Source organism: Sinohyriopsis cumingii, chromosome 15, assembly GCF_028554795.1.
Source record: "Sinohyriopsis cumingii isolate HCF-2022 chromosome 15, ASM2855479v2, whole genome shotgun sequence".
Classification (NCBI taxonomy): domain Eukaryota; kingdom Metazoa; phylum Mollusca; class Bivalvia; order Unionida; family Unionidae; genus Sinohyriopsis; species Sinohyriopsis cumingii.
This window is the reverse complement of record NC_142975.1, coordinates 140697663-140936786: the sequence shown is the minus strand read 5'-3', so window position 1 is coordinate 140936786 and position 239124 is coordinate 140697663. Positions and strand designations below refer to the sequence as shown.

The 239124-nt window shown below is 36.4% G+C and overlaps 3 protein-coding genes across 4 annotated transcripts; 1 reads left to right on the top strand and 2 right to left on the bottom strand.

The window, feature by feature from the left end:
• Positions 1–46348: 46348 nt before the first annotated feature.
• On the bottom strand, positions 46349–195884 carry LOC149782923 (junctophilin-1-like). 2 transcript variants are annotated; one of them, XM_089934477.1, is made up of 6 exons: positions 194589–195884; positions 128052–128084; positions 88433–89234; positions 62071–62189; positions 55769–56763; positions 46349–52481 (listed from the first exon to the last, which is right to left on the bottom strand). In XM_089934477.1, the coding sequence occupies exons 1-6, from the start codon at positions 194971–194973 to the stop codon at positions 52395–52397; spliced, it is 2421 nt and encodes an 806-aa protein (XP_089790603.1). In that variant the 5' UTR covers positions 194974–195884; the 3' UTR covers positions 46349–52394. The 2 variants fall into 2 exon arrangements, with proteins under 2 accessions (XP_089790603.1, XP_089790604.1); XM_089934478.1 differs by lacking the exon at positions 128052–128084 and having other exon boundaries at positions 194589–195879.
• A 10703-nt stretch (positions 195885–206587) lies between these two features.
• Positions 206588–221468, bottom strand: LOC149782922 (uncharacterized). The gene is made up of 2 exons (XM_089934946.1): positions 221358–221468; positions 206588–209547 (listed from the first exon to the last, which is right to left on the bottom strand). Exons 1-2 carry the CDS (start codon positions 221419–221421, stop codon positions 208358–208360), a joined length of 1254 nt encoding a protein of 417 aa, XP_089791072.1. The 5' UTR covers positions 221422–221468; the 3' UTR covers positions 206588–208357.
• A 2202-nt stretch (positions 221469–223670) lies between these two features.
• On the top strand, positions 223671–226292 carry LOC149782921 (uncharacterized). Its single transcript, XM_089934945.1, has one exon. It carries the CDS (start codon positions 223723–223725, stop codon positions 225085–225087), a length of 1365 nt encoding a protein of 454 aa, XP_089791071.1. The 5' UTR covers positions 223671–223722; the 3' UTR covers positions 225088–226292.
• The last annotated feature ends 12832 nt before the right edge of the window (positions 226293–239124 follow it).

Sequence of the window (239124 nt, the reverse complement as noted above, 5' to 3'; positions counted from 1 at the left end):
ATAGATAGAGAATCGAGCAGAGATATAGAACAGACCAACATGAGGCCCCGTTCATGTAAACAACAATTTAATCAATTACTTAAAACAACTGTGAGAATTCATTACATCAGGAATATACTCTGCTTTTAGAAATAAAACATTCACCGAATTACCAAAACACAAATATATTTAAATAAAGTAGCCGATCTGTTTTACTGATAGATTTAGTTCATCATAGGATCGAGTGAACAATCGAAGTCAATGCCTTTTACAATTGCATAACCTGCTTCTCCGGTTCACTCCATTTCCATTGTAGCTGTCCTTCGACTTCCCTCTGTTTTGTCTCTTTCGGTCCTCAGCTCTGTGCGTAGCAAGTAGATTCACAGATACCTGGATCTCAGGATAATACGTCTCAGGATACGTTTCAGAATACGTCTCAGAGATAATACATCACAGGATACATCTCTGAGTTAATACGTCACAGGAGCTATTTTCTTCCTTTGAGCTTTCAGCGTTCCTCGCTTCTACCGCCAAATTTGTTCGTCGATTTTCCTCGACAACAGTCGTCTTGAACAACAGTTTTACGAGAGAATTTCTCCCAAAGTTACTCTCGGAGTTTTCTTATACATGTTTTCTCTTGCAGAAAAGCTTAGACTTATTAAAATTTTCGATGTGGCGATATTAAAACTAGGAAATTTAGTGTGGGAAACACGCCACTTATTTATCGTAACCAATCAGGATTAAATATATTTGCCGCCTTTTTATAACTAGGCGCCAGATCTGGGGTCAAATTGACCTTGTAGTTTGAGTAACTGTTCTGCGATCTTTCAATTCTGACATTTACACTATGGAATCGAAGTTAGCTTTTGTCTCCACCAGTCTTCAGTTGGCTAAATAAACGAATGTTTAATTAAGAATAAAATTCTCCACTCGAAAAGACATTACCGATTATGGCAGTATGGCGATTTGATACGCGCCTGTCCCCATAAATGTAATTAATTGTTCTCTGGCCCAAGTTAATGTGTACTTCATAGATCGCCAGAAATTTGCCCCTTCACAACAGTTTTGGTAGGGATCTAAATGTAATTGTTTATTCTTGAGGATATGAGCTCAGGGTGTGGTTTTCCATGTGTATTTCGGCGACAGTGCACAGTTAGTAAAACTGCCTTGGTGATGATCCGGAAGTGAAGTCTGTGTTCTGTTTACGTGCTGCTCTGTTGATAGTCCAGCCTCTCGAAAAAATGCAGGTCAACCTTTGACAAGAATTTTACCGTGAAGTGTGTGTGTGTGTGTGTGTGTGTGATTTGGATTTTTAACGTAGCTTTAACATTTTTTAAGTCATATCGCTACGATGTCTGTGGGGCCCCGAGTGGCCGAGTGGTCTAAAGCGCTCTCCGTTACGGATCACTGCCATCTCACTTCTGTCTGCATGGGTTCGAGTCTCGGATTCGGCCAATGTGGATATGTGAGAAAGCTTGCCAGTAGCTTCTCGAGGGTCGGTGGTTCTTTCCGGGGATTTCCCGGGTTCTTCCTCCACCATTAATACTGGCCGCCATGTATAGCCTATCGTGTGCTGAAAAATGTCGTTAAACCCTACAACAACAACAACAACAACGATGTCTGCAGTGTGACAGTTTATAGTGATGTCTAGCACTGGGGCATCATACCGCAGACATGTAGCATGATGTCCCACCCAGTCACATTATCCTGACACCAGACCGACCAGTCTTAACATTAACCTCTTAATGCTGAGCGCCAAGCGAGGCAGCTGTTTGTACCATTTTTGTAAGTCTTTGTTATGACTCGACTGGGGATCGAACCCACGATCTCCCACATCCGAGGCGGACGTTACCGTCAAGTCCTCTTTGAAGGTATTTTAGATTAACATATGATTTATATTGATTGTCGTACAGTGGAAAGGTCAGTGTTGAGAAACAAATGTAGAGAACATATAGTAAAATTAATTGAGTTCTACGTCCGTTTGAAAAACACTGGTGTGCCGAACGATTTGATTCACTTTCAGATTTCTGAAAGCTGCATTTCCATTCGCTAATTAAAAGGTCACCAGAACACGACTCCTAAGCGGTCACTGTCGGATCTTCACGTAAGACAGTGGGTTTTAATCAGAATGATTTTGGAGTTGATGCAAACCATGCTCAATGGAACATCACTGTATACATTCAGCTAAGTTTGATGAATAGTTCAAACTAAGGGTTTTCACTGCAGGGTTTCCCATATTTCTTTTGCCATTGTCAGCTTGGCGAGACTATGATACCACGCTTTTGGCGATGGCGGGATCAGCCCCAAACATATTCTGTCAAAGTGTTGTGTAAAAAAAAAATTTAAAGGCAGATTCTGCAGAACCCTTATCTGTGCTGGTCCAGAAAAGCAAATGTGAAACGGATAAAACACGTAAGCTTTCCCAGTGCATAATTTTAATCATTTTTATAACTGTAAAGAAAACTATTCTGTAAAACGTTCCAGTTGATTCACACTCTTTTATGGGCGGGCGGTGACAGGCCCCTGGCTTAGCAAGTTTAAATATTTGTCAAAAGAAATGTAAAGAAAGTAATTCCTTAGAAAATTATGGCTTTGTAAATATTTACAAAATTTCTGCAGTGATCAGACGGTCATCGTAATGTTTAATCACAAAATAAAATAGCCAGTATACACATGAAAGATAAAGATATATATATATATATATATATATATATATATATATATATATATATATATATATATATATATATATATATATATTTTTATTGCATCATTCTTCTTTAAATTCCGACACGCCTCTTAGTTTTGCGAGATTACCTCCATACACCATTCTCACTCTCTGAAACTCTTGGTTGATTAATCATCTTCTACACGCAATAAGAATATAGTAATCGAAGCAATAGTTTAAGATGTTTCCCTGTGATAGATTTTCCAAAAAGGAAAACCGTACCCAGAATTATATCACGTGATTAACAGTGTCTTACTATTTATGAAATTTTCCGTTTAAAAAATTACCAAACATAAAAGGATACACTTCGAATGTCTAAAAAATACTAAAGTTGATGGGAAAAAATTGTTATTGATCCTGTACTTATAATTTGTATATTCTGTATTTGCAGAGAGATAACCAGCTGATCGACGGGCTTCTTCTATATCGAAGGAATCTCGAAATCATCTCCGGAATGACCATCTCTTTAAACTACACAATTTTACTTTCATTTCTTTTTTATCTAATGAGAATGAATTAATGTGAAAGCAAAACATCGTTTCGTATCAGTATCTATACAACAGGTCAAATTTTGGTCTCAATATCTGTATTATACAGATTTTCACTTTTTCAAGGAAGACATTTTTCCCATTCCCAAGTCTACTAATTTTTAGTAACCTGTCACACCGTTGCATTTTGTGTTAAGGAGAATTATTATTCAAAACGCTGTTTTCCGCATAGTATTGTTTTTCACAAGCACTGCTCGCCAGAACATGGGTAAACAATGCCACTGCATGCAGTTGGCAGTCATTCTATCGTCGATATTTATTTAAAAATGAAAAGTTAACAATACAAGTGTCTGTGTTTATACAGTCTATATTTTCCTTTAATTGTATGCGAATCTGTCGAAAAATTAATCATGCGTTTATGAAACAAAGCTACTGCAACCACTTTGTGGTACAAGTGACGTTTCAGGATAAGCGAAAACATCACCCGGGGAACAGTTTGGTTTTCGACTTTCAGAAATGCAAAAGTTGTAATTTGATCCGTGGATCGAAAGATCCACAAAACCTGACATAATATCGATCTCCGTCAGATATCTGACCTAATATCGATCTCCGTCAGATATATTTTTCTGTCGGAGATCTTGATTTTAATCAGGACGGAACAAATTTCACATCGTCAACAAGTCGGAATAAATTTCAGTCAACAAGTCGGCATGGGTATGCTTTTTAAATTACAAATTTCTCAGGCACACTTCTTCACAACTGCCGTTAAGTTAAACGCGAATCAATCAAAATAAAACATTCATTGTGAACGTATTTTTTGTTAAAGATTGATGCAAATGGCAGATGACTATGCGGCCGTCGCAATGTCGCGTAGACTTGTGCCGATTGGTTAAGAGCATTAAACTAGTACTTAAAAATTAACCTATTTAACTTACGAACAAATGATGTATGGATCTATCACCATAATGTTTGTTGTTTTTGTTGGGTTTAATGCCATTTTTTCAGCACAAGATAGGTTATATATGGCGGCCAGTATAAATGGTGGAGGAAGAACCCGGGAAAACCCCGGAAAGAAACATCGACCCACGAGAAGCCACTGGCAAGCTTTCTCACATACCCACACTGGCCGAACCCGAGACTTGAACCCACGCAGACAGAGGTGAGATGGCAGTGATCCGTAACGGTGAGCACTTTAGACCACTCGGCCACTCTCGGCCCATCCAATGTTTGGAATTTAAACACAAAATGAACAATGTTTCATCCATCACCAAGAGTATTTAAGTTTTACGATTTACACGACTATGAATAAGGTATGTTTCTGTCACCAAGGGTGACCAAAGTATAGACTTTGTATACAATATGGTTACTGAATAATATATTTCACTGGTCTAGTGATATTGATTTAACAGGGGAGCATATATAACTGCTGGCCTACATTGACGATTACGACGTATTTCCGGTTTAACAGCTCTCGTATAATGGTCAAGGAGCTACTACCCATGTTCTGCCCCTTCCAGTATGCCGAAGGACCCCTCAAGAGCCCACTAATTAGCTGCAGACCCCCTTAGTTCTAAAGCTTTGGTCCCTCACTGCGAGGAAGCCAATACAGTCTCGGAGCCAATGTCACCATCAATAACAGCGTACAGATTATACGAAACCATGGAGAGTTCCACGACTCCCCATCCAATATCACGTAAAAATTTTTTTTTATGGCTCTACAGCTTTAGGGTGCTCCCGTAAAGTGGGCAACCATCTTCCTGACACAACTGTGTTGTATTGAATGTTGTGTTGTGCAATGTTGAATAATGAACCTTTTTTAATCATAGGTATACCATTTAGCAGTCTTGAATCTGGTCGCGATGAAATCAAAATTAAATGCTGTAAACGGAACATAACAGCTGTTGAAAATGAATCATACCGTTCAAACGTGACACATATTCAGGACAATTTTCAACGGTTACCTTGGGTTCACTATTCAATGTCGAATAATGAACCACTGTTATTTATTGGTATACCATTTAGCAGGCCTGTGTCTTGACCAAATAAAAAATTCAACACTGAAAACCGAACACAACAGCTTTTGAGAATGACAGCTTTTGAGAATGAACGATAACTGTTGAAAATTTGCACACATTCAGATGAATGTTCAACGGCTCTTTTGGCTCACTATTCATTATTGAATAATAAACTACTTTCATTGATTGCTAAGCCTTTAAACAGGCGTGTATTTGGTTATTAATATGCGGTTTGGTCTATGAAGCGTCGAAGACACTTAATGATCTATTGTTTACTCTCTTTCACAGTCGTTCATCGCATGTTCAGGTTTTTAAAACTTCACACTTTATATACCTATATAAATACGTTTAAGTACGTTTGAGAAAGCCCATCTAAAAATGTATATTCTTCATCAGCAGAACCAGATTAATAGTCGATATGAAGTGTGACGTGTTAGGGCTCGAAAAAACAGTAACACAAGAAAGAGTGAAAACAACAAGCTTTGGAAAATATAACAATTTATTTCCCTGGAAAAATACTGTAAAATGAAAAAATGTGAGAACTTAACGGTTTCCAGAATCAAATCCAAAATTAATACAAGAATAATCGACGAATAGTTTTTGCAGTCTTAATATTGAAATGTTCTAATGATTCCAAGTTCGAATCCCGACGAAGACTCTAAGATGGATGGCGATGACGTATGCTGTAGCCTGTACTGTTTTGACGTCTACTGTTCCTTGTAGAACATAATTTATCCTTCGGTCTTGGAGATCCAAACAGAATTTTCAATAAATCTCCTTGTTCTAGAATTCTGTATGAATACAATATTTCCAGAGAAACTAATCAATCTTTTAGAATCCAAATAAGTTGGAGAAAAATTAACTAATAACTCAAAAACTCAAAAGTTAATTTCTGGTCACAACAGAAGAAAACAACTTGACATCAAGTGTTAAAAAGCCCTGGACTCTGATCTCTCTCTCTCTCTCTCTAAACATCACTATTAATGCTAAGTATTTCGCAATTTCGGAAATGCCTAATTGCGAAATATATTGCGAAATACAGGATGATGTGATCATGTTTACATGTAAAAGAACCAATCATATTACTCCTAGAAAAAGTTGTTTACTTGACCCTCAATCAAGGCCAGGAACTGTGTCAAAAAGAGAAACAAGCGTTTCTATTATTAGGTATCTAAGTTAAAACTCGGGTCAAACTGAATTTTCTGGAGAAAAATGAATTCCAAGTAAACAAAATTACATTATATTGACATGTAAAGAAAATAAAAAGATTCCAAAACCCACAAACAATCAAATCAAATCAAATACAACTTAAATCAAATCTAAATTAAATCAAATATATGTAAAAGAAGTCAAAGCCATATTGTCACGAAGAATTCTTAATTGGGAGAAACAATGTAATGTCATTGGCTCCAGTCAACATACTCATCCGATTGACCCAAAACTATCTTTTGTCTTTGGGCCCACATGAGTTCTTAGGCTGATTTACGGGTCTCGTAAATAGTTTATTATATTCGTACCGACAAGTGATGTATGTACATATAATGTGTTGTAAGTTCTTAAAAATAATTCCGTGATGACAATTTAGGACAACAGACCACCACCACTGTCCATTGTTCTTTGACCTTGAAAAAGGTAAACAGCTCTGAACCTGAAGGTCAATATATGGCTATGCTTTTCTTAAGACTGTGCACAAGAGAACGCTGTCTAAATAATAGGCCAATATCTTGCACCGATTATGAGTTCGGTGCAATTACAAGAAAGATTGACATCTGGCACACCACCACGTATGCTAAGTCGCTGCTTATAAGAGAGTTCTCGAGTTGAGACTGAATTTGTCGGTCATTTTTTATCGAGTTAGACTGAATTGGTCGTATTAGGGTTACTTTCATACCACATAGAATTTTTAGCTTTGTTTTCCTTCCGATAAGCCCAAAGCTTATGCGAGCATTTATAAAGTGTTTGCTAACCAGGTTTATGCGTAAAATCCTGAAACAAATTCCCTGGATAGTACAACAGCAGCGGTCAGTGACAGACGGAAAATGACACTGGTGTAACATTTTTTAAAAGAGCTATGCGATGCCCTAAACAATGACGTCATCAGCACAAGACACTCTTAGTCAATGTAGATCCAAGGGACAACAGTATAATAAGAACTTGTGGGGGATATAAGGAAAACGCGTTTATTTCACAGTACGTGACAGCACTAGACCCAAGAGAAGTTCTGAAAATCAGAAACTATATCCTGTGTTACGACTCTATGGTCATAAAGTGCAACTCGGATGCTGAGGTAGATGGTGACGTAGGCTCCGAGGACGGTAGTGGTTACTCGCAGTGAGAGACCAAAGTTTTTGGGACCAACGGGTCTAAAAATAAGGATGTTCTTGAGGGATCCCTCTGCAGATTGTTAGGGGTGGGCCAAGTGGGATCCTTGACAATTGGACGAAAGCTCGTCAACTGGACGCTACGAGATACATATGTTCCATTTTTTAATCAATATCACGATACGAGTGAAAATCAATAATAAATGCATCCTACTAGTGGAGGAAACATACATTATTCATTTTTTGTACAAAGGATATAATTTGATCACCCTTGGTGATAGAATCATACATTGTTCATATTTGTGTAAAAATTATATATATTGATCATCAGTGGTTATAGGTCCATATATCAACCAATTTTAATCGAATTATTACTGTGCGCAAATGTTTGCAGAAACCGGACAGTCTCTGGTAATAAGATTAATGCATGCAGATTCTTTGAAATTCGCTTTTAGTCACATCCCTATTTTAAGATGTGCGAAAAATAAGAAAACCAGTTGCAAAATCTTACACTGAAATTATGTGGCGGCATCCCGGTTACCACGTAGTATTCCTGCCGTAAAAACTGACAAAAGATAAATCACAGATGTTTGGAATAAGTGAAAAACTTTCATATACTAACTGATGAATTGAATGAAATTATAATATCATCGGACCCAAAAACAACCGAGCCATTAAAGGGAGATGAATTTTCGTTACCTGTTGCTTTGTGTCCAGATATATATTAGTTAGTGACAATGCTGTAAATTTCATCAAAGAAAACTGGGAATTATTTGAAGCCATTGAATTAAAACCAACTAATAAATAAATCGTTGAATCAAAGATGTCTGCTCCAGGAACCCGTGGTACTGAAACTGAAATATAGGCTTCCACGACAATAGTTGAAAGAAAAGTACACGTGTATTCCGAATGTGTGGAAAAACTGCAAAAAATTCTACTAGCCACCTTGCTCTTCTTTTCGTACAAACGTTTCAGCATCATATACCAGCATCTACATTTAAAGCATGCATGATCATTTTGGATCAGTGAGTGATATAGAAGGCAGACGATTGTGACACTATACTGAAACCAGTACTTCATGTAGAAAGCAGACGATTGTCACACTATACTGAAACCAGTACTTCATGTAGAAAGCAGACGATTGTCACACTGTATTGAAATCCTTGCTTCATGTAGAAAGCAGACGATTTTCACACTATATTGAAACCAGTACTTCATGTATAAAGCAGACGATTGTCACACTATATTGAAACAAGTACTTCTTGTAGAAAGCAGACGATTGTCACACTATTTTGAAACCAGTACTTCATGTAGAAAGCAGACGATTGTCACACTATATTAAAACCATTACTTCATGTATAAAGCAGACAATTGTCACACTATTTTGAAACAAGTACTTCTTGTAGAAAGCAGACGATTGTCACACTATTTTTAAACCAGTACTTCATGTAGAAAACAGGCGATTGTCACACTATATTGAAACCATTACTTTATGTAGAAAGTAGACGATTTTCAACCAGTACTTCATGTAGAAAGCAGACGATTATCACACTATACTGAAACCAGTACTTCATGTAGAAAGCAGACGATTGTCACACTGTATTGAAATCCTTGCTTCATGTAGAAAGCAGACGATTTTCACACCGTACCGCTCTTTAAACGTACTCTGGATAAGAAATCATTGGCGATTTGTGTCCGAAACTGTGTTGAATGCGCATTCAGCTCCTACAAGGTGCATGAACATTTTCTTCATTTTTAATGTGCTGTTTTACCTTGAATTGGGAAAGAGAACATACATTACGTATATATTTGGCGCGAATATGCACGAAACACAGCAGAATATAAATGGTAAACCGCTAACATCGCATGTGATCCAGTGAGTAATCTGATAATTTAATTTGTTATACATATTGCTAGCAATTACGCTTGAACATATAATAAAAAAGAAAATTTGCTAGCGCCGAGTGAATAACAGGTATTTTTCATCTCGTGGGTGAAAACCTAAGTATTTTCGATAGTGGCTTTACCACTAGTGAAAGAATAGTTTTTCACCAGCTCAGATTTATCCGGGGGCCCCGAGTGGCCGAGTGGTCTAAAGCGCTCTCCGTTACGGATCACTGCCATCTCACCTCTGTCTGCGTGGGTTCGAGTCCAAGGCTCGGCTAGCGTGGGTACGTGGGAAAGCCTGCCAGTAGCTTCTCGTGGGTCGGTGGTTCTTCCCTGGGTTTTCCAGGGTTCTTCTTCCACCATTAATACTGGCCGCCATGTATAGCCTATCGTGTGCTGAAAAATGGCGTTAAACACTACAACAACAACAGATTTATCCGTTATAATCTCACTTCAAGAAAATATCCTCTTTCTTTATTCTGAAATTGAAAATAAAGTAATTGAGTTAGCAAAACTTAAAGAGCTTGGTGATAAAGATATCTATTCTAGAGATGAACTATTTCACTTTACATGCATTCATTTCAAATTGTTCTTTTTAACAAGTGTACTGCAGTTAAAATATTTAATTAATAAACAAATATTTGCATTCAGTAGTTACTTTCAACAGAAGAAAGCATGGCGTTTATGCTTTTTTCGTTATACAGTCCGTTCCCTTGAGCAAGCCGTCAAGAGAATACAGCAAGCAGTGCAGCAAAGCATACATCTGGCACGTTGCATAGCGTGTGTAAAGCGTTTACAAATGCCAACAGAGCTGCTATGAAAAGTCGTGCGTATTATGACATTTCCATTCACAAAATGGTTGTAAAGGCGTTCCATAGGTGGGAGTAAATAAATACGTGCTGCTTTTTTTTTGGAAATTTAAAATATTAATTTCAAAATTAGTACTTAAAAGTTATTATAAAAGTATATCTTTAATCGATGAGTAAAATAATTTTGATATAAGAATTGAATCGCATTTTTTCGGGCTTTTAAGCGGTTATGGACACTGGTAGATTAATAGCAGATTAGCCTTAACGTGCTGTATGGTATTTGCCGGTAACTACACACTTTTATAACCGCATAACTAAAACAAAAGGCGATTCAACTTTTTAGTCAATTCTCATTTCATTCAGTCAGTAGACGACCACATTGAAAGTATTAGAACCCCTGTAACTGATATTAAGATGGTCATCCAAACGTTCAGCACTTACAGTTTATGGTATGATCTTTAAATATGCTTCCATACTGTTATACTGTGTACCTAACTAAAGTATACAGTTAAAGGTATGATCTTTAAATATGCTTCCATACTGTTATACTGTGTACCTAACTAAATTATACAGTTAAAGGTATGATCTTTAAATATGCTTCCATACTGTTATACTGTGTACCTAACTAAATTATACAGATAAAGGTATGATCTTTAAATATGCTTCCATACTGTTATACTGTGTACCTAACTAAATTATACAGTTAAAGGTATGATCTTTAAGTATGCTTCCATACTGTTATACTGTGCACCTAACTAAATTATACAGTTTATGGTATGATCTTTAAATAGCTTCCATACTGCTATACTGTATACCTAACTAAATTATACAGTTAAAGGTATGATCTTTAAATATGCTTCCATACTGTTATACTGTATACCTAACTAAATTATACAGTTAAAGGTATGATCTTTAAGTATGCTTCCATACTGTTATACTGTGTACCTAACTAAATTATACAGTTAAAGGTATGATCTTTAAATTGCTTCCATACTGTTATACTGTGTACCTAACTAAATTATACAGTTAAAGGTATGATCTTTAAATATGCTTCCTTACTGTTATACTGTGCACCTAACTAAATTATACAGTTTATGGTATGATCTTTAAATAGCTTCCATACTGCTATACTGTATACCTAACTAAATTATACAGTTTATGGTATGATCTTTAAATAGCTTCCATACTGTTATACTGTATACCTAACTAACTTATACAGTTAAAGGTATGATCTTTAAATATGCTTCCATACTGTTATACTGTACACCTAACTAAATTATACAGTTTATGGTTTTAAATTGATATCGCTAATAATTAGCATTAACTGATTTACAGTGTTTTCATATTGAATAATCAATGGTAAATAAAGAAACGAAACGGAGAACAGTTCTAAGTAGATTATATAAAATTGAAAATTGTTGTCATTTTTTAAAACATGAATCTTTAAAAATATTTTTTTAAATAATATTTTATATAAATAAAATTTGTTAGATACTTGTGTTTTTATTCTTTTGTTTATTATGTTGTCCGTATTGATTTAGAAAGTAAAAAGAAAATCATATTTGAATACAAATACAGTCTCCTAAAAGGACTAACAATTCCAACTGTTTCACACCGGTAGAAATTGGAAATAACGATGATTTTAATTTACTTTTTTATTAATAATTGAATATTTTAGTCTTTAATTTTTGCCATTTTTTTATTTGCATCGTACGACCGCTCCGGTGGCCTAGTTGTTAGAGCGCCCGCCTCGGATGCGGGAGGTCGTGGGTTCGATTTCCGGCGTCATACCAAGGACTTACAAAAATGGTGCTAACAGCTGCCTCGCTTGGCGCTCAGCATTAAGAGTTAGTGTTAGGACTGGTCGGCCTGGTGTCAATATAATGTGACTGGGTGGGACATCATGCTACATGTCTGCGGCATGATGCCCCAGTGCTAGACATCACTATAAACTGCCACACTGCAGACATCGTAGCGATATGACTGAAAAATTGTTAAAGCTACGTTAAAATCAAAATAACACACACACACACACACTTGCAACGTACAATTTTTTTTACCCTTGGTAAAATTCTAAAAATAAAAACTGACTGTAACAGATTTTTCATGACATAAAAATTGAATCAGATAACACAAATCGAACCCTTGAAGAAAAACTGATTAAAATGTACATGGTATTTAACATGTACACATCATGTCTGACAAAATTCTGAAACAAACGGTACATGGAATTTGCACACTAGAATCTGTATTTAGTGTGGCTTCTTTCTGATTTATAACATTTTAACTAGATGTATCAACTCACCATCAAAAATAATACACAGTCGTTTAAAAGTTTAACCATTGCTGACGGGTATGTTAATACAAAATTAATTATGTACAAATAACTATAATGAATTCTGCGCATAAAATGTAAAAACTGGCTTTTGAAAATAGCAATTGGTATGTATATCTATTTTATGTGTTAATTTTTATGATTCTATATATTGTAAGGGATATTTAGTAAGTAACATATTTGATAGTTAATTTTGTTCATGATTGTGAGGTTGTACTTTAAGATAATGTCATTTTGTTTGATAATATATTTTTGTGGCTTTTTTGGCCTTGGAAGTTGCAGACGTAATTTCTTGACGAATTGGATGGGAATTGAGTTGAGGTCATTGGTTTCCCCCAGGAAATTCTGGGTTGCCTACATTTCTTATTTGTTAGCTGCTAAAGAACCTGACCTTGTTGACAAGTTAGAATGATCTGGAAACCAATATTTGACCCTCGTCCTGGTTCTGAAATCTTGTCTTATGTTGTTTGTTTTTTATATAAGGGATGTTTACTGGGAATTAATTATTCTTTTCTTAAACACCAGTCTTAGTTTAGTCATTTAATTGTGTTTAATTATTGTTTGAGATGATTTATTTCATTTATTCACTGGAATTAAAAGGTGCTCATGAACTTTATACAAAGTAACTATTTTGGGAATTACAGTGAATTCGTTTAAGACATTTTGGATGATACAGTTGTTATACATCAAGACTATTTGCATATCAATCTATTCCAGACTATTGGCACATAAGCAGAATAGATCAGACTTCATTTCGAACACCACTGGAACTCATTTTGAATGCTCGATACTTTTTGACTTGTGATATACATTTTAGGACTGTTTAGGTTTTTTATTTACTATACTGTGTTATTTTTAACTTTTCACTTCATATTCTAGGGAAATAAATTATTTATTGAATTTTACAAAACTTGTTGGTTTTCGCTCTTTCATGTTACTTAGTTCTAAACCATTGAGACGTAACACAATGAAAAAGTCCTCAGGGCATCTAAGCCCATATATGGTATCAGGCCCGGCCCTAGGGCAAGGCGAACGAGACAACCTTGGGCCCCGCTAATCACTTGTTGCCTTTGGCCCCGTGCATCCTAGGGCCGGGCCTGTACGATATTTTAAGTTTTTTATTGATTGGTTTTATGTCGCGTGCGCTCAGAAGGACATGTGCGACGGTGGTATTTTAAGTATGTCCATAACATACTGCAATTGCTGCATTGGTGTCTGTCGTAACAATGTGAGGGAAACCCCGATGATAGTTTAGTCGTGGTTTTGTTATCATTTTAGGTGTAGTTTCGTTATCTTTTTAAGATTTCATTGAACTAATATAACAGACTGCGTACAATCGCTTGGCTACCCGAATATACGCGTCTGTGAACCCATTGTGGAAAAGCAAGCAAGGTGAATAAAAAGTATGTTCAGATAACCGGGACCTGAATGCAAGATTTAACATTGTGGAGGATGCCCCTCAAAGTATTGCCACGGTTTGTCTTGTTTATAGTCCACAATCATTTTCTGTCATAAAGATGAGAAGGAACTACAAACCATTGTACCAATTTTTACATACACCAACTCACATACCCACACAGTCACGGATGCGAAAGGCATACGAAGATAAAAAGAAACGTACACAGGGCCTGATGTAGTCTGATGCCGTCTTTCATATCAAAATACGTATGACCAAATAAAAATAATAAAAAATGAGTTTTCATTGAATTTCCTTCCGTTCATGTTTCTTGCCTGTGAGATAAAGCTAAGAAGTAGCTGCGCTATTATATTGTAGTAAATGGGGTTTCATTTCTTTTTTCTGTAAAATCTCATTTAAGACTGTGTCAGTCTAGGCTTGAACAAAATTTGATTTATGGTCCCGATAAAACTGCCTACAGTGTCGTCCGTAATGAAGGAACATACAGAGTTTTAAAAGGGGCTATATTTTATTTTAAACAATTGGATATCCGTTTAACAGCACAGAAACAGACCATCTAGGCTACCTACAGCTGCCTTCATACACACGGGAAGGATACACTTAGAGGAATCGGGGATTATCCTTCTATTACAGTCGAAAAGATTCATTATTTTTTTAACGTGCTCGGGGGATAGACGGATACACGTTACTGACTGGTTTAAGTTCCCGTCCGACAGCTGGGGCTAATAAGTAAGTTATTTGTCCGACACGCAGTTAAAAAGAAAGTGGCTCCGTCGAGACAAGAACGCAGGGTCTCCAGTTTCTCCGATTACCGTGCTTATGATTTGGCCACCTAAGTTATTACCTTCCAAATAAATAAAATAAGAACGGCTTGATGATATTTCTATTTTTATATACAGATAATGATAATGGATACACTTTGCTTCCTTTATGTACATACTTAGGATACTTATATAACCTAACATGCATTGGCTTCTAGCGTATGTTGGTGCGCGTATGATGTTACATCTGTAATGACAGAAGGTAATTTTCCAACAGGGTCATTTTTTAATCCGTATACGACTAGTCGTATCCGGCCATACAAATTTTCAACAGTTGAAAACTGCACCTCAACCATGTTTTCAGAGGTGCACTTTTCAATTGTACACCACATTCGTCTCTAAGGGAGATGCAATGCATGCATTAGGAAGACGGCAATAGATTTAAAACCAATAACAAGAAACGAAACCCTATTAGAAGAGGAGAAAACCGATTCGAAAAGATAGGGCCAAGCAACCTCCTAACGATGGCGTTAACAAGGCCATTTCAACTTCAACCCCAATTTAACTGAAAATAAAAGCAGCTTGCAATGAGTACAAAAAATAGGCATTTAGTTTCGAGAGCTACGGAATAAAACATATTTGCATAATCAAACAACAGAAAAATAATAAAAAAATTCCAGTCATATTTGCATTTCCTGTGTACTCCGCAAATGCGCTATTTACACCGTTAAGTCCGCAATAACGGCTAAACTCTCATAATCGAAATATGCTTCTGCACGCTTTTAGATGAAGACAAACTGGGAAATACATTTTGGGATAGATTGAAATATTCTGTCGCTATTTACGTTCTGTTGATTAAATATTATAAATACAGTGAAATCTTGGCTGATGTCCGTAGTGCCATAGTTACTATGGTAAAGCCATTCAGCTGGATCCACAACTTTGTTGGGAGCAACGGTAGCTCAAGATGGTTGAGCGTCGAATTCGTAATCTTGTTATCCAAGGTTTTGCATGTTTAAAATGCCCATTAATACCGGCTGCCTCGGTGGGCACTTAGCTGCCATTACCTCTTCATGCTTTATTCAAATAAAGTGTTGCAAGGGCCATCATAAACCGAGCAAACAACCACCTTTCATTTTGTTACCCAAAGGTCTTGTAGATGTCAGCCTTCAAATTCAATCATGAATAGGTCAGTGTTGAAATTCTCAGAAATTTCAAGCAGACCAAAGAACCAGCAAATCTATATTGTAACTGATCCCGTATACAGTTTTTCTGTCTAGCAGTGTGATGGAAGATCTGAATAGGATTGTTCTGTCCAGGAATTATAAACCTGTCAAAAAGTATGTAGAAAATAATACTTTTACGTGTACGACAGTTTTATTTTAAGCTACATCGACTGCAATCAATTTCAAACAAAACAGCAGGCCTACAAATCGTACCCGACTGCCAGACGTGTAACTTGAAAAGTGCTCCATCCGATCTACAGTCCCCGTGTCGGGTGATCAGACTGGCTCCTATTTTTAATTATGGTGCACGCATCTTTCATACATTGATTGGCATGCGCTGGACTATATTCGCACACAATTAGGCGGTAAATATACTGTGTGTATTTAGATGTACCCAAGAGTCCCAAAGTGACCCGTCTATTTAGATGACTTATTGGCATATATAAATATTAAGATGGGGGAGGGAAGGTAATTGCCCCACCGTCACATGAATTTGCGAAAGGTATGAATATGTAGAGAACATTCTATGAAATAATAGCAAGAAGCTGTGGCTATTAGAATTTCAATTTGATATATATTGTAACAATCAAAGGGGTTTCTTGACGGAACGATGTCAAACCTGGGCGCGAATCCCGCTAGGAGTCGCAAGTTTCCCCTGATTCCAAAGACTCACATATAGTTACTCGTAAATTGGAACTCCCAACGTGGCCAATCTATCAATAATTTAACTGTAATGAATACAAGAGCACAAATCTCACAACTTCCCAATTGTCTGTGTCAACCGCACAACTGCATTATTTCTCTTCATTAACTTTCCGTAACGTACCGACAGCATTTCACGCCGTGAAACTATACATCTGAACCATCTAACACAAGGAACTATTTTTACTAAGCCACTTAGGCCAATAAAATCATGATTTCAAGCCACATTTAATTTGTAACTTTTGTACCATATTTACCACCATAACAACAATAAACGACGCCTGCCGACGACGGAACACTCCCTTCTTGCTTATTCCATTGTATAATTTACCCGTCTCCAATCATAAATACTGCACCTGGAGTCACACAATCAATTCACACAACTATATTTTAATATGGACTATTGAACAACAGGGAGACTCATCCGGCTCTGACCTGAATTCACCAAAGTATACCATGGCTGTAACAAGATAAATGGGTTGTAACAAGATAAACGGATTTCGGATATATAACAGAACACTTTTGATGGCGATACAAATACAATGTTTAATGAAGAATGACTTGAATGAGGAAAGAATTATGATTAATACGTGCGTGTATAAGATCCGAATATTGGACAAATAACATAATTCACACGAACATAATAATGCAACACATGAAAGTACAAATGAACGACCTTACACGGTACAAGGACAAAGGTGAATGATTCACAGTAATTTCACATGACGAAAATATTGTATTTTACTCAAATAGTAAAAATTAGGTATTTTACTCAAATAGTAAAATGATGAAAACAAAGGGACATTTATCATACAAAATATTTTTAAAATCCCAAAACACTGGGTATTACAAACCCCAAAATTAGCCCACGGCTAAAAGACTACATGTATGGAGTTACACACTCCGTCACCAGCACATTTGGCTACCAGTCACACTGGTCAGTCAAGCAGTCAGTATTCCAGGTAGTCACCGAGCACCATTCAATTTCTTGGTCAATCAAGCAATCAGCGCCCACCAATCGCTCAGTAACGCCCGATCACCTGCTACTCGACCAGCAACACTGTTCACTCAGCTCTACGGTTGCTATGGTTCAGCTTTACAGCTGCTATGGTCAACTTCTATGATTAGCTCTACAGCTGTTACCACGTCGACTCCGATCAGCTAAAATACATCTAACACTGTGTACTAAGAATGATACGGCATATACGATAACACGTAATGACGTTACATACGGTAAAGTATACAAATTACATTTTCGGCAAGACATTACAAAACAATAAACATGTTGAGAAGTGAACCTACCTGTGTCCGATAAGAATCCTATGGTACTAAACATTTCTTAATAAAACGCAGCTTTATTACTAATATAAATCTCTTTCTAAGTCACCAAGAAGACTAGAAAATATTTGCATTATACTATGCAAGCCGAAGCTACATAGAAAATATACAAAAATTGTGGTAGTACAACTTATACACAAGAAATTAATAAATAACTCATATACCTCTACAGCTGAAGATGTGCAAGACCACTCACTGACAAGACGTTCCGTAATGTGACGATTTAGTCTTACGGCGAGGCATTTATACACAGACGATGCAGACATACATCGACTGTGCGCTGGAAGTATTCGGTTTTTCTCATCGAAATCACCGATTAATATTTCTACTATTTTGTTTTATATTTGGTTTATAAACTCAACATATACAAATTATCAAATACAAATAAGCAGATATAATATACGGCAATCAAAGCTTACACTCATGCTGGCGACTGTACACTCTAACCGATTAGTCATGTATGGCATTTATTTACATTTAACACGTTTTATTTTGAAGAGAAGACAATCTGCTCTGTAACACTGACCTCGGTCCAGGTGATCTTGAGGTCAAGATCACGTCACATCCCTGTGATCTTGAGGTCAAAATCACAATGAATAGTATCATAATGGGCGTTTTGAACCCTATTTACTATACAATTACTATTACAACGCATTCTATCCACCATGATGCGATTATTATTAATGTTGCTGTCACATGCCAGACAAGAAAAAATATACATAAACAAAGGAGAATTGTGGTGGTCAACTATGATGACTTTTACGAAGTAAAACTCGGCGGACAGGTAGTTGATAATAAGTGTGCTTAAGTCAGTGTTCTCCATATTAGTAAGGTGTTTTTGTTTGCATTTGTACTCTTGTTTTAATGGAAATTACTCGACTTTTATTGTATGTATATTGTATGTAGCTCTTCTACCACACAGTTTTTTGTTTGTGCTTGAAGTTGTCTGTGATTTTCTATTTCCGCCTACAATATCACCAACTCGGCGGTGACAATTAGGTTATCCTCGATAGTCACTGAATACAGTTTACTAATCGTTTTAACACTACCTTGTGTCATTGCAAGCAGCTCTTAATAAATATGTATGTAAAGTGTCGAATTTTGAAAAAGTATTTAACCTTAAAGTTGAATGCATTGAGCATTACAATTTTATCACATTTAAGCCAGAAAAGTCTTTGTCAAGGATCACTTCGACCTTTCCTCTTTCTCCCCCATGTCCGTGTTAAACTTGAAAGGCTAACATCTCTGACTCATTGAGATTTGACAGGGCATTGCAACGCCATCCTGAGAAAGTAAACATTTGAACTTCCAACCATAACCGCTTGATAGGAACCCATGTCAAATTTTTATTTTCAACGGGATACTGATATGCAATGTATTTCAGAGATTCTAGGCTATCCAAAATCTGACGGAAGAAATGAGCATTATGGGAAAAATTTCGGAACCGTTGTTTACGATTTGTCAGAGCAAACTAAGGCGTACAGTTTGGAACTAATGCGAATTTAAAGTGACGACCTTGGTCGAAATTCTTTAGTACGAAATCCTGAGAGAGAAGTTTGGCTCCGAGGAAGCCTAAAAAGAATAGCGATTTCCTAGTTAAACAAGAAACGGGGGACCAGGTGGCTGTCTTGTAAGAAAAGACAGGGTTTAGTGCTAGGATGCACAATTTCTGAACGAGAACAATATTAGGGTACGAAATTTTAATTTTTCACGTAATTTTCTATTTTTGACAGTTTGGTGCAAATGTGTTTGATATGACTAGGATCCATATTATGTATAGTTTATTGAATTACATTGAAATATGTTGATGCTAGAGTTGTTGTGCAATTTATCTCTTTAATTTTATAGTTACTAGTTCATTGATAGACTTGACGGATTGCATGCTATCCTAGTTTTCATATGTGTGGGATTTCATAGGGTTATATGAAATAATTTCCTTTGTCTGTTAGGATGGTACTGATTACGGCGAGTTAACGATAATCGCATATTAATATATGACTTTGCAATATTGAAATAATATTGTAAGTTAGGTATTGCTATGAGCTAGAATTTTGTGAATTTTATGCAATAGTAATAGAATATGTGGTAGCGTAGGTAAAGAGATACGGTAATGTTAGATACACCGCTCGAGTGATAATTTATGCCCAGTCGCTGTGAAGCGAGGGTGATGTTCTATCGGATTAGTTTATAATTTATGCAGTGTTCGGATAGCAATTATGCGTCTGAGTAACGTAAGTGAGGGAATTTTATGTACGTGTAGAAAGTGGTACATATAGAGATTTAGGGGCAATTTTGTCCTTTAAGGAAATCTTCCTGGGAAAGACAGGACAGTCCGAAGAGGGAAGTCGGAAGTCCGAAAATAGATGACGTGTTCAGAATAAAAGACTAAGAAGTCCAGAAGAGATGAAGAGTTCAGAATAGGAAAGACTAGAGAATAGGAAGACATGATACACGTGTCACTAGAGGAAGGTGACGCAATTAGTCGTGGACATTGCGCTCTTTTCACCACTCGTTATTATGATGAAATAAATCCAAAGCAGTGTCTAACTGCTACAAAATTCTGTTGACATAACTTAAGATTCAATTGGAGTTGCCGCTATTAATTCTTTTTGATTAAATTTTGTTATATTTTTGTCTAAGGGGGCTCGTATTGAATTATTTCTTCCCAATAGCCTTGCTCAGTTCTCTTTTGACATTCTATCTTTCCACTCCCACCGGGCTATAAAATCGAGGGAGGTCATCCCCTAGATAACGCCAGCCAAATCCATTTAACCACCCCTCTTACCAAGAGGGCAACGTTACAACGTACTTATGAATGTAATCGTATCGACATTATTTTACTAACACCACCAGAGACACCGTTATAGCCCCAACAAAAATGTCGATTGGCGCACCTACGAGGGTTGTTTTTTATCCACATTGATAACATTAAGGGTTTGTCATAATTTTTCTATTCGTAATGTAATCGCGTAGTACAAATGCACGAGAGGCAGACCTTGTCCAGGCTCACCACGTCCAGGTGCAAAAGATACACGCACTTCTAAACAGTTACGTTTTTTACTAGCAAAAACTTTTATGCCTGGAAAATATTTAACTTTTCAACAATTCTATGTTTTTGGGGCCTTGCATTACTCTCGTTTAAAAATATATTGGTTGCATCCGTACCTGGTATATTAAACGACCGTTTTCGTTTTCGCTCAATAACTGTTACTCGACTGTGTGTTTCCTTGTTGAATAGCAGTCAGGATCATTCTTTTCTCTGATGAGTTAATGTTGGTATCACATATTTGTTCGAAACGCTAACCGAGTTGGATTCAGCGGTGTAGTCCACTTTGTAGACACAGTCCCGTAGTGTTCTCACACCTGGTGCTGCATTCAGCGACTGGGCAGTTTCACATGCTACTGTGATGACTCCAAGCTGGCTTCGAGTTGGTATTGCCACACCAGGGTGGCCTCAACTGTTTGATTCTTATTTGGTCTTTAACAAGATTCCAAGTGTATACGAAGGGCTTGTAATGTTAAATTTTTTAAACAGATATTCGTCGACAAGTGGAACAGAATTAATATCGATGTTAGCATCCTTTGTTAGATCCTTTGTCAGGTCGTCAATCACTTTGTCGGTAAATTCCGCAACTACATAGCCGCGGTCAGAATCCATCATGTACATACAGATAAATCTCCCCTTAAACACAAACACCATCGATGGTTAAATACCCATCGTCGGAGATATTTTACTATCTCTATTATTTCACCTTCTGATCTTATATGAGCCGGCAACCGAAAGGTTTAAGTGTTTGTCATTGGGATCTGACTTGAATATTAAGTCTTTGACTCTGATATTCTATGTTCAGGACTATCAGCCTATTCTTCCGATGATTTTTGGTGGTATTAATTTAATAACTAAAACAAAACCCATCTGGTAGCCATGAGGTTCACTTTAAAGAAATAATATCCGGATCTGTTAGCAGCAATTTATCCAGCACTGATACGAAAACAATCGATATTCACATTTAATAGGTAATTTAATTGATGTTGGATTTTGTACATAAAACGCCGTTGCATGCATTGACAATTTAGCGTTACAACGACTTTGTTGCAGCATCAACATTATCGATGGGTTCTTGCACCAGTTGAATTCTATTTCTAATCACGATAAGGTCTTCACTCATTCCAATACTCCAACACCGGTCTTTTTATCTTCTGATACCGTATCTGTGTCCACGTGGTCTTTGATAAAAGCAAGAGACACGCTTTGTTTGCCTCGTTTTCACTAATTTCCGCAAGATTATTTGCAACAATGCCTCTCAACCTGATAACAAGATGGTGACTCTTCAGCTTTGATGTTTGTACTTTACCAGTTCGATCTTGAAAACGAACAAGTTCACTAGGGACGACATCAACAACAACAGTGCTGCGTCTAGTCGACTAACGTGCGTAAATATAGATATTCATTTTGTATGATATTGTAACACCTAACTCAACAAAACAAAATATTAGGCCCTGTTAAGAACTACATTCCTTTTCCAATAATAATAATAATAATAATAATGTAAAAACGTGAAACAAAGTTAGAAAAACAAGACGCGGTTCACTTAATGATATTATGAATGGAGTTTTGCATGCACAAACATTGTCCATTTAATGTGCCTAGATTATTTGATGTTAAACGTTGTAAAGTGAGATGATGTTTGACCTGCGGGACTTTGGCATATTTGATCACGTCTTTTTTATCTATCGCTGAAAACCATCTACTACGTGTGAATTACTTCTTCCATTCCTGAACTATGCCACCCACCCATCATTGTTTAGATCGCCGTCTGCATCTTTTATAAATGTACTCTGTGTTTTATACTAAATGTGAGTATAAAACCTTGCTCTGTTCCTCGTAATGTCACGCTGTTGTAATGAGTATTAATGAATTCATCAAGGAATTCATCGAAAAACATCAACAGTTCTACAAACCCTGGGACATCAACATTAAGTGGAAAGAAATTCGCGTGTTAGCGGTTATTGCGCCCTATTAATTTATACGCTTGACCATGCTTGTGTCGTGCTGGAATTTCTCATGAATAGTTTAGGAAATTAATTATCTTACCTTTCACAAATTTGGAATATCAAAGCCATAAATATGATGATATTCCATAAATTAGTGATTTCAACCATCCGGTGAATTTTTGTTACCGAAACAGCGGAGACGCATTGTAGTGATGGAATCGATGTTCCCGACCGAAGAATCAGATTTCTCTTGTCAGACGTTCTTGAACAATAAGTTCGAACTAATATTACTGTTCATTATTGTAAAAATTCTTGGTTATGTAGAACTTGTTATTTTACTTTAATGTGAAAAATAGTATGCATTTGATAGGGACTATTTCTAACCGTATTACGACTCATTGCATCATCAATACGTTGCACTCTCACTCGATTAGCATCGAAATTCACTTGTCTGTTTCGTTCACTTCTACTGAATTTTAGGTATGGATATGCAAATAAGATTCAAAGTTAAAACGCACACCAAGGACATTGAGAAGACAACTTATTTCTGTCTAAATTGTGTGTTCAGAGGCACATTCCAATGCAGTTTGAACAGTTGACTTGGTTACCGCTATGGCTAGCCGTGAGAAGGACAAGCTTCGAGTGGCTAAGGTCACGTGATGTGAATAAGAGTCTATAAATATGGAGGCTCAAATATGAGTGCAGACAGTGCACCGGCAGATAGCCGTCAGAGCGGTGAAGCATGAACATCTAAGTAGTAAAAGAATTTCGGCCATGTATTCTAAAACCATCAGTTATATATTTTTACATAACTGATATAAACTTCGACACTATAAAATCCCAAAACTGAATCAAATTGTTGAGAAATTTTAAGTAGATTTATTACTTGATTGATATTGAATTGAAATGTCTTATAATTATTATATAGTAATTCTTTATAAAGCCGCTGCTATCGCCCACTACGGGGGCCCCGAGTGGTCGATTGGACTGTATGGCTCATCGTTACAGATCACTGCTATCTCATCTCTGCCTGTGCTGGTTTGAGTCTCGGGTTCGGCCAATGTGGGCATGTGAGAAAGCTTGCCAGTAGCTTTTCGTGGGTCGGTGGTTCTTTCCGGGGTTTTCCTGGGTTCTTCTTCCACCATTTATACTGGCCGCCATGTAAAGCCTATCTTGTGCTGAAAAATAGCCTTAAACCCTACTCAACAACAACAACAACAATAACAATCTCCCAACACACTGCTCAAGCACACTAGCAGTAAAATTATTTTTCCATTGAGATCGCGCACACTGACAGAATGTGTTACAGTCAGTCTAATAAATTTAGCTGTTAGTATACGCAGGAATTTAATAATAAAATTAATTTCGCCATAATACGGTGCATTATAACGTCGTCATTTGGCGTTTAGACAAACAAGTCTGATCTGTATTACCAGAAGTTGATAGTGTTGTGACAGACACTGTGTTTATGTAAAGTCACCATGCGAGATTGAAAAGCAGTCTATCTCACCTTTATTATTTATAAAAATCATTAAGTCCTGAACTCTGGCCTTTTCGATATATTACACACTGGGTGTTACAATATTAAACGTTAATGAATGTTAAATCAATAAGTGTTTGCGGTTGTGGTAAACGCTCCAGTACACGCAATGCTTAAGATGACCACCTGTCCAACTAAAACAGTGGTAGATGACGGGCGATAGCTTTCTGGGTTAAATAATTAACAATTTCAATTGGCAGTGCACGTCCATACAGTAAACGATCAGGTATCACCATTTATGCAACCAAGTGAGTGCCGGATCCTGTTAACAAATCCGGGTTAACAATACCGGTTTCGCAAATGAATGCAAGTTCATTTCGCAGTTTTTGCCTTCGCGAGTAAATCTAGGTTGCTTAATGGACGCGTAGCCTTTTGTGTAATCGACGATCTCTTCCTGATGGTATTTTGCGACTTGATCCTGATAATCAAAGGCCTTTTCCTTTTTTTGTATGAGACCCCCAAACGCCTTTTTCAAAGCCATTTTGCTGTTCCAACAGCCTTTTGCGACCGCTGGACCCGTTGCTGAGAATTACTCTGGAATCGCTGCAAGAATGGAAATTTTCTGTCTTTTGAAACTTCATCGCCCCTGATTTGGATAATTTTAGTACTGTAAGGTGGGGGGTGGGGGCACCGCATTAAGATGATTAAACTGTTTGGGTCAACCACACTGGTACAATTCCAGTTCATTTTGTTGATGAAAGTCTCAATATGACTCCACACGAATTTTTATTGTACTTTTAATTTTCTTCATGAAAGGACATCGTTATTATTATTATTAAAAAATATAATAGCTTCAATTATAAATTTGAGAATATTGTATCATTTAGACTAAATTTTCTACAGGCGCATCAAGGAACCCAATTCGACCACCCGTGCCCTCCAGCAACAAAGATTTTTCAGAACAAATCAAATGCATAACATTGATAACCCCCAGCACCATCCGCTCATACACGCATGAAAATACATGTTAACAACGGATTCTCTAAAGAACTCAAGGTGTTTCAATGAAAAGTAATAAATCGGGTATAATGAACCAAAACAGCATTGGGAATTTTACAAACCAGTATGTATGTTTTGATGTCGGTTCTTATACAACCACAAATGTGATATGCACATGCAATATGATTTGCATCTGTATCGTCAGATAGTATTTCTTCAGAGGGTTCTTGATGACCGTTTAACTGCAAAGAAACTTCAATCAGTCCTAAATAGTCAAATATCATCTTACTATGGGTTTCACTATTATCTCGATTTATATTTTGAAAGACCACGTGTCGGTGTAGTAAGACCATGATGAGCACGTATTTGCCATGTAAACTGTCCCACAACAGTATTTGTGGGTGCGCATCTGTAGTGTGTGCTTTGAAGAGGTTCGAGGTTGCTTAAACGATAACAAACGTGATTCTGTAGTTAGCGAAGGGGTTTGTACAGGCATTTACAAAGTCAATGTTGACAAACACAACTATAACAATATTACCTCCTGTGTACCAAATTGCATCGTTGGCGTTGTTCTTACTAACTATTGTGACTGTATGGTACGCTACAAAAATAGCATTCGTTACATCTCTAGGAAACCCAAATATGTGACAGGGGAAATGCCCACGAAAACCGCAATGAGTCCCCAGTGAGTTGATAGACGCTGTGCAATTCCAAGGTTTAAAGCTGGGTTGAGGCAAAGGACTAAAGAAGTGCGAGTAGCAAGGTTTGGCTCAAAAGAAGTGGGATTATAAGGAGCTGTTGTATGCGGTCTATTATCTATATTATTTGTTATGTTTTTGACAAACATCATTGTAAGAACAGCTGATCTCGCGTAATCGCTGTATCTAGCGAGTCCGAGAATCGTCGTAGCAATGTCACTAAGGCCTTTCTATGCTTGGATGGTTGATCTTCCGATGGGAAAACTATCCGTAGAAGGTACATCTTCTAGTTGTCGTTGCCGCTTTAACCCATAGACTTTTCGAAGAAATTTATATATGTTCCCGTAAAATTATCCTAGTATGTTTTTGTCTTTTCTTCACTTATATATATGTCAACAATTTTTGTTAAAAAAGATCAATCCACCTAAGATTATCATTAGTTTTTCTTTTCCATTCGTTAGTTATCCATGCAGGCCATTCCTTGTTGATATAACACGGTTGCATATATGTAGGTATTTTTCTTCTGACATATATTCTTTTAAATTTTTTTGGGCAATATAATTCAGCGGCAAACTTTAGGGGATAATCAAAATCACTAGCCTTGCCGTTTGATTAAAAATTTTAACAGGTGTTTCCAGTTTTGACCGGTACTCGAATGGTTCTTGTATTTCCCCTAAAAAAAAGATTTTTTTTTGAGGGGGGGGGGATATTTTTACACATTGCATTTGTGCAAGACTGATTGGACCAGGTCGATGTTGTGTTCCAATCATTGTTGTAGTAGTTTCACCGACTCTTCCTTTCATTCCCCAGTTGTCGCGTTTTTTGGCCGATATTTCTTTTTGTCTGCTTTATCAGTGTACAGTGTTCTTTCAAATCCCGTTGTGAAATCTTCTTATTCCAGTTGTCTTGACTGTAACATATGTTTGACACTTTTTACGGCCTTCTATAACATCGAATCAGTTACTGATGTCCATCGATCCTTCGCTTTCCATAATCTGCTATGACGTCAATGGCTGGCGGCAGCATTGCAATATTTAATTTTGATTGTTAAACTGGTTTATCCAGACCTGTACGATATTTTTGTTTTGAGCCACCAGTCATATTAATAGTTAAAAAAAACTATAAGGGTCCTTAGTGAGAATATATCACGAAATCCACACCAAGAGTGGTCAGCGGCACATCAAGCTCAGTGAATATTTGCAAGACCGCATGCGTTAATACCACAAAATAACATTAACATATGACAGTTTTCACGGATCACTTTAGGCACGTGCCTTATAGTTGAGTTAAATTTAAATAGATCCCCTTTGTGTTGTTGTATCGACTCTTGAAAGTATTCCTACCGTATTCATTTGGCTTGCAAGCATCACATCGTCGTACACAACAAGGTTATTTTCATTTGTTCCAAATCACCAGTAGTAGGTGCTTCATCGATTACAGATAATAAATCAATAATGGACGAAGGAGTCGTCTCTGCGTTGTTTCTCGGGGAGGACTTGCCGCTTTCTTTAAATCTTGACATCATAATCAGCAGGACACATGATTAGGTAATGCTTGTGCAGAGAAATCATTCACGTTGAATTTTCTTTTACGTGATGCCACTGAATAATTGTTGTAAAATACAAGTATGTATCATTTTGTGTGCGCTATATATATGAAAAGCTCGTACTGAAATCCAACTCGAGTTCGAACACGTACTAGTCGAAATGAAATCACTGAAATATGTGTTCGTTGTGGAGCAAAGAAGTTCAAGTTAATAGGAAAGGCTGTAAACGTTCCTGCAGGGTTTTAAAATGTCGTCGGCGATGATATCGCTGCCGTATTAACAACATTACCGTTACCAGGAATATCATGGAGTAAATATCCAGGCGATAAACATATCTGGATACAATTACCGTAGGCCGGTGCATGACTTAATATACGACTTCATTCTTGCAACCAACCAAAGCCTGGTGAAGCACGTATTAATCGTATTTATGCTACATATTACCCACATGATTTTCTTTATAAAACACCAAACGATATCCGTGTACGGCAACGTGCCGATGTAGATCTCGTTTATGACTTTAATTCGTGAACGAATCGCTAGATGAGATCATCAAAGGCGAAACTATAGTCCTCCTGCTATTGGAGAGATTTAGCGGCTGATGAAAAATTAGCTAACGCAGCAAAGGTCACCCATGGTGCTGCTCGAGAATGGTTGGCCAAACAACTGTTGTGACAAATTTACCTACCTGCACCAAGAACGATTTCACGTGGTTGGTTTGATGTCAAAATATCAAACGAGATCCAGTAGGATGATCCCTTATTTCTTCCGAATGATAGGTTACGTGATCCACAGGGTCGACTGCGCACATATAAATTCGCTTTAACCATTGTCGATGTTGCAAGCGGAGAGAAAGAAGCTGATCTGCTGCCATTAAAGGCTAGACAAGTGTTGCTGATGCACCTAAACAAGTTTATGCATGCGGACCATTAGCATGGCCACGAATATTACAAGTCGATCAAGGTAAAGGATTTCTTGGAGCGGTTGCTGAACTTTTGATAAAACTTCATGCACAAGTTCGCGTGAAAAGTAATTGCTAAACGATTATTTGGACATCAGTGTGCACAATAATTAATAATGAGAATATATATTGCAGAGCGATCGCGGGCCCAGAGTGATGGCATTCAAATCGCAGTTATACAGGCACTAAAACCTGTCATGCGTTTCGACAAAAGACTGTCGCTGTTATTCATGAAATGATTTCACAAGCACCACCGTTAAAACCACCTGTTTGGTAATTGTATGCACCAGAATAGATAGAAGGCGTGCAACTTCCCTGTATCGACCAGTATGGTCCATTTATTTATTTACAAGTTCAGATCGGATTAATTTAGAGCATATTATTAAAAAGCACAATCCAATAATGGGAAGCAAAGTCTCCTAGCAGAGCAGTTGTGAAAGAGGAATTGCAGATCCTTCCAGAAAATACAGAATAACCACCAATACCTATTTTCTTGCTTTAATCGCATGATGATCAAACGCGTACCATTGGGAAATATCAATCGCTTCGTATCAAGCGGTGACAAACTCACTCTGTTATATCGGTGAACATCCATACGATGCTTCCTTGACCTAATCATATTTGCAGTGTGTGTGAATTCACAGTTGATTTCGAAGACATTCCACATACAACTAATATCTGAGATCCTTTTGCAAAACATTTCGCCGTTTACACGTTTTCTGTTTCCACAACAATCGAATTCATTTAGGTCGAAGTCCCACATCGATTGATTTACCCGAGCTTACATCTTTGAATTTACCAACAAGCCCTTTATTAGTGTTTCTAAAGAACGTGTGTTCTTTCGGATAATCGCTGTTGTCAAATTCATTCTCGAGTTCGCTTGATGTAATATTTTAATCAACATCATCGGTGGTTATATGTACCGGCAGCGAGTCGGTGTCAGTAAAGAGCACCTTGATACGATATTGGTAAACCTGTTTGATTTTGTCGTTAAAAAAAAAAACTCATACATGAGCAGCTTCGACAAGTCAAGTGCTTACGATCCAACGTAGGTTTTGTCAACTTAAATTTTACTTTTTGCTATGAAGGGCATTAAGTCCACCATCAAATATCTTTCGGGATTCAAATGCCGGATCAGCAATAAGCCTTGGAATCTTATCGTATTCACTATTACGAGCATGGTGGACTAAGAATTCCAAATACGGAATTGTTCATGAGTTTAACAAAATATATTTCCAAAACCATTTGACGCCGCTGTCAGAGCGAATCCATATTAAGCACTCAATGGATTTTAATTACACGAGTTCTCTATCGCAAATACAATTACAGATTTCGTACATACACAACGTAATTGTTTATGGAAAGGCTCGGGTACCCAGCGGAGCGCAAATACAGATCATGATAGTCACCCGTGGTTTTACAATCAAATGCGGACCCGATCAAATGTCACAACAGACACTTTCCAGTGTAAAGTAAAAGCCCAAATGAGAAATATATCTATAGACATCGGTATAAAACCTGACTACTGCGCAATTTCGGAAACCCAGAATTGCGAAATTGAGGTTGTTTACATATAAAAATAACGTACTCCAAGTATGGCCTTGATAAAACCAATCATTTTACTCCGAGAATAAAATAAAAATATAAAGTTGTTTACTCGTCTCAGTGATTTCTAAATCAAGGTTGGAAACTAAGTCAAAATAGAAACAATGTTTCTATTATTAGGTATTTGTGAAATAATTCAGGTCAAACTGAATTTTCTGGAAAAATATCAAATTCCTGGTAAAAAACATTACATTACATTGACATGTAATGAAATTAAAAATATTTTTTTAAAAAAACTTACAAACAGACAATTAAATTAAATCAAATATAAATGAAATCAAATATACATAACAGTATGTTCATGCCAAAGAAAATATAATTTGGTTAAAAGTCTCTAAACAGTTCATTTTGATTTAGAAAAGATGTACCAGGCACTGTCTGCATACCACATGCCACATGAAAATACAAGGTGTGTTATGCCAATGTGATATTAAAAATAATTTAATAGATAATAAAATTACCATATATATATATATATATATATATATATATATATATATATATATATATATATATATATATATATATATATATATATATATATATATATATATATATATATATATATGCTGGATGCTTTCAGTGCAGAATTGTGTGAGCATTACCCAATAACACGATACATTGTATTGTTGATATCAGATGTGTGCGACAGTCGAGAACATTTCAAATTTATTTCCCTAAGAGTATATACATATCAAGTTCGAAACCACCCACCACCACCCGTCAAAGAACAAGACATTATGCCGCATGCGCGGCTCCTAATATGTGCCCTGCTCTTCAAAATACTGCGAGGGAAAAACCGTGAGTATCTTTTAGAGTTAAAATACATGTATACATAATACCGTAACACCCACGTATACTTTAGCAAATATCGCTATATTCACGGGAAACATCTGCTCAAAATCTTCACTTTTAGGGGGACCACTCCTGTGGCCTAGTGGTTAGAGCGTCTGTCTCGGATGCAGGAGGTCGTGGGTTCGATCCCCGGCCGAGTCATACCAAAGACTTACAAAAATGGCACTAACAGCTGCCTTGCTTGGCGCTCAGCATTACGAGGTTAGTGTTAGGACTGGTCAGCCTGGTGTCAGGAAAATTTGACTGGGTGGGAAATCATGCTACATGTCTGCGACATGAAGCCCCAGTGCTAGGCATCACTGTGAACTACCACACTGCAGACATCGTAGCGATATGACCGAAAAATTGTTAAAGCTACGTTAAAAATCCAACACACACACACACACACACACACACACACATTTAGGGGTTGGGTGTGTGGGTAGGGTTTTTTTTCGAGTTTTTAAACTTGATACATATGAAGTGAGATATTAGTTTTCGTTGAAAAATTGATTTTTTTTACATGCATTCTAGATCCTGCTCTTGCATAACTGAAAGATCTGACTCAAAATTTGAATTCGCCTATTAATTTCTGAGAAGTTATTGGACTATCTTTAGACACAGCAGACTTCTTCTGGACAGTCCACGTTTCGATGATCCCACCCCCACCCCCAATCTGATTATAATCGAGATCTGCGTATAATAAATAGAGCTGGCAGGCTCTGAATTCCCGGTTCAGTTATTTTTAGTAATCAGTCACATAAAGCGTTACATTTTAAGTTGGGAAAAGTTATAGTTAGATACTCTTTTTTTCGAATGACGTAATGACTTTTTTCATTGTCAAAAATGTGAAAGCTCTAATCTGATTGGTGAATGGAAAGGTCACCAGAACTTGCCTTGATACAAGTTTCAGTCAGAATGCAGTTATGTCAGATGTCTCGATTTGAATTAGATTTGGTGCACACACACACACACACACACACACACACACACAGAACGCTTTGCACAAGGTTAGCTCTTATCAAGGAAGTTGGCGCGTTCTAGAAGCTATCATTACGCAGAGAACGTTAAGAGAGATTGGTAAGACACTACAGAATAGGTGGATTGGGTAAGGTACTCTAATCATGAAGAAATTGCTACAAATTATGGTACTATTGATGTCCTATTTCTTTCAATTAAGTATTCTGCAACAAACAACATTTAGTGTTTAAAAAAATAACTTTTAAATAATTCCATATCTTTTTGTCCACAGAGTTTGATGAAATGTATAGCAATGGGGAGTCTTTATGTAGTGAAAAACGGATGTCACTGACATTTATGAATTTATTTAGCGACAAGCAGAATTGGATTTTGTATAGAACTTGGAAAATTAAAAATGAACTGTTCTTTCTCTGCACATAGTCTCTCCCCCCCCCCCCCTCCAACAAAAATGGATTCTAGTCTGTCCTGAACAACCTTGACAGTAGTTCCTACAAAAAAGGTAGGAAGGCATGTATTGGCCATAATCAGCATTTTATGATGAACACAATAACATAATTCTCCATGTATATTGGTAATAAGTCACAACCATTTTGATGATCCCTAAAATAAGCAGTCTGGAATATTTTCATGTTCTCTTTTCACACGTGTTTTTGTACATGCAGTACATCTATATCTATCTATCTCTCTATCTCTCTATCTATCTATCTACCTATCTACCTATCTATCTATCTATCTATCTATCTATCACAACTGGTAATTCAGTTTTGCATGCTTTATTAATTAATGAATCTTGAGTTTTAATTTCTAACCACTTTCTTGGTATCCTACTAATCGTTCAAGACAAACTGTACAAATTGAAGACTTTGGTCCAATATGTACCCCTTATGTATACCACCAGCCACATTAAGCTGCCTCCTTGAATCATGGTTTCTAATGCTGACGATGTTTTTGAAACGACTACACTGTGCAGTGATAAAGACTAGTTTACCCAGCATTCAGAAGTCATACTAAAAAAATCGTAAGTAACTATTTACCACAAATACATAAAAAAATAACTAAATCACCAGTAATATGCATATAACTAATTGTACAAATAAGCGTCAACCCTTTTCCCATACGTGTCCTTTTCGACCCACCGTAGAATCCAATGTAGAAAAGCACATGGATGTTTAAATACATGCATGTCATTTTACCCGCCATTAAGCATGTTGCGCAATACTTAGTTTAACGGTTAGTGATAATCGTGATATACAATAAAATTAAATGAAGTACCGTCTCGTGAATTATGCAACTGCGCGCATATCTTACCTGATCAGTTTGTAATTGTATTAAAATGTCTCATTTCTTAATTTGAATCGCACTCTTATTTTGCGGGAAGTGCCTTCTCACACACTATCGGAAACGCATGCCACAGCTACAATAGTTCTGATACAAGCACATTCAATATGTATCCTATTTATGTATACATAAAAAGTTTATTAAGGATAAGTACCTAATGGCAAGTACTTTTCGTGGTATAATAATGAAAGATTGATTATACCCGATGACATACACTTTGGCGAATTAATATTCAGAGAACTGCATGCGGTGAAAGAAGAGATGTAAAGAAGTAAAATGTAAAGAAGCACACAAGTTATTTTATAGAATGTATTTCAGGAATATTTTGGAATTCTCTTCGTTATTATCAATACCGAAAACAACTGTACTTTCAATATGGAAAGTTTGATTGCCATCGGGTTACATGTATGCCTGTAAAATGACTGAGTTGACTGGAAGAAGATGTGCAGTCCCCATTATATGTCATCGTGCTGTTTGCCATGTGCAAAAGGCCCAATATATATGAAAAATGTAGCGCTCGTTGCATCTTCTTTAGTATCATGTAACAGGATGATTACAATGCAATAACTCAATGCTATCTGTATGCCGTGATCTAGTACGCGTAAAATGCAATATCAAATTGCCTATTTTAGCTCATACAAATACATTTTCAGCAAAACAGTTTGTCGCTAAACATTTAATGGACAGTTTCGTAATTAACAATACATACCATTCCACGTATTGCGTACTATACATTATACTTGGATATACCATACCTACCCACCGTGACACGCCCATTCGTATAACCAATGTCCGTTAGGGAGGGTTAATTGTGATTTACCCTGTCCTCAGTTCAAGGAAGCTTACTTATTAGCTTGATACAAGATTGGGATAGTAGATGTGCGGTTACCGTTTCACTCAATCATTTCTGGCTTTCCCATCATAGCAGATACATATCTATCTGATATCCATCATATTGGATCTATCTATCTATCTGTCTGTTCTGTCTGTATGCCTGCCTGTCTGTCTGTCTATCTATCTATCTATCCATCCATCCATCCATCCATCCTTCCATCTATCAAGAATTGTGACGTTGTCAAAATGGCGTTGTCCAGAACTCCTTTGAATAATTCACACTAGTTCCAAAATAACATTATATTACAATGCGCACTTTCTATTTCCACTGAACTATCCAAAGAAATGTTTTCCCTCTATAATAGTATTTAAACACAACATAAAACAAGTCTGCACACTTGATGGTACAACAGAAAAACAAGGAATAAGAATGACTCCAAAATAAGAAGGCATCTGATTGTTCAATTTTCTCCTTATATACACCTTCAATAGTCTATAATGACTATATGTCGCAATATACCCCCCGTGACACATCTTACTACTCAATCTAATATTTCAAAATACTTATGCATGCGACCTAACTCATCCAAGAGTAATTAACTTAATTTTTCTAACATACCACCTGACCGATCTGTCCAATATGAAAAAGGCAGAATCTCGTAAACATATTTACTAATAATTTTATTGTTAGTAACTGTCAAAACATTCGTAAACATCTATTTATAAATCATATGGCCTTTTACGTTCTTCAATATCTTATATAAATATACTCTATGCACGTACGAAATCCAGCTATAGATAATCAGTACAATTTACAGCCATGAATAAAAATTCAAGAATTATAGATAAAATCGTACACACACACTCAGAGAGAGAGAGAGAGAGAGAGAGAGAGAGAGAGAACAAACTAAGCGGAGGATGCCGTCATACAGGAAGATGCGTGATAATGTTGAAGTCAATTTTTAAGTAAGGAGGAAAGAATATTATCATACAGCTCATAGAATATTTAATTCGAACTCTGCCAAGATTTGAACCACGGTCTTAATGTCACGGCACCCATTGCCTTGCTATACCCTTGAATCTCAGTAGAGTACGAATGATACATTCTTTTATGTATATGATAATCTTCCTTCGCCACACACACAGATATATATATATATATATATATATATATATATATATATATATATATATATATATATATATATATATATATATATATATATATATATATATATATATATATATATATTTGACATCATCCGTACTTTTATTGAAGATTAATGGCTTGTTCTGTGTTAGATATGAGAATAAAGATTGTCTGCAGGCCTTAGGAAATAGTAAACTCGGAGTCTTAAAGTTCTCTGTGATTGGCTGATGCGAAATCTTAATTTGAATCTCAAACATTGTACGATCTCCAGTTCAGGTTTCTCTAAACTTCTAAATATTTCTCATAAGAATGAGATGTTACATTACTTTTTTATACCTCATATTGCTCATGAAATTAAGGACACTATTTTGTCAGATATTGAGATAGTGGAAAAGACATAGATCACTTTTGTAGTTTTGTACGACACGGAAACCTTTTTAATTTCAAAAAGAGAAGAGCTTAAGAATTTCTAGGTTGGGGAAATCCAAAACATTTGATCAGTGACAAGGCAAGGCTCTTTTAAAGAAAAATCAATTTTGAATGACTGTATTTTAATCTCTGATGCATGATGAATGTTCTGTAATAATTTCATTGTTAGCAAGCAAGCAGTAATATGAATATTACAAAAAAGAAATTTTGAAGATGTTAAAGGTTCAGTATGTTACCATCAAGATGGGGAAAATGAGGTATTCAGCTCGTCTCGCGGGAACACCGCACGGAGCACGAAAATAACAGTAATCTTATTTGATTCGTAGGGAGATGGGGTTTCAAATAAGATATTGTGCTAGAGTATCGAGAACTATTTTGATCTCGTGCTGTTTAGGGAAAGATTGCCGTCTTCACGAAGCAACAAGATTACCGTCCGCACGAGGCAACAAGATTGCCATCTTTATGACACAGCAAGACTATCGTCTTCACGAGATAAGATTACTGTTTTCACCAAGCAACAATATTACAGTCTTCACGAGACTAAATAATATTATCCTGTTTGCAAGGAGTAAAACTCCGGTGATAGTGACTGCTATCTTGCGACGCTGAATTCATACATACGAAAACAACTCGTACACAGTTAGCACCATCTTATTTTGGTCCTTATGTGAATCAGGGGTCCTCAGTCTCTGTTACTGGACATCATCATATTCTGACAAGGTAACATCGTCATATTCTGACAAGGTCCCTGGCTGGTGATATCATCATATTCTGACCAGGTAATATTATTATTTGCTGTTAAGATCCCTGGCTGGTGACAGTAACATATTCTTACAAGGTCCCAAGCTGGTGACATTATCATATTCTTACAAGGTCCCCAGCAGGTGACATCATCATATTTTGACAAGGTCCCAAGCTGGTGACATCATCGTATTTTGACAAGGTCCCCAGCTGGTGATATCATCATATTTTGACAAGGCCCCAAGCTGGCGACATCATGATATTCTGACAAGGTGACCAGCTGGTGACATCATCATATTCTGACAAGGTCCCCAGCTAGTGACATCATCATATGTTGACAAGATCCCTGACTGGGACATAAATGAATTAAAACATGACATATGAATGAGTCACTTTCTCTTAGAAATAGAGTTACCAAAATGTATGCCAAATTCAATTAACTGTTCTGTTACACCAATGAAACAAACGTCATGATATAATCGAGTGAATGATGGAACTCAAATCGCCAACATGTCAGCAACACCGGTTGCTTCCGGTCTTTCAGTTCACTGTTGGTGATGGGTCGGTGTCGCCGTACTTCTTTTTCTATTTCCCTTTTCTCTTCTAGCCTGTTTGGGTCATCGACCATCTTGGTTGTAGACTGTACTATTTTCCACTATGCAGGGAGGTCTTGGGGTCGATCCCCGGCCGAGTCATACCAAAGACTTACAAAAATGGTACTAAAAGATGCCTGGCTTGGCGCTCAGCATTAAGAGGTTAGTGTTAGGACTAGTCGGCCTGGTGTCAGGATAACGTGATTGGGTGGGACATCATGTTGCATGTCTGCAGCATGATGCCCCAGTGCTAGACATCACTAGAAACTGCCTCACTGCAGACATCGTAGAGATATGCCTGAAAAAATGTTAAAGCTACGTTAAAATTCAAAAACACACACACAGAGTACCCAACCAAAATATGTCAGGTGCATTTTTTTAATACTTCTGGGATCGAATAATATCCCCACTCTTATTACGTCAGATATTGGCCATCGTAATTCAGGAGAACTAAGCTATGGTCAGTTCGCAACCTAGTGCTGATACACACGCCCTACCATCATAATTTAATGTCCTTTTAGTGGCTACTCGCATTCCTAACTGGAACCATTACATAATTATACATCTTTGATAATTATTACTGCGTCCCTGTGAGTTGTAAATGACTAGCTGGCGATGTTGGTCGAGATGCGTCCCTAATGCTAATAACATCGATTCACAGTTTAAAAGAGTACTCGACTTATTTACACAAACGAATTTATGGATTGCACTCCTTGTTCTAACTACGTTACTTTGTTAATTAGCAATTCATTGACATACCATTCCGGACAGAGAGAAATCAATTCGCAACATACACGATATGAATCATTTAAGACATAACATTTACTTCTCACAATTTTTATGAGAAGAAATTCATGAAATTCCTACCATACATTATTTCTATTACATACAAACTCCAAACACATCCATATCAATGACATATTGGATGACATTCTTATAATACAATAATGATATAACATTCGTGACTAAATGCATGCAACAATTAACATCCGAACTCAAAGAAAATGGAATCATGAATTTAAAACGCATACATTCAACAAATAATTACAGACTTAATGTTATGTGTATTTAATTTGCCTTGTTTATTAGTTTTTTAAAATTTATTTTTATTTCTTATTTCATTATATGCAATTGTAATGTAAAATTGTCAGTTGGACTTAAACGTGTCCAAAATCAACTTTATTTACAACTTGACTTGAATTACTGATTTTCTTTTTGTTTTGTAATAGATTGCTAAACTATTCTTTGTGTGTCTGGGTTTAATATTATGATTATTATTAATAGAAGTAAACATGTTTATTTGGGCCTGGGTTTAGGTTTTTGGGATTACTCTGTCATACCTGACATAGTCGAGGTTATATATTACATTTTTAGTAAGAGACCTTCTAATTATAGCTAACATTTTATTTTGCAAACATTAAAAGGTTTCTAGAAGGTTATTTTTCATTAGGGAAAGTGACGTTTAGAAAAGGCTAAATGAGACCTATGTCAGGTAGAAGACTACATAATAATGTCAGTGGAAATGTTATCTATTCGTGCTTTAAAATCTATCAGAATCAATTTATATTATTGTTGTGTCTAGAAGTTCATTTGTGTTGGAATGTATTTCTTCAATATATTTAATTAAACGATTTTTTGTCTCGGGAAGTACAGTGATCATAAAAATAATAATCTTGGACAGAGACATTCAATGGGATTTATAGTGAATTCAAACCTAGAATTATATTACTGTGTTACACAAAAGACTTTTGGTACAACGCTACGATACAGGGGACCAAAAACACATCAACACTTTCAGCGATGGATTTAATTTAGATTTATAGTACAGTTTATTCAGAACATTTTTATCAGAACTTGTGACTATAATTATATGCTCATTTTGGGATTTAATTCGCAATACCGTAAGTTCTTTTAAAAAAAAATATTTTCACTTTGTGTTCTAGGGAAATACATTATTTGTTGAATTTTACAAAGCTTATTACTTTTCACTTTTTCTAGTACTTCCTTTAACATGATAGACTCGTAATACTTACAATCAATGAACATATTGTATGCAGTTGAGACAATTACCTCTGTGCGTTTCAGAGCCTTCGCTCGCTTATCATAAAATAATTCTCCCTTCTTACTCTGGCTCCGGATCTCGCGAGTTTCCAGGTCCACTTCCTTGAATGATTTATTTAACGAGAGAAATTACTTATTAATCTTTTTCGAAGTTAACTTTTGACTTCCCTCAGAACTTAGACTGACTAACCTCGCGAAGGGAATTTCTTAAAACCTTGTATTCACTCTAGGAACACGCACGCCCTCCTTTAGTTTAGACAATCAGCATTACTTTCTCTTACCGCCAAATTTTTCTAACGCTCCCATACAGGTCAGAATAATCCTTTATAGTCCGCCTTTATTAATAATTATTCTAGAAAATATCATTCTATAACACATGCTTGAAATGGTCGAAGACTTACCGAAATTGTTTGCTCTGGTTTGTCTCAGCTATGTTATTCCCTACACTTAACCCTAAATTGACATATCTGTCAGACCGTTATCGAACAGACTCTATTTAAAATTCAATTCATGCCCCAAACTGAGCAGATCCCATCTCTCGCAGTCTACAATTTATTGCGATTCAAACCCATACGTCAAAATTATCGGCTGCGTGTCACTCTCACCATGACAGTATGTACTGCGAAATTAGCTCTCGAAAATTTTGTACCATTACAGTCTTCATATTCTGACAAGGTCCCTGGCTGGTGGCATCATGAATAGTTTTGAGATTTCTTAAGATGTGGATTCTTGAGAATTTATTGGCACAGTTCACTTATCTGTAAAACTCACTTTACGAATCTTGACCGCATAGAATATAGCCGTCATCGGTAAACGATACAATCATCAGTGGTGCATAACGTAACGAAAAATTGAACGTTAACCTTTCTCTTAACTTCTCTGGTAGCCAGGACCATAATCGCAAGTTCTTTATTATATGTTTTGTGCATGTGTGGCGAGAGATACATAGTTCTTATCCGTGCGTTGTAGTCCAATGTTTGTGCAAGAGCAATCCCATCTGATAGTCTGTGTACATTAACAAGACGTGAACTGGATCAAAGCTTAAAACTGAGACAGAAAATGGACTCGAGATCTAAACTCTCTGAAGCTATTGATTTTAACGCTTCGAATTTTCATTTCTATACATCGTTCCCCTGTAAAATATTCGTGCATATAGATGAACTGAAGCTAGCCACAGTAGACGTAAATGCTAATGTAGGGGTATAACCTATTGCTTCTATTCTTGAACCCATTACAACTGATTAATATAAAATGTGGGGTCTTGCTTCTTGTAAACTACTTCACAACTGCCCAAAGGATTTAGTTAATAGAAATATATATGACTATTTATCAGAAGTTTCAAATATTCCTTAGGCATTACTATATTTAAAATAATTTGGCAACAAGAGGGGAGTTTGGGGAATATTCCCTAGACATGTACATCATTGTGAAAACAATAAAATGCTATTTATATTTATTAGAATTTTCGCAGGACTCCCTTGCATACAAATGTTTACAAGAAAAAACAAACATTGACACGTCCTTATGGTTCAAGACTCTCCTAAATATATTCAGATATCTTGGATTTGAATATGCTTTAGAAAACTCGAGTACAGATGAACTGTCGCATGCCATAAAGCAAGACCTTTGACAAAGATACTATATATGATGGAAAAACGATATAAATACAAATCCTAAATGATCTGTCTATGGCGAAATCAAGAACAATTTGGAATGTGAGAGATACTGATTATATATATTAGGCTTAGAAAAGAAGCAGCTGCAACAATTCACCCAGTTTAAAATCAGTGCTCATTCTCTGCAAATTGAAACTGGAAATTACCTTAAACATGTTATCCCAATGGATGCCATCTTTGTAGGCCAATGTTCCGATATGTTAACCCTATCTACAGTTTGGCGGACCGGTCAGATATTTGTGCTTCGGGTCTGTGAATTCTATTAAATGCGGTGGCAATCCACCGCACCTGATCAAAATCTACTTGTTCAATTTTGACACTATTCATAGATGATTTAGACAAAAGGAACACAACTAGAACATATTCACAAATAATCAATTTTCCACTGCCGGTCTGTGTTTGTACAAATACGTTTACTCAAATTCACCTGTCATGGGCTCTCTCTGGTACTTATTAATACTTTCGATCTTAAAACTAAAAAGTCTCGATTTGAAGTCAGTTGCTTTTACCATTTTCGCCGGTGTACAATGCACCTTTATTACTCGCTATTTCTTTGTTGGCATTGCATACTAAGGGAGGCAACTCATAAGACGCAAAAGATGTCGCTATGACAAGGCACTGACATATCTGATTGATCAGCCATGGTATAGTTAGGGTTAACACATAAGAACCTTGGCCAGAGAAGCTTAATCAGTTAAACTGCAATAATCTCTCGTGAAGAATTTGTTTGCTATAATAAATTAGTTTACTTACCTTAAACCGCTCTATTAGGTAGGGTTCAATTTAAGCATCTATATGTGGGCATAGTAAAGGATGGGTGGATGAAAGGCAAGAGTGTGAGAGAGCATGCACATTTTCAAGGCTAACATTTATATATTAGATAATTAATAATTGTGTTGCCATTTTCATATCCTTGAATGAAAGACAATGCATTATCTTATCTTATGTTTGAGATCACACACGCACGCACACAGAGTCGGTACACTTTACATATGGTATGTGCAGTTTCATAATTTCATATTTTTATATGATATGTTAAAATATCACTTTAAGCGATTCTGATTGGTCCAAATAAGCCGATTAAATTATTGTGCAGTATTCGCTTTACTGATTGCTGCTATCGTGGGAAAATGTTCCTTATCCCGCCTTCTAGAACTTTCTGTTTTTACTCTTACTATCAACAATTTGGTTGCCATTTTTCGAATCAATTGGGAATTGTGGACAAATGGCAAATAGAAACATTTATCTGAACATGGCAAATGTACACCACAGTAACTCGATACGCCATGTTTAGATTATCATGCGTTGAAAAATAGCGTTAAACCTCAAGCAAGAACAAGAACAAGAACAAGAAATAAAAGTAAAGGAATTGGTCAGTTGATTACGGGCGATATACATATAACGTGGAATCCACCCTATATACAAGAATGGTTTAAAAGTTAACTTAAAGAATGAATAAACTCACCTCTGTTCACAGGAAGAATGTGGACATAAACATTTTTCAAAAATGAAAGAACCCTATCCAACCACACACACATGCGCCTGCGCTCAATCAAAATAGAAGTGCACACGGTTCAAATGGTAGTAGGCTGAAGCAGCGACATGTTATGAATAATGTTTACTCATGTCCGTTTTCATATATTCTTAATGATAAGCTGGTTAGAAACTATTCTAATTTTGATTTAACACTATAAACTATTCCAATTTTGATTTAACACCATAAACTATTCCAATTTTGATTTAACGTGTTTTATAATCTCTTTTACGTAGCATGTAGAGGGATGCCAATCGAGTAGTAACAGCAAGTCAAGTTGGTTATATTGATCCTCAACATTCATATGGACAGATACCGCGTTGTTGAACAAGAAATATCAGCTTCATATCTTCATTATAGTAGCGGCGCGAGGGGGCGGGGAGAGGCGCCATAGGCGAAGTTGGGGTGGGGGAGCGCCGTCGAGTGCCCTTTTTAAAATAAAAATTTAATAATATTTCTTCTCACCTTAAAGTAACGGGGACTATTGTTATCAAAACTTATATTTAAAAGGTTGGGAACTGACATAAAACATGTTGTCTATAGCAAACATGGAGCACCATTAAAGAACATTGTCCCCGGACACCAAGAACCCTCGCGCTGCAACTGTTTCACTTTCAGCAAAAAATTTTTTCTAAAAAAAGACAAAGGAAAAGTCACGAACGGGTCGAATTACATTCTTTGAATTTTTTAAACTTTATACTTAAAAAGAGAAATGCCCGTTTTAAGGACAGCTAGTTTATTTCATTACTGAAAGATCCCAATCACACTTTTTTTGTGTGTGGTCATAACATCGTGTAGTGTGAGGGATAAATTGTCATCCGTGTTATAATTATTGCCTAAACGACATCATGGCTTCAATCGATTGAAGCTTGGAAACGATTTGGAGTCGTTTTGATTGCAACATTGTATGAATTCAAGTCGAGGGGAAGGTGTTAAATCATCCCAGTCTATAGTAGGTACTTCTTGTTTTTTATAATGGATCCATTATCTCCATCCAGAGATGGAACTTCCGGGAAGCTCTCTAAGCTTCTTTTACGTATTTGAAACTGACAGTTGGCAGATCAAAAATCATTTTACAGAATTTAAATCATTGGTGATAACGACTTTATCCTTCTTTGCACAGATTGGTTTGTATCAATGTACATTAACATCATTAGCACAAATGGGTCTGCATCAATGCACATTAACATCATTAACATAGATCGGTTTGTATCAATGCACACTAACGTCATTAACACAAATGGGTTTGTATCAATGTACATTAACGTCATTAACACAGATCAGTTTGTATCAATGCTCACTAACGTCATTACCACAAATCAGTTTGTATCTATGAACATTAACATCATTACACAAATGGGTTTGTATCAATGTACATTAACGTCATTAACACAGATCGGTTTGTATCAATGTGCATTAACATCATTAACACAGATGGGTCTGTATCAATGCACATTAACATCATTAAAACAAATCGGTTTGTATCAATGTACATTAACATTTAAAGCAAATCGGTTTGTATCAATGCAGATTAACACCATTGCACATATGGGTTTGTATTAATGTATATTAACGTCATTAACACAGATGGGTTTGTATCAATGTACATTAACATCATTAACACAAGCGGGTTTGTATCAATGCACATTACCGTCAATAGCAACACCTCGGGAGTAACGTATCATTTCATAACAGGTTGAAAGAGCAGAACTTGCATAATTTTCTTGTATCTTAATTTAATTTATTCTCATGCAGTTCAGTACCTTCTAAATAGACATGTACTGTTATACAGTTACGTTCCGCGCCCCCCAGCCATCAGGTACCATGTCTGTCTTGATTGACTGAAACTTTGATGAGGGTATTTACAAGGTATCAACTTCGTGCTATTTCCAGTTCACTTCTCTTGAGTCATGGAAACTGTACCTTAGTTATGAATACCATACAAAGGTATACTTATTTTGAGAGGGAATCACGACGTTTATTACATTGCCAGCTGAAGTGTGTTGCATGAAGAGAAATCACTGCAGCTTTGTTTATGTATATCATACATCTGTAAATTCATCTCTGCCATATTTCACAAGCATTTAACAAAACCCTCAGCTGTGACCTCATTCGTCGCTATTTGATGTTTATACTATCGCGAGTGAAAGAGCGCCATCTACAAGTTCTGCCATTGCTTTAATTTGGGTGTCCAAATAGTGTTTACACAAGTACTGCCTTGCATCATCTACAGTGCAGAATTGTCTGCGTTGTAGGAGTGATTCAGCTTAGAGACAAATTTTCTATCCGTTTTTAGCAAGAGCTGTTGGAATCAGAAATATAGGAGGTTGGGGTTCGGTGGGAGAGAGAGAGAGAGACAGATCATAAAATAAATCAAACAAAGTATGTTAAACAATGGTATATTCACAGTACACAGTACTTTAAACAATGAAGGCAGATCATTTAGTACGATAAATAAAGAAAATTATATTTCACGTTTTTCAGGGTAAACTATAAACTGATGAGCAACATAACTTTCATTCAAGTAGATGCCTTCGCCCGAATGCCAACAGCGTGACGAATTGTTTGGCCTTTTTTTTTGTAAAAAAAAAAATATAAAAATTTGTTGTTGTTGTTTTCGTTTGTTAGTTTTGTTTTTTGTGGGTTTTTTTTGGGGGGGGGGTGGGCTTTGGTCATAAAAGGTTTTACGATTTCTGGCGCTCCCGGTCTTTTTAAACACAATTCAGGGGAAGAAAAATGAAATTTTGTTGTTTTTTGTTTGTTTGTTTGTTCTTTTGTGGTTTGTTTGTTTTCCCAGTAATAAATGAGCTGTATTTGACCTTTAAGGAAACTAAAAATTAGTCTTCTTGAACTGAGAGAAAAAAAAAATACGTTCTCATTGACTTATATTGCTTAAAGAATTTTCAGAGCTTAAACACAAAGCTATAGCGAGTCCGTTTCCTTACTACAAACTTAAGTAATTTTAACCAAGTTTAAATTCTACTGTAACATAGACACTGTAGGTTCCATGTGATTCTTCAAAATGCTGTATTGCAACTGTTTCGAAAAGTATAAGCGTAGGTCGTATTTTGTAACATCAAAGATAAAGCATAAGCGAAGGCCGTAGTTTGTAACATCAAAGATAAAGCATAAGCGAAGGCCGTAGTTTGTAACATCAAAGATAAAGCATAAGCGAAGGCCGTAGTTTGTAACATCAAAGATAAAGCATAAGCGAAGGCCGTAGTTTGTAACATTAAAGATAAAGAAGAGTCAAAACTTCAAATATTCATGAAAAGGTGGCAGTAACATAATTAAAGTTGTACGGAATCGTTGAAAGACATTAACTTAAAAATTGCAGCAACAAAAACACAAAAAGCATTATATGGAAACGTTATAACTATTTATTGTTGGGCAATAATGCTGCACACTGATTCGTCGTAGCCCTGACGTTAATGACAGGTCTCGCTATGTAAGCTTACTCGGCACTTGTGGCATCCGGGAAATGTGGGTTTTAAAGAGTAAAGGAGAATAGTACAAGAAAAGGAAAATACCTCAACATCTCACCCTGTCCACGCAAACCTGAGGGTCATGGCTCCAGTGGAGTGTCGAGAGAAGCAAATATAGACATTTTGCGCGTAAGAAAGCGGATGTATTTAACCATACTGCCTAGAAGTAAACTAATCATTTAGAAGTCATTCGCCAAAAGAAAACTAGTTCCATTAACTGAATTCTATGTACTGCATTTCGGGCTTGCTGTAATTGGCAGAGATATTCTGTTGGGACGAATAGAAAGAAAATCACTTGACTAGTTAGAAGACTGAACTTGAATGGGCTCGGTTTATTTTGCTAGCTGAAATTTGTGGGCGCTGAACAAGTCGGTCAATAAATAGAAACCACAATCCCTAAAGCACCGTAAACTTGTTTATTTATTCTTCGATAAATGAAACAATACTATCGGAGTAAATCCGTACACATCAATAACGCATGACTGAACAAAAAGTGCAATACAATTATTTAACTTAAATTAGCACGAATGGTTACCAAAGATGGACATTTATTCTGTGTATCTTTATTAAAGAAAGATATGAAATGTGCTTTTCGATAATAAAAAATGCAATCCTTTCCTAATTTGTAATGCAACTTATGCCATTTTTATTCCGAATGATTTTGCGTTGTTGAAAAGATACATCTTGTGGACTGATTTTACAAATGCAAAGTATGCTTTGTGCCTGAATTCGAGTTCTTAAGGATATTTGCCTTTTCTCCTTTCCGTTTTCCAATGTTAATATATGACTACATCAACTGAATCGAAACAAGCTGTACTCTTATATTTAGCAAGTTGCATTTATGTTAAAACATGACAGAATTCAGTTGTACCAGTCTTTTATAATCTCATCTCACTTTCACACTTAATAAACTTTACTACAATAAACACCAAAACGTGAACAAAATAAATATAAAAAGGCACTATCATCAAACATAAATAAATAAACAAATAAATAAATAAATATTTAAATAAATAAAAGGGCTACCAGTTAATTAAAAAATAGTGTGTTCCTCACATTGCAACATTCCCATACTGCCTTGTAGGGGTAAACTGAAAAACAATTGTACATGATCTGAAAGACATGGAAAAATAAAGTATGAAGTGTGCGCTCTACCAGGTTCCTAGATGAAGTGGAAAAAGATGCCCACAAATATGGTGAACACATGCCGGTTGATTAACTTAGACAAAGCCAGTAAAACAGACAGGAAATGTATTTTCAAAGATTGATATTTTGCACTGGTGTATCAATAAAAAAATGCAAACATTTTTTTTATGTAACACAAGAGTAACCCTGCAACTGCGTGTGTGTGTTTGTGTGCTGTTGGTGGTTTGGTTCCTTAAATAAAAGAGTCGTTCATGATAAAACGTATCCAAAGCAGAGAACCAGCCTGAATATACATCGGCGCATTCATATTAGCTAGTAATGGACATTGAGAAACTAAACCAACATATTCTGCTGTGTTTAACATATAAAATATTTGAAAACAACGCGAATGTGTATCCTGCAATTTTATAACTTGCCATTGATTATTGGCAAAGAGAAGTTCAAAAAAATTGTGCTGTCGCTACTTAATTACGAATTATAATGATTGTTCGTGAAAAGCCTTTTGGTATTGTATTTATTTTTATGGCAGGTATGTGTTTTTATGACAGGTATGTATTTTTACGACAGGAAAAGTGATTTTGATATCTCCATAGCAACCACTTCATACAGGAATCTGCTAATAACTTCTTAGAGAATGTCACTCTTTCATACTGTACATGATTAAAGGAAAATAACGGGGTGATTAAATACGGAGTCTGTAATCAATTTATGACAAAAAGTTTGGTAAAATGTCATGACACGTAATTTACAATCCTCCTAAAATACGCACACACACAAATCTTTTATTAACTCGCATTGATGGAGAAAAAAAACCCACTTTGTTGACACACGCGGGATCAACTGTTAGAATTTCTATACGTGCAAGAAATTTTAGGATTTATTTACAAATGAATGAATCAACAATAAATTGAAAGAATAAAACTGCTACTTATCTGTCTGTAAAATGCCAATATAGTTCAGTTATTTAAAAACTCTTACATATACTGAATTTAGAAAGACAACATTTGAATCTTCTTATCTCTATTTTGAAATAGCAATCGAGAAAAATTATCAACACAGCTGCAATGAATCGAAACAAAATTAAAATGCACTTCTCAAAATTTGATTTTCAAAACAAATGTTCCGATCACAGGTTGTAAATAAAATAACATTCTATTCACATAATCATGGAGTTGTTAACAAAATGTTCCTATCATAAGTTGTAAATATGATAATATACAATCATGGAGCTGTAAACAAACAAAAAACAGGGAGTAATTATAGGTTACTGCATTTGTATAGGAAAATACGAGCGAGGTTTTCGGATGATATACTGCACGATCTTGGGAGTGCAGTATATCCTTCCGACAAAACGAGTTCATATTTTCCCCATACAAATGTTGTAACACTTATATTATATGCTCATTTTCTTATTATACATAAGGCTTAATTATATAAACAAAAATACACTACAAGAAACAAAGTAACTGAATGTATTCCGTATTCCGAACTAAATACACAAGCGCAGATTTATCATTACACAACAACATTATTAATGCGCATATAACTCCGCCCAGACAAATTTGAACTTAGTCGCGCTAGACATAACTTTCGAGGAAAAAAAAGGCGTTTTGGTTTGCTTAAAATTGAAATTTGTAGTTATAATGTGAATGAATGCGCATTGCAACAACTTTTCCATCTGATCTGGAATGAATGGATTTTAGTATTTTTGTCGATTCTACGAAATCTCGTGATTATGGACTGGATTTATCTGTGCCAATTCTACATGAAATACATCGGATTTCAACAGCGTGTTGACATCTGCAAGTGTGTTTCTGTTCTGTCATTGAATGTTTGAAATCATAATATGGGAAAAATATAAAGTCTTTCAATCGCAATTATCAAAAAGACTATGGAATATAAAGGTTATTTCATTTTGAGTGCAGCGAGAGGGATGTAATCGCACATGGAATATAGTCGAAATTACAGTACAATTTCGAAATATGTAATCAAGTTTGAGAACCCATGACATAGCTCATGTAATTCGGATTTGCAGAACTAAGTACATTTTGAGGAAATTCTGGATGTAAAACTGTAAGTATATTTTTGTCCATTCTTATTACCAGCTAAAGAAGACAGTTTATGCCATGTCGCTTGCATGTTATTTGTAAGGACCCTGTCTAGCGTCTATAGGTAGCCTAAATTCGAAACACTGTATCAAAAAAGTTAACGCGGAATGTGGCAAAGCAGCTCGTATATGGCAGTCCCGAAACATCTGCTATAGTTCATTCAGTTGGTTTACTTCATCCACGGACAAATAAAATAAACCAAAAGTGCTGGCGTCTGCGTCCATTATTTTGTTTATAATAGAAAGTAGTTCCTTTATTCACGTGAGTTCAATATGAATTGCACGCGAGTCCAATATCGTACAATACTGCACGATTCTGACAATGTAAAGTTAACGGAGAAAAAAAAATGAGCATATAATAAAATGATCTCCTTAGTTTCTTGGCAGTTAAATAAGAAAGATGTTTTTTTCTTCTTTTTCTAGCTGTTTAGATTACTTGCACATGGTGACAGCGTGTACATTATCAGGTTATGACCCTGACGTTTTGCTTTAAACTGTGTAGATTACATACACAGGGTGATATCACGTAACATGATCAGGTTATAACGCCGACTTTTGTGTTATAACCAAGTTTAATTTGAGAACAAAACTAGTATACTAAAATTTTAATATCTAACCATATCGCCATTATACTCACTTACAATTAAACATGATTCTACCAAAAAGGACCAGGATAAAAATATGTGCTAGTATGGGTTAATTCAATTACATTTTAGTTTTATAAATTATATCATGGCGCCCAGATTTGATTATGCCACGCTTTTTATAACACAGCATATTTAGGTATACAACGCTCAAGGGATATATTCTTTATTTTTCCATTTCATTAAAACAACAGTGACTGGAATGGACTGGAGCTGTGTTGACAAATAAACACTTCCAGGAATCAAAAGTTAGTCCATTTCTTCTGTTCTTGTATTTGTCTTATCTGCAAATTACTTATACCATCTGTGGAATTCTCGAGAAACTGCAACGAACCAAATTTGGTAAGAAAAATATGTTCTTACATATCTGATCCGAGTTAACATGTTTACAATATATATGTAGTACAGTACAGAGTTCTTTGCAATGACCTTGAACCTGATATCATGGATAGAAAATCAATGAACATGGCTCTGACAAATGTCAAGATATATCCAAATACTAAGTTTGGTTAAATCTATATTTCAATATTTGAAGAAGAAAAAAGTTATTCAAGTGGCATAATAAAATATTAATCAAATATATATCCACAACTAGGTTTGATAAAAAATCCATTCCCAGTTGCTTACATGCTTACAACCCAGTACAGCTTAACACCTGTGTCAAGACCCAGAGTTCAATGACAGAGTGCCGACTATCAACATGTTCATTGAAATGCTACTAAATGCAACGTCTTATGAAAATTTACTTGTATATGTACAAGTAACAGTGTTGATAAACTCTAAGAAGTACAAAACTGCAATGACCTCTGTCTTCACCCAAGGCCAATTACTCTGATTTTCAAAGCCATTTTCATTAAAAACCAATTAAATATTGCAAGAAGTGTTTTAATGAAAACCTTATATGAATACCATCATTCATACAAGTCTGAAGAACATATAAAAAATATCTCCAGATCCATGGCAGTCATGTTCAAATCTGACTGGCACCATTTTAATTTAGGAATAACTTCATCTTACTAGATTCAGATGTCTTTAATTTAAACTTTAATGTTGCTACAACCATCAAATCATTGAATAAAAAGATAGTAAAGATGGTAATATTGGAGGTTTAATTATCGCCATTTCTATTTAGGACCAGCAAGACATTATGAAAAGGCTTACTGAATGTGGCAGCATTTTCTTGTATGAAGAACTAGACATGATAAGAGTCTTCAAGCAGCACAATCATCCACTGAGGAGGAGTAGCGATACCAAATTTGTAAAGATCGTCATCGTGGCGGTCATAATGGACATGAATTCGGCAAAATTTGTATTTACCTCCAGCCAGACATCATAAAAAATCTTTTAATAATAGCATAAGTCAACATGATTTTCCTTATAGATGGTGTAGCGACAACAAGAAAGCTATCAAGATGGCCGCCATGGTGGCCATGTAGGATATAAGATTAGTATCATTTTCATTTAAGATCAACTAGACTCCATAAAAACTCATCCAGGTGAGAATCCAATGTCGATATGCCAACCGGGAACAATATTTTAAAAATGGCCGTCTTGCCGGCCATATTTTACATCAAAGCAGACGTATATCCATTTAGGATCAGCTAGGCCATGTGGCGTTAGTGTTAATAAAGCTTTATGGCAATCCTCCAAGTAGTTTAGCAAGGGTAGAGATAGCGATAACAAACGTGCGCCAACGGACGGACGACAAACCGTCGTTTAAGCTCTTCTGGTCTATGACCAATGGAGCTAAAAAGCATCAACAAACCGATTTCTTTGGAAAAGTGATCCAAACTGGTGCTTACAGTGTACCAGGGGAACAATTTGGAATCTGCATGGTCCAAAGTAAATGAATATAACACATTGTCCTTCATCCTTTCTTGCAGCTGGAAACAAAAGGTTTTGCATTCTAAAAATTATTCATCTGAGCGACTTAAGAGTTCATTCTGACTTGGCATATTTAGTGGACACTATCTCCTTAAAATTCGTTCCTCACTGTGACTTCAAAAAAGTAGACTCACACGTTAACAACGTCGGGGTATCTATGTAAGGCTCCCTTTAGCAATCTCCAATCAAACCAGCCAGTATTTGCTATGCCTACAAAATAAACTAGAAATGATATCCTCGGCAATAAATACGACATAGCAATCTTATTCTCTTATTCCAGTTGATTATCGAATAATTGTACATAGAAAAGATGATTTAAAATATCATCTGAACCTCAATCTCGGGTCTTCGGAGCAAACTAAAATCTCATCCCGAATTCGAGTAACAAAAAATAAAACTAGCACACATGCATCATGTCATCAAGTCTAGAGTGCAATCTTGAACTAATGGACTCTTTCAAGTTGCTTGGTCAATTAAACATGACGTCGTTAACATTTGGATATCCTCCATTAGCTGGAACCACAAAACAAGTTGCCCAGCAACGCAGCACATGCGGCCCTGACTGGGTTCTCCTCTGAGCCCCACACAGGGGCTAAAACAATGCCGTCAAACCAGGGGTTGTGGGAAGGTATGATTGCTAGCCAAAGAAACAACATGGCTGCCGTCCTCAGGAAAGAAGATTGAAAAACATGGTAGCGAGGCTGATGTTGAGAGCAATCAGTAGCACAAGGAGTTGTCGCTGTTGAACAAAATCCTGAAAGTGAAGAAAAAAAAACGAAACATATAATATTTCCGACCTTTTTTTTGAAACTAATACTCCAAAAATTATGGGAAAAGAATTAATCAAATTGAAAATAACATTAAGAGAAATAATGCGGGAAGGAAGATTGCAACTGACAAGAAATGAAAACAGTTTTTTTTTAAAAGGTTTAGTTCTACACAACAAGCTAAAGTTGAAGGGTCATTTTATAATCATTATACTTTCATCACAATGTGCAACCTTATTTCCAAGACTGATCCTTAGAACTTTCAAATAATAATGGAACACTTCCTCTTTTAAACAATGTTTCGTTTTAGAATCAAAGCCAATACGGTGATAACAACTTAGAAGTTAAATAAACCATTATGTAGTCCCTACATATAATGTTTCCCGCCCGAAAACCGATTCTACTCTTTGCCCTGTGTTTATGCGAAATGTTGCTCAAACATGTCGTCAAGCCGTTTTGAAAAAGTATGAGACGTCATATTTTTATTAGTGGAAGCGATAATGGCTGTTGGCTAACAATTATCGCATCTGGGTACTCAGTTTTATTAAATGGTGTATAATTCCGTTTTTGTAGACATGTGTTGCAGTAATATTTAGACTATTGGCATAATTTTCGCTACCACTAGATCTTTAGTTGTTGGGAACATAGAGAAGAGACTAGCGAAACGGACTGCTTTGACTTCGTTATTGAAAAGCTTGGTCCGTTCTGCAAACACCAGACATTTTCTCAACGGGCCTAGAGAATATGCAAATAAAAAGAACATGAAAGACGTTAATGATCATCTTGACATATAGTTCATAAGCCAAAATTAAATCAAGTCTCGGCAGAACATAGATTGGATACATAATTGTAATTCGGACCGCTCATGTAGCCTAGTGGTAAGAGCGTCCGCCTCGGATGCGAGAGGTTGTGGGTTTGATCAATGGTCGAGTCATACCGCTTACAAAAATGGCACTAACAGCTGCCTCGCTTGGCGCTCAGCATTAAGAGGTTATTGTTAGGACTGGTCGGCCTGGTGTCAGGATAATGTGACTGGGTGGGACATCATGCTACATGTCTGTGGCATGACGCCACAGTGCTAGACATTGTCTCACTGCAGACATCGTAGCGATATCACAGAAAAATTGTTAAAGCTACGTTAAAAATCCAAATCATACACACACACACACACACATACACACACACACACATGTAATTCAAACGAGGAATTATAAATAAGTATCCTTCCCTATTTCAATCTCCCAACTTCCTCGCCTAACCTGTGTGGGATGAAAATTACTTCATAAAACTTCATAATCACAATTAAAACGAAGAAATGAAAAAGTATCCTTCCATTTTTTTTCTCCACACATATTCACCCAAACCTTTTACAAATTCTAAATTATCCAAACTCGTCTACGGATTTAAATCTGAAAGTGAAGTATATATGTCTAAATTATGTTTGCATATATATATATATATATATATATATATATATATATATATATATATATATATATATATATATATATATATATATATATATATAAGTTTCATTCAGCAGTCACTACGCGACACGTTAAAATAGTGTTGGTCTAAATTATGATTTAAAACATAAAAGCAGATCTACTTGCATATTATGGAAGAGGACTGACAATTTAAGGTAAAACAAAGTTTCCTACATCTTCCTTCAGGTTACTGATACTGTCGTTTGACAAATGTTTTAAGGGAAATACAATGTCTATGAACACAGTAGACAGTGTTCAATATTTGCTGCTCATGCGGTGTTTTTCCCATTACCTTCTGTCCAAAGCTATTCACAAAAACCGTACAAATAGATCTTCAATACTGACGGCATATACATTTAATCGTCGCTGAATATTACTTCATTTTTACTTTTGGAATTTGTTCCTTTTAATCCTTTCGTTATTTTGGTTAGTGTTACCCAAAAATCTAGTATTGCCATCCTAACTGTGTATAAAATTACATATGTGACGCCCTCGCTGTCTCCCCATCTTCACCTTGCCAATTCTTTTTGTAGAACAGAACAAAAGAAATAGTCTATTCATGTAATGGGATTGACAGTCAATCTTTCCAGGCTGTAGTTGTAATTTGGTCTTAGCAGGACACATGAAAGTGGCATTCAGAACTTTGCAAACCTATTGAGACTTTATAGAAGAGAATATGTCAAAAACGTACCGCCAACATTGTGTAACTGCATCTAATTCCATAGAATTTATGTGCCATTCTTGAAATTACACTTCAAATCAATATCTAATCATATATGTACTGATACATGCATACTTTTTACTTTGTATATTATTACAAGGTCTGTAAAATAACTTAAATTCAACATATTTGGGAACTGAATATGGGCAAATGTGTAGAACAATTTCTGCCCATAGTTAGAAGAAATAAACATGATAATATTACACACCCATTATTATTGGGATTTTTAAACCTTAATTTTTTAAAATATATTTCGAGACACGTCAACAACAATCGTAGGTATGAATTTATAGAAGTCCTTTCTTATCATTTCTCCATTGCAGACATAAAACATATCAACAGCTTTTTCCCTGCACGATGAAAGAAATTATTGCATGAAAATAATAGTTACCAATGATAATTTAAAATTCCATCCCATAACGTAAGAATAATCATATATAATGAGAATATTCGCTTATCATAGAGACTTTGTGTGTGCAAAACCGCAAATTCAAGTTAAAAATGCAACACTCAGCATAAGACAGAGCAGCTGAACTTTCATCTCAGGTAAAATTATGCATACAAGAAATTGCATCTTACTTTGGAGATTCTGAAGTTGAGTTAAAAGTTGACTGATTAAAAATGTCGGGAATATGTGGCTAGATAATGGACACACACAGAGCAATTTAAAAACCTTTATAATCTTGGGTAACTCTGTGTGAGTAGAGGTACACAAAAGTTATGTCAGATACAGCTTCAAAAGTGCTTCACCATTATGGATGCCTAATCTTACTCTCAATTTCACGTATACGGAATTTTAAGCTGTTACAAGTCGCGTGGTCTTACTTTGGGAATAAAATAAACGCTATTCGTGAAGCCAAATGAAAAAAGGAAGTCTACCATGCGCTACCGTGCTGGAGATATTTGATTACTTTTTACACAATTGTCTGGTATAAAATAAAAAATACCGTTTCAGAAACACTTTTTAAGAGAGGTTTACAACACCATTTGAAACTTACCTCTGCAAAAAATAATTAGTGACAAAGGCGACATTATTCCCCACATTATGCTTTTTCGCAATACTTACTTTTAAATCTCCTAAAATCACGGCTACATCACCCTGTCTGCGTCGCTCTGCTAATTCCTGTAATTTTCGGAGCTCCTCGCGCCTTGTCGTGCTCAGTTGATAAGCCTCTTCACGTGACATTGGTTTCAATTTCTCTGAAGTTTTGACGCCTGTTATATCTGGAAGACTTCCATGTTTTCCAGAACGATCCAAAGAATTTTGGCATTCTAATTTATACTCCTTGGGTAAGTTTCCTTTAGAGGAAAAATGTGGTGGGTTGTCTTTCCTTTGAACACTTTTAACACGTTTTCTAATTCCGTTCTCGATGATAAATGTCTCTCGACTTCTTCCTGCTAAATTTTCGCTGCTATGAGCCTGTTCTTTTTCAGGAGCTGGTTTTTTGCTTTCATTTTCTGCTTTCACGATGCTTGGAAGCGTTCGTCTGCGCTGCAAAGGACGGTGTTTGCTTTCGTCATCAATCGTCTCCGAGACCCCAGAATCTGGTGACGTATCACTTGGGTGCATGCCCACACTGAAATGACGCTCCTCATTTGGAATTATTTCTCTTCCCAGTCCGCTATCATCCCGGTTAGCGGAATATTGATCAAAATGGTCATTAAGGATTGTGGAATTAAAAAGTTCACTAAATCCTCTACCCCTTCGAGATCCAGCAAGGAAACTGTATCGTCTAATTTTAAGTGAGGGGCTTCGGCTATGAGGTGAATGGTTGGGAATCATCACATTTTCTTGTGTCGAGTTTATAAGGGGATTTGGTGATTGATAGTTGCTATTTACATGCAGATAATTAAAATCAGCCTGTGCACTAGTCTTACGATAGTGTTCCATTTCATTGGGAATTCCTCCAGTATTATCGCCTTTTCCTTCCCTCACAGATTTTGAGCGCGTATGGGGGTTATGGTTTTGCATTCCTTTGACGTGACTGAAATCGTACGTATCCTCTGTCGTCTGGCCATTTTGTTGCTGCTCCATAAGTTTCTTTCTAATTATATCTGTTCCTGGAAATGGATGGAATAAAGTCTGCATTAAGATCCGAAAGCTAAATAAATATAAGAATATGCAATAACCCGAAGGCCAGTTGTATTACTAACGTACGGACCAATTTTACAGAGAGATGATTAAGAAAAAGATAAAATTTAAGTCTGACCTAATTTTGAGGCTGACAGTCAAATGTCTCAAGACTAGACTTGTATTTTAAGTCCTAGCGTTGATATCAATGACAAAGGCAGTTGTAGTCGATATATGATATTGCTATGAGCTCTTCAAGAATTAAGGACCCTAAGTATGTAACATTATGAGCAGATATTGACATTTTATTCCACCATTACCAGGGGTATAGTCCATAAGTCATTGAGTAGAGGCGGGCATGTCAGAAGAGGGACAACTATTTTGAAGAGATATGTGACCAAATCTACGGCCTGGCCTGGAAATTTTAAATTGGCGTAGCTGATGACGCCGTAGCGCTTAATGCCAATCGACATGCTAGGGTCCAAGGCGTTATAAAGTTATCCAGGATCTTTATGGAAGTTACTGATAAGATATAGTCGTTATTATAATTCGATCACTAAACAAATCCTCTCTTATGTTTTTAAATTATATTTCAGCAAATTTGCTGCAAAAGAAGGCATGGGAACCGAGTTCATTTGCATAGAAAAAATCTCGAATCTGCGCGCAGTATACATGTGCAAAATCCGTCAGACGGAGTAAATAAAGCTCTACTCGCCTATTTATTTAGTCGCTCATGTAAAAAATTAGAAATTATTTCGTTGTATACCGCGAATAAACTGAAAATGAGTGAAAAATATAAGTATGGTGCTTATTGCTGGTATGCGTTTTATACGTTATATCAACGACTCTTTCCTATTAGAAACTTCCATACTGAAGCGATATGGGAATTCTGTAAGAATGTATTAAATACTGACATTAGCGCCAACACCAGACAATGAAAAAAAAGGAAGTCTAACATCGGTGTCAAACGCTAATGCGTCCTCAGCTAAGTAGATCCCATTACAATATGAGGAACTGCGTCCTTTTCATCAGCTTTTTTTTCAAGAAAGTTCCGACACATAATTTGAGAAATATCATATCACACTGATCTTGCAGACATTATAGACTTCCGAATATTTTTGTCTGAAATTAAGGGGAAACTTTGTGGCGTCATGGAGGGTATGTCTGGAAATATGGAGCAAGTGTAGAGCGTTAGTAAAACGTAGCAATTTTTACGGATTGGGCTTAAGAACCGAAGACCTGTATGTATATATCCCAGGGTTCGTAAAAGCCCATCTACTACAATGAAATCTCTAAGTACTTCGATCTAGCATATCTAAAATACTACGCTGAAAAAATAACTCTTCTAAATTACTTAATATAATCGTTGGAAGAAATCAAAATTGTGAGTTATGACTCCGTTAATTAACCACACACATCACAGACACACATGACAGATTTTGTCTCATGACCTACGGTCAACAAGGAATCGGATGATGCCTGGCAAGAGAAATCACGCTGTAAAGTGTCGAATTTTGAATATGTATTGAACTTTAAAGTTGAATACATTGAGCATTAAAATTGTATCACATTTAAGCCAGAAAAGTCTTTTTTAAGGATCACATCGACCTTTCTTCTCTCTTCTCTCCCCATCAGAGTTAAACTTGAAAGGCCAGCATCTACGACTCATTGAGATTTGACCGGGAAATCGCAACGCTGTCATGAGAAAGTAAACATTTAAACTACCAACCATAACCGCTTGATAGGAACCCATGTCAATAATCATTTTCAAAGGGAAGTTGAGATACAACGTAGTCCAGAGATTCTAGTCTGTCCAAAATCTGACGAAAGAAATGATTATCATGGGAAAATTTAGGAACCACTGCGTACGATTGGTCAGTGTAAATTAAGGCGTACACTTTAGAGCAATCTGACTTTAAAGTGACGACCTTGGTCGAAATTCTTAAGTCTGAAAATTCCTGAGAGAGATGTTTGGCTCCAAGGAAGCCTAAAAAGAATAGTGCTTTCCTTGTTAAACAAGAAAAGGGGACGAGGTGGCTGTCTTGTAAGAAAAGACAGGTTTTAGTGATAAGACGCACAATTTCTGAAAGAGAACAGCATTAAGGAAACAGTGTTCTGGGAGAGACGGGACAGACCGAAGATGGAAGTCCGGAAAGAGATGACGTGTTCAAAATAAAAGACTAAAAGGTCTAGAAGAGATGAAGCGTTTAGAATAGGAAGAATATTCAGAATATGAGGACGTGTGGTGCACGGGTTATGAAGGGAAGGTGATGCAATCAGTCGTGGACATTGCACTCTTTTCACCACTCGTTATTATGATGAAATAAATCCAAATTAGACACTGTTATTAAATTCTGTTGACATAACTTAGGTTGAATTGGAGTTGCCGCTGTATTAAATTTTGTTATTTTCTTGTCTAAGAGGGCTCGTATTGCATTATTTCTTCCCAATAGTCTTGCTCAGTTCTCTGTTGATGTTCTATCTATCCACTCACACCGGGACATACAATCGAGGGAAGCCATCCCCTAGACAGCGCCAGCCAAATCCAATTAACCACCCCTCCTACTAAGAGGGCGACGTTACACACACTGACACATTACTCCTCGAGATAGCATATGTGTTTTAACGACCTTTTGTATCCCCATTTAACAATAAAAATAATGATAAACAGAACTCTCCTAAGCAGGGAACCAGTACAGGTTAAGAAAAGCACATGATTACACTTATGCAATCTAACTAAAAACAGGAGTGATGGGTGTGTTCTATTCCAAAATATGTTGGTCTGCTTGTGGAAAATGGTCCCGAAATAGACTATAACAATGATAATCTTTGAAGTGACTTGAAACTGAAAGATATAAAAACGTAATGGATCTGTTGTGTTGTCCATACACCGGTTATAAAACACAATGTAGAGGCATTGGTTTAAGATTCACGAAAATAATAACACTAAAGTAATATCAATGGTTGGTCAAAAAAAGCGTAATGCCCAAATTTAAACATCAGGTCTTATGACATGTTGTTTTCATGGTTATAACCTTCATACATCCGTCAGACTTTTTTTTCTTCTTATCCATGACATTTGCTTATGGTCAATGCAAAGTGTTTGACATCATTGATATCGTTCTAAGTTCACTCTCTTCTCGTAATATAATGCTGATCATGTATGAGTTCACATGGGGATTTTATAAACTGATAGTAAGAAAATGGTATACGTCTTATAGTGGTGACAGTTCATCACACCAATATTATTCTCAATCGCAACATGACTACTTCCGTGTTTTTCTGAGAGTAATGTAGACACAGACCTGGACATCATAAAACTTTTAAGCTTGACTTTGATTTATATTTACCCAATCGCAAGAAGCTTTATTTGTGTAACATCAAGTTTGATTGGCTGACAATGAAACGCAAACTCGGATTACTAGTTCTACATCAACCATGCTCTCACACTATGCTGTTCGCTTAAAATCAGAAGTAGAATGAACACCGTGGACCACGATTTGCCGTGGCATTATGCGATGAAATGCGACGCTTGATCAGGATCAACCCTGTGTCTAGCCGGATGACCGTTTGACAATGGCATCATATGATAGACGATATTTTGAGGAAGTGAAATAAGCTCTATTCTGATTGGTTATTCCTGTCGTGTTTAAATCACCACAAAATATTATGGTTCAGCATAGTTTACTTGCTTTTGGATCTGTCAATACTGAGGCGAGTGATTTATGTTCACAGGCACAAACAGAGGCAGTTGCACTTGGACAATTTGTTTACATCATGTTCTCAAATGATTGACCATGTTCGTGATTACCTGCTTATTATCTTAATGGATGATACTTTTGGTAGATGCCGAGGTCCCAGAAGTATAATTGAAATGAAAATGTCTTCCCAGAAATACAGTAGAAAATGAACGTTCGAGTGATATCTGTTAGTCAAAAGCCTTTCATTAGAAAATTGATTTCCCGTGAGTGCATTGTAACGCTTTCAAATTCAATCATAAATAGTGCTCGAGTTGCCCATTACCACTTCGTGTATTAATGCGCTTTGAACAACCACTATCATGTATATTAAATAAACGAACGTTATAGAAATGTCTCAAGCATATTGATTAGAAATTATGCATGATACATTTTTTTTCGGGGATCAAATATCAGAAGGACATTATTGGGTGACAATATTATTTTCAATCCAAGGACACTATGGTAATTACAGATCGTTCTGAAGGCAAATTTTGACTGAAACAATGCATTCCAGCCAATTTATTCCTGAATGATGACCGATGTTACAACAATAGACAACCCTTTTTCTGCACGCCCATATGCCAAAACTGTATGGATTTGCTAATTTATGTTGAACTTATATGAAAATAGAAAATACTCGCAACTAATGATTTTGCTTATTTAGCTTTACCGAATCAGAAAGCTAGTAAATGACACACAATCACAGGTAAAAAGTTTTGATAGGAATTTAGATGTCAAAACAAGGGGAAAAAGTCAATCTTCATACCCAAATTCCTTCGCCTTATCGCACAACCTTTAGAGTTTTTGTTGAGTCCAATATATGACAAATTTCCCAACAAACACAAAGCACGACCATATATTCTGTATATAAGGCGCTTCTAACTGCTTCAGCGTATCGAACAGTGTACATTGGTCTACCAGTATTCGTCAGAAGATATGTCCCTTTATTCTCCAACATTTTAAAAAATGTCATTTGTATATATGATATGTAGGGTGTATACAAAAGCAGTCTAGGAAAAGGATCCAAGTAAGAAAATTTTGAAAGTTATATGATTCTAGCTTTATTATAACCAAAATTATAGACTGATCTACTAAGTTTCGTGCTCAAAGAAGTTTCGGAAACCTGGGGTCTGATTCCACGCTCTTCCCAATCTAGAGCTGCTATTCACGAACCGATACGGGTATCAACATAGTTAGTCATTAGTCTGGTACTTGAGCCTCGAAAATTTAAAACAGACATTTATAAGTTTAAAGAAATATCTCAGTATCTAAGGTGCACACAACTGGCCTCATTTGTACAATTTGGAAAGTCTCCAAGTCAGGATACTTCCTTTTAAATCTAATTATTTCTATTCAATAGTTCTGATACGTCGTTTAAAGTTTTTCTTCTATTTTTAGTAACGGTGGCCATATTTGATGACTGATCGACATCATTATATATATGAAAATATAAAATTGATACGGCCAGGTGAGATAATCAATATGGATGAATGATTAAAAAATTAAAGAAACCAGGGAAAACTCAAAGACCCTTAGAATAATCTCTCTCTCTCTTACCTGGTTGATGAAACTCTGGAGCGTACTCTTTGGCTTTTAATCTGGCAATATCCGAGTCTTGTTCGGCTTTCTTAGCGGACTGGTCCGCCTGCTCGGCCTTGGCTCTGGCGTTAGCCATTCTATAATAAAAATGTAACCAGTCAAACAGAAAACTCCAGAACTATGTTGGAATGTATCAGATCTGAATACCGTTATATGGTTAAAATATATGCAGAGCAAATTATCCAGTTACTTACTAAATATTGTACGTGTGGTCTTGAACGTTTCACTTTTTAATCAACTTACTCCACGTAAGCCTGTTGGTGCCTTGTCTAATTTTGCTTTTTGTTTTCATTTGTTTTCCGAGCCGAGTCAAACTTCAATCAGTTTTGCGGTTTTAATTTTGTTTTAAAGAAATGAAGACATAATATAATATCACCTATAACACATTTTTTAAAAAGCTCTCTCGTTTTAAAATTTATTTCGAATCATCCTAAAACAGACACCATATCCCCGCAGAGTTACTGTTTTCTTTGTTTGAATGTCTGTATGGATGCATGCACCTATGCATCTGTAGATCTATGTTTCTCTCTTCCTCTGTCCACCCGTCAGTCTATCTATCTATCCAACAACCATCGGCCCACCAAACCATCAATCCATAAGTTTGATAGTTTAGCCATTTAACCTATACGTTTCTTATGTGATTATTCTATGGAGCTATCTCCGATTTGAGTCATGCGCACCCACCATGTTCTCCAAGACTCAACACAAAGCATGATTACTGGGAACACAAAACATGATTACTGGGAACACAAAACAAAGCCGTGTATTGTTCAAAGTTTGCCTAATGAAGGTATAAACTTCAAATGCTTGTATAGATTTTACATATCCAAAAGATATTATAAGAATTTTCATTTCAGATCCCATGATCTATAAAACTATGAAATACATCTAAATGTTTTTGAATTGACTTAGGAAGTTCCTCTTACAAATAAATACATGTCTATTGTGGTGTTGTTGTTAGGTTGTTAGATTTCTTTCAGAACTAGGTACCAATGATCTAATGGCAATATATATTCTTGCCTTGTATGCCTCATATTTGCTGAATCGTCCAGCCCCTATCTCTTTATATATATATATATATATATATATATATATATATATATATATATATATATATATATATATATATATATATATATATATATATATATATATATATATATATATATACGATATGTGTATGTATATGTATATACGATATATATATATATGTATGTATAATTCAAATGAAATTAACACTTAAAATTAATCCTCTATTTATATAATATGAATCTATTATAATAATATTTGTTTATAATAATAATAGTAATAACAATAACAATAATAATAGTAATAATAATAATAATAATAATGATGATGATGATAATAATAATAATAATAATAATAATAATAATAATAATAATAATAATGATAATAATAATAATAATGTCTTCATTGTAAGAGGATGACATTTATTATTAAAGTGGTCTCCCATAAGATTCTTATAACAAGGCATAGATACTACGTAAAAGATGACAAAAATTGCAGATACAATAACAAAGCAAACTATATAGTTTATTTAAGCAATAAAAGAAGAGGAAAATATGCGTACACAGTAAAATTGTAATACCAGTCTGGTTATTATTACAGGTAAGTATAACGACTTGAATTTGCTGTAAGAAATTCAATCTCCAACTTCAAAAGGAACAGTATGCCATGATTTGGGACCCGATACAGACAGAGATTTATTGAAATAGAAAGTTTGAGAGAATGGAATAAAAATATATTGTTTGGAAAAAATAGAACTAAGGTCAAGGTATTGCATTAGAAGTTTGATGAGATAAGATCGATGATCGGATGCAAAGTAGAGTCTTGATTATATTAGACTGATGACCGGGTGCAAGGTAGATGTTTCTGACGAGAAACTATCGATGATCAGTTGCAAAGCAGCTGTTTGACGAAATACGATCGATGATCAGGTCAGTGTAGATATTTGATGAGATACGATCGATGATCAGGTTTAAAACAGATGTTGATGAGATACGATCGATGGTCAGGTGCAGTGTAGTTGTTTGATGAGATACAATCGATGAATAAGTGCAGTATAATTTTGCCGTTTTGTACAGCATGCTAATTTTATAGCAATGCAACTGTTTTTATTGTGTGCTTGACCTTTGTCTGTAATTGAGGGTAGAGATCTACCTGACTAATTTCGTATTTGTCTTGCTAGTAAGCTATAAATAGGTTGTCTACGTGGGTGTGAGTTCAAGACCCGCCCTGAGTATGACCCCAGGAGATTCTAGAAACGAGTATTGGATAACTTTTCATTAAGTTGATTGAGTTTTTTCATCGCGACATAGGTCAAGTGGGGATATATAAGGTTGTTTTCATCAAAATTATTAATTTCTATTTTATCAGTCTTTGTTGAATCAATTTTATAATTGTGCTCAGTTATAATTTGGGAGGAATTATTAATTAAATTATTCATTGTAATTTCAACGTGCTCATTGACTAATCAGACTACAATATTACTTTGAGATTATTGTGAATTCATTCAAAAACATTCTTGATCATATCACTGTGATACATTAAGAACGTTGGTACATCAGCTCATCCCAATAATATTGGCACATCAGCACATTCAATACTCGAATTCATTCTGAATATTCTATATGTTTGGACTTGTGATAGAATTTCTATGATTATTTGGGATTTAACTCACAATAATGTAAGTTCCTTTTACGTTTTCACTTTGTATTCTAGGAATATAAATTATTTGTACGAAACATTTGCTTTTTTTTTCCTTTTAAGACCATAGAGTCGTAACAGCAGTACATTCACAAAATGGCAACCAATTTAATATCGAAACTACTTCAGAAGATGGTGTGAAGATATCAGATTTAGAGGTCATTTTGACATCATTATACACAGTTTACGTACTTTTCTCATTGAGATTGCAAAATTAAACCACGAACAGCATGCAAACAAAACATGTTATGCAGACAAATAAATACCCTAATAACTTAGGAGTACAGTCAATAAATATCGAGAAAATACTTTATCCACAACGCTTATAAAAAAGATCACATTTGAAAGATACCTGCCCGTGTTGACTCATTTATCAGCACGTACTGAATGCAGTGACTAAATGACTAGAATACTGATAACGTACATTTGTTTCAAATTAATGAAATAACTATATATACTACATATAATGAACATTTATTTGAAAGGATGTCACACTGTAGGATTTCTTGAGGTAGACCAATGCAAGCCGTTGATTGCACTGTACATACGTAACATTTTTGACGCAGAACTTGTTCAGAGAATGGTGACCAGTTTTACTTATAGAACATTTCTACAGACGAATTGGAAATGAGGTGTCTCTTTATTAGTGGAATTACATTTTTACCTAATACATGTAAATTAAGTATCTTATTATTAGGTGGAATTGCATTTCTACATATGAACTGGAAGTTAAGTGCCTCGTTATTAGTGGAATAGCATTTCTACACGTGAATTGGAAATTATATATCTCATTGTTAGTGGAATTACATTTCTACATATGAATTAGAAATCAAGTGTCTCATTATTAGTGGAATTGCATTTCTACAGATGAACTGGAAAGTAAGTGTCTCATTATTAGTGGAATTGTAATTTTACATATGAATTAGAAATCAAGTGTCTCATTATTAATGAAATTGCATTTCTACAGATGAATTGCAAATTAAGTGTCTCATTATTAGTGGAATTGCATTTCTACATATGTATTAGAAATCAAGTGTCTCATTATTAGTGAAAATGCATTTCTACAGATGAATTGCAAATTAAGTGTCTCATTATTAGTGGAATTGCATTTCTACATATGTATTAGAAATCAAGTGTCTCATTATTAGTGAAAATGCATTTATACAGATGAATTGCAAATTAAGTGTCTCATTATTAGTGGATTGCATTTCTATATATGAATTGGAAATCACGTGTCTCATTCATAGAAGGATTACATTTCTACAGATGAATTGCAAATTAAGTGTCTCATTAATAGTGGGATTACATTTCTAAAGATGAATTGCAAATTAAGTGTCTCATTAATTGTGGTATTACATTTCTACAGAAGAGATGCAGATTAAGCGTCACATTGATGGTGGGATTACATATCTTAATAATAATTCTTTACAGTATTTTCTGGACAAGTTTAAACATGAATCTGCACTAATCCTGTGAAAATAACATTGTTCCATTTTCAAACACGTCCTTTTTGTGCATGTTGAAAATAGTAGCAACAACTTGAAATGAAAGATCCCTCATATTTAAACATAAATGAATATTGGCATCATGCCATTTATACGAGAAGAACGCGAAGAGTCTGGAGCGATGCCTTGCCTGTTGCAGTTCATTTCCTGGAATGATATCAATGAAGTGGCTGGTTTGGACACTTGCCCAATTTATGTCCGCTCTATTTCTGAGCTTATGTATATTACACTGACAGTTAAAGTATTAAAAAAAAACGGTTTATTTTACTACTTCAGTAATATGGCCAACGTTTTCTGTTTATGAATCCATACCACACAGTTACGATAAACTTCCATAACCTGGCATGCGAATCAATCGGAATAATTGTACGTTCTCTCCCAAATCGGATGTTCCACGCGATTGGAGTTAATAGAACGTAGTCCAATTGTCAGTCGAATGCTACTGTATCTTGGGATTGGTTAATACACTCGCAACCAGAATATCATTTCAGCTTTCATCAATGTTCTGGCGTGTTCCAAGAATAATCTTGCGATAAAATCGGATAAACGTTCTAAGTAAATATGCAACAGGCAATGCCCTCTGCATAGTCGCATGAAGTACGAGGTACAAGAGAAAAGACACAACAAAACAAATACGTAAGAAATTGATTACATTGTGTTATTTATGATAGAAATGTTAAACAATATCGCATAAATAAAGTAACATATATCCATCACGTAAGATCATATCTGGGGTGGGGGTGGGGGGCAAGAGTCATTTTCGTTCACGAAAACGAATAAGTTTATGTGTTCTTGATGTGAACTGACTTATTTTTCAGTGCAAGTATTAATTATCCAGTGTCAGTATAATTACTGGAATGTATATATATATATATATATATATATATATATATATATATATATATATATATATATATATATATATATATATATATATATATATATATATATATATATATATATATGTGTGTGTGTGTGTGTGTGTGTGTGTGTGTGTGTGTGTGCAGTGTCGAATTTTGAAGTACAGAAAATTTAAAGCTGAATGCATTAGCAATTGAAGTCTTATCACAGTTAAGCCAGAGAAGTCTTTGTGAAAGGTCGCTTCGAACTTTCTTCGTTCACCCCCCCCCCATGTCAGTGTAAACTTCAAAGGAACAATATTTCCGACCCAGTGAGACTGACCGATGTACCTTAACACGGTCCTTAGAAAGTACACATTTGAGCTACCAACCCTAACCGCTTGGTAGGAATCTATGTCCACTTATCATATTTTCAAAGGGAAAATTGTCACGCAATGTCGTACACAGATTCTGAGCTGTCTAAATCTGATGAAAGAAACTGTTTCTTTGGGAAAGATTAGGGTCCCTTGCCAACGATTGGGTAGAATAAATTAGGGTGTACACTCTTTAGAGCAATCTGACTTTAAAGTGACGATCCTAGTGTAAATTCTTTTGTCTGATCAATTCCGTGGAAGCCTAAAGATTAGTGCTTTCCTCGTGAAACAAGAAAAGGGACCAGTTGGTCGTCGTGTAAAAGGAAATGCATGTTTAGTGCTAGGACGCACAAGTCCTGAGAAAATACAGCGACGAGGTACGCAAGTTTAGTTTCACGTAATATTCTATTATTTGACTGCTTGTTTTATGCCAATGTGTTTGCTATGACTAGGTTTCTCTACTATGTATCGTTTATTCAGTTCATGGAAATGTGTTGATGTTAGAGTTGTTATGCAACTTGCTCTATTCAATTTCATGAAAATATGTTGATGCCAGAGTTATTATGCGATATGTTTTATTCAATTTCATTGAAAGTATTGATGATATAATTGTTATGCAATTTACCTTTTTAATTATACAATTATTAGTTCATTGGTAGAATTGATTGCATGCGATCGAAATGTTCATATGTGTAGAATTTCATATGTTTATATGAAATAACTTCCTTTGTTGTTAGGACGATACAGATCATTGTGAGTTAACGACAATTACCTAATTATATCTGATTTTGTAATGCTTGGATAATGTTGTAGTTAAGGAATACCGTGAGTTACATTTCTTTTGAATTTCATGCAATAGTAATCGAACATATAGTAGCATATGTAAATTAATACGGTAATACTTAGTAGTCACGTGGTAATTCAAGACTTGCCGCTGGAAAGCGAGGTCAATGTCCTACCATACTAAGTCAGAATTTACACGGTGTGTGGATAGCCACAGGCTCGGAATAACTTTAAGGGAAATGTATGTACATTTAAATAATAGGTATACAGTATTATGGGGTAAATTTGTCCTTTAAGGAACAGCTTTCGGAGAGAAGGATGAGACAGTCCGAAGACAGGAGTATGGGAAAAGAAAGAAAGAATGACGAGGTCAGAATAAAAGGACCAGGAAGTCCATGAAGGGGCAGAACCTAGAGTTTGGAAGGATGAATTAGGAGACGTTGATATACGGTCAAAGTGAATGAAGGTGGTGCAATCAATCGTGGATATTGCGCTCTTTCACCTTTCGTTATGATGATGTAATAAATCCAAATTGGACACACCTGTTAAATTCTACTTATATAATCTAACTTGAATTTGAACTACCGTTTTAATTTGTCCTGATTAAATTTGTTATTTTCTTGTCAAAGGGGCTCGTATTGTTTATTTCTTCCCATTATTCGCGCTCAGTTCTCTGTTGAAATTCCATTCTTCTTTCACTCCCGCCGGGCTATAATATCGTGGGAGGTCATCCTCTGGATAACGCAGCCAAACCCAATTAACAACCCCTCTTTATAAGAGGGCGACGTTACAATATACTCACTGACATTCTGGAGCACGTGGGGGGACCTTATGAGCAGTGGCAAGCTTCCCCTTTGTTCTCTCCCCCCCCCCTCTCTTCCATGGGGCCCCCATTCAACGTGCCCATTTGAAGGACAGCACATTGGTCATCGTACTCTCGCCAGTGATCCTAATGCAAGAAAACGTTCTTATACCCATTAGGATTTTATTGTGTGACCTTTTGTAGCTGTTATGCCAACAAGCCAACCTCTGGATCAATACCTGCATAAGTACACTAACCTATATGCCACCATCTGCATATTTATGGTGACGCTGATCTTTTACGGCTATAATGAAGGGTATAACAATTAGAATGATCATTTATTAGATAAGTTTAGAGTTTAACATGCGACAATCCGAGAAGGTTCACCGATATAGTATTATTATTTAAAATTACTAATATTTTTAAAGTTAGTATGTGGGTTTGTGAGATATCTGCCTTCCCGGGGGTCGGGGGTTCTTACTGCTGTTTTTCCGGGTTCTTCCTCCACCAGTTTTCTGGTGGCCATACACATCCTTTTTGCGCTGAGAAATGGCGCTAAACCCCCAAACAACAACAAAGTTAGGGGCTAACTATTCTTGGGTAGACAATTATCATTCTAATCTCCCCAACCTCTCCCAAAAAATTGTCGAGAGTGTAACGGTTACCTGCTTCTGCGGTCAGCAGCCAAGTTTTTAAACAAACAATAGTTTTCACATGTCTTAAGTGATCGCTGGAGCGCAAATACAGTGACTGCTCAGTCAATGAAAACTCATATTTTGCTTTAAGATGAAGGCATTGTTTACAGTAAATAATATCATGTGAATCGATTTGAAAACATTTGTTATTTCGCGCATACAGACCGTACTCCAGTCACATTGTCAATGTTGCTCAAATGTGTCAATATGTCAAATTCGAAAACGAGGCAGTTTGTAGCATTAGCTTATAGGGCCGAAGATGGTTGGTCAAATAGCTATGTTATCACAGCAGAAATGGACGTCGCCTTTTGTACCAGTGTGACACGTATAGTTCGATATTTTGTCTATTTGCCTGTAAATGAAAGCTATATATGATGAAAAATTAATCTTTGAGAAGAGATACGAGTTACGTCCCTTTTCGTTTGAGCCAGGTGTCGTTAAATATTTAAAAATAAATTCTCTGTAAAGCCAGGCCAAGTTTCGGTTCATGGGTCATAAAAGAATTGCCGTATACATCGTCTTGATTCCCTATTCATAATAGATATCTCATATAGTCGTATACATCGTCTTGATTCCCTATTCATAATAGATATATCATACAGTCGTATATATCGTCTTGATTCTCTATTCATAATAGGTCTTCATACAAGACAATTTTCGTTTGACCTCGACGAGCTGAGCATCTGACTAATACAGATCTTTATGTTTCTGAAGCACGTGCAGCTGTTATTATACTTAGCCTATATAGGATATAAGACCTTAAGGTCAGTCCTGTTTTACCGTCAATCAGTAGTGAGCTAAGATCAGTGATTATTTTTAAGTCCGTCGTCTGTATGTCGGTTGAATTTAGATCCCAAGAACTGAGAAGAAGGATACTTTTATTGATCCAAAATAAGTGTGTCGGCAGTAAAATAAATAGAAATGTGCATATGTGTGCGAGTGAGAGGACACATGTGTATGTGTGTCTGTGTATCTGTGTGTATGTGTGTCTGTGTATCTGAATATACTTCAGAGATAGAGGGATTCTGTACTGAATACCTTGTCAACTGTGAAACAATTAATTTTCAAAGATTCAGTAAAAACGTGTACTTATAAAAGTGACACACATGACAATAATATGAAGAAAAAAGAACAAAATGAATATAAAAGAATGAGACAATTTATATAACACATAATAACGGTGAGGTAAGACACAATGCCAAAATAAAAGCAACATGAATTCCTAAGACAATACATTCTGTACAATTTGTATGAAGAAAGATAGAAACACAAACAGATATTAAGACATGACTGCATATCAAATGCCTCATATAAAATAATTCCACATAAAACAAGTCAAAGGGTACGGACATAAAGAGCAAGAGACATGATCTTTTACAGCACATACACATTAAAATAAATATCTGACATGTCGCAGAAACTGGACACGTTATTTCTTTAGCTTTAAATTTGGTAGTGGATTGTACATCGGGTAGGTCATTTTGCGTCCTGGACCCGAACCACTTACAAGTTTTGAAAGTTGGTAGTTGAATATATATCGAGTATGTCATTCCATGAACTAGAACCCCACCACTTAAATAAAAGAAATTGTTGTGCTCGGTACCAATTATACACATCCTAGTTTTGAAACTGCTATAATACCCAGAGAAATCACAAGAGATTTTAATGCAAAGCGGTTCATAACTATTTTGTATTTATTCACCCCTCACCGTAAGCAGAATTTATATAGATAATCTCATATTAAGCAATATATATATATATATATATATATATATATATATATATATATATATATATATATATATATATATATATAATCTCAAGTTAAGCAGCATCTATACACATAATGACACGTTAAACATGATCTAGACAGACAATCTCACGTTAAACAGCATCTATACAGATCATCTCACGTTAAGCAACATTTATATGGATAATCTGTTTTCAAATACTAAGATTATCGAGTTGCTTAAGTATATCAATTATGTATGTGGTAATGACGATTCAGTGACTTTGTTATTTTGTATTTTCTGTGGTAGGCAATGACAACTATTAGAACCATAATTGATATGGAAAACGTCGAGTTTTATACAGCATTTTCCTTTATGCATTGGAATGAAAAACAAAAATAGTTCTGAACCCCAAAAGAGCTATAGAATTTGACATTTGCCTTCTGTAATTGTTGATCGAAAGTTAAGTTCTTGACAAAAGTGATACTCAGGTAGTCACAGTTCTCGACTTTTTCAACTAGCTCGCTGTTAAGTTCAAAAGACAGATAAGTGTCGGCAAGTTTTGCTTTTGTGGTGTATCCCAGCTTGACAATGTGGAGACATTTTTTATCGTCATTCAAACAATCAGAGACATTTGCAATCTAGGACAGGGCATATGATCCGATTTTATAAATAATTTTGTCAGCAAATTATAAACTATGTCTTTACGTCAGTTCTCAAAGATAAATAGGTAGATAATTTAATTAATGATAAAACGAAAGATGACACAGAACAGATACCCGGGGAACACCTGTACTGACGGCATTGAATCCGGACAGATTGTCATTAATCATAGCCATTTGTTTTATGTTTAATATATATTCAAAAAATAAGATAGATACCACCATTAACGCCATGTTTTTGTTTAACGAAAGAATGATCTGATTAACCGTGTTAATCATACCATTTTTTTAAAAATTTGTTAACAAAAAAACCCCCAGCCAATCAAAGAAACCCCGATTCCGTTGAGTGTCCCTTCCTAACGTCAGATGGACCGAATAGATATTTTTATCTGTGAAATAAATATAGAGCCGAGAATGTACATGTCGCTCTAAAATTTAGGAAATTAGTGATTCAAGGTACTGGATGATAATTACCCAATCTGATTTAAAAGTAGGTCAAATAAGTGCATATAATTTCTTTATGTGTGTTATTTGGGAAACAACACGCGCCTAAAGCAGACAGCTTGATCAAAATGACTGTTATCATGTACTCGAAAAATGAACTTGAACTAGTCCAAAGTACACTAACTTAATCAATTATTAAATTAGTTAAAATGAATTTTGCCAGAGTAGACAATACTAACTTCTGAAAGTGCATTATGAATTTTTAAATAGGAAACAAGAGTCACTTTAAGGAACTGATGCTCTACTGGGCGACAAGAGTTGATAGGAATGCAAGATAGGGCCATTTCTTTCTTGTAGCTCTTGAGTGCTGAAACTGTCTCTGATATTCGTCAGAAATAACAAGATTTTCAAAGTAGCTGTTGTAGTATACATGCTGGAAATCAGCATGGCAACATTTTCATTTTAGGAGAAAGTGGATATCATTACAAGTCTTTAGTTAAAACCGAATGTCATCATGATCACCCATTCTGAGTGACAAGATTTATAAGTCAGTCGTCATGTCAGCCATATTGAATGTATGACTCGCACACTTTTCATTCGGAACTAACTAGTATCATAAGAAGTCTATCGCTGAAAACCCGAGGCTGATATAGCCATCCATTTGGAGAGGAACGGAGATAAGAATATTTTCAAAATTTTGCTTTCCATTTAGGATCAATAGCAAGATTTATGGCTGCTGTCGCGGCCACAATGGACGTCAGATAGGTATCATTTTCATTTTAGACCAACTAGATATCATGAAAAGCCCTCTGGTGAAAACCCCTGGTAAATATGACTTTCTATTCAAGCAAAATTGTGATAGCAAGATCTTCAAGATGGCGGCCATATTGGATGTCAGACTGGCATCATTTTGTAGGACTAGCTAGATATCATAAAAAGTCTTTTAGTGAAAACCCAATGCTGATACGGCCATTAATTAAAGAGGAATAGCGATAACAAGATTTCAAGATAGCTACTGTGGTTGCCATATTGACGACAGACAATCAACATTTTTATTTAGTACCAACTAGACACCATTAAACACCTTTTATTGAAAACTTGATGATATGACCATCCATTCAGGAGAAGTAGAGATAACAATATTTTCAATACGGCTGCCCTGGCCGCCGTATTGGACATCTGATCAGCACGATTTTCATCTAGGACAAACAAAACATCATAAGAAGTCTTTTAGTGAAAACCCGTTGATGATTTAGCCATCCGTTCAGGAGGAGTAACAATAGGAAGATATTCAAGATGGCGATTGTCACAGCCATATTAGATATAAGATAGATACCATTTTTATTTAGGACCATCTAGACATCGTAAGAAGTCTTTAGTAAACCGGCATGTTGATATGACCATCCATGCAAGAGGAGTTGCAATAACACGATTTTCATGATGGTTGCCGTTGAAAGTCAGACCGGCACCATATTCGTTTAGGACCAACAAGACATCATATGAAGTCTTTTATAAACACCCTGTGTCGATATGACCATTAGTCATGAAGAAGTAGAACAAGCCAATTTTTTAGACGTCCTTTGTGGTGGCCATACTGGATGTGTGAGGTGCACTATTTTGATTAAGGACCATCTAGACCAAGGGATGATTGCATGTGTAAAGTTTGGAGTAGCAATGACAAACTTAACCTAACCGACAACGAAAAACGGACAGCTAAAAATAATAACAAAAAACTGTCGATTATGATTTTTTCCCGGAATATATCTCTGAATTTCAGAAAGTGAAGATGACAAAGTGGAGTTAGTGGCTTTTGGAGAGATGTGCACATCAGGTAAGTTAAAGCAATATATAATATCAGTCAAATTACACCCATCATTCATACACAAGAAAAAAGGGAATTAAAGTTATTTTAACAATACTTAAAATATAGCAGATCTATTTTAAATTACCAGGACAGCCAGTGATGACAAACTGAGGAATTATTTTTCTTTAAAAGGTGAAAAAGTACGAAACTATGGAGCGGAAACATCGATCATAAAGGTCATTAAATTTCATAATTTCATACTAAGGTAAGAAGTAAACAGCCTTTATTATTAGGAGCACTACACAAAATGTTTATATAAATTCTGAAGACGGCAAAGGATAGCCCTGAAGATGAAAGATTGATGTTCATGTCGACTACATATGTAATAGTTAGTTTCGTAAATGGTAGATAAACCCTTGAAAACTCATACGAAATACACAGATAAACATGCTGACAGATTTCGTATCTATACGACAAGATTTATGTGGACAACGCTGTCTTGCAAATGGACAATACTAGTCAAATAGTGAAGAAGAAAAAAAACTATTTTCAAGACAGAATAGACAAAAGTACGGGTAGTCAGATAGATGGTGCATAAATTCACACACTTTCTTTTCTGCAAAAATTGTCGCCATATATCAATATAACCAGGTACATTTCCAGCAGTGATTTTTCTCCTTTCGTTTTCAGACTATGCTCTTCTAGAAAATCAATCTCAATGTCAATTCACAGGTGTTGCACTCAGAAATATTCCCCTTTTAGTGCCAGGGAGAAGAAGGGCTTTTTCTTTTTTTCTTTCACTCAAAGAACATTCTTCGATTGTAAAGTACACTTGAAGCCTTTCAAGATAAGCTCTAGGGTTTGATTCATAAGAGGTCAATATTGATGAAGAAAACGGTCAGAGCATTATGATGGATTCCTGTTTGACAATCACTCGACAGGCCAAACAAAATATCATCTACAGGCATTAAAATACACACACGTATGATTTGTTCATACATAACTTCAGCGTTCATATATTGATCTACAAGGCTTCATCCTCTATGATTTCCGGAGCTAATAAATTTGCTTGCGACAAAACTAATAAAGAATTAGTATACGACTTTTTAGGTTTTTATTGACATCGAAACATTGTTTGACTTACTATATCTTGCGCTTCTGTAAATCAACAAGTACACGGGCTCAGATTATTTCTCGCAACTACGTTAGCAGTACATAACTGTTCCCGTTGGTTGCAATCACCGATTAGCGAGTGCAGTACTCTACAGTCATGGGTTCTCGCCAGAACAGCGGAGATGTTTTTTGTTGTTGTTATTGTGGTTGCTTTTTTTCTCTCTGGTCAAGCCCATGTTACCAAGAACATTTCGAAGGGATTGATTATATATTGCCCGAAACGAATTTAAAGGAATTCATGTTAAGTCCGTTTATTTTTTTAACGCTTTTATTCCCTTGAACTACCTGGTATTGAAAACATGTCTACTATTCTTGAGAGACTCAAACATACCAAACTTCGTATAAAAAAACACAACAAATAAAAATCTTTTAACACAATTATCTCAGACAATGTTAATATATACGCCCATTATAAGTTTGGCATACAGTTCGCTTTTAAAATGTATACAAATTGAGATAAGAATTTATAATTGCTTGTGCTGGCAGATTCATCAGCCAGTACAGATAGAGGCTTTCCAATTTACTTTTTAAAAATGCGTGTTCTGCATGTACTTTTGTCAGCTTGCGAAATTTTATCTTCTAGCTGTTATTCTATATTCAGGTGCATAATAATGAAGATAGTATTTACAAGTAACTAACATTTAAATTTTTCTCCTTTAGCAAATACTAAATTTACAAAATGATCGCCGTGGTGGCCATACTGGAGGTTAGATCGACACCATGTTCATTAAGAACCATTTGATATCATAAGAAGTCTGTTAGCAAAAACTCGGTTGATGCGACCACGCATTCAGTTGGAACAAGATTCTCTTTACATTGCCAAACTGACGGTCATATTGGATATCAGAGGGGCACGATTTTCCTTTTGGAAATTCCATGCTAATATGACCCTTCATTGAGAAGTTAAGAAGTAACCATATTTTCAAAATGGCCGAGTTGGCGGCCATATAGAATATTTAATTAGTGCCACTTTCATTTAGGACCTAGTTGACATCAAAATAGGACTTGTATGGAAAACCCCATGTAAATGCGACCATCCCTTCACAAATAGTATAGATAACAAGATTTTCAAAATAGTCGTGATGACGGACATATTAGATGTAAGATGGGTCCCATATTTCGATTAGGATCAACTAGAACATGGACTGAGTGTGAAAGTTTCATGTCAATCATCCAGTAATTTTAGGAGGTGTAGCAACAACAAACAACATACGACAGGCCATCGCGAGTTGATCTTCTGGTCTAAGACGTGCAAGACCTTGAACAGACTGGCTAAAAGTAGTGTTTCAGTAACAACAGCGATGATAACAGCAGCATGATTTTAGAGATAAAAGTTATTTAGTATTATTTTTCAAATATGTATCACGGGGGAATGAGTACTAGGGACAAACATAAGAAAGATTCATTTAGGTCATACTATGTCGTCAAGCAAAAGTTCGTACAGACTGTAGAACAACTTATATGCTATTGCCGAACGCATTTCTAAGACAAATAACTTGCAAGGACAGTGACTGTGTTGATGGCATGTACACGTGACCATTGATCTCCTGTTGCGTTTCAGCCTTAGAGGAATTCTTGACCATATTGTCTGACAGTACAATAGAATAACGAGATTTACAGCTGATTGCAACTCGCTTGAGCTTACGGTTGCTATAGTAGCAAATCACTGACAGCACGGCTAGGCTTGCATGAAAATTATTACACAAATACTGCTTTACAGGCTGAAGGAAATATCTGGGTTAACCAGTCTCCAATGCAGTTGTGTCAATATACCGTCAAGAAAACCACCCAACCATTGAATGTATGGCCCATTTAAATCGTCCTTTGGGGTTTTTGTTGCTGCTCCTCAACAGTAAGATGGTTCTATAGTGCCAAGGTAAGGACATATCACAGTAGCTAATCCGGGCCGATCCAATGGTGGGAATGGGCCCCGTTCCCTTTAGGTCACGTATTAACCCGAGAGACACACAGGTGCTCGACGCAAGCTTGATGTTAAGAAGAAAAAAAAACAAAACAATTATCTAAAGGAAAAAATCATACAGAGTGACAAAAATATCTTAGATTACCCCGATGACCATTTTTGACAGAGGACCCTCTCTATCATAGTATATAAGAAAGAAGGTACGGAACTTCCAAATACTTCGCTCCACCAATGACCCTCGATTTCCTTCTGATATTTCCGTCTTTAAAGGCACTCGACCATACTATATGGTTGTTTTACTTTTGAGATATTTTGCTATCCATCAAGCCATCATTGACTTTTCTGCGTTGTATCAAACTGAAGTTACGGGCTCCGAAACGTGCGATTTTCGCGAAGTTTATCATTGTGGACACTTCCGTGCTCATATAAAAACCGGTGACAAGAGCGATATGGACAATGTTTTCAACTCTATGGTGCACCCCTTCCTGAATTACAGAACAGCGGAAGATGCAAAAGTAAGTTTTTTACTTACCATTAAGTCGATTCAACTTTAGGAATCCTGTTCCATGCAAGAATTATACATTGTCTTCTTCCCTGCACAACACATTGCATACATGCATCTCTATTTTCAAAATAGGCAAACTATGCGGCATTAACGTCAACGCCGAAATATGATTGGCTGAAAAGGTTATACTTATTATCATGGGAGCACGGAAGTGTCCACAATGATAAACTTCGCGAAAATTGCACGTTTTGCTAGATAATAATGTACAAATACATAAACAGGGTCTTCCCAAATCTATCAAGATCGCAATCTATAAATAAAAATAAACGTCATCTTAATAAATTAATCAGCGTGGGTTCGAGTCTCGGGCTCGGCCAATGTGGGTATTTGAGAAAGCTGCTAGTAGCCTCCCTTGGGTTGGTGGTTCTTACAGGGTTTTCCCTGGTTCTTGTTCCACCGGCTATATTGGCCGCCACATTAGGCCTTTTTGTGTGCTGAGAAAAGGCGTTAAACAACATCAACAAAAATTGGTGGCTGATGGAAAAGACTGAAAGGCGTTAAACAACATCAACATAAATTGGTGGCTGATGGAAAAGACTAAAAGGCGTTAAACAACATCAACAAAAATTGGTGGCTGATGGAAAAGACTTTAAAAGCAAAACATAGCAAATCTGTTAACAAAAGAAAGTGTGACTTAAAACTATTTGACGGTAAAAATGTACTAACGCATCAGATGTCCTCTTCAGAATTCAATGATTTATGACACACGATATCAGGTTAAAAAAGTACCATGTTTTTAAAACTATATTGTTTTCTCCTTATATTAAATAACTATTATGGGGTCCTGCACGTGTCTGTGCGCATTATTGGTTAAACATGCCAACAAATTAAAGTGAAGAGTTTGTGTGATTTGGATTTTTAACGTAGCTTTTAACAATTTTTCAGTCATATCGCTACGATGACGGCAGTGTGGCAGTTTATAGTGATGTCTAGCATTGGGGCATCATACCGCAGACATGTGGCATGATGTCCCACCCAGTCACATTATCCTAACAGTGGGCCGACCAGTCCTAACACTAACCTCTTAATGCTGAGCGTCAAGCGAGGCAGCTGTTAGTACCATTTTGTAAGTCTTTGGTATGACTCGGCCGGGGATCGAACCCAGGACAACCCACATCCGAGGCGGACGCCCTAACCACTAGGCCACCGGAGCGGTTGAAAGTGAAGAGAAAATTAAGGCAACCGTCCAGTACGGATATCGAACCCGCGAACCAGGACTTATAAGTCCGACGTTCTAGCGACTGAACTGCAGCGGGTCTCTATTCGCAAGCTGCCAAGCTATTCCGATACGCATTGCCTGAGAAATACATGGATCATGGTGAACATCGCATACACTGCCAAAACATTTAAAGCTTATCGGATATTTTCCTCCTACAAACACACACTGTGAATACAAGATATGGAATAATCAAAACGCGTTGACTCCAGTTTAAAGATGCACTTAATATGCCTGGTGTTTAAAATGATTTTCTCTACGTCTGCAATATTAATCTACCAATCACTGAAAAATAATTTTTGTATCCTCGACCTTTTCATTGGCCGCTGACTTGCATCAAGCCAAAGGAGCCGGCTGAAGGCAATTCCCCAAATGCGTTGGAATTTGTAATTTTTTCCTCCTCGTTTTTTATATTTTTAAATGTGAGATATATAGATCCCATAAACAATACATAGTATATTATCAGTGTGTGTTTGTGTGTGTGTGTGTGTTTGGTTGCAAATCTACAGTACATCAATTTTACACCCTCCGTTTTATACTCGTTATACAATATGTAACACCCTATCTTAAGACGTAAAATTCAACATACCTTAAGTACTGAATAAACAAAATAATACCCCATGCTTTTTGAATGCACAGCAAATCACGATTACTTCCATTATCCTACTACATAACGGTTCAAAAGAAAACACCGGATTGCAAAATCAATTAACTTTGACCTCTAGATTAGTATACAGTGTAAAATCCATCACAGTGCAGTGTCTGTCAATGATATATCAATGGGAATGAACATAGCTTTAGAACACTGAAAACTGTTGCATCGACATTCCCCGTAAATATCGGTATAAGATTGCAATTCAAATTTTCATCACATTTGTAATTGTCCAGCAGTTAAGCAAGGCATTTTCTATCGTAAACCATGATCACTAGATAGGCGTGTAATCACACATTCTGTTACGTGGTAATGTGAGAGGATATACATCTGTTACCAAATTATATCAAATTTTGTCAATTTGAGTAACAATCTGAATTATTGATTAAAAGTACAAGAGTACTGTGAACGGTATATTTCTTATACGCCCGTCCCAGATAATAGTCATGGTTGTTGATAACAGTAGGACATAGCTGACTATGGGGATTATTTACCAACGGATCTGAAGGACTTTGAATTTCAGTCAAAATATGCAGTCATGATCTAAACTTACTGGGCAGCGAGAACTAACACGAATTTGACCACTGACCTTTATATCCCAACATCTTATGGTATCTTTCTTACACTAAGTGGAAGTCATCCGCAAAGTTTGGTCAAGGAACGTATTCTGGAACAAAAGTCCCTGTGCACAATCCACACTTATCTGAGTCAAAATGACCCGAAACGTTCACGTTTTGGCCTAAAATAAAACAACAGGCCAGTTCCTTGCCCCTGCTACCCATCTCAACCACTGGTCAGGGTATGTGGTCAGCTACAAAATTTAGTATGACCCCCCCCCCCCCCGTTTTCTTCTTTCAGTCACGGTGACCTCGATCTTTACCTTTTGAATCGCCCCAAGATCAATAGGTTTCTTTCGAATCCGAAGCCATCCATAAACTTTGGTGAAGGCGCATAGCTGAAAGCTTTGTGCAGGAACCATTTATTTTCCAGCCAAATTAACAGTGAGCCGTGTTTCTTCTTTCAATATCTATTTCTTTCTTACACGAAGTGCAAGTCATCATGTTTTGTCAGTTTGAGTAACAACCTGAATTGTTGACAAAAAGTACAAAAGTACCTTGAACGGTATATTAAACGCCCGTCCCGTGTTTAACAATCCTAGTTGTTGATACATGTAGGACATTGGGATCAAGGCACTTACTGCAGTACAACAATTATTGTACAGAATGTACGTTTTATGATTTAGACCTGTACGGCTTCTACATTACACCAAATCCAAGATAACCACAACGATCAGTGCTACGTCTGTATTGTATACCTCAAGTAATTATGCACATACCGTGTTTCTTCTTTCAATCACTCTGATCTTGACTTCTGACTCTTTCGCCCAAAATTTAGATAAGCCTCTTCCTTATCAAAATGCAAGCCACCCAGAAAGTCTGGTCCAGGTCAATATGGCAAAGTTAATATTACTGTGCCGAAACCTTCCAGTCTCATTGACCTTGACCCAGGACCAAGCGCAAGCCACCCACAAAATTTGGGTGGAAACGAAAAAGGAAACGGATGCACGGACGGACAGGCGTCATAGCAACATTCGTTCCGCCTTTTGGCAGGGGTATGACAAGGTTTATGTTGCTTATTTACACACGCATGAACATCGCATAAATTCTTTATTTAACATAAAGAAAAGACATTTGCAAGTAATATATCTAACCAGACCAATGTTGCAAGTACATCACACAAATTAATGTCTTGCATAGTGACCTTTGTTGTCTTGGTTTGCTGACTTGATTTTTTACGACACAACAGCACACATAGGTTATTGGATAAGGAGGCAATTGAAGAAGTGTATCTTGCCCAGCGAAACTCAACGGAAAGCTACTTGATCTGATCCAATACGGGCAATTTTAATGCTTTGAACAGTTAAATTAGTAAGTATTTCTTGATTCATCGCAGTAAAATATGAAACAAGGCAAGTGTTAATTATCTTCAGTATATGCAAAAGAGGTATAATCCAGTTTAAACGCTGCAGCGGTTTTCTTATATCTATGTGTAGAAACAGAAGTGCACATATTTCTTAAATTTTAAACAAACGAAAACATAAAAATCCAGAGCCAGCAGGTGATTCCTGTTGCAAATATTAGATACTTCTTGATAAATATCAGATGCCTGATAAACGAACCAACTTCTTGTACTGTCCTTTTCTTCCGCATCATCTGTAACAATTTATTTTCGAGGAAGAAGGAAGTAAACATTTAACAAGTGTTTTAGAAGAAAGTAAGCAATTTTGTCAAGAAATCGCAACAATGGAGTCTGAAAAATGTCCAAAGTAAGATTTGCATACAATATAATATATGCGATTCAACCTTCTTTCATTTCCATTCTCATGCTTCATCGTCATGGTCAGAATGAAGCAATTTATTTAAGAAGAGAGCAAAAGATTATGGAAATCGGATGTTACATATTAATAGTCCTATATGCTCAACCGCACGTTAACACAAACAAGCGTTACTCGCAATCTTGTTGATATACGTACCATATCTGATTCAAAATAAAGCTTCGAGAGTAGTCACAAGAAAGTAGTGACAGACAGATGACTAACAACGCATGAGGGTCAAAATTCCATACCATAAGTACACTTAGGCTATTATTAGGGGTGCTAAAATGGGATATATACATTATAAGACATTAAACAAGTCTTCTGGTGAAAGAACCCATGTTGTTATGACCTTTCTGTTTTGGAGAAGTAACAATGTAAAGATTTGCAAGATGGCTGCGATGTTGGGCGTATTCGATATTAGATGCCCACATTGCCGTTTAGGACCAACATAAGAAGCCTTCTGGTGAGAGTACAATATCGATACAAGCAGCCCTATAGGAGAAGTAGCAATAATAAAATTTTCCTGATGGTCAATGTGTCAGCCATATTGGTGGCCAGATTGACACTATTTTTATTTACAACGAAATGGCTATAATAAGAGGTCTTCCAGTAAAATCCCCATTGTTACGGTAAACATTTTTTGTACATGTTCTCGCAGCACATTTTGTCGCGGTAATGTGACACGTAAAAATTAACTTTGACGAATGGGATAGGCCGGAAATAAATCGCTAGCCTACGATGGTTTAACCTTCTTGTTTGGCGTCATGATTGACTTTTTAATTAGGACCCGCTGGGATAACGGTCCGACAGAGAGGCAATGTTAACTCGAGGGTTAGGTAGAGGGAAATATCAAAGTGGAGACAACACAGAGACAATTTGTGCCATTGTAAATGTGTCATAAAATCAGTTTTTACAGACATAGTTATTAATAAAGACGAATTAGAAAGAATTATCCTAACTTCGATGGGCGTGTTAAAATCTTGGTGGTTAGATAAAGTAAATCTCAATCAACAAAGCTAAACGAGGAGTTTTGTTTCCCAGACGAAATTTCAAGGTTTAACGTATTCGCCCTCACGAAATAAGTCAACGTTTTCTGTGGAAGGGGAAGTCTGACTTCAAGGAAAAATAACAAGTATATTTTCTCGTTAAAAAGCTATCCAATGGACGGGTGTTTGGAACTTGAGGGACACGGAAAAGAGAGATCTGGCTTCTTAAAAAGAAAGCGAGTTTCGGAAAGCACAAGGCTTGTCTCAATCGCATACAATTTTTGTTCATTAATATAAGTTTGTAATGATCTGTTCAATTTATTCGTTTAAATCCATGCATCAATTTTCCATGAGTTCGGCAGTTAATGGTTTGCACGCATTTGCCTTGGATGTTATGTGACTCGTGCATTCGAAGAATGTCGCACAATATTTCATTGATACGACTTTACTCGAATTTCCTCTTGAGATGTAATATGAATCACGTGTTCTAAGGATTTCATGCATTACTTCTGATACAAATTGTGCGAATATGTGAATATATCTGTCTTAAATGATATGTATCATGTCTGCTAAGAATTGATTTTACTAAGTCTGGAAATGGCATGCCAATGGATTGCTAGTTAGTCAGTAATGTAGTTAGGAAAAGACCTGAGGTCCAATAATTCTTTCGCGAAATTAAGTTGTGATTCTTTTCAGTCGAGAAATCGGCTCATGCCAACTGACACATAGTCCAGTTAGTGATTTATATTCCACAATGGCATAGTATGGTTTATTGTGGATATGTTAAGTCATAGTCCATTTAAGAATGTGGCTAGCACTAGGGGAAGGCATTAATATCATACTGATGGGGTTGTTTATCAGCGTCAGCATGGGAACTAACCAATATTAACTTTAATTCTGTTAAATCACGATAAGACGATATCTAACGTCACAAGAGTGGGGATTATTGTTCGATCCCAGAAGTAAAAAAGCCTGACAGATATTTAGGTTGCTTATTTATGTATTTATTTTAAAGGGGAAAAATAGCTCGAAATATGTACCACTCAGCGGGAATGAGAGCAGACAACCAAGCTGCGGTTGGTGACTCGAGGCGGCTGGAGGGATAGAGAGAGAAGAGGAAAGGAATACTCTGACCTGTCACCAACGTTGACTTCGAGATGACTGGAAGCAACAAGTTTATGCAGGCATGCTGAGCAAAATGAGTTTGATAATTCAGTCAATTCTGTGATGAAATTTGTTTTATTTGTATAATAGAACGGATAATTGCATTTCTTATACATTTTACAATTTTATTTCTAAGATAAAGTGTATCATTTGAATATCCTGTTCAATTTCATTTTGTTTATGTAATTGATTAAATTTTTATATTTTAGATATGAGATCTAGTGTTTTTGTTTTCTCTGTTCAGATCTCTTTTATTCCATCCATTAATTTCCTATTTTATTTTATTATTTACTCGATCCTGGCAATAACACCATGGTGAATCATCTCCGAGATAATGGTAACTAAATCCAAGTCGCCATAACAAGTGGACGACCATAGCACCCATGTTGATACGACCATCCATTCAAGTGGAGTAAGCGAGGAACAACTAAACATCATAAGACGTCTTCGGGTGAAAACCCAATGTCAATTTCCAGTTCAGGAGGAGTAGTGGTTATACTAATTTCAAGATGGCTGTTGTGGCAACCATATTTGATGTCAGATCGGCGCCATTTAGGACCAACTAAGTATCATAGTGAGAATTCATATTGATTGACCATCCGTTCAGAAGAAGTAGCGATAACAAGATTTTCATGATGGCGCTTGCCGTGTCCATATTTTAAATCTGAGGGTTATCAATTTCATTTAGAATCAACAAGACCTTGTGATAAATGCGTGTATAAAGTTGCATGACATTCCTCCATATAGTTTAGTTGGAGTAGCGAGAACAAACTTGTGCTGACCGATGGAAGAACGACAGACGAAATACCGTCCCATAAGTCTTTTCTGGTCTATGACCATCAGAGTAAAAAAGCTACATGTTGCAATACTCACGCTATATTGAAACCACTGTAGAACAGAAACCAGGTTTGGCTTCAACAATACCTTTATATGAGGTCTTTCTGGCCTAAGGCAGTTGAAGCAAGTTGATTATCGATAAATGCTGGATATCGATAAATGCCCTATGATTATTTGAAGTACAAGAATATTATCTTCAGTAGATTAAATGCTTTGACATCTCCAGCTAATGCTCTATTGATATTGTTCATTTCAAACATCTGTTGCCATATTTGCACGTTTACATATATAACGCCCAACCATCTGCGAAAATCGTAGACCAAAATCTGCCGTTGCCCAATGTTGTTCGTTCTATCAGTAGACCCTGATTGTTTTCTGTATTAGGAGACAGCAGGTCTGAAACCAAGATGTTCGCAGATGAACGCCTGCTATACACGGAAAGATGAGATATTGTGGGTGATTTGGTGTTGCAAACATATGGAAATCGAATTAATTACCATAGTCCTGACAAGAAGACTCAATTAACCGACTTACAATGCCCGGGCACTATATAGGGGGCAATGAATGGAAATGTATTCATCGTTACAATATGGTGCACATTCATGCCAGTATCCCGTTTGAGGTCAAATGATTATGGAATGTCGGCTAATTCATAGCTTCGATTTTAATCCATCCATATACTCAATCAACTTCAATTGTGATGTTTTCCAGAGGTTCTGGCGAAACACAAGAAGAATAGCTCTATCTCACCAAGTTGTTTAAAGTCTGTAAACATTCCCACGCAAAAGCGGGGTATTTAGTGATACCCTCCCTCCTTCATTCTCTCCATCAAGAGTTGGATGAAAATTTAACAGCTTGATAAAAGGCCATCTGAGAGAACTATGCTATATCTTTTGCATACCCTTTGGTTCCCTAAGATGGTCAATAGTCAAATATGCAGACAGTGCAGTTTCACTGACATTAAATAAATTTTGACCAAGAGCTAACGATGCAGCCGTAGTACAAGAACACATATGTAACGGACTTTGGTTTACAACCCTCAACGTCATATTTGCGGAAGAGGAGAAGGATATCGGTTTCGTGCTGCGGTGGATGACTATGTAGCAAAATGCGTAAGGATTTGTATCGCAAAACCAGAGAAGCAGTTTTAGTTAAGGCTTGTCATAAGTATCTGGTACATAACTCCATACCTATACGACCAAAAGGAATTTTTCGAGTGGGGAATAAGTTAAAATACACAAGTTTGAATGGATTGGAAAAACACAGTCAGCAGTTACCAGTATCAGGTTTCTCTTGAACAAGTTGGGGGCGGGGTGGGGCGGGTGAGAATTTCGAAAACATATCAGTTCCTAAAGTCATAACAAATCTTGGTAACTGAATATATTCCTAATGTTTCAGCATCATGTAGTTGTGGTGTGATCTGTGAAGAAGGAGCCGTCCTTCAATTTAACTATGGTTAGCCAGTCATATTCTGCATGTGAAGGAATGAAGTATTGGTTTATGATAAATAGACGAAGGTCTAGCAAGAAAAAGAGACAGAGATATAAAAGACGTGTGGTCTTAATAAAAGACATAGAATACTTAATATATGTATAATGGAGAGATATTATGAAGTTGACAACTGAATCAAGACGCCATATTGCTAAACTGTAGTGTAGAACAAGGAGAGGTGGACAGAACCTTAGTATCTATAGAATTAAATGTAAACAATAGTTTGCCAAAATGACTTAGCATTTTAAATAATATACCACTGAACTCCCCTCAACCCGAAGTTAGAAAAAGAGGACACTCCCGTCAGAAGTGGCAGAGAATCCATCGGGTCAGACGACAAGACCCAAAGGATCAGACCTCTATGAGACACACGAAAAGACCCATCAATCAATGTAGAACAATAGTAATATCCAGATTTTCAGACTAAGATTCACCCAGTCTGAAGATATTTCGCGCATAAGAGGACACTATTTCTCATTCTGAGTCGTGGACAGGTCTCCCAAACTAACATATAAAGCTAAACAATAAAGTAGATATGCAAACGTGAGTGGCGCTATCCAAAAGTCATGCGATATATCACTTTCTGTTGATTAATTGGAAAGCAATATATACCTAATCAAAACTAGTTACATTTAATACATCTTCGGGTAAGGTCTGTATAACTGACTGTGTAAGGTCAGTACAACTGACACTTTGGGCAACGGTTGTACAACTGACATATAATCGAAAAAGTTCGACGGTCTAAATTTAGTCTCACATTCCATTGCTATTTAAAGTCAGAAATCGGGAAATAAAATGTTTAACTAGTTTTTGATGTTCAGAACGAATCATCGTAACAACGGTTGAGCAAACTTAGGTAAAAATCTATCAAATGCTTTAACTGCATTTCGAAAATTAAAGCAATGAATCTATATAACAATCTGTCAGTAAAGTAATCCTGCTAAAGTAAGGCGATCAATAGCAACAATCTATGGCCCAAATACATTTTCCCGAAATCCCAAAATACTTATGAAAATAGGTGCATGGATTTGTCTTATTTATTTCCTCGGGAATTCTTCGTTCGAAAAGACTGCATGAAGTTTCTGAAAGAACTCTGTCGAAAGCCTTTTCGCATACTAGATCGTGTCAAAAGAATAGTCACTTAAGAGTACAGCATGCGCTTACACATTTTGCATGTCCACCAATCCCGACGGTATGCTGAATTATATATCTTATAAATCGACTTTGTCCAGGTGCACAAAACGACATTAAATTGTGTTTTGGTAAGAAGAATGAGTTCAATGTTGAGTAAGAATTCAAGTCGAAGCTTTTTGACGGATATGTATAAAAAAATCCAACTCAAACGATTATTCGATTTATGCTCATGAACAGGAAACATATTTTAATTACTTTTCCTTACATAATTGTATTCAAAACTGCTATTGAGTTGCGAGAGAAGAAAGCCGCTCGAACTACGAGAAACGTCGTTTAATCAAGTTTGAAATATTACATTCTTTGGTAATAAAATTATGATGACGTGTATACTAATTAGGCCTGAGTATATTTAATGGTATTAATTTTTCAATCTACTTACCTAGTAATTGCAATATCTGCTTTCTGTAATGCAATCTGGGCGGCTCTTTGGGCTGATAGCACAGCGTTGTCTATCCTTTCTCTTAATTTTGAAGTCCGAATGAGGAACAATCTATTTTTCTTCCCTGATGATATCAAAATATTGTTTTTATACTTTCCTTCCTCTTTTGTTCCATCTTTATGGGTAGTAACACCATATCCATATTTCTTATTATTATACCATTCCCCTTCATATTTCAATCCATCTGATCTTTCACTTATTCCAAAGCCAGATCGTTTGTCGTTCTTCCACTCGCCCATATACGTTTCCGTTACGTTAACATCAGTGATATCATCTTGACTTACGAAGCTCAAATTACTATCAGTGTACACTGAGGCAGATGTCATCCCAGACTGCGTGGACTCTGCGCTCACGTGACTTAAACTACTTATAGTGCTCCGGACGGAACCTGTTTGACGTTTCGGCGAGTCATTTATGTCCCCTGTGCTCTTTTGCTTTTTCAACTTTAGGCCTGAGAGAAGCTTTCCGCGCAAGCTAGACCGGCCCTGCTTATCGAAAAATGAACGTCTCCGTGTTGGGGGAGTCTCATCACTCCGTGCCTTCAGGACAAATCCTCCTCGACTCTCGTCCAGCTTTTTGTCCCGGTTTTTTACCACCTGCTCGTCCTCATTTTCGCTTCTAAGTGACGTCAGGGACGCTCGGACCGCTTTGGGACGATAGTGAGCGGCCAGGCCGTATGGAACGCTTTGACGGACGCCATATCCGTGACGCATACCTCGAAGCCATTGCCCTTGGTAGGTTCCTGAAGTGGAACAAAGAAACAACTTTAACATGTGCACAACCTGCATAGAGACGAAAACTAAAATCATTATATTCTACAGGAACATGTCTTTCACTGGTGAGCGTTTATCTCCCTTTGTTACGAATAATCTTAACATACATTTATTATGATCCTCTGGTAAATAAACCAATGGACACCTTTCCTGTTGTCTACTGCAGGTATCGCCGACTCGCCAAAATGTCAGTAATGAAATGAAGTTAAAGGAAATTGCCTAAGAAAAAAGGCCAAATATATTTTCAAAACTCTAAAATTTGCCCAAAAATCTACCAGCATTTTGAAATGGAACAATCTTTAACGAATGCATATCATTAGTTCCTTTTAGTCTTCACGCAAATGATTGATACTATTACCGTTTAAACGCAAGAAGGAAGACTCAGCTTAGTTGTTTTTGCTGCCATATATTCTTCAAATGCAATGACAATTTTGCCTCGTACACTCTCTTCAATTTGGAAACCGATAAAGAAATAACTATTAATCTTTCAAGTAAGGAGGATTTTCTTACTCTTCTACTGAAAGTAGATGGAATCTATAACTTCTATCAATAACTAAAATATGAGAACAAGCTGGTGCAAGGTAATGAGTGTTTCATATTTTTTCAATGGCTTGTGCACTGTCTGGTTGCGAAATTATGTGATAAGAGTCTATTGCTATCACTTAGAAAAGTGCTGAAGAAGGCTGATATAACAATGACAGTAACACTAATTATAGCACTGATTATAACACTGACAGTATCTATGATTATAGAATTGATTATAACACTGATAATAACAATGATTGTAACACTGATAGTAACGATGGTTATATCACTGATTATAACGCTGACAATAACTGATTACAACACTGATAATAACAGGGGTTATATCACTGATAGTAATAATGGTTATAGCACTAATTATAACACTGATAATAACGATGATTATAAAACTGATTATAACATTTATAATAACAATGATTAATATACTGATTATAACACTGATAATAACAATGATTATATAACTGATTAGAACACTTATAAGAACAATGACTATAACACTAATTATAACACTGATAATAGCAAGGGTCATAACACTTATAATAACAATGGTTAAAGCACTGTTTATAACACTGATAATAATAATGATTATATCACTGAGTATAATACATATAATAACAATGGTTATAGCGCTGATAGTAACACTGATAATAGCAATTTAAATTTCCACACATAAATAGGGTCCATGTTAAAGTTTTGGTAAGGGGATACATAGTACTTAGTGGCAGTAAGATTAGCATTCATTTATTAACGAAAGACTGTAACTCATCATGAGGCATGAGATGTACGGAAGTGGAACAATAGACGCATTAACTGCAACCGTTATGATTATCGAGAGGCAAATGAAAAATTTATCCAAACGATTACCCTGTCCCTATCACGTCTCCACTTAGATTTTACAATGTTAGGAAAGCAAGCCTTTGGGTAACAATTCACTAGTTTAGTCAATCAGCTGCAACTGTACTCCCTAGAATTAAATCTACTGTTTCCAGTACAAAGGTCATTTTGCACCTTTTGAAAGTCCTGTGATCTTTTCAGCAGTGTTCAAGTATTGTTTTTAAACAGATTAGCCAGCCAGCTGAGTTGTACTAGCCTTTCCAAGAAGGGTAAAAAATCAACACTGTAACCTTGGGACTTTGGTGATGGGAGTGGGGTCACCTTTAAGGACTGAGAGTTGTGACAATTCAACGTAGAGAGGGGTGAGTCGAGATATTCCACGGTCCAGGGTTGGATCCGTGGTTACGATATATGCAAGGATGTGTTATCTTCCATCCATCCAAGGTCGATGGTTTCTCCCGGGCTCGACGGTTTCGTCAAATCTAAGTATCATTTGACGTCGACCTCTGAGCCGTCGAGAGCGTGCAGTATATGTAATTATAAATCTTGGCACAATCGTCGAAAACAAAGAACAGTTTAAATGAGAGAGAAAAAGACACGAGGGTAATTAGTTGTGGCATATTTTGCATTCCGATATATTTCAATATATGACAGTGTATTGCGACACACAAAGCAATATATTGTGAAATTCTGTAGTTCAAAATAGAATTCAAAATGATCAAGAAGTCCAAGTTTCATATAACTGAAATCTTTTTTTCTTAGACCGTTTTAAGTAAACAGTGATTGGCAATTTTTTGTATATGTGGACCAGTCTCAGCTTCACAAGAGAGAGGCTACTGTTTAATTTATACTTCGCAACTCCGGCCACATTGACGACTAACTCGTGTTAAAACTGAGCGAGAACCATTAGGACTGGTGAGAGACCTCTTTAGGACTATTTGTGGTTTAATTCACAATACTGTAAGCCATTTATTCAATTTTCACTTTACATTAAAAAAAAAAAAATTATTTGTTGAATTTTGCAAACTCTTCTAAAGATGTAAATTACTTTCCAAATGAAAAAGAAGACTAAAGTTTTACAAATAGGCCACTTTTACGCCTAATGATACGAAACTTTGGCATATTTTTTGTATAGGATATATGAAATCAAATATTTAGGATATAGTGCAAGACCGCAGAAAGTATCAACGAAATCTGAAGTATTATAACAAGGCAAAATTAAGGAAACAAACGGCTACGAAGAAAATGTTATTGGCCGAGTATGTCTTAATATTGTTTCCGGAAGAAATCAAATGTTATATTTCAACTGATCATATTGAAGGCCCACTGAAAAACAAATTAAATTTAACTGCATCTGCTAAACCTTTTCTCGCAAACAGATACACAACAGAAAGATCATCACCCTTGCAGAATTCTTTTTCTTTTTACAACAACATCAATAATAATAATAATAATAATAATAGCAACAACATTTCACGATATCAAATTTAATTTAACTGCATCTGCTACAATTTTTCTTGTAAAAAGATGCCGACGCATCCCAGGGAGATCGTCACCTTTGCATATTTCGTATTTTTACAATACTGTAATAATATAATAATAATAATAATAATAAGAAGAAGAAGAAGAAGAACAACAACAACAACAATGCGCGATTCGCGTTTAAAGTGCCCGTTTTGGTTGATAGATATCAGTACTGTATTAGATCCTCGAGGAAACATTACATACAGCAAGGAAAATCAATTAAAATGAAAATGAAAGGCGAAACAGCAAATATATCTATACAAGATACAAAGCATGACATCAATTTTTTTTTAAAGGACGAACAAAAAGATCGCACGATCCTCATGCTTTCTTGACGGTAAAGTTGGTTCACTCCCACCATGCCAAGTTTCTGACTACAATAAAAGAAAAAAAACACTAAACGGTAATTAATTCTACAACTGAATCTAATGAGAAAAGAGAATATTCTCGAAAACTTAAGGCAATGTCGTTTATCATTCACTGACCCACAAAGTCTCGTGATCTAACGCGGCTCTCGAAGCATGATTTCGAAAGTCGAAATGGTCAAATGATTGTCACGGTCCCTGATGCATGCGAGTTGTTCTGTAATGTAAGCTTTAAATATATTTAATTTAAAAACACAATAGTACTTCTCGCACTCCATCAATATAAAAATTGCACTACGCATGCCTATAACCATACTGAGCTGCCAGTAATAAAACTGTTTTGTTTACTCGCAAGCTGACACTACATTGATTTCAAATGACCTAGATCATCGTTCCTTGCATGCATATTATGACATTGTAAACTGGCCGAAACTAGTCTTTTCTAGTTGTACAAACGTCGCCATGTTTTTATACCTCTCTTTTAGGCACTACTAATCGGAACGTTTCAAGTTTCCTCTCTGTCCTCAGAGTATCTAAAAATGAACCTTAAATGCCTTGAATTTGAAACTGGAGCAATAAAATCTATTCCTAGTCTCCAGCGCTACTTCTTGAAAGTAACGTTTTTACTTTAAACCACTTGAATGGACACACGATGATTGATTTTTACATAACCCAGAACGTTAGAAAATTCTTAAAAGAGTCCTTCCTTCCATGGTTTGGTCTTATGCTCTCATGGAACTAGGCTATCGATGTGGTCTTTGGAATACAAGAGGTCAATTATTTCAACAAACACGCGCTCATTGTAGTTTATTTGCTCAATTGATGATTTTTCTCGCTCACTGTAAGCGTACGCTTTAGTGTAAGTGATACACCGATCAATACCTTCACAGATTTACCCCTTAATGATTTTTCGATATTCATACATTAGCCTACATCTGTTGGCGCAGACGAGACGCAGGATGCCGAATTGTTCGGTCTTTATCTAAAATCGATGTGTTCCTGACAAAGTTGTTCGTCACCCACTACCGTATAATCTCATGTCATGAACTGTTTTCAAGTGAGACTTCTTTGTTACTATCCCTTCATTCGAGTCAAAAACAACATTATCCTTGGAAGAATCATCAAAATTAGTGATTTCTATTATGAAATTGGTCTTAGGTGCTGGAACTCTCGTCTAAATTTGTTATGCAAACGCCCATTCTTCAATCGATTTGAAATCAATATGTATTTACAATGATTTACAATATCTGTCAAGCCACATAGGAAAGATAGTGCTTAATTGCGTCAAAAATCGTGTCGAAAATTATAAAAAGGAAGTCATTTGAACTACTGATTTCAGCAAACCACGCCTTCGACACGTGATTGAACGAGATAACTGCACATGTTCAACGACCATTTAGTTCCTAAATATTTGTAACCATGCTAGCTCTGACGCGTAGCAGTGTTCTATTCGGGTTCAAAGGACACACAAACACCAAGTAAGGGTTCTACAACTTTATGTAAAATAGAGCTGAAATCTTCACAAAACTAAAAAAACAGTGTTGATTACAGTACCAAGCCCATTAATACAACAGCCTGCTCTTCCATTCTGCTCTTGTTTTAGTAGGGGTTAGAGATAAGGGATTTTAGTTAATTTAACATATGTGTCTTATCCAAGGACATGAGCTGGTCCAGGCTCAGTTAGCCATGGGAAGATAAATAACAGAAACGAACCTGTTGACAGTCTCTGATATCAATAATCCAGAATGCTGGGAATAATTATCTGGTCAGCTGTCACTACTAATAGCTAGAATCTGACACAGACACTGAGAGTGAAGTCATACTGATAACACCTTCATTCTTGAGAGGGAACTTTATGTTTTCGATAAAATATTTTTAAAAAAATTAATTTGCTGGCTTGGTACACCAATAAAATAATAAAACTTATGTTACTACTCAAAGGCATAAAGCCTAGGATCACTACTGTTAACTTCTGTAAAAGAGTCTTGAATTCCATCACAATAGGGGAAATCCAACAAAATGGTTACCGTCTATATCCGCATAAATTCGTTATGATTCCCCAAACAGAACACAATGAAGTTCGAAAATTCCAGGAATCCTGAGCTATTGCAGTAGGTTTCTCAGCGCCTTTGAAGTGTACTCAGCACGCCAGTATCTTTTGTCATTTAATTCCTACATACTTCAGTTACATGCGCGATAATCCATCTGCATTCCCATGTTGTTTGCCGCTCCTGTGTTTTATAATAAAGTTGTAAGGCTGGAATGCCATCTAAGTAGTCGCTGATTCTTGCTTTGCATTTGATTTAACCATGTCAGTGAACTGTGGTCAGCCAAGGTTTCAAATGTCCCTGACAGGTAATACCTTAACGAATCAATCGCCCACACGATCGCAATACACTCATTCTCGATAGCTGCATATTTCTGCTCTCGCAGAAGAAGTTTCCGGCTAAGATAGACCACCGCATGTTCTTCACCGTTCACTGTCTGGCTTCGAACATCCTGAAATTCGTTGCCAAGATTTCTAATATTCTCTCGTTGCTCTTTTGTAAAGTTTACCCCAAGCTTAACGCCAGCGTCACCTTCACCTGCTGTTGTTGGAAAATCAATGTCCATGCCATCGTTCTCGTCTGTCTGCGTCGCCAGCAGTACAGCACGCTTGTACAAAAGCAGTAAGTTTACATGATAGGTTACCGTACCGCGCCTACCGGGTATAGATACCTGGTAGTTAACATCGTTTACCTTTCGGATCACTCGACAAGGTCCCTGCCTTTGTTCCTTCATCTTGGATGAACTTGATGGCAAGAGAATAAGGACTTCATCCCCTGGACCAAATTCTCTTGTTTTTGTGTGACGATCATACAATACCTTGATTTTCCATGGCGATTTAGCTGTTTATCTTCGAGAAGAGATCCGATCTTGGCCAGCTTTTCATACATGTTCACAATATGCTCCACAGCTGACTTCTTCCTAGTGCTTTCTGACCTGCAGCCTGTTTTGCTGTCATCTGACATTCATAACACGATGTACAATATCTCTGTACATCTGAAAACATTTCAGGATAAAAGAACGATTGGAGAACCCCCTTTTTATGTTTTCTCCATACCCAAGTGACCTGCAAGGGATCGATCGTGTGCCAGCTCCATTACCAGTTTTCGTAATCCTGCTGATACAACAATTTTCTCCCCTCCCTGAGAACGATCACCAGACTGCCATTTCAGACGCAAATTATCATTCTCCCAGAAGAATGCCGTTGGCTCCTCCTCAATATCTTCACGAGTAGCAGAGGACTCCTCTCTAATACTTTGAAGTGAAATATATGCAGTCTGTAGTTTCGACATGCCTGCATTCATTGCTGAAATTCTGTCAACTTCAATGTCATCATGGTGATCAGGTTTTGCTCTCTCAATGCTGTTGCTGACAACTTCAATCTTATCCTCATCCTCACATTGGTCAGTATTTTCCACAGTCCTCTCATCGTCGAGTCCTCTTACCAATTATCGACCTCGTAACAACAAATGACCCATTCTTGCTAAGTATATACATCCCCAATAGGACTTCAGCGGCTAAATTTGAAACAAGCCCACCTGCGCTGGTCCCTTATAATGCGGAGTGTCGATATTTACCACAGCCAACTGTGCGCTAAATAGCTGACCCACTGCTGTGTATAATGAAACTTTGTGCCCCTCCAGCTTGCAACTCTCGTCAACGAGATCTTCTCTTATCAAGGTCATATCTGAGCCAGTGTACTTCACAAACATAATATCGCGCCCATTTACACATCCCTTTTCCAAAATAAGCATATCACCAATTGTTGGCTTAACAAAGAATGTGCTGGGTTGCCACGATGTTTCATATCATCTGGTGGATATCACCTTGCAATATGTCCCCATTGCTTCCATCGATAACATTGCCTATTCTTACGTTTGGACTGGTTATTCATCGATATTAATTTCGCTTGCTGATATAAGTTTTGAATATTTATTTGTTACTATTTACATTTATATTTTGACGACACTTATTATTCTGCCATTGCTGTTGTACATTGGTGGAAATATAATCTTCTGCAGCCTCTACAACTGGACTAGAGCCATTGTTCCTCCTAATCCACTGTGATTGATCTTGTGGCAAGGCTTACAAGAAAAATTCCTCAAAAAGACAAATAACTGAGTCACGATCCTCCAAGAAGATTTCAATGTGTTGATCAATCCTGGCCATCAGACAACGATACGTCTCGGTGCATGCCTTCTTCATGTTCACCAACGCAGTGAAATGTTCATGCGGTCTCTTTCCAAAGCGATCAATCAGTCCTTTCCCGAGTTCCAGGTAATCGCCACAAGCTTCACTTGCAACATATCGTGCATCACCTGTCAATAGTGTTCTTAGTTGTAACACTTTCAACTCGTCAGATCATTTAGCATTGCTTTGTAATTGATTTAAACTCTATTATGAAAGTCACAATATCTTCTCGTTCATGGTCATACATCTGAAGCTTTACCTTAAAATGGCATTGAAGATGGATTTTTCTGTCATTTTCTTGATCTTTTACTCTTTCCCACTCAATTTCCAAACGCTTCATTTCTAATATTAATTTTTCTCTTTCCATTTCCCAATTCAAACTCTTTCTGTCATAACTCCAATTCGCTTTCATTCTTCTTTCCGCTAGGTTTTCGCTTTGTTTCCTTGGGTGGTTGCATGTTCTCAAGGTTATGTACCTCTTCATATTCCAGAATCACAGTATCCGTAAATTCCATCAAATTCTGTGATGCTACTTTTCTTCGTGGTCGTCCTGAAACAACCGTAGCTCTCTCAACTTCTACGTCATCAGCAACCGACATAATGACAAACTATATGTACGTGCTGTAAGTTCTATCACTTTATTCACAGCTACTGGATTAGCTTTTCTTATCTACGAATTTCTGGGCTTATACGTGTACACTCGTTACAGTGATACACATTTTGCACTCAGTAATCAACAATCAGTAATCAACAACTGTACGTTTTACACACAGTAGAACCAATTACTGCTAATATAAAATACAAATTCGCTGAATTCACAGCTTTCAGAATTGTCGAACACAATTCCAACGTATTGAAAAATTACAAATAATTCACACAAAATTATTGGAATTCTTTGCAATTAGCAGTCAACAACTGTACGTTATACACACAGTACAACCATTCGCTGCTAATATCACACACAGGTTCGCTGAATCCACAGCTTCCAGAATTGTCAAATACAATTCCAACCTATTGAACATTTCCGAATAATTCATACATAATTACTTGAATCCGTACCGTTGTTGTTCTTGTAGGGTTTAACGCCATTTTTCAGCACACAATGTTGGAGGAAGAACCTGGGAAAACTCCTGATAGAACCACCGACCCACGAGAAGCTACTGGCAAGGTTTCTCACATAGCCACATTGGCTGACAACTTTATGTAAAATATAACTAAAATCTTCACAAAAACTAAAAACCAATGTTGCTTACAGTACCAAGCACAGCTATTTAACTCCCTGCTCTCCTATTCTGATCTTGTTTTAGTAGGGGTTAGATTGTGCCTTATCCAAGGGCATGAACTGGTCCAGGCTCAGTTAGCGATAGGAGGAGAAACAACAGAACCGAACCTGTTGACAGTCACTGGTATCAAATAGCCAGAATGCTGGGATTGATCATCTGGCCAACTGTCACTACTAACAAATATAATCTGATACAGACACTGAGAGTGAAATCATACTGATAACAAGCAGTAAGATAGTGATTCCAGATTTTGGACAACCGGATGTGTGGGACAGGAACGAGTAGTCATGCAGCTACAGACGATTCGACTTACACGCTTCTTTCTAGATATTCTCTCTTCTGGAAAGAAACGCCCAAGTCGAATAGTCTGCAGTCTGAGTCAGTTCAGGTGCCAATGGACAGAGCTAAAGAAGTTCCACAAACACCCCAAATGCATTCAGTTACAACGAAAACGCATTCAGTTATAATTAAGTAACTTAGTTGCTGATGTTTAAGTACTGCATGTAAGAAACCTTTTCTCTGCACACGAGACCCTAGAATGATGTCACTATACTTTATATCATCTGAAAATGTTACAAAACGACAAAACATAAATAAATAAATAAATAAATACGGAAATGAGGGCAGTTATGCAGCATATTAATAAACATTCGTTAAGACCTGACATATTTTATTAGAAGCAACTTGATAATCATTAGTTAAGACCTGGAATTACATTTTATATGATGAGTAGTCGTTAAGACCTGACATTACACGCTTCACATTACTGCGTGTTTATGCATTCTTTAAAAGAGTCACTGCTATGCATTGAATATATATATATATATATATATATATATATATATATATATATATATATATATATATATATATATATATATATATATATATATATATATATATATATATATATATATATATATTGTGATTAATACAAGCTAAGTAGGAGGGTGTTTTCTCTGATAATGGCAAATGTATTTCTGATAGCACCACAGTAACTGTTACAATACGAATTTTTTTAAATAGGATAAATAAATATATATAAAACTTTTGGTGGTAAAATTAAAATTCTTCAGCAAATATATTCTATCACTGTTCAGTTTAAAAAGAGAAATATCTTGATTTTAAAGTGTAAACCATACAAATATAGCAATAACCAGAACAACACTCAACTTAGACAAGGCTATTAACTACAAAAACCAGAAATATACTCAACAAAAAGGTATATAAATAGTTTTGTAAGTTATTACGACTCTATGGTCTTAAAATAAATAATAGTAAGGAGTGAGACGCAAAAACAAAGTGAAAATGTAAAATGAAATTGCGGTATTGTGAATTAAATCCTAAATAATCCTAGAATTGCTAACACAAGTCCTAATGAATAAAGTTCTGAATAAGATTTAGTGGTATTCCAACTAATTTCTAACTATACTGGTGTTGATTTGCCTGTAATGGCCGGTAGTCTCTGATGAATTAATGTACCAATGGCCTGGATTGCAACGATGCGCCAACAATCTTTTGTTGAATCACAGTAGTATAATTCAAGGAGTCCTTGTTTGAATTCACTATAACTCCAAGTTGATGTCTCTTTACAAAAATATTACAGAACACTTTGTATTTCCAGAGAAGAATAAAATAATTTCAGCCCAAATTAAATACTTATTTTGCCCCAAGATATTATAGCACGAATAAGTTTCCCAGTAAGTAAGATTATAAAGCCCTCTACTTAACCTAGATCACAATTAGCATTTTCTTATTACTTAATGGAAACTTCCATTCAAGAAGATTCGGCTACTAAAAGTATATAAAAAGAACATGGTAAACACAATGCACTTGAGTCATACCAAGATAAATATGTTTACTTCTACTGATAATGATCCTAATGTTAAACCCACGCTCGTAGAGAAAAAATGAGTTATGTATTAATTGTTACAGAATTAAAACAAAAAATGATTCTGGTGAGGTGGACAATGAACTTGATTTTGGACAAGGTCAGCGACAAAATACAATTTGACATAACCCACAGCAGGCAATAAATTGAAAACAAAAACAACAAACGATGCAAATTATATATATATATATATATATATATATATATATATATATATATATATATATATATATATATATAAGCATAAAATTTTATTTAACATGCCATTAGTGTTGCTGAAGTCAGCTCGTTCTGAAATCTTCCAGATATGTGGAATCTTGATAGTGCAACCAATGCGTAATTTCTTTTCCTGTTGCAGCGTTGGAATGACGATTAACACAGATGTGGTCAAATTCCAAAACAGCAAGTTGCATTCTAATATACGGTGTGCTCACTGCGTGGGTTGACTGTAGTCGGACACCATATGGAGATTGAGTACACAATCTTGTTGGTCGTTAAACGAAGTATACATCGCCACTTTTGAAGATTTTCCCGCTATATCCAGTTCAGATTCAAGAAAGATTATGGGACGCCAAATCGTTCAAAATGGATGAGCTTGAGCGTTCGGATTGTGACCTTAAGTAGTCGTGCGGTGAACTGGGGAGATCGCTGAGTAAGCTGGAGTAATCATTTGGTTTGCTTGAGAGAATGCTGGAAAGCTGGAAGAGCTGAGCTGGAAAATCACGGGGCGAGCTGGAGTTAGCGTTGGGTGAGATAGAATAATAAATAGTAGGGTGAGCTTGAGAATTGTAGGGTTAGCTGGAGAGATCGTAGGGCTAGTTGGAGAGATCGTAATGCGATCTGGAGAGGGTTTGCACGAGGATGGGACAGGCTGGAGTAATCGATAATTTAGTGTACTGGAGAATGAAATCATATTTTAGTTTAACACTTTATAACTGACTATTTGTAAAAGCAATTTTAAAAAACGATAAATTCAACAGTTCGTGCTATAGCATTTGTATTAACAACAACAACAACAACAACAACAACAACACACACACATACATAAGAAATAAGTTTCTAACATGGTTCGTCTTCTCCTATTCGTCTTAATTTTGCAAGAAGTAACCTCAGGGACAAAGATTAAGCATGTTATACCTAAATCTACTGTTTGCAAAGATCGATTGCCATCATATTTTTTATAATCGATTTTGACTAGCAAACATGAAAGATACCAACAAATTATAATATATACAAAACCTATATAATTTAATGTTTCAGTTTTGCCACCGGTTTGCGTCATCCCTGTATGATTTCTGAATTTACTTATATGAAATAATGAAGTTAGTGAATTTTACTGTGCTTGAGCGAAGGCAATTTTCTGATACTTTTGAGGGCCTTATTTGTCAACAGATTCCTGACAGAACTATCCATCACTCAATTCACTAATGCAATTTTATGTATAGAGTATTCTAGCCAGTGGCGTCGCTAGGGGGGTGCGGACCGCACCGGGTGACACCATCTCAGAGGGGTGACACCAAAATGAAAAATTGCAAATTTTACAGAGCACACACTGCTCGGTCTAGTCGGATTTCATAAGCGGATAACCGATCATAGTTAAATACATGACTAGCAGGCACGGCAGTGGCGTCGCTTGTGGGATGCGGGGACTGCGGACTGCATCGGGTGACACCATCAGAGGGGGTGACACCAAAATGACATTACTAAGGATTCTGTATGGTCTGTTACGGAAGGAGGACCATGGGGGTGACACCATGAGCTACCGCACTGGGTGACACCAACCCGAGTGACGCCACTGATTCTAGCACTATTCGGTTCGCCAAACGATTACCTTAGATCACCGTACAATTACTCAACTCTACGATTATTCCAGCTCACTCTACGATTACTCCAGTTCGCACTATGATCTCTCCAGTTCGTCTTCTCCAGTTCGATGACTCCTGATCACCCTATGATTACTCCAGTTCAGCCTGAAATCTCTCCTACTCACCCTAAGATCTTTCTAACTCACCCTAAGATCTTTCCAGCTAATCTTACGAATACTTCAGCTTACCCTACGATTACTCCAGCTGTCCTTCTCCAGTTCACCCTGCGATTACTCAATTTCATCCTGCGATTACTCCAGCTCACACTACGATTAGTTCAGATCATCCTGCTACCTCACCAGTCTGCCTTCTCCAGGTCGCCATAGGATCGCTCCAGCACATCCATTTTTAACGATCTGGCGTACCATTGAAGATGGCATTCTTGTATGCACGCTCCTTTTGAGCCCATCCCATACGTTTTCAAAGGAAGGAGGTGTATTGCCAGTTATACAGCTTTGCACTACAATATTTGAAATTGAGCCCATGCAAGTTATCTAGACGCTTATGAAAAGGAAGGGCAAGGAGTAAGAAAATTTTCATCCAAAATGTTCCACATTTTTAAAATACATTTTTAATACAGAAAATACAAAATATAGCTATAAAGTTATTATGGTTTATTTTTTGACTCAGCACATGTAAACTCTTGGTTTATACTTTTTTTGACTTAGTACATTTAAACTCTTGAATTATACTTTTTTGACTTAGCACATGTAACTCTAGAGCCATAGTTTTTGACTCAGTACATGTAACTCTTGAGCTTTACTTTTTTGTCTCAGTACATGTAAGCTCTTGGGCTATACTGTTAGAGCCATGTCCATAAAACTGACAATAATCTCAAACCAGATAAATCCAGTTTTTGCTGATGATGTAAAGTGTCTATCATAAAAAAAAATCATATACAGATAATCTATGTATGACTAAGCTGTGCAAACTCTCTGTGTATGCCAAAAAGCTTTGTTTTCCGATGGGTATTTTTTTTTCACGGATGTATGTTGGGCTCATACGCATGCTATGGAATTATTGTATATACGACTTAAGAATTCTTCTCGACTGTGCTGCACATTGCGCGAACGCCTGGTAACATATGTTTCTCATGAACATACCAGCCCACTTCATTTGGATGGACCTGTGTACGGAATTAGAAGAATCGATTTAGGTAGCGCCCCTGATGGAGATGATTCACAAAAGAGGTAGTTGTAGTATCATTATGGCTGAGTATAATCTATTACGTGGATAAAAATAGCACCGGAATACTGTCAATGCATGTAAAATAATGCAAGTACTAAAACCATTATTAAGCAGGAGGGTAGGATCATAAAAATAAAGCAATGGTTATAACTCATAGTTCTTTAATGTAATCATGGCGTATAACATTCTCTGTTAACTGAAGAGAATGACTGAAATAATATAATACAGTAAAATAAGAAAGGAAATTGTTTGTTTGTGTGTTTTGGATTTTTAACGCAGCTTTTAACAATTTTTCAGTCACATCGCTACGATGTCTACAGTGTGGCAGTTTATAGTGATGTCTAGCAATGGGGCATTATGTCACAGATATGAAGCATCATGTCCCACCCAGTCACATTTTCCTGACACCAGGCCGACCAGTCCTAACACTAACCTCTTAATGCTGAGCGCCAAGCCAGGCACATGTTAGTACCATTTTTATAAGTCTTTGGTATGACTCTACCGGGTTTTCGAATCCGCGACCCCCCACATCCAAGGCGGACGCTCTAGCCACTAGGCCACCGGAAAGAAAGAAAAGCAATTTAAGTCTGTGAACTGATGTAACATATTTCGTTTAAGTTAAATATGTTAGAGATATTAGATGATGACGGAAATTTTTCGGAAAGCAGCATATTTTTATTTTGGGATTCAATTTAATGAGATAGAAAATTCCGCTATCTCACAATGAGTAATAACATAACTTAAGAGACAATGATTGTTATAATCAGCATGAAATAGTAACCTATATTACTTGCTCCAGTTTCATAGTAATCAATATCACATGTTTCCTATCCATTCTGCCTCACAGCTGACTGTTACAGTTTTCATAATACTAAGGATAGGGAGACCAGTCTATAACGCAAATGTATTCGAAGAAATGCTGTTCTATTTGCTGTAGTTAATGTCCATAGTTTATATAGATGATGCTTCTATCAAGTGACAATCAATGATAACGAAGTTTTTATAATTATTAAAATGAGTGACTGTGTTACAGGTCAAACAAATAAGTCATTGTGTCTATGAACAAAGATTTTATATCAAATCGTTGAATTAAAGTGTGAACTAGTCTTTCATGATTTTGAGTACATAGGTAGGGAAATTCACGGTTGATCATGAAGTATATGGAGGATTGTCAGCTTGTCTCTACTTTTTTATTCCTGCTGGGCAATACTCCTTATCAGAAACTCCTAGAACTATGGAAATAATTTAAACAATTTCGAGGCACAGTTAATTCTACTTTAAGTTTACACTTTAATACTTGTATTACATTCTATTATTAAATTTTCCAATGAGTCGAATACGAGCTGGTGTCACAGAGTTGTGTATATGTAATGTTTATACATTATACCTCAACTGAATTATACACAGGTTTCCTTGCCGCGTACAGCATTGTCCTTGAGTGATTTATGTACGGCTTAAATTATTTAAAAATGCTGAGATCGGTTCACCCTATGCTGCACGAAAAAAGTGCTTGCAATAAAAAAAAATCGATAACCTTAAGCTCTCTGGCCGTCGATTGCGCCATAGCTGGAATACTTACAGACTCGAGTTGGACAGTTAAGTCACAACACAGCACAAGTTGGCTGGGAGGAACATAATGGTTTTCTAGTGGTGAGGAAGCCAAACCTTCGAGACTAACGGGTCTGTAACGAACAAGGGAGCTCTTGAGTGATCCTTTGACAGACTGGGAGGGGTTGCAACTGTACACCACGAGTTACGAGTTATATGTCCAGTTTTTTAATTTATCAGTATAACGTTTTGAGTGAAAATCATGCATATTTGTACACATCATACTTGTCGACAAAAACCTTACTCGTGTATGTGCACATTCCTTACTTTATTCAAGCATGATGAGTAATCGTCATCTATTCACAGTTGCGTAAATCCATAATTGGTTCACCCTAATTTGCATATTGATTATTGTTCATTTTTGTGTTTAATTTCTAAACTATTGATCATTCGTGGCGATAGATCATAGGGTCAAAGGTCAATCATATTTGCTTATAATTTTCATTCATTAATTCTTGTTGATGACTTAATGTTACATGTTATGAGTCGTTCCATTTTCCTTGTATCAGTTGTTTAACTCGGTGAGCATCATTTTGCTAAATGCGCACGAGTTTGTTGTCAGATTTATTCATTTTTCAATCACATGATAAATAAACATCTCATTCACAATATTGCTTTTAGTGTTTTCGGTTATAATCTAATCCCAACCCGGATCATCCTGTTACAACCGGAACTTGGTAATTGATGATGTTACTGTAAACATCGAGATGGTCTCGAGGGAAAAACAAATCACACGAGAATAACGCAAGAACTGCAAATGCAGCTGCAAAATGTCATTGCCTCTGATCAACACTTTGCAGCGAATCGTTCAATAAGCAAAGAAGTATACTTTTGCTGCAAGATAGTCTAAAACGATTTCTAATTTGATACCTTAAGTCAGACTTGCAGGAGAAAAAGCAATAATGGAATTCTGAAGTCATACATTTAACAATCGGAATAATCGCTCACGTTTATTTTAAATCCCTAGTGCCTTCATTTATCAAACTTCGCCATTCTTCGAATAAAACTAAAGTACGTATGGCAGGAAATGATTTTTTAAAGGAGCTGTATGACATAAAGAGTTCTTTCAAATATCGAGATGTTCGGTTTAAACGACATTAAAATATTCAGTTTCGAATTGCGAGGTGCCACCGCTTAATTCAGTAAACGAAGTCAGTTTTAAGTCCGTTCTTTTACAGGAGTGCTCCAAAGGTAGCGATCTGATATATTCGAAAAATTCCGTTAGTGACTAATGTTATATATATATATATATATATATATATATATATATATATATATATATATATATATATATATATATATATATATATATATATATATATATATTGTTTGCTAGTCTTTTTCCATGAATATGTTATTTAACATTTGTTTTGCGGACAACATAATACATAGTTAATATTGTCCCCATGATTGTGGAAAATAAGCATTCAGATTATTAATAATGTAAACGTGTTTATTTTAATCAAAGTCTATGATATTGGAATTACCCCCACATAATAACCTTCTCTGCCTGATGTTTACCAGTGTTTGCTATAGTTTTAGTAACAGATTTTATCTTGTGAAAACTTCGAATTTTCTAGAAATGAACTTTTGACCCTAATCCTGGTTCTACTTTTGTGTTTTAGTTTTCTTTAAATATAATTTTTTACTTGAGAAAGTACTCATTCTTGCATTTAACACCCGAGTGAGAATCAGTCTTCTTGTTGTGTTCGCTATTTCATTTGTGCGGATTTAATGGAAGTACAAAGTGTTCGTCTGTAATATTCTTGGACTGGAACATTAATTTGGAATTATAGCACATCATCACACTTCATGCCATTGGCACAATACCACGTTCGAGACTACAGGCATGTGAATAACGACCGGGATTCTCTGTTGCAGTGAGAAAAGACATGGCTCAAAATGTGATGAAATGTCGATATTATCTAGTTTTAATGGAACTGAACAATATTGAGAGGCGATATTTTTCAAGATTCAGCGTTATTCCGGTGATTTGGCATATAAGATTTTTTTGCAAGTAACGGCGGCATTGCCCCTTTCGCATCTTAAGTGCTGGTCTGAATAGTCATAAACGTACAAAAATAATAAAACATTGATTATTGAAATAAAATTGATACTTGGTAGAGGCAACACAATTTTATGATCACGTGATAGCAATAATTTGGCAATCCTTGAGAAATGTTGAGTAACTCATTCGCCCGAGGGTAGTTTTGTTCATAGTTGCTAAGAATAATAAAACTTTATAGGAATAATAAAACGTGATGAAACTTGGGCTTAAAAAGGTAATTTAGTCCCAGTTTCCTCTTATATTGTTCATTCTTGTTCGATATTTCCACAGCTTGGTTGTGGTGGGAGGTCAGAGCGTACCTAGTATTGAAAACGTATAATTGACCGAAACCACACATCATAGGGTAGTGGCTTTACACAAAGTTTAGCCAAATTAAGCGACCTTGTAGATCGAACCCTACATGCCTGAAATCGATAATATTAAAATTCTTAGACATAACAATAACAATAAGTGTAACTTTAATAAACCGATATAAGAGTTGATTATCCACTATTTGCTAACAGATTCTACTCTGCAATGTAACATCGGTTAGTCACATGATCGCCAAATCGCCTATGCATTTGAAAAAGTTGAATTAATGGCTCTTTCACGTCATGTTATTGATATTATTATATGCTCATTTTTGTCTCCGATAACTTTACATTGTCAGAATCGTGCAATATTTTACGATATTGTACACCCTCATATTGCACTCACGTGCACGACGCGTGCCCAGTAGTGTATTAGGAACTACACTGTAAACAAACCATGTACACTCAAGTAGTTGACGCTTTACGTTTTGATTGATTAAATTTGTTTCTGAATGAACTAAAAGCAGATGTTTCGTGGACTGCAACATACCAGCTGCTTTGCAATAATCCACATTAACTTTTTGGATACAATGTTTCGGATTTAGGCTAGCGATAGACGCCAGACAGGTCAACAAATTGCTGGGTCCCTATAAATAACATGCAAGTGACAAGGTATAAACGTGTCTTCTTTGGCTGGTAATAAGAATGGCAAACATCATACTTACAGTTTTACATCCTGAGTTTCCTCAAAATGTACTTTCTTAGTTCTGCAAATCCAAATTACGTGAGCCATGTCATGGGTCTCAAAGCTTGATTACACATTTCGAAATTGTATTGTAGTTTCGACTATATTCCAAGTGCAATTACATCCTCCTCCTTACTGCACTCAAAATGAAATGAACATTATATTCCATAGCGTCTTTTTGATAATTACAATTGAAAAACTTCATTTTTTCACATATTATGATTCCAAACATTCAATGATCATGAAATTTTGCAGAATCGACAAAAATTCTAAATCTATTCATTCCAGCCAAATGGAAAAGTTGTTGCAATGCGCATCCATTCACAATATGACTGTAACATTGAATTTTAAGTAGACCAAAACGCCATTTTTGTTCTCAAAAGTTATGTCTAGGGCGCGACTTAGTTCAAATTTATCCATCCGAAAAACTCGTTCATATTTTAACATACAAATGCAGTAACCTATAATTACGTAATAATTTGACCTCTGACGTCAGCAGGCATGTAAGCCGCAAAATTTGACCAAACAATGCTAGAAAAATATATGACGTAAAATATGAAAACATTCCTTTCGATTCGTGTATAGGCTTATTAAAGAAGCGAAATATGTTCTGTCTTATAAATTATAAGATAAACTATTTGCCAATTGATTTTAAATAGTTAGGATAGAATACAAGCCACGCCCTGCCAAATGTGACTACCTTATGACAGGGTCGAATTAAGGTCCTTGTAGTCCCTATGCATTTCTTTAATACAAAGATTGACATTGACATGACTCGGCCTCTGTGTGTACACTATTCAGCAAACAGGGGGTGTATGGGGTGTCCGGGGAGGAATATCACCTCTGTTTGGAGGAAGCATGGTTATCCACTGCACTCCGTCTCCGGCCGTCTTGACTTTGTCATGCTGATAGACCCAGACGGTTTTGGTCGAGAGAGAGAGGTCGACCAACTGCGTAACTATTCCTCACTTAAAACAAAGTTACCGCGCAAGTCACTCGTCATCGGCAGGTGTGCGTACACTGGCAGCCATAGCCGCAAACCTGCACGCAGGCGGTTCAGGCCATTAGGGTCGTTCACCACTGACACGGAGTAGCAGTGGAGTACGGCAGCTCCCTGAGTGACTGAGCAGACCTGTTCAGGAATGCACTGCTCACCTCCTTGGCATGAGGAAGGGGCTAGAAAAGGTGCCCTAAATATTGCCTGCTCTTAACCTCCTTAGCGGGGGCCCTGAGTGGCCGAGTGGTCTAAAGCGCTCTCCGTCACGGATCATTGCCATCTCACCTCTGTCTGCGTGGGTTCGAGTCTCGGGCTCGGCAAATGTGGATATGTGAGAAAGTTTGCCGGTAGCTTCTCGTGGGTCGGTGGTTCTTTCCGGGGTTTCCCCGAGTTCTTCCTCCACCATTAATACTGGTCGCCATATATAGCCTATCTTGTGCTGAAAAATGGCGTTAAACCCTATAACAACAACAACATAACCTCCTTAGCCAGCTTACCACGGTTGGCGGGGACCCTAATCCAGCGGTCGAAATACAAAGAATAAAATGAGGATTGTTCCTCTCACACGTAGCGCATGGAATGTGCGTACCATACTGGACAGAGACAATGCAGATAGACCTCAGAGGAGAACTGACCTAATAGGAAAGAAACTCGTCAGATACAACGTGGACACTGCTGTCTTGAGCGAGACTCGGCTTGCAGGAGAACGCGAACTCTGTGAAAGGCGCTCCAAATACACTTTCTTTTGGAGCGGCAGAGTAAACGACGAGCTCCGTGAGGTTGGTGTCGGCTTTGCAGTGAAGACAGCACTGATTGGCAAATTGTCTGGACCTCCCAAGGGAGTAAACGACAGATTCATGACCATGAAACTCTCCCTTTTTGTCTGGAACAAAGCACCTAACCATCATCAGTTGCTACGCTCCAGCCATGACCAACCCGGATGAAGTGAAGGTCAAGTTCTGTGAGGATCTTCACTGCGTCATTGCTGACGTTCCAATGCAAGGATAGGCTGTGATCACTTTGCCTGGGATGGAGTGCTAGGAAAGCAGGGAGAGGGTCACTGTAACAGTAACGGTTTCCTTTTGCTCCTGACTTGCGCAGAGCATGAACTGGTGCTCACCAATACAGTCTTCCGCCTCCCTACACGTAACCGGACGTCGTGGATGCACCCTATGCAATGGAATCTCATCGACTACGTCCTTATCTGGAAGAGAGACAGGCAAGATGTGCGTGTGACCAAGTCCTTGGGCGGCGCCGACTGCTGACATACCACCGCCTCATCATTACCAAGCTCAACATCCGCATTCAGCCCAAAAGACATCCGCAGAGAAAGATGGCTCCTAAACGACTAAACTTCACGAAGCTGAAACGCACCAGTACCAAACAATCTCTCGTGGATGCCCTGGAACAACGTCTGAAATCCACCCCTCTCGACAATCAGAATGTGGAGACCAACTGGGCTGTATTCAGAGAGCTGGTCTACAGCACAGCGTCAGAAATCCTAGGACCTTCAACCAGAATACACCGAGACTGCTTTTATAAGAACTGCGCCTCCATCAAACCTATCTCAACAACCCCAAGTCCTCCTCCAGGAAAGATGCGTACAACAATATATGCAGAACTCTACAGCAGAAACCTGTCAGATGAGAGACAAATGGCTGAGCAACAAAGCTCATGAAATCCAGTGCTACGCAGACAGGCAAGGCACGAAGAACGTCTACAACACCCTGAAAGAAGTGTATGCACCTACAGCTTCTGGACCATCCTTCTTCTCAGCGCAGACGGGAACACACTAATTACTGACAAAGAGAAGATTCTTCAACGATGAAGCCATCAGTCGCCTCCCGCAATTACTCATCAGCGAAGCACTGGATGACCCTCCAACCTTGCTCAAGACACAGAAAGTGATAAGTCTGCTCTCCTGATAGAAAGGCTTCACCAATTGTTTTTACTGATGTGGCAGCAAGAGACGATCTCCTAGGAATTCAAACACACTTCCATAACCCACCTGTATAAGCGCAAACGGAATCGCCAGGCCTACGACAACCACCGAGGTATATCCTTGCTCTCAATCGCAGGAAAGATACTCGCCAGAATCCTATTGAACCTCCTCACTACGCACCTTGACCAGGGACTCCTGCCAGAAAGGCAGTGTTGATTCTGGAAAGAAAGTTGGACCATCAACATGGTGTTGGCTGCGAGATAGCTAAAAGGGAAATGTCAAGAGCAAAACACAGACCTTGTCTCCATCTACGTCGACTGACAAAGGCTTTTGATACTGTCAGCAGAGAAGGCTTGTGGAAGGGAATGGCCAAGTAAGGATGTCCGAGAAAATTTATATCCATGGTACAGCATTTCCACGACAGCATGCAGGCAAGAGTCCAGGACAATGGAGAGACATCTGAGCCATTCCCAGTAACCAATGGCGTCAAGCAGGGTTGTGTTCTGGTACCAAAACTGTTCAGTCAATTCTTCTCCGCCATGCTGAATAATGCTTTCAGAGACGGAATGTTGGAATCGGCATCAGGTACCGTACAGATGGAAAACTGTTCAACCCCAGGAGGTTTCAAGCGAAAACCAAGGTTATGACAGACACCATCAGGGAATTCTTACTTGCTGATGACTACGCCCACAACGCTCCTACACAAGATTCGGACTCACCATCAGTATCAAGAAGACTTAAGTCCTGCACCAGCCAGCCCCTGGAAAGCCCTATTTTGAGCCCAACTTCGCCGTCAACGGTCAAAAACTCAACGTAGTGAACCGCTTCACCCACTCTGGCAGCACACTGTCACAGAGCGTCACTACTGACGACATGGTGAACCTCCCCATTGCAATATCCAGTTCACCTTTTGGCAGACTGTATGCCAACGTCTGGAATAGATGAGGCATCAGCATCCAGACCAAACTAAAGGTCTACAGGGTAGTTGTGCTCCCCACACAACTTTACGCATGCGAAACGTGGACAGTGTACCAACACCACGCCAGGAAGCTGAACCACTTTCACACCATAAGTCTCAGGACAATCCTAAATATCAAGTGGCAGGACAATGCTCCAGACACTCCCCAGCATCCACACCATTCTGATACAGTCCGAGCGACGCTGAGCGGGACATGTTGTACGCGTGCCAGACCACCGGCTGCCTAAGAGACTCTTCTATGACAAGCTACAGCAAGGACAGCGATCCCACGGCGGTCAGAAGAAACGCTTCAAAGACAATCTGAAAGCTGCAGTGAAAGTGTTCAACATAAACCCTGATTTCTGGGAGCAAACAGCAAGCAATCTAGTCAGTTGGAGTTCCTCCGTGCACAAAGGCTCCAAGGTGTGCGAATCTAGCAGGACAGCAGCCGCAGAGCTTAAGATGCAAACCTGAAAAGCGCGTGCCACCAATCCTCCTGGAGATGTCCAACTCATCCCGTGTGCCGTATGCAAACGAACAGTCCTTGCAAGGATTGGCCTCATCAGCCACTTGCGCACGCACAGAACAGAACCAGCCCCTACAACCCTTGGATGACTAGAGTGGTCATCGTCGACTCGACGGACGAACAACAACACCAATTCAGCAGCATGGTTTCATATGCCAAATGTACAATGCCAACTGTTTCTATTGGATAATGCGGCCCAGCTTTATGACGCAATCGCATGTTTTGGGCGAATTCCATGTTTCCAATAGGAAATATGCTATGAGCTGCCACCTCAACATAACTGCCCACGTATCTAACAAGGAGTGAAAAAGGTCAGAGATAAATTGGGGCACAAGTTAATGACACTGCAGTCGTAGGGATGGTAAGGCCGATGTCACTAATAATGCTACTAATTTAAGGGTATTTAACCATCGATTTCAAATCACACACACAGAGAGAGAGAGAGAGAGAGAGAGAGAGAGAGAGAGAGAGATTTGATTCCTACAGCTTAGGAGAGTTTTGTTTAAGAAGTTTCAAGGACACCCAAAGTTTAAGTAGTAATTTTGTCTTGCAAAAACTGAACCTTCTCCGTTTGCAGTACATGTAATTCACCAAGGTTATGTGTCCTCTAATTAAATTGATTTATTTATTTATTGATTTATTTATTTGTTTATAAAACATGGCTTAGAAAAACCATATTTTCTCTCGTCATGACCGGGTTAAAATTGGCTTTACTAAATAATAGTCCTTGGGCCAAGTAAAAGGTTGTTATGTACTCGTCCTTGAGCCGGATAGATATAGATTCGCGTCTTAAGAATAAATCTGTGTGTATGTTCTAACCATAAAAGGTGATGAAGTTTAACATCGCTTAACATATAGCGTGCGTCGATTATAGGCAAATTGTGCCTGATTAACCCACTAGATGTCAGTCTATAACACATCGCAAAGGAATCAGACTTCCTTTTTCTTTTACAAAGATACCCTATGTCAGTTTCATTCTAAAATGTGCAAAAATCATGAACATATTATGCTACAGTCTCACGCCTGGCCCTCGATTTCTTAATGGTGTTTGCATTTTGAGTAATTTGGGCGTCATGTTGATGTTTAGAAAGTTCCCTTTCAACGAACTATCAAATATATGTAGGAGTCAGACTTCTGAGAAGTTAAGAGACAGAGAGTGACAGCTGTTACGTGATTTTTCATATCATGCAACGTTATCCTGGCAGGCGGTATTTTCAAGACTAAAGCTTCTCCACAGTGTCACGCCAAAAATGGAAGACGCCTGGTACAAAAATTGGTATATGTATGTAATCATATTTTATAGAAAGATGTTGCCAACTTACATCAGAAGTAATTATTTTAAGTGCCTTGTCCAATTTCCAACAACTTTCACAAAATGCAAGCTGTTGTAATTACCAAACAAAACAAAACCCTTCAATGTGTGGTATTTATTATCATTCGTATCACATTAAGAGTTCAGAGAGAGAGAGAGAGAGAGAGAGAGAGAGAGAGAGAGAATTGTTTCCTACAATAACAGTGTAAAGAATAAGCACACCGGTCATTCATAACACAGAAATGAAGTAGTGCCAAGGTCGTATGCTTGTTTCTTATCAAACCTGAAGCCAGTCTGAAATTGCTTTGGCTATGAGCCAAGACTGTTCGAAAGCATCTCTGGGAATAAGTTTTAAATGCACATCTACATCAAAAACAAAATAGCATAAGACATGAAATATTATTATACAATTATTCAGTTGATTTGGCACATCTTTCTTAACTCGTCTGCATCTGGTGCGTGTTTCTAGCAAGACAAGTTCATTGATTCGCACCGACCACGTGCTCTACTGATACGATCAATCAACCGATTAAAGAACAAGTGTATCTGCATTTCACAGCTAAAGAGAGAAAACTGAATCGAAGTAATAGATCTGGGTTTTTGTTGGTTTTCTTTTTGCACTTGCTAATAGTATCCAGTTATGAATGGAATTCTTGTCGTTTACTCTGACGTCAATACTATGGTAACGCGCATAGTTGGAACTAAATGATGATGCGCAACTATCACATTCTGAAACTTACGACGTCACTGACTGATATTGTAGCTATATCAGTGTTACAAAGCATATCCAATGAGCCTTTGTAAGCGTGATTATGACACCAGACAGAGCTTGATTACTTTCAAGCAAATTAAATATCTAATGTAACACTTGGGCTTTGATTCTTATTTTTTTACTGCCAGTATTGCAACGAAAATTTAAAGCTGATATATGGAGCTTACCTAGCTGCCTATCAAATATAGATATGTAGGAAGGTATGTTAATATTTTGGACATACGTATCACAAAGAACCCTCCTCCAATAAGTTACTTTATTTTATATATTTGATGCATGCTTTAAATTTAATTTATATCGAATAAATAACAACGCAGCTGGATAAAGTATTTCTTCAAAGAAGAGACAATGAATGAAACGGACCTCAGATGGAAGAGTTGATCTTGCAATCCAAAGGTCTCGGATTCGATACCGGCCCAGACCAACCCAGATCGGCTTCCGCTGGCTGTCCTCTGGAAGGGCGGTTAGCTACAACATCTTATAGCCAGTTAAATATGTTAAAAGTGACGTTAAAAACTAACAGAAAATGACAATATTTATGTTTGTGTCTCAAAACAAACCCTGTAAGTAACTGGAAGTCTAGTAAAATGCAACACAACAAAGTCAAATCATATGAGTAATTAGTGCATGAGTCTGGTTTGGATTGGTATTTTACAATACGGAAACAGGGGAATGCTATTTAGTCGATTGGAGTAAAGTGTCTTGTCCGAGGCAATAGCACAGAAGTCTGCATGGTTTATTTCTCCGATAGCAAAATTCGAACCGCGCACTTGCGGTCGCAACTCCACCACACTAACCACTGAGCTGCTGCGACTTCTACAGTTAATAAGTAAAATTTTAAAAAATCTCTAAATGAATTAAAGAAAAGCATAAAAGACTCATTTGTCTTACTAAAAACCGAAAAAGGTCTGACGTAAACGTATTTTCCGCACTACCAGTCGAAGTAAAATGTATTAAGACATGCTCATTCGATAATCCTAAACAGTCTCCTTTCACACAGAAATAATTATCTTCGACATTGCCCCGTTTCCAAAATCTCACTAACCGATGCATTATGTAGGTTATATTTGTTAATAAACAGAGGCTTAGAGGAGACTTCCAAATAAAGAGTTATGTGATTGCATAATTTATAAGTTGTCCGTCAACTGCTAGTTTCCCACGATGTTATTTTCTGCCATATGAACTCACTAATAAGGAATGGATACTCGTTTCGGTTTTTCCAAAATAAATTCCTTGAAGAAAAAAAGTCCGATCATAACGGAATAGCGACAATAATTGTTATGATTAACGTGAAAGTGAAATTTAAATAATGAACGGCAGTGATTAAGACCTCTTTGTGCACAGATGAGTTAACAGTTACTGTGAAATCTAAAGTGTGAAGATCATATGAACCAAATACAAAACAAAACAAAAAAAAAAACAAACAACATGAGATGAGGCAAAACATGTAATACTATTTTAATTCATGACGGAGTTCCTACCGCTGTCTGTGACATTACTGCGAAATATTTCTTTACTAAAATTTCCTGTCAAATGGTTTCTTGATAGAAGGAATATTAATTTCTCAATTAATATGATCAAATAATCGGCCATATGAAAGAAATGACTTAGTGTACGTAAATAAAATACACCGAATTGCAAATCACTAAAAAAGTGCATGTGAGTACATATCAAAATCGACAAGCAGTTTGTCTGAAATTTAAGTTCATGAAATAATTTGGTTTTCAGTTTGATAACTTGCGTAAACGGGCAGCTTCAGCTGGTTTCTACACTCCCTGTGTATCAGTAATTGGAGCGTTCAGTATTGCTTGAGCAGTTTTAAAACAGGTGCTAATATATAATTCAGGAAATGCCAAAGGCTTTAATCATCTCGAACAGGCAAACATGCAAGTACATATCTGTAAATAAACTTCACCTCGCTAACCGTAAACGTATGACCCTGATACGGTAACTAGAAAAAAAGATGCACCATCTGCCAGGAAGCAACACAGAATGTGTGATATTGATGATGATGTCAGTCAATTTTCTGTGTGAAACGTTCTTCAGTTTCACCTCCAGTATGTTTGTTTTTTTTAAAAATTAAATGTAGGGAAATAACTTTGTATTAAAGAACAACTGTTGAAAGACGTGTTCCATGTGATCGTGACTACCTCTATTTGCAAGCAAGAGATAACGTTTGCTTCAAAGCCAAATGACCGAAGTGCCCTTTAGTGTGTTTCTGAAGAGTTTGTTAGAGTGGAATGTATTCGGAAGAATCAATCACTTTTGTATGGAAGCGGCCGTATACTGCCAAGAACTAGATTGAGGCATCAACTATTGTAGCCTTGTATAATTCCGTAAAGAGATGTTGAGAAAACCCCAAATTACTACCAGTCACATTCGTTAGGTTGTCCAGTTACCGGAAAGGCCTTCTGTACAAGCATACATTTCATACAAAAGGTATGCCACCTAATCAAGACTCGATGTGTTGAAACATCTTAGTTTTCGGAGTAATTTATCGCATCTGACATTCCGTAGCTTTGAATAAACAATGCACAACACATCTCACTTTTTAGATTATCATATGGTGGAAATATGTGCAACAATTACTGTAACTGTAATTAACAAAGTCTGACACGAACCCATCTGCAAACAGTGTAAATCTATATATACATGCGCTGTATACACAGGCAGTTCTGGGTCTGTGCTGTTCGCAAACAGGTTTGACGAACGACATGCTCTGATCTGCCGAATTCTTTAAGGCGCGTCATATCCGGGGTTTTGCGTGCATTATCAAGAAGCAATTACAACTCGAAAGTATTTTTATATGCCTGTACAGAGAGTAGGTGGAACCATGCGCCAGTATTGCAGTTAAAGTTCATGGAACCTTAAAAGAAGAAACAAGATTGGACTGATAAGTATGCACCACAATGCAAAAATACCCCCCCCCCATGGCCACATGAACAAGGGAACTTAGAAAGACCACATATAAAAAAGTGTACTGCCCATAACAAATTTAACAAACATAAAACAAAATGATTCTGGGCAAGTAAAAAAAGTACCCCCAATGCCCCCCAAACAACAAAAACGTTTCTAACCAAGCTCAGAAGATCACAATAAAACCCAAACCATGCCAACACACGCACGTGCACACACACACACACACACACACACACACACACACACAAACAAGCAAAAAATACCACTGGGTTAAATGAATATTGCAAAAAACATTGGGTTAAATTAACATTGCAAAAACCATTCGGTTAAATGAATATTGCGAAACCACTGGGTCAAATGAATATTGCAAAACCCATTGGGTCAAATGAATATTGCAAAACCCATTGGGTCAAATGAATATTGCAAAAAAAACATTGGGTCAAATGATCTCCTAATTACCATTCCTATTCACCCTAGCATACAAACTATTTTCATGACAACCATCCACCTGAAAAGTACCTGTTATGATTCTATGATCATTAAGTAACAGAATGAAGCAATATTATAGTTCAATGAGCACTTTCTTTACTCTCAAATAATATCTAAGTACAACACAAAACATGTATGCAGACTTGATGTTACAACAGGAGCACAAGAAATAAGAATGGCTCTAAAATAGGAATGAATCTGATTCCTCAATTATCTCCTTATACATACATTGAAGATTTTATTACGACCATATATCGCAATATATCCAACGTAACAGATCTTACTACTCAGTCTGATATTTCAAAATACCTATTCATGTGACCGAACCCATCCAATGCAAATTAACTTAATTCTTCTAAGATACCACCTAACTGTCCTGTCCAATGGGAACAATGCCGAATCTCGCAAATATACTTACTAATAATTCTATTTTTAGTAACTAGCAAGACGTACGTAAACATCTACTTATAAATCATATGCAATTTTATGTTCTTCAATATCTTGAAATAGACCCAATGTGCGAATACCAAATCCAACTATAGATAATCATTACAATTTACAGTCATGACTAAAACCTACAAAAATTTGACAAAATCTTGTACTAGGAGTTACACAAAATATTTATGTACATAACAAACCAAACTCTTAAACTGAAACCTGAAATACCAGAACAAGTTCTCAAAGTTATGAGAGGCCTCGACACAAAGAAATCACTAACCCTTGATAACATGCCGCATAAAGTGCTCAATTTATGCGCAACAGTTTTATGATCGGAAATATGCATGTGTCTGGATACTTGTATACACAAAGAGAAATTTCCAGCTAGTCTTAAAGACGTGCATCTCAACCCGATTTTTAAAAATTCTGATCCTATGCGTAAGTGCAACTGCAAACCAGTCATCATTTTGTCTACTTTTAGAAAAGGGTATGGATGGATGTAAAACAACTCTGCTGAAACTGGTGGAGGACTGGTGGGGCGCCCAGGACAATGGCTCCAATGACCGTGCAATGCTAACGGACATATCCAAGCCTTCAACAATCTTCCGCACAGCCTCATCATCGAAAAATGTAAGCCTTTTAACATTGATTTGAATTCCATCAACTGTATGAAAACTACTCGACCCCCCAAGTAGTAAATGGGATTTTACCTCCAAAATGCAACGCAATGTTGAGTTTCTAATATTTAATAACTTTTGATCATGCATTATTCATTATTTATGAATGTATATGAACTCTGCTTTCGTTGCCTGTACAGCGTTGCATGCGGTTGGTTTATTTTCAGCTATATTTATTTCAAAATACTGATGTCGGTTTGCCATTGCTGGACGAGCAAAGTTCCTGCAGTGAGAAACCGATGACCGAATTTCTCTTATTACTTTACCACAATACCACCAGCTTAGTCAGGAAGCTGTCGTGTGTGTGTGTGTGTGTGTGTGCGTGCGTGCGTATAATTTTGATTTTTTTACATAGCTTTAATAATTTTTCAGTCATGTCGCTACGATGTCTGCAGTGTGGCAGTTTTATAGTGATGTCTAGAACTGAGGCATCATGCTGCAGACATGTAGCATGATGTCCCACCCAGTCACATTATCCTGGCACCAGGCCGGCTAGTCCTAACACTAACCTCTTAATGCTGAGCGTCAAGCGAGGCAGCTGATAGTGCCATTTTTTAAATAAGTCTTTGGTCTTTGGCATGAACTCGACCGGTTTCGAACCTGCGACCTCCCGCATTCAAGGCAGATGCTCAAACCACTTAGGCCACCGGAGCGGTCGTCGTCTTTTGCAAAATCAACGTTTACTGCACGTCTCGAATTACGTAAAAATTGTATTATTACATCATATATACGACATCGCCTTTAACTTAATACCTTGTTCACGCGAGAAAACACATACCTCGTACAAAGCGGAAGAATTATACAGGTTTAAATCTTCCTCTTCGTGAACATGAAAGACGTCAACTTATCCTTGTGTGATTATCTCAGTTTTATGTGTGCGTTCGACCCGGTATAATATGTAGGTTGCGAATTCGCCTTGTTGCTATAAATATAATTTATCCACGTGTACCACCATATTGCTTACGGACAAACAGAACGAAACTGGAGTGTACACATTGTGCACCTTCGCTAGACAAGGTTCCGATATGTTAATCCTATCTACACCATGGCGGATAGATCAACTATTTCAATGCTTTATCCTAGCGACATCTATTGGATTTCATGAGTGGCCTCCCTTAATGTGTAACGGCGGTGCATTGTACATAGGCCGAAAATGGAAGAGGCAATTGACTTCGAAAGGATACTTTGTAAATTTAACACCGAAAGCATGACTATGAACCAGAGAGAAACAATTAAACTGACCGGCAGTGGAAAATAGCTTATTCATGAGTCCTTTCCAAGTTGTGTGCTTCCCTTGTCTTGATCCTGTAGGAACAGTATTAAAATTTTAACAAGCTGACTTTGAATGGATGCAGTGGCTTGCCGCCGCATCCAATGAAATACACAGACCCGAAGCACAGAAATAGTGATCGATCTGCCAAGACGTACATAGAGTTAACAAATCGGAACCTTGGCTAGAGAAGATAGAACATTGTGATGATTACGATGAACAACACTGTGCACTTTGTAATCTATGTTGCTCTGCTCATATCAATGTATACAAGAAAAGCTGTACATTAAATTTCGCCCCCAAGAACATCGTTTTCAGTTTGCTGTATATGTTGAAACTTAGCAACCATGTTACAATGTTTGTCCGCAGGTTTTAAGAAAATGTCCACGTGGATTTGCTTTTAATCATGAGATCATTAATTGTGGCGTAACATCCGCCTAATTTGAAACCTGCCCTATTGCGAAAATTGTGCGGATTTCCCGGTGTTAATGCGGAATTGGTGTTGTGGGCTAGAAGACGCGCACAACATTTCTTGTTGTTGTAGGGTTAAGCGCATTGTTCAGCATAATATAGGCTATACATGACGGTCAGTATAAATGGCGGAGGAAGAACCCCAGAAAAGCCCGGAAATAACTCCTGACCCACGAGAAGCTACTGGCAAGCTTTTTCACATACCCACATTGGCCGAATTCGAGACTCGAAACCACGCAGAGTTGAGATGGCAGATGTTCGTAACGGAGAGCGCTTTAGACCACTCAGCCACTCGGGACCCCGCGCAATATTGCCTACAATTTACTAGCTACACTACTGATAATAATAGGCAGCGAAACTTTGAGTGGGATGCCAACATCCGGGCAAGATATTTATCTGAGAGGCCAGTAAATGTAAAAAATATGGCATGAATAAACGAGAAAATATTTAGTGGACTTGAGAAATTACGTAAAATTCAAACAGAAAATAACTTCTCTCCTCAAATTCTAAGGATGATTTGCAGTCTTACAAAGAGATACATGTCTTCACAACATTAACATAAGCTAGAAAAAAAAAATTTACATTTACTTTTTATCCAAAATTATTCATAAAAATTTCGATTTTAACAAAATATTCAAACATCCCATTCGACCGCCACGTTTGCAGACATGACACTTGTCAAATATGTTATTAAAGGATCAGGAATATAATTATATTTATAATGTTCGAAAAAATATAATTATAGTGATTTCGGATATCTTGGACCCTTGGGTACATTTGTAACGAAATTAAATAATCTAACATTTCACAAGCGATAACTCTTAAGATCTGATGAAATGATCTGTGTAAATCCTGATCGCATGTGTAAATCCTGATCGCATTATGCATCAGTATATCTGGATCCATATTGTACACAGTAGATGGGGTGCTACATTCGGGAGGTTAAGGTACAGCGATTCTATTAAGGAAACGCAAATAATACAAACTGTGTGTCTTGAAATAATAGACTGATAGATGGCAAAACTGAGTATTTATAGCCTATCAGACAAACGATGTTCAACGCATCAAAAAACAGACATTTGTGGAGCATGCCAGAGTAATATTTGCACCTCTGTTTCATACTTCATTCGTTATGCGTCACAAGTCTGGAAGTTTTCATTTGCATTGTGGATCCAAAAGTACCAAGAACTGTATCATGAATCAAACATATTCTTTCCCACTTCTGTTTGTAATTATTCATGATTCATTTATCATAGATTTATAGCTCATAGAGATGTTATTTTTAACTGAACAACGAAGACACATGATTTAATTATGTTAAGAACAACTTTCTGATTAATAATATATATTTTAAATATAGAATTTCTTATGGAAATTAATCTTGAATTTCTCATGGGAATTTGTTTTTCACACCTGCGAATTATAGCTTGTGCATGGACCTTTAACGGAGTTCAAGAAAAATCTATCTGCCTTAGGTGATGCCACGACTTACTTAACTAACTTGGCTTGCACCATCGTCGCAAAGCAACGAGCGATTGGACTGAACATGTAACAGAGATAAAAGCCAAAGGGGCTGACAACAAATATAACTGTAACCGTGCTCCAGTGATAACATCTTCGCTAGTCAATGATCGTTAATCCACTTCTTTCTACATAAATAATAGCATATTCAGTTAGCTGAAACAGTATCTACTGCCTGGCTGTCCGACGGGATGAAACTGATCCAGTTATATCCGGTTCGACGTTTAAATTGTAAGATTGTTTAATCATTGCAGCCTCCTTCAAACCAAACTAATGACAAACAACACCAATGGCATCAATGCAGAAACAGGAGTCAGTGGACAGAAGCTGGAAAGAGTCACAAGCTTCAAGTACTTTGGATCAATTATCAGATGAGGGCTTTAAACCAGAACTACTATGCAGGATTGCCCAGTCAACACAAGCTTTAATAAGGTTGAGACCAATATGGAAAGATACCAACATCGCTCCTGGTTTAAAAATAAGGCTGATGCGCTTGATTGTCATATCCATCTTTTTGTATGCTTGTGAAACATGGACGCTCAGATCAGATCTACAAAAGGATTCAAACCTTCGAAATGAGATGCTACCGCAAGATCCTGGGCATCTCCTACATTGACCATGTAACCAACGAAGTCCACAACTGGATCCAACGAGCTAGCAAAGCTGCTGCGTTAGTAATGATATTGAACAATACAGGGCATATCTTTATGTTATTTATTTTATTTGCAAATATTTAAACACTTTTTATAAGAGAGAAAAAAAGTAATTTATCACTAAAAATCTGATGTCAGTTTAAAACAAACATTTGTTGATCTTACAATAGTTTCAGCATTGAACAGTGTCAAGGCTTCCGTATTTGTGCATGTATTCATGAAGTGAAGAACAAGACGTTGCCTTAGTAACAGAAAGATGCTTCTTAAGAAAAAAAAACAAGGGTACGGGAATTTGTCATTTTAAAACTTTTTAAAAGTTCTTTTTTTTTAAAAACTTAGTTAAAGATGTCATACTGCATAAGACTGTTATTTCGATCAAGAGACATTGTTTATTCCATAGCTCTTAAATACGCACTTTCAGTTGGTTCTTTACAAGATTTCTAGTGTATCAAGAAACTTGTGTTTGAATATTCCATAAACAACGTACACTTTTTTCTCTCTCTCCCAAAGTAAGTTTAAGTTTTTCTCTATCGTACATATATGTGCATTATAAAATTTAAACAATTGAAGATGTGCAATTAAACCTGAAAAAATTGCGTGAAATAGTGCGTTAGAATTAATTAATGCGTGATAAAAGAAGTTGCAAGTTACTTTGAAATCTCGTACAGGCATAAAAAAATGAAATAATGTGGCGCGAAAACTGATTGCACCCAATGCAAAGATAATGCGTTATGAGCTATCAAGAAAAGAACTCTAAGAAAAACATATATCGATTTTTGTATGAAGGCTCAACAACAACAACAATAATAATAATAATAATAATAATAATAATAATAATAATAATAATAATAATGTCAGAGAATAATAATTTTCGTTCTGAATCAATCAACCAATCTTACGTGTAGACCTCAATAATAGAATATTAGAACTATAAATGCAAAGTATATTTACAAGTAAAAGTACATATTAAAGTGTCTGACACTCACACGTAATCATAAAATAAATATATACACACACATATACATAGCTTAAAACATAACCAAGATATACATGTAGATTTGGGAGATAGGAAGGTGGTGGTTTTATTCGTGTTAGGTATATCAATTTATCTGAGGTTTGACATAATCAGAGGAAATAAAATTATGAAGCGCGCTCTTCAAAGAATGTAGTGTCGGTGTTTTGTTTGATATCACTGGAAATGATATTTCACAGCACTGCTGCAGAATATCTAGATGGTGTTTCGTACAGAGTTGTTTTGAATTTAGGCATTTAAGATTCGAGTACGGAATAGACCCCAAATTGTGTGCATGGCTATTGGATGCTGGTGTTAGAAGATTATTTATATATTGTGGAGCCATGTTATGAACAGATTTATATGCAAAAATAGATGTCATGAACTTTACACTAAAAGGAAGCACTGTAAATCAACGAATAAGACGGACAGTATTCTCTTGCAATAATTCCAGCTGCTTGTTTTGTGGAGTTTTATTATCTGATTAAAATTAGTAGCATTACAGTTTCCCCATACGCTGCAACCATAATGAAAGAAAGGCAATATAAATCCAGTATAAAGCATTTTTAGCATACGAAGACAGTTTGTTCAATAATGAAATTCTGGAGGATACCGCAGAATACACGCGCTTTATTTCATTTTCCCATGATAAACGCCTATCAGTAATCACACCTGAAATGTTTTTGATTTTCAGTGTTATTTAATTTAGTTCCCTAATCAAACAGATTGATATCCTCCAAAAAAAAAAAACTTTTTTGCCTGGATCTATTTGTCATACTGGTAATTTATGTGCTCAGTTGTGTTTTGTTTGATTTTGCATCACAGTAAAACATCAACGCACTGTTGTAAATTTTGTTCAAGAGAAAAGATTGCATCACTCATGTAAAGTTATGTCATTCACAGAAAGATCAGTTTCAGTGGCTTTCATGTGAATAGGTAAATCGTTATTAATGAAAAGGGAAAAGAGAAATGGGGCAAGAACAGGAGCTCTGGGGACCCCACGTTTTGAAGTATTGTAAAGAAGATGTAGTATTGACCACAGAAACACACTGTTGCCTTCCTAAAAGGTAAGAACCAAGGTATGCAACTTATCAAAGATTGGATGCTTTTAGTTTCTTCACCAATATTTCATTATGTACTTAATCAAACGCTTTTTTAAATTATCCGAATATTTTTTTCCGTCATCTATAGCTGCTGGCCATGTATCAACCAACTTTGATTTGTGACGGCTGTTTGACGAATCTGATTAAAATCAGATCTCCGCTGTCCTACGTGAAGATCTGACCACGTCCGCTTAGGGGTCATGCTCTGGTGACCTTTGATTTAGCCAATGGAAATGCATCTTTAAAAAAATCTGAGAGTTAATCAAATCGTTCGGTACACATTCACGCTCTTCATCCACGCTGCTCCGTCTCTAAATGCAAAGATATAAGACCTCTTCTGACTGGCTAATATAAAACTTCATCTGATTGGCTGATACAATTATCGATTACGGTAAAATGGCCCCTAAGCGGCCGTTGTCTGATCTTCATGTATAACAGTGGAGATCTGATTTTAATCAGATTGGCAGTTTGGCATGAATGCTTTTCTCTGAAATCGATTGTGAGTTATGCAGTCGATTATAATTCTTTTAAAAGTCGGAGAAGATGAAGGGCGATGAATTTTTCCAAAAGTTTACATAAACTTGGTGAAATTTATATTTGCCGATATTTGTTTGCTGACGAGCCATCACCTTTTTTGAAGATTGAGAACACCTGGCTAAGTTTAGATTAGTTGGACATATTCCCATAGCAATACTTGCATTTATAAAGTTAGCAATTGATTGGACAGCAGCTTAAGTTAATAGTTTGGGTATCTTGGGTGAGATTCATCCAGTCCTATTGCTTTGTGCCATCAAGGTTCTATAAAATATATGTAACATCGTTCAGTACATATGCAAGGGAATGAAGAATCTGAGGCGGAAGAATGTTCTTCAAGTACTGAAGTTAATAATGCAAGAAAAGGTATTTAGGACGTTTGCAATATCTGTTGGTTCTGCAGTTTTTTTTATTCTAAATGGAAATCATGAAACTTTTAACTTACTAAAATGTGTCCATGTTTTATTTCATCAGTCACTTTAATTTTCAATTAATCTTGAAAAAATTATCCTTTTTAACTTAGCGTTCATATTTTCACTAAATTTCTCTATTTTTATTTTGTAACTTCGTCACTCTGTTTTTGACAGAATTCTTGCCGGTTTATGGCTTCTCTTATTCCAGAATTAAACCAGTCAAGGTGCGTAATTCTCTTGCTCCTTTTGCATTTAACTGCAGCATGTCGATTTACGATTTCATGTGCAATGCTATGTTGCACATCAAGGTCTGGATTCTTAAAACTAGGCCGACAATTACTTAGAGCATATTTTCCAGTCTGTCCAAAAGGTGGCCACCAATAGATCATGCTGGGATGAATGTCGTAATTATAAATTCAGTGTGCGTAGAAAAACAACGTGATCGATTAAGGACATCAACTTGTCAGTGACTCTATTAGGGGTCTGTATCATTTGAGCGAGATTATATATTTGTAGAATATCATTCCATTTACTTTACTGGTCATTAATTAAATCAATACTGAGATCGCTCATTAACAACAGGCCTGCGTTAGAGTTAGAAGCAATACATAATTCATTTTCAAATCTCAGCAAATTTGGAGGACGAGAGAGAGAGAGAGAGAGAGAGAGAGAGAGAGAGAGAGAGAGCATGGAAGGTTCGGTATGTATGTATGTATGTGTATGCTATGCATGCATGTATGTATGTATGTATGTATGTATGTATGTATGTATGCATGTATGTATGTATGATAGACGGTCTTCATCAACCTGTTCAGAAAAAAGTAAATTCCTTTATGATTGAGATAAGCAAGTGATGTGGTGATCAGTGGTTTGAAATAGTCGTGTGTACTCCCATTACGAAAATTGCAGTTTAAAAGGTTAGATTTATCACAAATATTGGTTAAAATATAAAAACTGATTCCTGGAATTAAATCTGCACGTACCCATCGATAATTCCTAAGGAGTCATTTATGCATAATCATCCTGTCTCAACTTGCCCATGAAGACTCAATGTTGTATTTGAATGTCATTTGACACTACATATGAAACAGAAATAAATAAAAGCATGGAACCAGTCCATCACAAAATTCTTAACGTTTTCTCGCCGTAAGCATTGTTTTTATCGAAAGTCTGAAACTGTCTAAATCGAATTGCACTCCATAGTGTCATTTAACCATACAGTAACTTAGAGAGACACTTTAAATATGGATATTAGGGACTTTTCTTACTTAAAAGGAACTCGTTTGGAGATCATAAAGACAGGATATGCCACTGTATTCTGGAAACGTTTGGACTGAGAAACAAAATCATGCTAATGATACAACATATGCAGTCACACATATAGTGCAGCCATGTTAATGAAATATAGCATGCTAGTAAAGGAAGTTCTGCAGACCTGACATAATTCTACCGAAGGTTACATAATGTCAAAGTTTTCAGATTCTCTGCTTTAACTTGAGTTTCATACTAAAAATATCAAGAAAGACCTACCCCAGATTGTAGCAAAGTTAGATTTTGCGCAAACTTCTAAGGTATGATTAGTGAGGTTAGAAACATAAACCAACCGGTGGAGCATTTTATTTTATAATTACTTCTCCATAATCAATGTCTATTTTATCTAGAGATAGAAAATATAAGTACGTACAGCAATGTCTGGTTGATTCGAAGCTAAACTGAAACTTGCATTCTCACACAATTACAGGTAAAACGGTCTAGTTAGCAAGGTGAAAACTGCTTGTAATTCTTCTATTTAGCAAGGTGAAAACTGTTTGTAATTGTTCTAGAATATACACTGCAGTATGGAGCATTTTTCTCCGGTTTTTTTTTTGTCGGCAGAATAAACACAAAAAGTTACAAGGTAATACGCAGCACCTACATATATGTTAACCACACTGATGACCAAGAATACTTCTGCAGACACAAATATGACTGCGCCACTTGTGTATGTAGAAGATCTAATTTAACTAAAGAAATTACAGGGCCTTGAGCTGACAATGATGTGCTATATCCCTTCGCCCTCTGAAAATCCTCGTAAAATCACAAAAATCACAGGAAAATATAATTATACGTATGTATAGTAAAATACGAAACGATTCTATAACCTGCACTGACAACAGTTTACCAAATATCACCAAACACCGATAACATCAGAATTATTCGAAAATGTTAAAGACAAAGCTCATGCGAATGCTTTTCAAGGGTGACCAGAAAATTTGTTTAAATGTACAAAAAGGCCACAATTACACGAATACGAAGATAAAAGAGAAAAAATAATGTAAAAATAAATTAAATCAACTCACCGCCAACCCTCCCACGGCAGTAGGGAGACATTCCTGGTTTTGGCGTGAAAAGATAAGATAATATTAGAGAAAAATTAATATTTAACTAAGATCTTGACGTAAATACGTTACTGTAGTGAAATCTTAAGGCAAATAAATCCTATTGAAGTTTTTATTGGTGGGGCAAAACCTTATAAATATTTAAAAAGAAAGCATTGAAGCGATGAAGACGGTAACACTTAACATAAAAGCATGGTTATGTCGAGTCCCCAAACATGTACGAAGTTAAATTTGCTGAAAGATTTCGTAAGTTTTATTATTTATTATTTTTATTCAAAATGTTTAGAAAAAGAACACAATTATAACAAAAACACAGATTGCTCAAAATCTACAATACGACCGGATCCCATATTTTTGTATTCATTTATTGGCTTGAAACGCACCTCCGCTATGGAAAAAAGTCAGAATCACCAACTGTATAGGATTTTCTCTACTTTCTCTGCTTTCATTTCGATTTTACACAGATGCACTACAAGTAGCAAGCTGAAAAGGACTTTCAAATTTAGTTTCCGCCTCGCATAAGAACAAACATTCGAGGATATGGGGGAACTGAACAATAACTGGGTAAAAATAAGTGCTCCCGTAACAGTCGTATTAGCCATATAGCGAAAACGTTGATGAATTCCACCTAGTTCCATTAGTTTACCACCAAACTGCAAATACACAGATCTGCCGTTGCATATTGTGCAGGTAGATCTGGGTCTATGAAGTTTATTAGAGTAATCGGTAGAAGAAAATAAAAACAACAAAGACCCTGATCTGACGGTGCATAATACAAGGGTAAATCCGTGTCTATGTTGTTTGTAGATGGGCCGGAATTGTACCTTTAAGTAAATATGGTCTGTAATTGCTCGAGAAGCCACACAATTCAATGCTGTTAAATAAATAAAGAAAAATGTCTGTTTGAATAAGTTAATAAATACAATATTCAATGTGACATATTTAAGAAAAAATATCAAGCTTTTAATAAAACTTTTTATAATATGATTATATGCAACAAGAAGAAGTCCATTAAATATTTAACCCAGACGTAGCTTTTCAACTGAGGCTCAGGTGAAGAAGAGTATATGATTATATATAAACATCAATTGAATCTTTTGAAAACTTGTATCAATAAAACGTCATCTTGACTATTTCCAACCATTACTTGCTTTCATAGCGCATATGCATATTGCTTCTACGTTGTTTGTTTTCAACAGGTTTGCGCATCAAAGTGCTGTCAAGAATATGCGCCGTCACAGATTTCCAATGAAAACATTTGCACTAGAGCTGAGAAGAACGAAAAGGTTTGTCCCGCGGTGTGCAGCGGTGTATTTCCGAACATACCGCGATAATTACTACGGTATACAGCAATTGTAGTTGGTACTAACAATTTCATTTTCAAAGGCAGGGGCAGACATTCTTATTAATTTCCAGTTCCCACATAGGTGAAAAATATCGTTCGATTTATCGCAAAATAACACCATGTTATATGCATTACATTATTACATTACAATATTTTTTTTACAATTAATTCTGAAAAATATCGTTCGATTTATCGCAAAATAGCACCATGTTATATCCATTACATTATTGCATTACATTCTTATTTTTAATTAATTATCTTGAGATAAAAGAAATAACATATATCAGATTGAAAGAAAATCTCAGCGTCTGAGAATTACATGGCCAGTTCCTTATGGCAGGTGAATTTCCAGCGTGTATGTTAATTGCTGTATAAACTGTCTTCGCAAAACTGTACCTAAAGTGAGATGACTAAGTTTACACTACGGCTGACACCCTCTAAAACATACTGACATTGGGAACTTGTTGATAAAGGTAGGTAGTGAAGTCACTGAAGTCTGTAATTTACTAGCTGCGTTATTATTGCAATAGAAAAGGAAACTTTGAGTGGGATATCAACACACGTTCAAGACATTTAACAGAGAACGCAAGTAGCATACTGACTCAACAAACGAGGAAATATTTAGTGGACTTGAGAAATATCGTTAAATTCAAAGAGAAAACGTTTTAGGATGGTTCTCTGTCTTACTAAATGAATACATGTTCTTAATACATTAACATTCCTAACAAATTAATTTAAAAAAGAGACTTTTTTTTTAAATCCGACATTTTTCATAACCTGGATATGTCCTATATGTCATTCAAAACATCATTTTCGTCCACCGTGATGGCATACGTGACACGTGTCATGCATGTGATTCAAGCTTTATAAATAATATTGTTTTTTTTTGTTATAGTCCAAAATTAATTTGCGACAAAGCAACTATTTTGGAAAAAAAAAATATTAAAACATTAAGAATTCTTGGGATCATTTTTCCATTTAAAATGATACTTGATGTGTCATTAAATCCGTAACAAGCTTACTGGTGAATTTCAGTACATTCCTTACTGACGGAAACTACCGAAGTATCGGTTCAATGTAAATGTCCGTCGTACGAACTACTGAAGAAAGGAAATACCACGGTTACCCGGTATAACGTTGTCCTCCACTCATACGCATATAACACATGTGACATTCCACCTTGGAATAACCTTATGTAGAGATACGTGTCATAAGAGTGCATCTGTGGGAATCTCCTAAAGTGGTATATTTAGACAGGTGGCCTTTTAATAGAGGTTTACTGACGATTATTGTAAGATATATCCGTTTCACAGGAGAATATCTGAACACAATATCTGGAAGGGATAAGCCATGTAGAATACGCTAGGAACAAAGGATAGATACATTTATTTTTAAATGGTAACAAACATTCTGGACCTGATTTGAATTTCTAATTCGAGATAGAAAAACTCTGCACCAGATTTAATTTTCTGATTCGAGCTAGAAATCCTATATGAAAGACACATTTTGTGCAATCTATACAGTGCATGGAATAAGACTGTAACACCAAAAATAATTTAAGTATACGCAAATGAGGATATACACACGCCATATGTATTTATTTTCTAATTAGAAGGTCGGATTAGTTCGATGAACACTACCGAGTAATGCTGTACATGTTGTAAATGCTGTTAATTCCTTTTGATATGTGTATTGCTCAAAAACTGCAGTCACCAGGAAACCAAAACCTATATTCTCAGATCTTTTTCAGCATGAAGCTCAATATTAAGTTCAAGACCCCAGAATCACAAATTATACTAAGAGTACAAAATTGAAAAACAGCATACAAACAGAGATACAAAAGTTAAGAAAATCTTTTATATGAATCTCACTAAGTTCCATTTGAAATACGGAATGTCAGACAATTCTGGATTTTGATACTTAGCTGAGTTATGTTCTCAGAAAGTTTCGACAGTAAATGTTTAGTACTGTCAGCATCCCGATATCGATAATATGAAGCCAGTACTATCACCATGGCCACTGAGAGAATAAGAGGCCAGTGTTATCACCATGGTCACTGGGAGAATAATGGGCCAGTTCTATCACCATGGTCACTGGGAGAATAATGGGCCAGTTCTATCACCATGGTCACTGGGAGAATAATGGGCCAGTTCTATCACCATCGCCCTTTTGAGAATATTGAATCAATACTATGGCCATCGTCTTTTATAGAATAAGGGACCAGTACTATTTACCAATGCTGTTTCAAGAATACGGAACCAGTCGCGGCCCCAGAACAACTGACAGTAACTGTATTATCACTGTCGACGTTTTGAGAATAAAGGGACAGTACTATCACCATTGACGTATCGAGAATAGGGTGCCATCGCCGTAATGAGACAGTACTGTCACCATTGCCGTTTAGGAATCGGGGGCCAGTACTACTACATTGTCGTCTGAAGAATCGGGTGCCAGTACTGTAGACGTGACCGTTTCGACAACAATGGGCCAGTGCTATCACCTTTGCCGTTTCGAGAATAATGGGCCGGTGCTATCCCCTTTGCCGTTTCGAGAATACCAGGCTAGTAATGGCTCTTACCATTGACGAGATTTATCTATGTTTTGCATTGCAGCCAAAGGTCATGTCTAATGTATTTGAAAAGAACTTGTTACTGACGATGACTGGCATTCACTGTAAAATCATGCAATACAAGTGTTTACAAATCAGGAGAATAATCACTTTAAGCCAACAACTGAAATGATTTTAAGACAAGAACCTTTCCATCAAATTAAACGCATCGATTGCTCTAGTACTCGGTCTGTATAGCGAATGGCTCTCGCATAAGTCGGAGATTTACTATTCTACATATGAAGAAAATCACAGTATAATTTAATTCCGATGTATTACCGCTTGATTTGTTTGTTATTCCAAAGGCAACGGACTGATACCTCTTCTACCGCATTTTTTAAAATCTGATTCATTCACAAAATCAGTCAATAATATTTTAGTTTTTTGGTTATGCTATGTTATGTTATGTTATGTTATGTTATGTTATGTTATTTATTCTATACGACAGAGAAATGTTTGCATTATATTGAAGACGAGCTTATATGCATCATTCCAGTAAACTTGTTTGACAAAGAACAAACGAATGCTTTCTTCCTAAGGTTCGTAAACAAACAAAAGATTTATCAGGAAAGGAAACTGTTCAAAAACGTGTACGAGAAAGAATATTGTTACGTTCAAGGAGTCTCATACCAAGCGAATCAAACACATGAGTTAGTGTGGCTTAATAGTCTTTGTTTGGCCCTATTTCCAAGGACCTCAAGACAAAAATCGTTGTCATCTGATAGGTTATCAAACGCGTAAACATTGTAAATAATTATTCTCTGATCACCTAATGACCACACACCACGAACTTATAATTCCACACTTGCAAGGTTTTTCTTGTTTAACATTTTATGATTCATGTGTAAGTCGTTTCGAGCCGATTAATAGTACTTCAAGCCGTATAATACAAAACACTACCCAAACATTTAATACAAGCCAAATTATTCCTATCTCAAATTACTAAATAGGTATACCTAAAAATATCCAGATATTCCCCCTATGTTATGAAATTAGGGAGGTCCATTTTACGAAAAAAAAATCCATACTGTTATAAAATCTCGTCAAAACTGTACATTATAACCTCTGCTCCTCGGCACTGCCTAATTGCTGGAGTCGAGAAATATCTTTCCAACACCGACTCCTCATAATCAACAAATAATCACAAAAATATAACAAAGCTGTAAACGTGACGAAAATGCAAATAGTACATACTCTAGGTGTATATATTTCCAATCAAATGTGCACAAGCTGTTTGTTGTATTCCTGATAAAGTTGATACAATTTAAGTTGACTGGACGCTTTTCTGTCATAATTAAAGCGAACATATCGCCACTTGCAGCAAAAATCATAAGATCATGTAGGCATTCATGACCGACTTTTTAACTAATGAGTGTTTTTTTTGTGAGAATTTGATTGCACTTACCCTTCGTCATATGGCAATTATTCACCTTATTTGGATTCTCCTACATCCATTTTCCTTTGGAAGGTCATTATTTATAAGAAATACTTACGGCAAAATCAGTGCTAAACCATGTGGACATTTTTGGACCAGGTTAGCCTAATGGTGTGATCTAGTTTAAACCGGATTTGAATTCGTACCCTGTGATGTCACAACGAAAGCTGCGTGTGTTGCAAACAAATAAGTACTACCTGTTATTTGTCACGACAGACCTGACGTTCCATTTTCTTACCCAGTTTAGTCCCTGACAATCATTGTTAAACTCCGTAGCGATTCATAATTTTAGTCTCGACGGTTTTGATGGCATTTAAGGTGCGGAGCATTCATTCATGATTGAATAGGCTTTGGTTAAACTATGGTATCATTAATTTTTAGACCAAGAATTAAAATTATTTTAATTTGTGTAGATGCAAGCATATTACCTGTGTGGCTTTCGTTTTAAATATTAATAAAGATTACAAGCTTGACAAGGTCATGCGCAAGGAACACAGGATGTCTGAAAGCTTTAACCATGTAATGATGATTATCTAAAACCATCAACTATAACAGGCTCCACAAAGATCCTATCATGACAACAGACAAGTGGGTACATTAGCTTCTCAGATTTTATTTCTGACAAAGATCACTAATCACTTGATAAAAAAATCTGGTTGAAATGGAGACATTATCCTAAATTCCAAATGAAATAACAAAAACAAATGCTTGATTCATATCGGGTCATCTTTAGCAGCACCACTATATTTATAAGAGAACTCTGATTGTTCAAACTTGATTTATGTAAACGACGGGGATTTGTCTTGTTTTGTTGTTTATTTTTTAAAATGTACATTCAAGCACATGGTGGCTTCTTTAGTCAGTAAACAACCAATTTCTTGAAAATTAGGCAACGTCTATTATAGTACCTGCATTAAGATTGCATCCTACTATTATCTGCATTAAGATTGCATCCTAAATTTCAAACGATGCACTAATCTATGCCGCCAGCCATCGTTAGCTGCATAATCAATGTACTTACTTGATAGCAGCAGTTGTGCACACTCTATTTATGCACACTTTTTCTTTCATTATTTTTATTTATTCCCATTATCTCATCGAAAAAAAAAGAATTCCAATATATTTTTTTCTGTAAAAAAGCTCTTGAGAGAATTAGTGCTAATTTATTTTCATTCCAACTGTAAAAAAATACATCTTGTACATGGTACAAAACGCTAACATACAACCTTAACTAACAAATTATTCATATATAAAGACAAATAGTATCAATGAATGCAATTATCATGGAAAACTCGATTTTGAGAATAGCCACGAATGTTGATGCTCAAATAAATAAAATTATTTTAACATAGCCTTTGCATGGTGGTGTGAGGAATATTAGCAAAATTTACTATTGTTTCTAGCTAGTTTAATGTTTTTTTCTTCGTGTACCAAAAGTAAATACCGTAAAGGTACGTGAAGCTTAATTGTCCACCATTGAGAGTGACTCTGCATCCCACACATAAACACATACTGATGAGGATGATCTAACAAAAAAGACATTATTTGGACAAGTTGTCTTGAGCGGGAGGATATAGTTATCAAACAAGCAATAAGCGGATTTGCGTAGTTGTAATAAACCAAAGTGATGAAAGGTTCTGTAGAAAACTGGACGAAAGTCAAACACTTAAAAATATGCATGGAATTGGATAAATAGAAGATAAGAACAGCGCTTATCTGTTTACAAGTGACACCGAACTCAGCCGTCTCGACTCGCTACCTAAAATTCAAACACCAGATAACCCTGGTAGAGCTATCATCTTTTGCAACAAAGATCTCAAAGAACAAACAGCAGAATTTACTGACTAACATGCTCGCCATTTCCCTTTATATAACAACAACTACCGTCTCATAGACAGGATACAGCAGAAAACAACTACCCTCTTATAGACCGGATACAGCAGTCAACAACTACCCTCTCACAGAAAGTATCCAGCAGTCAACAACTACCCTCTCATAGACAGGATACAGCAGTCAACAACTACCCTCTCATAGACAGGATACAGCAGTCAACAACTACCCTCTCACAGAAAGTATCCAGCAGTCAACAACTACCCTCTCATAGACAGGATACAGCAGTCAACAACTACCCTCTCATAGACAGGATACAGCAGTCAACAACTACCCTCTCACAGAAAGTATCCAGCAGTCAACAACTACCCTCTCATAGACAGGATACAGCAGTCAACAACTACCCTCTCATAGACAGGATACAGCAGAAATCAACTACCCTCTCATATACAGGATACATCAGACCGCAACAACTCACTCATATAGAGGATACAACAGACAACAACAACTACCCTCTCATGTACATGATCCAGCAAACAACAACAACCTTCTCCTATACAGGATAAAACAGACATCAACAACTGCCCTCTCGTATACGGGATACACCAGACTATCTCAACAGAAGTTCACAGTATATATGTCCAACACTGTATCCGATGTTACCATGGATTTTTGCTACCTCAGTACAAACATACCGCATGACAAGGGCACAGAAGCTTGCAAGGAAGGCTTCCAAGTCCTTCGCCCAATCCCATACCACTTTTACCCTGTCAAGCATTTGAACCATATTTTGAAGACGAACAACTTTAAGTGACCAAGAAATTTTGGTACAGCAATGGACACTTGAATGGCACTTTCGTATGCCAATATATGTAAGTTGTGTCCAGATCACACACTCCTAAATCACGCACCCAACCCCAATTGCAGCTGGATATGTATTGGTGATGTAGTGAGCAAATGGGTAGGAACACGAGAGCAACTCCGACAATTCTTTGTCTGTTCTAACAGTTTCCATCCCAACCTCCAGTTCACGCCCAGTTGATGCTAGAGTCGTCAAATAAGTCAAACATAACCAATATATATAGCAAAATGGAAACACAGAAACTGACATGAATTGCAGGCCGACAGACTCCCCTCTGTAAATCCATTCAAAGTATGTATTCGTGTACAATGTATCGCTTAAGCAAAGAAACCCTACAGCAATAGTTTCGAAGGGCACTTAACTCTGAGCAAAGCTATACATCTGCCTCCATTGACTAAATACAATCACACGATCAAATACAAAGCTATGACTGCCAAAAATGGTATCCCTTGGTAACAACATAATGCCTGGATGCACCAAACATAAGACAATTTGTCCGGAAACACTGGTACATTACTGATTTCTCGTCACGTCCAAGAGAGTTTTTATTTTTAAAGAATCGACTATGGTCGCTTACTGACGACTAAGAAACTCAAAAGACCAACTGATTTCAAACCACAGCATGGAATAAGGATATGCACAGGTAAAGATACGCGTTGTCTAATTTGTCTGCAAATGACTGAGAGAACCACTCTCAAGAGTTCTTCAATCGGAATTACTTATAATATTAACCACTCTCAAGAGTTACTCAGTAGGAGTTACTTAAAATATCAGCCACTATCAAGAGTTACGGGAATTACTTACAATATCAACCATTCTGAACAGTTACAGGAGTTACTTACAACATCAAGCACTCTCATTAGTTACGCAACGCTCCGGTGGTCTAGTGGTTAGAGCATCCGCATCAGAAGCGGGAGGTCGTGGGTTCGAACCCCGGCCGAGTTATACCAAAGACTTACAAAAATGGTACTAACAATCTCAGTTGATTATATGCTTTGTGAAACATGGATTTTCCAGAGTTTCTGTTTTTGCCATTTGAATTGTTCTGCAAGACCGTACTTATTGGACTGTTCCGGTAGCCTAGTGGTTAGAGCGTCCGCCTGGGATACGGGAGGTCGTTGGGCGAGTCATACTAAAGACTTATTTAAAAATGGTACTAACAGGTGCCTCACTAGGCGCTCATCATTAAGAGGTTAGTGTTAGGACTGGTCGGCCTGGTGTCAGGATAATGTGACTGGGTGGGACATCATGCTACATGTCCGCGGCATGATGCCCCAGTGCTAGACATCATTAAAAACTGCCACATTGCAGTCATCGTAGCGATATGACTGATTTTTGTTTAAAAGCTACGTTAAAAATCAAAATCACACACTCACACACAGGAGTTATGTAAATTACTTGCACTATCAACCACTCTCAAGCGTTCGTCAGTAGGAGTTACTTTCAATAACTATCACTCTCAAGAGTTCGTTAATAGGAATTACTTATAATATCAACCAAAGCTTAGGATGTGTCAGTTTAAATGTCATTTTGGTCTTTAAGTGCAAGATTTCTGCCATACAGTATGTTGGAGAAACAAGCCGAGTTTACAAGGCGAATACACAGTTTACAATCACAAAAGCCGTATCAGAAACAATGCCAATACAAAACTCGCCAAACACGATGTTCTGCCCAGTCTCTTGAAATGTTGCCCATTAAATCAAATCAAAGATGGACTGACCGTGACCATTTACAAAAAGTACTGATATTGCAGATGGGACATCATGGCAAATTAGGCATAAACAACAACAAAAAAAATCAAAAATAAATAAATAAAAACGATAGCCTTTTAGCTCTCTGCCAAACCCAATGAGCGTCATTTTCATTCCAGTCAGCTTACTCGGCCTCAAGGCTTTCTAACGACGTCAAGTTCATCATCATCACCATCATCATCATCATCATCATCATCTTCTTATTATTATTATTATCATTATTATTATTATTATTATTATTATTATTATTATTATTATTATTATTATTATATCTTTCACCACCTTCTCTTGTAATGTTAATACATTCATAACAATATTTCTCCTAGTGGAAATTGCATCCGAAATGTAAGCCAATAGCGAAAAACTGTGCAGCTCCATATATCGCGCCTATGCAACAGGTTCTCATCTCAATGACGTAGGCAACAACGTCACGCCAAGATGTATGCTGCTATATTATTGCAAGCTGTCATTCCTCTTTAATCTCGCCCTATTTACAGATAATAACTCCTTTTCTAGACATATGCTTATTTTTTATATTATTCTATGATTTAGAATGCTTCGTTATTCTTGATTTATTTCTCTATGTCAAAATGTAATTACTTGTTGTTCAACGCGTGTCACTGCGCACGCGCGCGTGATTCTATTATTCTCAGAGGACAAACTTGCACTACGACCAACGTAAGCTGTTATTTTCCAACGCCGCTCTACAACATTATATAGTATATATGCTGTTGATTGCATTCCCATTTTGTTTCCTTCGAACTTATTGTGAACCCGGCCTCAATCAATGCTGACGGATAGAGAACATCCCTATTCATTTGACTGGAAAGAATAACTCTTTCCTTATGACAAGTCATTCAACCCCACACCCACCCGCCCCACCAGGAGACAATTATATGTATTAATAAAAACCGTTTTTCAATAAAGCCCGCGCTTCAGTATAAACACTTGAATACGAATAATTCATTCTATACTTGTCACAATCACATGTTCACAATCGAATTTCTCGACATCTTCAGGCAAAGCTAGTACAGTAGAAATAAATTATGTAGAATGCAAGCTGCTAAAAGGGAACAATGGTGTCTTACTAGGTGCAATTCGGCATGGTATATGTGCATATTTAAAAGTAATGATGTTTCCCTCTGCCTCTGTCTGTCTATCTTTATATATATATATATATATATATATATATATATATATATATATATATATATATATATATATATATATATATATATATAATGTCTGTGTGTGTAGATAGAGAAAGAAAGACAAACAGACAGACGAATTAAAGAACTGTAGCTAATATGTGAGAGCTTGTCTTCAAACGCCCTTCTGCATCAAAGACAAGTGAGTTAAAAACAAAACGAAAATACGAATCTCACTCCAAACAACATTTTCCGTAATTTGCAAACCTAAGGAGTTCTTTGTAATTGGTAGTAACTGCCGAATTACGTCAGTATGACGTCAGTTCTTAGCTATCAGAACTGTCTAACGAGCCCAAAGAAAAATCACTGCACTGCTTTTGACTGAGTACAGGTAATGTAAATATTATCTCCATACCAATTAGAATGCCATTCCTTGATTCTCATTGAGGTCACATCGGTACATTTTATTTACACATGAAAGGGAATGTGGGATAACAAATCCGAGAATAAACTAATACAATACCGAATGTATCATCTGTAAAAAGAGATAATAAACATATCAATCCAATCAATTAAGTTCTAGATGCTTCTGTATTGCCACTAACACCACGGCTATAAGCAGTGAGTTATAGGGAAACTTCTTTTTACATACATACATACATACATACATACATACATACATACATACATACATACATACATACGTACGTACGTACGTACGTGCGTGCGTGCGTGCGGCGTGCGTGCGTGCATCGTGCACAAACTAGGACAAACTGTTAAATCCTTCTTAACAAAGCTGCGGCAATCGGGAAAGGTTTCTCGCATAATTTTCTTACATACAAGTGTATGTCGTTTTGGTTTCCTTTAAAAATCATATGACTGAAGGATGGTTTGCTAACGTCAATAACAAGAGTCAATTTTAAAGTAGGTATCTTAATTTTCATGATGACTTTGTACTCGTCTATGATGATTATGTACTCGTCTTTGATGACTTTGTACTCGTCTTAGATGATTTTGTACTCGTCTATGATGACATTGTACTCGTCTATTTTGGAGAAGATATATACGGAAATATAACTTTTGATTTTAGCTTTGAATGAACAAGACACAAATCAGGCGGCTGACAGCGTTTTGAAGTCAAAAGTTATCATACATAATATCTTTGTATAGCGTGATAGTTAAAAGAGTAGACCCGGATCTGCCGTCGCATTATTTTATGACGAATCCAGTCTGCATTAGTCATACAGAAACTAGTATAGTCCCAGATCTCATGGCACATTATTTGATGACAGATCAGTGTCTATACTATTTATACAGCTAACAGAGTAGTCCCTGATCTCGTGGCGCATTATTTGATGACAGACCAGTGTCTATACTTTTTATACAGCTAACAGAGTAGTCCCAGATCTCATGGCACATTATTTGATGACAGATCAGTGTCTATACTATTTATACAACTAACAGGGTAGTCCCTGATCTCGTGGCGCATTATTTGATGACAGATCAGTGTCTATACTATTTATACAGCTAGCAGAGTAGCCCCTGATCTCGTGGCGCATTATTTGATGACAGATCAGTGTCTATACTATCCTCAGATTGGTGCATGTTATTCATAGCTAATTGAGATATTAAGGTTCTTCATTTGAGCAAATGTTACATTCGCAGAGTTTATAAATAAAACAACAAGCTAACAGCATTGACAAAACAAAACAAAACCTGTGCTCAATCTCAAACCGTCAGTATTCATTGATGTTTCCTGCCTTTCAATAACGCCAATCGAAGGATATACTTGTCCATCTATGAAAAAGTTAGGAACTCCATAATTCATACTTCATTGCAAAATCCATCCAAATTTTTATTTGTGTGCATGCTTTTTTAAATCTGTGTGGTCATCTCATTCTAATTAAAAATCGTTTGAATATTGCCAGGATTAGGCAGTATCTACTTCATTTCAATAAATTATACTTACAATTTTGAAATGAGACTGGAATCCTAACAAACAGCCGATTTTTTTGTGTGAATAAGAATTTGGCAGTCAGTACAAATTAAAATATTGTAAATTCTCATTTCAGAAGACATTACTTTACCATACTGTCATATAGTCAATGGAATGCAGGACTAAAATCTCAGAAATATTACATATTCAGCCGATGTTTACAAATATCGCATTATATTGAAGCGCATTCCACAATGGGTCATTTTATTTCGTTTACTATGGATACCTGAAATTCCCTCTCTTGGATATTCCGCCGATCTTTTGGAACATATTCATTCTCAAGTAAAAAATTTTATTAGCTTTCTTAATAACAGAACGGTTTCTATGGTGTGGACAATGTAAAACAGTGGACGCATTTGTATAGGTGAATATAATTGTTTCTACTCTCTTGCCGAATAATAGAAAGAAATAAAAACGGTGAAAGATATTCATTCAAGTATGAATCATCACGAGTTTCACATTCCTCCACTAGTAACAAGAACGGTCTGCGACGGTGCAGCTTCCAATGTCCGAATCTGGACCCTAAAGCCAATATAATGTATTTATCCATCGGGGCCTCGTTTTCGCAGTACGTTTACGTTCCTTGATAAATTGAGCCTAATGAGATCGTACTGTTAATGACAAACAGCCGACTCCGATTAACTGTAGGTTAGTTAACAATTACTGCCTGTGTGAAATTTTACCGAATCGCCGACGAATGCTAATATGGACAAGGTGCAAATCACTACATTAATTGTATATATACTGTCAGTTGGAACTCGTGCCAATACTTGAGTGAGATACCTATGTCTTGAAAAACAATTGTTATTATTTTGGCTATTGCTTGAAAATCAGTTGGTATGTATTATTTTTGCTATTGCTTGAAAATCAATTGTTACTGTTTGGGTCATTGCTTGAAAATCACTTGTTCTTGTTTTGGCTATTGCTTGAAAATCACTAGTTCTTGTTTTGGCTATTGCTTGAAAATCACTAGTTATTGTTTGGGCTATTGCTTGAAACTCACTAGTTATTATTTTAGCTATTGCTTGAAAATCAACTGTTATATATTATTTTGGCTATTGCTTGAAAATTGATAGGTATTGTTTTTGCTATTACTTTACATTTCAAAGACAGAGCGTGATGCGCATTAATTTTGTGAAGAAGAAAGAAAGTTGCCATCCTTGTTTTCAAAGACTTGCCATGGTTAAAGAAACAAAATATTTATATATGTGGTTACATGACCATCCATGTGAACGTACAAACAGCTATAGTGGCAATCCAGCTACAGTATTTATCTAAATTCTGTTTTTGGCTTTTGTAGTAAACTACCCAAGTTCGTCTTTAAAATTTCTATAGTTATTTTGTAATTTCGCTCCATGTACAGAAGGTTGATTAATATTAAGTTGTATTATGCTATTGATCCATTTGGGCAGTGACGTGTAAGTCACATGATCCACATGGACAGTGGCCGGTAATTCACACGATCCATATTGACCGTGACGGTTAATTCACATGATCCACATGGGCCGCGACGGGCGATCCACGTTATCTATATGGGTAGTGACTGGTAATCCACGTGATCGATATGGGCTGTGACATGTAATCAAAAATAAACAGCCGTTAGTATTCAGCGCGAGATAACGACTCGTGGGTGCCATAATATAACATGCAAAGTTGATTCCTACGAGATACTATCCCTAGCTGGCAACAGGATAGAATTTTATTAAGAAAATTACGATACATGCAGATAACACATGGTACATAAAAAGTGCCCATAGTTATTGTGGCTACCAACAAGTTCGCATAGGTTCATGGGCTCAACAATGGTTGATGTATACAAGTGACTGGGGGACTAAGGCTGAGAAGATATATGACACTGCGTGTTGAAAACCAGATGTCTAGAACACTGCGTTGTAAGATAAAGTCACGAATATATATATATATATATATATATATATATATATATATATATATATATATATATATATATATATATATATATATATATATATATATATATATATATATATATATATATATATATAGGTATGCCATAGATATGCATAAATGAAGATCTTCGTTCACGCAAAATTGCACAGCTGCATATCTGTATTACATGGTACAGAAAATGAAAGTATATGACGACATACAGTTTGGATCATTCGTATTAAAGTGGGTACTCAAGCTCAAAATAATTAGTATTACCATACTCCCCCGTTTTTTTGTACCTCATACCGATTTTATAAGCGAAATATCAGGGATTTAACAATGCTCAAAATTTAGTCATTTCTTTCATTGATTTATAATTTCTAACCTGATTGTCACCAAGGGATCCCTAACATTGTCAAATTTTTAGCGTTTCAACGCAAACGGAAGCTCCCGATGTCAGCAAGCAGACTGGTTGATGTCCACTTCTGGTTTCTAGATTAGTCTATTTCAGTAAATTCTGTGTCGTCTGCGTCAAATATCTGCAAAGACTAGTTAGGATACTTTTAAAACTGACTGAACAAATAAATATGAGGAACTATTGTATACATATGTTCAAATCAAAGAGATGTAAATCCGAAACTTACAGAATTATTGAAATTTGCAAAGACGGTGAACTACATTACATTTGTTGCTTGAAAACATTGACGCAAGCAAATAGGGCGGCTGTGTTGCTAAAGAAACTCTTGTTTAATTCGAAACTCTAACAAGTTGACAGTGTTTGGGACCCCAATGGCGACAATCAGGTTAGAAATTATAAATCAAGGAATGAAATGACTAAGTTTTGTGCAAGCCAATATCATACGCCAGTAACCAGTACAATCTTTGTCTCCTGAAATGTAAGTGTGAAGCAAGGAGCATGCGAAATGGGAAGCAAGACTAATGGACGCGGTGCATCATGGGGAAAAAGTATGGAGCTTCTGTTATTTCACAAAGATGGAGGGTGCTATTTATCTGAGATCAATTCGAACTACTTTGGCTATTTCTGCGATACATAAGCATGCCTCGGATGTATGTTGGCGCATTAATTTAAACAAGTTATACACTTTGTTTGCCGAAAACAACTTCGCCAAAAAAGAAACCGCAGTCTAGTCGGATCACTTCGTCTATTAATAACAGTGACTGCAGGATTGACCGAGACGCTGCAAATGTAGATTTGGTTTGGATTTTTTAAAAGTAGCTTTAACAATTTTTGTCATATCGCATGACGTCTACAGTGTGGCAGTTGATAGTGATGTCTAGCACTGGGACATCATGTCGTAGACATGTATCATCATGTCCCACCCAGTTTCATTATCCTGACACCAGGTCGACCAGTCCTAACACTAACCTCCCAATACTGAGCGCAAGATGCAAGTACCATTTTTATAAGTCTTTGGCATGACTCGGTCGGGGTTCGAACCCGCGAATCCCACATCCGAGGCGGACGTTCTTCCCACTTAGGTCACCGGAACTGTCTGCTATGTAAAAACAGTTCAATGTATTTGTAGCTTCTCTGCCAGAACTTGCTGCGTATATAACAGAGACTGTCTGAATGAATGGCAGCTATCGACATACGTTCGAGCTATGATTCCTAGGATTGATTTCAGAACTGCGAATGATCTGCAGCCTCACGAGCACATAATTGTGAGAGAAAAAAAATTAAGAAAATGCAATAAAATATTCCATGAAAAATAGTGAACAGAATAAAGAGCTGCAAAGAACTTCGAAGAAGGAATGTTATTAACCATTAATAATGCTAGAACATACATTATATCTATCTCGCAATTTTAAAATGAGAATATACCATAGTAAAAGTTATCATCTTAAGATAGCTCTTGCGTTTCATAGTTGGGAATTTCATCAGAGACAGATACGAGAACAAGGATGAAAGATAATGCCATTGTATGCATTGGAATATCTGTATTCTTCAAAACTTAGTAGAGGAATTCCTCAGTCGTAATGACTAGACGATATCAGCAATCAAACATTGCCTAAGGGGGCATTATTTATACTGAAACAACCGAGAAAATTCGAATACAATAAAATCAAAATTTCCGGCTCAGAAGATATTAAGTGTTTAAATTCTTGAAAGAGCGCAGAGACATAAAGCGATCTGAAGCCAAATGGCTGCTTCTGTGGAACCTGCATGGCCGGATCCATATTACCCACAATAGCTCATGCAACCAATAACACTTCCGCGAGTGGTGTAAAGCGCACTCCGTTACGGATCACTGCCATCTCACCTCTGTCTGCGTGGGTTCGAGTCTCGGATTCAGCCAATGTGGGTATGTGAGAAAGCTTGCCAGTAACTTCTCGTGGGTCGGTGATTCTTTCTGGGGTTTTTCCATGTTCTTCCTCCACCATTAATACTGGCCGCCATGTATAGCCTATCGTGTGCTGAAAATGACATTAAACCCTACAACAACAACAACAACACTTCCGCACACTGGAATCGATCAAGAGCACAGTCCACCTCCTGATGACCATGATTTTATAAATCTTTTATCCGTCACCTGATTACACTAATTAAGAACAGTAAAATTTGCATTCATTTTATTCAGATACCATATTTACCTTGTCTACGGCATGTTTGTAAGAACGAGAACACTATTATTATGTCATAGTCTTTCTTTATTGTTTATTAACGGTAGGCATGGTACAACAATGAATGTGAAACGTGCTTCTTGAAAGCGTTCGATACAGGAAGATGTAAACATGGTTTTACTTCGTTCCTAGACACCGGAATAATGGTGCCATGACTAATGGCTACAATTTATATTTAGCCTCAAAATTAAGACATTGCGGTAGTATCTTGACTTCTTTATCATTTACTCGATTAGAAGCCGCGGAGGAGAACCGACTATGGAAAGACAGCACCAAAAACTTGCGTATATCAAAACATGGGACCTAACAAGGAGCAATTGAGATGCAAATCGAGTGGTTTGATCACTTTGCAGTTAAAGAGAATCGATTTATTACATACAGACAATATAAATTTTTGCAGCACGTCTACAATTTGCTTCGACCTTTCTAGACATATCAAGGTCATCCAGTCGGATAAAGAAGGACTATGACATAATAAAAGTGTTCTCGTTCTTACAAACAATTTTATTAAGTAAATACTCTTTCAAATCTTTAACAGCCTCAACTGAATATAATATAAATTCTTAATGTAAACCAACATGACTTTTGTCAACAGATTTAGAAACTAAGGCGCTTTTTTTATGTGCGTGGCGAACTTAGAAGAAATTCGAGCCAGACACAGTGATCAGGATTTTAATCCAATTATGACACGAGCGCCAAATGGTCTGCAGCATAATGATATATATATATATATATATATATATATATATATATATATATATATATATATATATATATATATATATATATATATATATATATATATATATATATATAATGCGACACTGTTTCCGCGAAATTAGTAAATACTTTGCATTCCTCTCAGATATGAAGTAAATGTTTGGATATTTCAAAGCGAACTATGGACATGTAAATGTACGATGAGTTACGCATTAGATAAATCTACAAATAAAATGGGCTGCCCATAATAACTGGAATCTTGATAACGCGGTATAGATGCCATGACCCTACTAATGAATCCCATTACTGAAGCACGGACGAATAATTGTGGTCTTTATAGAAATTTGACAGCTTAGAAATCTTATAAATGGAGGCTGCGAGATATATATATATATATATATATATATATATATATATATATATATATATATAGAGAGAGAGAGAGAGAGAGAGAGAGAGAGAGAGAGAGACTTCAGCTGATATCATAGCTTAATGTCCAGCACTCTATGATATGCACAATCGAAGAGGCGCGTTTATGTAAGTTACTTGAATAGCTCCATCTCCTTAAGGATTTCAACGAAGTTTTCCCCCGAAACGATTACAAAAAAAAAGATAATCAGCATGACAGTCAGACAATAAAATCGCGCGAATCGGGGCTTTTCTGAGTGGTCAGTTCAGTTCACTCTTGATACCAGTGCCAAATTTATGAATTTGTTTTGCATCTTTAACGCTTGGTATCTTAATCCCATGAATGTCGGCCGGTCTTGTGTTGTATATTCATAATCGCATGGAGGTCTCGACTATCTCTCGTTAATATTCAGCACCTTTTGGTGTAATAAGCAAACCGATGAAAATCACCCCGACCAATCTCAGGGATTAATCAGTAACATTTACGTGCGAAGTAACCCTTTTAGCATCGGAATGTAATAGTGTCATTTCTTATCGGAAATACCATAATTGGAAACACCATACTCAGTAGTCCGAGTTTCCTCTTTCCCATCCCGTTTTAGATAATTGGACAGCTATGTTGCGGAAATGGCTAGAGAATACTCCTTATGTAAACATGGAAATCGCACTAACCTCTCTGTAGCAACACGGGGTAGTCGCTTTAAACAGGGGCAAGCAAAATTAATGGACATTGAATCGCAATCTACCTGCATTATATAAATTGGTAGAATATTTATTTTCTGATTCAAATAATTTAAACTTATTTCGTCTCTTTAATAACCCCACTCAGGAATCAAATTCGACCAAGCAATGCTGCTTCGAACGGAGAGGGAAAAGTAAAACTGTTCAAAGTGTATTCTGAGACTTTGTCATATGAAATACAAAAAGAAAACATAGAATTCATGTCACACGTAAATATGAAATTGTGATTTTTGAACGCATTCGACGAGACATATAGAGCGAGTAATTTTTCAAAAGCACCTGTATGTCATACGTTTGATTGTGGAAATATCAATATGAACAATGTATGTATACAGATCCCATCATAGGGCTGAGGCTCACTTAAAACATTTCTACCATTTTGTGGATGGCACACTTGCTTTTTATAAGATTTGCTCATCCTATTCAAACTGCACCGAGTTTGTGAGGTAAAACTCTTTTGTTTTCTTGCTATCTACGAATATCTACTGCCAGTAAAGATTTGGTTGTAAGTTAAATGGGGCATGTGGTGAGAAAACGGTAAGAAAAGAAGACCATATGTTATGAATACCCATTTCCACGTCATTTCCAATGAGGCTGAAGCCACTCGTTGAATAAACACCTTATTTAAGCGTGCTTTATCTTGCTTTTAAATCTTGTTTATTTTATCAAAGTACTTACGAACGAGGAAAATGTTGGTTGCCGTAATTTACATTTAAGCACGAGCCAGGACATTTCAAAATAAACAAATTGATACAGAGTAAAGATAATTATAGATAATGTACATACACGCTGAATATTGTTAGATATCAAGGGATCACCGTGCCATTAATCCATCATTTCCTAATCATACATGACTACAGTGTATGTACCAAAATGGTTTGATTCGACCTAGAATGACATATATACATATGCGCTTGCGTGCGTGCGTGCGTACGTACGTACGCACATACATACACGCATGCAAACATACATACATACATACACACACACACACACACACACACACACACACACACACACATACATACATACATACATACATACATACATACATACATACATACATACATACATACATAGATACATACGTCAAAGGTGAATATTGTGTTGCGCGCGTGAATGTGATTGATATCTACAGACTTTCGCAAGATCAATTTGCCCAGTTCACTTAGTCCTGCAAAGGGAAAGGGTGGTAAGTTGCGCGTGTCTAAGTTCATAAATAAATTACAGTATGTTATATGCCAACAAAGCGTTCACTATTATTCAAAACCGAGATTTCACTCTGTATTGCAGCATATGCCATATCAGAGTATCATATTGATCTCCTTTCCAGGTTGAATACCAATCAGACAATGGGCTGCTTTTGCAATTTATCTTTCATACTGTATCAATCAGCTCTATATGGCAAGGACTGTACTTACGTGACGTTAAACCATATACAGGTGTAACAGTGTGCATTTTGTAAGATGTTATGGCAACACATAACTGAGTGAATCTTGTCGCTGTCGTAATGACACATAACAAACTAAATTGATAAATGGGTTCAGGTACCGTATGAAATATCTAGACTGCCGTGGTTTTAACAGGACCGGTTGGCGCGTGATTGATTTTTAGAGTTCGTGATAACGGCCAGACAAATGGACAAGGCATGGTGACTTTTGGGGTTTAAGTACCAGAAAAATGACAAAGTGGAGACGATGCAGAGACAATTTTGTGTCATTTGAAATAAGCATCATAAAATGAATTTTTCAGAAATCATCATTAATAAGGGGGAAATAGAGAGAATTATTATAACTTCGATGGGCGTGTAATAATGATGACAGCGGTTAGATAACTTTAATCCTTATTGCCGAAGCTAAATAAGGGATGGGTGTTTCCCAGACGAAATTCCATGTTTTAAGTATTATATATCGAAAAATTAGTCAGTCTAAGTGGCGAAGCCCTACTTCAGGTAGAATAACAAGTATGCAAGGGACGGGTATCTGGAAGGTTGAAGGACGCGTAACCTTAATGGTACAGAGAGATTATGTGACGTAGAAGCAAGTGTGTCTCCAAAACCTAGCCCCATATATACACCGATCCTGTGGGTAATTTGAGGAGACAGCCAAATTACGGTTGATGACCCGAAGAAGCTGGAGAGAGAGAGAGAGAGAGAGAGATTTGGAAGGACAGGCAAGCAACCAGGTTATGCATGCATGCTGGACAAATGAGTTCGATCGTTTACTCGATTTCATAATGAAAGTTGTCTTATCGATAAAAAGAACGGCTAATTTCATTTTGTATAAACTTGGTAATTTCTTCTAAGAAAGCGTAACATTCACATGTCATGTTCAATTTCATTTTGTTTACATAATTGATTAAACTGATATAGTCTGCATACGGGGGCTCATATTGTTCTATTCGATATCTCTGCTTCTGTCTCCGGTTATTCCATCTATAAATTTCGTATTTAATTTTATTATTTACTTGATCTGGGCAATAGCACCGCGGTCGATCATCCTCTAGATAACGATAACCAAACCACAACGTAACAACATGTATACCAACTCTGTCAAGGATAGAACGTTCATGTCCCGTTCCATTACGTGTATAAAGTGTTATGTATATTTTATTTAATTTATATTTGATTTAATTTAATTGCCAGCTTGTTAGTTTTAATTTTTTTAAATTCCATTACATGCCATTATAATGTGACTTTATTTACTGCATTTTACATTTTCAAGAAATTCAGTTTGACCTGACTCTTTTTCGTAAACACCTAACAATAGGAACTTTGTATCTAATGCTGACCTAGTTCCTAACCTTCATTCAGAACCAGTAAGAGTTGAAGTAAACAACTTCGTTAAAAAATGTTTTTATTCTTTCCTAGAGTAAAATGATTGGTTTTAGTCAAGGCCATACTGGAAGTACGTGATGTTAGGCATGTAAAAAGTTTCTAAGTTGTTTTAGAAAGATGATCATGTGACCCTCATACGGGAATCTGTTTTGCGTTTTAAATTAGTGTATAACTGTTTTCTATAGAGAATTTAGTCAGTCGGGCTTTAAACCATTGACACTTAAAGGTGGTTTGTTGTGACCAGTTTGAGATAAATTTTATATTTTTCTTCAAATTATTTGGATTCCAAGAGATTATTTTTTCCTGGAAATTAATTCTTGGACAAAGACAGTTATAGGAATTTACACAGAACTCAAACACTGGAATATTATTTGCTGTGATTCAACAAAGAACCGTTATCACATTAGAACGACACTGACCACAGCATACGTCATCGCCTTCCATTTTGGATTTCATCGGGATCAGAACTAAGTTTAATTATGACTTTTTACTACTAGGACTTCTATTTTTTTAATTCTTGGATTATTCTTGAATTATTTTTGGATTTTATTCGTAGAACCGTAAGTTCTTTTTCTCATTTTACCTTGTTTTTCTAGGGAAATAAATTATCTGTTAAATTTCACAAAGCTTGTTATCTTCACTCTTTTCTTGTTGCATTTTGTAAGAGCCTAAACGTAACAAAAGAATAAATATTTTACTCATAGACTCCAATATATTACTGCGTTTTACTTTGCAAAATTTTTCCCACTAATTCTTTTGCGAGTACTTTATTTTGTCGGGAAAAATCGATATTCCTTTGACAAGTGTAATGATGTTGTGTGATAATGGTTAATTATTACTCTCGTGATCGTATTGGTTGTTGTTGTTGTGGGGTTTAACGCCATTTTTCAGCACGCGATAGGCTATACATGGCGGCCAGTATTAATGGTGGAGGAAGAACCCGGTAAAACCCCGGAAAGAACCACCGACCCACGAGAAGCTACTGGCAAGCTTTCTCACATACCCACATTGGCTGAATCCGAGACTCGAACCCACGCAGACAGAGGTGAGATGGCAGTGATCCGTAACGAATAGCGCTTTAGACCACTCGGCCACTCGTATTGGTACGACTTTAAGTATTCGAAATCTCTGGAATAGCGTGAGGTGAAATAACAGGAGTGGAGACGCATTACCTACAAGAGCAGGAGACTGCTTTCAATAAATATGAGGCGACCAAGGGCTTGATGGGAACGTGTAAACTTTTCCGTTGAGGTGATAAGAATAAAACATGAAGAGACGGCGTGTCCGAGTGTCCGAACATGGAATACCTCAAACGATTCTTGCATCATGAGAGGAATACATATATATATATATATATATATATATATATATATATATATATATATATATATATATATATATATATATATATATATATATATATATATATATATATATATATATGTATGTATGTATGTATATATAAAGAAACCATTTCAGTTGTCGTGGTAGCCAAACAGAACAAATAGTTCGCACTGTTTCTTATGTCTGCCTCACACAGTTAGTAAATAGGCTTGCATGCGTCGAAGAAATGTGCGTCGCAGCTGACAAACAATAAACGCGCATTAACTTCTGCTACTCCATCCAAATTAATTTTTGAGCGTCTTGTTTTTTTAACTAGTGGTTTGATATTTTTAAATAGTATGTGTATTTCAATCGTGTATTAAAAATACTACGAGTTGGCAAGTTTCCACCAAGGGTTACTGAAGGTTTTGCTGATCAGGAAAAACAATTACTTTATTAGATTAATTTCTGTTCTTGTCATATTCTGATTTGTAAGGATCACGTAAGAATGGATAAACCAGATATTTGTCCTTCATGCAGACACAAAAAAAAAATAAAAAAAAAGTAAGGCGTCAATGTTTCTTCATCCATTTATTGGAAAATAATTCATTTTAATAATATTTTAAAAGTAATGCACGATTAACATATCATTTTTCAAAAGCCACTTGAGAGAATTATCGAGATGTGTAAATGGACAATTTACAATCACAGAGTTTTACAAATTCATTTTTTTCCCCATCTTTAAATTACCCCCTTCACCATCCCGATTAGGTGAATTAGATATCAAAAGAGTTCCTGTAGTAGGAGGAAAATGTAGACGAATCGATCGTTAATGTAGCCTTATCGGTCACTTAAACAATTAGCCGATGATCTATTAACATGGAAATAGTTTAAAAACTACCTGGAAAGTGTATGTTGTTTTAGATCATTGACTGTGCAACAGCTTGATCCCAGCTCGCGGCACATTATAACATTTAGTGAATTTCGAATTATTTCATGTCACACGAACGAGGGTTTTATATTTTTGCTATGTGGCGTTGAACAGTGCTATGCAACATGGCGACGTCATGTGATGATAATACAAAATTAAACGGTATGTGATAAAGATTAATGCCCAAATTCAGTAAGACAATGTATGAATCTGTCCCCGTCGATCCCACTAATCAACCCAACCCAGCACTACAACTCCTCACGCTGTTGCGACAAGTAGCATGGAAGATAACCATTGCGCAAAGATCTCAAAAGTTACGATAATTTACATTATACTGTACATCGCCATTCATATTGGTCTCTCATCTTATATTTAAAAGTATGCATACTAGCATAAATAACAAGGACATTTGGTTTTTAAAATACACAGAAGATTAAAACGTGACGTAAACAAAGCAAAGCGGAGGCGTACCGACAGGACGCAGGATGTTGTACAACAAATTTTTACTAATCAACCAATCATTATTGGAGGATCGTAGTGCATAGTAATTATTTGAATCATTTATCAATAGTGCGATAATTGTACAACAGTCCAAAATAAGATTTTACTGGAGATAAACAAAACTCTTTACTCCATTGTGATCTGCTTCATTCATTTTTCTTCACTTCTTTTTTATACTTTGTAATGTACTTAAAAACAATGTTTTCATTGTTTTATTTGATGTTGGGTTTTAGTCCCTTATTCTTAAGATGCCTAATTTATTTTTTAAAGATTCTTTTCAAGAACTGTACCCTCGACAAGTTCGGAATCAATTTGTTCTGATATCATGGCTTAATAGTGAAAACAAGAATTGTGAAAAGAAGTGCATGAGATCAGTTTACTCCCTTTGCTCCATAAACTTCCCCTTGAATAGTTGAGAGTTGCTGTGTTATTTTCATGTAATATAGACATACAATATTGTATGCGCGTGCGCGCGCGCGTGTGTGTGTGTGTAATTAACGCTCACTAAAGAGATGCAACATAAACAGAGGTATTGAATTGAATGACGCAATATGTGAACGTACACAGAAAAGGAGGTCTGTACGATTAAGCATCGTAAAGAGGTACCAGAGAGGCAAGTATTGCTAATCAAACTTAACGAACCGAAACTAGAATCCAGAATGTGCATTAAGTATAAACTCCCAAATGACCCAGGAAAATGGATTGAAATGGCCACCGACGCGGCAGGTACTCAGCTTGGGTTTTCGTTTGTCTTTTTGGTTGGTTTTATGTAAACTTTATTAAGAGCTGAAAAACATAATCATATTTTAAATCAAAAAGTGTGGCATTAAAATATACACACATATAAACAACCTAAGTTGATTATATGCTTTGTGAAACATGGATTTTCCAGAGTTGATGTTTATGCCATTTGGACCGTACTTATTTGACCGCTCCGGTGCCTAGTGGTTAGAGCGTCCGCCTCGGATGCGGGAGGTCGTTGGCCGAGTCATACTAAAGATTTATTTTTAAAAAAATGGTACTAACAAGTGCCTCGCTTGGCGCTCAGCATTAAGAGGTTAGTGTTAGGACTGGTCGGCCTGGTGTCAGGATAATGTGACTGGGTGGGACATCATGCTACATGTCTGCGGCATGATGCCCCAGAGCTAGACGTCACTTTAAACTGCCACACTGCAGACATCGTAGCGATATGACTGAAAAATTGTTAAAGCTACGTTAAAAATCAAAATCACACACACACACACACAGACACAGACACAGACACACACACACACGGATGGTCGAGTGCGCTCGTCTTTACCAATCACTACCATATCATCTCGTGTGTTCGAGTCTCGAACTCGCCTAATGTGGGTATGTGAGAAATATGCATGTAGCTTCCCGGGGGTCAGTGGCACATATAGCCTACCTTACGCAGAGAAATGGTGTCCAACCTAAAAACAACAACTACATATTGTGTGCTTGACCTTTGTCTGTGATCGAGGGTAGAGTTTTGGCTAAATCTGAATAGTGTCATGTTTTGCTTCCCTGAGTTTTGTCATGATTATAAATCATAACAAATGTTTATTAAAATTTATGTTGAAGACTTGAACTTGTTTACGAATTCGATGGAATTTTCTATCTGAAATTACCCACATCCTGTGCATTCTATTGTGTCCTAGATCAAGCGAAATTAGCATATGAAGGACTTTGTAAACACAGTCATTTCTGGTTCATCTCGGTCTTTGGGGTATGATTTAGTTGTGTTAAGATATAATTTAAGAATAATCATTTATTTCAAGTGTTCATTGGCATTACAAAGTACTCATTGACACTTTGGAATAAAAAATACTACTTCAGGATTATTGTGAATTCATTCAAAGACATTCAAAGCTAAATATTTGTGATGCATCAAGACTGTTGATACATCAATATATTCAAGGCTCTTGGTAAATCAATACATTCAACAGTACTGGTACATCAAAACATTTAAGACTCCTGGTACAAAAGAACATTCAAGATTAGTTGAATTCATTTAGAACATTTCATACTTTTGGACTTGCGAAAGAACATTTTGGATTTTTTAGTATTTAATTCATAAAAATGTAAATGTCTTTTGAATTTTCACTTTGTATTCAAGGGAAATAAATTGTTTGCTGAATTTTCCAAAGCTTGTTGGTTTCGTTTCTTTCTGTTATTTAGTTTAAGAGCACAGAGTAGTGACAGCTGCAAAACGGTTATATTTCATTTAGGACAAACTAGAGAGTATTCTAGACTCTTTATGAAAACGCTATGCCAATATGACCATCCATTCAGGTGGCATAGCGATACTGTTATTTTCAAGATTGCGGTTATATAGGCCCTTTTTAATAAAAGGTTGATCCTATGTCGATAAAACCATCAATTCTGGAGGAGAGGCGATAACATGATTTTCATGCTGTTCCCGACAGTGGCCATATTGGATAACAGATCATCAGCGTCATTTTCACTGAGGACAAATAAACACCGCAAGAGGCCTTCTGATTGAAATCCCATGTTGATATGACTTTCGAATAAGGACGAGTAGCAAAAATGTTTTCAAGATGGCTGCGATTGTGGCCATATTTGATGCAGGATGGGCAATATTTCATTTGTAACTGACTTGATATCTTAAACAGTCTTCTGGTGAAAACCCCATGTCGATACCACTTTCCGTTTTGGAGGAGTCGCGATAAATTTAAAGAGGGCCGTAACAGTGGTCATATTGGAATTCACAGCGATATCATTTTCATTTCAAACTAACAAGATATCATAAAAGCCCTTTAGTGAAAACCTCGGCTGATATTACGATCCAATCAGGAAGAGATGAGATGTTAAGATTTTCAATATGGACACTATAATAACTATACTGGATGTCAGATCGGCATAGTTTTCATTAAAGACCAGCTTGGCATGATAAGAAGTCTTGCAATGAAAAGCCGATGTTGATATGAGCATCCATTCATGAGTTGTTGTAGGGTTTAACGCCATTTTTCAGCACACGATAGGCTATGCATGGCGGCCAGTATTAATGGTGGAGGAAGAACCCGGGAAAACCCCGGAAAGAACCACCGATCCACGAGAAGCTACTGGCAAGCTTTCTCACATATCAACATTAGCCGAATTCGAGACTCGAACCCACGCAGACAGAGGTGAGATGACAGTGATTCGTAAAGGATAGCGCTTTAGACCACTCGGCCACTCGGGGCCCCCCATTCATGAGGAGTAGCGATAACAATATTTTCATGGCCGCCACATTTGAGGTAAAATTAGCATCGTTTTCATTTACAAGAAACTGACATCATGAGATGTCTTCTAGTGAGAACACCATATCGATATGACGTTCCTTTCAGAGGGAATATCCATATATAATAAGAATTTCAAGATGGATGTTGTGGAGGTCATATTTGAGGTCTGATTGACACCATTTTCACCTTAGACCAACTAGAGTTCACATAAAGTCCTTTAGTGAAAAGCCCATGTTGATATGACTATCCATTTATCCATTTGGAGGAGTAGCAATAACAAGATATTCCAGATGACCGGTGTGATGGCCATCCATAATGGACGTCAGAGAAGTACCATATTCATTTAATGGACTTTGTGATGTATGAATGTATACAATTCGTTGTGATCCTCCCAGTGGTATATAGAACTTTTGCTAACACACGGAGGGACGGGCGAAGTTCAAAATTTCACACCATAACCTGTTCTGGTCTATGAAAACTACAGCTAAAATTAAGATGAAGGTGATTGACAATTCTTATAGAATATTCCGTCTTGTGAAATAGATGAGTTCACCATCATAAGTTTAGTTTTAAGAGAAGGTGACATCATTCCATTAGTAAATCTGATGTTGCCGAAATATTGTAACCAAAGGTCTTGCTCCATTACTAACGATAACAGTAACTTTGAGAGACCTTTACATACAGGAATGGCAATCGTTGGTAATGTTTTAATCCAAGGATTTAGTTTTCTTCAATTGTTTTAAAGAATTCCTGAATATGGAAAACCGCTTATTACTGTTACCTAGGAATCAGTATGTACATTTGATCAAGTTCATGACTTCCATCACAGACTCTCCATTGAAACTTGTCGTTGGGACAATACACCGTTTGAGGAAAGAAAATATAACCATTGAGATAACAATGTCATTGGGAACAAATACCATCATTTGTCTATTTGTACCAAATTTCATAAAAGAAGTATGTTTCTAAACCGTTTTATTACCATCTTCTGGAATGTTTTGGAAAGCTACAAACCTTATTTGACACCAATAATCGCAAAATTCTCCAAAATCTTACCAAATTGTTTATTATAACAATGAAGACAATAACATAAACTGTGTGTTATCTGTGGAAGCGGAAATGCTCCATACCACACGATGATATACTATTTTTTTTTCTCTCTGACAGCTTTTGTACACTCCAGGAGAGACATTGTCTTCTACAAGATTGTACCCAAATTACGTCCGAACGTTTCTTCTTGCTTCTGATTGTAAATGTTGACTTGTGATGTGATTTGTATCTCCATATGTTAGTCACGTCGCCTGATAATATATTGGCAGTTGTGGAGTTCACGTATGCTACTTGTGTTTAGCCTGAGATTTACTTTTATTAAGAAACGTTTTGTTCTGTTCTGCTGTCCATAGCTAGTCTTAATGTGGAATGTGGTATTAATAAGCAACACCTTCTTGTCACACTTTCATTTTGCTATATGGTCTAGTGACAAGTCGTCACGGATGTCACCATTAAGGACAAGTGGCAAATAATAACGGATTGTAATTTTAACGACAAATAGCAAGTAACCACAGATGTTATAATTAAGGGTATGTTTCTTCATTTCATACCATCAGGAATGTCGATTAAAAACGACACAAAATCTGCTTCAAGACAATTTGGATAACCTGATATGAAATATTTTATTAACTACAAACAATCAAATATGTTTCTCATGAAATATTTATTCGATTAGAATAAAATGGAGACTAAGCAATTACAACCTCACTATTGATCGCTGGAGTGGCCGCGGAGATTATTCAATAGCAGAAATAATGACGGCATTTTCAAATGATTTCTAATGATTCGCATTAGTGGTATATTCCATTAAAGCTTGCTCCGTTGCCATAATGATGGTGTTTACTCGATTCTCCGGCTAGACAGATATGTTGACATCCAACCATATTGCTCCCGGATAATATGCGAACACGATGTGTACTTGTTGACGTGTACAAATCTCGTGTATATCTTCAGATACCACAGAACACTTGTCAGTCTAAGACAAGCTTCAAAAGTTCCGGTGTTTTCGCGAAACCGATCGCTTCTCTTCTGACATGCAAGATTTGCTTGCCTCCGAAATTGAAGAGCTTGACAACATGTAAGGCTACCTATATTCGAAACTAATGATCTGACAAAAAGCATGAGAAATATTACGTTTTACAAAACACATCCGAAACTAATGATCTGAAAACGGACGTGCTCCAAAAAGCATAAGCAATATTACATTTTACAAAACTATGGTAACACAATTTTACAAAGAATTTTACTTATTTTCAATTATGATCAGGCATGTATTAGAATGACCTTAGCAAGTCATGAAAATAAACAAAGTAGTGGGGGCCAAGTGTTTGGGACTATTTTGTTACTCTTAACATGCAGACGTGTCTTCAGAGCTGGTCGGCGTAGGGATAATATCCAAAACTGGATAGCTAATCGCCAGATAGCAGAGCCGCTTCTTTAGCGAGTATGACTTGTTGAACGCCTGTTTCAGTTTACCAAATACAGACGCAATTTGTTTTTTACAGCATCGAGGTAACATCTTTGTCTCTTGATAATATTTATCTGGCAAGACAATTTTTATCTGGCAAGACAACAGTAATACATACTACGAAGGCATGAAATGAATGTGTTATATATGGGACTAATCATTTAATTTTTGGGGAAGGAGATGTGGACCTATGATTTCTTTCCAACTGGGATATTTGCTTTCAGTTGTTTATGTTGTTTTACTTCAACATAATTTTGTTCTTCAACTAATATAATGGTTATAACAAGTTCTCTTTTACTAAATCAGAGAGAAATACAGTATGTTTTTTCAACCTATGCAAAGGCAAAAAAGATTGTTTTCACTAGGGGTTCAACGATACAACAAACGATATATTGCGATATAACAAATCCTTGTTGCAGTACGTATTGCAATTCAGTAACACGTAATGAAAACAATAAAACAATCACAATAACAGTCATACTTCGAAAATATAACATCTCTAATTATTTTACCTTGTAAAACTTCAAATGGTAGTCTAGTCAACTGAACATATAAAATTAACATAAAAATCAAACAAGTCTACAAACACCTGAAAGCGATAAAATTATCAGCAAATAAAATCTCACTCAGATCTCTAGTCTCTCTGTGTTTAAATTTAAACTTCACAGGGGCATTGTTTAAAATGTCTCAACACATTTGCACTATCTTTCTCGATTGATTTTTTAGCAAAACTCTAAATAAGTAACTACAGATATTTCTTGAGGAAAATTCACACATTGCCAACGTCTGAAGTCAAATCAGCACTCTTTGCGGTAACAATGTTTCATACTGTACTAAAGACTCTCTCGGACGGCACGGAAGTTGAAGGAATGATAGCCTTTCCCTAGCTACTTGTGCAAGGAGTGGAAACTTGCACTGCTGAGCTTACGACCATTTCCAATATCCTCATCTAACATTAGTAGTGATTCATGTTTGACTCTATGAGTCTGGATTTGAGTACTGTTGTTCATTTAGTGTCATTATGAACAGGACATAAACGTCTGAGGCAAAGTGAAGTTTTTAAATTATTATTTGTAACTGGAAAAATATCCCCTTGTCTTCACTCCTCCCATCCCCTAAAATTTGCCAGAATACCGAATAATGGTACTGTTCATCGCGTTTTACATTGTCTTGCAATTTCGTGGTAAGTTTGTATCCAGGAGAAAAAGAAAATACGACTTTTTAATTAAATTGGAAACACTGCGAGAAATACACAGGTTTGTAAGATCAAAGCAAGACCATGAAAAAACATCGCGGTACAGAAAATTATATTGGGGTATGTATACTAGAACAGCAAATCAGTATATCGTTGCACCACCAATTTTTACAGAACATACCCAGACGTTCCTTTCTCCTTCAAAATCAAATGGTCGGTCCCTAAGACTATAATGGTCGGTCCCTACGACAGGAGCTAAATATGTTACAACGCATTTTGTTCTTGATCAAGCGATTGATTTACGCAGAAGCCTCGTTGCACTGAAATTCTCGTTCTAACAAGTCAGCGGTTTCTATAATTCATGCAGATAATATGAACTATTAGGAAAAGCTGAATATCAATGAGCAAATATCCATAATCACCGAACAGAGTCCCACAAATGGCAGCCCATCTGATAATTGGCAGCGATATTAAAGCAATCACTCCATCCTTTTTAGAGCGTTTCTAGATTGATTGTGTGTCGAATACTTATTACTACTATTTGCTCGCTATGCCATAGCTACCCGGATGTGAATATAAACATCTTGCGAGTGTTATCACAGACCATTTAAATTCTATTACAGGATATATATATATATATATATATATATATATATATATATATATATATATATATATATATGAATATATGAATGACTCTATTTCCAAAGTCACGGTTGCGTTACCAGGGGCAACGCCGAATCATATTCGCTGGATTTGTTGTAATTTTTCAGCACGATAGGCTATACATGGCGGCCAGAATTAATGGTGGAGGAAGAACCCGGAAAACCCCGGAAAGAACCACCGACCCACGAGAAGCTACTGGCAAGCTTTCTCACATGCCCAACTGGCTGAATCTTAGACTCGAACCGCCGCAGACAGAGGTGAGATGGCAGTGATCCGTAACGAAGAGCGCTTTAGACCACTCGGCCACTCGGGGCCCCTATTCGCTGGATAGGTATCCGCTAAACAATAGTTGCAATTGACCACGTGTACAACAATACATCAAACAAATAAATAAAAAAGTTTAGCAATAAATTTAAGTAGTATTAAATACATAAAGACTACACTGTTTAATTTTTTTATAAAACATTTAGAATTTAAATATTAAGGGACTAAGCCGCGACCTTGAATTTAGAAATGAGAGTTATAAATAATTTTTGGTCTTGTATAATTTACAGTAAAAATAATTATGGAGTACTTTAGAACTAGTGTCCTTACAGTCATGTTGCCAAGGTGACGGATGACTAGCATTAATTTTTTAAGCCAATGTATGATTTGTAAAAAGAATTTTTTTATATAGCATCGAATTTTTTTAAACGAATTTTGAATTATATTCTTTCCCACCAAGACTAGGTTGCCAACCTTGGATTATACATATATGTGTGTACGATCCTCCTATCTCCTCCTGCTATTTTGAGATGTGTTTTTACTACATGCCAGAATTTAAAATGCGTCTGTGGTTTGATCAGAGGGAAGGCTGGTTATAACTGAGAGTATATACGATCTTTTCCAATCGCTATAGGCAGTGTCATCATTAGTAACAATCTCCAATGTATATATAATGTTCAAGCTGCAAAACAACAAGAGCACACTGCAAACTAGAGTATGTTACCTTGGTAATCAGTAGCAAACGACTCTACAGAGAGCAAGAGCGTGACTGATCAAAGCCATTCGCATGTATATTGGTGTATTGGCAATGATACAAGCGACTCGAGGAAGGCGTATTTTCCGCAGAACTAGAATTCGATTTCCATCCTAAGGCAACAGTTATTAGTTTCTTCTTCGTGCATAACATCACCACCTTAAATGGTGCACACTTCTTTGACCTAACAACCTAGTCTCTTGCACTGACTTTTATTCCAAAGTAGTCCACAAAAAAAAGTAACCAATGATCAACCCTTATACCGTGTAGTTTGCTTTTGGACATTTTAAACACCTAAAAAGAGGAAACATTTTCGTTCTAAAGAGAAAAATGTTAACACTTTAAAAACTATCGTATTTCCAGGTACTTGCTCAACATTCTTTTTAAATAAAGGAGGAAACATCCCATACAGGTCATATCCAATAGAATCAAACTGGTTCCCTTAACGGCAATAAGATTTCAGCAGTATACATATTTGCAACATTCTTTTATCAAGTGTGTTCTACATACAAGCTTTTCATTTTAAAATGTTCATCTGACACAAAGAAAAAGTACATGATACCATGACACAAGCACAAAGACATCTTTTATTACGTAGCTTGATAAAAATTTACGGGCATATTTATTAAAATATACATAGGACCGGTCTAGTACTTCTTGTACCATACTGCGATCACTGTGTCTTCGATGAGGCACGTTTGTATATGACCGCGAAGACCCTCATTGCCGTGTAGCAAATTTGCAAACTTTTGACCTGACCTTTCCCATTTTGACATGAAATGTTCCAACTTCGTCTGAACCTGTATAATGAGATAAAGTTGAGTATCGTTCGAAGTTGGATGGAAATATCTGGAGAATTACCCATAATAATTTAATGAGCTCGTTATGCTTTAAATGTTCAATCCAGAAACTATGACATACTAAAAGCCCGTCTCAGGTAAATTAGTAGCTGACAACTTTCGGTAGGTTAGTCATAAATTTATTGGCGTGGAGAACCATCTGGTACCTGCTCCAAGAAAATTGGAGCATATATTACCTTTTTCAATGAGGCATACTGAGACGAAATCAGCAGACACGTCCAAATATTTATTACGTACCAATTTATTATATTATGTTTGATCCGATCTATATGTTCGATACAGCTGTTCGCGCCGTATTTCTGTATCAAACACTTGGATTGGAACTATCATGGTCTCTTTGACATCTTAAGTGTCCGCGCCAATATTTTTAGACACAGTGAGTAAAACTTTTTATAAATCCTAATTTATCTGAATTTCATTCATATTACAATGCTAAAAATCCTTTTCTAAAAATTACATAAACGAGGGAGCATGTAAAAATATAACTGCATCAGTGTTTTGTTCTGAGTTAATGGAAAGAACTCGTTTGATATGGCTTATGAATATGTCTTGGCAGAACAGCCTCGATGTATCCCTGTGCCATATCAAACTAGTTATTTTCGACACCTTAGAACAAAACACGCATGCAATTTAGTGTTTTATAAATGCGCTTACAGAAAGTCTACATTCTGTTGGTTGTTAAATGAATGTTTAAACATAGTTTCCACGATAAAATATATTATGTCAATTATCTGGCAACATATATAACCATTAAAAGCATATGTCAGATATCATCTGTTAAAATATTGTATTATAGAGTAAAAGCGGTAGATGCTTTCAGTATGAGAATAAATGTTGGATAAATGGGGCCCAGTGCCAACTTACCGCAGTCAGGAATGATGGACTGTGTGGGGTGAATATTTTAATGTCAAAGCATTTCTCATTAAACCAAACTAACTCAAAGACTTTGGAGCTCATGTTAGTAAAATGATTATATCTTACTAATTTATCCAGAGTTAAAACAAATGCTTAAAGCGAAAGTCAGGCATTCTCACTTTTAGAATCAAAGAAATCACATGAATTTATTTTAAGCCATCCCGTTGTTCTCTGTACTTAAAAATACTTGGTGGCAGCGGTGGGATCACCACAAAAGTATTCAGTTAAATTTTTACATTTTTCGCTGAATTTAAGGCCGTATCATGCCAGACATAATTAGGTGAAGAAGTGAATATCCCATAACTTAGAAATCTGATCGTCGGAGAGCAAAAGAAGTAGGACAACCAGCAAACAAGAGCTGTGCTTAGTTAAGAAATGCTCAGATATATGGGTTTGGGAAAATCCGACAAGCAAACACAAAAAAAGGACGCAAACGAAACGTACAAAGATTGTATGGCGCGTATGGAACAATATTCAACACGATATATGTTTAGCTTATAGTTTTTATTAAAGATCAATGCTCACTGGATAAGTAGTTGTACAACCAATAGTTCATAACGATACGACCGTATCGCCCACATGCAGCTGGGTGCATCAAGCGCTTCAACGAGACACTCGAAGGAATACTGAAAAAGAATCCCTAAAACCGATGAGTAATAATGGGAACCGATATTTTCATAGGCATATTTGCCTGCTGGGACGTGCCTCATAAAGAAAGGTCTCTCGCCATTTCAGCTCCTATATTGGTGGCACGCGCGAAAACGTATTCAGATATTTGAAGTACGATGACATGAAATGAAGGCATCTGCAAGCCCGTTGTTGGTTTTGTTACGACATTAAGATATCGACTCGCAGGCATCAAGGACATTATCTAAGAAAGCTTTAAATAGAAACAACAGGATATAAAGAAATGGTTTGATAAGTTTTCAACCTGCTGGATGAGGTTCTTTTATTGTTACCTTCACACAAAAATGAAAGCACAATGAAAGAAAAGTGATGACGTAAACTACAACATGCATAATGATTAACGAATGGGGTGGTTACCTATCATGTCAACCTCTTCAGCGATAAAATCTATCTAACAGTTATGTTTACAGCCGAGGATAGCGTTGATGCAGGAAACTGCATTATTGATTCACCTTGTGACTCGGAGGAATATATAAAGGACGAAAATCTTGGTATACACTTGACTGCAGATAGCCTTTTTTCGTTGTATTTCTCCCAGAGTCACGCACTGTCTGATCGAACGAGACTATTCATTCCATTACGTTATAGATTCTACCAATTCCTGAATCAAGGGTTAGGTACTAATACTTGTATCGGACATCGTGAATTTGATGTTACCTCGAACAACAGAAAGGTAAAAAAGTTTTGGAGAAAAGAAGAATAAAAACAATGCAAACACCTTTTATGAAATCATGCACAAACTTGATAACTGCCACATCATCTCACATAACACACACACTATTATAGCATATTACACAAAATATGCTACTGAAACATCGTCTAGCAGAGAAACAGCAATTATATTTCAAAATGAGACAAATAAATCAACAAAGTGGCGATTTCACTTTTGGATTAACTTTCTTTCTCCATTTAGGAAATATATCTGGTCTTGCGTATGTTATTAAAACATATTGGGAAGTTATGATTGTTTAATTATACTTCTGCTCATTCTCCCTCTCACCCTCCAGTCTGGCGGAAGGCGGAATAACGACGGACTTGATTGGGTGGATGGGTAAACCATCAAATGATTGCGCAGAAGGTGAATTAACGAACGATTTCCAACATTTATTGTGAAATTTTCATTAAATATCAAATTAATAGAAACTAATTCACCAGTGGTAAAGTGTCAACATAAAATACTCTGACGTGACAGAAAGGATGAGGGTTCGGATCCTACAACCGCATCAGCCCGGGTCGGCTATCATTAGTATGTCATTGGTGAAGGAACATTGCTCCAGTTAGCTCGAACTAAATAAACTACTCCACATCACTACTAGCTCTAATTGTTTTCATAATGTAGTGTAAAAAAAATCTAACCAAAGCTTTTCAAAACATCTGTGCAATTTGCTAAGAATATTACATAAATGAATGTTATAGGGTATTTATAGAGTCGAAAAAGCCTTTGTATAAATTAAACGCGCTTAAAAGACAATTTAGAAAATTTCCAGCTTGACCTTTTCTGTCAGAAGTTTTTCTAGAGTAGCTCCCTTATCAACAGCGTGACTTTCACAGCAACTATATATTTAAATTGTTAGCTTCGCAAGAATGGATGAATCAGTTTCTATCAACCTTGATAGTACGGAAGGTGGACTAATACACACGACTGCACGGAAGGAAACGTGAATGCTGTGTCCCATTTTCCGTCGTTTTGTGTTTGTGTGTGTGTGTGTGTGTGTGTATGTGTGTGGGGTTATATTGAATCTAATAACAATCGTTCACCTGCCTCGAACTATGTACAAAGAGAATTACATTAATATACAAGGATAGTTCAACGTGACAAACTAACCTGGAAGAATTCGACGTCCAACCCATTCGCCGTGTACAACTGTGGCAATAAAATACGTTTAAAAAAACAAAGTTTATTAAGTTCAACGTGCTTTCTTTCCTTATAATTTCTTGTACCCTCACGTTAAGAAAAATAGACGGGTGTTTATACTATTAAATGAAAGATAAATAAATTCTATGAACGACAGAAGTTCACGAATTGTCGATGCTGATGGGAAGGGATACGCTATACCTAACTTTTAAGTAATAAAGCTATTATAATTTAAATCAACAATCACTAGTCAAAAATTGATTCAAGCAAGCATTTTCGGTGAACGGCAGTTTAAATTTGATTACAAATCTGTTATGTTATACCCAGAACTGTGATTTAAAGTTAGAATGGTCATGGTGCATATTTAGGACATTACAATGGCAAACTTAGAATGCTTACAGCGTCATCGGGAAGTGTTATTCATATTAATCATGTTTTTATTAATTATTTTATGGATGAACTTACTTGTGGAAAAGAAGAAAAAAGACAATACACCCCACCCTACCCATGTTCTTGTAAACTGCAGAGCTTTATGTACATTTAAGAATGATTTAATTCCCATGGGTGACCTGTAAGAAATTTTACACCAAGTGATCTCCATTACATCGTGGGCACCATGATCCTGTTCCGGCTCAGAGAATAAAAACCTCTGGAGTCTAAAATGAGTATGTGGTCTAACAGCCCCTGGAGTCTAAAATGACTGAAAATAATTCTATGTCAAGTATAGCCATTGGAGTCGAATAACCTCTGGAGTCTAAAATGGGTCTGTAGTCTAATAACCTCTGGAGTCTAAAATGAGTATGTGGTCTAACAGCCCCTGGAGTCTAAAATGACTGAAAATAATTCTATATCAAGTATAGCCATTGGAGTCGAATAACCTCTGGAGTCTAAAATGGGTCTGGAGTCTAATAACCTCTGGAGTCTAAAATGAGTATGTGGTCTAACAGCCCCTGGAGTCTAAAATGACTGAAAATAATTCTATGTCAAGTATAGCCCATGGAGTCTAATAACCTCTGGAGTCTAAAATGGGTCTGGAGTCTAATAACCTCTGGAGTTTAAAATGAGTATGAAGTCTAACAGCCCCTGGAGTCTAAAATGACTGAAAATAATTCTATATCAAGTATAGCCCTTGGAGTCTAAAATGGGTCTGGAGTCTAAAATGGGCACGGAGTCTAACAGCCCCATGAGTCTAAAATGACTGAAAATAATTCTAAATAAAGTATAGCCCGTGGAAACTAATAACCCACGAAGTTTAAAATGGGTCTGGAGTCTAAAATGGGCACGGAGAGTAACAGCCCCATGAGTCTAAAATGACTAAAAATAATTCTGCATAAAGTATAGCCCGTGGAAACTAATAACCCACGAAGTTTAAAATGGGTCTGGAGTCTAAATTGGGCACGGAGTATAACAGCCCCATGAGTCTAAAATGACTGAAAATAATTCTGTATAAAGTATAGCCCGTGGAAACTGTGTCTAAAATTGCTTAAAATAAAATCTTTCCACAACTACACTGCCAACACTATCCATGGAGTGTATACAATTCTTGTATAGCTGGCGCACAGTTCAGTTAGTTCACTGACCTATGCCAGGAGTTGAAGGAGGTGAGAGAGTGTCCAAAGAAACGAATATAAACCAACGGGGGTTCTGGAAGAGCAAGCGAATTTTCTTGAGCATTTGACCAAGTAAAGTGCAAACGTTCCCATATGTACACATGGATTAGGATATGCCACCATGAAAAAGATTCTTATAATCATCCCTTATCTACAACCCGTATGTACCCATGCGTGCGCCTCATGCCTGATGACGTCACTAATTAATTGTAACTAATTAGATTATTGGAATTAAAAACCAATCGGTCATTTTGCAATATTAAAATTAACACAATAACCGTAGGACATACGTTTTTGCAAGGCGATGGCAGTGATGAGTTTAAGGATGGAATCAACATTCATTGCACAAGTATCACCTTAAAATGGGTGTGTATAGCGGTGCTGTTTTTAATTAACGTTATGTTCACACAGAAAACAACTGGATCTGTTTATCAGATAGCTAATTCACTCTATAAGAATATGTACACACTGGTAATTTATTGCATGTCTCTAGTTTTGACCTACGTGTACTACTTAACACCTGTAACCTACTGCTTCTCGTGAACGAACCATTGATTGCTTTAATTGCTGTGCCGCAAAGCACCAAACCAAGCCAAAGCTAGAGTGGAAAAAGAGTTCATAACCCCAAATCCCTACTGGAGACAGAAAACTATTTTGTACTAAATTCATCAAAACCAGTATCTTGTTACAATCGCCATTACCAGAGCATTACCTCGTTCAATGCAGTAGAAGATAACCATGCTACGCAACATAACCCCCTTTGTATCTGATCTTTACATCGCCAACTTAGCATGAATAGAGGCTCAAAGCCATTATTATTCAAAACCTTTAGTATTAAACGAGAACTGAAAATGAAAGCCTCCGTCTTCTGACCTGATATTGTGCTACCTAATATACAATAAAGTTATACTTTAATTACAAGGGAGTTTATTTCAATGTGATTCTCTTTCAGTAGAATAGTTCAATTGTCCATTTTGATTTGGAAAATTAAGCTGTAGTTTGAGTCCCGTGTTCGAACACCTGTATAAGTTCACTATTAAACTTATTTAGTACTTATCTCGAGTTCGAGTTCAGTTCTCGAATATATGCATCAAGTAACTATCAAACTTAGCAGCTTGTTATCTCGAGTTTGAGTTCCATGTTTGAATACGTGTACGAATTCACGATCAAGCTTTGAAGCAGTTATATCAAATTCAAGTTACCTGTTCTCAGCAATTATACAATTCAGCAATTATATAGTATATTAAAAGTTTCAACGTTCGTTATCAATCTCGCTGCAAATGCACGACAAACAAAACGTGTTTCGACCAATAAGTATTTGTACCTAATGGTGTACAATTCCTTTTGTATCAATTCTGTTTAGTTGCTACACTTTTTGCCAATTGTACACATGTTCGACTGTAATGCCAAATTACAGCTCGACCAATGGGCGCCCACAGAATAAGTCAAGGGAGGTCACGTGACCTCCAAATCATACTGCATATATATATATATATATATATATATATATATATATATATATATATATATATATATATTCCGACAATATCACCGTCTCGAGCCGGCCCTGACTGACTGACCCCTCATCCCCTTGCAAAAATCCTGCGGGCCCCCATGGCTCGATCAGACACTTTTTGTACTTAAAAGGAAACATATATGGACAAAATGACATTCTGCCAAAATGTCGTTTTTAATTTCAAGTACATCATGACATTGTCTGGTCACTACGTCCTATTAAATATCGAATGACATTGACTATAAAAAAAGTGCTAACATATGCGATTTTCTTTTCTTTAAGAATAATGTGTATGAAAGTCATTTCACATATTTAGCTTGTGTTCATATAGATTTTTGTTAAACCTTATAATTTAAACAAAAATTCAACACGTGCTAAAGAAATATTTTCAGTACTGTGAAATTTAAAAAAATACAGTACTCTAATAACATACTTAGACCTATACTAAAAACATTTGACTATAACGACGATTAAATTCTCTGTATGGAGGACCTTACTGTCATAACGGTATGGAGGACCCGACTGTCATAACAGTATGGAGAACCCGACTGTCATAACAGTCGCAGCAATGGAAGCATATACGGGAAATAAATGATTACAGAAAGCTGGTTGAAGGTAAGGTGTAAGTTATTTACTCCAACAATTAATGTCTCTATTAGCATCTAAATTCTTGAAAGGAATCAGATTTACACTAGAAGATCAAGATCGTCAATGGAATTCAATAACAAACATTTAATAGGCAGACTTTTGCTGGATATGATTTTCTAAACATGTACGCTTTTTTATCATGTATAAAAAGTGCTTAGTCAGTGGTCAATTAAAGATGTGCACATCGGAGGCGTACACACACGCAGACACGCACACACACATACAAAATTATATATATATATATATATATATATATATATATATATATATATATATATATATATATATATATATATATATATATATATATATATATATATATATATATATATATATATATATTGCGACTCAGCGTAACATACATTTGTACGTAAAGGATTGCGCACAAGTATGTCAAATGTTTTAAAGGTAGTTTTGACTGCGCTCTCGGCAGTCGTAGACAAGAAAACCAACCAAGATAAATAGTTACTGCTTCTGGGTCTTTGAAAGCGTCACTAGCCACGGTTCCGATATGTTAACCCTATCTACACTTTGGCGGATAGATCAGATATTTCTTTGCTTCGGGTCTGTGACTTTCATTGGATGCGGTGGCACGCCACCAAATCCAATCAAAATCAACTTGTTCAAATTTGACCATTGTTCCTATAAGATCGAGACAAGGGGAGCACACAACTGGGATGGACTCATAAACAAGCAATTTTCTACTGTCGGTCCGTGTTTTCCTCAAATACACCTGTAAAGACTTCTCTCTCGTATGAAATTATACTTTCGACGTTAAATTTACAAAGTATCTTTTTGAAGCCAATTGCCTCTACCATTTTCGGCCGTGTACAATGCACCGATTTGCACGCTGTTGGTGAGTTGGCGTTACATACAGAAGGGTGCAACTTTCAAATGCAATAGATGTAGTTAGGACAAATCACTGAAATATCTTATCGATCACCCACGGTTTAGATAGGGTTAACAGATATCGGAACCTCCGAAAAATGTGTCTTTGATGAGCTACATCGTTTTTGAGAAGCTATTCTTAAAACAGGTATGTGCAAATTCCTGTTGGGCGCAGGCTGGATAAGCGAATGTAAAAGCCACACCCTATGATGTAAATAAGTGGATAAAAATAAGGGAGAAAAACGTTCTTTGAATAGGACGTGGACATTATGAAGAATACGGTCGATTCGAGGCAAGTGTTTACTTCTGGTTTTGCTATTGACAGTGTTTTGTGAAAACAAGGCGACCCACCAAAGTCACCAAAAGATACAAAGTGACTCACTAAAGGATACAAGCGACTTAACAAAAACACCAAAGTATACAAGCCGACTCACCAAAGACACCAAAATATGCAAGCCGAATCACCAAAGACACCAAAGTATACAGAGCGACTCACGAAAGTAACAACTATTTATCTTACCCGTGCTTATATTTTGTTGTTGAGCGGCTCTGATTTCGTCAAACATTTCCACCAATTGTTTAAATAGACCGAGAGTTAGAGTCAATGCAGGGAAGCCCGAACATACCCAATGCCCGTGACATAGAAAGGTGAGACTGAATGTTGCCAGTCGACCAAGAAACAATGTCCTAAACCATCCAACATCTGCAACTAGATGCGTTCTTCCCTTCCTCATTCCCCCCCCCCCCTCTCTCTCTCTCTCTCTCTCTCTCTCTCTCTCTCTCTCTCCGGTAAAGTTAGCTGTATTTGACCATATTGTGTAGAAAGATAATTATATGAGTGTAAACTAAAGTTACAGCCTTTATGTTTTAAATTTGGAACAGTAGTTTTATACATTAATTGAAATATTATTTTAGTTGTTGAAGAATTATTTCCTGTATAATTCAACAAATTCGTATATCTTACAGCGATTGCATAGATTGATAGTGGTGTACAGAAACTTCAAAAGATACAATGGCGATGTTAAAAGCTGTTTGTATTTATATTTACTTATAAATACCCTTTACCGTACAAGTTACTTAAACTTTGCACCTTCATAATACTTGTATGAAGCAAATTTAGAAGCAGCTGCATTGAGATAATCTGTAACTGATTCGCATGTATAACAAGTTACTTAACCGCGTTTCTTTCGGTTGTCACAAGAATTGTTCACACTATTTCACCCTTAATAAACAATCTATCTTCAAATATTATTACAACTTTGCACACTATTTTCTTGATCAGTGAGCTATCGTTAATGTCTTTTACCACTTGTTTCTATTGTGTGTTTTGCCTTTGAACCAATTCAGTGGGTACAGGGAACTAAATTGGTAAGATTAGCGATGATTAACAACACCGCATTTAGATAGGGACAAATGATCACTTACATATTACAACATTAAGCCCATATGTCTGCAAGAAGAGGGGGCCCCGAGTGGCCGAGTGGTCTAAAGCGCTCTCCGTTACGGATCGCTGCCATCTCACCTCTGTCTGCGTGGGTTCGAGTCTCGGATTCAGCCAATGTGGGTATGTGAGAAAGCTTGCCAGTAGCTTCTCGTGGGTCGGTGGTTCTTTCCGGGGTTTTCCCGGGTTCTTCCTCCACCATTAATGTTGTTGTGGGGTTTAACGCCATTTTTCAGCACATACATATTAATACTGGCCGCCATGTATAGCCTATCGTGTGCTGAAAAATGGCGTTAAACCCTAAAACAACAACAACAACAGCAAGAAGAGCTTCGTAATGTACAAACTGTGCACATTAGAAGCATACAAGAAGCAGAATTATGAGTTTCCGGAAACGTCCGAGGAATGTATTGCCTTTACGTTATCATAACATGGTACAGTTAAAGACGTATATAGATAACAGTACCGTCTATATTCGCTTATAAGAAGAGTCCAACTGCAAACTGCACAAACCAGATCCGCCGGGCGCATTATGCGCCGGCAGATCTGGGTGTATGAAGTCAGAGTCCCTCTCCTCCTTTCCACTTCGGACATTCAAAACGACGAGTGCGTGGACCGATTTCCACTCGTCAATAATCCTGGTGCCCCGATGAACGTGTAAGCACGGCACTAGGTGACGTCATCAGAGTCGCGACTAATCACGATCGACGTCTCTTTCTCCTGCGGTAGACACCTGAAATGCAATGCTTGAGTGTGTGTTGGGTCCATTCCCCCTCATGTGAGCCATACATACAGGTCAATTGGGACTTAATTGCCCCACGACCTGTCGGCTAAATTAATCAGCACTCTTTGAGTGCACTAATGCGTTGGAGATGTGGCTCTCTTTCCTTCTCTCCACGATTAATTAAATAGCCTGCAGTGCAGGCAGAAACCAGTCGCACATGTCCTACCCGGCGAAAGCGACTTCAATTCAAATTTCAATTCAATTCAATTCAGAGTTAATCAATAGTTCTCATGCATAATCGTGTTGTATTCATTGTAATAACGAGGACTGAATCAACATAACTACAGGAGAGAGAGAGAGAGAGAGAGAGAGAGAGAGAGAGAGAGAGAGAGAGAGAGAGAAGAAACTATTATATTTAAGATATTTAAGAACAAAATTAAAATCTAAAAATTTGATTATGTTAGGATTTGCAGACTCTGTTGAGATGCTATTGTAGTATTAAAATATATTGAGATGTTAAGGTAATACTGAACAATATGACGGCTGTATGCAGAATAAGAAAGTTGATGCTGAGAATCACGGGCGAGAATTGAAACCATTAATGGTCGATGAATTAATGGTTATGTTTATCAGAAGTAACAAAATTCACAAAAAATTATGTACTATAATAACATACATATATATATATATATATATATATATATATATATATATATATATATATATATATATATATATATATATATATATATATATGTGTGTGTGTGTGTGTGTGTGTGTGTGTGTGTGTGTACCTATGTGTATGCGTTGTTTATTGAACAATGTAATAGTTAACAAAAGTTGTTAAGAGATTAGTGCTATGCTCCCCACCTTTATCATCACCATATGTCTAAGGTACAAATAAATCGCAGAAGAGAAATATTTACCTTAGTTAAAAAGACAGAGAGAAAGAAAGAAAGAGAATTACACCTGGTTGACAGAAGCTGCTTTAAGTCAAGACTTCAGAGAAATTGAAAATTAGAATTAATGTATATTGGTAATTGAATTTGATCCATCACCCACTTTAGCAGTAAGATTACACAAAATACATAACAAAAATTTCAGTTAATTGTTTATTTAAATTATTTATCAGAAAGTAAAATTTGATAATTATTGATTATTTATTTTAGTTACTCAGCATATAGAATATTATTTATTTCAGTTACTCAGCAAATGGATAATTATTGTTTACGCCCTATTTGCATACACCATATATACACCGTATAAGCATTGATTACACCATGTAGACAACTATTGTATATGCCAGTTACGCACCATATGGCTAATTACTGTATACACCAGCTGTTCACCGTATAGCTAATTACCGTATACATAAACTACTTACCAGACAGCTAATTACTGTAAACACCAGCAACCAATTATTGTATATACCAGACAGTTAATTACTGTATACACCATATAGCTAATTACTGTAAACACCAGCTGCTCACCGTATAGCTAATTATTGTATGCATAAACTACTTACCAGACAGCTAATTACTGCATACACCAGCAACCAATTATTGTATACACCAGACAGTTAATTACTGTATACACCATATAGCTAATTACTGTATACACCAGCTGCTCACCGTATAGCTAATTATTGTATGCATAAACTACTTACCAGACATCTAATTACTGTATACACCAGACAGCTAATTACTGTATAAACAGAGAGCTAATTATTGTATACACCAGATTCAAACTATACAGTTAATTATTGTATACACCACAACTCACAAGATAGCTAATTAGTGTATACACCAGATAGCTAATTGTTGCATAAAATATACAGCTGATTATTGTATACACCAGCTACTTACCAGATAGCTAATTATGGATAAACCGGATAGCTAGTTTTGGATAAACCGGATAGCTAATTACGGATAAACCGGATAGCTAATCATGGATAAACCAGATAGCTAATTATGGATAAACCGGATAGCTAATTGTGGATAAACCGGATAGCTAATTATGGATAAACATGATAGTTAATTATGGATAAGCCGGATAGCTAATTGTGGATAAACGAGATAGCTAATTATGGATAAACCGGACAGCTAATTATGGATAAACCGGATAGCTTATTATGGATAAACATGATAGGTAATTTTCGAATACACAACAACTCACCAGATAACTCATTTTTGTATGCACCAGCTACTCATCGTACAGCTCATTACTTCATACAACAGATAGCTAATTAGTGACCAGAGAGCTAGTTACTGTATACGCCATATAGCTAATTATTGTATACGCTATATATCTAGTTATTGTATGCGCCATATAGCTAACTATTGTACAAGTTGTATAGCTAGTTATTGTATACATGAGCTATTTACTTCTCAAGAAACCGATTTAATGCCCTCTACTTTAAATCCTGTTCGTTCACCAGTTATTACAATTAACAATATTATTGTTATTAGTGTTATTGTTATGCCATTGTAATATTTACAAAATTTGTTTGGAATACGCGCAAGATCTATTCAAATATGTCTACATCTATTGCATATATTTCAATACCTTTGGATAGGTGGGTTTGTGAGTAGAGGGATCAATGGACCTTTGGAGGAGTGGATTTGTGTTAATGTATGTATGTATGTGTGTGTGTGTGTGTGCTTTGGATTTTTTACGTAGCTTTAGTATGTATGTATGTATGTATGCATGCATGCATGCATGCATGCATGCATGCATGTATGTATGTACGTATGTATGTATGTATGTATGTATGTATGTGAAAATGTTTCTTTTCTAAACACTCAGATAACATTTGACTTGATGTACATATTTAGTTTTTGTGAAATGATTAAAGTTTATGTACTACGAATGTGCATGTATCGTAATTTTCCTGTCTTTCATTGACAAAGACAGAAAAAGTGATTTTGTATTCTTAATGTGAATCATATATTTTGTTGATGACAACAGCGATGATGTTGGTGATCTTAGTGGTACGTATATACATATGGTTTTCGTGTATTTGCTTGATCTACTTAATTATTATAGGAGCGTATGGTATAATACATAAGACTTAAATATTTATTGCATTATGGACGAATATAACTGCACAGCAAATGGGAATATGTTACTTCTCAAGTTATACTCGCTGTGTGATTGTATTTTATAATCGAGATGTACACTGTATTATACTGAGGAGAGGCACTTGTAAGTTCTTACTGTTTACGATCCATTTGGAATTATAATAGTTTATGGTATTAAAATATGTTTAAACTAAACTGCAATTCCTTGAACGTCTGGGTTAATTTCGATTACAGAGTGTAAATACATCCCTTATATGAATAATGGATAAGCCAAGTAAAACAACGATTTGTAACTAATTATGGTTAAATAAACTCAGAAAAGGGGAATCGCAGATAAGATGGGAAATGCTATTTAATCGTATTAGAGGTACTCTTATTTAACAGAGACCGAAATATTAATTTCTTCTCCCAGGTAAACTGCTCTGCTTACGATGAGCTTGCGGATCGCGTACGTGGACTAACATGTGGAAAAACGTTTGCTGGAGGCGCATGAGGGAAGAGTGTGACAACAAGGGTTCAAAATCAGTTCCGAGTTCTCCAACAAACATTGGCACACAGCAAATCGTATATGATCCTTGTTTAGTTCTAACATAATATGAAATAGGGAAAACTTTGGAACGAGCGAAGTTTGTTTTTGATCTCATTGACATTGCGTGACAGGATGGCGATGTAACACAATGTGTTTCGAGCTTGTTCCTTGTAATGTTCCCGAGTTGGAAAGAATATTGATTGATATAAAACTGAGAAATAAAAATCTTTGAGATTTTTAACGGTACATATGTTCCATGACCAAGAAAACAATGTGTGGTGACCTTCACGAACATTTTAATCGTCTTTCTTTGCTCTTTTACGTAATACTGCATTAGCAAAACTCTAGAAAATACTGGCATACACTAACCATTTCCGGTGCCTGTTTTTGTTTTCTCCATTGTTTGGGGTGTAATTTTGACATACCTTGATCGTTCAATTCGCAGGATTATACCTCGAATGTATGTCCATACCTCCAATCGGATCAACTCGGATATTCATGAAACTAGGATCGACTGAGAAGTTGCGAATGCAATGAACTGTTGTTAGATTCGGAACTTCTCGGCCAATCATACGGTTAATGCAATCATACAAACAACTCCAGTTGTTCAAACAGACTGCGTTTTTTTTTTTTTTTTTTTTTTTTTTTTTTGCGAAGATATTTCTGGCAGAAAGAAAATGTTTGATTTTTTGGGGAAATCATTACGCCGAGGTGTATCTGAGGTTTATTTGTTTCGCAGAAATAACAAAGGGGGTGTCCGAATGAGCTTTGCTCGTTTTTTTTTAACTGGCTCTTTTGTACGCAAAATGTATTTACATAAAGGAATAACGAATATGCGATTGAAATGTTAGGTACAGCTGAGGCCACGCAAAATCGTACACGCCACACCAGCGGAATTATCCCTTTCCTGTAAAATTACGAACTTGTAAAAAGATAGGCTATGTGGAAATTTACATACCTACTTGATATATCACGTCCTAAGTTACATAGATTTGCAAAGTATGCGTATGACATCAGCGTAGCCAAAGACATGTTACGGATATGACGCTTTCTATTTCATTTAATGGAAATATGCTATTACAGGGCCATCAGATATTTTGTTTTAAAGAAATAGTTGACAGTCATTTGTTCGGCTGTCTTCTGTGAGTTTATTTTGCTACTGATATTTGCATTATGGTTAAAGACGAGAAGCTTATTTTTAAATGTTTGTTCTTATTTCGATGATGTAGCATTCTTTTCATTATATTTTCATTTTTCAAAACTGCCATTGCAAAGCCTCTGCTGAAGAAACCAACGCTAGAACATAACGATTTAAAGAACTACCGCCCAGTTTCTAATCTCCCATTCATATTAAAAATCTTAGAAAAGGTTTTTCTATCCCAGCTTGTATCTTATCTGAATTCAAAGAGTCTTTTTAGCAATGTACAATCTGCATATCGCCCTTACCACAGTACTGAAACTAATCTTCTAAAAGTAGTTAATGACATTCTCTCTGCTTTGGATAGCGGAAAGATTACAGTCCTCACCCTCCTTGATTTGTCTGCAGCATTTGACACAACAGACCATGATATATTACTTCACCGTCTCCAACATGTATTTGGCATTCATGATACAGCCTTACTGTGGTTCAAGTCCGACTTGGTCAACAGGACACAAATTGTGTCTGCAAATGGAATACACTCCAGCCCAGTTGATCTATGTTGTGGTGTTCCACAGGGGTCTGTTGTTGGACATGTTCTCTTCATTCTATACACTCAGCCGCTCTCAAGTGTCATAGATCATCATCCAGTGTCTCGCCAATTGTACGCTGATGACACCCAAATATACAAATCTAGCCACCCAACTGAAGTTGATGCTACCATCCAAGGTGAAGAGAGGTGCATATCTGATGTGAAATCATGGATGACATGTAACAAGCTGCAGATGAATGATGATAAAACTGAGGCCATTCTGATTACAACACGCAGACTTTCTCATTCACATCCTTTACGTCAAACAATAAATATCAGCAACACCAACATTAAATGCACACAATCAGTACGAAACCTAGGTGTTACTCTGGATAGTACTCTCACACTGCACCAACATGTCATGAACATATACAAGGCTGCATACCTTGAGCTGAGACGCATCAGCTCCATTCGCAAATATCTTTCAGTTGATGCCACTAAAACACTTGTGTGTTCATTAGTACTTTCAAGACTGGACTATTGTAACTCAATTCTGTCTGGTTCATCTCAATATCTAATCCAAAAACTTCATAAAAAGTTCAAAACACAGCTGCTCGGATCATACTTAGAGTACCACGATCAGAGCACACCTCCCCGCTGCTCTGTACCATACACTGGCTATCCATTCGATCCAGAATCAAACACAAAAGAATTTGTTCTCTGTGCTACGGTTCACTGACGGACTCTAGTACAACATACCTATCCGACCTCATCCATGTGTACACACCAGCAAGATACTTACGCTCCTCTTCTGACAATCGTATACTCATTATTCCCACTATAAAAATAAAGTCATATGGACAGCGTTCTTTTGCATACCAAGGCCCAGCAACGTGGAATGAATTATCCACTGAACTTAGACACAAAGACACAGTGATCACATTCAAGAGTGCTCTCAAAACTCACTTATTTCGACTGCAAGAACAAACTTAAAGACCTAATAATGTTTCCTACCTTAAATATTCTCAGCATGTTTTTTATGTTTTCTAATTTCATGGTGTTTGTGTTTGTAATCATATCATTATATATGTTTTTCTTTTATATCTTATAGGTGTTGTCTAATGTTGTGAAGCGTTTTAAGCTTCTAAAGATTAGGCGCTATACAAAGTCCTCATTATTATTATTATTATTATTATTATCATTATTATTATTATTATTTAAAGACAAAGGAGATGTTCATCATAATTGTTTTCATGTACATTCCTGAATTCAATGTTTAATCGTATTGCACAAGCGATACTCAATCTGTGTCGAGTTCTGGAGGTGATATGTTACGAAATATGTAACACTTTGGTCACTGGTCAGCAGTGTTGGCGACCTTCGTTGTGGTTTTGTTTGAAGCAAAGTACAACCGAGTTCTAAACCCGTTTCAACAACAGCAAGATTGACGGCAATATTTATTCATAGTTTATAAACTGATGCAAGGTATCGGACAAGAAAGCCATTTTTGTTCCTTATCTGCCCTTTTGAGGGGAATAAAATCGTCCCTGAGGCCGTGGTCCCTAAGTGGTTATCGTGTCAGACTAGCTATCAAAAATAGGCGGTATCGAATCCAGACTAAATCAGACCAGGCATCCCGCCGTAGTTTATCTCTGGGCAAAACACTCAGTTCCAATTGCCTTGCTATCATAAAATCTTTCGTCTGGTAAAGTGCCGTTAAACGAAATCAATCAATGAATAAATCAATCAATCGTGGTTTTGACTCAACTATTTCTTGGTCGGATAAAGGCACCCTTGCATAGAAGGGAGGTACGAAAACTAAGAAGGACGAGCGTTGGACTCGTAATCAAAGGGTCGTGAGTTCCATACCGTCCTAAACCAGCCAGGAGTAGGCTGCCTCAACGTGTCAACGAGAAGGCACTTAACTCGTATTTCCTCGGCATGATAAAGTCAATAAAACGTTCAAAGTGCCTTTAAAAACCAACTAGCTCTTGCTCATTGTGTCTAAACAATCCTCTGGTGTAGGATTATTAGTAGCAGTCTAAGAACGTGTCGATTGTTACATGTATTTGCTTTTATCTTAAATGGCATTGTTAATCCTACTTCGACGTGCTTGTTACGATCTTTTTCACTTGTTCTCGTTTAGACTCGTTATTCTGCTCGATTGTTTACTTGGGATCTCTGAGACTGCTTCTTCCCTTATAACAAGCCTACTGTCAACCAGTTGACGCCGTTTAATAGAAAAAAAAATAGTACAGTTAACAATGTGTAAGCAATAAGGATCGACAACGCTGTTTAATACGAAAAATAAAAATAGTACAATAACAACGTGTACGCATCAAGGACCCGGCATGAATCAAATGTCATTCAACAAATAATGTTGATGTATTCAGTTAATACCGCATAAGTTTATGTAAACGCCATTATTTGATTTTTTCAGATCAATACACGCACTAAACATTGATTCGATGAAATCGATAAGTATTCTTTTGTCAGCGCATATTGTGTCATATATTGTACCACCTGTTTGTTTGTATTTTTTGATGCTGCCAGTGTTCATCTATAGAACTCCCATAAACTTGATCCATTCTTCTTAGACTAAAATTACTCACGCCATCTCTAGTCCTTAAGTTGATATGGTTGGAATAAACTTAATGAAGCAGGGATAAATATGAAATGATTTGAACTTTAGTTAAAGCGTATTGCTAAAATTTCATTCAAATATTTTAGATTAAAACATTCAAAGATATCAATGCAGTGCTGACATAATTTTCCTTTTGACTTTGGTTACGTTTAACGGACGTGCGTGATTATGAAACAAATGTGCATGTAAAATTGTACGACTTTTTTCCCCATAAGAAATAAACAATGATAAAAACAACCGATAATATGACGAAAACAAATTTGCAAGCGGCTCTTTCCATCTAAACATATAATAGCTTTTTGACACCATTTGTGTCAGAACCATTACATAATGTCTACAGGTATTACAAACGGTTGGTGTAAATAAAATGGAACGATAAATGAGGCCGGGAGGGATGGGAGAGGAAGGGGGCCTGGCGCCCAATTATATACTGTGGTCAATAGAATTCAAGTATATAGTTTGATCAGCTGGAGTATATATTTTAGACTGGTAGTCTCCACTCTTTGCATACCTCGTGGAAAAACTTCAAATACTTCTGTAATTAGTTGATCAATCACTTTACACATATTAATTACGCAGGAAAAAATGGAAAGAGACGGGACCAGCGGTTTGTTTGCTATAATGAAAACTATTAATTTAGTTACACTATAATGAAAATAAGAATAGAAAATAGAAAAACCATAATTGATAGATTTTTTTATTTATCGCGTTCTGGTAACAACGAGCTTTCACGCTACCTCATAGATTACTTGTGATGAAAGCTGTAACAATTGGACTTGAGTTTTAAATTAGTTTGGTAAAACTGTTTTATCGATCGGTTCACCGCGAGTTTGTGCTGCAGAACTAAGATGTCAAATGCAAACTGACATCGCATATCAACAGAAGAAATACTTGGCCTTAGCTTTTGAACTCTGTAACTTATTTACCCTAGCTAGACGAGGAAATAGTTCCATATACATATGTCAGGATCTCTAAATTTGGAGGTTCGTTTCTTCCACCGAATACCTCCTGCAGCATTAGTCCGCCGTGTACTCTGGAAGTGTTGCATAGCGCACAAGCATAACCCAGACTACTCCCGATACTATCGTGTATAAACTATTCCGTTACTATAGCAACTGCCTAGATAAATGCAAAACCGTCTCATCCTTACATGTTTATGACGATGGATATACATGAAGAACCACATCTTGGCGCGTAATGTTTGGTGCACATATATGAGTGATTGATTCAATATGTAGCGGCAGGCACGCGGCAGAAAATAAATTGCATCTGGAAATTACGGTAAGCTGAAGCAATAAAAATCATGAGACACACTGAAAAGATAAAACCAGTAGAAGCATACATAAGTTGCAGTAAGAGGGCACTTGTTTAGATTAAATTCATAGCTGCAACAGTAGACAGTCGAATGCAGAGGTTGCGTGTTAAATAACAATTTCCGATACCCAAAGAACTCGATCTGAAATAAACATATCAACAGCAATCTGGCAATTCCTGTCATTGAGTAAGTAGTTAATGTTACCAAACACGCCTTTTGAATTCTGGGAACGATTACACGTGACAAACGCGTTCAGATTGTGGCACACGTGCAGTTGTCTATCTGGATATAACATATTTAGCAGCTAGTTAATTAATTAGTGAGACAGGTACATAGATAGATAGGTACATAGATAGATAGGTACATATATAGACAGGTACATAGATAGGTACATAGATAGGTACATAGATAGACAGGTACATAGATTATGGATAGGCAAAGTGAGTTTAATGGAAAGGTGGTCCAACAATTCCTCGGTACTCTGTGAACCAAATACAGTATGACCTTACAAATAATATACTGTGTTTGATTAACCTGACGTTTTCAGTGTATATGTGCTTATCTGTCGGTATCAGACTACATTTTTACTGTCAACTCCACTATACTGAATTAAAGTGTCTTTCATTTCTCGTTAATGATAAAACAGGTACAAATCATCGTTGAAATCAATCGTCCAAATATTTGCTTTATTCATCATGCGAACCTTATTTCCTCAATAATACTACGAAGAAGTTTCAAAAGGACTTAAATTTAACAAAAATATTTATATCCGCATAAGCATAGCAGTACTTTTGTATTAAATTACATAAAGAACTGCAAAGAAATATCATATATGGACGTTACATTTTCAAGCAAAGAATCATGTTAATACTTGCAGAGTTTTGAAAAATTGGAATGCATACACTCATTGGTTCAACGAACTATTTCAAGACATCCGCGTATTAGGAAAACAATGTCTGGTTTCCTTGCCACGTTTTGTAAGTACAGTATGCTGGGAGAGCAGACTATGAGAACAATATGGGTTTAATACATGGGGCTGAAAAGAAGTTTAATTACTCATCTAATGCTGAATATCCCCCAAGAGGCCCAAGATGTTCAGCTGTTTTGGTACCATTAATCAGAAGATCTGCATAATTTGGGAATGGGCTCTGGATTTCTTGTTTTTGGAAGATAAAAAAGTGAAACGGTTCTAGACTCAAAATGTATACATGTCATGACTACAATCAGCACTTAAATATAGCATAATGGTAATAGATTCAACAGGCATGCAGAAGATGGTAGACAGACATATCTTTGATGTAGGCTCCAACTAAATTTGTCTAAATATAAATAAATTCTCAACATGGAAATATTGTTATTACATAATCCCACCGCTTCCGACTGCTTCGAGTTTCGTGATTTTGTTGCAGAACAGTTTGTAGTAATTACAGATATCGGACATTCACGTGCCACTTGAAAGCAGTTCCCCGATAAAACCACAAAATAATAAATGGAATATTTACGCAAAGAAGTGTTTTGAGCTATTCACCCGCTGAACATTCATACCCAATTTCACTCGAAATATTTTGCCTGTCTGAAGAGAAGCGTACCTATAAATTATACCTCCCGCTATCCTTTAAAATGATACCTAATACAGTGTCTACCTATGCTTCTTTAAAAAGAAAAGAACACTATTTTGTTTATATTGTCACAAAAAATCGCCGTATAAAAGACAATTTCTGAAAGATTTCAGACTTGTTACTCCTAAGTGTGTGTGTGGTGTGTGTGTGCGCGCGTGTATGTGTGTGTGCGTGCAATGCATCTTTATACATGTTAAAAGATTACAGACACTAACAACATCATGCGTTTGAAATTATACGATATCATAAAATTATCTGCTATATGTAATAATATAGCGGCAGTAACATGAATCAAGTTACTGGAGTACTTGATAAAGGTTCTGTAATGCCAACCAAATGCAAGAAACAAGTTCTATCTAATTCCTGCGGGAAAAAATTAATTTAGGAGACAATGCAGAAACAGGATGCTAGGAATTTCATGCCTTATTTCATAGCTGAGTTTCTGCTACTGGTTGCCTTAGGAGTTATCCAGCACGCTCCGCAAATGATTCCACGCGTCTTGGTGTTGATTGTAATTTATGTGATTACATAAAAATAACCTGAAAACTTACAAGCTGCGCGCAAAGCGAAATCAAATGAATCGTCATAATATTAACAATTACAAAAGCAAAGCAAACATAAAACCGCACCCATGACTGTAATGTAGATGTTTAAGATTGTGTGCTTAGTCGTGAGGGAATATGGGCTCGTGTGTGCAGTCAAGGCGATGGGTGCCGTCTACCCGCGGACCTGAGTTTAAATCTCCGTAGAGTACGAATTAAAATTCTCTAACCTGTATGATAGTATTATTTGTATTAAAATCTTAATTCTTCCTCCTATTATCAAGCCTTCTTCTATAGGAATCCTGGGATAGCACTTTCCGTTTTGTCTGGTGTATATTTATAATTCTCTATAATTAATTCTATATACCTTGATTTCTTTCACAGGAATCCAGAATGACTGCGTAGATACATGAGAATTAATTACTAGGTCGTTATGCGAGTGTGTCTGCTACACACGAGTGCATGTAACACCGATTGAGTAACATCATTTTTTGGTGTATTGTGCTTAGTCGTGAGGGAATATGGGGTCGTGTGTGCAGGCAAAGCGATGGGTGCCGTTTACCCGCGGACCTGGGTTTGAATCTCCGTAGAGTACGAATTAAAAGTTCTATAACCTGTATGATAGCATTATTTGTATTAAAATATTAATTCTTCCTACTATTATCAAGCATTCTTCAATAGAAACGTAGTTGCGCGTGTTAACGCCCCCCCCCCCCCATCGCCTTGCCTGTAAGAACCAGCCCCTATACCATCTCGACTATGCACACATCACCAAAAATTGATGTTACATGGTCGGATGTATGGAGTCGTGTGTCGGACATATCACCTTTCGACCTAGCAATTAATTATCATCTATACACAGTCACAGTCAATCCGAATTCCCAAGACAGAAATCAAAGTATAGAGAAATAATTATAAAGGATTATAAATATACACCAGACTTTAACTTAAAGTGGTATCCATGGATCCCATAAGAGAATGCTTTATAATACTAACGGACTTTTTATAAATATAGTTCTTCTGTTCATTGTGGCTGAATCATTAAGAATCATTAATCAAGGTCTGCGATCAATTTTCGTTATAAAATAAGAGGCAAAACGATAACGAACTATATTTTGAAATCTCTTTGGAACTATACATTCATTTAACTTCTCACATTATTAGTAGATGGAACAAATTACTCTTTAAATGTGCCATTTAATTTCATTGTTAACAATGCATGGCGGGGTTAATTGTTGTAGATGTGTCTGTATACATGCATGTATTATATATGTTCTTTTATGTTAACAATGTTTTTACTTTATATCTAAATTTTAATTTAGAGGTATGGACTTTGTAGTCTGAAATAAAGAATTCTTATCTTATCTTTTCTTATCTTGTTTCATCCAATCACACATGAAGGTATCACCGTTTTATTCTTTTGGAAAAGCAATAATACCGTACCCGACATAAGCAAGGACAGATATTCTGTTTCCCACGCGTGTACTAATTATATATCATTTTTATCCCTTGGGTAACTATTTTGCTGATTAGTACTCTGTCAACAATATTTGATATAGGTTGTTTTCACTTAGATATGCAAACTGTAAAACAAAAAAATACCTTATTCAATATAGTTATTTTGTTTTATTGACTTCAACGATGTCAACTTGACCACGGCTGATCTTCAATGAGGATTTGTTTCTCTGTTCTGTTTATTGACGATCTGTATGATAATATTTGTTTTTCAGCTTTCGAATCTTGCAATGTTCAACTAAAATTCAATATGGCTTATACGCCTTTATGTTACACTTTTGCATTGTATTTCGTCATTCCCAAAAGCTTAATAGCACGCATGCGCGTTTATTTGGAAATCACGATTTCTTTAGCATGTATTATTAAGAAGTGAGAATAAAGAACACAAAATATAATAGGATATTCAGTCAATAGCATATAACGTGAACGTACTTTATCATATGAAATGGGAATAAAGAATATACAATATATATTCTTATAAGACATTTCATAAATAACATTCGATGTGACAGAAGCATCAGTTGTATTGCGTGAGTAGAAACAAACAGAAGCAAGCAAAGACAGAATACAAAATGGATTATTTAGGAAGTTGTCAGAATATATCTCAGAGCTTTTCTTTGTCTTAATATGAAAATAAATATACTTTGGCACTTATGCATACAGTGTTCTGGACAGAGAAACGTACTCTGAAATAAATCTTGCATCTTATGTGTGTTTCGTACAACAAATCAATCGTTTTTACTTACACGAGATAAACTATACATTTACACAAGTTCTAGTTAAATTCAATAGCTGGCTTTGACATAACTTTTACAATTGTTCGGTTATTTTTTTATTTATTATCCCGATCAGTTTCTCAATCTGGCGAAGAGATCCAGTGACTCGATATGACAGTATGAGATTCAGTGACTCGATATAAAAGTATGAGATCCAGTGACTCGATGTGATAGTATGAGATCCAGTGACTCGATGTGATAGTACGAAATTCAGTGACACGATATGACAGTATGAAGAGAGCCAGTGCAACGATAGGACAATATGAAGAGATCCAATGACACGATATGACAGTATGATGAGATCCAGTCACACGATAGGACAATATGATGAGATCCAGTCACATGATAGGACAATATGAAGAGATCCAATGACACGATATGACAGTATGATGAGATCCAGTCACACAACTGGACAATATGAAGAGATCCAGTCACACGATAGGACATTATGAAATTAAAACTTTCTCCTTCCTTTGGAGAACGTTTTAGGCTGGTATTATATGCGACATTGAAACACTAACTTTTATTATTTTGGAAAATAATACAATTATTGAATTAGGAAATAATACAATTATTGAATTATTTGCATTTTTGTTTATTGACTATCTTTGCTATGTGAGTGGCTTTGGTTATACTCCACTAGTCTTTCCCATCCAATATATTTCATTGCTTTTACTTGTACATACTTAGCAGCAAACATCATAAGAAGTCAATGTTACTTACGCTAGTTATTGATATGTTTAGTAAATGGAAAACTTATTATATATTCAGTATTCAAGTGATACTTCCCTTATTGGAATATTCATCCCACCATCATATTTATTTTCAAAGCGTCATGCATCATTTTTAACGGGACCTGAATTCATAATTTCGTTCCTGGAAGAAAATCAATTAGTTCATATAAAAATCAGCAGGTTCATGCACCAAGGTGGATAGGTCAGTGTGTCAGCCTCGTGTCAAGTACAAAATAGATAACATAGATAGCGAACGAAACTGCGTTTCTTTACATAAGATGTCTTAAAATTAAATATAAAGTGTGTATAAACACAGATTAGACAAAATATGTTTAAAACATCATATTTTAGTGATCTTGCTTTGGGCTAGAACATTCTGGAATAACTTCATCTGATAATTTATTCATTTGGCTCCACCATATAGCAAACTGGATCAATTAAAAAGAAGGTTGATTTGTCTATATAAATGTAAGATGTCAGAGTTAAACATACACTTGAAACTCGTACTCGTATAGGTCATTCTAACAAATATAAATCATTATTTAAAATAAGAATCGAGAAGTAGGATACATGGCTGGAATCAGATCAGAGTCAGCAGCTGAACTTCTATATAACTTTACAAGTTATGTTTCCGATGAATTTGTTTAATTATCATATATCGTATTCACAATGCACTAATATATTCTCTTCTCTCCTCTCAGAGACTGTATGGTCCATTTACTTTGCCTAATTCAGTATAAAAGAAAGCGGCTTTTGCACAGGAAGTAACTCCATTAAAAGGTTTTGCACAGAAATATGCACTGGTTAATAGAAGCATTGTAAGTCAATGTTGCTCTTCATGCACAAATACGTAGATTGAAAATTAATTGACTTAAATGCAAGAAAAACTAATTATCTAATCCAACCAATAAATGTCATACACATTCCTTCTTGTATTTCTTTAATTTGTTTAATGTCAATTGATGAATAGCATTGTATCTAAACGCAAGCACTGGAGGCCTAACTCGAACATGCCGATGCCATTTAGTATTTATAAACCGTTGTGTCTCGCTTTGTTCTGAACCCATTCCCTATAAATAGTGTATTGCTTGTAACCCTTGCTGTTCTTTACTGTAATGATACCACTGTGACCTTTAATGTTCGAATAAAGCTGAGCTTGTATCGAGCAATATAATATCGTCACTATAATGGCAATATTAAATGAGATCAGTGTGCCAGACTAGAAACAAGCCAACTATCAAGAGATGCGGTTTTCTACACAGAAGTATCTTCTTTCTGAAGAAGTGTGGCAATATATATTTGCTCCAAGCTACAAAACCAATAAACTTAACCAGTAGCCTTAACCAATAGACTTAACCAACTCTTGCAAGGGTCCATTCCATTCGTCTCACAGTTATAATATATTTTCTTTTCTTTAGCTCTGAACCATGTGCGAGCCACGAAGTTTTTTGAAATAGTGGTAATCGTTTATTTTGTTTTTTGTTGTGTTAAATCTGGTAGTCCATTTTCGACTAGGGCCGCTGCAGGGCAGACATCTAAAAAAAACGCATGTTGCGACAATGATCCCCATGTTCTGACAACTTAATTCAGTGAAGTATTCAGCCTGCAAAAATGGCGTTTATCAACTTTGGCCATGCGAAATAACAATTATTTTCTATGGAATTTTAAGCCAAGGTCATACGAATCGATATTATGTAATAACGTAATTCCCGATTGTTAAATTTTTAACTTAATTCTAGCACCATGTTACCGTTTGGTATTTTATTTGAAAGATAAGCTAACGAAGCAAACTTTATGTTAATAGTTTTCGCCACAATGCCATGCTGAAAATGTTGTCAATTTGTCCATGTTTTTCCATGGAGTTGTAAAATCAAAATGAGTGGCATGTCCAGTAGGTGAATGAATATTTGTTTTTAGTTACTTCATTAATGACTTATGCCATTTTTGAATGTGGGGAAATCATCGCCACTTTGGTGGGCAGTTGTTTCCATTGCAATGTCTAAGGTGTGAAAATTATTAATAATACGGGTTTTACTGTAATCTGTCATCTTTAACAAAGTTAAGCCTGAAAATGTATTCTCAAATACCCGATAAGATGATAGTTTGCCTTTTTTACTTTGCAATTGTTTCACTTATACCGTATATAAAGCATAACCTTCTCGCGCGGCGGTTAGTGATTAGCCAGTGCTTCTCCAAGCCCTTCTGATTTTCGTAGCAATCTACCGTGACAGCTAGTGCTCAGCCAACCATGGTCAGTGCTTCTCCAAGCCATTCTGATTTTCGTAGCAATCTACCGTGACAGCTAGTGCTCAGTCAACCATGGTCAGTGCTTCTCCAAGCCCTTCTGATTTTCGTAACAATCTACCGTGACAGCTAGTGCTCAGCCAACCATGGTCAGTGCTTCTTCAAGCTCCTCAGATTTTCCAAATATCCTAACCACAATGGTTAGTGCTCAGCCAACCTTGGTTAGTGGCTTTCCAAGCCTTTCAGATTTCCCAAATATACCAACGACTGAAGAAAGAAAAAACTATTTCTGCTTTTGTGTGTGATTTAAGGGAATACAAAATAACAGTTAAAAAAGCAAATCATCCACGACGTGATAAATAACCAAAGTTACACAAGTTCCAGTTAAACTCCGCCATTCCCTTGTATAATATAACATACTACTAGTGACCAGTCTGTGCAGTTTAGCACCACGATCAATAAACCAAGTAGAATCTCATTTATTGGCTTATTATTAAATGTCGGATGTAAGCCAGGAAAGGTTGAACATTTTGGGCCGGTCTAGCACGTGGGTATGAATGGTAAGGTATTTACCAGAAAAGTAATCAGGACCATGAGTCTAATCGATCAGACCAAACAATGTGGCCGTCAGTGTGTATTAATATCTGGCAGATCGATTATACAGCCAATATCGTTAAAAATCGTTGCTATTTAAGGAGAGAGAGAGAGAGAGAGAGAGAGAGAGAGAAAGTTAATAACCATAACGTTCTTCACACCAACAGGCAAATCGGGTGGGAGGGCTGTAATGCTGGAATCTGTGTGCAAATGAGTTTACTTTTTCGGGGAACAGACAGAAAGTAGAGAGTAAAGTTACAGTAATCACGATTTTCGTGAACTGTCCGTTCATTCTGATGATCGAAACAGTTTTGAACACAGAGAACATTAATGTCCACTTGTCGAAATAATAAATGAAATTCAGTGAAAGACATTAAACCTTGATTTTAAACATCATTAATTATACCATTAAGTTGTTTACTTTCACACCCATATTATCATCACATGACATCTTTTCTATACCAGTGCGGGCTGCATTGTGATCGCATTTGTTTACAACCACGATTGCTCCAGAGGTGGCTGCCCAAATCATGTCCTTCCTTGCCGCTCATTACATAAGCTAATAATTACATAAGGCTTAATAAATGTTTTGTTATTAAATATGCATAACTCCGTCATCTGTTAATACCACCCACTTCACTTCATTTCCAACCCCAATCTCACACCCACCCACCACACCCACAATAAAACAGCTAATAAACAAAACGGTTCACCAATGTAAAAAAAAATACGTGAGGGAAATGCGTGCGTTAAGAGAACGCAGTCTTGCCATATTTCGAGGGAAACGTCTGCGTTAAGAGAACGCAGTCTTGCCATATTTCGAGGGAAATGCGTACGTTAAGAGAACACAGTCTTGCCATATTTCGAGGGAAACATCTGCGTTAAAATGGCCATATTTCGAGTATTACTATTCAGTTCGCATTGATGACCAAAGTCTAGACCCGTATCGCTATTTTTCAATTTTTATTTTTCGCATAACTAGAAGACAAAGCTCTGACAGACCTTGTAAAGCAATACGGTTATTTAATTTCCTATACAAAAAGCTAACTTTCAGCGGGAAAGCATCTATCTACAGGGTCTCTAATTAATGACGAAAAGTGATTTATGGGCTTATAATAAAACTGATATATAAAGTATCAGGCGAGTAGACCTAATTTCCTAATTTGTTGCTAATTGTAAATGGGAAGGGGTACTAGTAGTAGTTACTGACATACACTGAATGGGGTTGGGTACTAGTAGTATTTACTAACATACACTGAATGGGGTTGGGTACTAGTAGTAGTTAATGACATACACTGAAGTACATCTCAAGAATTGTAATACCTTTTGACTGTTATTTTCCAGGAGTGCATGTTCACTCTTTTTGGGAGGAGTCAATCTTCCTGAGTAGTGTAGCTGTTTTTAATCCGTATATTCATGCAGCCTTGGTTTTATTTCAGTATTGTATAGCCAGGGTTGTGATGTGCCGTTCTCTGTCTCTCTCTTTATATATATATATATATATATATATATATATATATATATATATATATATATATATATATATATATATATATATATATATATATATGTGTGTGTGTGTGTGTGTGTGTGTGTGTGTGTGTGTGTGTTTCGATCTATAGCAATCTAACCGTCAAGAAACGCACAGAACACAACAAATATTAACATTTTTAGCACAATGACAATAAACCGTACACAAGAAAACAAATCGGTCTTAACTAATATAAAAAAAATAACAAGAAGTACTACATATCTAGAAAGGGATCTATTATCTATGAATAAGGTGAAGGAGTTTTGCTATCTGCACACTGGCATTATAAAGTCGCCTGGTTAATTACGTCATTTGCAAGTAGATTCGGTTTCACAGGGCTGCCTAAGGCGATTTATTTTCGCTCCTAGTTTAACATCCCGGATAAGATAAGATTTATTTAACGTCGTCAAGATTTAAAACAACATTTCAACGTAAGCTCTAATCGGCTTTTAATCGACATTACATAAAACAAATGAGTCATTACAAAATGCATGACTTACAAAACATACACACACACTATATATATAGAGAGAGAGAGAGAGACAGAGACAGAGACAGAGAGACAGAGAGACAAAGAGAGAGAAAGAGACAGAGAGAGAGAGAGACACACACACAAAACACGTTAAGCTTGAAACACAAGCACGCAACACATTTATAAAGGCAGTGATTGAAAGCTAATTTAGTATGTGGATAAATTACAATTTAGGATAGTTTCGACAACAGCCACAAAAAAAAATAAAGACTGGTCAAAATTTGAGTTTAAATTAAATAAAGAAGTGCCAAATTATGACTGTAATGCAGCTTACACCTTCCTTAAAATGAAAAGACCCAACAATAGGGCACTCGAGAGTACATTAGACAATGATAGATAAAACAAAAAACGCTAACAGAAGCATTTGCTGTCGTCATCATGGCGGAGGGTTGGTTATTATTTGCAGATATTACATTTACAGTCCTTACCATTGCAGGATAGAATTCAAGATCTAAGCTAATTGAAATTGAATTGCTCTCATAAGTGATTTGGTAGCTCATTCCATAGAATGGCAGCTGAATTTCTTGCCAAATGTTGTGGCTTACATAACTGACACTGCTTGAAACAAATGTGGTGGAAAGTAATAATAATGCAATGTCATTTGTAAAACTGAGCAAGCTGACAGAAGTGAATCTGACGCATGGTGTGTCGAACAGTGCACTCTTAAATCAAAGCTTTAACCTTTCATCCAAATGCACCATATGTTCTTGTGTCGGTCCACAGTATCAAATGCCTCAGTGCCGGATTAAACCTTTTAGGGCCCTAAGCGCTGAAAATAGTATTGTGACCCCACCCCTTCTATAAACTTTGAAACTCGAAAAAAATATTAAAAGATTAAAAAGGTGGGAAAATGCCAGTGTTGCCATCATTCCAAGTCAAAATACTCGTACATGCAGATCGAAATGGTCATCTCTCTCTCTCTCTCTCTCTCTCTCTCTATTTATATATATATATATATATATATATATATATATATATATATATATATATATATATATATATATATATATATATATATATATATATTTTCAATATTTATCATCAACTATTAATTTGAATTTTCTGGTGCCCCTGTTGGACGGGTGCCCTGAGCACGTGCGTAGTGTGTTTATTAGTTTAATGCGGCACTGTATGTTTGTTTAGTTTATGGCCATATTCACTGTCTGGCCGTCCGTATTTTTATGCTGTGGGCAGCATTTCAAGAGACTGCACGTAATGTGTGGCTGATGTGGACTTTTATGGACACTGCTCCTGATAGAGAGTTTGCGTTTGTTTATTATTTTTTTTTATAAGTCAGCTGCTTCACCCATATATTGAATGACACAAATACTGGTTGATATTTGAATTCCTGTTGATGAGCTCTTGAAAGTATCAGCTTCTGCCATTTGACAACATTTTCAGTCATTTTCTCAGCTACATGCTATTTCATTTGATCACAAGGAAATCTGGACAAGTCAACGTCTTTTGTACATGCATGTGCCAACCGATGTAATAGTATCTAATGTGTATTATTTTGTCTATGGTCACTGATGACATATTTATTTTTTATTTCACTTTTTTATTATATGCATTTTAATGCATATGTAACGAATGCAAAATACTATATAACGAGGTGGAAAATGGTCATCTGTTATGAAAATGGTAACATTTCCACCGTTTTTATACTGGGTTCTAATCTGAGGGAGTAGTCAATATTTGCTGAGTCAGGTGTAATGCTTTACGATATACACGGCAATCTGACTCCTTCCTCTTTTGGCGTCACATAGAATACTATACTCTGTAATGAAACCTATATGTGTATACCCTCACTTTTGATTGGCACAAATCAGTTAAAACCTATATGATTGAGTGTGCAGGAATCATCCCTTATCCCTAAATTACATAGTTCCACCCGCACCCCACCCCTTTTCCGAGGTAAATATTGATCAGTCATCAGGGGACACTATTGTTGGTCTAAGTTCCTCTATTTGCAATGCAAACTGAAACAAACCTTCTAATCTGCAGATGGAATCATGTTTGAATGTGTCGGGGGAAGACATCTTAAAACATACTTTAATTTACTGATATCAAGATATTTATATTAACAACGAAGATATTATAATTACAATATGAATCAAGTTATTTATTATTATTATTATTAGTAGTAGTAGTAGTAGTAGTTATTATTATTATTGTTATTTTTGTTCTTATTATTATTAAATAGACAAGAAAATTAAAATTAAGTCGGTGTACGCAGCATATGAATGCTAAATTTTTTACACTGACCATTAAATTTGCGTTGGGTAATACAAAAAAAACTTATATACTGGTAAAATATGAAACTTACCTTGCGGTTAGGTAGTTTGTTGATTGGTTGAGAGAGAGAGAGAGAGGTAGGTGAGAAAAGGAATCTGACACTTACCTCCATCAGCATATGTTTCACATCCGTAACCATCTTGAAGCCCGGTGGTCCACGTGCCCTCATAACGAGCCCCAGATGAGGAGCTGGATCTCACGCCGTAACGCCCCTTGAAACCCTGGGTCCATTCACCACGGTAGACCCAGCGGCCCTTAATCTCAACCCCTAAGCCGTGACGCTTGCCTTGAAACCACTGGCCCTTATAGTTATTTCCGCTGGGCCAGGTGTAAACGCCCGAAATCTCGAAGCCATACTGCCAAGCCCCCGAGTATTCTCCTTGCCCTTTGGGGCCAGTGCATACCCCGTGTCCGTGGGCCTTTCCATCCTCCCAGCCCCCGCAGTACGTGCCCCCATCATCGAAATCAAAACGTCCTCCTCCGGTGGTCATCTAGGATGTTATACCACATAGAATCCGACAACTATGAAAATTGTTTTGAATTGACGACGGAGTTGAGAGCTAAATTCTTCATATGCACAAAAGACCCAATTAGTCTTGTTTATAATCAACAAAATATTAAGTCCTTTTTAAGGTATAGACAACAACAGAATTCCTTTATCTATTATTGTTTTTAAACATCACTTTCAACGAAAAAAGTAAACCATTCGGTTTTTTTTTTCTCCTTCAAATCACCTAGCTTAAATATCCAAAATATTCTACGAACAGATGTTTGGGAAACATTGCTGGGAAAAAATCCATCAAAATTCAATGATTCCAAATTTTCCTTTGACGTAAAACCTGTATAACAACATTGGCAACTACGTTTTCGTGTATCGACGAAAAACGTTGTGATTTTTGATAAGTAAGGGCTCCAGTGGGGAATCCGAGATGCTGATCTGATTGTTTGCGAGGTTTTGGCGTGACTTTCCCCTCCGGGATGGGGCCGATTGTCCCCTCCCTCAGCACGGCCTGCATAGCCTGGAAGTTTCGGCAATGATAGACATATTCCACATTGAAACACAGAGTGGGACAAAGCGAAAATCCTCCAGGACGAATAAATTATGCGAAAGTGTCGGCCATGCGTCTTGCCGGCTTGTGTTGGAACAAGGAGGATAAGGTGCGTACCCCCATATATGGCTTCGTGAAGCTATTGGACAAGAGTGTTCTAGCTACAGTAACAAGAGAAACGAACCAGCCAGAATGCTGCACACCTGTGTTCGTTAGGGATAAGAAGGCAGAATCACCAATGTTTTCTCATCGTAAAACACTAGCATACTAGGCTTCGTCCATTGCTTCTTTAGCTTGTAGCGTTCCACGTCATAATATAATCCGATAAGCTATTGCCGCCATATCACAACCACACTAGTTCAGCGATATTCTGTGCTGCTGAGAAAAGCAGCCTTCTTCTCCCAGTTATTTGTGAATGTATTGGTTTGTAAATTGTATATGTGTGGATGTTAGCAGTGTAGAACAGCTTGCGAGTTTAGGATGTACGCCAAATCAAACCTGATACAGAGCGTTCAATACAGTAATGAATAATTAAAACATCGAACAGCGAAAGAGCACTAGATTCACGTAGTGTATAACAACATAGGGCAATGGATAACTGAATAGTACACACGCAATACTAGCCATCTCAGGTCGAGAGATAGACAATTAGAGCGTTTGTACGCAAAATGGTACATTTTGTCTGAATAATTCGCTAATGAATGGTGTTCGCAGCGCCAATACAATCGGTATTTAGTTATTACCGATTGTGGATTGCACAACAATATCAAAATTTAATTGATTTTTTAAGAGTTAATCAGTTTATTTATTATTTGAAACCTGTAGAACAAAATTATCGGGTGCTATGGATGGATGCTTCATGCATGTTTTTTTTTTTTTTGAACGATTGAATTAGTCTCGGCTGAAGAATGTACACTGGAACCTGTCCTAGAGCCGCACCCATTCACCTCCTTAGGGTAAAACGTCTCTTAGAAACTACACAAATATATTCTGTATGTCATATTTCATACTCTAAATTACAAAAAAGTTAGATCATAGGACCCATTTTCTTCAAAGAACCAATTTGGGGTTCTCGCATGTGATGTCTTTAAGATAGTTATCTATGTTTATAATTATCTCGGCACATCAGTGAGAGAAAATAAACTTGCACATGGGCTCGCACGGCAGCCGATGTTGTTTGATCTGGGCAGGATTCGAAGCTGCATCCTTTTCGTCGCGAGTCCAGTATAGTAACCACTCAGCCACCTTAACGACAGACTCCCGTGTATATAGTAAAAAAAATATTCTAAAGTGTAAAAATGTTGTTTTCACTGAGAACTTCATTGCTACGAAAACATTGTCATTCATTCTTAATTTTACGTCCTCACTTCAATTTTGCGTTAATTTTGATAACTTTCGCATATATTAATATGTTAATTAATTAATCCTATTGCTAAATACTGTAGAATAATCACCTATCAAAAACTCTTTCAAAGTGTATTTATCGTTTGTCATCGACGTTGTCTTCATCTTAAGTGCCTATTATTATTATTATTATTATTATTATTCCCAAACGCTGGGGTGGCTCACTGGTTAGCGTGGTGGACTCACAATCGAAAAGATGTGTGATCGAATACTATCATCAGATAACCTGAGTCGGGTACCGTGGTGTGTCTATATTCAATGCACTTTAGTTCAGTTACTTCAATTATACTGGCACTAAATGAAACGCTTGTGTCGCTGTACCCTAAAACATCGAAAGAAACCAAATCTTCTTCTACCAGTAATACTACCGTATTTATGTAGATATCTTTCTGCACAAAGCCTACTTTGCATTATTGTGTTGCTTCGGTCATCTGCGTTAAAATTGTCTGTTCATTAGAGAAGATTATTCTGTATGCATTCAGACTGATTAACGATACTGACTTAGTGACTGCGTGACTTAGTTTAATTATTACTTTTATTTTGTTACACTAAGTATTTGATGATAACAACATACAGTTAATTTAGCTGTATTGTCTCTGTTATGCACATTTTATTTAACTTATGTTTTATTTAATTTAATTGTTTGCTTGTTATTTTTAATTTTTTATTCCATTACTTGCTATTGAAATGTATCTTTATTTACTGGATTTGACATTGTCCAGAAATTTAATTCAGTTATAAACAATTAGTAATAGAAACATTGTATCTGATGAAGACATAGTTCCTGACCTTGATTCAGAACCAGTAAGAGTTGTAGTAAACAACTTTTTAAAAAAAATTCTTTCTCAGGGTAAGATTCATAAAGAGGCATTGAGTCCATACTTGGAGTACTTGACAAATAACGTGTATCAATTAGGTTTGTCCAGAGGATTGACCCACATCCGGACATCTGTTTTGGGACGTAGCTAGATTTATTGTGGATGTTTTGAGAAATAACAGTTATTCTTGCCTTAACACTGGAAACGTGTAGGTGTTTTATGTTGTGACCAGTTTTGGGGCTAATTATTTTATTTTTCTTCAAATTATTTGGATTCCAAGAGATTTTTTTCTCTGGAAATACTAGTGCTCTAAATTAATTCTTGGACAAGGATATTTATTGAAATTTACACAGAATTCAAAAACTGGAATAGTTTTTTTATGTGATTCAACAAAGAAGTGTTGACACATCAGTACAACGCCGACCACAGCATATGTCATCGCCTTCCATTTTGGATTTCATCGGGATTCGAACTGAGTTTTATTATGACTTTTATTACTAGGACTTATATTTTTTAATTCTTGGAATATTTTTGGGATTTGATTCGTAAAACCGTAAGTTCTTTTTCTCATTTTTACCTTGTTTTATAGGGAAATAAATTATTTGTTAATTATTATAAAGCTTGTTATCTTCACTTTTTGATTGTTACGTTTTGTAAGAGCCTAAACACGTAACATCTCTCATGTAAGATTAGCAAAAGCCGATATTTTAAATTTAATATACCTCTCATCTAGTCATGATAGAAACGTATTAGTGCATATGACATGAACTAAGTTGGATATCTGTATTCTAGCAGTGCCGGATTAATGCCTTCCAGGGCCCTAGGCACTTAAAATATTATGGTTACCCAGCCACCCCCCGCCCAATCTGAAACTAAAAAAAAAATTAAAAGCTAAATAGGTGAGAAAATTAGTGCTGCCATAATTCCAAATCAAACCACTTGTACATGCAGATCAAAATGGTCATATATGATTCTTTCAATTTTATCATCAACATCTGATTTGAATTTTTTTCTAGTGCCCCTGTTGGGCTGGTGCTCAACGTACGTGCTTAACGTGCTTAATGGGTAATTCGGCATTGTATTCTAGCTATTTGTGTTAGTCATCATCGTTTATTAGACATCGATAATTAAAAACCGTGGCTTTGGTGCATCGCATGTGAAAAAAAAAATGCAAGGATTTGTTTGCGATTAATAGTGTGAATGACGTCCTTTACGCAAGTTTATTTAAATATTCCATTGTTAAGGACGTTCTTAACGTACGTGAACTTCGGCTGGAATCGATTGTGAAGTACGTCCTTAATGTAAGTGCATTTGAACATTCCATTTTAAAGGAAGTCCTTAATGTATATTCCATTGTTAAGGACGTCCTTAATGTACGTGTATATATTTGAATATTTCATTGTAAAGGACGTCCTTAATGTACGTGTATATATCTGAATATTCCGTTGTAAAGGGTGTCGTTAATGTATTTGTATATAACTGAATATTCCATTGTAAAGGACGTCCTTAATGTACGTGTATATATTTGAATATTCCATTTTAAGGGACTTCCTTAATGTACGTGTATTTGAATATTTCATTGTAAATGACGTCCTTAATGTACGTGTAGTTAAAAATTCCATTGTGACGGACGTCCTTAATGTACGTGCATTTGAATATTTTATTATAAATGACGTCCTTAATGTACGTGTAGTTAAATATTCCATTGTGACGGACGTCCTTAATGTACGTGCATTTGAATATTCTATTATAAATGACGTCCTTAATGTACGTGCATCTGAATATTCCATTGTGATGGACGTTCTTAATGTACGTGTATTTTAAATATTCCTTTGTAAAGGACGTCCTTAATGTACGTGTATTTGAATATTCCATTGTTAAGGACGTTCTGAATGTACGTGTATTTGAATATTCTATTGTGAAGGACGTATTTAACGTACGTAAACATGGCTGGATTCGAATGTGATGGACGTCCTTAAAGTATGTTTTCGTGACTATATTCGAATGTGAAGTACGTATTTAATGTACTTGTTTTTGACTGTAATAGAATGTGAAGAACGTCCTTAATATACGTGTACTTGACATACATACATACATACATACATACATACATACATACATACATACATACATATAAGGGAGGGTGGAAGCTCACAATTCGTAACAAATCGCTTAATTCCACGCCGTATGTATGGCTCCATGAAAACCAATGACCTGGACAAGTCATCTAGCGTCTGGATCCATTTTTTGCAGTTTTGGTCAATTTATTAAAATTTGGCTTGAACACTGTTTTAAAGACCACCCCCTTAAAATCTACTTTTTAAATGAAGTTATTAAAACCCAAAAGAAACGATAAAACACTAGCGCGTCATGGAGGCAAGACACTCCTTTGATATGAACAATTTGATTTTATTCAGATTAAATATACAACGGAACACATTCTGTAAGTGCAAAAATAACTTGAGATAGGAGTTTATGTATGTATATGGAAAAACAAAAACATTTAATCAATTACATAAACGACTGGATAATACATTACATTAGGAAGAAACACTTCTTTTTGAAATAATTTTTTCACCGAATTTCAAACACAAATATGTTTATATAAATAGCCGATTTGTTTTAAATGATAAAATTAGTTTATCATATAATCGAGTGAACGATCGAAGTCATTGCCTTATATAACTTCATAACCTGTTTATTCCGGTCCACTCCAACTTCACTCTGGGGGTTCCTCTAGGTCCTATCGTTTTTTCCCTTTTCCGACCTCCCTACTGTCTCGCCTACGTTTGGCCCTCAAACTTTGTGTGGGTAGGTGGATACGTAAGTTCGTAGTTACTTAGATAAGTAGGTACGTGGATACGTCAGTGGATACGTCCGTGGAGCTATTTCCCCTTTCAAAATAAACAGAAGCAACCTAAATCTTCTGTCAGTTGTCCGACTGGGAACATATCATTACTCCCCTCTCGTTATGTCATATATCGTTCTGTCGGTATTCAAACAGACCAAAGGCTATCTGGTCAAGCTAAACATGGCACACCATAAGCAAACATAGTTTCACAAGATTAATGTACATCCTAATGGCTATTTCATCACTGATTCCCACTAACATTACACTAGACATAACAGTTTCGGTCTCGTCTCAATTACACAAATGAATGAATGAAATTCATGACATGCCTTAACTACGTTATTTTCAGCGAATACACACATTCAAGTCTTTGTCATACGTGAAAGCATCTAAGATCGGTGAATTCAAGCGGATTCTCGTAACTTATATCAACTAAAGTAATGCATGCAATTCTTAGATTCCTATCGCAATCAAGACAACAAATTCAAACAATTTGTCAAACTCACATAAAGAAGATCATTGTACGAATTCAGATAGATTAACTCAAACAGTTACACTCATTTCAAGAGAACTGATCTACGGATTTAAACAAATAAATTCATGCAAATATAAACAATTAAGTTCAAGCAAATCATTATATTGATATCAACGTATTACATGAAATTGATGCAAATACCTTGTGCTTTCAAGCTTTGTTTGCGTTTACCGCCAAACCTGTGTCTATTGAATTTCCAGTCATCCAGTCCCTTTGACAATGTTTTACGAGAGAATTTCTTCCAAATTCACTCTCGGAGTAAGTATTTAAGATGCAAAAGAAAAAAATTAAATTTTATTTCTTAGAGTAAAACGATTGGTTTTCGTCAGGGCCACACTGGGTCTAAGTGTATTTTAACAAGTAAAGGTTCTGGAATATGATCACGTGACCCCTTTTTGCGTTTCAGAATACGATAGAACCTTTGTTTTGGAGAGAGATTCTCAGTAGTTAGGCTCTTACACTGAAAGTTGTATGTTGTGCTGTTTGGAGTTATTTCAGATTACTTGGATTCAAAAGGATTAATTGTTTTGTTTTTTCTTGGAAAATACGTGTGTTCATATAAAATTGTTGAACAAGGACAGCTTTTATAAAAATTTATTCAGATTTCCAAAACCGGAGTGATATTTCTTGTTTATAAGGAACTGTAGACTTCAACACTACAGATTACATGATACGTCATTGTCTTTCATATTGGATTCTTCGTCGGGACTCGAACTTGAAATTATTAGTACATTTTGTTATTAGGACTTCAAAAATTTTATTCGTGGATTATTCTTGGATTATTTTTGGATTTGATTCTGAAAACCTAGGTTCATATATTTTTTCATTTTTACAGAATTTTTACAGGGAAATAATTAATTATATTTTTAAAAGCTTGTTGTTTTCACGCTTTCTTGTGTTACTGTTTATTCGTGTCTAAACACGCAACATAAGACAAAGCTGTGTGTTGGCCCCAATCCTTTCACTGTGATGTTATCAGTCATGTTAATTGATGTCTTCATGAACTAGTACACTGGGATTGACATTACATACCTGACTGGTGGCAATTTCTTCATTCTGAAGAGGCTACGAACACAGACGAAGTGGCCTCCTATTTTTGACGACTCTTCCCTGAATGCCGGATCGGAGACTGACATGCAACAATGAATGAAACATTGTTCGTCTGTGTGTGACAATTTCTGTCTCATAATCAGTATCAAGATGACAGTGGTGATGTACCCACCTGCACCGGGAAAGCCTGATGTATAGCCCACCAAAACCTCGTGGCAGTTGACAAGTTCACCTATCGCGGCAGCACACTGTCATCGCTGTCCACATTGATGATAAAAGCAACACCATAATCGCAAAAGCAGCGTGTCAGACTATATTTTGGGAGTTGACAAGCATCATTCAGCAAATAATAACTGATGGTCTGCAAAGTGATTATATTGCCGACCCTACTGTATGCGTGAGAAACGTAGATGGTGTACGGATGCCAGGCCAAGAAAGTAAACCATTTTCACATGGGATGCCTGGGGACAGGGAGAGGGACAGGGTCCCAGAGTGTCTCATATGGACAGACATTTTAGGCATCTGGAATTTGCTGATGAAATCACACATGCGATGGGCAGAAGAGCGACTACCAAAGAAGATATTAAGTGAGCTGAAAGAGGGGTTCTCCACCTGGCACAGTCTCATCCATACTGGAGCTGTATTAAGGAGAAATGCAGAGGCAGAGCGCGAGTAGCGTAAATCTCTGTATCCCATCTTGTATTGATTCAAGCAACCCCAAGCGGCATCTCCTGTCCAATATGTCATAGACTGTACAAAACACAAACTGGCCTGATCAGCCGATCACGTATTCACATTGACCTAAATCAGTTAATGATCTCAATGTCATCTTTGAACTCGAAGGGACGAACAAACAGTACTAGGTAACCTTTACTTTTAGTTTGTGTATCAGACCCAAAGTAATACATTTAAAGGCCGGCTTTCTTTCTAGATGAAAATAAAGCTAGTTAATATATTATATATCGGCCTGTTTTGTCTTGACGTTCTAAAGGAATACATAATAGTTATATAAAAGTATTGTGGTAGTACGTACATAATGATATACATTATTACAAAATGGTTAATTATCTCGGCTAGAGGGTTTAAACAACCCACAAGTGAAGAATCAATCTTCATATAGAGCCGAAATTATAGTGTTAGATATTAGTACTGTTAGTTATAAAGCTCTATTAGTGACCGTATAAGAGATTTATCAAGTCAGTGTAAAATTCGTATCGAGCGAAGCGCTAGTACCAAGTTCATACGAATTGCACAGCGACCACCTAAAATCTCTTATACGGCCACAAGTAAAGCAAATAAAAAATTTGTCTCACCGGATATCTTTTTCACTTGACTAGAAGCAGTGTCTTGTTTCTTTTCGGCAAGATATTCCGACAATGCATTAACAGTATGATTACTTGATTGGAATGTACTGATAAAGTTGATTTTCATCCTTTAGTCCGCAATTTCTGTCGCTGTAAGATATCTGAAGCGTTATGTTGCGATTGTAAACAATTAAGGAGAGACAAGTCATTATAGCAAAATCTAATATGGTTCATTTCCTTCTTGCTTCTTTAAAAAAAAATAATGGTAATGGAAACCTCACCCTCATCGAAGATAGTTAAATTCTTTGTTTCAGTTGAAGGAAATCTTAAGACATGACTTTATACCGAGATTATACACAAGCAGTTTGCCGAAATCTTACTTTATAGCTTGGTAAAAGGTAGACTGGAAACGGCATACAAGTGACAAAAGTTCATTTCTACACTTGTTGTCTTACTCAATGTATTTGTATGTAATTCTGTACCGAACAAACTACCCTTTTTCGCCCACATTAAAACTTTGACGGAAGCATGGATGTTTGGTCTATTATTTCAACTTTTTATACCAAAATAGGTAAACACCACTATGTGAGTGTGCATTTATTTAGATTTCTACATTCATACACGTTGAGAGTTCGTTTCTAAAATGACATTTGATTATAATAATGTGCCAAAGATATGCTTTTGTCTATGAAAAGAAAACACTACACTAATAACAAATGAAACGAATTATATTGTAAATAAATAAATTTTATCGTACGACTATCTTTTCTAGATTATGAAAGATATACCAAAAATAATAACATTCATAAATGACTTGCCCAAAGCCCCAGGTGCTATTTCGGTTCAGTGTCTTTAACTTTGGTAGCCCAGGTGGAACGGTTAGTTTCATATACTTTTTGTGAACATTAAATAACATTGGTGTGGGTAGAGAGTTGATGGTATTCTTACAACCTTCTACCAGTATTTAATACATTATAAAAAATATGAGGTACAAAAGTAGTATATGGGAGCGATTTAGCGACAATGGGACTTTAGTGTTAAAATAGGGGTTTTTCGCTTCAGCGACAATGGGAATTTAACATGGGAATGACACCTGGGGCTCAACGGGAATTGAACATTGGTAACGTCATGGAGTTTATAGCGTCGGAACTATTTATCGGGTGAAATGCATTTATAGGGACAAAAGTTGATAGGGACAAACAAAGACATACATAAACAAGCAAATACACATCCAAACAAAGATGGAAACACATAGAAAAGGTCAGAGATGTTCCAAAGAAAGACTCACATATAGAATAGAGACTCCAATAGCGACAAGGGAAATGTGTAGGGGTTACAAGGATGGTAGAGGGACAAACACAATAGAGACATACACAGACATAGACACTTATACCAACAAATAACTATACCATATAAAGACAAGACAAATTTGTCAAAGGAGTAAATCTTTTCGAGACAATGGTGTCGCCCTGAAAAAGGCCTTTGGGTTTCATGCGCTACTGTAGGTAGGTAGGTAGGTGAAATGAATTCGATAGGGACAAAGGGAGTTTTATAGGGACAAACAAAGACCAACACACATACACACACACGCGCTCGCGGGCGCACACATACTCCAACGATATGTGTTAGCTTAGAATGTAAACAAAGATGAACTTTCACAAAATAGACTATCCCTTACACAACAAAAATTACTATACATCACTTTATTTAGAATATTTAACACCCCCTAAACACACTATCCCAAAAATCTTTTTTTTATATCAGAGTGTAAGCGAAGAAGGGAAAAATGGGGCTATTTTACTTTGTAAGTAGGGTAAATTGGATACAAATACAGAGTAGAATCGTACGTTGTACTTTTTTTTTTGTGTGCAGTTGAACCGGATATATTCACACTCACATATCTGCTTCTCCAATCCAGAAAATTTATATCTCCATGAATTAATGGGTTCCACACTGCAGTAACCATTTAAAAAAAATAGAAACTGTATTTCAGACAAGGCTGACATGCCTCAAGCACTCATAACGTCACAACAAATAGATGGACCAAGCTTCATAACATCAGAATACGACGTTTTCTTAAAACTGCATACATTACTGACAATAAAACACTGTGATGCAAAGAACCTTTCCTTGTTGGTTAGTACCTGCAATATGGATATAAATGTATCCAAGCTTGGTAAAAAGTAGGGACAGATGGGCTGACTTTTTAAAAAAAGTAGGGAAAAAAAGAAAACCTAGTGAAAAAGTTGGTAAATTAAGAGTCATTTGAAAGTCTTTATATTGTTCTTTACTCGATGTGAGGACTGCTCCATGGATGGAGAGTCCGCCTCGGGTGCGGGTTCAAACCACCGGCCCAGCCATACCAAAGACTTATGCAAATGATAGTAGTAGCTGCCTTGCTTGGCACTCAGCATTAAGAATTAGTGTTAGGACTGATCGACTTGGTGTCAGGCTAATGTGAATGGGTGGGACATGATGCTCTATGTCTGCTGCATGATTCCCCAGTGCTAGACATTACTATAAACTAGCACACACACATACGCACGAAGTGAGAAGGAACAAGAACTGTCCTATTCATATTAAACAGGTGCTCTGCATACATAGTCCTAAATGCGCCTTTTAATGACAGGTGTCCTTTATACAGAGGTATCCATTTGTACAAGTTTCACTTTGCATGGGACATGGTCTGAATTTTATGAATAAAGCATTAGTTTTCTTCAGATGACTAACAACGCTCCATCTGTCAATAATTTATGGTCCACATTTTGCATTGCCATCTTAAAACAGCTTGTGCAATTGGATGTTACAAGAGTTATTACTTTGGTGTAATACAGCATGACGACACGCGTATGTTATTTAGTACCAAGACAATTAGAGTAAAGTGCCTTGCCGAGGGCTACTGTGATGTCCTTGGTCAAGGCGATTTAATTTGCACTCGGCACTAAATAACCGATCTGTGTTGCTGTGCCGTAAAACAACAAAAAGCTTACGTGATATAAAATATTTCACTACAAATCACCCTACCCCCAAGAAGAAGACATCAGACAAGTACGTTTTGATTCGATCGGTTTATTTTATGCTAGACCTTAAAAAAGAAAATACACCATTTATTATGTAATGTGCAGAATTGTAAGATTTTCACAAGTGGTGATCACCAACAGTAACTTAAATTAAATTCGATATACTAGCCATCTGATTGGATGAACATGAATTTCTCATCTCAGTGCTTAATCTTGACGAATCAGATCTTTTAAGTAAGGACCTAACTTTCAGAGATGTTGGTGAGATTTGGTTCAAGGTTTGTATTGCACAACTTTAGCCGACGATTTACTGAATATAGAAGATGACAAAACTGACGAGAGGATGCATGCCTTGGCGTTCATGGCAGACGATCTCCTTTCCTAAAACCAGTAGTAAGGTCTTTACAGAATAAATTAACAATGTCTATATTAATATATACATCCAATATCTATATACATATATAAATATACGATGCACCAGGCCCATTTAGTCTACGTACTTTATTCTACGTACTTGCTTTCGTCAGATATTACAATTTTCAAGATGAGATTTCGTGCATGCTTGTTTAACATTATTTATGTCTGGCTTATTCAGTCGGTGTTAATTTTTTGTGCTTGTGAGACTGCGACGTTTTGATAGTCTTGCTCCGTTCATCATGAATATAGTCTATGTTACTCTATTGGTAGGCTGGATTTATAACTTAAGCTGTTTTATCTTAATACATTTAGTATATAAATATATAAATAATATACCAAGGATCATGATGTGTACGCCTCTGTTTGTCCACTATTGCCTTTGTTATACCCACGCTTTTCAATGACAATGCAGGGATCACGTCAAACCGTCTATCTGTCATTACATGCATGCTTGTAAGTGTGCCCTCTGACGTCTGCGACTTCAAAAATCTCTCCTCAATATGTAGTGTTGCGAGGAAACCATAACTTTAACAACGGGATTAACTTATAAAGAGCAAAGTCAATACATTAGACAAGTAGGTATCAGTGATCGTTTTTCCTAGAGTGGTACAGAATTGTGCAAGAAACGCCCTGACCAAGTCACATAAAGCCATCATACCCAGAGTTGTAGTTAATGGCAGAAAAACGTGTGAGTAAAAAAAGTAATTAAATGAACGACACGTAGGTCACTGTGACCTACTTTTTCCTTAATTATTTCAGGAAGACCCTACCTGGGTTTCATAAAAAATACCATGCCTATTGTAGGCTTACCCATAAGACGAAACTACACTGCTGGATTTAGCCTATATATAGCTTATTCATGATTGAAAAGTAAGTCACTCTGACAATTTCTCGATCCAGTTCTTTCCTATGAAGCAAAGTAGTATCTTGGTCAGCTTAAAGAAATCATGCATGTTACAAATAAAGTTATGCCAAGAAACTTTGATAATAGGGTCAACCTGTAAGCAACATTGTAATTAGTGTCAGAATAATTTTACAAAATTTACCTTTGAGTGGTTCAGAGTGTTGCAAGGAACAGAGTTCCATGATATTATGCATAAGACTGGAGGTAATTTCAAGTAAACCAAACTTCTGCGCTTCTACGCTTCACTGCAGATGACACTGACAACGCAGATGCCGCCGAGAGTATAGCATAAGATCTCCCATTCTACGGACAAGCAAAGTATAAAAAGGTTCGTCAATCACAATTCATGACCAATGTGAGGACATACATTTGTGACATTTTGAGGCTTAAAAAGTAAATTACATGCAAGATAATATTTCCAGTCCTAAAAGGTGAAACAAGTCGACGATAAACAACCAAGCTGTTCATTTTTAAATAAAATCATGTCAGTCTAAAATAAGTAATGAAAGTCAAGGTCAGAAATCTAGAATGTCAATCTACAAACTTCCAGCATATGCTTGTGAAGATACCTCTTCTGTGCAAAAGCTCGTCCGCATTTCTTGCACTGATAGTTCTTGCTTGTAACAGTGTGAATCATCATGTGAGATCTCAAATTCGACTTGTCTGCGAAAGCTTTGTCACATCCAGGATACTGGCATGCGAAAGGTCGCTCTCCTGTATGCGTGCGTAGGTGACCTTTCAGAAGCCACGACCTTGAAAATAATTTTCCACATATGCTACATTTGTTCTTAGTTTTGATATGGGACTTTACGTGAGCAGTGTAAGCTGACATCAACCCAAACACTTTCTCACATTCGTGACACTTAAGTAACCTTCTTCCATCCCCAGTTCCCAAAAAGTCGACTCGGATATTATTCATGTTTCCTTTTCCGTTTGAACTGTCTTTTCCCGCATTACATGTCTCCTCCTCCTCCACCTCTTCCTCTTCCTGATCCAGATCAAAATGTTCACTATCGGTAGATACAGATCTGCATTTTGATGCAATGCTGCCGGTATTCGATGAACTGTCATCGCTGATGTACCCAGATATTGGTGTCGTTTTGTACCTTTGCTCATAATTATTCATTGCAGGATCCAGACGAATTCTTTCCCGAAAAAAGTTACCCATGCTACAAAATGATCCACGTGAAACAAACGTGTTTCCTGAATAATCATGTGATGACTGGTCATCCTCGTTTATGTTAGCAAAATTATTGGTTTTGTCTACCTCCGTGTCTTCACATTCTGACTCGCTAGAAGAAGAATATCTGTCTTCTTTATAAATATTCCCCTTTTGCTTCAAATTTCTAAATAATATTTGGGTCTCGTCATTGAGGTCGGCCCTGTTATTGTCAATGTCTTCTTCCTCTCCTTCGCTGGAAGATGACTGGCTTGCCAGTGGACAGGCTTCCAAAAACTCAATTGTCTCCCTTGGGTTTACACCAGCAAAGTCATACCCAGGAACGCGGAGGCACATGTAAAATCTTGTTACGAAGGACAAGTAACTCAGGGATTTATACTTTACTATGGTGTGTTTCTTCTTGGTATGTGTGGAAGGTTGGATCGGTTCACGTATTGTAGGAAGAGCAAGACGGTTCAGTGTCCCCTCCTTACTAAGTGGCACTTTCTTGATGGATAAGCCGGACCTTGTTGTCATAACATAAGGGTCACATTCTGAAAGCGGAAAGATCAGCTGAAAAATTCCTATAGATGGAAACATTTACTTACTTATCTCATTATCTTTTCTTTCTCTCTATTCATATAATTATAACATGCAGAAATTCAAATGCACTGGATAAAGAATTTATATCTTTAAAGAAAAGAAAATATGCGAGTAGACATTATTGCTCCGGTTCTTGGTTCATATCGAATGCTGAATATTTAGTTTACCGGTGCTAACTTGATAAAATAGCTGCATTACGTATGTGACAGCTGTTGCTGAGGAATATCAACCCTGTCACATCACCATGCAACCAGTTGGTTGATATAGAACGTGTCACAAAACGTTCCCCCAAAAATTCATGTAGTCGAAAGACTTAACCCTAAAATAAAGCTGATATAACATTAGAATTACTTGAAATTAGGATTACTTAATGCCATTATTGAGTAAATAGGCAAACATTATCACAATTATTGCACATGGACCCATTCTAAAAATACCACAAGATACGACCGGATTCGAATCCAGTAATCAAGTATCATACACCAAAGAAGACCAAATATTATTGAGTGCATGGAAACAACAATGTTTACACAAGTTACCAATTTGCAACTTGTGAGGGTTTGGATTTTTTTTAAAAATTACAAGGCCACTCATTATAGTATTTTTAGCCATTTGTGAGGAATTAAACAGTGTGTTGACAGACATCGCAACATCACACTCCCTGAAGTTATCTATTTTAAAACGGACTTTTTCCTTGCATCATATCTTTGCAATTCCTGGGGAAACAGGAGATTACATGTTTTAGAGCTTAAAAGAGGTCCTTTGCTTGTACTACACTTTTCATAAATGTTTTGCCTTGCATACATGTACTTGTGGCATAATGTGAAAGTAATATTTTGGACTTGTTACACTATGAATATGATACACATGCACGCTACAATCAATCAATAGCAACAGCAGTCTTTGAAGTAAGACCGTTTTCTGCCAATTTAGTGCAGTTGATGTCGCTTGATCCGGATTGCAATTCAATCTGGAAAGTTTAATACCCATATAATTATAAACCGAATCGATTTTTAAGATAATCTTGGACATTACTTGTTACTAGGTCAATTTAACAGTACAAGAACAAGATATTATTGATTAACATCTGACGTTACATGTCATAAGGGTCCTACTAAACCCTGCCAAGACACGCAAAGACAATGACACGCAAAAACATACAAACACATGCAAAGACACACAAAGACATGCACAAACACGACAAGACATACAAATAAGTATTCAGCAACTAAATTCCGGGCAACATAAGCTACAGAAAATCTATTTTTAAAACACATCATCTTTAGAGTTACATACTAAGTAAGCGAGAATTGCATTATATATGTATATTTTGTGATTTTATTTGGAAAAAAAAAACGCATTAAAGTTTATACTCTTTATCATTGCATTTGTCGTTTATTTTAAATTTAGATGAACCAGACTTTATAAACAGTAACATTCAACGTTTCGACAGTTAACATAATACTAAACAAGATCATGTCTGAAAATATGTGTTTTGAATACATTTTAGTAGTATTTCAAAATAAATCCAACACTGGAAGTGTTGATGTGCCTATGATGGCCCGAATAGTAATGATGTGCCAACAGTCTTTTGTTGACTACTACTACTACCACTAATAATAATAATAATAATAATAATAATAATAATAATAATACCAAAGAAAACATATCCTTGTTTAAATTTCACTATAAATCCAATACTGTAATCTATTTGTAAGAATAATACTGTGGGTGAGCACTTTGTACTTTTCCAGTGAATAAATATTTTTAATAAATAAATTCCAACCCAAATGAAATTCTGGACACAACAATAATACTGATTTCTGCTTCAGTTGTTATTGAAGGAATAAATCATTTTTCCAGTAAACAAGATTTTATACTCATCTACCTGACCTAGGTCACAATAGTGTTTTCTATAAACAAATTTTATTACATAATGGAAAATTTCATTCTAAATGGTTCCAAATGTTAAAAGAAAAAAAAAAATCTTATTATAATTAGAAGGTCTGTTACTAAAATTATAACAAAGAACATGGTAAACACATTGTCCTTGACAAGTTAATAATCCTAATATTTATCCTTCAGACGGAAAAAGGTAAACAGTGTTGTTTACAAACCTTTTGATTTTGGACAGGGTCAACTACAGAAATACAATTGTTATTATGTCCTCGATTTATTTACTCCGTTGACTGAACACTGTCATAATCGTGCAGTATTTTACGATATTGATCTCGCGTGCAATTCATATTGAACTCACGTGAATAAAGGAACTACTTTCTATTGTAAACAAACAATGGAGGCAGACGCCAGCACTTTTGATTTATTTTATTTGTCTGTGGATGAAGTAAACCACTGAATGAACTAAAGCAGATGTTTCGTGGACTGCCAAATGCGAACTGTTTGCCACATTACGCGTTAACTTTCTTGATACAACGTTTCGGATTTAGGCTAGCTATAGACGCCAGACTGAGTCCTTACAAATAACATGCAAGTGACATGGCATAAACAGTCTTGTTTAGTTGGTAATAAGAATGAAAAAAAAAAATGCTTACAGTTTTACATCCTGAATTTTCTAAAAATGTACTTTCCAAGTTCTGCAAATCCGAATTACATGAGCTATGTGATGGGTTCTCAAGCTTGATTACACATTTCGAAATTGTACTGCAATTTTGACTATATTCCAAGTGCAGTTACATCCTCCTTACTGCACTCAAAATGAAATAAAAATGATATTCCATAGCGTCTTTTTGATAATTGCAATTGAAAGACTTCATATATTTTTTTTCCAAATTAAGATTTCAAACATTCAATGACAGAACAGAAACACATTTGCAGCTGTCAACACGCTGTTAAAATCCCATGTACTTCATGTAGAATTGGCAAAGATAAATCCAGTCTATAATCACAAAATTTCCCTGAATCGACAAAAATACCAAAATCTGTTCATTCTAAATCAAATGGAAAAGTTGTTGCAATATGCATTCATTCGCATTATGACTCCAAATTTCACTTTTAAGCAGACCAAACGCCATTTTCTTTCGAAAGTTATGTCTAGCGCGTGACTAAGTTCAAATTTAACTGGGCGGAGTTATGTGCGCATTAATAATGTTGTTGTGTAATGATAAATCAGCGCTTGTGTATTTAGTTAGGAATACGGCAAACATTCAGTTACTTTGTTTCTTGTAGTGTATTTTTGTTTATATAATTAAGCCTGGTAGAATAAGAAAATTAGCATATAATAAAAAGGTTTCAGCGTTTGTGTGGGAAAATATGACCTGATTTTGTCGGTTGGATATATTACACTTCCAAGTTCGTGCAATATATCATCCGAAAAACTCGTTCATATTTTCCCATACAAATGCAGTAACCTATAATTACATAACCCACAACAGGTCATGAAATTAATATAAAAAAACTAACTAAAAACAACCTAACAAACAATGCAAATTAAATATGCATAAAATATGTGCATAAAAATGTACGAGGTACGTTTGATTTGTTTCCAAGTATAAAAAAAAATTTTTTTTTGCTTGCGGCATTATTTATGTTTAAAGCATTTTAAAATCTAGCTTTAAAAATGTTGCTAAAACATATTGTTAACTGTCACTAGCCGTGGACATGAGTCTATTTCATCAGTTTATTTAATATTTCACTTCTTTTTCTTTTGCTAATATAAGTGCCCTTGATTCAGACGTTATCTGGCATGCGGACGGACATCAATACGTAAATCGTACAGATGGGCATAGTGACCTTAACATATTAGAACGTTATTAATTTTTAATTTAGACTGAAAATAATAAAAGTGTGAAGGGACAAATTTCTGCCGATCTATGAAGAACACATTAGTGTGAGACCAGAGAACAATTAATTAGATTTATGGAGGCAGGTCGCTTGTTAAATCGCTATACGGCGAGAATGTCTAAATATCTGTTCGGTGACTGTGGTGATTCCTAATTACACTTTTGTTTATATATCAGCCAGACGGACTATTAGGGACACGGTAAACTTCGGTTTCATAGTGGAACTGTCAAAAATGAAATGTTCCATGAACCAGTAGTCGCAACGTAGAAGGTCAAATTGACCCCAGATTTGGCGCCTAGTTATAAAAAGGCGGTAAATATATTTAATCCTGATTGGTTACGCTAAATAAGGGGCGTGTTTCCCACACTAAATTTCCTAGTTTTAATATCGCCACATCAAAAATTTTAATCAGTCTAAGCTTTTCTGCAAGAGAAAACAAGTGTAAGAAGACCCTGAGAGTAAATTTGGGAGATATTCTCTCGTAAAACTCTCGTCCAAGAGGACTGTTGTCGAGGAAAATCGACGAACAAATTTGGCGGTAGAAGCGAGGAACGCTGAAAGCTCAAAGGTATTTGTGACAATTCCATGTAATTTGTTGATACCATATATAATGCTTTGCTGAATTTATTTACTTAAATTTGCACGAATCTATTTGCTACATTCGTATATCAATTTGCTTTATGAAGTATAACTGTGTTGAGTTTATGCATAGGAAGTCGTACATTAATCTTTAGATAAGTTTGACGAATTGTTTGAATTTGTCGTCTTGTTTGCATAATAATTAGATTTTAAGAATTTCATTACGAGAATGCGTGTGAATTCACCGAATTTAGAAGATTTCACGTATGATAAAGGTTAAGTGTTTATTCGCCGAATATGACGTAGTAAGCATATAATGTATTTCATTCATTCACTTGTGTAAATTGAGGCTGGCTCGGAACCTTTATGCCTCGTGTGGTGTTAATGCGTAATGAATTAGCCATTAAACTAACTAGGGTCAGTATAGGACATGTGTTGCCGACTGAAAGCCTTAGCATCTGTTTAGTACCGATAGTAAGATCTGATAACGAGAGGGAGATAATGCAAGCCCCTGTTATCATAAACAACAGAAAATTTAGGTTGTCTCTATTTATATTTTTTAAAGGGATAAAATAGCTCCTGTGACGTATTATCTCTGAGACATATCTTGTGACATATTAACTCTGAGACGTATCCTGCGACATATTATCTCTGATACGTATTATCTCTGAGACGTATAGAGGAATACGTATTATCCTGAGATCAAGTTATATGTGAATCTACGTGCCACAAACAGAGTTGAGTACCGAAAGAGACAAGACATAGGGAAGTCGAAGGAACAGCTACAGTGGAAGTGGAGTAAACCGGAGAAGCAGGTTGTGCAATTGTACAAGGCATTGACTTCGATTGTTCACTCGATCATATGATGAACTAATTTTATCAGTAAAACAGATCGGCTAATTTATTTAAATATATTTGTGTTTCGTAATTCGGTGAAAGTTGTATTTCTAGAAGCAGAGTATATTCCTGATGTAATGAATTCTCACAGTTGTTTTATGTTACTGATTAAATTGTTGTTTACTTGTACGGGGGCTCGTGTTGGTCTGTTCTATATCTCTGCTCAGATCTCTATCTAATCCACCGATAAGTTTCACCACTTATATTTATATTTAGTCGAACCGGGCAATACCATCGAGGGTGGTCAACCTCTAGATAACGACAACAAAATTAAGCGGACACCTTGAAAGAAGGTAAAATCTGCCAACCCACAAACCTCTTGTAAGAAGAGGAGACTTTGTGTAAGGTTTCTACAAAGTGGACCGTGGGTCGCTTACAAAAAGGTTTCTGAAATTAAATGTACGAAGTATTGTAAAACAGTACTTTCTGAAAATAATTTTTTTCTTCTTCAATTATTGGGATGTGAAAGGTGTTTTTTTAAATAATTAAATGCGTTCACTCTACGGAACAAAGTAGGTAGCATATACGTGTTAAATATTGTATCAACATCGCTTAACTTAATGCGCGATTTTAAGGATATATTACAAATATGATAGGACGGGGAATAGGAAGGTCGCGACACATACATGTAAAATGCACGTAAAAAACACTCAAATTACTCAAGTCAATACATTCACATACTGCATGAATCCACTTTTTGCATGCAACACATTGCACTGACCCAGTGTTGTGATTCTTGTCAAGCACCACACAAGGGTAATGTTCAGTCCTGGGCTTCTTGCGGGCCCATGCCGACGGAATTTTGTTACAAATAGGATTATGTCATACAGATTAGTAAAAAGTTACATAATAAACTTTGCTTATCAAAGTGAAAGCATAATTAATTAATATAAATGCAAAAGCTAAGTTATTTAAATAAGTCCAATAATTTAGAATTTGAAAAGCAGTGCTTTATAAACTGACCTTGAAAACAGAAAGCGGTCGACAGGGATTTGAAGATGAAAAAAAAAAAAAGCAAATCTTTCTCTTTAATCTCTCATAAAACTGGCCATTTGCTCTCAGTTAATTTGTGAAGGTTATAATTAAAGGTTAAATTGCCGCGGTAAGTCTGACAAAGAACATGACAAGCAGGCCGCTATTTGACATATGGTTACTTGTTAATCACCCTGTTTGATTACCCAATCAGTAAGTAAATTTTTTATAACATTTACCACCATGCATTTGCACCATATAGCTGCTATTATGCAGAGGTGCCGTAAAATGCTACTACATTCGTACGTATCGTACTGTTGTCACTGGCAAACTAGAACTTGCTCTAGAATGTTGAGTTCAGCTGCATGGGTGGACTCGCTTATTAGCGTGCAAGATTTTAATGAAATGTTGGCGTGCGTAGGTATATGCAGTTTGTTTTCGTGCATTTAAGCGCTAATAAAAAGGAATTTCCGCAGGTTATACATACCTTTTGATGTTTTGATGATACAGTGTAGATGTGTTTGATGTTTAATATAGCTTTGAGAAATTAAATTTGAATTCATTTGAAAAAGTACGAACATTTTCATCTGCAATGCATGAAATAACCAGTTATTTAACCCGGCTGATTGTCCCAGGCCCTATTCTCTTTGCTGTGGTTTGCCAATGATCGTGGAATCGCGTTGGAAACATGATAAACTTTACACGTGGATGAAGCTCTATAATTGGACACTAGTCGTATTAATTCACCATGTATATAAACCAAATGAAGCGAGCGTTAAATTTAAACAACAGAGTTAACGTAATCATTAATTTATTTGGTATTTTGTACAAACCTGCAAAGAAATGATTTCAATGAAACTTGGTGCGTTGACTGACATCAACTGTCACGTACTAGGTTTTTAAAAAATTTGAAATGATGCAATGTTTAATGAAGTAATATTATGCGCAAGCCCCCGCCCCCCACTCCTTGGTAAATAAAGTTGCTTTCTTCGATATATATATATATATATATATATATATATATATATATATATATATATATATATATATATATATATATATATATATATAATGCAAAATAACCAATTTTTGACACGTAAAATTTCAGTTATCCAATAGATACTTGTCATGATTTGCAACCTAAATTCTTCTCTCTTATCAAACTTAATTAAGCATCTTCAAGGCTTGCTTAATCTTGTTTATGTTTATGTCAAGAAATTTAATTCCCCAAAATCAGTTGGTTATAAATATATATTGCTTTGTCCCGGCGCCAGATGTCTATTTTGCGGCTGCAAAGCATTAGACTTTTCATCAGTTGTCCTTTATCGTCTGACCAAAAAATCTGCATCGTTAGAAAGGCCCATCTTCCAATATTTTGCCACAAGGCCAACTGAAATACATCGATTTTTATTTTCTCCTGGCCGTCTGTCCCACGTTCGTTGGCTCTAGTTTGCATCGACTCAGAGAATTTAAATTTGGAAGGCTCGTTTATGTCCGAGTGGTTTAAAATACTTCGGCAGTTTTTATAACTTTTTCCAAATTTCTGCACATTTTTTTCTGGATGATTACACCATAACGGTCTTTGATACACATAAGAAATTTCGATTATTTACAGACGCACGTAGACTACTTGATTCGAGTCCCATGCGGTTTCAGAAACCTTTGTATCTGCGTGTCTGTGTGTGTACGCTCGTGTCTGGCAGTGACTTATTATTACAGCACAGCTAAATGACAGGTCTTGTTTTAGACTGGTGCCTGAATTTGGCTCATACTGGTGTCCGTGCTGGGGGAGGGGGAGTGTCATTAGCTATTGTTTTCCTTTAACTGATAAAAACAAGTGTCCGTGATATGTCAAATGCTTTTGTAAGTTTCCAATTTTAAGGAAAGTAAGTGTACAGAAAACAAACTATATGTACGTTGCTAGTGGTTTACCGTGCAACATCAGCATCATCGACAACAACAATAACAGCTACTACTTCCTTTAAAACTCGTACCATTAGTTAGAATCACAACGACAATATACACCGCACATACAGCATCGACACAATTACTAACGGTAATAGTGGTGAATTATCAAATGAAAATAAGAGGATAATTTCAGCACTTCATCAAAAACAAGTGCGTTACTTACGATTCGATTAAAAACTTCAATAAGTATACACAAAAAATATATAAATACCTGATATTATTTTATTGGTGCACCTAACCAGGGTTTCTGGAAGAACAGACATATATAAGGCCCGGGATTTACATATTCTATAAAATTCTCTCCTCATGATAATATTGTCAATGTTTAGAAAAGTTGTCAAAGGTACAAAAATAAACAGGGGCCCCGAATGGCCGAGTGGTCTAAACCGCTCACCGTTACGGATCATTGCCAACTCACCTCTGTCCGCGTGGGTTCGAGTCTCGGGTTCGGCCAATGTGGGTGTGTGAGAAAGTTTCACAGTAGCTTCTCGTGGGTCGCTGTTTTTTTTCCGGGGATTCCCCGGGTTTTGTTTCTACCATTTATATTGGCCACCACCATGTATAGCCTATCCTGTGCTGAAAAAATCGCGTTAAACCCAACAATAACAACAACAAAAATAAACATGAATCTCGCCAATATAAGCATATTTCGAACGGACAATATACAGATGGTATTCGACTACGAGTGCTTTTGCATAAAGAAGCGCCACTACAACCGTTTCAGACTGATCTGGATAACATTCAAACCAGTTAACCATTGGTAGTTAGGTTTTGCAAATTAATGAGCAACCATGTGGAATCGGAATTCAGACTGCAAATGTACCACTCATTAAGTTAATTATGTCTAGATGTAATACGGTTAAGTACAGAGGATGTAAGAAAGAAATGAAGGAAAATGTAAACGTCATTCATGCGTCAAAATTCACCATATTGATATAATTATAAGATATTTCTAACAATTCGTTGATGTTCCAACTCTATGATTATAAACTAAGTAAGAGAAAAGAGCAAAATCCAAAAATTTTTGTAAAATTCAACAAATAATTTATTTCCCTGGAATACAGAGTAAAAATTTAAAAGGAAATTACAGTATTGTGAATCAAATTCCACGTAGTCCTGAAAGTTGTATGACAAGTCCAAATGCATAAAGTTTCAACTGTATTCCAGTGGTATTCCAAATAAGTTTTAATATTGAATGTGTTGATGTGCCTATAGTCTCGAAAGTGGTAATGTGCCAACGGCCTGGAGTGTGATAATAATATAATCCCAAAATGTTCTTGTCTGAATTCACTTGAATTCCAAATTAATGTTCCAGTCCAAGAACATTATTGATTAGAACTTTGTATTTCCAGTGAAAAATAATTTGAATTAATAATTCCATCCAAATGACAATCTGAACACAACAATAAGGCTGATTCTACTTCTAAATATTAAGGCAAGAATGAGTCATTTCTTAACATTACAAACAATATTATAAAAAAAGCTTAGACACCAAAACGGAACCAGGATGAGGGTCAAAAGTTAATTTGTAGAACATTCCAATTTGTCAACAAGATAACGTATAGTACTAAAATTATAATAAAGAACGCGGCAAATATGAGGTGGAGCTGGATAAAACACAACAAACAATACAAACTGAATATGCATAACATTAAAAATACACAAATAAGCCAAGCATGAAAATTGCGCAGATTAACCAGCTTTAAATTTGGTTCAGGTACTCTCCTTTAAATGAATCAACATACCAATTATAGTGGCGCTCTACAGTTTCATATTTTGCATAGAGTTTTAAAGAAAAAGAATTTCCCCGGTTTCCCTCACTTATCCTGACTATCTAAAAAAAAGACACTGTATATCATCGTCATCGTTAAAAGAACTTTTAATTCCCTTTATTCCCTCAACTGTATATCATCGACATTGTTAAAAGAACTTTTAATTCCCTTTATTCCCTCACTTATCCTGACTGTCTAAAAAAAAAGACATTGTATATCATAGGCATTGTTAAAAGAACTTTTAATTCCCTTTATTCTGGTGTATGATTGATGGGTGTACTTTGGGTTATAGAGTATACAGCTTGGCTTTACTTCAGATGTGCACCTATACAACCCCCCCCCCCCAAAAAAAAAACCAATGATACCTCAGCTTTGTTATTTTCATTTCCTGGACTTCAAAGGTAAATTGTTTATAAAAAAAAAATAGAGTAGATAACTTTTTTTAAACTTTGTGTTTATTTTGTGATTCTTTCGTTGCACTTTCAGAAGCGGTTAATGTCTCCGATTCTCTGTTTTAATAACTGATAGTGTATTAGATTAATTCAGGCTGATTTACCAGCACATGGGAGGAACCATTTTGGTTAGCTGTGTGTTTAGATCATGTACAATTTCCACAAGTACAATATCCCAAAATTTCAAAAACAGTACACGAAAGTAACATAGCGGTATGCCAACATTCTCTCCATTGTGCATGTTGCAAATGCAAAACAACTTCACATTACACCTCTCTCTCTCTCTCTCTTTCTTGGAAGTATATAATATCTGTAAAGCGACCCCTGTGCCAATTTTCATGAGTATATAAAAATGGTCGAAGATATTGTGGGTATAAAGATCGAATAGCTGAAATTACACAAGTCGCTCAAGTGTGAACATTAGGTCATAATGTACTGCTTTATTCGTATGGTTAAATTACTTCCAAGAGACGATACCGGCATGGGTTCCAGTCTTTGGCTTGGCCAATTTTGGTCTGTGAGAAAGCTTGCCAGTAGCTTCCGATGCGGTGGTTCCAACCAGTGTTTATCCCAATTTTTCATCCAGTTATACTGGCCGTCATGTATAATCAACCATAGGCTGAAAAATGGCGTTTAATCCAAAGCAACAACAAATGAACTTTACGGGTCAGTTTTGAAGTTTGATGAGCGAAATAATTTACATGTATTTCATTATATAATCATCGCTCCTTCCCTCACATTGTTTGGCAATGGATAAAATGACTAAGTAGTGACAGATTATGTTGGCCTACCGTAGGCCCCATTTGTGTTCATTTACAATGATGACAGAGTATGTGAACTTCAAATTAGTATGAAGACAGCCAACATCGACAACCTAAAGGTGGCATTATAAGTAAAACATACATGAAGATTAGGTAAAGTTCATAATGGTATATTAAATTAGTCATTGGTCTTAAGATTACAAATAATTCTAACTGGGTGTTAGAGCTGTATTTATTCTATTCTACACATGCTTTAAATAATGCCTTATATGAGCCTGTCCGTTCCAGAGCACCTGCCAGCGGCTGACTTGACTTTTATTTAAATATCCCTAATATTTTATCATAAAATTACCCCAATTGTAAACCAAATGCAAGTGTTTTAACTAAAACCACATTTTCATTCCATGAAAATAGAAAATGTGTCATAAGTCATATAAAAATGTGTAAAGCCCCTAAATTGTCGAAAACAGGTTGCTACGGTAGACAAGGGCACTTGCCATTGTTTACGACTGAAATATGGACATAAATACCAATATCATTCATACATATAAGCTCCTACCTATATTTCCGAAATATTTTCCACTTTTGTAACCTCTAATAGCGTTCATAAGACACTTAGGCATCTTGAAAGCTTGCTGCCAAATTTCATAAACGATGGGCAAATCATCGCTGATCAGTTGCAGGAAAATTCGTATTCTCGCGGTAGCGTTCGTCTGCAGTTTCACGTGCTATGACGTCATGTTGCCGGGCAACAAAGAGGAACCTGACCATATTCTTTTTCAACATTGTATTTGAAGCAAATTTGACGTGGATATTTCTAATTTGCGGTTAGCAACAACAAAAGCAGCAGCGATAATAATAATAATAATAATAATAATAATAAGAAGAAGAAGAACAACAACAATTAAAAATAATAATAGTAGTGATTGCGGTTAGCAACAACAACAGCAGCAGCAATAATAATAATAATAAGAAGAAGAAGAAGAAGAAGAAGAACAACAACAAAAGCCCTTCATTCAGGTCGTTAGGGACATATAGTCGTACGACCTGACGGCTAAATTAGCCGTGCTCATTGAGCACATAAACGCCAGGGGTGTGTGGTACTAATTCCTTCCGCTAGAAACATTTAGTATCATGTTGTGCGGGAATAAACCCCTCGCACATGCCCTTTTGAGCGCACGCGACGTAAATCCAAGTAATCAATCAATAAAATAGCAGTGATACTCATCAGGATGAATGCCGATATTATTTAAACCATCTTTATTAATAAGCATCTTGTATGCAATTATTGTTCACTTCGTGGTTATATTTATCCTTTATCGAAACTTTCAGACAATCGTACTCTAATATACTCGGCAGCCCCATATGAATTTTTGAACAATTAGCTTTACATTTCGGAAATAAATGAATAAATAATTATTTATATAACAAGTGAACAATTCATTGGAAGAATGACTTCCATTCCTTTTTTAATTTAAAAAATAAATAAAACAAAATTGAAAGAGACACTGTGAAATAGAAGATGGGAAACCAATTAGGTGAGGATGTCATAGTTTGTTTATTTATTTGTTTGTTTTTATCTTCAAAACTGCAATACATCAATCTAGGTGTTATGTTGAGTCATGTGACGTCACTGACTTAAATATTATGTCACTTCCTAAATTGGAATGTTTTGAATTATATAAGTACGAATTTCTATGACGCTTGGATGCTTTGCTTTGAAAATGTTGCTTTTCTTATAGAACGTTTTGATCAACTCCCGAATGTAAATTTAACCAGCCCCCCCCCCCCCAGCAAAAAAAAAAGAAAGTGTAATGAAGTATAAATGCCTCACTTCAGTGACCTAAACGAAAAACTTAACCTGACACACAAGCGCACGTAGTAATGGACGGAAAGACGAGGTTAATACCATGTTCCCTAACCGCCGGTTCGTTGTGGGAAATTTAAAACAAAAACGTATAGTTACAGTTTTTCTATATTTTTTATGTCAGACTCATGATGCCCATTTTCAAAAATGGTTATCATATATAAACCGAGATATTACTTATATTACGATGGTGGTGGTGATGATGACTATTGTTTTTGTCCCCCACATATATTTACTTGTCTCTTTAATATCTTATAAAATTATATATACTCACAATTTAAAAACAAAATATGTTGTAACGTAGGAATAATGTGCAAGATTTTATTTCTTGTTGCAATGTAGGAATGGAGAATGTACCCTTTTCCCCAAACCTGACTATAAATCTACTCATTCAACTGTATAGAAAACTAATTGCACTAAATTGCGATATTACAGTTTTCGTGCTTTAACTAAACCTTATCGATTCTTTAGATATTTAAATTAGATGGCGAGAGGATGAAAATAAATTATGAATGTGAAAAAGAAAAAAAAAAACAAACGGAGATATAGGTGAGAGATACAGAAGGAATGTGGAACCAATATGAGTAAACCTTAGACCTTGTTTAAAAAAAAATAGATAACGATAAGGTTGTGAACAAAACGGAAGGAAAACAAACCATACTTGATGTACGCACCATTCTTGTTGTTGCTGTATCGTCTTATCCCATGGTTAAACTGAGTAAGAGAAACTTGCAGGGGGAAAAAAAGAGTTACTGGCATTACGCCTCCCTACTAGTTCAGTTGCCACTATCTCTCATTAAAAATATTTGCAAAAAATAAAAAGTGCATAATTAGTGAGATAACTCATCAAGATAAAGAAAAACAAAACAATGGATGTTGTATAATGCACGCATGAATTGCGTGCCGTTTAAATAAAATTCCAAGACGTCATCTTTGTTTACTTATGCGTCATGAAACGTCAGTGTATACACAACGAGGACATACGCAGTGTCGCCACCTCAAAAATCCACATGGGAGCTAATCAGATTCGTGTAAATATAGATTTGCAAGCATAGCCATGGATGACTTGAGTAAGAGCCCTGAGAAAAGAAATGAAGTACCCATCACTAAACCACCTGATAATCACAGTGCCTGTTGTGAACAAGTCATACAGGAAAATAAATTACAAAAATCTACAGACTGCGAGGGACTAGAAAAGCCCAAGAGTGATGCCAAAAATCAAGGCAGCCGAGAAATTATCTCCCAGGAAAGCAGCAGAGGATCGTTGCCTACGACAATATGTGGCGACCAAGACACCTCGAGATCTGTAAAAAGCGAAAGTAATAACACTACGTTTTCCCCTCAAGTCGAAATCAAGAAACCCATTTCATCTTGGGAACGTCACAACGACGAACAGAACAAGAATGATAAAATCGTGCAGGTAAAATGTTCAGAGGAAAACCTGGAATCGCCTGTAAAAGGTTTGGTGCAAGAAAAAAAAGATGGCGACAAAAGCGGTTCGGATAAAAGTGAATCTGATTCACTAGGAGACTTTTGTCGCTCAAAACAGTCTGACCATCCGCTTCTAGTAAACTTTGACCATATGTATGTTTCACAGGCCTATCCCAGTAATTCGGTAACAAACAGACACATCGAAGAAAATTTGTCGCCAGAGTTTGAGGAATCCAATGAAGAGTACTGTTCTTTTGACGGTTTTAGATTTTTTGTCGCAAGACCACACCTGGAGGGAACATATCAGTCAAACGAGGAGACAATTAACAGTCCTTTAGATGAACAAGAAACTGACATGTCTCCGCCTATATTAAATGCCAATGCCATTCAAAGACATTTCCAGGATGTCATGAATATGACATCCTTTCGGCCATTTATAGATCCAGAAGCTCGAAACCAAGGCTACGTGATATCCGACCTCTTCAAATTGGATGGTGCAAATAATGAAGAGCAGAGAAAATTAAACGATAAAGTTATCTCGGCAGATGAACGAGCTGCAAGAATCTCATACAAGAAAACAGACTGTCAAAAGCACATAAGTCTGCAAAACGTATCAAGTTCAAAAACGAAAGCAAGAACTGGGCGCTGTAGAGGCGAGAGGCGTACAGATTCAAGCAACTCCTCTTTGTCATTCTGTACCGGAGGAGTTGGGAATTTAGCCAACCATACACCCGTTTCCCTTAATCATGAACAATTTTCGACTGTCTACAAGGCTTTTGAAGAGGAGAGAGAGTTTAACACATATATTCGGTTCATTGTTCCTATGTTACAGAAAAGGTGGTTGGAATATCTTAATCTTATTCCAGATCAGCTCCATCAATTTGAACTAGAAAACGCTCGCAATCTCGGGTCAGCGCCTGAAGTAATTGAAATGCTAGAAGACAGAGATCGCTATGTATGGCAACTTGTTGAGGAACTCAGATTTTACTGACATTTGTTTATTTTTGACAAAGGGCAAATATATCAGTTACACGCCTTTTTATATAACGTAAATTCCTATCAGAGAAAACTGCGGTGTCCGAAGACCGCATACAATTTATATTAGCAATAAGTTTGTGCCAAAAATTTGTTCACTGCTTATCAATATTACAATGCGTACTTCTCGGTTTTAATTCATAATAAATATCCCTCGCCAGTACTTTGTGCATAAGATACCAGCGTAAGATCATTGAAGAACGTTTAATTCCGAAAATCCGTGCTAGCAAACAACACCTCCCACACACGCCATTTTGTCCTGTCAAGATTGCCATTTATTTATCAAGCTTATTTCATTCGACAGGTAATATGTTCCTTTCGCGATTAATGTAAGTTAAATCAATTGTTCTAATTTGAGTAAGTCTCGCGTTTTTTGTTTTAAATGACAAATTTACGTCTTTTTTAGCAGCTTAATCAAGATGTTTTCATACATGACATCTGCGTGCAATATGTACGGAAAGTGGACAAATTTATTTGCCGAAGAATTGTTTATTTACTCCAGCTTATGTAAAAGGTCTGCTTCAAAGTTCTTCCCCTACTAAAAATAATACACCGCCTGGGACAATGGCTCCATACTCATACTAGACTAGATTTTTTTCAGTCTTTGAAATCGTTTTACTATTTATCCATTTCCATGACAGTGTTATGTACATAAATCAACTGCGGAGGAAAATAAAAATTTTCCAGCATGTTTTTTTTTTTTTATGGCACGTATTTTAAGAGGCTTACCTCCATTTCGGATTGAAAATATTAAATATGTGGCTAGCCATATTTACTTGCAGATATCTATCGTTTCAATTCATCCCGATAATTTCGCCAGAACGCATGTCTTACTCATTTACTCAGCTAACCTTTTCGTCTTTCTAGTTTTCGGATAATTTTATTATTATTACTTTATATCTTGCGCATGCGCTATGTCCTCAGACAGCTTAGGCCAAATTTAGGAAATTAAGTTAAGGTCGCTCAGTCCATGTTCGGTACGTCTAAAACGGTTTGCCACACTCTCAATTGATTTCAAAAACTTTCCCAAAACGAAGTTCTCTTCATTCATCCAATAAAATACAAACTCTTCTAAAATTAATACAAGTTTCACACATTACATCATGTCGTCTCTTGCACCATAGACTATTTGTTTAATGGCCTCATGTTAACATGTACCTCTTTCACACTGAAACTATATCATTTGCTTTATAAATCAGTCAAGAAAACTCTTCCTTACTCGACTGTATTCACAAATTCGTTGCTTTGTTTTCTTTTTCTGTATCATCAGAGAAATACTGAAGTATCCACACAGCATAGTCGGGAGGATAGGTTAGCATGACAAACCAAACGGTTGTAAAAGTGTGTTATGTGGACTGAGCGACCGATACTTAAACTGCCAAATTTGGCTGGCGACAGATTAAAAAATATCTGAAAACTCGAAAGAAGACTTGAAAAGCTGACTAAATTAATGCGACCTGGCAAAAACTCATGATGGATCGGAACAATAGCTGTCTGGTAGCGGGGAAGGATGATCAGGTTAAAATAGCGTACTCTATTTCTTTGCTTCTTAAGCTGTAGTAAAACCTTGAAAACACATACCGTCAAAAAATGCAAGCAAATTTTCATTTTCTCTACGCACGGTTTATGTTTACCACGCTCTAGAGCCTTTGAAATGGAAAGAAACAGCCAAATAATATAACTATTTCTAAGGCAGAAGAAACTGAATATACGAACGCATGTATGAGTCACCAGTGTATAAAAGTCCAGACAAATTTGTGATTCTTTTATTTTATTTTTTCTTGTTTGCTTATCATAGTGCAAATGCCATTTCGTCTTAAACCTTCTTACATTTTTTAACCGTTTCCTGTCTTTGTAATTTGTTGGGTCCATAAATACTGGTTTCATATCCAGATGTGAGAAGCTAACGACCACTTGGATTGGTTATGTATTACAAACAGTTTGTTTTAATCTTTTCGTATCAAACTCAAAAATGACAATTGAAAAGATTCTATCTAGCCCTCAAGTTGCTGAGCCCTCAGACCTCACAATTTTTTGTCAGAGTTAGCACAGTTAAGGCACGTTTATGTAACACAGTTAAGTCAACAGTTAAATCAACGTTTTGTAGAGTGAATATAATTGGCCGATTTTATGCGCAAAAAACCTTTGTACATGAGAAAAATCAATTATTTTATTATGCAATCGTTGGCGTTCTCCCATTAAACTAAGGTTGCAGGGATGATTAGGGCTACCTGGCGGACCCAATTTCAGTTGGCAGTCATGGGACTGTTATTTGTAAATATCATATTTGAAAGTTAGTAAATTTTGCTAGCCACAACTTTCCCCTCATCATATTCATAACCTCAACACGAGTTACTAAAAATCGGTACCGTAATTTTAACTTGACACATGAGAAGGCATATTATTTATGGTTTGGAATTGCTCTTAAGTGCCTTTAATCATTAGGCAGGGTCCAAACTTGACTCGTGATTTATTTGGAAGAAATTACCTGTGCAGCAGTTCTGTAGTTTTTAAAAAGAGTCACTTTAAAGTCATATTATTTTGCATATTTTTATGGCAGCTAATTTAAATGCTGATGTAATAATATTAATGTTTATAAAATAAAGGAACGCTTTTCTTATTTTGTTCATCGCAGATTCAGAGTTGTATAACAAAACAGCAACCTCGAAAATAAGATATAGTCGAAAAATGGCAACTTCCATACCAGAAGGTCTCTTTTCATGTCTATATGATGAAATATTTTTTTAAAAAAAATGATTTACTTTATTAGTAATGGACCTATGTCCTCATTTGCTATCGATAACAACACACATGTAAAGGTTTAATTTCTTTAAGGATCATGAATCAATTTTCGGAATTCTGTTGAAACCAGTGTGATTTCTGATCATCAAAACTGCACCAACATAAAATTGACTACATAACATAAAAATTGCTTTCCTAATTTTGCACCTTAAGGAAACAATTTGCAAAGTCGACATTTCATTTTGATTATTAATGCACTGTACTGAAACAAGAGGTAGGGGCAATGTAGTGTAATAAGTGTAAGGTGAAGTGAACTTCGCTTTTTGGTCCCGTTTAAGTGAAATGACTGACTCTAAGGCGACTACTTCGCCCAAATCACTTCCTAGCATGAACTCTGGTAGAGGAATCTGAAAATGTACCGCAATGCCTCTACTGTTTAAGTTATCCGAGCCAGCGCACCCTGTCCCACCTCATACAGAAGTGGAATCCTATTAAAAAAAAGCCAAATGTAGCAGGGAAAAAGCACAGCCAGGCGGGAGATCGAACTCAGGATATTCTTTCTTCTAGACGGGCACTCTACAACTTGAGGTATCTGAGTCGATTCGCTCAGTCCAACCCGTTACACGTGGCCAGGTGACAGTACATCGAGATCATGATCAGTGCACACATTTTGTACTTTGAATATTCACCACGCTGTGATCTAATTTTCAAGGTATGCTTTAAGTTACTGGGTCTAATCTGAAATGCTAAATGACCCTTTTCACTAGCTTACTTCTAAAGAACTAAATCATCTTTTTTAAATTACATCATATTTCATGTTTTGGGTGGTGGTGGTTAAAGGGAATATAGCTTTTAACTGTGTTCAGTATTCTAGTCCATTGACTTGTGCCAGTTTGGAAAATACAGTGCAAAGATTCCTATCCTTTAAAAACAAACGGAACTTTAACCTGATGTGAAACTATTGAACATTGGGCACCTTTTTTCCAGTAACATCTATATAACAAGTTTACAATGCGACCAAAATTTAAATTATGTTAGATGAACAAACAGATAAATTTGTTTCATATTATGTACTTGTCATAAATTAAAAACACTTTTTATGCCAAGAACACAACTGCAGCAATTTCTACTATCACAACTGTTTAATATATTTTTTTGTATATAAAACAAGAACAAAATTAACAAACTGTTTTTTTTAAATTCTATACATAACCCATATCCTATTAATTTTATAAACTGCTATAAAGGGACATCTGAAAATAAACACCAACAAAATTTAGAAGTGATGAGGGATAGGAGGTTAGAAACCATATGTCTATGTGTTAGTAATGCCCCAAAATATACTTTTTTGCAATTTAAAATACAAATCTCAATTTCAGGGATGAGTAACCCAAAGTTTTATTGTTAGAATACTCTCTGGGTTGTGCATGCTCAACGTTAGGCACTGCAGTCATAAGAGTCACTGTAAGTGACTTGACACTGTAAAGGCCAAACAAAATTTCCTGAAATTCTAGACAATTTCATCCTATTAACTGCTGAATAATGAAACCATATCTGACATTCTTCAGCAATAATGAGATTTTCAAATTCACTTTAAACACCCTGGATGTCAAAATGGCAACATTTTCATTTGGGACCATCCACTCAGGGGGAGTAGTGACAAGATTTCCAGGATGACCATCATGACAGCCATACTGGATGTATGATTGGCACCATTTTCATTTAGGAACAACATGGTATTATAAGAACTCTCCCAGGAAAACCTCATGTAGGTAAAACATCAATTTGGGAGTAGAGATAATGTTTTTAAGAGGGCCTATTGAGGGTCAGTTTGTATCATTTTCATTTAGGACCAACTAGATAGCACAAAAACTCTTCTGGTGAAAGCTGCTTTATCATAATGCCCTTCCAATTAGGAGAAATAGGAATAACAAGATTTTCAAGATGGTCATCATGGTGTCCACACTGGATGTCAGTTTGGCGCCATTTTAATTTAGGACCAACAGGACATCATAAGAAATCTTCTGGTGAAAACCCTATGCTGACAAGACCTTCTAGTTTGGAGGAGTAACAATAAAACAAAATTTTCAAGATGGCAGCCATATTGGATATCAGACTGGCACCAACTCAACATCATAATAAGTCTTTTGGTGAAAGCACATTGTCAATTGACCAGCCATCTAGATGAAATCTCTACAAGAATTTCAATTTGGCCATTGTGGTGGCTATAATGGAGGCTAGACTGGCACCATTTTCATTTAAGACTGAGTTGACATTAATAAGTCATTCTTGATATCAACATCAATTCAAGAGGAGTACTAATAACTACATTTTCAACATGGTCACTGTAGCAGCTATACTGGATGTCTCAGCAGCACCATTTTCGTTTAGGACCAACAAACATAAATTCTTTAAGAAGACCCACCTCCCATTTTGAATATAACCATCTATTCAAGATGGCTACCATATAGTGACACCATTTTCATGATGGACTAACTAGACATTATAAGAAATGTTCTGTTGAAAACCCCATGTCAGTATGACTTTTCATTCTGGAGTAGTAGCATTAATAAGACTTTCAAGACGGCTGTTATAGCAGCCATATTTGATGCCTGTGTGGCACCATTTCATGTAAGACGGGCTTGACATTATACAAAGTCTTTTGGTGAAAACACCCTTGCTGATAAGATCATCAAATAGTATTTAGGATGAGTGGTGATTAAAAGATTTTCAAGATGGCTACAATGGTGGCCATATTGGCTGTACAAGTTAAATTTTTTTTAGTTTTGGACCAACAATACAACCTAAGGTCACACTCGATAGTTTTGTATTTTGACACCCCCCTAATTTTTAAGGTAGAAAGCATGAACCTAATTATCACAAGCCTAGCATTTATAAATTCACACATAAGCTAAATCTGTAATGTGGTTATATTTACTTTTAATTAGGCTTGGAAATGGGTTGGCATGTTGGTGACTGCCAGTCATATTTAGACAAGCATTGGAAATCAAATAGGTAACTTGGGCTGCAAATGAGCAGCCGACTTGGCTTACGTGTTTATGTGCGCCTGCTACAGAGGTAAATATCTAAAAATCTAGATGGTTGAGGGGTGATGTAAAGTATGCTAATTTGTTATAGTACTAGTGAACTTTATTCATGCACAAGGCACATACTGATTCTTGTAGCTGCCTTGTCCCAGGAAAATATTCAAATAGCGATTTCCTGTCAAAAATGAATGTAAAATTTAGGGGTTGGTGGCAGTTGCATCAGGAATTAACCTGATTGCTGCAGTCAAAATCTCACATGTATGCTTTCTACAAAAATCATTAGTTTGTTTTTATTTGTATCTTCAGTGTAAAATTATTCTCATTTTACTGCAATAGGTTGTTGTTGGATGAAAATTCACCAGATAAACTGTCCAGTGAGACCTTAAGAACCAGTGTCATTTTTTCAGTCTTGTCAAATGTGATTCACTGTGCCATAAATCATTTCTTATTACCTCCATATCTTGAATCTGACTCAGGTATTCCAAACATACACTTCATATAGATTTGATAGCATTTAATCATAGTAGAAGTAGGGAGTTAACTCAACAGTTTTAATGTTACCAGATATTGCTTCTGATCCATTCTCCTAATGAACAACAAAAGCCTTCTAAGTTTCATGCAAGGTGGTTTAATTGAAGTATTTCACGTACTTATTCAGTTTATCAATATTTTCAGTACATACTTAGTATATTTTCCTAATTTTATGATGATTGCCTTAATTTAATGCTCTTACATCCATATCTACTCATGATGTAACGTTTCAATGCATATATTTCATCTTATTTACAGAAATTTAAGTTATAATAATCTATATATAAGAAGTTCAGAGTTTTATTTTCTTGTAGGCCTCAAGGTGTATGGGAACACACCTGCTGAAGTGATACTGCTAACAGCAGGACAACATCAAAAATTTATTGGGAGTCAGACACACCAATTGTTGTGAAGCTTTCACAGGAACAAATATATCTGCAACAGTCTCACTGACTTTTTGGTGAGTTATGTTAAATTGATATCCCTTTTTACATTGTGTTTTTTTTCTCCTCCCCTTTTTTACTTCGCATGATTTTCTATTTGCTTTGGATTTGATTCTATGCAGGTGACAATCACTAGCAACACAAACTTCTAAATAGCAGCAACTTAACAACATTATGTGCCAGCCAGTGTGAAAATAATGCAAAGGTGACCTTATTGGCATTCATTTTGGCACCATTTTCATTCAGAACCAACTTGACATTACAAGAAGTAATTTTAGTCAAAACCCCATACTGATATGACCATCCATCCAGGAGGAGTATCAATAACAATATTTTCAAGATGGCCTCTGTGATGGCTATACTGGATGTGAGAGCTGCACAATTTTCATTTAGAACCAGTTACACCATGGGATGAATTTTCACGGCAATTGTCCAAGTAGATTAGCCAAAGGGACGGCTGGATTAACAGACAACAGACCATCCCATGTAATCTCGTTTATGACTGGCAGAAATAATAAGGTGTCAATGTGACCTACTTTATTGAACATCTAAAGGTATGCAGGAATAGCAAATTGAGCTTCATGTCAGGAATCTTTTAGTTATAAGCATCTTAAATTTTTTTAAAATGTGAATTAATCACACGTTACAACTGCGTCAGTGTGACTTTGTTACCATGCATTACTAATCACTGAGAATATTCATTCTTGCTTGCGACATTGTTATCATACATTACTAATCACCAAGAATATTCATTCTTGCCTGTGACTTTGTAATCATGCATTACTAATCACTGAGAATATTCATTCTTGCTTGTGACTTTGTTATCATGCATTACTAAACACCGAGAATATTCATTCTTACCTGTGACTTTGTTATCATGCATTACTAATCACTGAAAATATGCATTCTTGCCTGTGACTTTGACACTCTTCCATTTTATGTGTGTGATGTGTGATTTAAATTTTTAACATAGCTGTAATAATTGTAGTCATATTGCTATTATGTCTGCAGAGTGGCAGTTTATAGTGATGTCAATTCCTGGGCCATCATGCCACAGACATGTAGCATCATGTCCCACGCACTCACATTATCCTGACCCCATGCTGACAAGTCCTAACACTACCACTTAATACTGTTAGTACCATTTGTATAAGTCTTTGGTATGACTTGACAGGGGTTCAAACCTGCGGCCTCCTGCATCCGAGGCAGATGCTCTAACCACTTAGGCCAATGGACTGGTGCTCCATATTTTTGTGCAAAGATCATAGCCTGCATGTGTAGCCCACACTCAAAGCATTTCTGTATGAATAATCTTATTCAAAGTTGGTAATTTTGCCGTTAATTTCAGCAAAACTAGCTAAGTGATTGTAGATTTATATTTTCTTTGATTTAAACAGAGAAATACCAGCAATGAACATAATATTAACAAGGAAATGGAAAAATTTAGCTAAAACCTTAAATAAAATCATCAATATATGTGACTTTGATGCAAAGGTGGTGAGCAGATGTCTTTTGCTAAATTAATTTTGTCTTTGCACTCTAATGACATCCCAAGTGTGAAGAGAATCAACTGAGTGGTTAGAGAATTACAAGCAAAGGGAAAACATTAGAAAAACACTACAGCCATCAGAAAACCACCGTTTTTTTTAACAAGAGCAGATTTTCCAAAGAAAAGGCAAACTTAGTGGAATGCTACATACTGAAGTGAAAGTTTGCCTTGCTTTACAACTGAAATGATTTAACCTATTATCACATCTGGGAGAACCTTGAAAGCATATGACCATCAAATCCATCAACTGACAAGCCTCTCTATCAACATATATTTATGCACCATTGATCCACACTGAGATCTGCAATGGCTGCGTTTGTCAAAACTGAAAACAATTTTGGGGGTAAAATATGTTTCTTCGACATAATACATTAGGAGTACATCTATTACCTTGCCTGAGACTGGCACCAAATCCTGTCAATCATCAGTTACCACAGATGTGATGGCTCTCTGGTATCATGACTGGGTAAGTATTATCAAAGATACATATTTTACTTTAAAACTTGGCTTCTTCTTGAAACTGACTGCCTGGATCATACTACTGTAATACATTAGGAGAATATGGAGGAGCAGGAAGGAATTGCATACTCTTTCTGTGGAGATGACCCTGAATAAAGTCTTCTAACATGTGAAGTGAGTTTGAGTTTCATGTTAAATATGGGCTAGGGTTAGCACATGGTCAATGAATGGACTCTTAGAAAGAATATGTCACTCCTGCAAATCCAGTGTTAATAGAGCAACCTATGTCATCATGAAGCTGGGAAGGTGGCCTGTAATACTGATGAAATAAGTCCCACCAGGTTGAACAACCCTTTGGAATGAAATGTCTCTGAGGTAGAAGGAACATGCAAGAGAATATCATCTCTGACTAATGACTTGTATGATGTCACTTGAATCCTGTGATGGTGGTATCTGGTCCAACTGCCCGAGTCAGTATTAGGTTAGTACCGATAACCTAATGGATCCAGGATGATATTGGTCCCTTCTTTGCCCTTGGGATGACAGGTCCAAAGAAGATAGTGGGGGTGTTTTTAGCATTGGCAGTAAGGGCCATCATGAGATAAATGAAACTGTCATGGGAGTACTGCAATTCTTGTCGGCTGTGAAAGAGTAACTGGGAAGTATGTCCTGTACAAAATGTAAGTCAGCAAGGCTCTTGACAGTGGTTTGAAGGATGCCATGTGAACCACTTCAGAACCAATGGTAGATTCAATTTCTGATAAAGGACCAAGGTTTCGATCAAGATAAGTCAAAATTGACTAGAAGGCTGAAGAGGTCTTTGTTCTGGTCCATGTCTTTCCTATTGTAATAGTAAAATGTTTCTGAAATAGTAGAATGGTAGCCTTTGAGTGATACTGCAGCTAATTTCTCCTTGAAAATTCATAGGAAGAAGTTACATGTACCTATTTCTGGTATCAAAGCTTTTAAGGGACAGAACTCTAGTTCCCTTCCTAAGCTTTCAAAGTAGTGAGCCTTTTCTTCCTAGCAATTTTGTCCACCACTTGTTTAGAACAATTTTTCTTTCTCAGGGTTCATTTGATATGCACCATGTCCAACACCTGGTAGAAATCCTGCATGCACAGTTGTTTTATCTGGCATAGAAAAGGCAAGATATTTCTGGACATCTCCACAGACAAATTAAAGAAGTCACTAAGCGATGATTTTTCTCACTTGAGTGTAGTGAGCAAGATTAACTGGTACTTGGATTTCCTCTCTTTCTGCAGGACTTTGAGAGTCAAAGGGGATGGGTAAAAGGGTATTGGTCGACACTATTTGAGTTCAGGGTAAAAACAGTGTCTGCCCATGCTTTCAGGTTTAGGATTAGTGAGATGAGGGTTTAAGGTTTAGTGTTACAAATCACTGCAAAGAGGTCTAGAACAATTCAACCTCAGTGGGTGCAGACTGGACTAAACTGAGAGGTGAATGGAAAATTTAGTGTGGACTGCCCACTTCTGTAAGGACATTGAATCTTCCAGGACATTAAGTCTGCCTGGAATGTGGCAGACTTGAATGTGGATTTGTTGATGATGATGCTGACAATATCTCAACCTATAAGGGACAGTCTGGGGACTTGGTTACCTCTTGCCTTTTGATGTAATTGATGACTGTTCGGTTGTCACAAAGAATGAGAATAGCCTTTATAGATTACACCTCCTTCAACAATGGAAAAGCATTATCTATGGCCTTAATCTATGGGTGTGTTGTCACATGGCTGGAAGAGGCCAAACTCCACTTGATTCTAGAAATGAGGGTAGGAGGTGGGTGCCTCTACCAGTTGTCCTCTGTGCAAATGGTAATTTCCGGTAGTTGATCCTGTAGCTGGATACCTAACTTAAGCCAAGAGAGGTCACCCTATTTCCTGTGATGAGACCTCATGTTGTTTGATATTTTGATCATTTGGCCTAGAGGGCAAAGTTTTGGTAACCACTTGGATAGATGGTTCATCTACAGGGGACTCATAAACAGGAGGCCCAAAATGAGAAGATCCATTTCTAGGCTGAAATTTGACTCTTTAGGTGGATGGAAGACATTTATAAAATGATTTTCAATACATACACTTGGATTCTGAAGATTCCGGTGAATAAAATGCTGGATTGAATATGATCAGATTTGTCCATGTTGGCAAGGAATCCAAGGCAAAGTAAGAGAAAAACAACTGATTGCATGTCTTGATATAAAAGACATTATGTTTTTTGTACAATACTGGTCAGAGAGTTTGACGCCATAGACTGGCATGACTCTGTCCATGATTCTAGTGAAGAGCTAGAGACTTGGATTCTGACTGAAAGGAAGTGTCTTGAAGTGATACAGATATCTCTGTTTGCAAGCCTCATGAGTTTCCAGGTAGACCTGTGAACAAATGTGAAGTATGCATCTCGGGGGTCTCAACTGACAGCAAATTCTCCCTCCTGAATGGCAATGGGAACTAATTTCTTTTCTGAACTTTGATGTCCACAGTGCTGGTTGTGAGAGGTTAGATCTATGACCAGCTGGAGCTAGCCATTGACCTTGGGAACCAGGAAAAGCATGGAGTAAAATCACGGTGAATTTGTTTTATGAACTATCTATACCACACATTTTGTAAGGAGAGTGTTTATTTCCTTCTGCTGAACATCTTGAGGACGTCTTTTGCTAAGGGAGCCTTTAACATCTGGGGAAGGTCACTAATTATCATCTGGAGGCCTTCCAAGATGATTTGCAAGACCTATGGGTCATTGGGACATAGTTTCTTCCATTCCATGGTAAACTGTTAAAGTCTTCATCACACTGGGATGTTTGTATCAAGTAGTATGAGCATGGGGTCATTTTCTGCTGGAAGGCAGTTAAACGGAGAAGCTGAGTTGAAACCAGTCCTTGTCTCCTACTGTTTTGTCACTGGTATCTCAAAAAAGGACCCTTGCAGAGGAAAAGGGTTGGAGGTAGGATTTCTTACTTGCTGTCTTTTGATGGGTTCCTTTGTACTTCTCTGGTCTCTCTTAGGAAACATGGACTGGACCTTAGAATGCTGGGCATGTGTGACGTTTGCCTTTCTGGTGGCCCATTTCCTGACCTGTGCTATATGGATTTGGATTATAAGTTTGGAAGACAGTGTTTGTGGTTTTGTGGTAGTCATTTACCAGGGCGGACATGTATAAGAATACATCTCTTTATGTGAGCAGGAATCAGCTACAGCAATGGAGAGTAACTGTTGAGCGCACAAACCATAAGAGAGACTAACTCTCAGGCATGTCTGTTGGCAGTGTTTTTAATGGGGTGTGTGTGTGCTAGGTCATGCTCTGATTGATGGGGGCTAGGTCATGCTCTGATTGCTGAAATACAAACAAGAAAAAGTCAACCATGGAGCAATTGCTATGAAATTGTAAACCAGTTTTTACAGAAAAGGATTTATAGTTCATGTGTTCAGAGGAAGCTTGTGACATGCCAGGCCCGCAGTGTCTCTATTGACTGCAGAGGCATCAGTGTTGAATACTGGCATGTATCTTGTAGAAAACTGGTTTGAATGTTTATGGGAGCCATTGTTATGAAAAGATCCATCGACACATTGCTTATCAAAGCAGTGTAAAATATTAATAGTTCAACCAGACTGTGGTAGCTATTTAAAATTAGGCTTTCTTGGTTAAGTCGTCAATAGATTTGGGAAGTTGGAAAGAGACAAATGCAGAAAGAACAGAATGATGAAACTCAGATGAACTCTAGAGGCAGAGGCCCAAAGACTTTAATAAATGCACAGAAGGGGGAGTCTTTTCTGGCTATCACCCAGTTCAGGAAGGAAGATGTTACTTGTGAACATGTCTTTGAACATAGGGTGGGTGACAAAGAAGACTCGTTCAAAAGGCAAAAACAAATGACCTGGTAAACAGTGTGGGTGGGGACAATGAATGAAGCTAATAGTCTCTCCATGTTGGGACACAGCAATTTTTAGGCATTCACTCTGAGATTTGTCAGACACCTAAAGATATCGGGATCCAGAAATTGAAAGTCACTTTAGCCAGTACTGATGGAGCCAGCACTGGGTGATGATTCTTGTGACTGGGTGCTGGACAATACATAGTGAGTCAGGGACTGGGTAATAACCAGACTGGGTACTGGACATTGCAACTCGATTATAAGAAAACTAGTTAATGAGGTGGCATCATTGGCAATACTAATGGTGTCTGTCTCTGTGCATATGCATTGTTTGCCTTGTCCATTAACCAAGGATAACTGCTTGACTGTGACAGTTGCCCATCTCTTTTAGACCAGTGACAGCAAATGTCACATGAACGGTTTGAATTGACACCTCATGCAGCTTAAAGAGGTAGGGTGATCATATTCCACATGCTTGAATTTTGTACATACCGTATTTACCTTAAGTTTTTGCACTGCAACAAATAATTACTTTTTTTCCGGTCCAAATACATATTAAAATCTGTAACTAGGTGTCCAAAAACATACTGGTGAAGATAGATTTATTCCCCCCACATCCCTAGTGATGTTACTGTTAGCTCACATGATGAAGTGCTGCCATGAAGTAAAACAAGTATTTTGTCTCACACCATGGAAAGGATAATGAATGTAAAACAGGCATTACTTGCCTATTTTGTCTATTTGATACATGTCCATCCATCAGAAAACACAGCCATACATGCTTTAGAGCCACGATTGTGTGCGTATTTTCCAAAGAACCGCCATATTAGTAATCTTGCAATCCACAGTTTAATCCTCTGCTAATCAGTGATCATTAAAATTTACATTACAAACGCATGCAAGCTTTATTTCTGTGTAATTAAGATATTAATACAAACTAAATTAAAAGATTTTGGAATTATAATTCTTAAGATATTTATGACAGAAACATTTTAATATCGAGAGTAGAAATACTGGTACATGTGTGATGGCTAATCTTAGAGCACCAAGGGTGAGAGGCTCCATATGGGGTGAGTGTTGTATGCATGCCTAGGAAGGGTAAAAATAACAAGCAAGTTGCAATATAAGAGATGACATGATTAATATGTTGGTATTTTTTAAATAAAGGTGATCTATTTGTTGTGGTTCCATCTTCTTTTTTTCCCCCACCTAGCCGAGGGTAGCTTCAAAATGTGCAGAGCTTGCCAACTCAAAACAATCGACTGCTCAAAGAGTGTTTTGATGCATGTTGGAGATTTCAAGGTGTCTAGGTGATAATTGTTAATAATATAACT

What these genes read in the sequence shown, in the direction of transcription:
- LOC149782923 (XM_089934477.1), bottom strand. Translation starts at nt 194,973, where the DNA reads ATGACCACCGGAGGAGGACGTTTTGATTTCGATGATGGGGGCACGTAC. An exon ending in CTGCCGTGGGAGGGTTGGCG is followed by an intron (nt 89,235 to 128,051) that starts GTGAGTTGATTT and finishes GTTCCACTTCAG; the next exon opens with GAACCTACCAAGGGCAATGG. An exon ending in TCCAGAGTTTCATCAACCAG is followed by an intron (nt 56,764 to 62,070) that starts GTAAGAGAGAGA and finishes ATCCATTTCCAG; the next exon opens with GAACAGATATAATTAGAAAG.
- LOC149782922 (XM_089934946.1), bottom strand. Translation starts at nt 221,421, where the DNA reads ATGCCTAAGTGTCTTATGAACGCTATTAGAGGTTACAAAAGTGGAAAA. An exon ending in AAAATATTTCGGAAATATAG is followed by an intron (nt 209,548 to 221,357) that starts GTAGGAGCTTAT and finishes TTCCGCTTTCAG; the next exon opens with AATGTGACCCTTATGTTATG.
- LOC149782921 (XM_089934945.1), top strand. Translation starts at nt 223,723, where the DNA reads ATGGATGACTTGAGTAAGAGCCCTGAGAAAAGAAATGAAGTACCCATC.